The 256,671-nt window shown below is 36.7% G+C and overlaps 30 protein-coding genes and 1 long non-coding RNA gene across 45 annotated transcripts; 19 read left to right on the forward strand and 12 right to left on the reverse strand.

Annotated features, from left to right (window-relative positions):
- The first annotated feature begins 807 nt into the window (after nt 1-807).
- Nucleotides 808-15,484, forward strand: LOC143445906 (uncharacterized). Of its 2 annotated transcripts, XM_076945300.1 has the most exons (11): nt 808-1,248; nt 9,730-9,962; nt 10,234-10,331; nt 10,882-10,978; nt 11,853-11,992; nt 12,123-12,176; nt 12,323-12,489; nt 13,293-13,375; nt 13,551-13,675; nt 13,960-14,097; nt 14,236-15,484. In XM_076945300.1, the coding sequence occupies exons 3-11, from the start codon at nt 10,242-10,244 to the stop codon at nt 14,821-14,823; spliced, it is 1,482 nt and encodes a 493-aa protein (XP_076801415.1). In that variant the 5' UTR covers nt 808-1,248; nt 9,730-9,962; nt 10,234-10,241; the 3' UTR covers nt 14,824-15,484. The 2 variants fall into 2 exon arrangements, with proteins under 2 accessions (XP_076801415.1, XP_076801414.1); XM_076945299.1 differs by lacking the exon at nt 808-1,248 and having other exon boundaries at nt 9,956-10,098.
- Nucleotides 15,353-25,228, reverse strand: LOC143445907 (GTP cyclohydrolase 1 feedback regulatory protein-like). The gene is made up of 3 exons (XM_076945301.1): nt 24,608-25,228; nt 16,282-16,376; nt 15,353-15,806 (listed from the first exon to the last, which is right to left on the reverse strand). The coding sequence occupies exons 1-3, from the start codon at nt 24,641-24,643 to the stop codon at nt 15,677-15,679; spliced, it is 261 nt and encodes an 86-aa protein (XP_076801416.1). The 5' UTR covers nt 24,644-25,228; the 3' UTR covers nt 15,353-15,676.
- Nucleotides 25,229-27,336: 2,108 nt separating this feature from the next.
- LOC143445309 (DDB1- and CUL4-associated factor 5-like) lies at nt 27,337-34,823 on the forward strand. Of its 2 annotated transcripts, XM_076944329.1 has the most exons (12): nt 27,337-27,621; nt 27,900-28,046; nt 28,457-28,616; nt 28,682-28,828; nt 29,152-29,281; nt 31,455-31,538; nt 31,661-31,792; nt 31,885-32,057; nt 32,300-32,437; nt 32,513-32,584; nt 32,727-32,858; nt 32,933-34,823. In XM_076944329.1, the coding sequence occupies exons 1-12, from the start codon at nt 27,414-27,416 to the stop codon at nt 33,801-33,803; spliced, it is 2,394 nt and encodes a 797-aa protein (XP_076800444.1). In that variant the 5' UTR covers nt 27,337-27,413; the 3' UTR covers nt 33,804-34,823. The 2 variants fall into 2 exon arrangements, with proteins under 2 accessions (XP_076800444.1, XP_076800445.1); XM_076944330.1 differs by lacking the exon at nt 28,457-28,616 and having other exon boundaries at nt 28,682-28,811.
- Nucleotides 34,824-34,942: 119 nt separating this feature from the next.
- Nucleotides 34,943-41,210, reverse strand: LOC143445308 (tetratricopeptide repeat protein 27-like). Its single transcript, XM_076944328.1, has 19 exons — nt 41,061-41,210; nt 40,793-40,961; nt 39,841-39,940; nt 39,408-39,548; nt 39,103-39,242; nt 38,768-38,892; nt 38,476-38,603; nt 38,165-38,277; nt 38,021-38,087; nt 37,501-37,710; nt 37,208-37,408; nt 36,944-37,093; nt 36,765-36,863; nt 36,470-36,522; nt 36,253-36,381; nt 36,086-36,183; nt 35,375-35,623; nt 35,198-35,283; nt 34,943-35,109 (listed from the first exon to the last, which is right to left on the reverse strand). Exons 1-19 carry the CDS (start codon nt 41,140-41,142, stop codon nt 34,987-34,989), a joined length of 2,463 nt encoding a protein of 820 aa, XP_076800443.1. The 5' UTR covers nt 41,143-41,210; the 3' UTR covers nt 34,943-34,986.
- A 1,753-nt stretch (nt 41,211-42,963) lies between these two features.
- On the forward strand, nt 42,964-60,176 carry LOC143445248 (transcription factor IIIB 90 kDa subunit-like). 2 transcript variants are annotated; one of them, XM_076944197.1, is made up of 17 exons: nt 42,964-43,117; nt 47,590-47,790; nt 47,889-47,963; nt 48,108-48,281; nt 48,390-48,421; nt 48,506-48,578; nt 55,986-56,229; nt 56,533-56,696; nt 56,977-57,033; nt 57,120-57,176; nt 57,307-57,441; nt 57,513-57,682; nt 57,906-57,977; nt 58,449-58,643; nt 58,846-59,043; nt 59,393-59,519; nt 59,746-60,176. In XM_076944197.1, exons 2-17 carry the CDS (start codon nt 47,610-47,612, stop codon nt 59,799-59,801), a joined length of 2,010 nt encoding a protein of 669 aa, XP_076800312.1. In that variant the 5' UTR covers nt 42,964-43,117; nt 47,590-47,609; the 3' UTR covers nt 59,802-60,176. The 2 variants fall into 2 exon arrangements, with proteins under 2 accessions (XP_076800312.1, XP_076800313.1); XM_076944198.1 differs by lacking the exon at nt 42,964-43,117 and adding an exon at nt 43,842-44,465.
- On the reverse strand, nt 45,259-46,443 carry LOC143445251 (uncharacterized). The gene is made up of 3 exons (XR_013113798.1): nt 46,332-46,443; nt 45,732-46,279; nt 45,259-45,394 (listed from the first exon to the last, which is right to left on the reverse strand). It is a non-coding gene; the product is annotated as an uncharacterized LOC143445251 (long non-coding RNA).
- LOC143445249 (BTB/POZ domain-containing protein 6-B-like) lies at nt 48,606-51,635 on the reverse strand. The gene is made up of 6 exons (XM_076944199.1): nt 51,269-51,635; nt 50,657-50,862; nt 50,423-50,570; nt 50,107-50,308; nt 49,793-50,038; nt 48,606-49,697 (listed from the first exon to the last, which is right to left on the reverse strand). Exons 1-6 carry the CDS (start codon nt 51,367-51,369, stop codon nt 49,104-49,106), a joined length of 1,497 nt encoding a protein of 498 aa, XP_076800314.1. The 5' UTR covers nt 51,370-51,635; the 3' UTR covers nt 48,606-49,103.
- LOC143445250 (uncharacterized) lies at nt 53,162-55,878 on the forward strand. Its single transcript, XM_076944200.1, has 5 exons — nt 53,162-53,490; nt 53,572-53,702; nt 53,828-54,051; nt 54,162-54,320; nt 54,415-55,878. The coding sequence occupies exons 1-5, from the start codon at nt 53,328-53,330 to the stop codon at nt 54,962-54,964; spliced, it is 1,227 nt and encodes a 408-aa protein (XP_076800315.1). The 5' UTR covers nt 53,162-53,327; the 3' UTR covers nt 54,965-55,878.
- A 3,516-nt stretch (nt 60,177-63,692) lies between the features above and the next one.
- On the forward strand, nt 63,693-74,864 carry LOC143446622 (NTPase KAP family P-loop domain-containing protein 1-like). Of its 2 annotated transcripts, none has more exons than XM_076946343.1 (14): nt 63,693-63,924; nt 64,212-64,346; nt 70,051-70,193; nt 70,353-70,763; nt 70,874-71,098; nt 71,725-71,877; nt 71,996-72,095; nt 72,255-72,391; nt 73,117-73,242; nt 73,317-73,408; nt 73,551-73,689; nt 73,895-74,038; nt 74,151-74,267; nt 74,370-74,864. In XM_076946343.1, the coding sequence occupies exons 1-14, from the start codon at nt 63,918-63,920 to the stop codon at nt 74,583-74,585; spliced, it is 2,145 nt and encodes a 714-aa protein (XP_076802458.1). In that variant the 5' UTR covers nt 63,693-63,917; the 3' UTR covers nt 74,586-74,864. The 2 variants fall into 2 exon arrangements, with proteins under 2 accessions (XP_076802458.1, XP_076802459.1); XM_076946344.1 differs by having other exon boundaries at nt 72,258-72,391.
- On the reverse strand, nt 64,657-69,256 carry LOC143446623 (transcription factor RFX4-like). 2 transcript variants are annotated; one of them, XM_076946346.1, is made up of 12 exons: nt 69,052-69,256; nt 68,675-68,882; nt 68,156-68,319; nt 67,825-68,039; nt 67,325-67,437; nt 67,049-67,230; nt 66,818-66,983; nt 66,503-66,708; nt 66,264-66,398; nt 65,593-65,778; nt 65,340-65,478; nt 64,657-65,236 (listed from the first exon to the last, which is right to left on the reverse strand). In XM_076946346.1, exons 2-12 carry the CDS (start codon nt 68,757-68,759, stop codon nt 64,845-64,847), a joined length of 1,983 nt encoding a protein of 660 aa, XP_076802461.1. In that variant the 5' UTR covers nt 68,760-68,882; nt 69,052-69,256; the 3' UTR covers nt 64,657-64,844. The 2 variants fall into 2 exon arrangements, with proteins under 2 accessions (XP_076802461.1, XP_076802460.1); XM_076946345.1 differs by having other exon boundaries at nt 64,658-65,236; nt 68,156-68,328; nt 69,052-69,254.
- A 1,242-nt stretch (nt 74,865-76,106) lies between the features above and the next one.
- LOC143447068 (uncharacterized) lies at nt 76,107-80,544 on the forward strand. The gene is made up of 8 exons (XM_076946999.1): nt 76,107-77,524; nt 77,621-77,784; nt 77,901-78,025; nt 78,107-78,196; nt 78,601-79,278; nt 79,573-79,776; nt 79,900-80,122; nt 80,225-80,544. The coding sequence occupies exons 1-8, from the start codon at nt 76,202-76,204 to the stop codon at nt 80,340-80,342; spliced, it is 2,925 nt and encodes a 974-aa protein (XP_076803114.1). The 5' UTR covers nt 76,107-76,201; the 3' UTR covers nt 80,343-80,544.
- Nucleotides 80,545-82,339: 1,795 nt separating this feature from the next.
- LOC143446001 (menin-like) lies at nt 82,340-89,191 on the forward strand. 2 transcript variants are annotated; one of them, XM_076945436.1, is made up of 8 exons: nt 82,340-84,122; nt 85,164-85,730; nt 85,869-85,996; nt 86,175-86,255; nt 86,402-86,571; nt 87,261-87,482; nt 88,306-88,437; nt 88,533-89,191. In XM_076945436.1, the coding sequence occupies exons 2-8, from the start codon at nt 85,226-85,228 to the stop codon at nt 89,092-89,094; spliced, it is 1,800 nt and encodes a 599-aa protein (XP_076801551.1). In that variant the 5' UTR covers nt 82,340-84,122; nt 85,164-85,225; the 3' UTR covers nt 89,095-89,191. The 2 variants fall into 2 exon arrangements, with proteins under 2 accessions (XP_076801551.1, XP_076801552.1); XM_076945437.1 differs by lacking the exon at nt 82,340-84,122 and having other exon boundaries at nt 84,194-85,730.
- A 105-nt stretch (nt 89,192-89,296) lies between these two features.
- Nucleotides 89,297-96,570, reverse strand: LOC143446000 (ankyrin repeat and EF-hand domain-containing protein 1-like). Of its 3 annotated transcripts, XM_076945434.1 has the most exons (19): nt 96,466-96,570; nt 94,549-94,755; nt 94,230-94,357; nt 94,056-94,160; nt 93,460-93,662; nt 93,185-93,343; nt 92,998-93,112; nt 92,653-92,873; nt 92,352-92,474; nt 92,006-92,280; nt 91,762-91,891; nt 91,572-91,675; nt 91,332-91,413; nt 91,043-91,187; nt 90,495-90,658; nt 90,306-90,398; nt 90,016-90,177; nt 89,766-89,930; nt 89,297-89,661 (listed from the first exon to the last, which is right to left on the reverse strand). In XM_076945434.1, the coding sequence occupies exons 2-18, from the start codon at nt 94,662-94,664 to the stop codon at nt 89,775-89,777; spliced, it is 2,481 nt and encodes an 826-aa protein (XP_076801549.1). In that variant the 5' UTR covers nt 94,665-94,755; nt 96,466-96,570; the 3' UTR covers nt 89,297-89,661; nt 89,766-89,774. The 3 variants fall into 3 exon arrangements, with proteins under 3 accessions (XP_076801549.1, XP_076801550.1, XP_076801547.1); XM_076945435.1 differs by having other exon boundaries at nt 89,297-89,927; XM_076945432.1 differs by having other exon boundaries at nt 89,297-89,930.
- A 1,060-nt stretch (nt 96,571-97,630) lies between these two features.
- Nucleotides 97,631-100,228, forward strand: LOC143446318 (uncharacterized). Its single transcript, XM_076945909.1, has 4 exons — nt 97,631-97,869; nt 98,081-98,268; nt 98,461-98,547; nt 99,269-100,228. The coding sequence occupies exons 1-4, from the start codon at nt 97,681-97,683 to the stop codon at nt 99,363-99,365; spliced, it is 561 nt and encodes a 186-aa protein (XP_076802024.1). The 5' UTR covers nt 97,631-97,680; the 3' UTR covers nt 99,366-100,228.
- Nucleotides 100,229-101,238: 1,010 nt separating this feature from the next.
- Nucleotides 101,239-103,261, reverse strand: LOC143445947 (putative 2-ketogluconate reductase). Its single transcript, XM_076945365.1, has 5 exons — nt 102,951-103,261; nt 102,423-102,618; nt 102,144-102,315; nt 101,842-102,020; nt 101,239-101,595 (listed from the first exon to the last, which is right to left on the reverse strand). The coding sequence occupies exons 1-5, from the start codon at nt 103,125-103,127 to the stop codon at nt 101,345-101,347; spliced, it is 975 nt and encodes a 324-aa protein (XP_076801480.1). The 5' UTR covers nt 103,128-103,261; the 3' UTR covers nt 101,239-101,344.
- LOC143445946 (triokinase/FMN cyclase-like) lies at nt 103,165-106,893 on the reverse strand. Its single transcript, XM_076945364.1, has one exon. The coding sequence runs from the start codon at nt 105,436-105,438 to the stop codon at nt 103,675-103,677; it is 1,764 nt and encodes a 587-aa protein (XP_076801479.1). The 5' UTR covers nt 105,439-106,893; the 3' UTR covers nt 103,165-103,674.
- Nucleotides 106,894-108,255: 1,362 nt separating this feature from the next.
- LOC143445945 (uncharacterized) lies at nt 108,256-116,556 on the forward strand. 3 transcript variants are annotated; one of them, XM_076945361.1, is made up of 17 exons: nt 108,256-109,455; nt 109,699-109,932; nt 110,080-110,230; nt 110,335-110,452; nt 110,603-110,767; nt 111,418-111,588; nt 111,789-111,893; nt 112,088-112,150; nt 112,457-112,615; nt 113,156-113,324; nt 113,521-113,575; nt 113,718-114,016; nt 114,140-114,280; nt 114,528-114,609; nt 114,681-114,839; nt 115,024-115,111; nt 115,282-116,556. In XM_076945361.1, exons 1-17 carry the CDS (start codon nt 108,875-108,877, stop codon nt 115,308-115,310), a joined length of 2,769 nt encoding a protein of 922 aa, XP_076801476.1. In that variant the 5' UTR covers nt 108,256-108,874; the 3' UTR covers nt 115,311-116,556. The 3 variants fall into 3 exon arrangements, with proteins under 3 accessions (XP_076801476.1, XP_076801475.1, XP_076801477.1); XM_076945360.1 differs by having other exon boundaries at nt 108,257-109,455; nt 114,681-114,835; nt 115,282-116,554; XM_076945362.1 differs by lacking the exon at nt 112,457-112,615 and having other exon boundaries at nt 108,258-109,455; nt 114,681-114,835; nt 115,282-116,554.
- A 3,561-nt stretch (nt 116,557-120,117) lies between these two features.
- On the forward strand, nt 120,118-143,399 carry LOC143445726 (bone morphogenetic protein 2-like). 2 transcript variants are annotated; one of them, XM_076945016.1, is made up of 3 exons: nt 120,118-120,272; nt 139,095-139,639; nt 141,329-143,399. In XM_076945016.1, the coding sequence occupies exons 2-3, from the start codon at nt 139,252-139,254 to the stop codon at nt 142,270-142,272; spliced, it is 1,332 nt and encodes a 443-aa protein (XP_076801131.1). In that variant the 5' UTR covers nt 120,118-120,272; nt 139,095-139,251; the 3' UTR covers nt 142,273-143,399. The 2 variants fall into 2 exon arrangements, with proteins under 2 accessions (XP_076801131.1, XP_076801130.1); XM_076945015.1 differs by lacking the exon at nt 120,118-120,272 and adding an exon at nt 130,321-130,480.
- LOC143445725 (uncharacterized) lies at nt 120,415-123,998 on the forward strand. The gene is made up of 2 exons (XM_076945014.1): nt 120,415-121,844; nt 122,741-123,998. The coding sequence occupies exons 1-2, from the start codon at nt 121,385-121,387 to the stop codon at nt 123,835-123,837; spliced, it is 1,557 nt and encodes a 518-aa protein (XP_076801129.1). The 5' UTR covers nt 120,415-121,384; the 3' UTR covers nt 123,838-123,998.
- Nucleotides 143,400-167,086: 23,687 nt separating the features above from the next.
- On the reverse strand, nt 167,087-181,626 carry LOC143445875 (ATP-binding cassette sub-family C member 4-like). Its single transcript, XM_076945249.1, has 31 exons — nt 180,835-181,626; nt 180,593-180,703; nt 180,329-180,449; nt 179,512-179,721; nt 179,201-179,290; nt 178,869-179,032; nt 178,577-178,702; nt 177,342-177,480; nt 176,808-176,918; nt 175,699-175,806; nt 175,413-175,499; nt 174,942-175,133; nt 174,532-174,744; nt 174,291-174,359; nt 173,973-174,147; nt 173,361-173,494; nt 173,036-173,110; nt 172,642-172,814; nt 172,158-172,351; nt 171,754-171,900; nt 171,370-171,449; nt 171,126-171,276; nt 170,805-170,924; nt 170,393-170,610; nt 169,489-169,683; nt 169,201-169,359; nt 169,023-169,112; nt 168,662-168,834; nt 168,384-168,489; nt 168,076-168,210; nt 167,087-167,987 (listed from the first exon to the last, which is right to left on the reverse strand). The coding sequence occupies exons 1-31, from the start codon at nt 180,906-180,908 to the stop codon at nt 167,868-167,870; spliced, it is 4,260 nt and encodes a 1,419-aa protein (XP_076801364.1). The 5' UTR covers nt 180,909-181,626; the 3' UTR covers nt 167,087-167,867.
- A 1,257-nt stretch (nt 181,627-182,883) lies between these two features.
- LOC143446024 (ATP-dependent RNA helicase A-like) lies at nt 182,884-191,597 on the forward strand. 2 transcript variants are annotated; one of them, XM_076945468.1, is made up of 29 exons: nt 182,884-183,089; nt 183,211-183,351; nt 183,643-183,773; nt 183,970-184,057; nt 184,213-184,361; nt 184,693-184,739; nt 184,917-185,053; nt 185,143-185,394; nt 185,465-185,542; nt 185,707-185,826; nt 186,558-186,675; nt 186,744-186,839; nt 186,916-186,998; nt 187,105-187,261; nt 187,357-187,469; nt 187,549-187,669; nt 187,737-187,829; nt 187,968-188,062; nt 188,172-188,245; nt 188,339-188,491; nt 188,571-188,676; nt 188,754-188,920; nt 189,018-189,179; nt 189,326-189,440; nt 189,773-190,012; nt 190,345-190,460; nt 190,594-190,800; nt 191,049-191,166; nt 191,256-191,597. In XM_076945468.1, the coding sequence occupies exons 1-29, from the start codon at nt 182,979-182,981 to the stop codon at nt 191,322-191,324; spliced, it is 3,657 nt and encodes a 1,218-aa protein (XP_076801583.1). In that variant the 5' UTR covers nt 182,884-182,978; the 3' UTR covers nt 191,325-191,597. The 2 variants fall into 2 exon arrangements, with proteins under 2 accessions (XP_076801583.1, XP_076801584.1); XM_076945469.1 differs by lacking the exons at nt 182,884-183,089; nt 183,211-183,351; nt 183,643-183,773; nt 183,970-184,057; nt 184,213-184,361 and adding an exon at nt 184,526-184,620.
- Nucleotides 191,317-193,271, reverse strand: LOC143446025 (kelch domain-containing protein 9-like). Its single transcript, XM_076945470.1, has 6 exons — nt 192,992-193,271; nt 192,757-192,878; nt 192,460-192,614; nt 192,209-192,377; nt 191,970-192,141; nt 191,317-191,898 (listed from the first exon to the last, which is right to left on the reverse strand). The coding sequence occupies exons 1-6, from the start codon at nt 193,070-193,072 to the stop codon at nt 191,572-191,574; spliced, it is 1,026 nt and encodes a 341-aa protein (XP_076801585.1). The 5' UTR covers nt 193,073-193,271; the 3' UTR covers nt 191,317-191,571.
- A 634-nt stretch (nt 193,272-193,905) lies between these two features.
- Nucleotides 193,906-197,228, forward strand: LOC143447219 (calaxin-like). 3 transcript variants are annotated; one of them, XM_076947210.1, is made up of 6 exons: nt 193,906-193,924; nt 195,489-195,554; nt 195,726-195,860; nt 196,018-196,122; nt 196,657-196,808; nt 196,971-197,228. In XM_076947210.1, exons 2-6 carry the CDS (start codon nt 195,494-195,496, stop codon nt 197,121-197,123), a joined length of 606 nt encoding a protein of 201 aa, XP_076803325.1. In that variant the 5' UTR covers nt 193,906-193,924; nt 195,489-195,493; the 3' UTR covers nt 197,124-197,228. The 3 variants fall into 3 exon arrangements, with proteins under 3 accessions (XP_076803325.1, XP_076803324.1, XP_076803323.1); XM_076947209.1 differs by lacking the exon at nt 193,906-193,924 and adding an exon at nt 193,969-194,119; XM_076947208.1 differs by lacking the exon at nt 193,906-193,924 and having other exon boundaries at nt 195,424-195,554.
- A 4,685-nt stretch (nt 197,229-201,913) lies between these two features.
- LOC143444871 (isobutyryl-CoA dehydrogenase, mitochondrial-like) lies at nt 201,914-204,518 on the forward strand. Its single transcript, XM_076943656.1, has 10 exons — nt 201,914-202,075; nt 202,166-202,266; nt 202,381-202,550; nt 202,676-202,785; nt 202,921-202,997; nt 203,137-203,274; nt 203,509-203,644; nt 203,722-203,819; nt 203,940-204,092; nt 204,240-204,518. Exons 1-10 carry the CDS (start codon nt 201,952-201,954, stop codon nt 204,393-204,395), a joined length of 1,263 nt encoding a protein of 420 aa, XP_076799771.1. The 5' UTR covers nt 201,914-201,951; the 3' UTR covers nt 204,396-204,518.
- Nucleotides 204,519-204,660: 142 nt separating this feature from the next.
- On the forward strand, nt 204,661-208,921 carry LOC143444872 (mitochondrial dicarboxylate carrier-like). The gene is made up of 9 exons (XM_076943657.1): nt 204,661-206,148; nt 206,632-206,751; nt 206,865-206,973; nt 207,192-207,282; nt 207,364-207,478; nt 207,580-207,672; nt 207,794-207,874; nt 208,171-208,227; nt 208,325-208,921. The coding sequence occupies exons 1-9, from the start codon at nt 206,053-206,055 to the stop codon at nt 208,421-208,423; spliced, it is 861 nt and encodes a 286-aa protein (XP_076799772.1). The 5' UTR covers nt 204,661-206,052; the 3' UTR covers nt 208,424-208,921.
- A 1,977-nt stretch (nt 208,922-210,898) lies between these two features.
- LOC143444873 (mitochondrial dicarboxylate carrier-like) lies at nt 210,899-215,036 on the forward strand. Its single transcript, XM_076943658.1, has 9 exons — nt 210,899-211,399; nt 212,131-212,250; nt 212,349-212,457; nt 212,712-212,802; nt 212,886-213,000; nt 213,115-213,207; nt 213,331-213,411; nt 213,604-213,660; nt 213,751-215,036. The coding sequence occupies exons 1-9, from the start codon at nt 211,304-211,306 to the stop codon at nt 213,847-213,849; spliced, it is 861 nt and encodes a 286-aa protein (XP_076799773.1). The 5' UTR covers nt 210,899-211,303; the 3' UTR covers nt 213,850-215,036.
- A 955-nt stretch (nt 215,037-215,991) lies between these two features.
- Nucleotides 215,992-217,051, reverse strand: LOC143444874 (PRKR-interacting protein 1 homolog). The gene has a single exon (XM_076943660.1). It carries the CDS (start codon nt 216,744-216,746, stop codon nt 216,201-216,203), a length of 546 nt encoding a protein of 181 aa, XP_076799775.1. The 5' UTR covers nt 216,747-217,051; the 3' UTR covers nt 215,992-216,200.
- A 6,167-nt stretch (nt 217,052-223,218) lies between these two features.
- LOC143446712 (phosphoserine aminotransferase-like) lies at nt 223,219-226,287 on the forward strand. Its single transcript, XM_076946472.1, has 10 exons — nt 223,219-223,452; nt 223,539-223,599; nt 223,695-223,764; nt 223,927-224,077; nt 224,192-224,246; nt 224,343-224,515; nt 224,717-224,886; nt 225,004-225,132; nt 225,281-225,418; nt 225,626-226,287. The coding sequence occupies exons 1-10, from the start codon at nt 223,297-223,299 to the stop codon at nt 225,726-225,728; spliced, it is 1,206 nt and encodes a 401-aa protein (XP_076802587.1). The 5' UTR covers nt 223,219-223,296; the 3' UTR covers nt 225,729-226,287.
- Nucleotides 226,288-234,019: 7,732 nt separating this feature from the next.
- On the forward strand, nt 234,020-238,638 carry LOC143446533 (WAP, Kazal, immunoglobulin, Kunitz and NTR domain-containing protein 2-like). Its single transcript, XM_076946198.1, has 5 exons — nt 234,020-234,261; nt 236,238-236,778; nt 236,902-237,101; nt 237,178-237,300; nt 237,445-238,638. Exons 1-5 carry the CDS (start codon nt 234,115-234,117, stop codon nt 238,105-238,107), a joined length of 1,674 nt encoding a protein of 557 aa, XP_076802313.1. The 5' UTR covers nt 234,020-234,114; the 3' UTR covers nt 238,108-238,638.
- On the reverse strand, nt 238,632-243,452 carry LOC143446534 (centriolar satellite-associated tubulin polyglutamylase complex regulator 1-like). Its single transcript, XM_076946199.1, has 7 exons — nt 243,307-243,452; nt 243,096-243,198; nt 242,156-242,286; nt 241,875-242,045; nt 241,513-241,647; nt 240,168-240,344; nt 238,632-239,170 (listed from the first exon to the last, which is right to left on the reverse strand). The coding sequence occupies exons 1-7, from the start codon at nt 243,362-243,364 to the stop codon at nt 239,106-239,108; spliced, it is 840 nt and encodes a 279-aa protein (XP_076802314.1). The 5' UTR covers nt 243,365-243,452; the 3' UTR covers nt 238,632-239,105.
- Nucleotides 243,453-249,286: 5,834 nt separating this feature from the next.
- Nucleotides 249,287-256,427, forward strand: LOC143447335 (uncharacterized). Its single transcript, XM_076947386.1, has 24 exons — nt 249,287-249,371; nt 249,501-249,661; nt 249,735-249,793; nt 249,919-250,015; nt 250,084-250,245; nt 250,769-250,899; nt 251,096-251,184; nt 251,398-251,442; nt 251,574-251,722; nt 251,804-251,862; nt 252,074-252,173; nt 252,248-252,409; nt 252,642-252,772; nt 252,860-252,927; nt 253,020-253,054; nt 253,274-253,355; nt 253,470-253,633; nt 253,774-253,832; nt 253,949-254,048; nt 254,254-254,418; nt 255,038-255,165; nt 255,319-255,386; nt 255,471-255,545; nt 256,165-256,427. The coding sequence occupies exons 1-24, from the start codon at nt 249,314-249,316 to the stop codon at nt 256,200-256,202; spliced, it is 2,385 nt and encodes a 794-aa protein (XP_076803501.1). The 5' UTR covers nt 249,287-249,313; the 3' UTR covers nt 256,203-256,427.
- Nucleotides 256,428-256,671: the final 244 nt, after the last annotated feature.

The following is a 256,671-nucleotide window of genomic DNA, read 5'->3' on the forward strand; positions in this document are numbered from 1 at the left end:
AGGGAATAAAATTTGAATTTTACGAAAATGTTGTTGTTTGTTATTCTATATGTTTTTGCAAAATTAAAATGCTGCGTGACCTATTTTCGGTAAAATAGTCACTCTCAAAAATAAAACATTCAGTATTAAGAATCTACGAAATAAAATAAGAATTTTTTTAAGGCAAAAGTTGTACTTCGGGTTGCAAAATCACTGTAATTGTTAATCACATGACCGTGCTTGGTGATATGAAAGTATTCAATGAATTTTCAAATCTTGTTCAAAGTCCAGAATATGTGCGCCTTTTTAATCGATGGTGTTTCCAATATACCATCTAACCCTGGAAGCTAATCCGAATGGGTTGAGGAAACGTTGGCAGAAATAAATTTCTATATTGACTCAGTAGAGCGCCATATTTGCTGATGAATAAACCAAGTTAACTAATTTACAATTTCATTAAACAATAAACAACTTTGTATCAACAAATGCAGTGCGAGATTTGCTTTGTTGAAAGTTGGCCATCGGCAATTTTCTTTCAATGGCATGATAACCACAGTGACAAGTAACCTGTTGTGTTGTTTGAAAACAAGCCATGAGCTCATTATTTTTTAAGCGTGATCATTTTTTTTACTGTACTATAAATCATTGTTATAAAATTTATTTTACTTTATTTATTGTTACAAAATTTATTTATATTCATTTCCTGGTACACTTGAAGAGGCAAGCCTATGCTTGCGAAAGTTCGTGTAGAAGAATCAAAAATAAAGCTAACCTTCAAAGTGACAACCTGTATATTTTTTTGTTTTACTATATAGTCTACTGGGTTAACACGGTTCAACCATCAACTTTGTATAAAAATTATATAACACTGCTGTTGTAGATTTCACAGTAGTAAGTAACGTAACGGTTATAGATAGCCAACAAAAAGGCACAAGGAAGAAAATGTGATGAACGACAACGACTGTAGACGTAAAACGTTTATGGTCCAAAAATTGGGGTCCTCAGGAAAAGGCGTGGCTCAATAAGCTAGTGTTTTTCCCAATGTATTGTATTGTATATTTTTTACCATTAACTGTGTAAAGCAATGTGCTCTGGTAAAGTAGAATCCGTCCCGTGCAGAACTTTAGAGTTTTGCGGGAGAACAGCATGGTGCCATGATATAAGATTTCTTCTAAAAATGAGTAAAATGTGCTAAAATTGCAGCTTTACCGTGAAGTAGAATGAACAATCAGGGATATATACCAAGACCAAAACTGAAAGACCCAAAAGGTAAACAAGCGATTCGTTTCTTAGTTACAAAATAACCATATTACCGAAAAAAAATAATTTTCTAAGTTAGGTTAAAACAAGTATACAATAGATTCAAATGAAGAATATAAAATACTATATAGTATATACTGTGTACATCATAAACAAAATTGCGGTAAGCTACGTTAATGCCATGTAGGACCCCGTCAATGCCAAGCATAGGCTTAATCCATTACCAACTTGGTTTAATCCTAAGTGGATTATGTTCAGGATCTGGTCTTGTTTAATACCTTAATTTTATTGCAACGCGTATAAGAATTATATTATTGTTTTTTCAACCACTTTCTGGTCACGAACCTCGTTAAAGACGTTATAAATGCCACGCCTGCCTTGACCTGAAAAAGACCGAGGGACATGCAATATAACTTAAGCTAATCAGCTTACAACCTGGTAAACCTATTTTTAAAAGGCTGACAAGAAAACACCAAGCGCAAAACCTGGCTCCAGTTCACGCCTGTGGCTTCAATTTGCAATTAGAAAACCGTTGTTTATGAAATGTATTTGCGCTTGGTTTTGCTTGTTCGTTTGGATTTGTCTTGACTACTGTAAAAATCGAATACTTTGAAAATCAATTCAAACAATGTCAAAATCATATGCAAGTAGCGATCGGATTTGATGAAAACTTCTTGGGCAAGGCTTTAAAGACGCTTCTTCCAGATAGGTAGTTTTGCGGGTTCAGTTCAAAAATTAGGCAAAACTACAAACAACTATAAAAATAAAATTAAAAACATGTACACATCGGACAATGCACAGAAATAAGCTTGGTAACCGGGGTTCAAGCAACTAGGTGTCATCGAAGAATTTCAAGTGGTGCAAAAACTTTCTTCAGTGTTCCTATAGAATGCAATATGAATTCATACTCTTCATCATTGCACGATGCATATCCACGGGAGTCAATTTAGGAAGTGAGCGGCGCCGGCACGCCCGGACTTTGGCAAGGTGAAATCTTGAGACGTGTTATTGTAAAACGCTCAAAGTTTCTTAAAGGTAGCTTTTACAAACTTACTAGTGGTCTTGATGAACAGTTTAAAATTCGGGCAATTGAACAAAAAATTAAAAACCAAATCAAAAAGGCATATCCATCGGAACTTGTGCAAACGCCAAGCTCGATAATTGTGGTTAAAGCGGTGAAGAATCATCGTAAAATTTAGGCCTAAATCATGCAAAGACTTTCTTCAGTCCAAGTAAAAGATTGTGATACTGTACTCGGTGATGGAAACAAGTCTTTATGGCCATGACACAAGTCAAGTCACTAACAGCGAAACTCCAGGTCAACTCAAGTCCAAATCTTAACACATGCCAAGCCACAGACAAGTCACCATCTATGATTAATTTTTCGTTTTAGATCGATAATAATAAACGGCTCTCTGAATACTCGTAAAGTAATTATAAGCATAAAATCTGATATTATCCATTTCTGACGCTTTTGCATATTCAATAGAATGTGTAACGTTTTGATTTTTGAATACATTCTTTCACAAGTTTAAAAATCGATTTTACAACGATTTGAAATAATTTGTTTTGGGACTCGAGTCGAGTCAACCGAAGTTTCTATACGTTAACACGATCGAGTCTTTTAAGTAAGTCTAATCTTTCCAAAAACCTGACTCGAGATTATTCACCTCTGACTGTACCATACCATACAACATGCTTATACTTACAATCAAAAGAAAGAAACGGTATATATCTTGAGGTTTTATTACAAACCAGGTTAAGCATTACCACAATTTATACATACAACGGATACTAAACAAACGCATAGCTAGCATAGCTACATTCAGTTTCATATCCAAGCCAAGCCGTTTCCTAATTGAGCTCTTGATGCATTAATAGTTTTTTAGGTCGTTTTAATGTTACAAACAATGCCATCGGCAAAACGAAGATGATGTAGACCAGAGGTGACGAACCTGCGGCCCGCCAAACAATTTTGTGCGGCCCACCAAACGATTTGACAAACGCCCATACATGCAAGGCATATAGGACTTATAGGAAATGCCATACCGTCCGGAAAATTCCGGACATGTCCGGAATTTAGGGTTAAATTTTGCGTCCGGCAGACCAGCAGTCTTGAACGAAGCGTCCGGTGAGACCAGCAGTCTTGAACTTTCTTTCACCTGTTTCTAATCTTTGCGCAATGCGATATCAAAAGCTGATAGCACAATTGAGTCGCAGCAGTATGTCTTCAATAGATTGCCGCACTCAATCGATGTATTTTTTGCGGCCGCGGGAGCAGCTAAAAATCTGCCAAATGAAGCGGTTGTGCTTGAATGCTAATTATTACGCAAAATGTTAAAAAAATTGTGCGGCCCGCTTGCTCAGCCGTAACTGACAAAGTGGCCCGCGTCATCGAATAGGTTTGTCACCCCTGATGTAGACATTCTCCATTGAGTTTAATTCTTACTTTTTATTTATCCCAACATAACTTTCTGAATATTTCTTCCAGTGTTGCCGTGTATAGTTAAGAGCAGTGGTGAAAGTGAGCCGGAACGCACCAGAACAGCGTTTCTGTGTAGATTTTTGTGTCGGAAGGACGTTCCGGTAAAAGGCAATGTGACAAGAGAAACTTACAACATACACTATTTGTTCGACAACAAAATCCAGTATATTTAGATTTCTATGAAGAAAAGTGGTGGCACAGAGTGAAATCAAAACTCACTTTCAATATTCAGATTATAGAAAAAGTTTTGGCTAGGAATACTATAAGACTAAACGACTTGCTTAAGCAAGCCAAGATAGCTTTTACTGAGCCAATGGTTATGTTCAGTTTGATAATGTTATAAAATTTTACTTCTAAACTTAAGTTGTTTTTTTTGGATTGCGCTAAGCCATTACTGTATGCAAAACGTTGTTTTTGAGCCGTGATCGTGGCTTATAGCCATTCTTCAAAGTAGTATAATAAATTAATTAAACCTAAACCGATATTGAACCTATTTTTTAATTTCTTGGGTGCTTGCATTTCTATGATTAATTTAGTTTATCTTCTTTGTTGGCATAAAATTATTCGAAAACGTACATATGAAGTATATAATTTTGTATAGTGCTGATTGAACGCGTTTGCCAGTCGCTATATAGCTAGTAACTGAAACCAATCAAATGTGGACATCAATAGATGTACAAAGCTTTGATTGCTTATATACCATAGAATGACGTAAACTTTGCGTCAGTGGTACCTTTAGAGCAGTAACTGTTGTTACAATAAAATCGAAGTATTCGTTTGACAATTTAAAATTCTTGAAACCCATAAGACATTCAGAGGCCAACTGTATAGAGCAAACGATTAATTGCATTTATACATGAAATAATGTCGTTTGTTTTTGTATGTAGTCTATACAGGTCCGACAGTAAAGTTACCCACTTGTTTAGAGGAAAGCGAATCACCTTGTCGTACAATTTTCTAAGATTAAATGATTCAAAATTTTTATGTGGTCTTGATCTTGATGTTTCTTCTGTCATATTAAGCCTGGATGTTTTTAGTAGCTGATAGGTGTTGGTTGGATGGACCATTTGGTTATATATTGTCTCAATAACTGCAGTACTTTCCACCGAGTCAAACGTATTTTTGTAGTAATGTTATCTGTACCAAGCCAAAGTATAAATTGGTGTATGTTGCATTCCGTTGTTTTTCCTAAAGTTGGTTTATTACATGCAAGTGTTCAATTTTCGAAGATCTTTTTCTGAATCCTGCTTGCTTTGTGGGTTGTTGTTAGCCTAAGACTCGACTTGGTCCAAATGCAGGCCAGCCCAGTCATTTTTCTTGGCCGGGGAACATTTTCATGAATTGCATTAAAAAGATAAAGTTTTATCGTGATCTGAGTTTAAAATTTTGTTTGACACACTCTTATGCAAATTTTACATAAAATAACACCAACCCAAAAATAAAACAGGAAGTTTACATTTGCGATCATTAATTTTTGGCTCCAACATGGATATTGACTGTTCACATTGAACGCAGGATGAAACTAATTAATAATGACCTGTTCACAATTAGCAATCATTTCCTCGTTTTGGAAAAAATATTGTCAGTGTTTCTAATCCTATCAAAGGATTAACTCAACATGAAAACAAAATTTAAAATATTGAAAAGCCTGTATATCTGTTTGAATATGGAAAATACAGTAGGCCTATACAAGAACTTATGGCTTTCAATTTTTCAGTCTTTTTGGGATATTTTTCTGGTGATTTGATATAAAATGCGTCCACTGTATTCCTTGATAACACTTTACTTTATAAGCACAGATTTCACAAAACAAGCACAAATGGTATGTTATCATAGTCATTATCTCCGGACTGAAAAAAGTCTTTGCACGAGTTAAACTCGGACCGTTCATTTAAAGTTAGCTTTGTTTGATTGGTTGACGTTTGTAAAATATTGTATATCAAATGTATCTTCGGAATCACAACCCAAAGTAAAATAACTTACAAAATTTTGTGGTATGTGATGTATCGCATTGATTCTTCCAATTTTGCATAAGTTGAAGTAAATTTCATTTGTTAAGTTAACGGCGTCACGTTTACGTCTTACATCACATGGTCATTTTAGGCTACTTTGACCACTTGTTTGTGGCCCGCGGTTGAATTAAGTTGGACAACCCCCTAGGTCATTTGTAATCCTATTGCTCGGCCTAATGATTCTTGTTGTAAGTTTGTGTAGGGCTGAAAGTAGACTAATTAATATCTAATCGGTATGCAGCTAAATGTGCAATATTCGCCTCTATATTTTCGCATTCAAAACTTATTTCACCTCATTCCTTGCGACTTTTTGAAATTCTTGCAGATTAAAACAAAACGGCGAACTCTAAATTTGGCGTTAAGGTTTAGTTGAAATAAAAGGCGTTTTAAAAGTGTATACTATACAATTAGTGTAAGGTTAAGGCATTGTAGGCTACGTATAAATTTGTGAATACATTTTATTTCAAGGCGTTTTAAAGCGGTTTTTGAGGGGTAAAACCGCAACATTTTTTAGCATTTGGGATGGGGTAAAACATAAAACACAGAAATTTTATAACCAGCTTTTAGAAACTTTTGCTCTCCCTCAATTCAGTCCTAATTACGCCACTGGTTACATACTTATAACACGAACTTGTGAAACAATGCTGCCGTAGCACATTATTATACAGCATAAAAGAGTTTTAAAACAGGCCAAAATACTCAAAGACAATTAATTGTTTTTAAAGACATAACCAGTTTTGGTAGCAAGGTCAAAGAAAGTCATTTGCACTTAAGGACGTTTGGAAACCCTATAGGACAGCGGTTTCCAACCTTTTTCTTGCCACCGGACCCCTTAGAAAAAATTTTGAAGTCTGCAGACTACACCAAATTTTAAGCATTTTTTCACACTATGCAAAGGTTGTTATGACGTCATATTATTTACAAAAACCATCTACTTTTTCACCGCATAAGCATTATGACGTGATATTAATTATTTCGAGCAAGTAATTTCCCAACAAAAGATTCTACAAAACAAGACACGGTGTGAGTGTGATTTATGTTTTTATACCCTTTGCTGAGACAATAACACTTTGAGTAACTTAATCGTGGCCCACAGTTCAAAGCTGTAAGCTTTATTCGGGTTTTGTAATTAGTACGGATGTACGGTATTTATTACACTACAAGAGTTTTTACTACTACTCATTTCGCTGTACATTTCCGTTTTATCACTGCGCAAATTGCGCAAAATCACTGCACTCTAAAATTAGGTTTGCTGTGGATCCCTACAAAGAAATTCCAAAGATGTAAGCTTCTAATACCGGTAATTATGATAAAGATTTGTCGCTGTGCTAACGGCAAATATGCGCCAGAAATCGATCACTAAATTAAAAAACCCTTTTTTAATGTCGGTACTGTCAGTGTCATGTGCAAATAGCGCAATTTTTACAGGTCGATGTTAAATCTAAATACTCGCGCCTTTTAAGCATATTGTTATGGCAACGTTTTAATCAATTAATATTTTAAAAATTTGTAGTATGATGAAATTATTCATAAGTCATTAGTATTATCAAAAACTTCGTTCAGTAATCTTATTATATTTGAAATTTAGTCTAGCTGAACTCCTAGCTTGACAAAGACCACAATATCTGAACAAGTGAACAAAGTTGCAAATCAAAGATTAAATGAAATCAAGGAAGTCTTTTCACTTAATTTACTTAACTTTATCATGATATTCACTGACCCCAGGTTCAGAACTTCTGCTATAGCCTATCGAGTGTTAAGATATCGCACGTGAGTATACGCGCGTTTTGTCTAAGAGGAAAATACTACCCTCAAATGAAAACGCCTAAAATGTCTTAAAAACTCGGCCTAATTTGCATACAGCTAAAAATTACCTCACCCAAGACTGTAATGCGTACAAAGGGAAACACAATCGTGTTACAGTATTGCCCATCATTCAATACTAATTTCTTTGAACCAGTTTCAATTATATCAAGGTGTTTTTGAATGATGCATTTAGATTCGCACTGAGCAGTGTGAACAAAATTTGATTTGTGTAGTTGATCTGGTGCGCTTTCTTTGGACTAATACGTAAGCATAACACAGGCAACAGGAGAATGCAAACCGTTGTTAAAGGTAGTCGGTTAGCATGAAAAGGGAGTAGATACTGGTATGTAAAAAGTTGATTTTAGCTATTTAGGGTTGTACTGAAATTAGATTTACATTAGCCTAAAAGGTAGGTTTAGGTTACTATGTAATGACGCTCAAGTTAAGCTAACAGAAACTAAAAATAGTATTGAAATTTGAAGGTACGATTTTTTCCGCTGAAATAGGCTAGTGACAGCCGTTTTGCAAACGTTGGTTCCTCTTTAGTACGGGCTATGAAGATTCTGCAAGCAAGGTGTTTTAGTTTTTAAAATCCCAAGCAGCCAAGTTAAATTTGTAGTCATTCGCAATATAGTGTGGTGAATGGGGCTTGGAGGCTGTCTGACTGTTATCAGACTATTGCACTTTGTAAATACATTTCCTGCACAACTGTTGTCGTAATTTTGTGTAATTAAAATCGCTGAAAATAATGTGAGGTAGGCATGTTTTTGTCTTTCATGCTTGTTTTTTCGCTTGTAGCGGCCGCTAAAAGACACCGTAATTGCTCATCGATTCAAGTTTTTTCATAGGCCACATATCCAACAAAGTGTTAACATCAAGAAGTATGTATAAAAGTTTCAGACTTACCAGAGTGGCAAGTTAATTATTTGACCTCAATCTGTTGTCTGTCATATATTTGTACTGTCTATCCCAGTAGTTCTCAACCTTTTTGTTTTGGCGGACCCCTGCTGTTTTAAATGTAAGCAAAATTAGCTTTCTGCTCGATAAACTGTTTATCAGATTATGACAAAACAAAAGGAAGCAACCACTAAACACAAAGTCTAAATGTAAAACTTTTGGTAGACCTACTGTAGTAAACAAATTACTTTATCACCATTGTGATATATCAGTGAAGATTCTGACATGATGTACTAAAATTACATAACCTGCTTGCCTTACAATGGAAAGTAACTGTGTGAAAATCGTAATTATTTCACTACACAAATTATTTTTCTGGCGATTGCACCGCAGAGTTGCACAGCTTACAGGGAACTCTGCCTCCATAGAACCCTATAAAGTGCTTCACGGACCCTCAGGGGTCTGCAGACCCAGTTGAGGACCACTGGTCTATCATGTTTATTATGCACGAGCTTAGTGAAGCACATTGACTGAATTGGGTTTGCTAACAGGAGAGATGAAAAGACTCGACTTGACCCGTGTTAGCGTGGAAATTTCCGTTGACTTGACTCAGGTCCCAAAAAAATTCTTTTAAATTGTTGCAAATCAAAAGAATTTATCCAAAAATCACTATGCAATACATTCCATTGAATGTGCAAAGGTGTCAGAAATGGATAAAATTAAACTATGCAGGTTTTTTTGTGGCGTTTTGAGGGACCGAAACAGTCTCTTGAATTTCTGCAAAGGTCTCTCAAAAATTTTTTTTCCGCAACTACAGCAGAAAATTAGCAATTACTGTATAAGCTCACTCTTTACTCTAATTAGATGTGTTGGTGTTATCATTACATGCATTTTTTCATAACTATAACTGTGCCACTGTACGTCAAACTCAACGTTTGTTCAGACACAAAAGGGAGAAATGCTGAAAGATGTTTTGTAAAATCTACACTGTTAATAATTAATTAAATATAATATTTGTGATAATAATTATAATTCCTTTAAGCAGCTATGGTTAATTTCACATACTTAGATATCATAACTGCGGTTTCTTAAAAATTCTTAGCGGTCGCCTAAGTCAAACCTTAAAAAAACCTATGCGTATGCCTTGCATTAACCTGTGTGCACTCAATCGTAAAATACAGTCCTAGATGCTTACACCGCAGCTACAATTAATTAGTAATGATTTAACAATTACGAGTAAAAAGTTTGCAATTTATTTAAAATAATTTAATGGATTAATTGTCTTGTTAGACGGGTTTCCAGCAGTTGCTTCTTACCAACTTCATTGCTGTCATCATCTAGGATATTTCGTGCCGCATTGAAGTGGTCATTAACCCAGGTTCCACTGTACGCATGTGAAGCAAAGCCCACATGCAAGAACCATAAATGCATGTGTGAAGAACATCTTCGCACTACAAATTTCACATTACGCCTGTTCATATGAGCTGAATATTCTGACGTTCTGAAAGAAAAGCCAAAAAGTTGTAGGCTGCATGTTGATTTGATTACTGCTTTTTTAACAGGCATTGAGTGATTGTATTTGACGCCATCTAGTGTATTGTTGATTGTTATTTTTGTAAAATGATTGTTTGCAGCAAGTAATGTCTCTACGAAAAAGAGGTAGTGTTCTTGATTGCTTGTTTACGCTATTTAACTTTGCAATAACACTCTTTAATAAAATGTTTATAATCAGTTAAACAAACAAATGTTTACAAGCATCGGTTTAAAGTACATTTTTATTTTGATGCATTTTAGCAAGGCATATGTCATCAGCAAGTGACTGCTTAAACTTTCCGAGGCAAGATTACTGCTTAGGAAAGGTATCAACTACACAAGATGTTGCAGAGGATTTGGTGAGTCAGATGAATGTTTGCTTTGCCACAAATTATGAGCAACAAGTAAATACATCTCTTCTTTTGGCTGCATGACTAATCAAGGCAACAAGCTTATGGTGTAAACATTACGAATAGTAAAAAGCAAATGCTAGATTACACCGTTTAGAAAACTGTCAAGTGTGGCTTTCTGATCATTTATAGTTCTGACTTTAAATTTTCTAGGTGCATTTGTTGCACAAGTTTCCTGTTAAATATAAGCTGATCTAATAACTATCAAACAGAACCTGTCATGATTTGGTTGAGCATTGAATATTATTTAGAATCTTTACTTTTCATACATGCTTTTCTTTTCCTCTGATATTTACCTGTTGTGTTGCATCCATTTAATGGCACCCTGCTATATTTATCGTACTGTATATACTGTACATTTACTATAGTTGACAGAATATAACATATACTTGTTTACAATGCTTTAGCTAAATATACTTTAATGCATAAATTACCTAAATAATACAATATGTTTTTTAAAAAACAACTTATTATGTAATATGTTCTTACATTGCAATAGACTGAAAAGAAATTTAAACAAACAAATGGTGTCCTGGGAACAGAATTATCAAGCTCATGTTTGTTCATTCCACAGTCACAATTGCAAGCTGGATTGGGTAATCTCTACAGTTCTAGCTTAAAATGTTACAACTTCATGACAGAGTGCTTTTTTCAAGTTATGCTAATTTCTCAACCCTCATCATCATTTTGTTATCCAAACATTACAGCAGATATATACAGTGTTATTTTGTAATCAATATGTGTAAAATACACTTCTTAAAGTTATGGTCTATTTCATGTTGGTATAATACGTCGTGACCAGCGTGTTACACTATCACGTGTTGGCAAGGTTATTTCCTGTGATGTGTACAGTTGATCATAAGTTTATATGGAGCAAATTGAGAAACATAACATGATATTGTTTCATATAACTTTAATGTCATAACGACTGGTAATTCTGAAGTGAAAACATGTGGTGGTTTGTCAATTCAACCAATGTATTAAATTATTCAACCCAGGACTATTCAACCTGTAGGTGTTAGTTGGGCCATCTAGGGTTAAATCTTCCATGGCTTGAATCGACTGGAACCAAAAAATGTAATTTGGAACTTGTTTGTTTTGACATCATGGACTTATGCAGCTATGAACTGTTTTCTTTTGCCCAAAATAAGAGACATTTTTTAGTACTTTAATTATAATGGTGAAAAAATATGCACAGATTTGAGTGGTAAAGGTATAAGGAACCTCTCTGCTCAATTTGCATATATTAATTGGAAGAAAGTGAAAAAATGTTTTTGTATTACGACCCTTGATAGAATCAATTGAAAATTTTTATCTGCTATACCCCCACCACATTTGTATTGCTTCCTTTTTCACATAGACTTTAAGGGAAGCATAATTAATCTATTCACGGCATTGTTTATTTGGTATGAAGTGGGGTTTTAATTTTTTATTGTTTAGATAAACGTTGAAGTACATTTTGTTTCATAGATGGAAACTTTTGGAAAGAGCAAACACACGTTTTGAATTTAGAAGTGGGAAAAAGCCATCTGCAGAAATCTGTAGGTAAAAGGTTGGACTCAACAGACAGCAACAAAACCTTTGAGCAATCGGAAGACATTGAAACTTTGGTTATTATTTCTCAATTGAACATTTTGAACAAAAGAGACTGAGCACGCCTTCGAAAATCTGCTATATCTTCTTTGCTGTTAAATAATGTCAGTTATGTGATGCTGCAATCATAATATTTTGTTTTTTAAGGACACAGGGAATATGGATGATTACAAATTAGTGAAGAGAAATGAAAATATATTGGTTAGTGTGCTAGATGCTATTAAGCAATTGAATATTATCTTAACTTGATTGGATTTAATTTTGTCAGAAGCATAGGCTAACAAGCATTGGTTTGTCAATCACATTTGCATGTGACTTAGGTATAAAACGTATGATTGCAATCATAGGATGAAGCAAGGCAACTTGAAACCCTTGAGGCATTTGGGAAGGAGTTCAAACAGAAAAGAATTCGCCTTGGTTACACCCAGGGAGATGTTGGTCATGCCATTGGTCACCTTTACGGCAATGATTTCAGTCAGACGACTATTTCCCGATTTGAAGCTCTCAATTTGAGGTAACAAAAAGTTCTAGTCCTTTGTAACTTTAGCAAAAAGTTTAACTTCAAAGGTGCTTTATTTTCAAAAAGTTAATGTTTTGTAATAAATATTATATACCGGTGGTTAAAAACATGTTTTTGTGATAAGTCACCAAGACAAACGAATGCCACTGACTGCTTTTGTGACACTTTTTAAGTTCGCAAAAGTGTTGTGATCGTGTAAGGTTTGCTACACTTTAATAAAACTGCTTATGGCTGCAGTTGTTTTTGTCTTATTTTAGGTTTAGACAAGGTCAAAAATAATTGTTTTTGTCACTGACTTTGGTTACGCAACCTATAAGTCTGTGGTTAAAAGGCTCATAAGGCTAGATAGTCAGGTGGTAATTAGTGGTCCACCGTGCTTGTATCGGAATCAGTGTGAAAAAATTCGAGTTGTGTTATCTAAAACAACTTACTGATAATTTAGCACCGTTGGCTGTGTAACTCTAAAGTTAAAGATTGACGTCATGCCCAACATTCAGTACATACCAGTAAATGCTGAAGCAAAAACTAGTTTGCATAAAATTGCAACAAAATCCCTAGGCCTTATGCAAATAAGCCCTCTATTGACAACCTCTTGCAGAAACAATGCATCAAGCCATTGATGACCTTTCATTGCCACCATTAGAATCAAAATAGGTGATGCTTTACGGCATTGCCCATTAAATGACTCTGCTACGCAGGTTGTATATTATACCAACTATTGCATTGCCAGTTTAATTAACGCTTCTATATAATAAGGTATGAACAAAACTGCAAAATGTGCAACAATGTTCTTTTAGTTTCAAGAATATGTTGAAATTAAAACCTCTGTTGGAACGGTGGTTAGAGTACGCAAACAAGTTGGCGGAGCAGTCAAGAGATGGTAAGAAATATCTATTATGGAATATTTTATTATGGTTTGATTTATACTTGAAAAAATTTCGAAAGCACATCGATATTTCATTTGTGTTTGTTTCAGGATTAATACTCTGCATTATTGACGGTGGATAAAATTTTTAAATCAATCATTAACTGTTATATATATTCTAACTTTACAGGTGGTACTCAACCAGTTCCGCCAGAAATCCCTCCAGCTGAAGAGGTTCGCCAATCAAGGAAAAGAAAGAAGCGGACAAGCATTGACCAAAATAGAAAAAAACTTCTAGATGAGCAGTTTGACAAAGTAAATGTAGCCTGTTTGAAATACTTGTAAGGATGTTGTTGACATGTATGTTATGCACATATATGTGATGTATCCAATAATTTTGTGGCGAACAAAGGTCTATTGATTACAAGGTTGTACCTGAGCTAAATTTCATCGCCTGCGGGCAGGATTATTTTGCGGCATTATCCCGCAAATTTGAATTTAGTTTTCATTTCTCTACCATTTGTTGCAAGAAGGAATGTATTGCTTGCTAGCTTAATCAAAGTTCAATTCTTGCAATGCAATGCAATTCTTTCATTCAGAATCCGAAGCCAACATCAGACGATTTAAACCAAATAGCTGAGGAATGTGAAATGGAGAAAGAAGTTGTACGGGTGTGGTTTTGTAACCGTCGCCAAAAAGAGAAGCGGATTGCTATGCACGAACAACAGTCACATGAGGTGACCAACAGTCAAAAATACCTGAAACTTGATCTTAAGTGTGATGCCAAATTTGTAGCCTTTTCTTGAAATTCATTTTATTGGAATTTGAAAAAGGTGTCGTATATGTGCATAAAGACCAATTTTGTTTTTATGAAGGAGCCCCTTTCTCCAGACGGTGACCTTAAAAGTATTCCACTTCATGACAATGGCATGCCGTCATCGACCGAAATGAAAGTAAGCAGAGGCATTTCCCTTTCGTCTAAGCGAACTGCCTATCCCAGCATTGGTACAACCCAGGCACTGAGCTTACCAGTCAACGTAAAAATGGAAAACAAAACCCAGCCTGTGCTCCAGGGTCATATTTCAGTTGGAAATGTTTACAATGGGAAATTAGAACAAGCTATTCCCATACTAACCAGCAACCACCATGTACAAAATCGATGTACTTTGTCCTGTGATCATACAGCCTTGCTTTCAGCAAAGTCTTCCCATGGGCAACTTACATTCCCTGCACTACACCCGGGTCAATACGGGAAAAACATTGCTGCAGCATCCATTGTCACTACTTGTCCTGCATCTTCTTTGGGTTGTCACCGGTACGGGGAAATATTACCGCCTCCTCCCATCCCTGGTAATTCGCTTCTCACTTCATCTAATGCAAACCAACCTTCCAGAAATTTCATGTTTGCGAATGGTGATCGTGCCTTTTATGAACTAAAGCAGAGTGATGCAGCAACTAATTGAGGTGATAATTCTTCTTCCGCATGTAATTGTGAATATTTTTGCGCTATACAAATGTGGTACTATTTTGAAAAATGAAGCCTTCTGCTTACCCTTGCATGCCTGAAATTAGGTACGCTGTATTATCTTTTTAATTTTTCTAAACTCCCACCTAATTTTTGCGTCTCCTTGGCACAACCCATGCATGGTATGACCTGGAAGTATATCTGACGGCTAAAATGTAAAAACGCTGTGCCTGAGTTACTTATTTACCATTCAGTGTCAGAATGAAACTTTAACAATGCAGCATTTACCAAGTTACAAGCTTTGCAGTGGTGTTGTATATGTCTTAATATTATGCTTTTGAGTCTGCAATTAAAAACTTGATTTTGCTTGTTATATTGTTTTTTTGGTGGGTGAATAATTTCATACAAATTTTGACAGTTCAAAGATCTTGAGCTTTTTACTCGCAAACCTATGCAATTGTCACGGCAGGACTGAAAAACATATCTAACCCGGCAAAGTTGTGTACTCTAATAAATGCACTCAATCCTGAAATTGTACGTTTATATTATTTCTCGACCATGTGTAAACACAAAAAAACACGTTTTCACTTCCATTTGTATAGTTATTCCTAATGTTGATTAATTGCATTGCGAGCTTAGAAATAAATGAAAACAAAGAATTATGTTCGATTTATTCTTCAACACAGCAAGATTGTTAGTGACATATACAGAGACAATACATAATTATAAAAATCATTTGAACATACTGGTAGTAATAGTATGATATACAGTTATACACATTGTACTGATATAGTTTGCATAGATATTAAAAGACCACATTGCACAAGCCATACAAACTGTATGTTCAAATACTATTCTTTTGGTTTGTGTAAGGTCCATATTGCAGTTTGTCCAATGCCAGCTGTGCCAACAACCTTGTAGCCTGCATCTTCTAGCTTATTTAAAACAACACGTGGAGGAAGGTCAACAACCCATTCTTTGCTGAAACAGAAGGTTGACAGAGTTGTCAAAACACAACGCACCACATGATGGCTCGCAAGTAAAAAACCTATGCAAAACATCATGGCAATGGTTTCGAAAAGTAATTCTGAAGCAATAAAATATTCTTGATTGATTTTTTTTTGGCCAACAACGAAATTTTTTTTATGTTTACGAAAACTGCAAAGTAATTAGTTAACCAAAAGATTGTGTTATTCAAAAAAACTTTCAATAAAAAGGCTACTTAACACTATTTTACATAATGCACTTTACACTTTACTGTTATTATCAGTTACATTTATAGTGAATTATTCGATATAATCTTATTAGTACTGGTAAATTAAATGCCTCACTTTCCTAATATGACACTCCTCATTCCATAAAAGGGTTTTACCACTAGTGTTTTATGATACGTTGGGTTTTAAAATTGACATTTGGGACAAAAAATAATCTGCCTACACTACAAAGCAAAACCTACAAAGGATTTCCGGTTTTTTGGACTAAACTTGCTCCTAGATATGCCATCAAGTCTCGATCTGAGGCTTCATCACCAACAACAGTAGGTCCATTTTCCTAAACATAGAAAATACATTAACAATAAAACAAAGGTAATCGCTTTAATGCAAGCAGAGGAATCATATTGCCGTTTAGCATCATCATCACCTCTACAGCCTAAAACTATGGCACTTTCGAGGCAAAATCAAAACAAGTTATTCGACTACTTGTACTAAAGCACTTTCCAAAATGATGCTATCAATTAATTTAATTCAACTCAATCTTACTTTTAATAAATAGGCTAAGACAATGACAAAAAACAATAAACTTTGCACAAATTTTAATTATACCAGACGTTCAAACACACTAAATAGAATGCGTGTAAGAGTGAAATGCTAATAAATTTATTCCTAGCGAATAGTTTTTCCAGATCTAATATAAGTGGTTTTTTTAACAGTCGATTTGAACTTAGCGTTGTGAGAATATACTGTATTATACAGCAAGATAATATAGTATACAGCCATACTATCTACAAGATTCACAGTTGGAGCAGAATTAAGGAGTAGTTCTTTAAGTCAACACATTTTTTATTGCTGTTTTCAGTGATTCTACAATGGTTGATTCCAAACCATAAATTTCAGTCCAATTGAAATAAGGACTGTTTCGTTATGTTAATAGACGAATTCCAACAGTATTGCGTCATAATAATCTTGCATTTTTTCTCATGTTGCATATGCCAAAGGGTATTTTAGCCACGAGGAAGCTAGTGTGATTGTGAATAGCAATATTCTTAGATTTTAGTTAGTGAGCCGGTACCTAGGTATAGTTATTTTATTCAGTCATTAGAGTGCTAAATAATGAGTTCAGTCAAACGAAAATGCAGGCAATACAGTTCAAGTTATCTCCAGTATGGATTTATTCCAGCCCCAAATTCCGAATCACAGCCAATGTGTTTGCTGTGCTCTAGTCTAAAGTGTTTTCTAATGAAGCGATGAAGCCGTCCAGACTTTCCGAGCATTTAACGAAAATTCACCCAGATAAAGTAGGTAAGAGTGCAACATTTTTTCAAATGCTCTGGGACAATTTCAAAAAACGGAAAACTGTTGGCACGATGTTTTTAAACCTTTTCTATACAAGTAATGATGGATAATGTGCGTCTTACAATTTGTCTTCGATGCTTGCAAGAAAAGGCGCACACGATCGGCAAAAAATTGATCTTGCCATCAGTGAAGGAAGTTTTAGACACCGTTTTGCATCACAAGGCCTCTTCTACAGTTATTAAATCTATTCCTCTGAGTAACAATACTGTTCAGAGACTGGTGGATGAGATGGCCACCTATATAGAAGATAGCTTATGCAGCATCATCAGGAATACAGGATTCAGTTTACAACTGGATGAGTCAACTTTTCCAGTAAATGAGTCTCTATTACTTGGGTTTGTTCGTTTTGTGAATGATGGAGTTTTACATGAAGAGTTGGCAATAGTTTTAGCACTGGATTCAGATACTCGCGGTGAGACAGTATTTCAAGAAGTTAAAACATATCTCGAAAAAAAAACAAATTCCACTTACCAATATCATAGTGTGTGCAACTGACGGCGCCCCATCTATGATGGGCCGTTACCGTGGCTCCATGGCATTCCTAAAAGCAGCGAATCCAAACGTGCTTACAATTCATTGTGTGATTCATCGGCAGCATTTGGTGGCCAAGAATATCAGTGGTCGTCTTAACCTCTCATTGACGACTGTCATCAAGGCAGTAAATAAGATTAAAGCTCATGGACTTAACACACGCTTGTTTAAGCAATTGTGTAAAGAGAACAACGAGGCCCTTGAGCGCTTACTTCTACACACAAGAGTAAGATGGCTCTCCAAGGGAAGCTGCCTTGCACGATTTTACACACTGATAGATACTGTTGTGGAATTCTTGGAAAGCTGTCACCCTGGCCTTGCCAAAGAAATTATTGCTATGAAATGATATCGCATACTTGTCAGATATATTTTCCAAATTTAACGAATTGAACCTATTCCTTCAGGGTAACGAGGTAAATCGAATCAAGGTAAAATCAGCACTGTGTGGATTCAAAAATAAGCTTGCGTTGTATGGGCGAAATTTAGCTAGACGCAATTCTTCCAGTTTTCCAGCTTGCAACAACTTGATATCAGCGACAAAGGTATTTCTAATGTTGATGTTGAGACATACAGCAAATATATTCAGGAATTGCATGGAGACATGGAAGTTCGGTTTCAGGATGTAATACAATTGGAGATTCCTGACTGGATAATCGACCAATTCATTGATATTTCCGAGCAAGGGATTCTTGCAAAATGATTTTGAACTCAAACCAAAATTCCGTATCTCGTATCAATCATTTTGGCTGCAACGCGAAATTAAAGTGAAATATCCTCACATGTGGGACCGGGTAAAAATTTTTTTCAATGCATTTCCCAGCTCATACTTATTAGAGCGTACGTTCAGTGCCGTCACAATGCTTCTGGACAACAGAAGGACATTGTGAGACGAGGAGATTTACGATTGTTATGTAACAACATGTTTATGATGTAACAAAAGCTTTGTTTGACTTGAATGGTGGATGATGTAATAATCCCTGCTATCTAGTTTTGATGGCTGGAGCTAGGCTTGTAAACGTTCAATTTGTTTGCTTATCGATGTAGTTAAAGAAAAGCGATTACACAGTTCGAAAGAGGAATGTCCTGCCGTGTCAGAAATGTTTTAGATGGTAGATCTGGATGGAGGAAATACAGACCACCTGTACCATTTGCAGACATTGTTGCTTGATGGGGGTTGTTTCACAGTCACTCATCAGAAAATATTACTTTCTTTCACTTTTCAGCAGTCGAATCGAGGTGAGACTTGGAAAATGTGTATCATTTAGCTTTCATAGATCGAGTGAGCCTGTTTTTTTGTTTGGTTTACAAGATTTCAGCCCAAATTTGTCAGTCAAACGATTTTTATGATCAATGTGCTGACATTTATACCTGTGAGCAACGAAGTGGATCAAATGTTTTTGTTTAAAAACAAGAGGGAGCACACAACCATCTTCCTCATCACATGATCGTACCTGATGCTGTAAAACTTGAGTTTAAGACCTGTTCAAGTCCTGGATTGACAAACTTTTTGAATCAAACTGTTTGATGGATATATGTCTGAACTTCAGTTTTTCAGATGGTTTTTGTTCTGATTTCTGAGTAACCTTTTAAGAAAGTATAAGACAATAGAAGTGTGAACAAAGGTTTAATTGCGCTCAGCGGGAGTCAGCCTCTACGTAACAAAGAATGTTCAAACTTACTAAAAAGTGTAAAACGCATTAGCAACGATACTCTTTTAGCCGGTTAACCGGCAGAATTATATCCGGATATCAGATAGAAAAAAAACTGCGGTTAATCGGTTAACCGTTATCCGGATAAACAACACTTGCAATAAATTTTCTTGTTCTTAAGTTACAAAAATGCAAATTCTCGCAATTGGTCTTAAACTTTTGAGAAGCTTTACTAGTTGCTGGCATCTTTTGTTTTTTCAGTGCGCTGTGTCTGTATCTGCCTATTTTATGTGCAGTTCTACACAAAACGTACCGGTAGCTTTAGTACAAATAAACCTTGTTACTATGTACCCCATTAATATTGTTTACACTTCTAAAACATCCGAATTTTAGTCCCGAGTCAGCTATTGTATTCACTATTTTGTGCGTACCGGTTACAGCGAACACCTTTATAACGTAAACAATACATGGAACCAATGTTCACATTTTCAATGAAAATATGAAAGCCACCTTCTACACAATGTACATATGCACAGTTTATTGATAAATCAATTGTTACTTGATGATTTGTAATTGTTTAGGTCACAAAAACGTTGGTTATCTGAAACGAATACAGCTGATGATGTTACACACTGTAGCCAACAAAACTGACAGTAGGTAACCTATTAGAGAGTAATAGCTCCAAAACAAAAAACAAATAATGTTAAATGGTAAGGCGAAAATCGTACACGGGTGAATCATACACGAAAAATTGTTCAATTTCATGGTTTAGCCATGTATGCCAAAAACTCCAAACTTTCGGGAAAGGAAAGTGAGTGGTTTGAATTTTTTTCGTTTGTTGAGGTATTTAGAATGATCTGAACAAGCCTAAGCCTTATTGTGAGCGTAACTTTGTTTCGAATTAGTACCAGATCGTTAGTACCACTGTAGTAACGTACTTGCTGACAACTAAGAAACATCGAAGTCGCTTTACGCATACTAACTAACAATGTCATTCGAATCAAGGTGGCAAATAACATAAGCATTGCTTCAAACTTGTATGAGCCAGGTGTTACTCGTCCAACTGTACTAGATGTCAGGGATTGAGTCGAACAGCCACCGAACTAAGCTCACAGGTCGTGTATTCCATGAATAGTCGGATATAACATGGACTGAGGTTGGCTCCTCTGCGCCACACTCGCAAGACATGGAGTTTGTCATTATCCAATTGTACAGAGTTGAGTGGAAACACCGGTTCACTGGCGATGAAGCCGTACCCAGGCCATTCTGGGTGGCAAGAGTCTGGAGGTGTGGGAGTCGGCTGAACCACCAACAGGTGCGCAGTAGCTAGAGGTGGAATAGATTAGAGCAATGCATTTCAACCCTTTTGATGACGTTTTGCACTTTTTAGTGTCACGAAAATGTCAGTCGCACGTGATACAGTCCAAGCTGTATTTAAAGCGTTTGGCAGGCTGGCGATTTGGTCATTCATTTACCTTTTCTTGATATTACTTATTGAAACTAAATATTTCATAAAACAATCCTTACCAGAATACGCATATGTGTTAGCATTTGTAACCCGAACTCGACACATCAACACACACTTAACCTAGTCTTAAACATTAGAGTGTTTTACTTTGCTTTAAGTGCATGTTACATCAGGGTAAGGCCAATTGCGAACTGGATTCGATTTCCAGTTGTGCTGCTGTTGTAATTTCCTTGAGCAAGGTGTGTAGGACACTTACTTTTGTTCAGTGGTCTTGATGAACAGTTCCAAATTTGAGTAATACAAAAAAATAAACAAAACATATAAAACAAGCGTTTCTATATAAAAACTTGCACAAAGACAAGATCAGCAGCCGAGGCTCGAGATGACGAATCATCGCCAAGTTTAAGTTGTGGAAAGACTTCCGTCAATCTGAAAACAAAGTTTGTGATACCATACAATACTAGTTTGTCAGGCAACTTTTTTATGCCATTCACGCTACTGTAGTTAGGCCTAGTCTAGTTAAAGGCTTCCTTGCCGATTTCATGGGATTGTGCAATGCTCCGCATACAAGCAAATGGAGTGTTACATTGCAAATACATTTAAAAATATAAAACTGCGATGATTGCACAATGTATATTACAAACTTGCCTCAACCATGGCCTGACGCGAGGGTAAGCGTGAAAATGCCAAACTTGCACAACCAATCAGCATTGCTTAAGAGTAAACGAAAATCAGGGAGACAAATTTCATGCAGAAGAATCTTTTTCTATACGCACTGGTGGATACAGTCTCGCAGGTGGAAAAGCACTGGACTAGAGCTAGTGCTGCTCCATAAAGAGTAGCAGCCCTAGGCCATCAGTCACCTGATCAAGGTGGCCTGGGAAATAAGTTTCTTGTATAAAAACTCAAGTTATCGGCAATACAAGACCAATCTGTCTAAGGTTACAACCTTAAGGTATTTTGAAGTATTACAGAAGGGCACAGACGTGCTGCTGATCTGAAGTTTCAGTCTCCATTTCCGGAGGTAAGTCAATGAGTAGTCATGTCTTGGCAAAGAGTCACCTCCACTGTTTTCCACGTCCAAGTCCACGTTCGGTAAGTAAACGGGTCATGGCTTTAGGAAGTGTAGATGTTAAAAGGGGGGAAGACCAATCTTTGTGGAATGGTCTTCTTAATGTGTCGCAGCCTGTGTTGCAGTCTGTGGTAAAGTCTAGTGATGGTAAAGCTCAAGCTGCAGACAAGCTCCATGATCATGTGCCTGCCGAGGAACACAAGAAGCTTACAGGCGAATCCACCGTAACCTATTGTGTCGTAGGCAACTGTAATAGTACAGCGATAGCCTTTTCCTTAGTCTTGAAACTGCCCTTGATGACCCGGGCCGTTAGAGTGACTTGGTCTACAATTGACCTCCTGCGTCGAAACCCAGCATGTCTTTGTGGGAGGAAGGGATCAATGGGGTGTAGATCAGGTGTTTGATAATCTAGAAGGGGACAAAAAAAAATATCAGACGACAATTCTTTGGGTCCCTTATGAAACCTTGGAATTACAACTACGCGAGATCTTCTCCATAATTTCATAATTTTGTGATGTTACAAGCAGGAAGCAACAAAGCCAGGACTTTATCACAAGACCAACATGGGGAACTCATTTGATGAGAAATCTTCAGAGATGTTTTAGCCATCTGGTGTTTATACCCTTACAGGTCAGACATTCCATTTGCCACAAGTCATTGCAGAGAAGTTTCCACCTCTTTGCTGGTGCATCTCATTTTTCAGAAGTCGAGTGGCAATGATGCTGGAAGAGAGAAGGGCATGAACAAGAGGTGGAAACTGACCTGTTGGTTAAGGTTGTTTAGGATACGACATGCCTTGCGGCTCCAATGTGAGAAATTTATGGTGTTAACATATCACCATCTACTGCACAAGCTTCTTAGTATTGATTCTCTCCATATTGATCTGTTCATTACTAATTAATCACCGTACTAAAATATGGTGAAACTTTGGTTGCAAGAACTATGGTTATAACCCACTAAATTCTGAAATTATGTACGATATAACATGGTTTTACTGCTTCAAAGCAAACTATGTCATTTGACGTAGTAAACTGGGCCCAGAGCAGAAGTGCACAACCAAATGACATCACAGTTTGAGCTGCTTGGGTCTAGTAGATACAAATATATCCTGTGATTACTATATAGAGGTGTAGGAAAGGAGTTACAAGGTAGCGAAAAAGAAAGTATGACATAATAAATCCTTAATATTCGATCAATCCTGATATAAGCACAAAATTAACAGACCAAAAAAGCACGGAAAGGGTTTGGCCTACACCAAGGGTCGGCAACCTTTTGCACTTAGAGCCATTTTAACCGATATTCCACAAAATAAAAATCACTGGGAGCCGCAAAACTATTTTCACAATAAAACGAAAACGACACTCTGTAACAAAACTGTCATGTGTCGCATTTATAAAAGCAGTTAATTCAGTAAGATTTAATTAATGTGATTTTTGCTCTTGCATTTCATTGCAAAGCATCTGTACGTGAGGGCTGTAGGATGTCATCTTCATCTTCACACATGATTGTAAGCTGTCATCTGTGAGATGTGTGCGGTATCTGTTTTTAATGTTCTTCAGACACTTTTCTTTTCTTAGATTTACTCATAGTTGGTTGGCTGTTACAGCCTGCGCACTCTCTAATCTAACTGCTGCTAGTAGACTGCTAAAAACAACCTTTACGTTAATCGACTAATTATGACGTCACAACCAGAATGATTGCTTTCATTTACTATAATGTTCTCAGTGAGATAAAGATGCGAGTGTTCTTCTGTTTGTTTCTACTGTAGCAATAAAATTAATAAGAGCCGCATCAGAAGGATGAAAGAGCCGCATGCGGCTCCGGAGCCGCAGGTTGCCGACCCCTGGCCTACACCATTTCATTAACAATCACTTTAAGGCTTAGTGTGATGGGATGCATAGAAGTTCACCACAAAAAGGCTTGAGCGGCATGATGCTGCTAGTAAATGTCAATTATGTCATTTGTCTTATTAAATTGCAAAAATTAACCATAAATCACAATCACATAAATGGCAAGGTTAAATGAAATCACAACATCACATTCCAAGGGTGCATGAGAGAAAAAATGTTAAAAAGCACTGTAGTAAGGTACACGTAAGAAGCTAAGATACGCTATATACTAGCTCAGCGTGGTCCAACTTCTTTTCATCGCGGGCCAAAATCAGAAAATTTTTTTATCTTGCGGGCCAATGTTTTTAAATTAGAACTGAAAAACAATGTGACATTGATATTAGAACTGAAAAAAGTTCTCTTTTTTTATTAAAACTGAAATTAGAATAGTTCAAAATTTAGCTATTAAATGCTGATCAACGTGACATTTGCGGTCGAGGTTCTTCCTCGACAATAGCGACTATCAAAGCTGACTATCAGTTCGCGGGCCAAAAATCGGTGCTCGCGGGCCAACTTTGGCCCGCGGGCCTGCAGTTGGACCACGCTGTACTAGCTTAATTATAGGCCTACCACAATACACTTTATCGCCAGTATACTTACCAGCCTAATTAACGTAGTAATCATCACATAAGGCATGTTTTACAGCAGAGAAAACCTGCTAACGATCAGATAAACCAAGCAACTGAATGGTGTCAATTGGTATGGTTATGGTATGACCAGGTTTGCGAAACGGAAGCATTTAAGCAAATTAGTAGTTTTAACTGAGCACATACTAAATTTTTATCGTGATGTCGTCAACTACAGGCCGCTGCAATCATGACGTCACGTGTTTGCTGATTTAGTAATCAGAGGGTCGTAATTCAGAGGGCAGGGCCGTAATCAGAAAAAGGGGTGATTTTATTGTACAAAAGTGTAAAATTATTGTACCGTTTTCAAATAAAACCCTGTTATTGTATATTGCTCAGTAGTTGACAGGTTGACAGAGACAGTTGATGGGGTGTAACGCTAGGCTGCTGTTCATGATGTAACGAACAGCAGCCTGTCACCCTGCTGTTGGTTGCTTGTCTGTAATAAACCGGCTGCTGTACGTGACGTCAAGTAGCGCTAGTAGTGCAAGTAGCGTGCAAGTAGTAGTACAAGTAGCGCCCTGCTGTTCGTTGCTGCTGAAAACTGGGCAGCTCACTGTTCGTTTCTAACAATGGTGTTCAAAACGCGAACATACCGCAAACAGTGGGTGCAATACCTATTAAGAAGTTGTACATCAATGGGGAAATTGCTGTGTGTTCTACTGCACATTGTTCTACGCTTCTGTGTTTCATTTAAAAGTAGAACTACAAAAGCCTACTGGGTAAAAGTTCAAAAAAAAACAATGCATCAGTGGCTCTGATCCAGAGGCGAGATTGCACCCAAAAGGGCAGTGTGCTGCAACTTACTGTTTTTTTAATAGCACCCTGCTATTGCTTGCTGTTCAGTGACTGACAGCCTGCTGTTGGTGACCTAACACGTCGGTGACGTAATCAATAGCAGTTTAGTTTTCCAGCAAAGTGAGCAGCTGATGCGGGTTTTTTCCAAGAAAAGTGTACATTGGTTTTTAGAAAAGAACATGTTTAAAGATTGGTTGTATGGGCAAGGATGGTGTAGTGTAAGCAAAGATTACTGAGAGTAATAACTTAGTGTAAGTGTATAAAACCTGTAGCCTAATAACACTGGGCAACATTTTTCAACTTATTTTTTATTCCTTGCTCGTTTCAAGTTTATCTAGAGTCATTCTAGACTAATGTGGCCATGCTGAATCCAAATCTGGCCTTAGATTTTTTCTAACACATCACGTTTTTGAGATATGATATATGCACACGACAACCCTTAATTGTCATTTCAGCTAATTTTGGCTGTGCAGAACAAAACATTAGATGTAATCAACACAGTAATTGCTAGTGAAAATAACAGCATTATCATATTGCACAATTTAACACAACCCAGGATGATTAAACCAAACCAAAATAGCATTGTATCCCCTCAAAAGTGCTTCAAACACTTGCTATTTCGAGCATGTTCAGTGTCAGTTTCACGCTGGAGAAACCAGCAGTAGTCCCCATCATTTTGGGTTAAATCGACCTTTATACCGCGATTCCATCAAAGAGATGTCTTGGTGAAATCTTTCACCATGCTCGTCGCTCACATCACCCAGGTTTGGTAGGAAAAAGTCCAAGTGTGAACGAAGAAAATGCAGTTTAAGTGACATTCTGCAGCCCATTTCGCGATATGATTCCAGCAAATTGTCGACTAGATCCGAGTAATTTTCTGCCCTATAGTTCCCAAGAAAATTTTGTACAATCTGTACAAACGCATTCCAGGCTTCCAATTCAATTGAATTAAGCTTGGATGGAAATACTGGGTCACGGATCAAATCACGTATCTGGGGGCCAACAAATATTCCAGCTCTCAGTTTAGCATCACTTAGTATAGCACCAAACTTTTCTTTTATATGTAGGAATCCATCTCCATTGACATCCATTGCCTTCACAAATTGTTTGATCAGGCCGAGTTTAATATGAAGTGGTGGCAAGTAGGCCTACACTTTGCTGGGATCAATTAGGGGTTGACACTTAACATTATATCTTCCAACAATGTAGTTAGTTCTCATAACTTCTCATTGGATATTCGGTTGTGTTATAGTGGTTTGCATCGTCTCGACTGCCCCACAAACAGAGAAAACACATATGCTTGATGTAACCCAACTGCAATCCGAGTAAAGTGACACAACTTTAAGGTCTCCACATATAACCCCTCCCTATAGCCATGGCCAAGTGCGTATAGTCATCGCCAAGAACACTCAAGAATGCATTAATTGTCATGTAGAACATTACATTTACAAAATAATGTCAATATTAACCGTACACAATATGCATTGAAGACCAACGATCCGCTAGGAAAGAAAATTGCACAATACCTTATACTGTACTACCTTATAATATAGTGCGAATCAATGCAAAATCCGAATTTCGTGAATTTTCATATCCTTAAATCCTGACGTGATAGACCAATTCTGATTTCAGATTTGGAATCAGCATCCCAAAGTTAGTCTAGGTAACATATTTTCATTTGAGGAATAATTTTGATGTTGCCCAGTGTAATACTTGGTGTAAGTGTGTAAAACTTGTATAAGGCTTGTCGTGCGTGCGTAAGCGACACGGAATGCGCCACATTGATGGAAAACCTTTTTCTGAGTCATGTTTGTAAACGCCATGACCCGAAAACTACAGCCGCTGTTGTGGCTATATTTTAAGAGTCTCTTGTACAACATAAATAACATGGTCTTATTATATCTCTCCTTTAATTGTTGCAGTCTGTTGTATGGCATATAGATTCAGCTTTAAAGAATTGCAAATCGAAGTTAGCTTATGTGATGCTGCTTCATAATCGCTCGGCTGCCTGGAACTTATGCAAACGAAAAGAATTACGGGAAATTAACGGAAACTGTGCAAGTGCATCAGATATCAAAACAAGTCGTTTCAATTGGGTGCAGAATTTATATTGCTCAGACTGGATCGGACACTTTGCTTGTGTCAATGCAGTAGAATTTTCTAATGGAACAAAAGAATTCCTAGCATCAGGTAGGCTATGAAGGTCTAGTATACAAGTGCACAACCACAAGATACCTTTGTGTATACTAGACCCCAGCTACTCAAATTGTGCAAACATCTTTTTGTGCACTTGTACACTAGACCTGGCTATTGTATGTTTCTGTGTAGTCAAGATTTTATATTTGCATATCGGGATTCTGTGGTTACGGATTTATATGTCTTCCATTTTATCAAAAAAACTTTCAGGGCAACAAGCATCAAAATTCATTGCAGTTAATGAAATATGGACATGTTGTTTTTACCGACAGGTGGAGATGATAAAAGGGTATTATTGTGGAACCTTGGAGAGCGCTTCTTTGCGCCCAATTATAAGCCAACAATTATGGTTGGAAATCATATTTCCAATATTTTTTGTCTTGCATTTGACATGTATAACAAGAAGTTGTTTTCTTCAGGTATGATATCTCTGTATCTAGCATATTTTTTTAAATACATGTTTTGCATATATTGTTATTTATGTGTAAACATAAAAAGAAATAAGAATATTTGTTGAACATTGATTCCATATTTTGAAAAGTGTTTTATGAAATCAATGAATTTAGTTTAAGTTTTCATCTATTTTTCAATCAGTTTTAAAAAGCCAATTATATATGTAGCTATAGTGTTAAGATTATACGATAATGTAGTTGTGGTAGGCTAGCTTTGTTTTCTTTAACCACAACTGATCAGTTCAGATGGTGTTCAGGTTGTAGTTGCTTCTAGGCTTAATTTTTTGCAGTCATAATTCAGCATGATTCATGACATGCAGTGAAAATAGCACTGAAAAGCAAAATGGGCTAACTTTTTTTCAAACATTTGAATGCAGGAAACGATGAACAAATTTTGGTCCATGATCTTGCCACTAGCAAGGTGGTAAAAGTTTACATACGGGACGATGCAGTGTATTCATTGTCAACCCATCCGTATAATGATAATATATTTGCTACAGCTTGTGAGGATGGAAGGCTTCATATTACGGACATGAGGTTGTGTTAATTTCTTTAGAGTCTTTGTGTAAGTCATATCTCAAATTTTGTTGTTTGTTTTGTAGGATACGAACTCATACTGGCACTATGTGTTTGGCAAACTATATATCCGCTTTCCATGGAGTTGCATTTAACCCATTGGAGCCATTATTTGTTGCTGGTGCACACTCAGTGGAAGGAGCTGGATTGTGGGATGTACGAAAGCCGAAAAAGTGAAGCTGTTTTTATCATCCTTTCTTTAAAATGATGGGCGAATGCTAAAATAGATTGACCATAAACCAAAGAAAATCGTCAATATGTATATACTGGACTATTAGTTTTTTTAGTATTTAGTGGTTAACCAATTATTGCCAAAAATGGATCCAAAAACATGTCACACGTGTGTTTGTTATGCTTACTTCCAACTACTCTTTGGTTTAAGGTTAGCTTGTCAAGCTCCAGCCCTGCACTTTCATTGAAGTTTAGCTGAAAATTTCTAAACTTAATTACATTTGTGGCCTGATGCAAGATAATAAGTTTTATGTCAATGTCTTAGAGTTTTTCTTCAATATGGCAAGCCAAGGAACGAAGAAAGCACTATGAGTGTTCGATTCAATGAACTGGGGTCTCGTTTGTTTGTTTTAAGAAGAAGACGTTCACCGAGGGTGTACAAAACCCATGTAGAGGTATTATTGTACATTTATATGGTTTCATAGTTACAACCAATATGTACTAGGTCTGTGAAAAAAGTATACGAGCATCTTTGGGCATGAAAAACACAAAACCATGAATATCACAAATTTTATTTAATCTCTTTCAAAATACTCCCCTTGCAAATACGCACACTTTTCCCAGCGCCTCTTTCACTTTTATAAACACTTCATGGGACGCTTCTGAATTCCGTCATCAATTTTTCCATGATTTTTCTCTGATTGAAATCACATCGCTTTTAGTGTTATTTTTAACTTTGGAAACAGCCAGAAGTTACATGTTGTCAAGTGAGGCTGCCGCAGAACTGCCATATTGCGTTTAGCCAAAAAACCTTGGATTGCATCCACATGGGCGGAATAAGCTGGAAAATTGTTATGGTGAAGCTGCCAGTTCTTCCCTGTCCACATATCTGGCAACTATCTTCGCACTGCATCGTAAAATTTAAAGGCGACGTAAACCTTCCAAGTAATTACTTTTTATTGATTGTTTAGGTGCATATTTTTAAGGCACTGCAGAAATAGAAGAAACAGGGCAATATTGTTTTCACAATACAGTACTGCGAACTTGTCCTAATATTTTTTTTTTGACAGTAGTGATTTTTGATGTTTATGGCCTCATTTCTAAAACTTTCTGAATAATGTGAATTGTTTCCTTTTGGTTATTGCCAAGCTTCTAGCAGCACTTGATGCAATATCTAATCTTAGTTCGAGATGTTGTGTGTTGTTTCACTTGCGAGCGAAGAATCAACGAGCATTGACCATACAACTATACTAAATGCTTTGAAAAAGAAAACGACACCAGTGATCTGCTTGAAACTTATTATGTGTGCACATTAATAGTGACACCAACTATGTTGCAAAAACATTTGCTGGCACGGCATCAATTTTAATTTGAAAAAAGGGTGTACTGAAAACACTTTTTATATTATTAAAAATGTTTAATTTTTTTCCATTTATGAATTAAAAATCGTATGATTTACCCATAAGCAGTGTTTTAAGCACGATAAAAAAATCAAACTTTTTTGACGTTTCTTGGAGTGTGCACCCACTTGTTAAAGTTTCGGCAGGCTGGCATTTTTTCCTATTTTATGGCATCTTGATAACTGGCATAGCTATAGAGATAGACAATGTGTCTAACTAAGTAGAGTGTTTGCTTTCCTATACTAGGGCTGCCATACGTCAGGATTTTCCCGGACATGTCCGGGATTTTAGTTTTTACATCTGAAAAAGTGCTTAAATGTCCGGTTTGTTGAATAATGCATTTTATGAAATTTAACTGGCAATATTTTCACAATAAGAATTTGTTTAGTGTCAAAGATTAAACTTTGTTATTCTTTTACTGTTGAAAACGGCTAAGCGAAAATCTAAATTTACTGACGAGATGCAGGCAAGCTTTGAAGAGACCCTTTTGACTTGTGAGGGTATATTAACTTAAAATACCTGGTGAATTATATCTGACTCTATTGTTGCGTGAGGTTAAAATACTCTAACCTTTTGCCGGCCGAAAGGTTTTGATATTACAGCCGAAATAGCTTACAAGAAAAAGTTTATATTATAGGTGCTGTCTCTTTCTCAATATTACGAATAACCAAGAACATAACTAATACTACTGCTTATAAGATGGCTTTTGTCTATTAAACAGAAAGTTGTTGGACTAAGCAAATGTGGCAATTCTGTGCTTTTTCCCCTCTGACAGTAGTCTTGCAGAAAAAATTATAAGCGTTTGGATTGGTAGGATGTAAGAACGTACTGTTAAATGTCGTGTAGCGCCTGTTTGGTGTCGCAAAAGTTAGTCATTGAGACCGTCAGGAATTTAGCTTTTTCTGATATGGTAACCCTATCCTATACCCACTCATTACATGATTACTTATTGCTAGCAGAAAAAAATTTGTATAGAAAAACGCAAATTTTGACATGTTTTATAACATCTAGTATAAATTTTAATCAGCTGCTTATTGTGTTAAGTTCTGATTTCAAACTTTAATTTAACCCGTTCAAATGAAGAAAGAATTAATTTTATAAATTTTTTCATTACAAATTACACAAAATTTTTTATATCTGATTGTGTTCTCATTGCATGAATTTTTTGTTTAGATCGGTTGTGATAGTTAAAACTGTTGAGCACTTACTATGTCCTGATATAATTTAGACTCCAGTTGTAGAATTCAGTGATGAAGGTTATTTGAATTCTTGCACTATGAAGAGTGGTTGCTTTGCTGGAGAAAATGATGAGGTGTGGTCAATAAGAATAATGCTGTGATTTCTCAAATAAAGCTATTTGTTATCTAACTTTATTAAATTCTCTATCTCATTAAGCTAAGATATTACAGCATGGTTCTTGTTTCTAATTTACAGTATGTTGTTTCTGGATCTGATAACTTTAAAATTTACTTGTGGAAAATTCCCGATCAGTCTATCACTGATTACAATCTGAATGTGACCTCTGCAAAAATGGTTTTAAAAGGTCACAGATCTATTGTAAACCAGGTGAGTAAAAACAACTAAAATCTTGTTGCGATAACTAATATACAGATTTTATTCCAGTCACATTATTCTTCTCTAAACTTTCAATATTTAAGGTAAGATACAATAAAGAGACACAACTGCTAGCGTCTTCTGGGGTGGAAAAATCGGTAAAGACTTGGTCACCATTTAAGTATCCTGGTGCAACTGGCCAAATTAGGAATGTCTCTGAAGAAGCCTGCAGACCTTTGTACTCCAGCCATGAGTATATTGAGCTTGTCGTTCAAAGGTGAAACATTTCACATAGAACTCACAAGTAGTGTACTGGTTAGATTATCTGACTAGCAAATATGCCAGATTTAACGTTTGGTGGCTCTTCGCTATCGTTGCATTGTCCTTTAGCAAGGCATTAACAATGCTACCTACTTTTCAAAGGCTTTAGTGAACAATTCCAAAAATCATTCAACACCACAAAAAATATACTGTAATTCGATGATGCAGTTTCATTCCGATCACTAATCTTTATTTTAGCGGTATGCCCTTGTCACAAGACTACGAAAATGAAAATACCAACGAGGACCCAAGGATGATGGCTTTCTTTGACAGTCTGCTACAACATGACATGAATCACTTAAGTGACAGTTCATCTGATGAAGAAAACGGTGTGAGGTTGGGATAGACACACTTCGTTTATTTTAATGCTTCTCGAATGTAGTTTTTTAGAAATGTTGAATGAATATGCAGCAGGTTGGTTCCAACAATTCTTGCTGCGTCAAGATCACCTTCATACCATGAAAGACAAGAAGTCGCAACAAGGTACTTACGTGAGAATTATCAGAGAACCAAACGCTTTGACTAGTTGAATTTGCTCTGAGCAGTATGCTACTTTAAGTAGACGCAACAACACTGATTGTGTGTTTAGTGATACAAGTATAAACTTCTCATCTGTTTGCTAAAGTGCATCGTCAAGTGGAAACGAGAATGGTGGAGATGAAAGTGACGTCATCTTCGCAATATCATCCCTGTTGAGGCATCGTCTGATGAGTCGTGATACAAGAAACGCAGAGCGTTCTCAAGAGGAGCGTGATAGGTATCTCAATGGAGTAAGGAAAACATAAGTTTAAGATTTGTTTTCATTCGGTAATGACACCAAATAACTCACAGGTTGTCAAGGCTGCAAGCACTACGTGAATCTATTCAGCAAGACACAGAAAGGGAACTAAGTGAAGCATTGAAATCTTCCACAGAAGTGGAGACATCTAATAATGCATCTGCTCCTTCAACAAGTGGACTCACGTCACAAATCAAACAATCCAGAGAAGACTCTGGGATCAGCTGTGATGTCGATAATTACAAGGAACATTCTGCTTCCAGAGGAAGTCCCAACAGGGCATCAACTTCAAAGAAGAAGTTTCACGAAAAATCATATCAGGCGGATATTGAAAAGCAAAAAAACTTAAAAAGGTGTCTGCAGGATTTTTCTGATGAGGAGGATTCAGGGTGCAATGAACTCCACTCCCAGATGAGGAGGAGAAATGCCTCGAGAAGGAAGAAATGTATAAAGTGGGTGCTAAATGAGAAAAACACCAAATATGCTGATAACACCAATACCAGTGACAGTACTGTTAAAAAAGACATGATCCAAGATGGTGCCACAAAAATGAGTCAAGCTTCATGCTCACATCAGATGACCTTAAATGAAAGTATTACAACTCAACTACGGGATGCTGAGGATATTGATCATTCAGATGAAATGTTTACAACGTATGAATTGTCTGCAATCAAACTCAACCGTTCCATTGTAAAAACTGATTTAAGACTTGCCAAGGTTGCAAGTGAAATGAAAGAAGCAATCGATACGTTTAAGTCAACTGAGTCCAATTCAAATGAAGCTACATCCACTTTAAACTTCCAAAATCATATTTCTACTCTTAATGAAAGAGGAAACATTCTTGACCTTGATCCCACTGCTGTTGTGTTAAGCTCTGAAGCCAAATTGAATGATGTTGCTAATAATGATGATGCTAAAACCTGAGCAGAAATAGGAAAATGTGATATTCAGTGTTTATTCGTCTGTGTTGTTTATCGTGGTCAGAAACTGATGATGACAATTTTAAAACATACCTTAGCTTAAAAAGCCATTTTCGAGCAGTCTGTGACGTTAAACCATTGTTTCTCAAACCGTGCATTGGCACCCAAAATTGGGTCTTCATGGAACGCTGCATTTCACGGATTAGAATTATTATAACTCGATAGGTAAAAATAAAAAGTGACTGTATAACCCACTTACTACTGTATGTAACAAGAGACCATTTCACACACAGAAATCGTTAGTGTAGTAAAACAGAATGGGCTGCCAACTGAAAGCCAAAGTACTTATCGCAGGACATAACAAACGCAATAAAACCACCTTGTCAACAACCCAGTGCACTTTACAAACTTAATAATCGCTGATCTAGCAAATTTATCTTTGTTATCTTCATGTATTGCTCTCCTACACGTTTCCTGCCATGGTCATGATTTAGTATTGTTGTTAATTAACTTCTCAATCATCTGAGTATGCATGTCAGAACACAATGTTGGCCCCCAACCATTTTGTGGCAAAAATAAATTGAGACATTATACCTAAACACAGAAGTTGTTGAAATGTGAATTACACTATACAAGTAAACCTAAGAAAGTTTGTGGGAGATATCTAGTATTTAAAAATTGTCTTGGGTTAAAAAGAGTTTTTTATTGCATACATGAAGGTGATAAGCATTTAGTGCCAAAACCTAAAAGTTTGTTCAAAAATATTAAGCATAATCATTTATGCGTGAAAGAGGTTGTTACCTTTTTGCACCTAAAATTTGGGCCTTGGCTGAAAGCGGTTGGGAAGTTTTGTCTTGAACAAATCACATTATAAAGATCTGGTTATTTCAACATTGAATTTATACTTTAGTAAAAAGTTCCTCTATATTTTCTATGCACTTCTCATGCTGTCACTGGTTTCCCTACTGTTCAAACAGCATTTGTGTTTTATATTTTTGGTGTATGATAAATGTTGTACAATATGTTTTCATGCTTTGCTATGGTATTCATGATACAGGTTTGTTAGAAGATACCTATGGTGTGTTGGTTACATCTAGCATGTGTTTTTTACATGTTTTGAAATAACTGCTTTCACAAGCAAGGTAACTGTTTATCTAATTTTATTTACTTTGCAGTAACAATACATGTCATGATAGTTGTTTTGTCTGATCAAAAATTAACTTGATCTTTTCATTGCAATTTTCAACATCAGCCACAAAACCTTTCAATTTTTCTTGCATCTCTGCATCGAGGAGAGAATTTTCACGTTGCTAAAAGCACATAATAATGATACACTGTTAGTTTTCATAAAATGACGATCTTATTTATTAAGTTTTTACGAAAGCTGTAGCTTCTTACTTTTAACTTAACAGCAAATCCATTCACTGACATTCGAATTGAAGAGAGTGTTGCTTTGGGAAGGCTTGCATCACAATGCAAACATGCTGAAAAAAACAAATTTGTTTACCTTTAAATTAAAAAAACCTAATAACAGCACAGCAAATATTTTCTTTTTTTCATTAAGCCAAGAAGTACCTGCAGAAAGTTTATTGCAAATCGAGACCAATTTCTTGATAAAGTCTTCATCTTTTTCCCAACCAGGCTTTTGTGTCCCAGATCTTAATGCCTTATGAAGATGTTGAACGGCCTTTTCATTTTGTTCCATTTCATCTCCTATTCCATCATCATATAGTTGAGCATACAGGGCCCATATTTCAACGTTGTTTGTAACTTTGGCAGTGACGCGACCAAACAGTGAAATCACTTTTGATTTCAGCATGTTTGCTATAAAAAAAATGGTAAATCAAATTTTTCCGTGATGCCGTATTGTAAGTTACAGGAACATGAAGTACAATCATATCAATTGCACAATATGCTGATGCGATAAAATCAAGTATAGTGGGATTTTCCTCTTCTGACACATATTTGAAGTAACAGATTTCCTCCTATCAATTCAAATATGTTTTATCCCGCTTCGTTATTTCAGAAACCTTGCGTATTTGACAAATGGGTTTGGATTAACGAGATTCACTGTAATGGTAATGTTTATGGTTTGCAAGAATTGCAGATTTTCTATCTACGAAAAGAATTAGTCTTAAAAAATATTAATTACAACTAAACAACTTAAAACGATTTACTAAGTTAACTAAGTCCATGGGTAAAATGCCATAATTACCAATTTTAATGAAGATGCAAACGAAATTAATATTCAAATGCTAAATGTAAATATACTGAAAGTTTTATAACCTGGATTTCCATCAGAATCTAGTATTTTTTCTTTGACAGCTCGCACTAGAATGGATAAAACTGGTACATCAACATATTTGTTTTTCAAATCCATCAATCTGATCACAATTTTATGTTTATTAACCCCTTCTGGTAAAGCAGCATTTTCATAAATGTTGTTAACTGACCTGTTATATGCATGTATGGTTTCACCAAAATGACCAACATCAGTAGCAACAGCGACATAATTCTCCCATAATTGCCACTTGTCAAAGTTGCACTTAATAGCCTCAGAAAGTGACCGAAAGGCTTGTTCCCTAAATTTTTATATGTTTGTCATTTGGCGGTCTACTTGCCACTGTATTTCCTCATGAAAAATACATTCAGTACAGTCCAGATTCTTACTTTTTGCCACATTTGATGTATGATGCGGAAAGATTTGCCCAGGCTTCATAGTTCTACATCAAAACAGTAATATTCATTTTGGAATCTCGCAAAACTCACTAAACATACCAGCTTTCAAAAGAGCGGGCATTTTAGTCAAACTGTGCATTACTAAGTTGATGTTGTCTGAACCGTGTTAACCAAATTTTACTGTGTATTACTAGTGAGCATAACAGATGTTAACAACAAAAATGTAGATTAACCCCAGAAAATAAAACTTATCAATATCTATCTCAGTTTGTGAGCAGGTTCTTACATCCCAGTCAAGATTGACACATCTTCGAAAAGCTTCAGCAGCTTTGTTATAGTCTTCCATTGCCAGGAATGCACATCCCGTGGTAAACCATGTGTCAACCTGGTGATCAAGATAGGTTGACAAATAAATGAGGACCACAACCTGGAAGGTATCTTATTCTGGATTAATTATTAGACTACCTGTAATGACAGAACAGAAAGGGATTTCTGAAGACATTCCACTGCATTTGGGTAATCTTTCTTTGAGATATAGTAATAGCCAAGCGACTTCATAGATCGTGCACTATGGTGATTTGATAATTCCCATGCTTTCAAGTAGTGTTTTGGCTCCTGTTATAGACAATAAACGTAGCATATACTGACAGACATAATTGATTAATGGTGAAACCGTCAAAAGCCTTATGATTAATGTGATGACAGGGAAACTTATGCTAGTATAAAAACCTGCATAATATCTCCAAGTAAACACCAAAGATTTGGAGTCTCGTTTGTTTTCAGCTGCACATTAACCATTTTCATTGCTTCACTATTCCTCTCAGTTTGAATCAGACATAAAATTGCCTCTTCCCACATTTCCAAGCGCTCATAAATTTTTAATGCACTTGATACAGCACCAAGACTCATGTAGAGTTTAGCAAGGTCTCTCTGCACCAAAATATCGTAATTTTGACTGAAACTAATCCTGATAAATCCTTTTTTGACATATTTATTATACAAAAAACAATTTCTAACATTACCTCTAAGATCCAAATGGTTGGGGGTCGAACACAGTAAAATAAATCAAGCCGACTGTCTGAGTTTCCTTTTTTGTTCGTTGCGGTGGCAACGAGAGCATCCATCTGCATCATGCTGCGCTCAACTGTACGACTTCTATTTCTTTGACTCATGCAACGAACGCGTAACGCTTCTGTATGGATACTCCAACAGCTGGATGAGTTTAGCAGGTACTACAAAACAACCCCAAACAAAAATGCAATATTTATTCTTGCATGAACTAAATTTTGTACTAAACTTTTCCTAAAATGTATGACTGCGACTGATGTGATCAAGAAAGAGATACATTTTAAGGATTACTAGATATTGAATTTCTGCCTTTGCAAATAAAATCTAATCTTATATAATTGATATGGTATATTACATGTTAGTATTGGTTTCACACAGAAATTAATTTCATTGTGATAGCCTGAAATATTGTATAACTACATAGTAGTAATTCACTTGAGGTTCTGATTGGTGAGATTTTGGGAATGAATTTACCTCCACTACTGTTTCAATTTTCTCTTCTTCCAGTCTATGCGAGGGACTTGTTTTTTGCATTGCTGTGCTATAAATGTTGTTGAAATTTATTGATTGTATAGTAGATTATTCGACAACAACGTTTTAACATCCAATATAGCTTACCAGGCAACCAAAATGACTGCATTTTCTTCTGGTGTTAATACTGTGTTGTCTTCTTCCTCTTCATTCATTAATTTAATTTTTTCCAGCAACACTTCATCATTGAGGGCTAAATTCTGTAAGACATTTACTCAATGCAAGTATTCTTTTTCAGAATCATTCATGTTAATTTTTTAAAAGCGGTCTATTTCTTTGTAATTGTTTAAAAATTCAAGAAACAAATGTGCACAGTATTCTGTTAAACTGTATACCATTCAAAAAGCGGTTATCGTGTGAGTCAAAACACATTTCAGAAGTTATGTACAAATCGGTACTTTAGGCAATTGCAGCACATCTTTAGCAGAAATTGTGGATTTCATTTTAGTTTGACTTTTCCTCTTTACTAATAACCGAAGTTGAGCAACTGCTTTTTGTTGAAACTTGGTCCGCTTACCCAATGCTCCTGATAAAGATAGAATTTGTTATATTTTATGAAAAACATCACTATGCGGACATGTTAAATGACATTGAGATAAGAACAAAATACTTATAGTTCAGCCATTAACGAAATCAGATAATGAAATTTATAATAGATTAAACAGTCCACTGGAAATGCAGGGTAATGACCTGTAAAGCCAAAATCTATATCTATTATTTTCCTTGCAGCTTGAAAATGCACATCAGCTTGTTTGTAATGATAATAATAGAGAAGTGACAAACCAGCTTCCAAATGCAGTTGGAGAAAATGTGACCTTAACACAACAAAGAGTATGGTAGTTTGACGCAGTAGCACACAGCACAAACAAAATAAACTACCAGTATTACAACTGCTGGTTCAATGAAAACGTTTACCATAAATCGCGAAGAAATCAAAAACCGCTTATACAAATAATAACCTCAAAGTTTTACAACTGATCTTATAGTATAGAATTATCGACTACATGATATATATAAAACCTTACAAGCACATTTCTGTTTTCAGAAATTCTAGACATAAAATTTCATCTAAAATTTCAGTTGTTTTGCCATATAATGTGTCAGATATTCCGTCGATCAACTGACTGTGAAGACAGTGGCACCTGAACAACCACCAAGAGGCAGTCTTTCAACAAAACATTGTAGTTAATTAAAGAATAACTGCATAATTGCTCAAAGTCTGAGTTTATAATAGTAACAAAAAACTATCCCAAACAACTTTGAATAAACCCATTCCTTTAACAATCAGCTAATTAGTGTGAAGAGCTTCTGTCATTTCAATACTAGTTACCTGCATAACTTTGTGATTTGAAAGAATTTCAAAAATATGCTTGGCAGCATATAAATAGTGTGGAGCCTTTACAAGGTGATATACGCTGTTTCCATCAGCACTCAACAGATTTCGCACTTTATCTAAACCGCCTTTAACATCCTGTATATAATTAAAACATTGGATGTTCTCCAGATTGGAAAGTTTATCAACCATGCCAGCGATTTAAAATCTATGCACTACATAGTTATAAGCCTGGCTGAGTGGAAAAATTGTCTCTTACGATAGCAATTTGGTTTATGTTGAGTCTAGGTTTTAAAACAGTTATAAAATTTGTTTTATATCTACTAAAAATCTTTAATGCTATAAAAAGAAAACCTTTATCATAACAAAGAAGTTGAAAAGACAAAAACCTTTTGACAAAGAGTCTTTATTTTAAAAATCTTTACTTTACCTGGGAACTTGGGTAAATTATATCAATAAAAGGCCCAGTCCAGTTCAGCTGAACAAAGAGTTGAACAGACGAAACAGCACAGCAGAATAAATTTATGTGTCTGAAACCATAAAACCATATACAAACACAACGAACATATAACCATTTGTTAAAACAAACCAATTGTCAATTTATGGTATGGTATGATAACCTGTATGCCCGGACTGATGAAAGTCTTTGCGCAATTTAAACCCAGCAATGATCCCTCACCGCTCGAGCCCCGTTACTGAGCTGGCCTTAGTGCAAGTTCCAATTATCATTTTTATTATACATTTATTTTTATTATACATTTTTTATCATCTTGTTCAAATTTAAAACTGTTGAGCAGGTCCACTGAACAGGAGCAATTGTCATTAATGCCCAAGGGCATTACAAGTTCACAACAACAGCAGTCGGACTACAGATTATGGTTGTTTGCAGCAAGAACTTGTGTGCACCAAACAACCAAAAACGGCACCAAAAACCAAAATGATCAGACGCACTAGAAGCCCGTATGGATAAAATGCGCTGTGCTGGCAATGATTTGCAAAAACTGATTCAAAAAAAGCTACTTTGTAAGCTAAGTGATTCTCAAAGAGCGATATTTGGTGCACACTCGCAAATACCGATACACACTTTTTGTTGCTAATTGGTACACACCAGTCTTAGAAAATTACACTGTCCGGTGCATAAAAAACTTACATTCCATTTTGGACTAGAAGTGCGCAATTACACAGTAATGTACGCAGTTTGATGAATTCAATCTCTAAATCAATTGAAAATTTAGTGCGCAGAAGATCTGACCAAGTCATGAAGTGTCAAATTACGCACTTAAAATGCGCGACCAGTAGGCTATTGAGAGTGCATATGCCAAACTCTGTAGTCTGGCAACTGAGTATACCACACACAGAACACATGAAGTTTTCAACAGTACCTTTCTTGCTCTGTATCACCTTTGCCATTTTCTAGAAAGTCTGCCACCGTAGAAGTTATGTTTTCTAAAGATTCAAATATGTTTTGGAACTTCAGGAAAGACTTTAAACACTCAGCATATTTCTGAGATATGGTCAGATGGAGAAATTTGTTGGTCTCTTCTTTGTAATCTAAAACAATACAAAGATACCACTTCAGCATTTGTAAAAGTATCAACCTCTTTATGCATAGCTGTTAACGTGGTAATTTTCGCATGTGGCGACCTTTACCTTCACACAGCTTTGAATAATCTTCTTTCCTTTCTTTGCAACTAATACAATCTAATTCAAATTGCAAAGTATCAAAACTCATGATAAATTGGGAGCAAAAATACCTAACCACAAGCCTGAAAAGATACAAGTCACTTCAAAATAAATTGTACCTTTTTCGTTAAACTTTTAAGTTTTTACCAATTAGGCCTAGTCATCTTGTAAATTTATATGTAATATAACCCACGGTTCCATAGTGATTACACCCACACAGGATAGCGCCCACAAGGAATTGAACCGGATTGTACACGTTCGGGCTTTGGGACTCCACCAAACAAGTACTGCAATCAGAGCCAGATTAAGATCGTGATGGACGTGGGGCTAAAAGGTACCACGGGGCCTATACGAAATTTTGTCTCTACTATTTATTGTAAAACAAATGTACGTAGAACATTCACAAAGAGTATTCAAACATGTAATAAAAATGAATTATTTTATAAATGTTTCATCAACACATTCCCTATAAATCATATTAAAAAATTTCGATTGTTTGATAGGGCAAATACAGTAGAATCCGCTTCATATGACCATTTTGGTGTGGTTTTGAAGTTCAATATATAAAATATAATAAAATAAAATATGCCATGTAAAACTCTTTGTTTACTATGACCAGTCTTCGGATAATATGACCATTTTTCCATCTTTTTCAGACTTCGCTATCAATTTTTCGTGTCAATTATGCTACTTGACAGTGACAATTGTGCTGCTGGCATTCCCAATTCACGTAATGACATTCATAACCAAAATAGTCTGGCCCCAAGGCGGTCACAATAAGCAGAGTTTACAGTATAAGCTATATTTCTATTATTGGTTTAATATTTTGAACTGTGTCGGCACAGTAGGGAAATTACCTGCCAACGCAATTTTTTTTCATTGTTTCTTCGTCAATTGGAATAAACTACTGTAATTAGATTATTGGACGACATAACATAAACTTTTAACAAAAACCAAGGTGTTTATTTGCTAAATTTATGGTATGTTACTCAGCACTGTACTTTGGAGTGAGCGCCTGTACAGGGATTCTTTCTACAGTTTAATTCTTGTATTAGCAGAATAGCTGTTCCTTTAACTCAATGAAACGGGATTGCTGTCCCCAGGATGGAGTTTCTTTTGTCCAGTTTTCTTTAACCATCCATTTATTGTGCAATTAAGATGTTCATTGTCACTTTATATATTTTTTTATTTATTTCGGCTGTTAATATTCATGGTTTTAATGTTAAGCAACACTTTACATCTTCCAATAATGTAGTTTTTTGTGTTATTTTGGTTTTAAATTCGTTAAACTTAGGAACTATTTTGTAGGTTTGGTGGCCATGCTAACCTACCATCTTACAGCACAATTCTGTTATTGTTATCTTGCATGGTTTAAGCCCTTGGGTTTTGTCACTTCTACCTGCTCGTTAACTGTTTATAAAAATGTGTTTTATTGTGCTATAGCTACAACGGTTATCCTAACCTTCGCTCCGTACAGGTAATGGCAAAAAAGAAACAATACAATACAATGTAACTGGGATTACATTACAAACTTGCAGTTACTCCACCACATGTTGAACAGCACACCCTAATCGAGTTTTTGAAAAGGGAAATACCCTAAATTAAAGTAGTTTTGAAATTAGAAAAAAGATGATTAATCTGGAACATATTTGTACCAGTATTATCATAAGTAATATTTTAAAACTTAATTTCCTATATTGACTTTAACGTTTTATAAACAAAAATCTATAACAATCGCAAGCCAAATATTTACAGCAGGGTAAACATCAACATTTTGTTTGTAGCCTAACAGTTCATGAAATTTCACGCTTCAATGCGGATGAGTTAAAATGGCGAAATCTTTCATAGTATTACGTGAGTTACAGTCTTTTTTCAGCATTTAACAGCCGTTTGGGCAAGTGGCGTGTTTGGTTGGAGTGCTGAGTTATCACGTGAAGTGAATTGTAATTCTAACTGCCCGGGTTCAAATCCCAAGCTTGTCTGTTGCTGTGGATTTCTGTTAAAATTGTGCCTTCTTGAAAGAGGTAACTGCTTGGAGTTAACAAAATAAATAAGTTATTGAGCGCAGCTGCATCACACACGTTGTGCTGTTGTGACTGTGGTCGGTTGTAGCATATCTGGCCAAAGGCTACCTGGACTATTTTAGCTGCATGAAGGCTTCGCATTTAATTAACTAGGTTACAAAGGGCCTACAAAGCGCTAAGTATAAATTTATTAAATGGGGTCTAGAAGTGCACAACCACTGGATACATTTGTATACTAGACCCCAGCTACTTAAATTGTGACGTCATTTGGTTGTGCACTTCTGCACTAGACACTTGGTTTGGAAATGGAATTAAGAGCATTGTGTCAAGTTGCACAATGTTCTTAGTTGCATTTCAGAAATTACCAAGCCCAATTTTCGTGTTCTATTGTATAGTTTATATTTGCCATTGACTGTTGGGATCGAAAATTATTACGTTAAACTTGTTATGTTATGCGTCATAGAGAAGCTGACTTTTTACCACTACTATAACATCATCCAAATTGTGTGCATTGACATTATCATTTGTTACCGCTGCAAAAGGCTTCCATGCTACAGGAAATGTTAGCGTTCGACAATAATTGCTAAAGAAAAATTTCAAGACATGGCTTATTCCGCTCATATTTTTTCTTTGCTAGTAGGTAATGAAAACAAAGAGACGACAGCTGTAAATGGCAAATGATTAATTGTGCTCGTTAATGACATTTGAACTTTGGCACATGAATCCACTACCTGCCAATGAAATAAATGTAGGCCGTGGGCCAAATTTGAAAGTTAATTAAATTGTGTTTGTGCAGTATTGTAATTAAGATATAAAACGCAAACTAGATAACCATGTGTCAAATAACAAATTATCGCAACCAGTCTTATTTCATTTCTGTTTTTAACACAGTTGTAAATCTTTGCGCTGCACAGTGTTATGGCTTTAGTATGATAGTTCTGTACATGCCACAGTTCTTCATTACCGCTGTACATAGCATTGTATTCACCTTTTTCGTTAAAAGTCTTTAGTGAAATGACAATGCGACAAAGCGCCTGTTGCCAACATGAGCAGCTGAAGCTTTTTGTCTGGTGAAAAATTTGATCTCATTCCCATCGATACGTTGTTCTTATCAAAGCAATCGTTTTGAAACATGGTCAACAAATTAACTATGTGAAACCCTTCAAAGTTTCAATAGTAAACCGTAACATTCATGTTATCCTTTTCGTAAATAGATATTGATTTCAAATCGTGTAGTTGCAATGAATTTCAGTATTCACTACTTAATAAAACCTAACAGAGGAGAATATGAATGCAACGATTTTAATAACACAAGTTGAATGTCAGCCAAAAAGCATCTCAATTACTGGTACGTTGACATTCAAGATTTTCAACAACAAGTCAACAGACTTAACAATTACTTAACGTGTAAAATTCCTTAATTTTGTTGTTTAAAGATGATCACGTGTGGTCTGTTTATCAAACAAATGTAATTCGGCCGATGAAACATAGATTTTGTTTCCAGATCTTTGGTCAGGCGTTTAAGTTCCCTCTCGTTTTTTGTCACAATATTTTCGCCAAAAAGGGTGCTTATACGCCAGTATAAACGGTAAAAAATGCTTTAAAACACACGCAGTATATACAATACAAAAAATAGTTACCCAACCTTGTGAATAAAAATCCATTTTTAGGCTATGTGGCAAGTAGCTAGTTTAATTTTTTTTACAATCTTTTAAAGCCTGCTGTTATTTTCTTTCAAAAAGTCAAACAAAAGAGATAAAGACAAGTGCTTTAAACATGAGGGATTTTGGCCCAAATAAAACATTATGTTGGCATGGATTATAAAAATTTTTGAAATTTTGTCATATATATATTTTTTATTTGGGTTTTCAGATTGATATCCAAAACCTCGAAAAAATTGTAAAATAACAAAAAAATATAATACTTTTTTAATACCGATACAACTATACTTAACAATTCACAGTTTGTTGAAGTTGCACTATTTTGTTCTTTTTGAGGGGTGACTCTGACTTCACAGATATTTCTGCCTAATTATCCAAAATAGCTATGTCATCAATAAGTTAATTACCTTGTTGACAAATTTTTAATGATATTACCACTTTAGCGTAGCCTCACTTTAGCACTTCAAAGAAATAACAGTGACATAAAGAATTGGGGCAAGCAACTTATGCATGAACAAAACTAAATCGAACATACTTCCCAAAACTTATGGTAGTTTTTGTGCCCTTACAACAACTTGCAAAATAAATCTTTAGAGATGGCTAAGTAGTGCACTACCTAAAGCAGAGGTCGGGAACCTATGGCTCGCGAGCCAGATGTGGCTCTTTTGATGACGACATCTGGCTCGCAAATAAATCTGAGCTGGCATTTCTCAGCACGACTGTTACGAGCAAAACTTTTTCTGTAATTTTTCATAACGCATTAACAGTAAGAAGCATGATATTAAAGAGTAAATTCAGACATTCATTGTCGCCTAAAATTGTTGGTTTTGCTTAAACATGCACACGTTAGTTGCATTAAGTGTTAAAAAATATTACATGGCTCTGATGGAAATACAATTACAAATATGTAGCTTTCATGGCTCCCTTAGTTAAAAAGGTTCCCGACCCCTGACCTAAAGGATCTTGCAATGACACCTGACATGCAAAGTTCCAAACATTACCTAAGCGTGTACATGATCGACATGGTTGTCGGCCCCAGTGGAAAGTACGAATGTTAGTTCAATTCTTGATGTGTGCTCATAAGCAAGGAACATAATCGACAGCTCTGCTGCTTTCAACAGACTGTCGTACTTAAAGTTCCCCATTAGATAAGTCCCACAAGAGGGTGAACATCTTGAGCAAGGATTTGCCCTCAAATCAACTGGCCTGGCATTGGGGACAAGCAATCACCATCATGGTTAAGATGTTCATTGTATATGAATATATATGCTTACTGCAATTGTGCGTGAAGGGTGCTTGTTGCCAAATAATTGTCAACTAGTGACGCAAAAGGCCAAAAAGCACAATTGAAATACAAAAGATAAGCTTCTTTTTACTTTCAATAAGACAAGCAATGATACTGCAGCACAAATAGTTAGCAATTAATTCATCTTATTCTTTTCATTTTTTAAGAAAGGTGTCAAGTGTATTTTATTTGGATGTGTTTAGGATTCAATTAATGCTTATTCAAGATTTTGGGTACTGGGCTTGTATGTAATTTTCCATAGTCAAACATTGTAATCCTGGAACACTTCTTTTTATCAATCTAAAACTATGATTTTGTGTTGTTTATTTTTGTTTGGCTTGTTGATACATCATCAAATGATATTGGTTTTGTTAATGTGAAAATTTTGGTTTACAAAGACGCTTGTACATATATATCGAAGATTGGTCTCATTAAATTTGCAGCAAACAGCAGAGCATAGTTTCCAAGTGTTTAAAAATAAAAAACTTAGGCTCAGTTTCCACCTAAAAGCGTTGCTTAAATATAAGGTGAGGTTTGATACGTGAGTGAACTACATGCAATGCGTTAAAAATAGAACGGATGACATCTGTTTCTTTGATAATTAATGTATGTCAGATAGTGAGAATTTTGAATAAATGAACTTTGGAATGATGAGATCCCAATTGTGAGATCCCACCAATGTGTGTTATAATAGTTATGAAGTCAGACAGCATCATATAAATTGATAAACAATTGAGGGCCTGTTGGGCCTAGAAAAAAGTGTGAATCTCCTGGTGTGTTGCATTATGTAGAAAAGTTTTTAAAAAAACAAATACTTGAAAAATCCCATGGGGGATTCCCTAAAATTTTGCATATGGATTTAGAATGCTTTAGGCCAGTCGGTGGACTGAAAAGCATACCAAAATGTTACAATACAAACTGTAAATACCTTGGGGTAATTGCAAACACATTTTTTTGAAATGTGATAATGTTTTTGCATTAGGTGACTAAAAGATATTGTCAGTAAAACTAACAGCCATCTGAAGTAAAACTAATAGTCATCTAAATAAGTGGATCACAAGATGAAAAAGGTAAAGAAGCACTGCCTTAGTCTATCATTTTATGAAATATTAACAAAATCACACATTTGAAACTCATGCGATTGCCTGCTAAACCAGGGGTGTGGTGTTGAGTTGTTTAAAGAATTTATGGTCAGTGGAGTCGGAGGCTGTGAAATTTTCTTTATTGTCATTCCAACTGATTTCTTATTAACATTAGAAACTGCAGTGGTTTAGATAAAGCCATATTGTTTTTAGGAATGGTAAAAACTTAGAGTGGTTATTACATAATTACGGAGAAGTCATGAAATCAAAGGTATTTTGCACCGGAATCGACTCTACCACCCTGTGCAAAATTCAAGACTAGATTTTTGAGTCAGAAAAAACATATTTCACCAATTTTTAAGCATTTTTTGTTTATGGATCATTGAACAACATCGAAAATTTTTTTTAAATTTCAGAAATTAAATTCACTTTTTATTTCTTTAGATCACACCCTATTGTAAAAGATGGGGAAAACTTGCCCCCATTGCAAGTCGAGTGATCTTGATGTCGACCCATCACGTGGAGACACTGTGTGTATGAGCTGTGGATCAGTTCTTGAGGAAAACACGATTGTATCTGAAGTTACAATTCAGGAAAATGCAGATGGCTCGGCATCAGTTGTTGGACAGTTTGTATCTTCAGAAGGTAAATACCGAATATATCTAGTGCCAATCAGGGATGGCTTATTTTATATTTCAAGGACATCTGAAAGACACTTAACCACATGTGTTATGGAAATTCAGGTAGCTACAAGCCATATCTATCTGGATTTCAATATGGAATGGGCAAAGAGTCGAGGCAAATAACTCTTGATAATGGTAGGTGTAAAAACACCATAGAAACAGTACAAATAATAGAAATATTGATATAAATATGGATTGTAACATGCGTTATACAATGGAAATATTTTGAGAATGTTGTAACATTTAAAGTAACCTGGCACATTGAATTCTGTTTATTAGGTAAACAACAAATTAGAGAGCTTGCTGGTCTGTTGAATCTTAATAAGCATTGCACGGACACAGCATTCAACTTTTTCAAGATGGCAATTATGAGGCGACTTTCGCGTGGTCGTCGCATTAAACACATTGTTGCTGCTTGTTTGTACATGACGTGCAGGACGGAATCTACTCCTCGTATCCTCATGAACAAGACTTCCTTTAACTATTGTTTTTGTTTAATTAGAAACTAATGTGACATGTTTAGCTTAGGTTTCCTTAAATCTTTATCTCTGATAACTTCAGACATGCTACTGGATTTCAGTGACATCACACAGGTAAGTGCTACTTTGCCTACATAAAGTTGCCACATTTGAAAATTATTGATCATGACAGATTTACAGTGATATATTAATTTTTAGGTAAATGTCTTCACACTTGGAAAAGTTTTTCTGTTACTGGCAAAAGAACTGCACATACATCTTCCTGTACTTGGTGAGTTGAAAAATTTGTTAACTTAGCTTTTATTATTAATTAGTTTATTTTGCATCAAAAGTAAATAAATTTAAGGCTGGCAAAAAGTTGATTTGCAATAAAAAAAACAAATAAATTTGCACTTGAAAACATGCAATATAGCAGCAAGCTTGAAATAATATGAAAAGAATTTTATCAAAACATATAAAACTCCAACCAGTTCACATTTTTTCTTAAAACTGGAATTACACAAAAAGTTTTTAGCAGGGGATTTTATATTTATTAAGTAAAACAAACATAAACTCTACATCCGGGAAATCTCTGTGGATCCAGGACTTAAGACCTAATTATAATTTTAGAAGAGGCAAAAGTGACAAGAGGTGCACCTACGTTACTTAGATTTTTGAAAGAAAAACGTAATGTGGACTGGTAATTTAATGCGGTGCGCTGAGACTGGGAGATAACTTTACAACATGGCTACCGAGTAAAAAAGTTGACAGCAACACTGTAGTTAACACAAAACACTGGAACTGTTGTAGTGTTATGTCATATTGTACCATGATAAAAAATTAGTTCAGGTATTTGCCCACCTTGGACCCCTGTTCCATTTGTGCTGTCACTTGAGCACTGGAACTGAATAGCAATGCCATCACAGGAAACTTCGGCTAAGCCTTCTTGGCCAAAGTAGCTCAGTTCATTGCCATCGAGGATGGCAGATGCTGTGTAAAATTCATTCGGTTCGCACTGTATTGGCTGACGAAACCAGACCGGGAAAGTCTTACTGCAACCATCGGAGAAAAACTCAGCTGTTTCTTCAGCTAATTTCACTCTGTTTTGTGACAATTTTATGTACACAGAATAGTTTGCAGCTCCAGTACTTGATCCGTATAGGCCAAATCCGGCAAGAAAAATTCGTTTTTCTGCCATGAATTTTATTGAGTCACATCTCCCTCTGTAACGCCATTGGTTGCTACGATAAGCAGATGACTGAAAGCGACGGCAGCAATGTGGAGTTAGGCCTCTTCTTGAGTGGATGGGAAATTGTAATACAGGTTTAGTAGTAGCCGAATACCACACAAAGATGTCAATTATTTCTTCTTTCGTCAAAATATCTGAAGTTGCAGGCCCATCGGCAAATTCCTTCAAAAAAAATTGATGATTTAGGTTTTACAACTAATTATTATCGGATTAGATTCATTATAGTCATTTTGAGAAATTGTTGTTGCTATAAATACCTGCAATGACATTGCTGGTATGCGGATCAGATAGATTACTTCACCGAGGACAATTCTCTTGCTTCTACTGGAAGGTTGCAAGCCTTGTCTTTTACACTCGGCATCTGCCCACCTGCATGCTGCATCAAACACCACAGTTTCTTTGATGTTAAGTGTATCACGTGAGAGGATGGCTTTAAGTGTGCTTAAATCAATGTCAACAAAGCCGTCAGCTTCAAGTGCCAGTTCTGCTTGTGCATCAATTACCTAGTAAGAAATAAAACTGTACAATCTATGTTCACCACAATATCAAAGCACAATTATCAACCACACACCTCCCAACATCTCTGTGTCAAATCAGCTTCTTCAAATAAACAGCTCTGTGAGAGCAATATGCATGCGTTTTTGTAACTTAAGCTTGTTTCAAGAAACTGAACGCAAGCTTGCGCGAGGTATGGGACAATATACTTCTTGGCAGCATATAAGGTGGCAAGAACTGTGTCAGCTTCCAGGCAAACTGTGTCACAGTAAAGATACCTACAGTTGGCAAAACATTTCTATCACACATCTCCACAATCAATATTTCAACAGTAGAGCAATCTACATGCCAAATGTTTTGTTTCTTATAAATTTACAACCAGTTGTATTTACTTGAGCATTATGAGGAATGCTGATGGCTCCACATCCGGAATAATAACTTCATCCTTATTCTCTGCTAAATCCCCGTTAAACATTGCAAAAAATACTGAACTTCCGATGGCCAGAACATACTTATGGGCAGGAATTCTTTTTATTGCTCCTAGCAAAATTACATGTTGATCACTTCAGTTTTTAAGAAATGTATCTAGTTTTCAAGTCAAACCGAGTGGCTCTGGTGTTAGTTACCTTTGGAGCCAACAATGAAATATACATCACTCATTAGTTCGTTGTTAAACATAATGGCATTTCTTTCACGAATTGTTGATTTTGAATCGTTTAGTTTTACTCCATCATTGCTATCCAAATGCTTAACGTCCTTTGATCCTCGGTCAATGATGCCAGACTTGGCCTTCGATTTCAATGAGCTCTTCTTTGGAATTGTTTCAACTGAACTATAAAGAGACTACCATGACGTATGGAAATCTTATATTTTTTGGAAACAAAGATTTACACCAAAAATGCCAATATTTTAAACATACCGATTTTAGCATGATTAGGCCAACAAACAACTATATATAGTGAAAACTATCTTAAGAAAAAGAAATTTATAGCCCTACTATACTGCATTGTCATTAAATGTAACTTTAACAAAATTCCTTTATCATTATCCTTTATGGGTGATTTACACCAATTATTTACAGTAAAACAAATCATGTTTCCTTATGAAACTACCATAGAATATAATATGCGCATAGGTATCTAAAAACTGTAAAACAGATATCAAAGTTAAAACAGTGCAATCACAATAATGTTAGCTAAGAAAACAAGACTGGGTAATAATTACTGCGTTTATTAAACCTGTTCAAATGTGGATTGTTTAGCTGTTGGTCATGAATTTGCCCAGTGAGGTTTTCAGAATTTCCGCGAGAATCATTAATTTCCTCCTGCAGGTTATCCATTGAAACGGTTTTAGTTATTCAGATGCCTAGAGCATATTTTGACTTACCGGTACTTAATTTTATACGGAAAAAAAATTCTAATTAAGGCTGTTATTCAACTTTGCAAACTCTAAAAATTAGATTCCTTCCATTTCTGCACAATGCTGTCCCTAACTGTGACTGTACCTAATACGCCTAAGTCAAATTCGTGTTAAAATGGCGCTAAGTTAAAGCCTTATCTGCCTTTAAATGTCGCATCTTGTATTTATTTGTGTATTGTTACGAAATTCATGAGTATAAACGTTACTTTGCCTTTGTGGTAAACAGTAAATACTGTACTTATGCCATGTTTTGACTGTGCTAATTTTGTGACTAACCTGCTGTCGCTTTTTTCCTTTATTTTCTTCGCCTTGGACACACGGTGTCAGGCGCGATTTTACGAACGACAGTTTTTAACATCGGCTCGGGATTTCGGCAACGTCTCGTACAGGAACCGACATCTGTTAACTGCCCGGTTGTTTATTGCCATTTTCTTTGACTGTTTGAAACGTTATATCAATACCACATAATTCTATACCTAAAGCGTTTTGTTTTGCTGAAATGTAATATAAACATTAAACAACCTTAATGTTTTACATAAAATAATAATGTAGGCTTGTTTCTAGCTGAATTATTTACGTCGAACATACAAGCTAGGTTGCTTGATGACTTTCTTGACTTTGCCTAAGTTTTTTTATTCGAGAATATTTTCAATCAATGCGATGTTTGGTCATAATAATGCAAAGATGCTATAAATCAGTATTAGTCCGGTTTCATGGTTTCATTTATGGTGAATCTCAATACTGTATTCGTAAAACAGAAGAGTAGTTTCATTTGCCCCATGTACGTGAGAACATGGAACGTTCAACAACTGATAGCTGTTGAACGGGCCAAGTGCTTGCCCGTGAACGAGGTATGAGTGGCGGACTTGTATAACTTATAACCAAACGGCATAAAGAGAATCAAGTGAAAAGGAAACATTTCGTTGTAATTTCAATGGAAGAGAATGTTTGTTTAGTCTTTGGAGGCATCTCTGTTTATTCAGGGCTTTGCTGAAGAACCAATCTCTTGAAGTGAACTTCAGGCCTTTGAGAGTTCTTTCAGCAGGTTAATTATGTTGACCACCGCTCTAGCTTACGTGTAATATCTGGTAGTCATAGGAAATTAGTAACGCAAATAAACGCACTTTTTGTTGTACAAGTTATTGAGGACCTACCATACCTAGTTTTGATATACAGGAGTTATCTGTGCAAATAAATACTTCGATAACTGGTGCTTTAAACACCAAGCCGAGTTTATATTGTAGGACTTGTAGGGGCCGCCAAACTGAATGAACGACTATTAATTTATGTCCGAAAGTTAATTTTGCAGACATTTTCTATGAATAGGAGCTCAGTCGTTTGTTGTTCAAGACAATTCTCACCACTAAAGTGCTGTCAGGGTGTTTAGTTTGTGCCTATAGTAATGTTGTCAGCCTATTGTCTTCGAAATCGCTTTTTTTGACTGTCAGTTATTCATTCAGCCTATTGTTCGGAACAGTTTTCGCGTGTACTAAAGCTTCAGGGTGCTTTAATGGCACAAAGTTTAGCTAATTATGTCGTGAAGCCAGTAGAGAAAGCGTAAAGCGCACTTCAGGTCGGACTTGTAACAGCAAAGTTACAAAAGCTAGGATTGTCGCAGTCGTTTGGTGTCCACAGATTATTATTATTCTTGTCAGCGCTCAGTACTAAAAAGCAGAGGTATAACTAGGATATAAGCTGTTGAATGTTGATGTACACAGTGTGTTTTTAATCACAGATATCTTTAGTATTTTGGCTTGAACGTTTTTCTTTAGATTTCAGGCCTTTCTATAGCCTACACTTTTGTTTAAATAACTCACGCTGGTCATAGCGCGGTTGTCAGGATTTATTGAAATAGTAAAACAAACATTGGATTAAATCATGACGAGTGCTAATAATAAACTGAGTTCTACACACGCGGCCTACCATCGTTTCCTGCAACCTGCTTATGAGCAGATGATTCTGCATCATGTTTATAAAAACAAGATAAATCTGAAGTCAGGAGCTTCGGGACAACTTTTACACAAAAGGCCGAAAACTACAGGTATTTAAACATACAAAATAGCCTTCAATTTTCCTTAAATTCTCCGCCAAGAACTAGACTAACTTCAAAAAACTGCCTCAGGTTATTTGGTAAAAAAACGGGAAGGAAGCAGTTATCCAGCTGATTCAACTTATTGGAACCCATCAGCGAACGACAACTGGCATTGGCGCAGTTCAACCGCTTCAGTGCCGCCCGATGCCGGTTATTTACAGGCAAGTAAAGCCATGACACCCAGGTAAAGAGTAGACCACAAACATTTTCTTCGCGTTTTCTGAAATCGGTACTTTGTTAAAGTGAGTATCAGCAAATGTTTCAAATGTAACAATATTTTTGGCAGGATGCTCCACGTACACCGTCTCATCCGCAACTAACAGACGAATTCAACTTGAAAGCTTCATCCCGTGCCAACACCTTCAGCGCCACTACGAGAGTGCGTGAAGTCCCAGTAGCCGGGATTTACAAAAGAGAAATTCAGGAATTCAGGTCACGAACTCCTTCCGGACGAGGCGTAAGAGCGTCTGCCATCACTTGTCGATCGCTCGTTACGTCGCAAAGTGCAAAGTAAAACTTATAACTCATTACCAAAACAGCAATAGACGTTGCAATACGTATTTAATTTCCGTTTCTACGCTGAATAAGGTGACATTGATAGATGTGTATATTATATTCAGGGCTTTCAGCACCGGTTCACCTAGTATTTACGGCCAAGGAACGTCGAGCCAAACTGGAGGCGAGCAACCTAGCCGACTGCACAGAGAGCACGAACAGCTTCAGCTCACGAGAGAAAGGAAGAGACAAGCGCAAGTCACATCGCACAGAATCGACCGCATGTAAGAGAAATAGCAGCTGTTGCTTCAATTTTTCCCATTATCACGATCGTAATGCAAAACGCGTACAATTTGTGTAATGTTTATTTTTCATCAGGTATTACATGCACGGATCTTCAAGCAAGATTCATCAGAAGTACACCATAACTGATGACGAGCTTAGTCGTCTGAAAGCGCTCGCAATCTCTCGTGGAATGAAAATCCCCGTGTCTGTTGGCGCGTTTAGCTCCAAACGCGGATCCTCAATCAGCGGACCTCATTCTACTCCCAGGGGGGAAGAGGACAAGGATGACGATTATGACCTTGATCGGCAAGGAAGTGCGAAGACGGTCATTCCGACCGCCGATACTTTATCAGTAGGAGGAGATCCAGTATCAGGTGATGAAACTGAAAAAGAAGAAATTGTCAATTCCAAGGAGGATCGATCAACATCCGACCACGAAGACGATGAGCAACCTCAAGTCGACGAAAAAGAGCAAGACGATGGAAATCCTCCTCATTCGGAATCAGTGGACGGAGAGAAAACTCCAGATTGTGAAGTTCATTCCATCAAATCGGACTCAGCTGTTCTAAAACAGACGACGCAAAGAAACGTTACGTTTTTAACGGACGCAGATCACGAAGAAGATGACGTAAATGCCACATAGTTGACGATTTTCGTGTAATTAACTCATATATTATAATTATAGCTTCTCATAATAGCAGTGATGAAGGTTAAGCAGAGAAAAAGTTTAGTTTCTGCTGGTTTAAGTGGATATATACTCCACTTAAAGAATTAATTCATGGCAATTACGATAGCTGCAGTAAATATGGGTACGTTCTGATACATTGTTGCGACGTTAGTGTGTTTACCATACTCTCCTGGTGAATAAGCTGTGGGGTAAATCTTTTAATAGGTACTTAAGTTTGTGCGACTACTTTTGTTTCGGGCTTATATAGTAACTTCTGATCCCTGTGGCGTTTACAAGAATTTTTAGAGTGTCACCCGATACTGGCGCGGCCAAACAAGTTTCTTTCGGCGTTTTGTTGTGTAAGCCGCTCATCACGCGTCAATACGATTTACACGTAATTTCATCTTCAAACACGGATACTATAGGAATGTTTTGGAACAAAACACAGACTTCATTCATCCAGGTATTTACATCTAAACTTTTTTAATGGAGACTCCCTTAGCCGCACAGGTATTTTAATACTTGTTATTGAACAGTGCTCATGTTGTTATACCTATTCATTTCGCTGCGTTTTTATTTTTGGCAAGCCGTTTAATTATAGCCGCTTTCATTGTTACATATAAGGTTAAATTTCTTTTTTTGTTATTTTGAAAGAGAAGCTTTTCCTGAAAGTACTATCCTGTTATATTCGACCTTATTCAGAAGAAGTGGGGTGGGAATTATCATCATTGCATTATTTTGTTTTTTTTTATTATCCCGCTGATATAGCAAATGATTGTAATGTAAATTGTGTCTGTTATTTGCTTATTTTATTAATGCTTTTACGTATATGCATATGTGTAGTTCTTTATAAAACAGTGCTAAAATTGCAATACAGATCTTTGAACCTATACGTCGCCGCATTTTCATTCTACCGGAGCGTACAAAGCTATAAAAACGTATAGAAACCTAGTTGTTTCGAAATAATCATTATTAATCATAATGTTTTGTGTTACAGATCCATGTATGTACATCACCCGCTTTTCCCATCGTCTGGATTTCGGTGAAAAAACTCACGATGTGTCAGTGACAGCCATGCGACTGGTATCCAGAATGAAACGTGATTGGCTGCACACGGGCAGACGACCATCTGGCCTGTGCGGGGCCGCGTTGCTGGTAGCTGCCAGATTGCATGGGTTCAACTGCGATATGGACGACGTGGTGAAGGTCGTAAAAATCGGACACGATACAATACGCAAGAGGTATGATAAAATAATAATTGCAGAAGCCAATCTTGTTTTAACTGCCAAACCGCATTCAGTGGTCTAATGTGTTGATGTAGGCCGATGTTAAAACAACTTACTTTGCGTTCAATTCATAATGCAACGATTCTAAAACGAGAATGTTTGCTGGATGTGTTGACAGACTACTGTAAACGTTTTAAAATAACTTCGCTTAATCGTAAATCATTTTCATCATCGTATTTGAGAAATTGAATACAAGCTGTAAATGTTGCGTGCGGAACACAACGATTGTCGTTTACATTCAATAACAACTACCGCCAGATTAACTGAATTTGAATCGACTCCATCGTCAAAATTAACGATCAACGAGTTCATGAACATCGACCTCGAAGCTGAACACGACCCGCCAGCTTTCATTAACGGAAGGATCAAAGCGAAAATCCAGCAGCTTGAAGCGGAAGCTGGAGGCATGAACAACATTGAACGTGGGTACATTTCCTACCGAATGCTGGCATGTTCTTATACTGACTGCAACTGTTTCTTTATAAATTTTGTAAGTTACAACCATTTTATGTCTATTGATTTCAGTGCGCAATTCACCCAACAGCAACTTGATTGCAGTAATACGCATAAATTAGCTAAAGCCAAATGTGGTAATAACAATTATCACGTCTAAATGTAGAGCCTGGTGTTACCGGTATCCAATATGTAGCAATTTTATCCCATATATATTATTAAAAGTGATTTGGTGGATTTCTTTTGTAGAGGAAATTGGAAAGATATCAAATGCAATTGATGATCAGTTGATGAAAAACAGCGCAGGTTCGTATTTTAAAAGCGGTTGTGTTGAAAGCTGGTCATTGCTGTATTCAATGAAATTTGCATCTGAACTTACGCCCTTTTATTAGACACGTCCGGTTCAGAGAAAAAATCACGAAGCAAAGTTATTCCCGATGTTAACGCTGGTATATATTCCTTTACTATTTTATAAACAAATCGAATGGGTATATTTTATTCGCCGTTTTCGAATTTTTATTTAACCTTAAGAAGTTTGTGCGTGACTGTAATCAATTCATTTCTTTCTTAAATTATCAGATATTGCGAGCAATTCAGAAATCCCTGAAGACCCTGACTTGAAAGCAGCTGCTGGATTTATTAATTCTGAAAACCCGGAAATGCTCGCTGAAAAAATTCTTACGCCCGGAAGGAAGGCCAAGACACCCACAACCGGTAAGCTCCATTCCATGTAGGAAACTTATGAAAATTGGCCTATCTATGACCTCTCGTTCGCCCTCTTTTAGTGACGTCACGTCATGATATTGGTCCTGCTCCCACCGCAGCCAGTCTTGGTTTGAAACAGAGTGTCAGTGAGTGCTTGGCTACTCCGAGCCGATCTAAGGTAGAGGAAGAGAAAATGGAAGACACTGGAGAGCTGGACCTGGAAGGAATCGATGATGAGGAGATTGATAAGGTGTGTTTAGCGTTGATCGTTTTGAGATCTTGCTGGAAGACATAATTTTATACCCCTTTTTATGAAATTATATTGTTGTTACTTGCTCTGGTTTGCTTTTGCGTCAATTTGCCGCAGTAATTGTGTTAAGCACATTTTCATTTTACACGATATTAGATTTACTTACAAGGTATACAGTTATTTCCAGCGGCTTAAATTAATCTACTGTGCTCTTTTGTTTTAGTTAATTTTATCACCGCATGAACGCAAAATAAAGGAAAAAATTTGGATGATGGAAAATGGAGGGTTTTTGAAGGTATTTTAAACACAATCTCACTTTTTTGTTTTTACTATGGAGCAGCTTTTATTTGAACTTACTTACTTCATGACCTTTGACAAAATGTTGGTAACGTGTGATACCGTGGTCTATATAATGCATCACCATGAACCTTAGTATTATGATCAAGGTTCCACAGAAATCGCACACGCCCGAGCTTTTTTCAATAATGCTTACAACTACTGAATAAATCGGTTTAAAGGATTACCGCACAATAAATTGTGCTGTGAAATGTAATTACGCGCTGGTGCAATACCGTTGTTACCTACAGTATGATCATATTTATGACAATGTATGATATAAATGCTGTTTTTTGGCTTAGATGAAGTAAAGAACGTTGGAAGCAGTTGTAACACTTTTAAGAAGTGTTCCCGTATAAAAATCCTAAAACTCATATTTTGTATAAACTCATTTATCTTTAACAAAGTATTCTCCGGATTTTTTTTACAGGAATTGGAAGAAAGACGGGAACAACGTCGCATCGAGGCAGAGAAGAAAGAGAAATCGAAACCAAAAGCTCGTAGGAGCAAGGCGGTCCGAAAGAGCGATTATTATGGCGATTCAAAGACAGCTGGAGAAGCGATAGAGAAACTTATGTCACGCCAAAAACTTTCGAATAAAATAAACTACGAAGCTCTGAGAAAGGTAATTTACTATCTGCTACAGGCAATTGGTACAGCAAATTTGCACATTTATAACGGAGTTAATGACTAATAAGCGCCTACTATATTTACTGTAGGTATTGTTCTCAAACTTTACGTCTCATTAAGTTGATTGCTATTTTACATATTACTTATTTTCTATTAAAAACTTCATCAGTTGTCTGGTAATATCTCTATAAAAACAGGCGACCGAAGATGATGTAATCACAAACAAAAGCAGTACTAGCTACAAGACCAAGTTATCACCGTCGCAAGAAATAAAACCAAAAACCTCTGGACTCAAGCGGGAATCAAACCAGGAACCTGTGGTTCCTGTAAAGAAAGCCAAAATACAGCAAGCGTGTTTAAATCCAAGTCAAGAAAAGACTAAACCGGAGGAGAAGGTAATAAAATTCATTTCACTGAATGCTAACCAATGTGCTCTCATAGCAGTGGTTCTGTTTGCCGGGATCACGTCAATTAACCGTGAACAAATTAACCGGCGACAATTGGTCTTGATCAACGGACCGGCAACAAATTGGCCGGCGACACAAATCAACCGCTATGCATTTTAACCGTACAATTGTATGAAATAAGTAGTTCAAATTAGCATTAAATAAATTTTGTTAAAAAAGGAAATCATTACAAACAAATATTTACTTTACATATAATATACTACCATCAACCTAAAAACACAATAATTCAGCGTCAAAGATGACGTTTAGTGAGAACCCTAAATGTTTTTTTGTTCAGCCGACCGTGATTGAGGAGAGTGGGGTTGTCATTCACCACGAACACGATGAGGAGGATCCTGAAGAAGAAGAAGATCCTGACGACAACAACCAGTGCATGAGCGCTAGTCAGCTCATGCACCAAGCTGGTAGGTTGTATAACGATCATCCTTATGAAAGATTTTATTTGATTATTATCTACTTGCTTTGCGTATTTTGATTAAACTGTATTTCCTTGTTCTTATTTTGTCCTAAATTGTTTATCATTGTGTATTTGGGCGTAATTACTACACCAGTTTACAAAGGCAATGATATCATCTGTCTTGTACCAATCGCACATACGTTTTTAAATAACTTCTGCAAACGTCTTTTTAGGTTTGGCAAGCAGAGCATATGGTGACGATTTAGACTATGGCGACGATTACGACTGACCTTCACAATTCACACGAGTATGAGCCCCTAGTCGTTAAAGTCGGCATTTTGATTGTGCGTCCAGGGGAAATGTCTTAAAGGTGGTGGTGCTTGCAGCATTTGCAAAGAGCTTGTAAACTCAGATTGAGGCAAAAAGGAATGGATGTGTTGTTGCACGAAGCCCAAACTCCTTCGTATTCTACTCACTATGGTTTCAGTTGAAAATGCCACGCAACGTGGCTGTTCTTAGTACTACCTCTTGATAGAAAATTTAGATTTTTTTCTCAAGTAATTCATGTACATAGTTTAGACAGATCTATCATCTATGTTAAGTTTCATCTGGCTGTAACTTATGTCCATTGATCTATTCTATTTATTAAAACTTCGCAATAGCAGCTTGTTATTAGTCGTACAGGAAATGTTAAGTCACAGGGCCTCGTTCTATCCGCGTTTCAATCTTCTGATTTTTGACCTTACCACCAGTTGATATATTCTACATATCATTGACAAATGATGATGGTAAGGTGCGTTTTGAAAGGAAATTTTATCGCCCGTAAAACTCGTTGCACGTGAAGACCCAGCTCACCTCTTAACAGCAATTTTTAGACGTTAGGCTACAGATAAGAGGCGAATTCTGTTCAGGCTAACAACGGCGGCAATATTTTCTATTGGCGTGAAGCTGGTAACGGCTTCCCTTGTTACTTATTCAATATCGGTAAGTATCTTAGTTTAAGAACAGACTGTAATTAAATGATTAATCTATAACCAACATCATCTGCAAACAAGTAACTGAATAAAAGCACAAAACGGGCAATCAAATTTATATTTTAAATAAGTAACCAGGTAAACGGTAACTAACCTCACGCTTGTACCTATTTTGTCCACAATGATCTGCACAAAAACTGTGGCATTTAAACAATTCTAACCATTGTTAATGCAAAATTCGAGAAATCCATGAAGCTTCAATACAAGACTCTTGCGATATGATTGGTAGGGCAATGACCAGCTCTGCTTTTCTAAAGAAATGAAAATTTTCTTCGTTAGTGAAACATGTCTAGTACGTGCACACATTGTGATAGTTTAGGCCCATTACGCTTGTTATGATATCGTTTAAACTTTAAAAGTAGAAAATGAAGCAGGTTTTACTTTTGTGTTACCCGGTTACCGTTTCACGAACTGTCTGCTACTTCACTTTTGTGATTATACTCACAGAAGCTTGATTCTTGTTTGTTTCGTCATCTTATCAATTTTTATTGAAAGTTTCAAAAAATAGTTAGACCATGCGTTTGTATGCTAAAAATATTTATTAACTTTTGTTCCGTCCGCCACGCAGGAACCCTCGGGCGGAGATTGGCGATTGATAAGTTAACAACGTTAGTTCGTAGTAAGTTGTCTATCACTGACGATGATGACGAATATGTGCTCTTTAGAGTTGTTAGAGATGGTCTTTTTGACGGTGTGATAATTTGTGGTCTTTTTTAACCAATTACTGATTACTTTTTGCCCGAGACAGTTGGCGCTTCTCTGTTAGTGCAGTCGGGGCCTGTAGCACTGCAGTACATTTGGTTGTCTTGCTTGTTGTGGCTGGGTCTTTTACTTATTTATTGCTTTGTCGATTCTTTATTTGTGTAGATACTTGAATTTTAAGTTTATCAAAGCCTATTTTGAGGTTATTAGTAATTTGGGTCATCACAGACGGCTTGTAAGTTAGATGCAGGACTGACATATCCGTCCGTAATTTGGGCGGGGAAAGGTTGTTGAGTTTCCTGGTGCCTCTGCCGCTTCTTTTTTTCTCACGTAAACCTTGGAAATGCTATTTTGACGATCTCGCTGAAAGTTTTGTATTGCCTGGTTTGCCTGATATACGTATGTAAGCTGCACTACATCGACGGTAAAGAAATTCCGGTATAGTCTCTAGGCTGCACAAAAACGGCGAATATTATTTTTAACGTTGTCCAACGTAACCCAATAAAATAACTTTAAATTAAAACCTTATACATACATATCTTATAATTCAACTTTTCTCACTATTCGTTCTACCAACATCCTGGCACAGTGCACATCATCCTTGCAACGGAGTGTTTGGTAAAATTTGATGAAATAGGCTGTTGGTTTGAAATAACTTTTTTATGTGCAACTAACCTAAAATAATCAAAATCAATTTATAATCAAAGAAATAAGCTACACATGGACGCGACAAAAAGCAAACCTATTTTACATATCACAGCAGTTTTGCAGCTAACACTAAGCTATTACATAAATCCTACTGCCGGAGAAACTATACTTATGCCCGAGTATTCATGCGTGACAAAACAACGGACAATGGATACTCTCCCGCTTTACCTACTTCTCACTATAGTGCTTCGGTAATAGCTTGTAATGTGTAACCAGTAACGAGTACAAAATATCAAAAATATGGAATACAGATGCAAGGGAATACTGCACACGTGTTGTCAACCTTGTTTTTTCGAAACGTTGGTCATTTTTTGTAAGGTGACGATTGCCCAGCCACTCCCAAAGAAAATATATTAAGTTTACATTTTTTATATTTATAACAAGCTGGATATCAGCAGCTCGGGTCATTGCAACCACCTCCGGAAATTTTGGAATTTATGACGTCTAGAATTGCGTAGAATACATTAAATTTTGCCTTTCTTTCAAAAATGTGCAGTTGACCATGGAATTTCTTTTTATTGAAATTGTCATTTTTTGAAATATTTTCTTCAAAAACTCTTCACAGGCCATTAAATATTTAACATTTTGTACTAATATTTATATAGAGAGCCTACTGTATATATAAATGATAAAAGTTAAAACCGTCAAATATATGACAGCCAAATGAAGTATTAAGTATATAATCATACATTTTACTGCTCCACTACTGTTGACCTCAAAGCACGGCACAGTTAGCCTAGTTGATATAGCCCTCAGCCTACTTTTACAGTAATCAGTTAGCCTACTCAATGAAAACTTTAGTGATGTGCTAAACCTTAGAGTAATCACGTTATAATCTATGAGTCAACATTCTTGACATAAAAATAATAAGCACACAATACAAAAAGCGAAGTAGCCTACTCCCAGTGGGGTGCAAACTGATAGGCTATGCTACATTATTCGAAAATTTAGTAATGCAGTCGGGTATTTACCCAAAACAAGCGTTTTTCTCCCCATGAATTCTTGACATTTGAAGGCAAAGGTCAAAGGCGGTTGTGAAAGCACTTGAAATATTTCATCGTGTTCTGCCTCAGAGTTCAGACGATATTACCGCCCATGGCAAAGCTAACATTTACTGGTTAAGCTATGAATCTTTACCTAAATGTAGCTTGTGTTTGAACAGAACAGAATTCAGGTAAAAACAGTTAGTCTAAGGCAAGGCAAGTTCTTATTAGTTTTAAAGTTGCGCTTAACCAGTAGGCCTATATTTGTAAGTTATCAGACTATATCTGTTAAACAACTTTACAATACAAAGACTAGCGTAAGCCCAACGCATGCGTACACCGAAGCAATTGCGAAATAAAATGGTTAAGTCGAAATACTTTTTTGAGGGACGCGTTCGTAAGGACGGATGCAAATTCCTAAATTTGACAGCAGTTAGCCAGTTCATACTGATACGAAGTTACCTTCCTGTGCGCATGAAGTGAACAAATATTTGTATGTCTATATGAATCTATTGAGAGATAGGATTGTGTTGTGAGTCGTAATTCGTAAACTCGGCACCGCTTTAAGTAGCTGCGATAACGGTGGTGTGTTAGTGTTACCTAGCACAGTACTCAGCAGTAATTGTCTTTTTTTTAGTCCGCCGACTAGTTGCTGTGTGACGAACGTGTACAAAGTGACGCTGACTTTAAGCTAGTTTGTTTATGTTCACCATGTATTTACGGCTTGCCCTGCAATATTCAATTACGACCTTTTACCTTCTTTTTGCACAGAAAGCGGTTGCGTAGTAGCATTACTGGAATAATCGTACAAAACCGTAAAAGCGGCAAAAACACAGCAAGCGTTGCGGAAATTAGGCTACTTGGTTCATAACAGATAATCACGACATCGTGACTGAGTGATTGATTGATTTGAAAGTGAGTTAAGGATACTTCTCTCTACATTGCCAGTCCATATGTTGACGAAGCGGTCTCAATATAATGGAAGGTAATATGGTCGACGGTTAGAGCGTCTTGGTTATTCCATTATTGCAAAGTATGTTAAGTTTTCTTGTTTTTAAAATTTTAGCAATTTGCTGTGTGATTACGCAAAATACAGTAATACGTAGATAAATGTATGCTTAAATGTTATTGATATTGGTATTCTTTGCGTGATAGCTTTCGCCAATCTTTGTAACGTTAGTAAGCTATAACATAGCGGTAGCAAAACCCTCAGTAATAACCGTGTAATCCCTCAGTGCCAAGTGTTCTGTTCGTACAAGTATTTGTTTCCAGGTAAAGGACCATTGACTCATTCTGAGGTGGCTGACATATTAGCTGATACAATCGTTTATCAAGAACCACCTCTTACAGTCGGTGTATTTGGAAAGTGGAGTAGTGGAAAAACCCACACTCTTCGTTATTGTCGAGGTAAGCTTTTCGCGCTTGCTTTTACTTGGCTTATGAAAAGAATTTGTTTAATGCTTTATTGATAAGTCCGATCATTACTGTGGAAAAACCAAGGTCGTTTACAAGTTTCGCGTTCACTTAAGAGCGTGTGTTAACGCCAATCTACAGAACCATTCCAAACCTAATAGTTTTATTCATTGAATAGTTATATGGCGTGAATTAATTATCCACCGCCATTTTTCTTTAGCGGGCTTGCTGTTTTTTTTTCGCCAGACCAAGATTAATAAAAATCGTGATCAATGATCGACCATGTATCTATGTGTTCCCAGCAAATTAATCACGAAATATATTGCTTTAAGCACCTTGCGTTTTTGCACTCATATATATTTGCGATAAGAACATTAAAACGATTAATACGCGGGGTGAAAATGTATAAGATAAGTACAGCATTTCATTAAGAATGATATATGAAATATAGGATTGGAAACAAATACATGGAAAGTAATGTCAGCGGTATTGTCATTGCTTGAGCGATATTGGGTAAAAATTTGACCCTAATCCAGGGCTACTGAAAGCAGGTTCCACCACGACAGCTGGCCCTGGGTTATTATCAAAACCATTATCTCCGACAGCTCCAATTTTGGCGCTCTCCTTGGGCTGCGGAGAATAAAAAATATGATGCGGGTGAAAGACGTCGTCCTTGTCTTCTTTTATCTCCTCCTTAACCTTCACTGCCTCTTTCACGATCACCGAAGGCAAAGAATTCCTGGCTCCGAGTGGAGTCTGGATGTAACGTGTGGCACGGTTGGGCGCCATCGCGTAGGAACGCTGAGTAGAGTTTGGATGCTGAGGAGGCACGCCACCTCGCTGTCTGGACGACGATGCCCACAAACGACTGAAGTAGTTGGAATCTAAAACACAAATTGCTATCAACGTGTAAAAGCGTTTTGCATTCGTTAGTGATGATTTTAGTTGTGTTTGTTTGTGAGAACGGTATAGTGATCGGCGTACTACCTCGCTTTATTGCTGATCGAAGACGTTTGATGCGTTTTGCGTTTTCATCTCTCACGGCGACGAGGTGCTTGATATAATCGTTGAATAGTAAAGTGATCAGGTGAAAAATTCCGAAAGACTCGCTTGACTTTAGTGCGATCTGAAAATAAGGCCGCATGACACATCACAAGCAACTGTTCAAAATACAGTGTATTGAAAGCGCAAGTGACCACGACTGTATAGCAGTGAAGGATTTCAGGATGACGGCGTGTACCTCGGTTAGCATCTTGCTCGTAAACATCGCCCACTTCAACACAAATTGTCGAGTTTGGTCAGTGATCACCTCGTAATCGGCATCGTTTCTAATATGACTGGTTGGTGTTAAATCCGGTTTCAATCCTGCCAGATCGTGAACGATGAGCTCTAGCTGAAAGGCGTACATTTCCAAGCTTGCCTGATTCTAAGCATGAAAAATTGGTATTACTGCAGTAAGTCTCAGAATCAGGAAAGAATCGCTAATTTTTCGTATACGTGTGTAAGTTGAATGCTGGTTCAAAGTCACAAGAAAACGTTTGTTTATGAAGTCATGTTGAGCGATGCCCGTACGCCACAACATTTTTCACATTATGACGCAATGGCTCTCGTAGAATTTAAAATTTTAAACTTGATTGTTTTGTTAGCCTCTTAGGGCTTAGGCTTTAGTACATTTTGCTTTCAATTGTACTGGCGTGTAACTCTGGCCGCTTTTGTTATACTGGGGATTCAATGAGTTTAGTTAGTTTGTTTATTTAAATAATAACAATTAGTCAATCATACAAATTTAATTATGCTGCCAGCCCGCAAAGCATTTCTTCGACTTTAAAAGGTTTGCAAGCAAGAAAATTAAACACTCAACACAGGCCAGTTATCCAGACAGCTAAATATCCTATACTGCAAAAATTATACCTGAAGAAGTTCGCAAAATCGATTCACGTAGTATTTTGTGTAACTTGTATCCTTTCCATCTGATTTTTCACACGCCGCAAATTTGCACTGATTGTCGATTTCGGTCGTAGCAAGGTCTCCAAGGTCACGCTTGAGCTGTAATGGAGTTCAAAGACGTTTACGCACTACAATGTCCAAACGCATGAAGTATATATTATATATACGTCAAGCAAAATTCATATTAAACAGCGAGGCCGAACCCGATCCACGACATTGGGATGATGCAGCACTTCTCTCACTTCCTTAGCAACGTGGCATAAGGTTGTAATTCTCAACACTTGTTTGCACCACTGCCTTGCGCATCCAATTCTTGAATTATTAACCTCGGCGCAGAAGACACGTGGGTTAGAATCCACCCAACCAGTCATCAACTTTGGAAGCGTTTTAGCGAAAGTACGGACGGTCACTGTGGACATAAAATATAACACAAATCACAGTCAAAAAACTCTGTACGTGCAGTAGTAGAAATACAAGCACGGTAACAAAATAGCTTCGAGTGAATTCACATGAAATACCGTTAAAGTCGTCTGTTAAACTTGCAAGGCAATCGCACAAGAGAGCGGCGGTTGCCTCCCGAAACATGATGTCATCGCAAATTGCTATCACTTCACTCAGGGACGGATATTTCATCAGAGATTTGCATTCCTCCGGAAGAAAACTAGCAAGACTTTGAACGTGCATCTGTGAAATGTAGAATTACGGAAAACGGACAGGATGACAAAAAACTTCAAGTTAAGTGCGCATACCGCTGCCTTTTCGAAGTCCAAGCTGATTATGTATCCGAGTAAATGTTTGTTGTAAGTCCTGTAGTAACCAAGAAATGTTGCGAGATCCGTCTTTGGTATTTTTGGTCTCAGGATCAAATCTTCTTCATTTGGATAAGGAGGAAGGACGAGAGAAATGGAGCCAAAGTTCTCCACGGTGTAATCTGGAAAATTATTGACTTCTTTTAGCACCTTATTACTTATTAGTGTTGACCAAGTACCGCTATAGGGCGGTCAAACACAAGTTGGTTTTCCTACCTGGTGCCCCAATGAAGATAGTCGCTACATTGTTAAGTGGGATGGAGTCGTGAATTGCATTAAACGATCCATCGATGGTTACGTGAGCACCCACTTCACGCCTTCGCAATAACCTAAATTCAAAGGAACATGCTTCGTGTTATTACCCGTTAAACGCCGTCTACCTGGCGTTGTGAACTGTTGGTCACGCTAGTACTTCTTGACCTTATTTATAGGTCTACTTGGAACTTTTCACCACTTTACGCGTATACCTTCCTCAAGCGCCTATGCACTTATTGGTCGGATAATTGACCGAGAAGTAAATACTAAAATATGAAACAAACCCTGCTAGGCTATTTACTACTGTACTACGTGATGAAGTTGTAAACGTCACACATTTTATACGGTTCTAATTTCTTCATTTGCTCCTTTGACTTTGATCACCGTTTCAAATTTTTCATTCTTCCTGGGTAAACAGCTCTTACGAAATACGATTAACAAACACCCTAGATTACACTTACGCTTTGGTGGAACTGTGACGCGTTCCGGTAGATTTGAATTGTTTTGCGTAGATGGACTTTGCTTTCACTGTAAGTCCGGCATAATGGTATCTTGACTGCCCTCTCATTCCAAGACGTCTGGTCGTGAGGTTTGGGAAGCAAGCTCTTACAACTTTACCGAAAACAGCTTGATTGAAAGGTTTGATGATTTTTTCTCGGCAAAAGTTTTTGTATTCCTGGAAATTTGTTAAACCAAGCGAAACTAATTAAAGACTATGTATTAATGGAGCATAATATAGTAATAAAATTAAAATTTAACAACTGCTAAACTGCAAATATCGGCGTCCGGCACCTCAAACATGATGTTTCGTGGCACACTCTTGACGACGTTCTCTTCAAAATTGCACCTCAGCCAGTCAGTTGTAATGCTTGCTTGCTTACTGCATGGCATCGGATGTCTGATATTGACTTCCAGGTTTGCGTGGCTTGATGACGCGTAACTTGTGCTGGTAGGAACTAACATACCTGGTTTGTGAAAACAAAGGACTTACACCTTATCGGTACACATTTTATATAAATGGAAATGCTTTTTTGTAGAAAGTGACTATTTTACCGTACAAGTAGGTCAAGCAGCTCGTTTTCAAAGGGTTTAATTGAAGCTAGATTTAGATTAGGTTTAGGTTGCTGTCTCATAGCATTAACAACATTGTTACGGTAACATAACAAGTTAGGTTACTGTAACAAGAAGTTTTGCGAAAAATTAACTTCAAAAGTACCATTTTTTTCTCGGTGAAATATACTCGGTAGTGACAGCTATTTTTTTAACCCATGTGGACAGATTTTGATAATGTAAATGTAGCATTTCACAAACCTACTGTATTTCCTTGTTCATCTATCACTGTAAATTCTTTTGTACTTGGTTTAATTGGCAACCCAGTTTGTGAAGATGATATCATACCGGTATTTTCTTGGAAAATTTGGTTCTGTTGCTCAGCAACGGGTTGGCCTTGTTAACCCCGCGTGCAAGGCTACCAAAAGTCTTCAACAACATGAAGTGTGCCGTTGATAGTTATTCAAATCTATGGAACAAGAAAAATCTTGATTCTTATTATTCTAATTTACTGTACGTAATTTCAAGCTGTGCTGATTATTTATATTCATAGTCAAAATTTTTATTGAACCAGGCCACGTCATTGGTTCTTTTAGTAAGCTATCTGCTCGCCTTACAAAGCTTAAATCAGAACTAACCTCATCACCATAAACTTTTGCTGGCCTTACAACAAGCTGCCTGTTTCTGTCAACATGAGATTTGTTTTTATCACTGTATGATGCAAATTGAAGTCTTTCATTCAAATCTTTGTTTTGGTGTATTTCTATTATTGCCAAACTCGTGCTATTGTTAGGTCACAGGTAATCAATATCGTAATTGATTCGACAATACTGTGGGGGCAAATGTTTTTAACCAGCATACAGTGCTGCATGTCATAGCAAACTAACTCTCTTACAGTCTTACCTCTTTAAAGTTTAACCCGTTATTTTGAAAAAGGTGCTCAGACTTGGCTCTCACCTATTTTAACAAAGGACAACTGCAATTTTATGAAAATATTTTTGCCAATTGCAAAACATTCATAGGTCATATTACAAATGTTTTTGACTTTTTGTGTAGTATAGGACTTCCAAAACACACAGGAAAATTTTTCATTGCCTAGTTATGTTTTGTAGACCGTAAAATGAGCCTTTCTCAAAATTGGGAAAATGTCTCCAGAAGTTTTACGCATCGTGCGTAGTTTTGTTGAAGATCCACTAAGAGAGCAGAAACGTTATTACCAGTAATTGGTGTAACGAACGAACGTTTGTTAGTTAATAATTACAAATAAGCATTTACAATATATTTAACACTACCTGTATCGTTTTTTTTTATTCTTCCACTGACTAGTGACTAAGCACGATGCGTGTATAAAGACTCGTTGGCTAGGGTGCATATAATACGCCATGAAAAATAGGAGTGAAATTTAATTTTCGGTGTGTGTTCCGGGATCCTTAGGCTACACACTGGCCATCATTTAAAAACATTTGAAATTTGGGCCTTGAATAATTTGCAATTGGCAAAAATGTGTACTGCTTGTTATTTAGCGTGTACTTGTATAGGCCAGAGCCAGATTTGCACAGCTATTTCAATGTGGCGGGCGAAGGTCCAAAAATATCTATAAAAGTATTATCCATAAACAATACAATTTTTGTTTCCAGAGCGAATAGAAAAGGTTACGAAGGCAGACAAACGTCAGAACGATTTGAACGTGAATATCTTCAAACTTCTATTTCGACTCTGTTTTTTCAATCCAGTGCTCAAATCGGCAAAAAACAATAAGATTAGGTTTATATTTGTTGATGTAAGTAAAAACCTTTTCCAACATGTCTAATTTCTTTTTTATATTACCTTAAAGGTTGCTAGATCAGAGACAATGGCTTATCTACTTTAACATCTTGCAAAGCAGTATAACATTCGAAGTTTTATAAAAAAAAACATTCAAATTTTTCCCTACCCACAGTTTAGCATTTTGGATTATGCTGGCAGCGACAAGCTTTGGGCAGGGGTGATAACTCACATCACGAACACAATTGACTGTATCTTCGGAAAGTGGGCAGTGAAGATATTCCGAGCCTGGCATTATAAACCAGAACGACACCTGGACGTGTATCTGGATGAAACGTCTGAAGATGAAGACGACGATGGTGGAAAATATCACGCTGAAAGCTGGGAGTGTCCTTCACCACGAGTATTTCTTATTCCTATACTCGTTGTCGCTCTCATCGCAACTGCTTTGATACTCTGGCTAGTGTTCGGCATACCATCTTTGTCGCCGTTAGGAGCAACCTCGTCCATAGATATCACCACGATAGTGGCTACGTCTGCTGTCGGCTTGGGAATAGGATTGAAACTAAACGACCTGTTCAAAGTGGTAAAGTCGTAGGAATCGCACTTCCTGTAGCTTCGTTATTTCGATTCATTGATTTTCCTACAAAATTGTATTTTTCTGCGTATTAGTGAAAAAATTTTTTGTTTTGGCAGAGCTTTTTGCTGCTCAAAACTCAGACTCAGAAAATTGCGACCATGGCGAAGCATTCAGACTTCAACTCCAGCTTGGGTTTTATGGGAAAAGTAAAAACCGAAGTTTATTACATCACGTCGCTAGTACGATACTTGTCGGTGTTTCTGCACAAAAATCTTCGGATTTGTCTCATTATTGACGACATTGACTTGCTGGGAAAGGATAAGATAATGAATTTATTTCAGGTGACTGATTTATTGTGCTGTCTTTTTCTGATTTTAAACGTAAAATATTTCTTTAGGTACACAACTTTGAAGTGAGGTTAAAATAATGTATTTTATTGCACCTTTTTATACTTGGATTTATGAGAATATTTTTCATAACACAAATGAAATAACAAATTCATCATATTTCGCAATGTTGTCGGCTTGGTGGCGGAGCTTTCATAGAGCGTCTATTTCGTAAAAGTGCAAACCGGCTTCCATTTTCAGTTGCCCTACCGTTGTGTTATATACCCTTTAAGTGAGCAAAGTATGCATATATATGCATATACGTATACGTGAACGACGCTTGCTCCTGTTTAGTGATCCTGATAATCACTTCCAAATTCGGACAATACAATATAACAGAAATAAAAAAAATGAAAAATGTGCGTCCATCGAGACTTACACAAAGACACTGGAAAGATAACGGTTACCCCGGAACTCAAGCAATGAGGAGTGATTGCGGAGTTTAATAAGTCTTGCAAAGATTTTTCTCAGTTCGAGAATAGGGGTTGTGATACCCACATCATACCAACTATTTTTCATAATGCTGTACAGCTCTTACCCCACTCGTCCAACTTGTTCAGTTTTGATGTTTTTGCATACAGGTGGCTAATTTGCTTCGTTCTTCGCGCAATTCTCAATTCATTCAATTTTTATGTATGGACTCTATGATTGCGGCGAACTTGATAAAGAAAGGTCTCAGTTACGAACTCGCATATGATATAAGCGGACACGCTTACCTCAGGAAACACATAGAGGTATATATCGGCCCCAAATCATATGCATAAATAAGTTATATTTTTAACGAATATTTATAAATTAACTTCGTATTAATGTGATTGTGAAATATCGAATTTTATAAATTTTTCTCTGTAGTTGCCTTTTCACATTCCTTCGTTGGACGTCCAAGTCAAACGCCAGTTTCTTAAAACGAAGAGGAGTGAACCATTGAACAACAATCACCAACTCCAGCAAGGTTTAGCTGCTCCCCATATGTTATTTTGCTGGTCCTTTTTCATCTTCAGAGAAGTTTGATGTTGAAGACGTGATATAGATTAAGAATGCTCATCAACTTCAATTACTAAGTCAATTGGTTGATGGATGTTAACCATGACGAAAATATGTTGATCTGCAGCAGAAAGGAAGAAGAAAAAGAAAATAATTTACGATTCCAAACTATCCGAAGAGATCAAAAAAAGCAACGAATCTTATGAATTAAAAGTATTGGTTGATGGTCCCTCGACGTCGGGCAATCTCTTGCGAAGTAATGTGGTTAGTCTTTTGTTTTTGGTATAATGCATATGCCAGGGGTGGGCAAACTGCGGCTCTCCGGCATGTTTTTTGTGGCTCTTCTAGTCGAATCGTAAAATTCCAAAAAAAATGTAAAGGCTACCAAGAGTACCGTTCATGAACGTTTCTGTCTATTTTTTCTTTATTTAGGCCAGCATTTCGTTTATGACGTAACACTAGACATTGAATCCGACATTGTTTTCAGGTATAGATTCTATACTCTATGGCAAAGGTTGTCAAAGTGCGCCTCACCGATATGTTTTTTATGGGTCTTCTAGCTAAAAAGTAATATCCCAAAATGACTACTAATAATGTAATAACCAAATTGACAATCATTACTGATTTTGCGGCTCGCTGGTGTGTATATTTTTCCGCAAGTGACTCTTTCATTGAAAAAGTTTGCCCACCCCTGGCATATGCCATGCATTGTAAATTGCAACCATACGGAAATCTCGTTATTAACTGATTTTTTCTTAATTCCGCGTATATGCGTGATGATACTATAGTGGTACCTTATGTTATATGGATAAAAATGCACTTAATAATAATGCAATTTTAAAGCGCATAGGAAAATATAGATTAAAAGAGAAATATAAATGAAAGGGGCATTAAGACATAATGTCACGACGGAATGTAGCATAATGCATAACAAATTTTTCCTACTATAAAAGTATAGTCTTCAAATTGAAATTCTGTTATTTAAACAGAAAAAGGAAAATCTTATTGCCATGAGACTTGTTAAGAAGTATTTTCTCAGCGATGAAAACCTCGCGCAGTGCATTGATGGTGATGAAGGGACCGTGAGAAGAATAGTTCTATCAGCAGCGCTGGGAGTGGGTTCAAACTTACATATTATTTGCCTTATATTTGGTCTCAGTTAACCGCAACGCCTTGTTAATATGCATAGGTGCAAATGATGCGGTCACGCAACGGGGAACATGACGATGATTTGAGATTGTTGGTTGCATGGATAAGTTTTGTCGATCAATGGCCATACCGGTAAGCGCGTTAATTCGAATTTTAATGTAGTCTTAATAGCAAAGTATTTTTTGTGTTAGTCTGTCATATATTTTTGTTTGACTTCGATGAAAACAGTTTATTGTTTTTCCACCGAATTTTATTGCGATACTCATAAACGCAGGATTAGCTGGATACGGCAAACGATAGAAGACAACACGCAACTATTCTACATCGACAAAAACGCCATCCATAAGATATCTGATGATGCTCTTCTTGAACACGTTTATATTTTGACTATTAACAAGCTCGCCCTACCCGAGGTAGGTCTAAATCAAAGCAAATTAGTTCGCCCTCTGTAACCAAGTATTTGAGATAATACATTTTAGCTCACTTCAAATATAGTTTATATTGTAGCAGCTTTTGGATGTTGCTTAGGCTCTTGCAATCATGTTAGCATTTTTTAAGTTTCGCTCGGTTTTGTCTGTGCCCAATTAACCTATAACACGCAGTACAACTAAATTTTAGGAATGGGAAACTCTATTGGAACTGGATGGTGACCCTGAACTTTTTGTCAGATATCTTCAGCATTTTCCTTTCACTGTTAATGACATGAAACGTTTCTTACCGTACACTACTAACCTCGACAGCTCCATACGACGTATAATAGCGGTAAGAAGCGAAATCAAACTTTACAGTAATGAATTGGGTTTTAGTTACATTACACTACCATATTACCTGTCCGGGAAAACCATGTTTGACAATTTTAATTTGTTGTCTATAGGACGATTCTGCAAAGGACAATATAAAATGTAAAGCTGCGCTACTGGAAGAAACTCATAAGCGATGGAAGCATAAAGTAGCTTTGCAGTGTTGGTCAGAAAATGACATTTGCGACGAGGTAAGACTACTTGTTACGGAATAATCTGGAAATGTTTATACGTACTTTAAATTAACTTTTCGACTAATTTAAACGCAAAGTTAGAAAGTTTTTATGCTGTAGATTGCGAAAATGGGCCTTCGCGAAGAAAACGTCGATAAATACTCAAAGATTGTACAAAATCATCACATCACAGGAAATGTTTTATGTCAGACACCAATTTCTTTACTGCGGGAAAGATTCGATGCTAACCCGGGGGATTGGGCCGTTATCAGCTGCGTTATATCTGCTTTAATGACATTTTTTGGCGTGAAGCCCATGAATGCAACAGACTTATGATGAAAACTGATATACTGTAATACGTGATTTAGTGACTGTGAGGTTTACTTGTAAGTTAGTACTGTATATTTTAGGCAATTCTGTTTATGTGAAAGCGTTTTTATTTTCTTTTTTGTGTAAAGTCAGTTGCTTCTTAAAAGTTAAAGCAGTGATGTAAAGCAGTCAAATGATATAACGTTTTGGTTCCATTAAGCTACATTTGGATCGCAATTACTGTTATGTTCCTTGGACGTTGCTTCTCGGATATTTCTTAACGAAATACACTTTCTTTGAGCACTATGTTTTTAAAGCAACTTTGAATTTTCACGGGCAACGACGCACGCATTTCCCAAACCCCTTAATTATTTAAATGATTGTGTTTTCTCCGACTGAGTGGGACATCTGTACATTTTCAGGTGGTCTTCTGTACTTTTGAGGACGCATAAAATAACCACCACCATATAAATCAAAATATTTTAAATGATCACATAGCGCTCAAGTGGAAGTAATGATTGAAGCTGAAACCCTTCAACCCCAAACTGCAGCCCATACTGATGTAGGTGCTTCTATGCAAAAGGAGGCTTCACTGATGGAAAATTTAGGGGGAGGTGGGGCAAGATGGGACACGGGGCAGGACGGGACATGATGGATTTTTCTAGAAGTATTGGTTTTAGCGCCCTCTATCCATTTGGATGGTACAGGCTACCACAATTCTTACTGACTTGCAAAAAGTTAAAAAGTTTGCGTGAAGCACAAGGTTTAGGCAGCGGCAGAAGTGTTTGGAAGCCACTTAATTGTTATAAGAAATCTTCTTAAAACTCTCGTATTTTAGCTAGATTTGACAAAACTTTGGAAAATGAAATGTGTTTTAGAGATGCAGTAAGACAGGGGTTCCCAACCGGTGGTACGCGAGCAGCTCTCCGTTGCATGCGATATACAGTATAGTAGTAGGCCTATAACAATTTAATTTTGAGTTGCTAAAATATGCGAACAACACTTTTATTTCTTTCCGTACTAAATTCTCTGCACTCAGTAAGCTACTTTTGTCGATCTTGCTCCCTGCTGTCATTGTTATTAATACAATGCTGCTGTGCGAATATTGGATCAAATTAGTTGTTTTGAAAATAGTGGTACCGTACGTGTTGACAATCCGTGGTAGCTAAGTGGTATGAGAACATAAAAAGGTTGGGAACCCCTGCAGTAAGACAAATAATTTTAAGAGGTAGATAGCTTTTTCGGATCTGAGTTACATATAATAAGCAAACAAAAAAATTCAAAATGTTTGTCATTAGGGCAAAACGGTACAGGACTGCTTGAGGCAAGACGGGTCAATTGTCCCGTCTTGCCCCATTGAAATTATTGATAATCTTTGTTTAATACCTAATGATATATTAGCCTAAATTGTCGTCTAGGCTACTGCAATGTGATGCAAATGTGAAGTTAACTAGTCTGATGATGTAAACAGCCAATGTTCTAATTTTGGCTGACTGTTTTGGTGTTGTTAAGTACTGTAGTCTGGTCTAATATGTAGGGTATAACACTTGTTTTTATGTATTGTTTAGCTGGTGTGTTGATGCTTAATTGCTTAAATTTCTGTATACTTACTTTTATTGCTACTTATTGACGGTTATTGAACCATGGTTCGGAACTATGTACGAAAAACCCAGAGGGGTAAATGGTCAGAAGAAAATATGAAAAAAGCAATTGATGATGTCAAAAATAAGAAGTTGTCTATTCGTCAAGCTGCTGAACAGCATGAAGTCCCAAAAAGTACTTTGGAAAGACATTGGAAAGGAAGAGTAGTTCACCCTGGCAAAGTAAACTTAGGGAAATACGAGCAAGCTCTTAACAGCGATTTAGAAGAAGAGCTCGTGGAACATGTTAAGAAAATGCAGGAAATGTTTTTCGGAATAACTGGTGAAACTCTTCGTGCCCTGGCCTTCCAGTTAGCAAATGCAAATGGCATTCCAGTACCATTCAATATAAACAACCGTAAAGCAGGCAAAGACTGGTTGTTATGTTTTTTGAAGAGACATCCTGACTTGAGTCTGCAACAACCAGAGCCAACAAGCCTGTCAAGAGCAACGGGCTTTAACCGTACACAAGTTGGTCGCTTTTTTGATTTGCTCAAGGCCACTTATGAAAAAGAAGCAATAACTGCTGAAAATGTGTACAACGTGGATGAAACTGGAATTACCTGTGTCCAAAAGCCAGAAAAAATAATTGTAAAAAAGGGGATTAAGCAAGTGGGTAGGATTACAAGTGCTAAATGGGGAAAATCTGTAACTGCAGTTTGTGCAATGAGCGCCATTGGGAATTATGTCCCCCCTATTTTTATTTTTCCTCAAAAACGGATGGCCATGGGTCTAATGCAGGATGCCCCACCAGGTTCTCGTGGATTTGCCTCACCGTCTGGCTGGAAAGATTCCAACATATTTTTGGAGTGGTTGAAACACTTCAAAAAATATGTAAATCCCTCCATTGATAAAAAAGTTCTTTTAATCCTGGACAATGATGTGAGCCATTTGACCCTGCCTGCGATTGAGTTTGCTCGTCAGAATGGAATCATAATGCTGTCAATTCCTCCTCACACATCTCACCGCTTGCAACCCCTGGTTAGGACATTCTTTGGGCCTTTGAAGACTTATTACCATCAGGCTATCGACCACTGGATGATAACCAATTATGGTAAATGTGTTCAAAGTTCTCAAGTCTGTGGATTTTTTTGCACTGCATATTCCAAAGCGGCTACAGTTCAGAAAGCTGTGAATGGATTCAAGTCGGCAGGTATAATGCCCTTCAACCCGGACATTTTTGACGAAACAGACTTTCCTCCGTCGATGGTGACTGAGATCCATGCTGTTGATTCACCGGAATTGGAAGCTGATGGTGCAACCACCATTCAAGTTAAACAAGAGGTGGTAGAAGAAACAGTTCCTGCTTTGTCAACCACTGCTCAGGTACAACTTGCAAACTTTATAGCAAATAAAGTCTATAATGTTCTCCACTTGTTTCCGTTCTATAACTTTTATCTTCTCAATTTATGTAATCTGTAGGCTTTAAGGGTGAAGCTGGAAAATATTGCCGAAGTTTTAGATAACTATCAAGTGGATTCGGTCCCAGAATATTGCATCGATGATTTGCAAGAGTTGGATGGGGCATCACTTTTAAAATTATTTACAAAATATGGACTCAGTAACAATGGAGTTTCACAATACAGGTGTTGTTGAATGCATGACATAAGTAGTGTTATAAGCTTTTAGTGTTATTGGTATTTTTGTTGTTTTGGTTTCTTTTACAAATTATCGGAGTTTGTATTTCTCTGTACTTACTTAGGTGTCAAATTTCATCTCATGACTGTGACAGAGTTTATGCTGGTCATGACCAGAAAGAATGCAGAGAAATGATGATATCACATTTGCTCGAACATGTGAAAACGTACAGAGAGAAAGCAGCAAAATGTAAATTGTAACTATAGCGTTTTTCAGTAAATGTGTCAAGGTATTGTTTCAAATAGTGGCGATAAACAAACATTATGACAGATCCCCACTTGTACAAAAAGAAAAGACTGAAACCATGTCAGCCAATCATTGTAAGAAGTGAACCAGATTATTCTGATTATAATGATCCAGGTAACGATCTAATGGCTGTTTTCTTTTAATCAAATACACGTTTTTATCAGATGTTGTATATATGTGATATAGTAGAATATTGTTGTTTGTGTAACTTCTCTTAACTCAAAGTTTGAGACTGTTCAAACTAATATAACAGGCCTTGGCATATGCATATGTATATATATTATATGATACTGCAGTGATATCATTTATGCCAATTTTGGTAATTCAAAGTAATTTACTCAGTCTGTTATGAATTGCTGGTGAATTTGCTCTACATGGTTTTCATGAAATACTGATATTTATTTACTCTATCATTGTTAAAAAAAATTAATCATATTTCCATGTGTAATCTGTAACTAAGAGTATATTTATAAGAGAAAAAATTATTGAAATATCACTGATCTGATTTCTTTTTATAGTTGCATCCCAACCATTGCCATCAAAACAACAGAATACTTTTGTTTCCGCAAGTCTCATGAATCCCATTATAGCAAGGTTAACGACAGAGGTATCAAGGAGTATTATAGTACCACTCAGCGACACCACAGACTTGCCAAGCATTGACATACTTCCAGATATGGAAACTGAACGTCTTTTATCCACTCCTGATCCAAAGGAGGCTCTCATGAGTGCTGTGAGCTTGAAAAGAAACCAAACAACCAGCCAGAGTAGTTTGGATGATGCAAAAAAGAAGTCAATCAACACTCGGGGCAGTAGAAAGAAGATCATACAAGAGCGCAATAGAATTTTGCACCAAAGACGCCAGGAGCGTGTTCGTAAACATTTTTCAAACCAGCCCAGAGTTTTAATCCGTGATGCTGTGAAATCTCGCCTACCCCTAGAGCCAAAACCTGTTGAAAATCCTTTTCCTTCGCGAAATTATAGACCTATTAGGCCTAAGCCTGCAGATGGTTCAATACCAACGCCTCTCACTTCCAATCGATATGTTGAGAAAAAAGTCCCTCCTAGAAAAAGGAAAAAGCCAGCCACTCATCTGAAACAGGTGAAGGCTAAAAAGGCGCCAAGTCGACCACCTCCACCACCACAGTCTTCCGAGGACAGCTCGTCTAGCGAGGATGATGGGTCTTCCGAGCAAGGTATGTACTTTGACTCATATTGACATATTGATACAGTTTGTGTTCTTTTGTAAATAAGAATTAGCCTTTTTGCAAGTATTTATTTTCTAGCGCATTTCAATTATAATCGTTATATTTTAGAGACAGCTTGCTTGATAAACGAACAATATAAATTATTTGTTGAACTTTACATGCTTTGAATTGGTTTAATTAACCGGTTGACGAAGTCAATATTTTAAATTGTATTATCTTTATGTAATGTGTTCTCGAATATTCCTACATGAGTTATGTGAGTGATTCCAATTGTGCACGTAGGTACTACAGACACAGAAGAGAAAACAAAAGGCAAATATTCTTTCCAGCTGCCCCGCAAGAAAACTCTATTGTCATCTTTACGTAACAACAGGGAACGTAGGCTGAGAATGATGAGGGTGGTACAAGGCCCTAAAATAAAAAAGGAAAAAGTGGCTATGGCAAAAATAAACACGCAAAACAGTGATAGCACCATTAAAACTGGAGGTTGTTAATGAACTATATTATAACATAAATATTACTTGGTCTTTGTAGCTGGCTTGTTTAACATTATGACCAAGATAAGAAATTTCCATTTGTACTTTTAAGTATTCTTGCACTTGATTTTAGATAATTCTGAAATTCTGCAAGTACAGCCTGCAAAATTGGAGCCAAGTATGGAGCCATCAAGCAATTGTTTGCCTTCATCATTAAAAGACCGCAAGCAATTTCCTCCAAAACGTCATCTACCAAGCATTCTTAGGCGAAATAAACCTAAGCCTTTGCTTAAAAATGACAACATTGCAAGCATTCAAATAAAAGAATGCATGTCTTTGGCTAGAGAAGAAATAATGTAAGAGTTTTGTCATAGATTAGTGTTAGTGTTTAATATTTCCAGGCAAAAGGTCTGTATAATACTGTACATAGTTTTTAAATGACTGATGCGATCTGATAGGTCAACAAAAGGTGGCAATGACAGTTCATCAGAGTATGAAATAGTTGAGGTGGTATCCAAATCTTCTCCAAAGCAATTTCGCGATTATGAAACTTTTTTGTATGGAGTAATGCTTTAACTAACTTGTAACTATTTCCGAGATGTCAAATCATTTTTTTTACCCATACCCTTTGAAATTAGAGGAAAAGCTTAACGTACTGGTGCTACTATACTTCTATAGTAATGATGTCTTGTTTTATTGTGAAACCATTGCAGTAAGGTTACGTCATAAGTACGTGGAATTATAATCATTGATATTAAATATAATCGATCACACTTTCTATTTCTCTGATTCTTTACCTTTCATTTGAGTGGTAAATGAACGAAATCTATCCGGACGTTTGGTAGATACAGCAGCTTCGATTTTGTGTTTGGAGTCAAAACGTAAAAATATGAAGGTGCGTCTAATAATTTGGCCAGGGACTGTATCTTTATGTAGGAGATGAAGTTAACAGGCCCTACTGAAAGTGCATGCTGTTGCAGTAGTGTTGTGCAAACTGTGCCAGGAAAAGCTGCACAAATATTACCGTCGTCAAACTTTTCAGTATCCAGTTTCCTTCTATCGCAGCGCACAAATAATGTAGCGGATCTATCCGGTAAAAATTTCTCGACAACGATATTACAGAGTTTATCATGAATTGGAATTGACATTTCAAAAATGCGCGGTCAACGATACGACGGGGCTGCTGCTATGAGTGGAAAACTAAACTGTGTCCAAGCTCATTAGAGAAGTTATTCCTTCATCTCTTTATGTTCATTGTGCTGCACACTGCCTTAATTTGGCTGTGTCTAATTCATGCAGTCTGTCATCGATTCGTAATTGTATGGGAATAATAGGATCAGTTTATAATTTCTTTAATGCGAAATGTTTTGCGCAGGACAATAGTCACAATTCTTCCAACGTCAACATCTCAAAAACTTGCTCAAGTTTGTGCCACTGAATGGGTTGATCGATATCACAGTGTCAGTTTTTTTTCAAAATTGCAAGATGTCGTCGTAAAAACTTTACATGAAATTTCGTCATGGTCAGATATCGAAACTTCGTCACGAGATATGCAGTTGTTATCAGCGATTAGACAGAGTGATTTTTGCATTGCTCGCCTGCTTATAAAAAAGGTTTCTGATTACAGTGTTGTGCTTTGTAAAATATTACAAAGAAAGTCGATAAATCTACGTGAAACTGTTGCCACAGAAGAAGATATTGTCTCTGAAATGAAACGTTCAAGGCAAAACGCTGAGCATGAATTTCATCTTTCCCAAAAGCACAATTTTATTCTGGAAACGCCTCGCCGTGCTTCAGCGCAAACTAACAGATGCAACATTTCTTCTGCCACTACAGAAGATTATTATCGAACTGAAATATTTATCCCGTGCTTGGACAGTTTTATTGCTAATCTCGTGTCTTGATTCACTTCCCTCAAGGGTGAGTTGCAGTGCTTAACTCCGTCTGATCCAACCCTCGCGCCGTCCGTCAAGCACATCGAAAGCATTCAAGTTTTGTAGAAACTTTATAAAAATGCTTCAACAAAATCTTCGAACGAATTAGTTCCTGAATTAAAATTATGGTACAGAAAACTTAGTCGGTTCAACGACACAGAAAGAGCTGCTGATGCGGTCGACTACTCAAAAGCATGCAGTAGCGATATTTTTCCAAATATTTATACATTACCTAAAAATTTTTTAACTCTTTCGGTTACAACATGTAGGCTACTATTGAACGGTCTTTTTGTACATTACACAGGCTAAAAACATATTTATGTAGTACGAGTAGTGAGTAGTGATACCTGAATGAACGGACTTCCTTTTTTGAACAGCTACAAAAGTCGTGTGCCCTGTCTGGAAGAAATTAGTAATCGATTAACTGAAATATCAAATAGTGGTTCAAGTACTATGAATTTGTAAAAATTTAACCTGGAATGTTTAACGTTCTCACTTTTTTCTGCCTACACCACTGCTTGTAGATGTTTGTTAAACACAAAACATTTAAGGGTATTCCCCTTTCTCAAACACACCAAAATTGATAGCACCAAAATTAACAGAAATCACCGGTTTATTAACTTTGGGTAGAACCATAGAATACTAACAACTAACGGGTGTAGTAGGTTGTACAAGTGCACAACCACAAGATTTTAATCCCCTTAGGTGTTTTTCGTGGATGCCCCTGGGCATCCTGGCTCTGTATAAATGGCTGCCTCTGGAAAATGTTGGATGCCCAGCTCTGGCAAAATAAGCTTAATCTGCCAACCGACACAATCAAACAATGCAGAGTTCTTCTAGACCAGCGGTTCCCAAACTGGGGTCCGCGGACCAATTGGGTTATGTAAAGCAGTTTCAGAGGGTCCGCAATGAGAATTAGTCTTTAAAGCTTTAAAGCAGTTTCAGAGGGTGGATGTAGTACACGACATGAGAGTTGCGCTATCCCAAGCCAGACCAAACATTGATGAGCTAGTTGCAACAAAACAAGTGCACCCATCCCATTAAACGCTTACCGTATTTGATATTTTTTGCTTTTTCTTTAATTGGTGTGGTTTTTGCATTTTTCCTATAGCATTCTTTTATTTTTATAGGGCCGCGAAATATCAAAATAACTGCAAAGGGTCAACAGGGCAAAATTTTTAGAAAAGTTTGGGAACCGCTGTTTTAGATCTTAAGTTTCATAAAAGCTATCCTCTTTCTCTCTAATGGTCTGCACAGATTGAACCTTAAACGATGGCATCATCCAGACACCAGTCACATGGGTAACCTTATTGTGTGCATGTGGTGAAAACCAATCATTAAAAAAACAATAGATACCCAATGAGCATCTATTTAGCTCAATATTGTATGCCAAAATAAAAATTTGGTTGACATGGCACCAAACTGCCGAGACATCCACTAAAATGCGACCCTGAGGATGCCTTTTTACCGGTATACTTTGACATCATTTGGTTGTGCACTTGTATACTAGATCCCAACTAGTTAATTAAGAAACTTGCAACTAACAATTACAGCACACAGTACATCTGGACTATGTTGGTTGCTATTGTAGCTCTAATTCTGTGGCTATGGGGTTACTTTTTTGTGACCACACATAATTGCATTCTGTGCTAGGTCCTGACTGCATAGTATGGTAGTTTTCGCAGAGATCTTGGAGGTTCAGAATGGTGTGCAAGGAAGCAGCCAGTGTGCACCCTAACTCGTGGCTCAAATGCATCTGTTGCTTGTGGTAGGCTGGGTGCGTCCTTTTGTTATAGAAAAAGGACAGTTTTTGGAGAGATTTTCGTTCAAAAAATATTGGGTGTTCTCCTGCCATACTCTGCAGTTTGGTGCTAGTTTAATTGTTGTAGAGTTTTTGGTCAATAAGTAGAAAATTGTTAAGTTTGAAAACCGTCACTTTTACTACTAAGAAATTGGTTGAAATGTTTACGGAAATCAAAGCAAACAACATTCATAGATTTGAGAAAGAATTAAGTCATATGTGATGTAAGTGGTGGTCAAAGTAACCACATAAGCTACCAGTAGAAGTCTTGTTAGTCCCGAAAAAAATCTACTCCAATATAAGTAGAAGTTTTGCTGTTCAAAACTACTCTAGTATGAAATAGAAAGTAGCACATTTTAAACTACTCAAGTAAGAAGTAGTTTGAAAAGTAGTTACAGATCTAAAATACACGAGGCTGTGAAAGTTAGCACAAATTACCACGAGCTTGCTAAAAGTGTTACAACTGCAGAGAAATGCATAGGTAAATGTTCAAAGCTAAATAGTTTCAGACATGCTTTTGTCCTTCGTCAGAGTGTTGCTACATGAAATATGTGAAAATCAAGTTGTTGACTAAAAACTACTTAATTAAAAGTTGAAGTAACAATGAACAAAGCTACTTAAGTAAGTAGCCAAAGTAGAAGACTTTTACTTAAGTAGAATTACTTTGTTACTAATTACTACTGTGTGATGTTGATTTAAATAAACAGGTAATTGTGTTTGGTAACTTATCACCTGTTTCAAGAGCAGGGGTAGTTAATGACTTCCCCAATGGCATTATAACGGTAACGCCATTGAGCACCAAACAAGAGCCACAATATTGTACGATGCCCAGTGCTCAAACCACTTGGTTACCGAGTCGACAAACAAAAGAATAGGCAATTAGATCTCGTATCTTTTCCACTCTTAAATAAATACTGTATTAGTATTGGTCTTATTCCGTCTCAAGTAACAGTTTGATTAAGAACCAATGCCATGCTTGACTACTTAATTTCAGTGCTAACTTATCCAATTGGTATAAATGAAGCTAATAAGCCACAGACGCACAAATTTGACATAATTTTACTCTTACCCACTCCCTTTAACGTTTGCCCTATATTTTGTTTGTCTGTTTAGTTAGAAACTTTTTTTTGTAAACCATTGCACCAAGATCCTTGTAACTTTATATATTGTATGGTATGAGAAAACATGTTATACAATAACAACCGTTACTAAACTAGTGCAATAAATATGTATGATACATATTAATTTTTAGGCTGCCGCTACTGTATTTCACCGGGAAGATCACGCGTTCAAAGCTCTTTTTCACAGTTTTTTGTTAACTAGACGTAAATGTTATGACATAGTAACTTAAACCTAACCTAAATCTTACTTCCAGTCTAAATCAAATTTCCATTAAGCCCTAAATAAACAAGATCAACTTTCTGCATACCAATTCTCCTATCTTAATCGCCTATCTTTAACCATTGACTGCGTCACCTGCTTTTGGTGAAATAGTCATTCTCTAATTTTTATTTAAAGAATTATCATTATGCAAATCTGGCAATTGTGTTTTTACTGGTTACAAATGTAAAGCATTCATGAAAATGTTTAGGATAGTTGGGTAAATATTATAAGCACTGAACTTATCTCGGTGAACTTGTAATATTGTTTTGTTGCATGCAGGTATTAGCCACACGGGTTTCATTCGAAGTTATTGCCTTTTATTAGAACTCGGGTGATAGAGCATGACTATTCGTGAAGCCGAGAAGTCTTATTTTCCCGTAAACACCCAGCAGTCTTTTTTGGACCTTGTGAGTTCTCATATATCTTATCACAAAGATGAAGATGGTGAACCCAATTTAGTTTTTCTATCAATTTTATTTGGATATCTAGAGCACGAGTTAACAGTATGCCGTTTATCGACATCAGACAATAGCAGTGAACCTGAAAATGATGCCACAAAAATAAGTATTGATGCATCGAAAAATAGTTCATTAACATCTGATGAAGAGAGAGCTAATGACACAAATTTTCCAACACTGGAACTCGATATAGTTGAAGGATTGTATGAGCAGTTTACTTTAATGATCAAGTCTCAAATCGATAAAAGTTTGGTCGAGTTAACAACCCGAAGTGGGTATGCGACCAAACTTTTATGCAAACGTGTAAGCGATGTAATCTGGAATGGATTGCTGCCATCTTACCATAAAGACAAGGCTCATATCCAGTCATTATTCAGTTACTTGACAGGTATTTGGTGAACCTTCATACACTTTTTCATGTTTTGTTTTGATGTGTTTTTGCTAGTACTACAGTACTACATTTGCAAAATAAGTTTTATCAAACTTCATGAAATCAAGCCAACATGACATTACAATCTGAACATAGGGCGACAGCTGGATTGTTTTGGGCTTGCATTCGTCGTTGTTGCTGCTTGCCAGTTATTGAATTATGGAGATGTTCATCTGGTTGTTAGTGGAGATCATGCATGGGCTGCATGTGGAGAAGACTCCAAGGTATTTAGCTATTTCATTAATCTCTACCACATTATTAAGAAAAATAGAAAAGTTTCTTCGTTAAAAGTTGGTGTAGTGAAGTTGTGCAAAACTTTCATATGTTTTTATGTTCTGGTACTTTGCAGCTGCTTAACGCACTTGTGTCATATTTAGTTGCCAGCTTGTTTATTTCATTTAGGAAATGGTTGAAGTGACATGGCATGGTCGTGGCAGTGAGGATAGGAGAGGTTATACAATTGACCAGTCCGTCACTGATAAGGTACTGGTATACCACATGACATTACAATCTGATCTTCTGGTTTGCTCTTAAAGTAAAATAACCTAGTTTCAAGGCAATGTTGCTGTATGTTTGAAATTGTATTTACATTGTGTTACAATTTAGCTTTAAATATTTTTTTATTTCAGAGCTGGATGTATCATGGTGGAAGTGCAGTTAAATGTGATAGATGGATGGAACTAGTTGCAATGCTCACGTCAATTAATCCATCCATTTCCATTCATTGTGATAGTGAAGAATTACTCTCAATCCAGTATCAACTAATGCGTTTACTTTATAGTCAAGGACAACTTAATAAGTAAATCTTTATTAGTTTTCATGATCACAGGGATTCAACTACCATTAAATAACAGTGTTTAATTAAGAATTATCTCAGATTTATATACAGAGGTGGACAGTCGGTACTTTGAAAGTACCATCGGTACCAGTACTTGGCAAAAAATGTACCGACAATTCTGATATTCGGTACTATTTTATAAAAGCAATTCGGTACTTTGACCGTACTCAGTAGTACCGGTACTTTTTGTGTAACAGATGCTGCTGCAAATGCAATGTTTGCCGCAATTATGCCCCCGGTAAAGGTTACTCCAGGTCAAAACATATGTGACGTTAATCGCTTGCAATTTTACTTGGCCTTTTTTAGATTAAAAAAGATCAACAGATGCTAAAATTAGTATTAAGGAATAATTAACATGTATTTTTGAAAATATACTTGCTAAAATATTGGAATTGTCAGGTGAAAAGTACCAAGTATTGGGACCGACCTAAATTTCTTGAAAAAAGTAATTCGGTACAGAGTTTCGGTACTTTTGAAAAAAGTACCGATGGTATTTGTACAGAAAAATACTGCGTTACAGTAATTTGGTACTATAGTACCATGGTACTGCTCACCTATGTTTATAAATGGATGTTTTTGTATTTCATACAGCCTATAGCATCTAACATTTGATGTTCAAAGATAAGAATGACATATCTAATAACTTTCAGTTATCCAATGGCTTTGGGATTATTATGCGAGTTGAGTGATTCACTTCAAGCAAAAGACTTGGACATGGAAGATCTTCACAAGAAATCGCTGGCTGTTGTTCAAACACTATATGATGACCTGCATGTTTTACCATATTGCAGTAAAGGGCATTTTTGTCTTCGTCATCAAAGGTACAAAGAAGCAATTAAATATTGGGCAAAGGCTGCTCTGGTTGTTTCAAAGTAAGTATTAATATATTTTTATTGCTAATTTTAGAATATCTTGCCCTGAAATAATGGAAATTAAATGTCAGCCAAAAACCATCTCAATTATGTGTTCGTCAACCGTCAGTGATTTTCAACGACACATCAAACAGACTTGAACAATTAATTTGTGTGTAATTTCCCTCTATTTTGTTGTTTTAAAGATGGTGACCTGCGCACTATTTATTGCATGGATGTTATTTCAGTAGATGAGAAATAATTCTTTAGGTCGGGTGTATAAGCCCCCTCTTGCTCTTTTGGCTGGATTTGTTAAAAAGGGGCTTTTTTGCGGTAGTTAATAAAAATATTGTATATAGCAAACACTTGTTAACTTGAAGGAACTTTACCAGTCTCAGTAAATTGTAAATCGACCCTTAAAATTTCATGTAAACAATTGAAGACTGCTCGAAATGGTTTTGTGGTTTCCAGGGTATAACTGCCACCCATTATCTCAAAAATAGTCAAAAATTCGTTTTTTCGTTAAGATGTGTTACGGACAGAAATGTCCAACATTAGTTGGAATGTGGTGTTCTATTGTTCAATGCCTTTTAACCTTAAAACCCTGGCATGGAGTTCAGTTCACTTAACATTACTAACTCGAGTCGAGTTATGATGCAGGGCTGCATTACTACCCTGTAGTTAAAAGGTTATAGAGCTACATGCAGATGTAACAGTATAAAGAATTAAGTGTAGCATGAGCAAGAATTTCTTGCCATTTTGGATAACTTGAAGCAACATAATCAGTTCTTGTAACTTTGAGTTAGGAAATTCCACTATAATTGAATATATGCTATGATTTAAGGTATAACTATGGAAAAGAGGATGAGGAAATATATAAAGAGATGATCGATATTGCAAATGATTTGATTCCCCAAGCCCTAAAAGAAGATTTATCACTATGTGGAGATGCAGATTGCTATCGGGACATCTTAAGGTAAATTTTCTTAAGCATTGTTGAAAATTACTTGAAATGAAAAATTAAATCTTGTGTTTTATTTCTTTGGTACTTTATTTTTTTTATTTTAAAAGGTTTTATGATGGAATCTGTTTGTGGGAAGAAGATAGTTCTACTCCTGTTCTTCATTCATGGTGGGCCAGACATTTTACGTTTACAATTGGTCGCTTTCAGCCGAGTGCAAAAGAATCAATAAAAATAACAGATTCTGCCGATTTGGACACCTCTATATCCGGTGAAGATGGCATGTCACGAAGATCTAGCAGAGGTCATGGGGTCAGCATGAGTTCACACTCAGCATCTAGTGCTAGTATGAGCTCACCCAAGTCTGACTTGTGCTCAAGTGCAGATTCAACTGTAAGCTATTCTGAGCCCTGCTCTTCAAAGCTTTCAGCCAAAGCTTGTAGTTCCGACAGCGAAAATCCCAACAAACTCCAGCTTCACAGTCAGAAGATGAAAGCTTTAAAGGACATGTTGATAAGTGGCAAGAAAATAAACTCTCAGGCTGTTGGTTTACTCCTGACTGCTCAGTCTCAAGTGCATTTTGTGAAAAGAAGGTCAAATACCGGTGACTACAGCATGGAGTATGGTAACACTTTTAAACGTGGAAGACGATCCAAAGATTTTGAGTCCTAGGTTGTGAATTAAAATCTTAGTATTTGCGCGATTTTTGAAATTTTATTTCACAATGCTGTAATTATTATCTGGCAAATATACTGAAATATTGCTTCTGGCACAAGCTTGTAGTCTTATTGGGTGAAAATGGGTAAAGAACACTCATGTTCTAGTTCTAGCGAAAGGTTTAAAATACAAATAATATTTTTGTGTTTTCCAACACTTTTTGAACAACTCTAGGATATATTTAAAGCAATTAAACAATTAAATTACAATTAAACTGTATTACATCACAGAAATAAATTTGGCACGATTAATATATTTTCTATATATAAAGAGCATTTGTTGTTAAAAGGATGTATAGTTACGAGAACGATTAGCAATCTAAACTTAATACAATATTACACCACTACAAAAAATAATCTCTGAATAATTAAAAAGATAAATGAATATTAATTAACCAGAAACTCGGTTGCGACTTTTGGCAGTTTTTAATTGCCCGAATCACAAGCTATAGTCTTCCATTCTGGCAGTAATACTGACAATAGTTGGCCTGTCATTTTCCTCTATGCTGGAATTGTGAGGCATCTATTAATTAAGCTTATTGACGAAGCTAGCATTCATTGGTTTCGTGACTGATATGTTGTGATGCAAAATACAAAACAGTTTTTGTACAATGCTACTTTGCATACATTTCACATTCAGGTTTGTGCTTGGAACTCCTTAATTTTTATATCTATGTTCTGCTTTAAAGGCATCTCAAAAGTTTCAAAGTCAACTTCATATCCAAATCTCTCCCTTTTTTGCTGCTGGGCACCAAGTAAGTTTTGAGTTGTTGGTTGATCTGTCCATGTCTGCTAAGACAAAATGACTTGTAAAATGTTGGAAGTTTTGTTGATATGACAATTTTTTCTGTATGAGTATCACTAAACTAAAACTAACATTTCTTGGTGAGTAGGTTATCTCTTCATTTGGCAGAGCCCCCGAGCTGAGACAGTCAGCAGCAAATAATACTGCATTTTTTACTCGTGGAGTGTCTGTTATTTTCCTTGTATCACGTACAACAGGCGTTTGTGGAATGCTTGATGGGTTAATTTGCATGATCTGGGAAAATATGTTAGCAGCGAGAAGCTGAAATATAATTTAATTGATGAGAACAGAAATTACTAAACACTGTAGATAAGGAAGGAATTGTATGATTTGTATTGCTATACAATTTCATATGTGTTTACCTGCACTTCTGACTGTTTTGGAGAATCTCCTTGACCTTTGTGAGGTGATTCTGTTTTGTCTAGAACAGCTGTGCTGGGAGCAGTCATGTGACCCTAGATCACATGAAACAATTTTATTTTTATTATTATATTATTTTTATACAATGAAATGATTTTAAGTTGAAGTAATTGTGCACCAAGGTTGTCAACCTGAGGTATTGGTGGTATGGTTAGCGGCTTGTTTGCAGTAGGTCCTTTCTTCCCTTTTCCCTTCTTGTCCTTCTTTGGTTTAGGAGCAGCATCATACTTTTCTTTCACCATTCGATAGACTTCACCATTGGCCCAGTCCCTTGCTACATCAACTGCTGTTTTTTCTATGAAAAAGAATTACGCCATTTTACATTTAACGTTTTTGCCCTTGGTGTCAACGGTTTTTGAATTACATAAATTTTACATGTCAGTGGTATTGATATTGCATTTATCTAGAAACCTAAGACACACTTGAATCTTTGTATCAGCTTTGCCATAATAAATTTTAATTCAATTATAAGAAAATGTGGAAATTCTTTGCCGGTCACAAGACAATGCCTAAAAGCAGGTTCTCACAAGGTATCTATTGTAATTTGATGTCATACGATCTTTGTCAGTATTGTATGAAATCTCCGATAATTTAAATTAGTGTCGCCATTGCTTGAAATTGTTTGGTTTTATTCAGTGCAAGGAAATTCAAATGTATATATATATTTTTTTGTATATACCTTTTCTGTTCATTATGGTTACATTAACATTGCAGTCAAGGAGAAATTTGACAACATCAGGTTTGCAGCTCTCAATTGCACGCATTAATGGTGTGGCACTATTCCATGTCACGGCATTTCCATCAGCACCAGCATACAACAATGCCTATGAATACAAACAGTTTCAGTGATTTGTTTTGAGAAATATCAGTCATACAGTAGTTATGGGGGTCTTGGAAATTAGCTAATATCACTAAATAACTAATTTGTTCCTAACAGATTCAACAAAAACGTTTGCCTTGATCTGTACCTGTACAACATCTAATTGACCGGAATGGCAAGCATGATGCAAGGGTGTCCATTTGAAATTATCTCTTGCTTCAACACTTGCCCTAAAGGAATAAAAATACCATTTTAAGCCGAAAAGTTGATTTAATTCATAAAAAAATTTATGCTGGCAAAAGTTGTTATTGTTCATTTCATGAGTATGGACTTGACAATATGGAAGTGTGGTAAGCTTTGAAACTTGCAAGTTAAAATATTGACATACCCCAAAGACAGTAGAAATTTAGTTAACTCTAGATTTCCTTCTGCTGAAGCAGCCATCAGTGGTGTTTTAAAGTACTTGTCACGTGTATCAATTTCTGTTCCAGTCTGAATAAATCAATTTTTATTTAAAAAATTTTGTTCAGTGGGACGTTTACTGTATTTTGATTTTAAGAATTCATTTGACTAATTACCTCAAAAGCTCTCTTTAGAGATTCAATATCGCCTATTTTGGCAGCTTCAGTTATGTTCATGTATTGCTTTTCAGGTTGTTGAAGGTACCAGGCAGAGTCGTCTTGCAGAGGATGTTTTGGTGGCTTGTCTCTGCAACAGCATAAAACATAACCAACTAACCATCCTGCTTTACTAGCACAGTTTATAACAAGTTAAACTATAAATAATTGGCCTGTTGAAGTGAACTTTGAAATGCTATTTCACCTGTTGAATCGACTTGTATCGGTCCACAGCACTTGCTTTTCAACATATCTATGTGGTGGACCACCATCTGGCCTTCGAGGGCCTTCCTTGTCAGTGCAGATTGGCATAGGAATCTTCAGTTTTCCTCTCTTGCCTTTCTTTCCTCCCTTCTTTCCTTTTTTGCCTTTTTTCTTTTTGCCCTCAAATGCTGACATTAAATAAGTCTTTGATATATATTTCTTGCCAGAAAGGAACTCGTCCACCTCCAGTACTCCTTTCCTGTCCTTGTCGTGGACCTGAAAAACATTTGTGCAAAAGTAAATATCTATTTTAGCTGAATGGTTTTCATGGCTGTTTTGGCTCTCACCTCATACAATCTTTTGCGAATATCATCCTCAATTGGAGCACCCAGCTGCTTCATTACATTGTCAAAGTCTTGTCTGTCTACATAATTCCCTTTTAAATCAGAATCTTCATCCTTGGTCATAACCTGTTAATTGTATGTCAAGCTTGAAATCCAGTTGGTTTAAGGAGATAAAATAGTCAAGCTCTTAAAAGAAAATGTCAAGTTTTTTAGTGTGGCTTGATATTGGAACCAAAATGTTTTGACAGCTTGTGTGCCCACTGCGTTGACGTTTTTCTCAGTAGCAAATATGCATCCCACTTACAACTTTCATTAGTGTCTCCTTGATAAGATCTGCTCTTTCACATGACCAGTCATAAAGGTTCACTAAAGCAGGATTGTTAGGGTTTTTCATCCCTGGCTTGGAATATTTTGCAAAAACTTTTTCAGCTTTTCTTAGTTCTTTTCCAGCCTCTTTGTGGCTCTTTTCTTTTGCAAGCAGTCGGGGTGTAAAACCATCATTATTCTTTTGCTTGGAATTGCAACCTGTCAATTTACAATGCCATGAAAAAAATATTTCTGTGAAGTAAACATTATGCATTTGATATTTCAGGTAACAACGCATTGTAACATTTTGGTTATATCTGATTATATCTTGTTCAGAACTTACCTCTTTGTCCAAGATATTTGCATATCATACCAAAACCCCCTTCCGCTGCAAAATGAAGTGCATTGTTTCCGTCCATCTCACTGCAATTGGCATCTGCTCCATAAGCGACAAGAGACTGCAAAAGCCAATGTTATATGTATAGAGATCTTTGCAAAGAATCTGCTTTGCAAGTATATCTTATGCATACTTTTACTGCATCCAGTGATCCCATTTGAGAAGCAAAATGAAGAGGAACTAATTTTCTCTTGTCCATTATGTTTGGATTTGCTCCGTTCTGCAAGAGCGCTCTCACCACGGAAATGCTTCCAGAGGAACAGGCTTCAGACAATGCAGATCTTCCGGTAATCTGTAAGATTTGGAAGAATATTTGTTGATAAGTTCGACTGCAGATTATGATAGGTTACTATATTTTTTCTATTGATTGGTCGAGGCATTTGGCAGTACGTTTAAAAGAATTTTTACCTTGTTAACTGCATCTGCTTTTGCACCCTTTTCGAGGAGCATGAGACACATGGTCTCGTTTTCTAGTGACTGTTCACACGCCGTTACCAATACCGGCTTCGCGCTTTCGGCTGTATTGTTAACGTCAGCACCATGAGCCAGCACGATATCAAGGCAACGTCTGTGCCGTTTTGTAGACGCAGAGAAGCAATAATACAATACATCTAAATAAAACAATAGTTATCGTTTGGATTAATAAATGGATTGTTGTTTTAAGTGCAATCAGTAAGCAATCACCGACTGCTACTACTAAACTATACACTATAGACTTTTTTAACAATCCATTTATTAATCACTATTTGAAAAGTTGCTTGGCGTAATATTCGTTTGTAACAAAAATTTGTCATAACTCCATCACTTTCAAAAGCAAAGTTGTCGAAATGTTTTGGGATCTAAGCATCAGGATCGTCAACATAGGCAAACATCGTCTGTTTTTACCCCAAAACCACGCATCACTCGAGCTGCACTGATATTGCTATTGTGGGAATAGAATTTCTTGGCTAATTTAAGTCACGGTTATCTGCAATCATTCCAGGAAACTCCAAATCAGTACAAACCTCGCTCTTCGCTGTCTTTGACTCTCAAGTCCGCGCCGGCTTTTGCGAGAAGTTCGACCGTCTTATCGTGGCCATAATCAGCAGCTTTCATGACCGGGGTACGGCCTGCGAAGGTAAAACTTTACATAGAAACACGATGCTACCCTTTTCTGGTATGTAGGATTGGTTTAGTACCCTTGAAATCTTGTACATTCGGGAATGCTCCAAGTTTTAGAAGAAACTTGATCATCTTGTCGTTGTTTGATTGCGCCGCCAGATGGAGTGCGCACTCCCCGTCCCTGGGATCGCGGTAGTTGATTAACCTGGTGTTTTTTAATTAAATTAAAAAGTTATTAATTTTTCAGATTTTAGCCAAGATCAAGTATTCAACAAAAACCGTAAATTGCTTTCAAAGGTTGTTGCTTGATCACTAGAATTATTACAGAACGCCCATAAAGATTCAAAATTAGGTGCAATAAAAATGTGCCATAAAATGTTTCAAAGCCGTGCTTACATTGGAATGCCTTGTAGACATAGTTTGTTTACTTGGTAAGTGTCTTCTTGTCGAACGCTCTGAAGGAGTTTGTAGACTTGTAAAATTTCCAACCGCGATTCTGCGGTCACAGCCATATCTCTTCTTTCTTTTACTTGCTATCTACATCTTATTTTCAGAACTTGCCGTTAGGTTATAAATTCGCAACCGCCCATACCTTGGTCTTACCTGCAAATAGAAAATTTTATTCAAAAAATTGCTTTTTACCACAGGCTTCAGAAAAGTTTGCTTTTACAATTGATTTTACGACATTACTATTGGATCAGACTGTACACTTCACTGCTGTCATTGTACCCTGCGTTTGACAATCTGTTCTTGTGAGCTTTCCGCAAGGACATTTCGCTACCCTTACAAATGCTTTGGATAAATGTTATTTTTTAGGCTTGCCTCACGAATTATAAGTCCGACTATTTCCAGGTAAACACAACCTCTCCTTTTAAAGCGTTTCGCCCTTTTTGTTACTATTTCCTTTAAACGAAGGGTTAAATCAACAGCAACTCATTTATCTTGACACAACGCAAATATCTTCATAGAATTATGGTCTGTGATCATAATACTGATAATGCTTCCTCAAATGTAATTATTTTGACCGATGCTTTGTCCAAACCTGTGCGTTTGTGCGCTACCGACCACCTAAGTAAGGCTTTGCTGCTTGGAGACCATTGGAGTTATATCTGCCAATGCCTAGTGGTTATAGATGACTCACGAAGCTGGCGCAGGACGGTCTAGTTTTTGGAATTCTCAAATCTGTTTTCGAAATTTTACTGGCTAAGCTGCTGAAGTATGAGTGTCCATCACAATAGTAGCCAACAATGGAAAACGCTTTATTCCAGAAGGTCCATTTCATTTATTTTTAAACTTGTAATACGCAAAACAAATCAGTTTCTTCATGTTATGGCACTTTATGCGTTGAAATACTGTACTACACTTACTACGCGCTTATCCATATAATTACGATTTTCCAACTGAAAACAACGGCGAATTAGCATTACAAATAACTTGCCTATTCCGGGTGTGTATTGATTTCACTTCGACTAGACGAGTTAGGAGTAAACTATTTGACCTAACCGGCTTTACTGGAACATGATTAACTCAGTTGCTGGCAATCCATTTGCCAATCATAATATATTTTCCTCATTACCCTGATTTTCCTAATACGTCGGAACAGTATGTAGTAGTTCAGTCGTTTTTCTTTGGCTTACGATACTTTTCCGAAGCCATTTAAACCTTTTGTATCGCTAGACGTATTCACTGGTTAATACGCGCACACGGTATTCAAACAATGAAATATCGGCGTATGTTGTTGCTAAGGCAGTGTCCGGGTCAAATCTCGACTCACGCTAATTTCCCTCTCAAGTGCCTATTTGTTTATTTTGTCGTTACGTCATTCGTTTCTTTTTTCTCCTCTCAATCCGAACGTACTGTAGATAGGATTATTACGTTAGCTTTCAGAGAATGACGTTAACTCGATTCCATAGTTTTAAAGGAATAAGATTGGGGTCAAACCCATGGGCTTCCTAATTGCAACCAAATTCTAACGTGTTATTAGGTTTTGAACTTAATTGACTAACATTTTGAAAAAGTAACACGGTTGGCTACAAACTCTAACAAACAAGAGATAATTGCACAGAAAGCTAATGTCCAATTTGGCCACTATCATACAATAAAAGCAGCCGGTGGGATAAAAAATAACCCATTTTAAAGTACTGTAGAGTAAAACTTAAGAAACAACAGCTTACGTGCTGCATATCCAAGTCAGAGACCTTTTTATGACATAAGTTAATTTATAATCCGACTTAGGACGGGTCCGGATGACTGGTTTGTTGGAGTTTTAATATTAACGAGTAATACGGTAAGTACCATATTAAAATTACTTACTTATTCCGTATGATCTGGTTATTTGAAGACCTTGGTTACATGACGTTGACACCAAACAGTTCTCGACCAATTTGGTTTGAAACCGTCTGGGGCAGGAACTTTACGCACCAACACCAAAATTCACTCAGGCCTGAATTATTTCCAAGTGCATTGTGACATCATAAATAACTTTAGTGATGAAATTTTGAACCTTGATGTTCTAACCATTTTGCAAAATTTAGAACAGTAGTTGAGGTAGGCTACGTTGTGCTCAATTTACTTTACTCGAGTTGGCAATTAACGACGATGTTTTGCGATTTAAGTATGCAGCGTTTATTTGCACATTCTATAATGACCTCCGCACAAATATAATAAACGAATCATACTTCAGAATATCTCCAGTGCGCCTGTCAATGAAGCCAAATAGCATTGATGCACTATAGTCGTTGTCAATTTTTGTCTCGAATTTACTGTATTTTGTTCCACTCGTACTCTCGTAGACACGCCTGCTAAACTTCCTGCAAAACTTTACTGTTATTTTATTTTAAGAGGAAGTTAAAGGCAAAGTACTTACCGTTTGATCTTTCAAATAACATCATTTAAGCCAAGGCATTGACTCAATTTTTGCGGTTTCAGTTTTGTGTTGACAACTTAGATTTTTCTTTTAAGCCCTAGACCAAATTTTCAAAATTTTTCAATTTTATTTTATCGAAATGTTTGTTGTTGTTTTTGTAAATAACATCTTTTTTCTTTTGAGGTAGAATGTAGGCTATAGTTCTCAAACGCTGCTTAAATTATTGTTGTTCTATAAAAAAAACTTATTGGCATCCATAAATTATACTTTATACCACCATAAACCCTGCAGACATTGGGACATATACAATTCGTATAAATAATACATAAGCTTTTTCTTTCACACGCGATGATAATGATGAAAATTTAATGTGAGAAGTGTTGATTCTCCTGTTGAAAATTGTTCACAACGAAAATAGCTTAAATTAGACCAGTATTCACAAAGGTTGTTCGATCTAGGTCTCTAGGAAGTACAAACTGGCGAATGACGAATAAGTAGGCTATCCTTATTATACACTATTATGCTGCTATTTTGCATATAGATATGTTTAAAGTTGATTTCACCGGGTAGTGAAATCTTATGATGACCAGATATATTGCATGTTTCAGAAGACAGTTTCTTTAAAAAATATAACTGTTCGTCAGTAGATTGCAAGGAAGCATATGGCTTCGACAAGGCGTCGACGTTCTTTAACGAAAAGCGTCAAGTTTGCAAATGACGAAGATTCTGGCCACGAAGACTTACAACTTCTGAAACCAGCCCTTAGAATAGGAAATTTTGCGCGATATGGCAACACCATTTTTCAGATACGGGAACCAAAAGAGGACTCGATTTACTGCAGAGCTTTAGAGGTCGGTCTTATTCAGAAGAATTGGTTTTAAAGCACTGCTATGTGTATGCGCGATATGTTTGCTTTTCAACAAATAGACGCGCTATAAACTTACCTCTCATAAAAGATGTTGAACATTTGATATAAAAATGTTACCTAGATAGCATTAAAAATTATGTTGCTTACATTGTCGGAATGCGCTGAAAAGAGTTTTTACATTATATTGGTGGCAGGTAATTGCAGTCGTCTTCGTATTTTTGTTGGTGTATGCTTGTTATTTTCACTACGAGGCCGTCCATTTCCATGTTGCTAAGGGATACGGTCATCTTGGCTATGCGTCGGCACAACACGTTGTCGGCCAGCGCTTGCTGACTGGCAGGGGAGCGACAAAGAACGGAACGGAAGCAATGAGATGGTTCAAGTAAGTTTGCATTTCATTTTGCAAATATATAAAGATATATGTAAACAAGAATTGTAAATTCCTGTATACCTATATCTTATTATACCGTGACTGCAAATTCTGCAGTAGAAGTGTTAAAATAGTAGGTAGTTTTATAATATATTTTTAAATGTCAGCTTTCGTATGTAATCTAAACGCTCCTTTTATCCACAGGTATGCGGCTGATCAGGGCCACGCAGAAGCTTCGTTTAATCTCGCTGTTGGACATATTCACGGCGAAAAAACTGGTCTAAAACCGGGGTAACGTACTGTAGTTATAACTGCTGCGGTTGCTACCGACGACCAAGATATAATTAGATTAACGTAATTGCGTGGACATATTCGAACATTTGTCTTTAACTAGAAAAGTTTCAGCTTCACTGCGAGTAAGAATGCCGGAGTGAACCAGTGGTATAAGAACTTTACCCCATTCTGCATTAATGACGTTTGCAGCTGTTCAATGGTCGTGGTATATAATTAATTAATACCAATATTTTATCAATTCATTCCGTCATTCAATCAATCAATCATTTTATTTTTCGTCAAAAGCGCAGTGGGGACGAAGTCGAACATTTCTAGCAAAAACTTTCCTACCACAAAACTTTGATCAAAATTGGCCAGCCAGTTTCGGTGTAATGTTGCTTTCAGACAAAACTCGCATAAAATAACTTTTTTGGCTGAGATAAGAGCAGGAATAGAGCAAAAAACTTTAGTTCGCATAGAAACGCAACCTCTGGCAAGGCTAAGCCTAATGACCAGAAGTGTAATATAGCAATAGCAGTGCATGTGTTATAAATAGCCTACTAATTGCCACTGCAAGAAAAGTTACATCTGCGAAGATTGTATGGAAGCCCATACTCCTCGCCAAAACAAACGTTTGGTGCAAAAAGTTTGGCATGATGAAAACAACGTTTTACTGTGTTTTAACGTGAAATGGAACATGTCCGGTTACCTACACAGGCCACTACTTACTTTTTTTTAGGCAAACCGTTCGTTTGTTGAAGCATGCCAAGAAACATGGGGTGGAAGGAGTTGATCACGCTCTGAACCTTTGTGCACGAAGAAACTGTGACATTTGACTTAATCTCTTCTCGCATTTCATGCGTATACCTAACCCTACTCAAATACTGATTCATGAAATCGGACTGTTCATTGACTGTTTGGTTTTCATTGCAACTTACCGTTTACTAAATTCTCAGCATGTTTTCGTCAGTATTTTATATTTCCTGTACAAAACAAGTCCGCATCAGACTATTGAAGAAGTAATTTACAATTGTGATGAGTGTGTGGTTATTGCGCACCATGCTTTGATTTCCATGTAATGTCTCTAAAGTGAATTTGTGTTATTGCACGTTATCAATAGCGGTCATTCTTGCAGTGCTTCTCCTGCTGGTTAGCAGACGTGTTTGGTTCCTTTGGTTTATAGTGTTGGCCTACTTGAGCTGTCAGAATTCTCCGAGTTCAATCAAGTCAAGTCCTATGCCGAAAGCAGCTCACACTCGCCAAAAGAGGAAGTCTAAGAGAAGTGCAACTGCTATTTTAACCAGTTCACCATACAAGAAGCAGTTGGCTGCAACGAATCTTAGCCAATCCGCGGTATCTGGCAACAGCAGTAAAACAAGTTCATCGAAAAAGCGTTCTATGAAGAAAGCTAAGGTTTCCAGGTCATCAATGCAGCAGAAGGACACAGTCGATGAAAGTGATAACAACGTAGATGCAGAATGCTTTTACTGCAACGAAATGTATTCCAAATCATCTGAGAATGATGGGTGGATCCAGTGCTCCAAATGCATGCGATGGGCGCATGAAGCCTGCTCTGGGTGTAATGAAGAGGATGACAACTTTATTTGTGAATTATGATTTTAAAAATTGATGGTGAACTGCGATTACTTTCATAACTACTTCGCTTATGATGACAATTTGTAAATAAATTGATTGTGATGTGGAACAAATTGCTTTGTTTACTCAAAACTTATGGTGGTCCACTTTACCCCACACATGTGGGGTAAAGTGGACTATTGGAGGTGCTTTTAAATCAAAAAATTTTTATGTGAGAAAGCAAGCAATCAATAAAAGGGCACTTCAAAAATTATCGAAATACCTTAGAGTTAACTCTCAAAACAAACAAGTCAAATGTTTTGGTGAAATCAGTGAATTGTAACGATTTAAGCCTTAGGTGGTCCGCTTTACCCCACCCTCCCCTACTATAGGAAGATGCTTATCAAGAATCGGAACCTTTAACAAGGTCAGGTAGGCTACCGTCTTCGCTGAGAAGGGATTGCTACAATCTTAGCTTACCATTTTAGTTACATCACATTACAGTTTTCCTATCGTTTTCTTTAAAATATTGCTTATTTACTATACTAGACACTATACTTCTAACCGTGCAGGTAACACTGGCCCGTTTGATATTGCTTTCGTACAGCGGGCGGATATTCTTCATTTTAATCTTTTTTTCAGCATGCTGCGCTTTGATTTTCATAATCAAATAGGGAACTTTAGAACGATAAACAACAATTGTTGTTTTGTTTGTACATAATTTAGAATTGCGCGCACGTGGACCACGGTTATACAGATTTCATTTTACACGGTCAACCTTCTATTTTGTCATGTCATAAGTAACGATACATTAAGACTAGTGTTGAAGTATTATTAGGCTTGAAGGAAATTTGACGTTCCGGAAAGCCAAACCGCAAGTACAGTAAAGTTTTCTGTAGTGCTGTAGTTGAAAGGCATGACAGCGTAAGATAGCAAATTATGGGACCCATTTCCTCGGCGAGCGAAGCCTAGCTAAGTTTGTTGCAATAACGTCCTTCTACCGCCCCCAAATTATGACACTGCTTTAAATTTGACATGAAATGGTAATGAAGAATAAAATAGCTACATAGCAGCAATGCGTAGGTTACACAAAACCAAATTAAACGTACAATACGTGCGCATATTAGCAGCAACAGAACTTGGAAACGATGGAGATCTACGCTGGTGAACATAATCTCGATGATGAATTGCATATATCAAATTAATCACATAGAAACAAAAACTATGGATTAGCTAGCGGTCAAAGTTTCACTTCAGAGGGTAGTGGCTTGCCCTCCGCGGCAGCTAAAACATTATTAATTGCCATTTGCATCATTTTTCTTCTAGTGGTCAAGGTAGCACTGCCTACGTGGGGCGTTATAAGGATATTGCGTGCTTTCAGTAACGGGTGATCCCTGGGTAACGGTTCTGGTGATGTGACGTCAAGGGCAGCAAACCCAATATCACCTCCGTTAAGCGCTTTCAATAATGCATCCTGATCCACTGTTGCTCCTGGTCGATATGAAAGCATGAATTACACGGGAAAAAATATTGTGTGATAATCTACTGCTTGCTGACGTAGCAAAACGCTAAAAGTTGGTTGTAATTATTTTTTTATAAAGCAAAAACATTCAACTTATAAAGCAAATTGAATGAACAAGAAGCTGAATATCAGCATAAACATAAACACCTGACTACACTTGATAAAGTGTAAACTGCATGCAAAAGTTTTCAGACTTTTTACTCAAACCAATTTACCTCTTGAAATATTCACAAGAATCGCAGTAGATTTCATCAGTTTAAATTGCCCTGCTCCCATTATGTTTGTTGTTTCAGGAGTAAGACAAACAGTAACCATCACGTAGTCACACAAAGGTAACATTTCATTCAATGTTTTGTAGTAAGTTGCATTTATGGCTTTTTCATCAATACTTGGCCTGGAAATTTCAAAATCGCAGCTTGAAAAAACTCCATATTACAACAAGTAACAACCAACCAAGTAGAAACTTTACTGGCAAAATACCATTAAAATCCGTTCTCGTAAAATTACAATCCTGCACCTTTGGTTTCTATTGTGATATAAAATCTTCATTTCAAAACCCTTTGCTCTCTGTGCAACCTTGTAACCTACTCTCCCCATCCCAACTATACCAAGAGTTGTTGAGCTCACATCACAAGACACTTCGTTGAACTGAAGCTCCGTGGTATCTGGGGCCATTGCAAAGTCCTTCACTGGAAAATGTTAAACATTGTAATTTTTGTCCTTGCATGATTGCTTTTTATGCAAGATGTTACAAAGAAAAAGGAAAGAAAATCTTCCCTTGATCCTCAGTTGATACCTGCGCAAAGATTTCTGCCTGCGGCCATCAACAGGGTCATTCCCAGATCTGCTGTAGCATCATCTAGAACAAATGGTGTGTTTGACAGCTTCACATTAAATGAACGGAGAAGTTTGGTGTCTATGTGATTATAGCCGACTCCAACAACAGCTACCAGCTTCAGATTCGGCAGGCGCTCCAACAAACTCTGTGTTACCTGCCAAGGACAGCTGTCATACATAATGCTTTACTTGCACATTTTATCACTTAAAACAATTATCCAATTTCGTGCATTTCGCTTTTCAGACTAATTACCCACAGCAAATTATATAGATTTAATGTGATTCAAACTGGATTAGGCTACCAATACCAAAGACTCCTTTCATATTACATACAGAATATATCATACATACAAAACATTAAATTTGAAGCTATATTTTTTCCAAGTCTGCCATTACTTCACTAACACAGCTTATGTGAATAACAAGGATTAAAAGTTAATGTCAATAAAAAATCGCTAATCAACGAAACATAATTCATAAAACCTACCTTCGGTTGACCATGAACATTTAAAATGGCAAGAATATTGTTTGAGCAGTTTGATGAGTCTTTTTCAAAGTCTTCCAGCCATACAATATGAAAATGTTTCTGAATAATATCAAGCAAATATGTTGGCATACCACTGCCACCATCAAGATAACTGCACAACACCGATGCCTTACTCATCACTGCAGAAAAGGTATAACTAATGCAGGAGATTAACCTGATTGAAAAATAATTATGTAAATTAGAAACAACAACTGTTATAAATTACCGCAATATTTCAACATTTTTTTGACAAACACAAATGAAATTTTCAATTAGGCAAGGATATATTCATTCATAAAAATACTTCTTACAGCTTTCAAGAGTATTATATATTGTTTTATGAGGCTAAAATAGATTGAAAATAAATAAAAAGTATGACACTTTTGGAACTTTCTGATAATCACGACATGACAATAGCCAATCGAAAAACACTCAATTTATCAAATATCTTACAATATATTCATAACTGATTAAGTTATTGGTATATGATGATAATATAATATTATTGCATGATTATAATAACATTGCATAATTGCGAATATGCAAAATAGATTTATGGTAAAAAACAAATGATTTTTTGACATCACTAGTAAAAGTCAATTTACCAGCATAAAACCTAAAAGATTTGCAGCTTTATAAGGGTAAAAATGCAATTTACAATATCAAGACGCTACCATGAACTTAATCACGCAGAATTGATAAATTTGTTAATTGCATCCAACCATATCACAACTGCAGTGGCGCCAGCATCTGGTTGGGTCAGAAGATTACTGGCAACATAACTTGCTCGTCCAGCTTTAGCTTTCATGTTTTTTGTTGCCTCAGCAGCTTCTGCGACAACTTTTGCAACATTTACTGCTGCTTCTCTAAGTGACTCTTCACGCCTGACACTATTCTGCAAAGAGTTACTGGCTGCCAATAAAGCATCAAGCATGGTTCTGTCTCCAGGTTCGGCTCCTCCATAACGAGAGATGGCTTGCATCCCTGCATCTAAGCATGACTTACAGGACACAACATCAGTACCAGTGGCATGCCTTGAAGCCGCAGTTAAGAAGAGGCTGTAAAGACCACCAGACGCGCCACCCATAGAGGATTCAGCACTTGAAGCTATCTTCATAAGTATGCTCTGTATGTCCAAATGCTTCCAAGACTGAAGCTTTGATAGTACGTCTGATGCACCACGTTTAAAAGTCGATCCACAATCTCCATCACCGGCAGATGTATCTAGTTCGTTTAGAAGAGCTTCATTTGCAATTAATGCTTTACAAGCTTGTTGTAATCCTGCAAGAAAAACTGAATTTTCAGGCATTTCACCTTTCCCGCTTTTGTTAGATGGCTTAACTGGATTATTCATTGTTCCTGGTTGCAATGAATGAATGACAAGACTGTTTCTTCTATTACTACCCGTGGATGGAGAAAAAGACATCCTAGGCCATCCAGGAGCACTAGTATCTGCATCTAGTAGAGATATAATGTCATCATCTACCTTCATAATATTCATATTAAAGCCAGCCATGTCCAATGATGTCATAAGATATCCAGACTGAAATCGTTCAACTAAGATGCCCCTGCTTTCAAGTAATAAAATTGTTTTTCTTGATAGCACATGCATTTCTAAAGCAGACATTCCTCCAAGGTTATTAAGAGTTACGAAGACTCTGTCACCTCGTACTAAGTTCAGCCGACTAGCGTTACTTTCATTTGTAATATGGTCAATCATAACCGTAACTGTGTCATCAGCAGAAAGAATCTTCATTCTCTTCACTCCTGCTTCTCCATGGGCTCCTAAGCCTAGCTCCATCTCAGATTGATCAAGTTGAAAGGAGCTTCCAATACCTGGGATTGAGCAACCAGACAAGCTGACACCTATAGTGCCCATGCTGCTAGAAACAACCTTGGTTATTTTAACAATTTCTTCAAGTGATTTTCCACTTTCAGATAAAGCTCCAGCAACTTTCATAACATTGACAATTCCAACCAATCCTCTTCTCCCAGCCGTCTTATCCTTGCTTTCAAGAGCACAGTCTTCACCAACCACTATCATGTCAATTTTGTGTCCCCTGTTTCTTGCTCTTTCCAACGCAATTCCAAAATTCAACCTATCTCCAGTATAATTCGCAACAATCAGAAGCACACCATCGGGAGATGCCACTGATTCAATGGCAGCAAGAATGTCATGGGGAGGCGGCGAAGCAAACACAGAACCAGCGACAGCAGCTGTCAGCATTCCTTTCCCAACAAAACCAGCTGCAAATGGTTCATGACCAGATCCTCCACCACTGATGATGCTTACGTGACCGGAACTGCAGAAAGAAGAGACATCTTCTCGGATGACAACTCGGTGACCTTCAAGGATCCGTTGCGCCGGATTTTCGAGGACAATTCCTTCTAACATCTCATCAACACAACGGTCAACATCATTTATCAACAGTCGATTGGTGCGAGACATAGTTAACTTTGCACAATGATTCAATGAACTCAAAACACTGGATTTTAATGACTAAAATGAAAACACTACAGTAGATACATGCTAAACAGAAAATGATCCGTCAGATAAAATAGCACATAAAAAATTTAATAATGCATTTCAAAAGCTAAAAAAGCTGAACAAATAGTGCACAGAAAATAATTAATAACTTAAATTAATTCTTTCTTAATATCATTTTTTTATTTATTGCGTGTTCTTAACACAAAACTTTCAAAGCCTATATAAAATTTGAAAATGGTGTTCCGGACATTGGATTGGAAAGATTACACCCAGGTGAGTTGCATATGAATTCCTTCACGCGGTAAAAAAAAATTTCTTATTTAACAATGCTTTGAATCCTAAGCACTAGACTTGTTTGGTGTAACGTCAAGATATGTGGTCAGCGAAGCAGGCGACGTAAAATGCGTAAAAGTTTGAGTGTTATCTGTGACGCGTTACATAGGTTAATTTTGTTTTGCATGTCAAGCAAAGTTTAAAATAATCAACTATAGGTAAAACACAAACTGAATTATTGCATTCAAATATGCCACAGATACCACGTAAACTCTCACACATTTTATGTCGCATGGTAAGCTGACCATGTAACGTGACTTCATATCAAACAAGTCCAGTGCATAGGGTTTAAACCGTTGAAAAAATGGAACTAGGCAACATATTTTCAACATTTTGTTTATTGCTTAAAACTAGAACGACCAAACGTGTCAATTGACGCTTTTCAAGAATTCAATTTCTTGTTTCTCCGCCAGGCATCACCTTTTTCTGCTGAACCTTCTTGACAATTATTTACTTCTTACAACAATCAGTTTGTCTGACTTTTGGGGGTTTTATGATTAAAACGGCGAATTTAAGCATATACCTACCTAGAACCACCAAGCGCGTCGATTGACGCACACAGCTTAAAATTTCACATTGTAAAGGTGAAGGAAGGTGTGATTGCAATCTACAGAATCATAACAACATGATAATCAGCATTGTCACTTCACTGTAGAAATTTGGGCTTAGTCAGCGATTTTATTTGAGAGTAGCATGAGCTTGCGAGCAGTGGACATTTAGAAGGAGAAAAGGCAGGGAAGGCTGTACTTCAAGGAAGCTTTTCTCACTAAATAAAGGAACAAATTGTATTTTATGTGTATTATGTGTCAATTGATGCACTTGGTCATTCTAGGTAGTTTAAAAGTGCGGTCGTTCAAGTGTTAAAGGAATTTACATGCTATTCACCAGAGTGAAAACTTTACAATCCAACGCCCAGATCTTGTCACACAAAAAATGGCGGCAATAACTCGGAAAGGGTTTATTAAGGTAGGGTATTGCTTTTACGCTGCCACTATTTCACCGGAAAAAATCGTGCGTTGAAAGCTCTCTTTCACAGTTTCTTGTTAAACTAATTGAAAGGTTATAACATAGTAACCTAAGCATAACTTAAGTATACGTTCTTATCTAAATCTAACTAAACCCTAAATAACTAAAATCAAATTTTTGCAGATACTAATTCTTTTAACCTCGCAGCCTATCTTTAACTATGGGTTGCATGACCACTTTTGGTGAAATTGTCACTTTCTTTGTTTTATTGCAGCTAGAAAGTTTCAAGGGTAAGGATAAACTCAATTTGCTGAAGAGTTGACTTGGAAGTAAGAATGAAGCCCAAAATTGCAAGTCTAGTACAGGTAGTATGCAAGTGCACAACCAGATGATGTCACAATTTGAGTAGCTGGGGTCTAGTATACAAAGGAATCCTGTGGTTATGCACTTGTATACTAGACCCAAAATTGCATGGTGGAGGTTACAAACTATAAGGAAACTAAAACTGATACACAATATGCCTTTGAATTAAATTCAAATGAACTAAAAATACCGATGGAAAATAGATTTATCCTGTTCCCATTCCACATGAGCATAGATGCCTAACTCCAAGATCCAGCTTCAAAGTGAAGTCAACATGATGTTTGTCACGTGCACCTAAGTAAATAGACTTAGTATACATGCCACGTAGCCTACAGCCTACCGAAGTCAGTTCTTGCAAGCGACCATAATGCTACTTCAGCACTTTTGCAGCAATCGTACCTTGTTAAATGGGAATTCACCTAATGCAAATACATTGTTGTCAAAGTAGAAGTGACCTCAAAGTTAATCCCTGCATTTGTTTGTAACTAGTAAAGAACTGGATAAATAAAAAAAAAGCAAGTTTGAATTTTAAAAGAAAACAATTAAAATATCGGTGTCTGCTGAAAATTGTCCGTGTCAAATCGAAAGGACCCTACGACGTATTTAATTGTCATTTGTTTATAACCGGCCTATTTTGCAACATAAGGTGCATTATAGCGAATAAAAAGTTTGTTGTTATAAGCTTTAATAAAATAAAACACACCGCTACTATTGAAAATAGATACATACGCTTTGAAATAACTAAATTTAATTGTTTTAAAACTTTTATTATTTTTATCTTGCAAATCAAAGGAAATGTTTTGGGAAAACCCCTTCCATAAACTACAAATCTGTGCACTATTTCCTAAATTTTAAAGTATATTTTTAAATTTTTGTAAAACTAAGACGTATAAGAAAATTTATTCTTTTCACCTCCTTTTTTTAATTGCAAATTTTATTAACCAAACATGCTTTTATGGAAAACAGATAGTGTTTTAGAAATAGTTTTTTTGAAAATTCCACGTTTTATGAAAAAACTCTTTTGTTGGTGACCACGGCAACAGGTGACGCAAAAACACCTATTTTAGATACCAGAACCTGGCAGAACATTCAAGTTTGGTAAGTAGTAAATGCAATATAGTAAGATTGGCATAAAAAAAATCTTGGCAAATGGAATAATTTCTGTCCGTCAGTACTTAAGTGGGCATTGCGTCTTATTGTATCCAGGGTGTGCTCAAATTTTGGGTTACTACCCAAAGTCAATATGATTTAAATCTCGACTAATCTACCACAACCAGATTGCGTTTTTGGCCTTTCGTATAAATTTGTTTGAGCAATAAAAAAAATTAAAAATATGTTGCCTATTTCTTATTTTAACCTGGTTTGAACCCTATGCACTGGACTTGTTCGACATGACGACTAGATAAAAAAAAATATTGCTTAAAAGAATTCAAATGCTACTCACTTGAGCGAAATCTTCATAATCCAATGCCCAGAACACTTGTAATATAAAAAAATCAAAGTGGGCCGACAATTTTATTTGCTAAGCATAGACGATCAAAAAAATCTTGCCGCGCAAACAAAGTTCTTGTTTTTTTTTAAACAATTTGCACAAATGATCGTTATCTTTTGAGCAGTGTGTTGTTGAGCTATGCACACATATATATAGATCTGTAACACTATGCACCCAACAGCTTTTTTTCAGGTGCTGACATTCATGGTTAGATAGCTCTTGATGTCTTAGGCTATATGTGTCATGGCACTTCATAGTAAACAAAAGGTGTTCCTTGAAAATGTTGGTGGGGATTTTTCCAGTTTTCAGTTGTCTCGATTGGAAGAAGGTGCTGCAAACATTCTACGTCAAACTAAAATGGCTGAAAACATTCCACAAAAGCATTCACAAATTACTCAGGCAATTGGAGAATGGTTTGAAAGCTGGCAAAATTGGCAAAAGCGAGTTGTTCTTTCGGGAATAATCCATCGCTTTGGTAAGCCTCAGTTAAAAAGTTTAAACATGGCAGTGGAGTCCGTATTTCATCGTGACTTTCTCAATAATGAAGCAGACAAATATCCAATGAAAAAAGTCAGATCTTCCATTAAAACGACGGAAGGTGTTCAATGGAAAGATACCGAAACTAACAATCTAGAAATAACAAAACATACCCCAGTCAACCAAACTGGTTCTACTGCAGATGACATGCCTTCAAAGTCTCCAAACTATGCTGTATTTTCAACAAGAAGTCCTGTTAGTTCTCCGATTACCAATTCTTCAAACTCATCAGCCAAATATAGGCGGTCTTTAAAACCCTCAAACAACAGTAGTCGTCAGAAAAACAGGTTAGATTAAATAACTCCAACTCAATTATTTATTATTTTAACTGAAAAACTTGTTAAACCTATTGAATGCTTTCTATTTAAGCCATTGATATATTGCACAAAAATATTACTTTCTTCCAAATAAAAATAAATGAAAACTTTATTTTCGTTAAATCAGTAAAAATAAAAAAGGAGAATTTTATCATCTTGTTGTGTGTGTTCTAGTAAACTCGTGATTACGTTCGTGAAACTTGATTTTTGTAGAACCAAGAGTGTTGGTGAAGAATCAGACCTGGTAGCACGACCTGACTCCAAGGCTTCAATTTGGATGATGGGTCCACCTGAAACAAACTATGATGATGCTAGCTCGGAATTTCAAAGCAGAATAAGTGCAATAAATGTGATAACTGATGACTTTTTTTCGGAATCCACTAATAATGACATTCTTGGAAAATTTGTGACAACCCAAAGCAAAGCTGGAAGTCAGTTCATTTCAAGGTAAAAAAAATTATCAAAAAGAATTTATAAAGTTGTTAAATTAATCTGTCACATTTTTGCTACCATTGTACCAGTGCTCATAGTGGCCTGTTTTATATTTTTTCTTTTTAATGTTTGACGTTATTGCTGAAGCTGTTATATGTAAAGGCTGGATAAAAAAAGAAACCACCTTCCTGTTCCAACGTCACAGCAGCTTTACAAAAACGAAAAGCTTTGGTCAAACCAACATATTACCTTGCATCCAAAATTACAGAGATTAAAAGAACTATTCCAGAATCAGATGAATCAAATTTGGGAGGTTTGTTTTGATAAATTGGTTGATGTAAGCACTTTATGCTTTAAATACATATATATGTGTATGTATATATCTAAAATAACTGTAACCTGTGTTTCATTTGCCAGTGGATTAATCCATGGGAAGGATATCAAAGAGTGCGGTTGTTACTCTTTTTAATTTCTCAATCAGAATCTGCAATTGTTAAATTTGTAGCTGATTGTGTAAAGCAGAAACTTGCTGAAGGTAATTTCCATGTGTCTGTCAGCTTGTTTAAAATAACCTGACATTGGCATAAACATTTGCTCTTAAGAAAAGCCTTTCAAAAGATTTATTTAAAGTTAGTATTTCATTTCGATGGTCTTCAAACTAACAGGTGATTTTTCTTGTATGCAGTAACCTTAGCTGAAAGTGGTGCCCCTTCGCTACCTGATGTTTACTGGATTAAAGTTTTTAATTACCTGGGTGCCAAGGAATTAGTCACAGCAGGAGAAGTGTGCAAGAGATGGCACAACCTTACTCAAAATGACAAAATCTGGAAAACCAAGTGCGCACAAATTGGTATGCCTTTAACTTATGCATACTTTTTTGTGGAGGTTACTAAACTACCTATTTCAGATGAAAGTTTGTTTAGTCTATTATAGATGTTTCTTGGCTAAATTTTTTAAATAAATACATTAAAACTTGCCTACATTAGAAACTCAAAAATAAACTTTATCCTAAGGAATTCTGTATAACGTCTAAACACTTCTATAATTTTCCAGAACAAGAGATTGCTTATTATGCTTGCTCTACTCAATGTAACTGTAATCGCGTCATAATACCACATTAATTCAAATGTTTTATATTAACTGATAAAAAAGGATGTCACAGTACTCAGTTAAGATTTACTTTTAACATTTTAGGTTATGGTTCGAAATGAATCCTTTTTTACGTAAGTGGCATTATAATTGAACCGAAAACTTTGGGGGATGAAATATGTGTCAATGTAGGCTACTGAAATTTCTGCTACCTAGGAAGCCATTGTAAGCAATCTTAAGCATAACATGTGAAACATAGAGTTTCTGCTGGGACCAAAGAGATTATCTCAGTAAAAATGGATCTTCAATATTGGCAGATTCTAGTGATTCTGATTTTCCATGTGACTGTGACCAATCTGCATATGACTACTGTATAGCACGTTGATTATATTTTATAAACGATCATAACAGGAAAAGAATTTGGTATTCCAAATTTGGTAAATCTTATGGAGGAGAATGCTGAAGAGAACGAAACACTTGACTGGATACAGGCCTATATTGAACTTGTCCAACGAACAAGAGAAAATGCAGACAAGTTAACTGCACTCATTAAAACAAAGCCAGATGACATATCAGAAGCTGGTTGGTGTTTGCTTCCTACATGCATTGCTGTTGTGTGAATATGACAATAGTTTTTAGATTATGTGACCATACATTCATATACAGTATGCGGTGTTTGGTTTCACACACCTCTGTATGTTTCATTCACACATGAGTTATAATTACATGTTCATATTTTGAATAGTTTATGTAGAAATGAATTTTTTGTGCTTTTTTTATAGAAAGTGAATCAGAAAGTGATGACGATGACGAAGTACAAGAAAAATACAAAGATTATGTGCCATTTTGGAAAATTGAACTCAATCAACCACCGAAAAAAAATAAATGTGTGAAATATTTTGGAAGTATCATAATTGTTAGTTCATGGAAGTAATAAGTTTACACTAATTTACAAAATAGCTAATAAAACAAGTTTTTAAATACAATAGTTTCAAAATTAAAAGTGAATTTTCTAAGATGGATAAATGGAATAGATGTTTATTAAAGGTAAATTTTTATTGCTTTATTGCTTATTTTTTAGTTCCTCGTCAACAAAAAGCACGACTGTTGACTCCTAAGCGCAAAAAAGCAAAGCCACCACCAGGTACTGGATCATTTAATATTTTTTAAATTTACCAGCAAATTTCCGTGGAGGTTTATATGTTAAATAATAATCATAGAAATATACACCAATTCTTCACTTCTGATGCGAAACGTGATATGTTGTTTATTTTACGTTATTATAATAGACAAACGCCAAAAAAGTCGAAACATATTGTTATAGAAAGATTCATTAAACTTTAAATAATACCATGAAAAAGGCAAACATTATTCTATCTTTTGCAGCTCGTCCAATGCAAAAGTAGGTATTATGTTGTTTATGAACACTTAATTTGCATGGCATGCATAGATTTAACTTCCACTCCTGGGCCCAAGGGGCCAGTGGAGAGTACAGAGGAAGCATGGGCATCAACCTATGCAAGATCTGAGGTTCAAAGTGACAGTTTAAAAGAACCTCAGGCACAGGCTACGGGTGGATTTTTGCAAATGTGGAAAAATATCACTGAAGGTCTTTAATGGTGGGGTTTTGTGGGTTTCATTGATGGCTTTTTCTATTGTTGATGTCTTTGTTTATGCAGAGCCTTTGATGGTGGCCTTAGAATGTTCACGAAAAAATGCTTGAGTGAATATTACTAACACTAACAAAATACATTGTGTCTATGAAAGCATGAAAATAATGTTCTTGAAATCACTGCAAAACTAATTCCTTTGTGGACACCAAAAACCTAACAAATACGTGTTTATTGCTTCTTTTTGCATTAATTTAAACTTAGCACTTGTTGATCTTTGGGCAATTTAAGGTTTGCACAAAATTATTTTGAATGGAGTTCAAGCACCTTCTTACCAGTTAATAAAATCACAGTGCACTTTATGTAACTTTACTAAACTGACAATACTTTATGATTTTACTGCAAAAAATGATGGTGTGAAAGAATCAACGATGTAATACTCATATAACGAAAATTCAAAGTTTACAATTCAAACGTTCTTAAAATCAATTAAGCCCTGAAGTAGAATCACGATTTGAAGATTTGCTATTGTATAACAGAACTTAAAGATACTGATGCTGAATCAGATGCACAGAGAAGTGATAAGTATTATGAGGTTGAGATGTTGGACGACTTACTTGCTGATGAGGAAGTAGATGCTGTCAATGAAGAAGGTGAGCTGTTTGCTGTGGATCACAGACCAAAAGCTCCTAAGACTGCAACTGGAAAGTAAGACAACCTTCAGTCCTGGCTGTGTGTGATCTAGATAATCCATTAGGATAAAATGGTTTTATTGTTTTGAATTTGTTTTAATGAGTTAACGCAATCCAGATATAGGAGAATTTAAATCTTTGTAACTTTCAGCTGACAAACTTTATTTTACATGAGAAATTAAAAGTAACAATGCCTTCTCATCTGTATATAGGTTTTGGCTTGTGGATAGTCATGTAGTCCCAGTAACAAAAGTTATATGTCTTGAGGTAAGAATCACTAATAGTCTCTTGTTGCCGGGTTACGCAATATTAAAATATCAATTATTCAGATACATAGCGTATCTCATATGTTCCAATAAGTTACAACTTGTTAAGCCTAAAATGATGATCGCTGTGGTGTGTAACTTAGGGTCACAAAGGTCCAGTGAATTGCATCGTTTGTCAAGGAAAGAGAATATTTAGTGGAGGACTGGATCGTATTATCAGGATATGGACTTCATCGGGGGAAAGTTTTGCAAAACTGGGTGGTTCCCTGAAAGGCAGTGTTGTTGGCATGGCAATTGGTGCTGACGAAAAGTGCCAAAAACTTTATGCTGCTTCTTGGGATGAGAGCGTTTCTGTGTTTGACTGCTTGACACGTAAGAGCGAAAAACAACTAACAGGTCACAAGGATACTGTGTCTGATTTGTCAGTTGATGCAAAATACATGTAAGTTTATTTTCAGCCATTTCTGGCTGAATTCTTTAATTTTCTGTTTATTTTTTATTTTGTTGTTATTTCTTTGACTTTGTGGAAGTATTTCCACCAGCTACAGTAAAGTTATTATTTCAGTGTAACTTGTTCTCATGATGGAACGATTAGAGTATGGAATATCATTACACATCATTGTGAAAGAGTGCTGAAGTGTCATAAAGGCGCAGTTCACTGCCTGACTTATGCTAATAAGCTCATTATTACTGGAGGAGCAGACAAGTAAGTTAGCTGTCTGCCATTCACTACCTGTCATTAAATTTATTGCAAGTTGTACCAAAGAACACACACTTGGTATAATTAATCGTAATGGTGTCTCGGAATCTCATACCAGACCTAAGTTGTCTGAACTTGACAATCTAACAACACCATACTTACATGTTGGATTTTTTGCTTTGTACATATACCGGGTAGAGTATTTCATCATTTTGGAAATACTATGCGGCTAAACAAATTTGTATTACTACAGGCTGATCCATATAAGCTGTGCTGACACAGGGGACTTGCTCAAAACACTTCGCGGTCATAAAAGTCCAGTGAATGCAGTTGAGGTATGGTACGCTTGAAATGATAAATTGAAAACAGCTAAATGCCCGCTAACAAATAAACGACGCTTTTCCAGCGTCAGCACAGTCTCGTTGTGAGTGGCGACCTGGAAGGCATGGTGAAATTTTGGTCGCTAGATGGCGACGGTAGCCCTATGGAATCAGTGAAAGCTCATCCAAAACAAATCAACGCTATCGCTTTTCGCGGGGGCCGTTTTTTCACAGCGTCAAAGTCAGTGGGTTATCTGATAGCCTTAAATAATTAACTAATTAGTTGAGGCGATCAATTTTGAGCAAATATTTTTTTGGTCATAATTGTGCACCTTCCCACGCCGTAAGAATGTCGTCCATACGTGTAATTTAGCCGTCACCAGCGCTTATCTTTTCACCTCAATCAACACCCCCGTTGTTGTTTTATAGCGACCGGTTGATAAAAGAATGGGAACTGATGACGATGACATGCGTTCGTATACTACAAGGTCATACGCAGGAGGTTACCGGAGTTCAGGTAAGTTTTCTGGAGAATGAAACCTTCGTGTGTATGTAGGACGCTTCCGTTCCACCGCTGAACACATTTCTAGCTTATTCAATATATCATTTTTAAAGAATTTTTACCATTTTTTGAGTGATAGCGTACGTGCTGTAACAGAATTGCGCCATTTTCTGTATATTTTATAGTACACGAGCAAGTACCTGGCTACAAGTAGCAAGGACAGCACTGTTCGTCTGTGGTTCTGGGGAAACGATGATAATTCGAAGTAATTGTGGATCGAATTGAATAATACTCATTTGACCGTGATTTCGTCTTGTTTGTTTTTTCCTTTTTTAATACCTTTTGTGAGATTTTGCCAGGTTTAGAAAGTTAGTACCGTGTTGCTTTAAAACCCGTTACAAAAAAACTCTGTGTGATAAAAGCCGTGTTAAAAAGCCTTAATTTTGTGTCCCATGTGTGTAGTTAACTAGAACGTTTACGCTTGATGTTGGTAAAGAAAAAGTTATTTGTCAATGTTGCCTTCTCACGTAGCTTGGTTTTCCTTCAAGCTGCTGTAATGTTGACCGAATCTAATACCTTGTTTTTGTATACAATTGCAAAATTAGTAGCGTTGACAGTCTCTGCCAAAGACCATTAAAACGTAGTAAACAATTTTTTACGCCTGGTATCCGATATGGCTGTATTAGTTTACCGGTCTTCTAATTTTGGCGGTACTACCACTGTTTCCGAAGCCTATACCTTATTTATGCCATGACAGGAAAAATTTTTTTTTTGATTAATGGAATTCGAAAACCAACGTCATATACCCGCCACGTTTGGAGATATAATTTGACCACTTGACTTTCAAATGCTGATCGGTGTGCGAATTCATCTGCCAATCAACAGCGCTTAGTAATGGGATAGCTGGAAATAATAGCTGCCATTCGGTCAATTGTTTGTTATATGCTCGTTGACATATTTTAATATTTTTGGGGCGTTGGCGTCGTTTTTCACAAACAACAATTCGCAAGTGGAATCTCATCTTGTTTTCCTTGAACTTGCTTGAGTGATAAAAAGAAATTTCAGGCTTTAAAAGCAACGACTTATAGAAACTCTTTTGACTTGTACAATCAATCCATTTGTGTTGAAACGTTTTTGCTGCATTCCAGTGAAATAAATTGAGTTCCTGAAGCAAACTATTTTTGAAATCTTGTCTAAACACCTGAAATAATTGGCTTTAAAATTGATATCATTGCCTTATACAGTACAAGTATGTTGTTTTATGTCTCACCCACGCAACAATTCTGCATTCCTCATATAGCACAAAATAATGAAAATTTAACCATTGACCACTGGTAATATGTCACAATTTACTGCATTCCAGTTTTAACGAAACGTTTCAACCACGCAGTTAAAATTTTTGAAAGAATTCAGAAGAAAACTGTAGCATGGGTGAAAGAGTTGTACTACTGCATGATACATAGTTCTACATTGCTCAAAGCGAAATATTACGCCGAACTTTTTGTTCATTACTGACCCTTACCAAAATATTCAATTAATCACCAATCGATTATTTTACTAAACGTTTCAATGGTTGGACGTTTTTAACCTTGTGCTTCATTACAAACGTTTCTGTTACAAAATTTCGAAAAACAAAGAACCGTAGCGTGACAAGAAACGGCCTTGAATTTGCAATGTCATGTGAAGGGAAATTGGTCGTAAATTTTAAATGTAGAAAAGACGCTTTTCTTGGTGATGTTTGCCTTTTGAAGTGCTCCCTGGAACCGGCATTCCAAGATATGCTTCAAGTGGTTACGAGAGTCTGATTGCTTTTTCAAGATCCTCTATTTTCGGAAGAGCTCGCGTGTAATCTCTGCCCAAATCAGCAGACGTTTTGGTCTATGAAATATTTCGTTCCTCTTTGCTTGTTCAGCCTGTTCACAAAAAGCTGGGCCGAGTGAAATTGTAACAGGTACAGCCTCGGAGCTGTCGATTGGCACGCGATAACACGTCCCGTCACAAAGAAAGCAATCCACGTAAGGCCTTTAATGTCGCTTGGTGACAGACCCACACAAACACTAGTTCCATTTCAGAACAAGTGGATAAGAATCAACATTTGAAAACGACAAAAGCATCAAAGAGCACGACAGACTTGATGAAAATGTTTCCGACAACTTTTATGTGTTTTTTAAGGCCTAATGAGATTTTTGGAGATTGCGTGGCTTTTTTTCTTTGTTTGTGGAGGCCACCGCGGTCTCCTGGGCTACGTCATGGAGCTTGGACGTTGTAAATTGAAGGAAACATAGCGTGCGAAGAAAACCCTAGCGTTAAAATCACCAAATATGTACATTTCTTTTACAGCATATTTAACGACGTAATGTCTTCGATTTTCCCACATTCGAAAAGCGACACTGTAATTTGAATGTTTTTTTGCCATAACCACATTTCCAGGTTGCCGCTTCGGCCACAACGCCTTATAAACACAGACCATGTTCATTAAATAAAATAAATGCATTTTGTTTGCTAGCACCCGGGGATAGATATTTCAAGGGCCTGTTTGGACAACAAGAGGCTATCTTTATTGCAATGCTTTTTGACCTTACATTACGACCGTACGATCAGCACAAGCCAGTTTAAACAATCCAACGTTGGCTCCACAAACATCATGCTGGCACCAGAAGCCGGAAGACACTAATCTTCAGTTAAAGGTTGACAAATAAAAAAGCGGCTTAAGCAAGTTTTCCTAAAACAAAGCCCGATACGACGCAAACAATTTAATCAGTGTTTCGAGTTAGCAACCAACACGATGGGTCCAAAAAATAACCCCTGATCGCTCAATGTGTCGGGCAGTGTCACATATTGCGAAATAGCTGACTGCATCTCCTCATGAATTTTTGGAAAAACTTGCTGGACACATTACGTTACATCAGAGGCTTAAAATATCGCGTGATTTATAGACGATTGATGAAAGGTATCGTAAACTATGTCTGGCTCACAATGATATAAAGACCAATAAAAATACTTCAACCAGTAACAATCCTCAGATTTAAAATAAAACTTAGCAAGTAAATAAAATTAGAAAAAAAACAATATATAAAAAAAATATAATCTTACTTATAACTCAGCCATGCAATGTAAAATAAAATGCCAAATATACAACAAACAAAGCCATTAACTCATACAGCACGAAAAAAATCAAATACTGCGACGATCGACACACTTTCGATCCCAACCACCAGTAAAGTAGAGCTTAAATGGTATGAAATAGATACTGACATCAAATAGGGAAAGGTTAATTCGATTAAAGTAAATTTCCCAATCCTAAATTTTCTAAAAAAAATCAACTTACAAGCTGATAACTGTCAGGTATGTCTCGTTTTCTTAGATACAGAAGGTGGTAACTACAACCATTGACAAATAAAATCACACGCGACCAAAGTTTTGTTTGTTAAAGGGATTGCTGGAAACAAAAAGTTTAGAATAATTAATTTCCAAGCACGCTTTGATTGGGCAGAATGAGTTGACCTTTAGATAGTTTGGCGCCTACAATTCTTTGTTTAAACATTACAACACGGCAAACAATTTTGTATGTATTTGATTAAAGAAACGGATTGCCGTTTCATCTTTTGACATGTCCCGTGAGTTAATTTGCTGGTAATTTGTAATGAAAAACTCTAAATAGCTGCATATTAAATTTTTTATTATATGATAAAACCTTTGTTTACGCTATTACAGGACATAGGAGTACTAATATAAGTTATGATAGAGAGCCCTGATTGATATTTTTACATTTTAATTTCCACTCTGCTCTGTGTTTACTGCCAAACACACTTTGAAGTCCGTAAAACTTCATATCTCTACGTGACAAGAGCAAGTCTTTGGAGTCTTACGTTACTCGTCGTTGTTGGACGTAATGCCCCTAGACAATACAGTTCATTATACAAACAGATTATTGAAGAATCGTTTACCCCTCATAATCTCTGACTGGCGCCGAGTGCATCAAGGTATGGAAGGAATAGGCGAAATCAACAGGGCCACAGCTCAGTTCTTGGTAGTAAACCACCTTAGCCGACCGCAGACGAGATTAGCTTGTTTGTATTAATTAACTTGGATCTCGTAGGACAAGCGTTTGCGTAAGTCTCGATCATTGCCTATTACCAGAGTTGCTTGAACCCCAAACTGTAGAAAGTAGTCGCAGAAACACTTAGCTGCACTAAAAGGGCACCCAGATATTAAAGTTTGCATCATTTCAGATCCTTGTCATCGAAATACAGCACTAATACATTTTAATGAACATACAGTATTTTGAATTGTATGTGTTATAGGCCACGTTATGCTGTAGCTAATCGGATATGTTTTTTGTACATATGGCCCTGACGAACCACTTTGCTCGTACCGTCATGGAGAATATGTATCCACAAACATTGAGTCACTCGGTAAACGCATCTATAGCGCTGACGGCTTTGCTAATGAGGATTTAGTCGGCCTAGTAATTAAAGGTGTATATAGGCTAAAACATTCAGGTGGGTTATAAGGTGACATAAAACATACTCAAATAGATGAAGGAAGGATTGCTCGAAAAATCTGCTTTTAAACTTGAGAAGAGTTTGTAACAAGAATTCACTTACGTTAGTGTAGAGAGATTTATGACTGAATTGTTAGGAGGGTTGCTGTATGCTAGTTGAGGAAAAAAACAAGTAAAAGCTACTGCGATCGCGCAATACTGAATAAGAATAACGGGTCGTATTATGAGAGTTTTGACACCTTCTGTGTGTTATTAACTTACTGCTGCCCTAAAATCCAACAATACTCAAAACATAATCAGTCACATAGCATACCATATACCTAACATCTACGTCATGATGTTGGTAAAAATGGAAAAACCTTAGGAAGTCATTGCTGTGCCTTCAGCTTGCGAGAAGTGTCCTTACAACTCTACCTGGGCACGCGAGTTTACGTAGAAAGCACCCGGGTGGTATTGTAGTGAGTTGGCAAGAAAAACTTCAACTGATGACCTTCCGCCTGTCGTCTGTATATCTAACTATTGTTTAGCGTTTAAGGTTAAGTGATAGGTAACAATATCTTCAAGTGCTGGATAATATTTTAAAGAAAAGACGGTTGTGGAGCTACTTTGCTGCGGTTCGATGCAATCTTGTTGATGCAGCCACTTTCATTCTTGTAGGAGAAAGATAAAAAGGTTTGAAATAGATTTGCAAATATCTTCTTGAGCTATGTTGGAAGCATTGCATTATCACAAAAAATAACATAGGATTTTCGAGTATAAAGTACCAAGTCTAAAAATAGTATTCCATTAGTATTTTGAGTTTGTCAATACTGTGTATATACGTGTAACTCCTGCATATATTACATACGCTAGCAAAGAATGCATTGAGCTGGAATATATGAGGCTTTGACTTGCATGTTGTGTTATATGAAGTCAATTGTAACCAAGTGTTGGCTGGTGTGGTTGCTAAGTAAGTATGCTTAGTGGTTATGAGACCGTCATAAAAAGATCACTAACTAGTAAAAACCGAATCAAACTAAAATAAAGTACTTTTGCTTTAAAGTTGATTCGACCCTGTTGGGAAACATATTCACTATTCAGTGTATTAAGGCGTTATGATATGACGCGAACGGATTTCAAGTGGCTATTGTTCGGTTGAAATCTTAGACAGACTTTTGAACGCTAAAAGCTGTTAGAACTAGATTTAACTTCCGCATTAAAAGCCTGTGAAGCCGTTCCACACAATGAAACGTTCCACCTTGTTTAGAATACATTTTTCAAAGCCGCATCGCTTGTAATAACTCGGAGATGCGGTTTGTGCTTTGATCTTTTCTTAGCAAAGCTTTTTGAGTAGGTAATGATGAATGAAACGCGTGAAATTTGAAAACATAAATAGTCCAGCGAGCATAATTACCGCCTTCCACAAATTCCACCCATGCAACAATGAAATTTCTGTTTCGCAACATTTCATTTTCTTTCTCGATTTGGTAAACAATCAACCTGGCTTCAACACGCAAACAATCACCTTTTTTGTTTGGGTATCCATCGGGCAATAGGTGTCAATAATAGCGATAAGAAAAGACCTAGATTCTTTGCGAGTCTCGGATCAATAGATAAAAATACACAGTAACTCTTATCTCTTGCTTACACCTTGCTGTAGTTAGTTTAGAAGACGTTCAATTAGTCCTACAAAAATGGACGTAGTGACTCTTAGATTATTCTGCTCATGTTACAGTGAAGTCAACGGTATTTTATACCGTTATACAGCCGCACAGAAAAAGTAACAGCGTAATTTTGACGGTAAAATGGAATATCCCAAGAAGGTATGTCTACTGCTGTCTTGTTTGCTGTGGCTCATCCCCGTTTTCTACGCTATAACCACGGAAAACGGATTCCCTGATAGTCTACAACGCCATACCGGGAATGTTAAAAAATTCTTTGGTGCGGGGTTGAAAAGCAGAAAAAACCTACAGCAAATATTGGATTTAAATCAGTCGAAAGACCAAAGGCGACCGCATCAAAGGCCCAGTTTTAATCCAACGCCAACCAGCAACAAACAAGACCACCACGATGATGAAATTAGCACGGAATTTACCCCGGGCTATCCTTATTCCGACATAAGGTCAACAAGCTTTGGGATGGAAAGCATCCCGAGTTTGATGCTGGACATGATGAAGAAGAATGAAGTAGAATTGGCCAAGTTGCCTGGAAGATGTCACTTTCCTGGACATGGAGGAAACATCGTTAGAAACTTAAAGAACAAAGGTTTGTATCCGTTTCTTAGCTGTCAACATAAACTGTAAGTTAATGATCAAGCAAGTCTTTTACAGAAAGGAAATTAAAATTTTAAGTGGTTCATTGCTACCAGACAGCGACACGGCCACGAGGGTCTCTTAATTAACGCGTGATTTATTTTGAAAAAGGAATTTTATCTTTTGGAATCTTTTTTTTATCCATCCAGTTTTTCTAAGTAATCTACCACCGTTAGCGCTAGCTACGTGTCGTATGTGCTGCTTAATACATGCGACGTTAACTAGGGGTTATATTCTTGATTGATGAGTTACGTTATATCGACCGAAGAGCTCCGACATGATTCTTCAAAATGAAAATACTTTACTATAAGCTTTACCATTGGCATGTTTGCTTCTGTAAGGAGTCCTATCGCTCTTAGTACCGTAAGTTAAAGTTAGAGTTGAGTAATTCAGCACGTAGAACAAACACTTGTGAGTTGCCCTGTACCACCAGACGGTATCGCATGGCTAAACTTTGTCAAGCTGTCAACAGGCAAGTAGTAAGTTTAAAACCGTATCGCTATACTAGCACTGTAGAATTACTCCTGGTATGCAAGAACAGAGGCAAGTTGGTGTAAAATTGACAATTAAGTAACCATTTTTAAACAGTGTTATACGGTTTGTTTTTATACAGTTATAGTTTTACCAGAAGTGCTGCTAGGCAGATGAAATGATAAACACGATCGAGTTACCGTATTTTGAAGGGAACACTAAACAGACTCGGTAATATCTTGTGCAAACAGTCGAGGGATTAGCGTATTTCGGCGGTTATGGTATTTCTAACGTGTTGGCTTCGCTTGATAATAATCAACCTTTGTTTATCCACTGATTATCGAAATTAAAATTTACATTGTTCTTATTTTGTTCCAGGTGATGTCATCTACACCAGTCAACACACGACCATTACAGAGTTACAATTTAATTTCAACGATGCTTTTCAAAACAATGAAAAAGCGCTTTCTGCTATCATATACGTCACTACACAACTATCCTCATCCCACCAGAAACATAAATGGACTGCTTGGCGTTCAAAATTCCAGTTTAGCATCCACTGGATGAAGCGGCAAAGCTGGATCAGGATGATGAAGATTCTAGAAGGCTCTGAAGATGATTCCCATTTTAGCTACAACCACCAAATAAACCAGGTGGAGGAAGCAAACATGATGGCGAGATTGGAGGAACATATCGGATCTCCAGTCGCATCCCGGAATATTTCATTCATCTCGCAGCACGTTGATAAACAAACAACAGAACCTCTTGTTGTTACAAAGATGATTCCTTATTGGAGGAAAGAGTCACTGCGACATCGGATCCGCCGGGATGCGATCTCTAGAGCAGTTCTTATTATACAAGAAGAAGAGGAGGAGATGTTTACGCAATCAACTGAAGATTTCGGACATCAAAAGTCTTTTGGAAGATGCCAGGATCCCTTTCCTCCTCAACTTATTTTGGTATCGATTGATAGAACGCAATGTCCTGATCAGAAGGAAGCTCAAAACGATGTAGAACAGTCCGAAGACAGCCAGAAACCAACACAGCAGGTTCCCATCGTGAACAATCGTCTATTTTCTGAAAACATCAACACTCAGCAGCTAGCCGGAACCAAGTCGAACGCGACACAGCACAACCGATCAATTCGTGCAGTCCGCAGCAACGTTTGTCAGCGCCTTTCGATGTGGGTTGATTTTGAGGATCTTGGCTGGGACGACTGGATTATCGCACCGAGAGCCTTCCAAGCTTACAGGTGTGCAGGCGAATGTCCCTTTCCGTTGGGTAGCTCTCTGAACGGCACTAATCACGCTATGCTGATGACAATGATGAACTCGGTTGACCCCATGGATTCCCCTAGGCCCTGCTGTGTTCCGACCAAGTTGTCTTCGGTGACATTATTGTATTTGGACAACGCCGATAACGTGGTGTTGCGACAGTACGAGGACATGGTGATAGAAAGCTGTGGGTGTCGTTGACTTTTTAATGTGCCTAAAGTGCTTGCCGTTGATGCTCGATGAAACCAATGTATGTTGCACCTGAACTTTATACCAATAAAACCAAAGTCTTGTAGAAGTGTAATGTGGTTTGTTAGTTATACCTCCAACGCCAAGTCGCGTCTTTGCATAGCTGGCATAAGCAAACAGCATTCCATCACTAATGGATATTAATGTACATGGTTTCTTGATGTCTGGGTTGACAGCGGAAGACGGTATTTCATCGTATTATCAATGCGACACAGCTGTGTACACAATAGATTTATTTCATGAGGAAGCGTTAATGCACATTTTTCTCATGTTTTCCGCATAAAGGCCTTGTACGTTATTCCTCGATATTTCCCCCAACGAAAGGATGCGCCTAGTCTCCTGCCACGCTTGGTATCCGTTTCAACATCGCTGTTCCGTCGAAATCGATTTTTATTTAGTTTCTCTTTACATCAAAAACAAGCACTCGACTATTGTCTTTTTGAGTCTGAAACAAGATCCTGGCAATTTGAAGTTTACAACTTCCCGCTTTGATTTTTACCAACCGACCACGAGCCGTTTTGCGTGTCATTGTTACATCTGGTTTGCCGGCTGCGTTGAACCGGAATGGAGCGGTTGAAAGGAGCTATCTTTCTTTTTAAACTTACTTTTGGCGGCACGCGTTACGGCAACCGATCATAGCAACAAAACGCATTTTATTTCTGATTTCCTGAAGTCTGCAAAGGTCAACCCCACGGCTAACCCTGTTGATATTAAATTGCATGACCACACACTCCTGGTGATTATACGCGTTAAGTGGCCGTCAATTGGTTTCTCGTTCTTTTTTCCTAATCGGCTTGTCTTTGTAGAAAGGCATACTGGATGTATATATAGCTTCGTGTGTCGATGCGAAATAGAGGCAGTGCTAGACAATAGTGAAACCACCAACTTGTCAATATCAAAGGATTAGGTCGCCAGATTTCAAGGTTCGAAATGCTTAATTTAACTAAAGGTTATGGAACATTGACTTATGAACATCCACCCGTTTGAATGTCGCAATTATTGCCCCTTGTTTTTACAGATAAATTGTCTTATAACTGTGCATCAGTAATAACCAAAGATACATGGCTACACACCATTCAAACTTATAAACCTAAATAACAGTGTATTAAGTATAGATTTTTTCATCTTTAGTACCCAGACCGAGTACGCAGTTATTTTAATTCTATCCAATTTGGCAAAGATACACGGTCAAAACGTATACTGTTTCAGTACTCATACGAACTGTTTAAAATATTTTTTCCAAATACATGCCAGAAAACAGTGAATAACTACTCCGATTACTGCCACAAAGTCATTCATCCATGTCGTGCAGGTGCTGCAGTAAGGCGGCGGTTTAAAATCTGACAGCACTTTTATAGAAAAGAGGAAAGTTCGTAAATTGCTTGAAGGACAAGAGATACAAAGGCGAGAAGAGATTCGGTTACCAATTCTAAACTGCAAGCATGGTTTCTAGCTGGTACTAAAGTTCAGTACTCGCAACGCTAAATACCATGCCGGTGCAAATGTCACTTTTTTCTTTGAGAAACTATCTTCAAGCGTGCGTGACCAACAATTTGGGGTACGACACTTGCCAAATGTGTTCTTAACGTGGCATTTGTGTTATCTTGTGAGTCTTCGTGACTGCTCGATCATTATAAAATCACTTGAAGGGTCAGAGTAGTTGTTCAAAGTTAATATTTTCTTGATTAGGTCGACCTACGTTAGCCTAAGTGATGTGAATTTAAGCCCTTCGACATTTACCTAACAGGCGTAAAAGTTACAACACTATCTTTGATGGTTATAAGCAAATTTGCTTACACAATATTCTTGTTTATGACTAAGCCTAAAATTTATAGTTTTCGGTTGCTGACCTATTGCTCACTGAGTGGATGTTTGTTTACTAAGAAAAATTAAAACTTATGATTTACATCCATTAAACAAGTTGTGTGTTAATTGCAATAAATTTTCATGTTTCAATAAATATCACTTCGTCGGACTTCATGTTTGCGCTTTAGACGTAAACGCGCGACTAGAAGACAAAACGAACGCGTGCGTGTGCGCATTTCGTGTGGCTTACGGTAAAATTGAATAAATGCTCATGGAAGTTATGATGTGTCGTATTTGAAACAGACCAATTGACGAAAAATACAAACCACCACAAACAATTTATTAACCGCGCGATGGTGGTAAAGACTTAGAAAGGATTCACTTTTGGCCACAACATTGTTTTCTACATCAGACGTGAAACAAGTCCAAAAAGCATATCATTGAATCTCGTATCGCTGCAAGACTTTGGTACTTGCCAAATAAACTACAAGAGATCTTGTACGTACATGGCCGATGTGTTGGTACCATGGCGATAGCAAAACGCGTGGTTGTGCATAGAAACAAAGAAAATGATTTCAACGTTATGTTTCGTATGCAAACACTTGAAATCTATGATAGTATCGTGTATGTACATAGCTGCAGTTCTTAAACTGATTACTTTACAACCCTTGCAACACCGAAGCACACCCTGTTTACTCAGGTGCAACATATTACGAGCTGTTACAGTTCTCACTTAAAGCATGAACATAAGCTTTTTTCTATGTCGATTGCGAATGCTCTGGAAAATCGTAAATGACGGGGTGTTTACGAAGTTTTTATTGCAGGGCAAATCAAGGGCACAAGTTTGTGGCATAACAAAACTGTAGATAATAGCAGTTAATTAAATCGCAACCGTTTACTGGTGGAAAGTTTGCCCCACGTTAGTAAATAGCCTAATGTGAAAAAGAAAAACTTCGAATAGTATACCATTTCATATCAACGGTCTACATATTTTCATTTAGGCCCCGAATACCATACTCCGACCACTACTACACAGAAAAGCTTTTGTATTTTGTGTCGTTTTGGAAAGAAGGCTGACCAATGCTGATATAAATTGGGGATTCAAGCCATGTTTTTTTTCAGTTTCTTTCGAGCGACTGTTAAAAGTGACCATGACGAAGTGTCTTGAAAACAGTAACCTGTGATAGGTAGCACATACAATAATAATTCTGTAATGTACCAGAGGATATTACTTTTTGCAGTCGTTTTAATAAAAAATTATGGCGTCGTTTAAAAGGTATCAAACTTTAAGTATTAGTTCATGAATTGGGACAAAGTTGAGTATCACTCTGTAAGTGTCAGATTCTTGTTATGAAATGCGTCGGTATATTAACAATATGCTCCCATAATGCGCGTTCATTGCAATCAAAATCAACTACCTGAGTAAAGTCAAGTAAATACGTGTTTATGATCAGCGAGACCATCTTCGAGCGACCGACACCCGAACGATAGATTTCTTCGAAAAAAAAGTGAAGTAGGTTGCTCGAGAAAAAGTCTGTCGCAGCAAGGCAAGTGTTGCGAGACAGTGTACGTCTGACTTGAAAGACATCGAGGAAATAATTTGCATTCCGCCGGGAACCAAAGCAAATTGCCCGGCCAGCGATTAGCCTAAAAAATTCAGTTTTTGTTTTATTTAGCAAACATTCATCAACATTGCGAATGGTTGTTCAGGAATTGAGTTCAGACTAAGCAAAAAATAACTCTTTTTTACTAAGTTTAGGGTTGGTTGTAATGTAGAACAGGCGACATGGTTGAGTGCGCAATATTATGCAGTCAATAGTAATATTTGATGTTATAACCAGTAACGAAGGACAGTTACGAGCAATGTTCATAAAACAACCAAACTATATTGCACATTTTACGGTTTTGAAATCATTTATTTGAACAAGGAATGTTTACAACGGCATTTAGTATCCCAGGAAATGATTCGTAACAAAGGTTTAGAACTTTAAATATGACGAACTGGTTTATAACTTTTATAAACATATTCGTATGTTGGAAAAACGCTGTAAGGTCTAAAGGTTAAACAGGTGCTATTATTTGCTAACGTAACTAACCAAATAAAATATGCGAAACGTTGCTTTAAAGGAGTTTAATGAAAACGATATGTTGATTTCGGGTGTATGTTGTTTGTTCTTGGCTAGCAGCTGGCTCGTTAAACGACAACATACAGCTTTGATTGGGCCACCGCAGAATACAGCCGCAACTTGCACACCCCACAGTGCATGTTACCAGTGTATTTTTCGTCACTCATAATTTAATAATCTCAGAACAGACGGATTAATCTGCTAAGATATGCCCACATTCTGTATCAGATATTTTCAAAACGCCTTTTATAAAAATGGAGGGCGAAGTTAAAAGATTTTAATCCAGTTGCCGGCCAGGTGTAGAGTGGAAATTGCCTAACGGAATGCGCGCAAACAATGATATTACATTTTGCTTCTTTATGGGTCTGTTTGTAGTCGGTACATTTCTATTTTTGGAAGGCAAATTTTTGGCGTTTTCTTGTTACAATACGACGGGTAAGAAAGGCAACATTTTGCGCTGGGTAACCATGTTTCTATATACGGGTACAATTAGTAACTGAATCTATATCTCTTTCGACTTGGAGTTTTGATTCAATTATCATATTCGGAAATAGCGGCCCGAACACCCCGTGGTATATTTGACGTTCCTCTACGAAGAGTAAAGATGTGTATCAGCCGCCTTTCGGGCCCAGAGATATTTGCACACTTGCAGTTATTTAACCTCGTGTTAGGCTAAGCTATGCATCATATCAATTTTCGTTGCTTCACACCAAATTACGGTTGAAAACAAACGCCCGTGTCGCAGCATGGTTTCAGAAGATTACCGCGTAAATACTTTCACTTTAGACTTCTATTCCAAAATGATCCAGGAGTCATTTAGGCGTGACTCGTGTGAAATATCGAAACCAAAATCATTCAAACTATTTTAAGGTCGAATACAAAACCCGGTAACAGCATGTTTTCTAAGCTACAAGTAACTTGTAAATAAACCGCGACTATTGTCTCTACGCGGACGTTTTGGATCTTTCAATACATATCTAATTGTTACTTATTGGCGTTAGACGAACCATTATCTTACTATAGAGAGAAGGAGCTATGATAGGGTGAACGGCGCCATCACGATGCCCTGCTCCGGGTAGGCGCCGACGGGGCGGCATCGGGGTATAGACCAAGGCCCCGAATAATAATTGACGAAAACCGACACTTTTAAATTTTGAGTCATTGTATTGTTCTGGGCACTAGCTTGTGAAATCGCAACTGAGCCCATGAAACAAGAGTCCTATTCTCTAATCACGTTCACGGGATTAGCCCTTATACGCCGGGTTAGGGCGGCTGTTTCGGCAAAGGTCATTTTACGTCGTGAACGTGCCACTGCAGTTATGCAGCAATTGCGTGAATGGTTTGGCCTGTTCGGGAAATGTGTCGATGCAATTTGTTTACGTTAAAACCCAAAGCGAGACTTTTTGAAATTAAAGGCGACAGGGGCGGTCATCAGACACAAAGATTGGCATCGATAAATATCGTTCAGACCATCATGATCACAGCAGACTACACGATGGGGATGATGTTATGTTCCGAATTTGGTAGAAACGTAGTCGATAAACATGGTCATTGCATTGGCATCGTGTCTGGGATTCCACCACAATCCCTGAAGTTAACGAGATACCACGTCAATGTTGGTCGAAGAATTTAAACCGAGGCTTTCGCTTTATCCCAGACAAATCTTCACCTTAACGTCGATAGACATTTTACTCGAGTGATTTGCTTATCAGTCAGGTAAACGAAAAATTTAAATAGCTTGGTATCACATTCGCTAAGCAGGTCGCTGGAAAATGTCTGCAACATTGCTTTGTAATCGTTCTAGAAATGCCAGCTGCCACCACAATGGACATTAGATAATATTTCTAGAAAAGGCCGCCCGAAAAGTGTTATTAGTATTTGTTAAAACCTTGTTGACGTTGTTGCGGGTATAATTGTTATGGTTCCTCCAACGTGTCAATCTTTTGCCAGTAACAAAAACTGCTTTGTCCCCAATTTAATTGCAAGCTGCCAGCAGGACGTGGATGATATACGCGTGCGAGTGTTGCAAAGGCAGTAATTTTAGGATATCTGGAAGTATAAATCCATTGGTAACACTTGATATTATGATGGCCTACAGTGGTTTGTTGAGATTAAAGCGGCAGTATTGCGTCATATCACGTCATATCAAGTAATACCGTCTCAATGAAATGTCGTACGTTTCATAACAGTTAAATAACACTTAGCGCTTGTTTTTGACTTTCAAACGTAAACTGGGCATAACTATAAAGTAATCTCTATACTACTGGTGAAAATAAATTACGTTGTTTTTTGTTATTGCCGGGGAATAAGTAGCCCACGGGAGTCGTTTTTGTTCTCGTATTGCGTTTTATTTATTTGTAATGTAGTCATTTGTTTTCTACTCTCAAAACTGTGCTTCTTCGTAAAACCAAAACCAGCTCAAAGAATCAAAGTTTACATGGAACTCGGCGTTTCATAAATGTTATTCCTTTTTGTTAAATTTAGTGTTCCATCACAACTTTACCGTACATTGGTTTTACAGCTGCAATTGTAGTCATAGGGTTTGCGTCAAATACTTGTGTTAGATTTGATCCAACAATCAGTTCAAGGGATTACTGAGAACGCGGAAGGAAAACTGGACAAAGATTACTTGCAAACTTTTTCCCTTTAAATCTGCGTGAGCGGTGAGTTAGCATTTTCTTCATGTTAATGCCATCTTTGTTCATAACTTTGCTCGGCTTGATGAATCATGTTGCCTTTACAATAAGTACGTTTCCAATCGTTAATTTCGAAATTTATGACGATTGTGATACGGCGAGCCATAAAGGGATATTTATCTAGAAAAAAATGCGAAAATTTTTGGTTTAAGCTCCATTGTGAAGGTGAAGCTTGTCCTAGGAATAATCACCTGGGTTCCCTCCGTCATGCTTGGATAAGCAACTGACGAGCGCAACGTCGTCTGACGTCGCTTGACCAGATCAAAGAGCGACTAATACTTTATACACTAACCACTAATACTGAGTTGTCGTGCGCGGCATTTTTACGACATGGAAAAACAGCAATCTCGTCGCCCGTATACTTAAACTTCTCGTAATCGCCTCCAAATATAAATGTGGAGCTCCAGACGGACTGTAAATATGACTGTACGTTATCCGAAGAGTTTAATTAGACTTCCGTTTTGAGCAATTGATTTCCACAATACGACTTCGGCCATTTTCAGCAATCCGAGCTTTTCTGAATGTTAAAATGTTGAACTGAAATACACGCGCGGTTGTAGAAGCATTTGGTCATTTCGGGGCCGAGTCTTACGCCACTGTTGAAGTTGAGTGGCAGACCCACCAGTGTGCATGACTGTTAAAGAATGAGCAACCTTTTTGATTGACCAGATTTCTTTCACACGATATCAAAGTGGGTAGCCGTGCATATTTGTGCCTAGATCGGCGCTGGTAACGCGACGAGACGTGACTGTTTCGCTTTTCCCCACATTGTTCCGATGTCTGTTTGCTGAAACTATTTTTTGTAATTAGCGATACAGGGCGTCTAAACTTCCACATTCGCCGACATTGTATAGCGCTTGGTAATTGTGCAATTCTAGCCACGCTGGAGCCGTCAACCATTTATCAAATGACAGAGAGGTCGGCCTCATGCCTTGATAAATCTTTTCCTATTCCCGGAATGTAATGAAAGCATTTGTTTTAACGCGCTGTTTTGCGTATCCGTGGTTTTGTGGACAGTTCCGTTGCTTCACAGTGATGCGACTTGATGTGAATGTAAATGTGAAAAAAAACGTAAACTGGATTTCATGAATTCAAAGTTTGGTTTACTCCATGATATCTGATAGAATATCACTGAAACACAGCGACAGGGCGAAAAAAACCGTAAACTACACTCTGTGTCCATCCAGTTTATTATTATTAATTATAGGATGAACTTCTACGATTTTCGACTGCACCTTGTGTGTAAGTTAAGCTTCGAGTGAATTTTTGGCAGCTACATGAAGAGCTCAATTAATAACGAGCCTACTGGAAAACAAAAGTGCACTCTCCAATTTTACAGTTAATCCAATTTTAAACTGCACACACCGCTTGAGTAAGCCAGCTTAAAGGGGCACTCTTCAAGCATTTTGAGACAATGCAAATTGAAACGGCTCGTAGTATGAATAACAAACGCCTTTTAGGCTTTGAACGGTGACAATTCTAACGTGTGCCGGTAGCTTTTACCTGCCCACGAAATAAACTTTAGGAGAATTATGACTGCCGCTTTATAGCTGTACTAAGCAAGGGACAAAAAGCGTCGTCGCATCAAAACTTTATACCTGAACCCCGTTACGCAGCGTTTGAAGGGTGTAAGACGACCGTGCCGACAATGAATCACAAAAACGTTTCAGAAAATGATGCTTTACGTATTTTTACCGTGGCCAAAGTGAACGTTTAAACTAAACATTAACTGTATGAACAAAAATGGATCAACAAATTTCTTGCACACTTGTTGCCATTGTCATAAGGTGAACCAGCTTGTAAACAAATTAGGTAGATTATTTCCACTGCCATTTTTGTCATTTAAAGGTCAGTTGTCTTGTGTGGTATCCAGTTATCCTCCTGCGTTCTAGTTCAAACAAAATTATTGGATTTAGCAGAATCGTTTATGTGCCAAACGTGCAAAAACGCCCAATTCTCCATATACTGCTTTACACACGATACAGTACTTCAAGCAGCCAACCTGTTCGTTAAAATTCATGACCTTTAACACAAATATGATCATTAATTTATTTGAACTGTGTACAGTACGTTAACCTAAACAAGCATGACGACGTTTATATTTGTGCAATGACGAATGCACCGGATGCACAGATAACCTTGACAAATATCAAGGCTAGGTCCTTGTTCTAAACATAATCTAGGGTTTTGTGCATAAAGCTTGGCAAATCTCGCGTTAACTCTTTTCAGATTAGATTGAATGCTTGCCAAAGTCTTTCCATCGATATAATCAAAGCTACTTAGCCGTCACGAGGCTTTATGCACAACTGAGAATATAAGAAAGCGAGGCAGTAATTTCGGGCAATTTTAACTTAACATTTGAACAGTTTAACATTTCAACAAAAGATTCGACCTATGGCACTAACGTCACTGTTACAAAACGGTGCCGTTTATTTCTGCTTGCAAAGCGAAAAGACAAATTTAAAAAACGCCTATCCACACGAGCAATTATGTTGACGCTTCGATCGTCTACTATACATCATGATTCGGGAATAACTTTTATCGTTTCAGGAGGTTGAGTTAGTGGGAAATACCACATAGTTATAGGTATTTTCTTTCGTTTTCCAAGCAACTTTTTAAATGCATTTTACGCTCGAAAAAATACTTTGGCTTACGAAACGAAGGAAAAGACGTGCTGAAATCTTGCAAAACTTAACGGAAGTTTGCAGCCTTTTTAACGAAAATGCAGAAAGGCACGAAAGTAATTCCAAAACTCGTTAAAGCGAGTTTGGTATACTGAGACGTGAGACCATTCATGATTTTAGCACCGCCTAGGGTCGAGCTGACAACCTCAACACGATACTTCGGCTGCAGGTGATTTTCAAAAGGCAGCGTTTAACGGATTACTTGACCCTTTCGACGACATTCCCTGTTTCTCTATAAATAACCGATGTACTATTTGTGCATATTACCAGTTCCTCTAGAACTTTAATCATTGTTCTACATGCAGTTCTAACTCCTTTAAAACTGTTATTAGTGACCGTGATAACGTGGCGACATCTGCGTCAGCTATACACGAAATTCATAGATAAATAATGCAAGACATAACGTGAAACAATCACCATCCATTGCAGTGTTGACATCAGTTAACAGACATCGGTGCTTTTTGTCTTGGAACTAGAACTATCAGTAACCACACGTGTTTGGACTGTAACTAAAGCTAGCGTTATTGTTGGGATTATTCGTGATTGAGTATCGGTATGGTTTGCGCAGTTATAAGATAAACGGTCGATTAGTATAAATTAGCCAGTGATTACCTGTCTTCCACGGTTTCCTACAGACAGCTATTTTGTTTTTTCAACGCGCTAACGAGATAGTTAACGAACGGAATTAACGGAGCAGTTGCGCTTTTTATCGCTGTAAAAGTTATAGCGCGGTTATTTCCGATTGCTCCGGTTGTGGGTCATTATTCCTTAACAAACAGTCCTCGTTTCGGTAATCGCTATAGCTAGTTAAAATGCCATTCCGGTTATCAACAGATTAAAGCATATACAACCAGGGTGGTACAATAAATTCAAACTTAGCAGCTCTCAATACAACAGTACGTCCAATTCCCCAATGTTAATTAATAAGGCGACATATGACTATAGGCTGCACTAATATTCCACAGTGTGTGGGCGCGGTGCGTCGGTTATCACAAACACTTTCCCATGAAATATATTTGCCCTTTTAACCTCACTGCTCTGCCCCGTGTTCTGTTGTAATGGGCCAATCCCAAAGAAAAACCGACAAGGTAGAACGAACTTCAAAAGTGACCTTAGTCCGATAAAACGTTCACTCCTTGTAGATGTGGCATCTAATTGAAATAGACTATAGTAGCAACACATTAGGCTAGCTACTGTTTTGTCATTGTATTTAACAGTACAGCTCAGCTATAGGTTGCTGATGCTTGTGAAGCATATGACATAATTATGCTTGTCAGTAAACTTGGAACAAAACCAAACTATAGACTATCATATAATATTAAAATTTCTGCTTTAAAAACTATATGAAGTATACACAGATGTATTTATACAACAAGCAAACATCTTACATTCGATCTACAATCGAAGAACCACAAAAAATAAGTGAACAACAATCTGACACAAGATATAAATATGCACAAAGTAGCGAAAGAAAAACTTAATTTTAACGTATAGGGTTTTATAGCCAATCTAGTGAACGGTATATAACAAATTTGCACATGCAATAAGCTTACCTAGCTGACAGTAGACTAACAATGGTGTATTTCGCAACTTTGACTTTTCAGCAAGGTGTTTGGTAATATGCAGTTTTGTCAGTTTTTTTTATATCAGCAAAGCGCCTATTTGTAACGAACTTCTTGTAGTCGAATTAAGTTGTAATGTCGACAAAATTTTGTAATCTTACACCGATCAGATGTAGATTAGGTTCAGATATCAATCTCAGCAATCACATGGCGACGAATTGGACAATTTAGAGTGTGCCGTTACATCGACTAGCCTAGGGATGTCGACTTTACTAAGTTAATCCTTTATAACTTTGCTACACTGTACACTACAGTCATACTCTACAGTCGGGTCTAGTGCAGAAGTGCACAACCACAAGATAAATTTGTATATACTAGACCTCAGATGCTCAAAATGTGCTTGACAGCTCTTACCTAGTGTCGTGAATTGCTAACTAGGCTACAGCTGACCTTATTTCGGTGACCTGGCTTAACTTAACCCATTGTCCACAACGTAAAATTTTCTGGGTACCTATCCTTCCTGCACAATGTGTTGGCTTGTATAAAGCAATAGCAATATGCCAATGTTATTTCTTGTTGCCGCTAGCTTCACTATTATCCTCGCATATCACAGCCGAAAAAAATTAGGGGAAAATCATCAAATCTCTTTACCGTATTCCGCAATCGTGTGAAGACCAGCCTTTCGTACTATCGTTAACCTGGCTTAAGTAATTTTCCACTGTGATAAAATTTTTGGTCATATAAGTAAAACTTTGAAAATTGTGTAAACGCTGTTTGAAGTATGATTATACAAATATTATTATTCGGGAAATGACGATAAATAGTTTGTCGCTAGATGGAGCACAAGCTTTTACACAACAGAATGGAGTAATATACCATGTAAAAAAGGCATGTCCAATAATGATCAAACATTAGTCCATAAAAATGCAATGACCTGCAAGAAAGTGCTATATTCCAACCAAACATTGTGTTACAAACGTGCGTTTATAAGCCCGCCACAAAAATTATAAAGTTACAAACATTTCTCGACAATAATCTGAGGTCCTGCCTTTTGCCCGGGGTTATAAACATAAACGGTTGTGTTGAATCATCATCAATCAATGTCACTCAGCTACGGATGCTATCAACAAACACACAGTGAGTCTCGTATTAGGCCAGTAACTTAACAAGAGGTCACTATAACTTTGGACAAATTGGTACTAAGTTTCTGCAACCTTGATGGATGTCTAGTTTGGTAAACACGCGTCGCTAGGTTTACTTGGGGCTACAAATCTCTTACATGCTGACATGCCGGATACGATGAAAACGTATAGGTGCGTGTGTTTGTAGATAACTCGGCAAACCATGACTTTTCAATTAAGCTGTTTAAGGCCGCCGAAGTGTTGGGGAACCTTCCGTGTAGCAGCCTTCACCTCACGAACAGCATGTTTACGTTTCATGATTATATGATGTGTTATGAGGAATGTTAATCAGGTCACGCAAATTTTACGTGATTAGAAATAAACCTGACATTAAATGTTTCTTTGATTGTCAGAAGTCAGTTACGTCATTTCTCGAAAAAAACCGCCGCCTTATCTGTTTTAAACTTGTTGTTTGACTAAAAGACTTTAACTTTTCTCATCTTAAGATCCGTCTTCTAATCCCGCGTGAATCGCACGAGTTCCCATTGTATAATTGTGTCGTCACAATGCGATTACATCCGATAGGGATCGCGATGGGTGGTTGAAAGACATGTGACGTCTCGTGTGGCGAGTTTCGATGACAAAATAAAACAAGACCACGGCCACTATAAGAGTAAGTATTAAAACAATTTCCAGCCGGAAGTTGGATGCCCCCCAACATCCCTTCATCATTTCCCCGAGGACGGGCGAAGCGAGCCAGTCTGTCCAGGAAAATTAATATTTCTTTACGTCCCTCGATTATATTTATATAATTTTGTCACTGCTATCTATGTTATTGCGGTAATATAGTCTGCACAACTGCGGTTTCCCGTAAGTTGTTTGCGTTGCGTGTAGGCGGTAGATTTTAGTCCATTACAAAATTATCGGATACTTTGGATTACGGTATTGGATACTTTCTTCAACGATTCGTTTATACTTTGCTGTATACTACACACGGTGTTAAGAATTGTATCAGTCATTTGATGAGGTAACTTGACAAGATTTCTTATCTTCTCGCCTTACATTTAGACCAATGGACTGTGATAGCTTTGCCAGCAAATTTTATCACGTAAAGTTGACAATTATTGTGACAAGCCAGCATACCTAGGACTGTTTGAGTCGATTGTAATTGACGTAATCCTGCGGAGAAAATCTACGGATTATCATCAAAGGTGTGATAATGGTACTTGCTGATTTGACAAGTTTCTCTAATTCGAATGCGTAACCGCTTATAAGCAGTTTACAAATTTACCGGTAAAATTAACTACGATTTCTTTTCTGAAGATACAAGTGGATTCAAGTGCAGATCAACTGTTGTGGGGCAATTATTTAGGCCACCATATATGAGAACGAGTTTAATAGGAAATTGTAACACGATTCGACAACTTAGCTTGTGCGATTTAATCCAAAACAATAAGAGATTATGTTTTACGAATCGCTCTTATCAAAGATTTTTGCATAAAACCCTCCAAACGTCTTTAATTTAACTTTAATGGCCGACGTTGACCCTAATTTTCCAAGAGTTATCAAAATAGTCGCGAGTTTTTGTCAATACGATTCTTGATTGCCACCCGTGTAGACTTTTGCCCGTCTCAAGAAAGTTATGAAAATCTACACAACGTTAATGTACACTCTTGTTGGTTGTTTAGAGTGATAGGTTTGGAAGCTGACGAAAATTTTAATAACGAGGTAAACTCCCGATCTGAAACCCTTTAAAGGCTACATACATACATTATGCGTGACAGTGAACGTCGTCAACTATACGAGCCAATCAGAAACGTTCGTCAACCATCTTTCAAGGCTAGTGTTGTAGAACAACAACGACTAATTAGTGCTGAATTTGCTGTAAATCTAACACCTGTGGTACCGTAACAACATCTGTTAACAAAATTGAAAACTTAACCAAACATGGAACTGGTTATACAGCGCAATTATATGATTAAAGCACGTGCCAAAAATATAAATATGTCAGAACTAAGTTGACAGAAGAAATAACGGCCGCAATTTTCTTCCGACTGACGTGCCTCTAGTCTATTGTGATACGTACACATTACCTTATTTGGATTATGTTCACTATCAAATTACCTCACCAAATTTACTGGAAACTGCTGAATTTTGACCATTTTTATAACACGCATAAAGCTAAACACCATAAACATGATGAACATTTTATTAGGAAGTAAGGTTGAAAGTAAAATTACTAAGATACAATTGCGCCGATGTATTGTCAATTTCATTCAAAACTTTTCGGGATTTTTTCGCCAATAACTTTACATTAAATAGGTAGAGATGCACAAAGTTACTTGCAATCGCGGTCAAACAAGCAATCAAACGTGACTTTATTGTGCAATGGCTTGAAACTATTTTTAAGTAAACAAAATCATGGCAAGCTAATATGGAGCTCCATAATGGGAACCGCCCGTCTTTGTATTCTGACCTAATGATCAGTTTATTAAATAGTTGATGCGCTCTCTATCTTGTAGTCAAGTGTTTAGTTAAATTGTTCATATTTGACTAGACTTCGTAAGTGATTAGTTTGCGTTCAGCGCTGTCTCTCTTATCTTTTAAAAGGTTATAATTGTCTACAGATTCTATACGTTGGCGTTGATTTGCGTATCGAATGAATAGCAATAAAACCCACGCGTAGGGCAATAATAAATGTATAAAACTGCTGGCCCCAGAAGCGATCTTGCGTTTCGCTTTAGCAGTGGTACAGAATTGAAATAGTTTCTTTATTTTAATAGTTCGGCGTCTTTATCTTGTATTTCTGTAATTTTTGTGCAACTTTAAATATTTTTACCATGATTAGAACTGATTTTCGACTTTGAAACAATTATAAACGCTACAATTAAGATTTCACTTCATCCGGGAATGAGGTGGCTACACCGAGTATAATCATCAAGATTAACTCTCCTTTTTTTCTTTCCCCGTGTACACTCGGATTTTCGGGTTTATTTGGTTTATTTATTTTATTATTTTGTGTTTGGTGACCCGGGAGCTCTTGCTTTCTTCTCTCCTCTCTCGCTGCATGAGTTCTCTCATGTGGTGCGTCTCATTTCGGCGCTAGACGACTCTGTGCCGTGTAGCGAGCAGCATATTACATCAAGCGGGGCGTACAGGGGGCTTGTTATATATACGACAATCAACCTGACTTGTGTTATTTTTACTTTTGCAGTTGGACGCTGTGAAGATAAGAAGAATTAGATTAACTGCTGTGATTAAAACGATGCAAGATACAAAACAGAGGTCATAATTTAAACCAAACGGATTATACAAGCGAAGTTACTACAGTCAGACTCGTACAGTTTTTCCAAAGTTTTAATTAAGAAGTAATGATGGTTACGCTGGCCAACTGGACCATTCTTGTTACCATGGTATTGCTGTCGATATTTAACCTGAGCTCGGGACTTCTGCCAAGCGTTGGCCGGACTAACCTCATTCAACATGCGGCCAAATACACAAGCGGAACCCGAGAGGAAGAGGAGGCAATAGTAGTGGAGTTTGAGAAGAAACTTTTGAACATGTTCGGACTAAAACGCCGACCAACACCGCAAAAGGGCATTCAGATACCGAGATTGATGCAGCATTTGTACAAAGCGCATTTGGGCGATACCTACGACGGCCAACAAAACTTAGTTGATAGCTGGGAAACTGGATTTGACCTTCCGCCGACAGACATTATGAGCCGAGTTAACACGGCACGCAGCTTTCATCATATCGGTAAGTTGCCGTTATTTAATCGATTTTAATATTATTCGTTATGAGAATCGATTCTTAACGTCCTTGTTGTCTCTAATGTAAATAGATATGATACATTTATGAGATGGGAAGTATTATTTCGTTTTTACGCTTTCACGTATAAGTCAGACGCTGGGTAAATAAACTAAACGGGCTTCACGTTTCATCTTACGCACGTCAAGAGTTAGACAAAGCAGCATTAAAGTTTATTGGAAATTTAAAGAGTTTCAAACCCAGTTCTACTTATACGCCCTTTGGTTACAATTCTGCTAATAGTATGAGTATACCGTGCAAGCGATCAAATCTGGTTTTGCCGGAAGCCAGGTATCCTTGTCGGGATTATCGAAAGAAAATTCATTATCGGCCGCCTCACGGGTTTCCTTTCCCTGCAAGTGTTTGAAGAATATCGAAATTAAAAGTCGATCAATATCAGGAGGCGGCATTCATAACAAATTGTGACGCAATGCGATGTCGTGTGACTGAGGAGATGCATGTGACCAAAAGGGGATTAATTCAAGAGAAGATGCCCTAAGCAAAATAGTTAATCGTGCCTGTTTTTTATGCCTTGCCATTGTAGCTGTATAGCTTTTAACAGAGGCCAAGTCGTCTTTGGGCCGCTTCAGAATCTGCAAATTTTCTTTAAGGGCCATCGACCTAATGAGAGTACTTTTCGCTCGTTTGTATAGTGCGTGGGTGAAGCCTCGTGTGAGTTTTTCTAGCGTGTGATTTTTAGGCCAATTTGGTTGCATGGCTCACGTAATCTGAATCGATCGTTCTGCAAATTGAAAGCCTCATTGTAGCCAGTATGTTTCCAGAAGGATTTTTAGCGAAAAACGAATCACCTTAAGTATCATAGAGAACCGACCGCATAAACGTACTAACGTCATTTTTACTTCACGGCAAAGCGAGTAAAACGTACCGTTTCTACCGAAAATACCGTCAAAACATTTTGAAATTTTGTAACCCATTAAAGGTGCAGTTTTTAGTAGAAAAATCCTGTATAGAAACACGTTTTGCTGTCACGTACAAAGACTAGAAAAATTTTAACTTCCAGCTACACTTATAGTAGTTTATGGCATACAATGGGCAAGGGTAACATATGTGACCGGGTACTACGCTTGAGTGACAACAAACTCAATATAGCAAGTCAAAACAACGTCAGCTCTAACTCCAAAGGAATGTAACTTAACTTAAAAGGCGATATATGTGTTGATAGAACTGCAAACATATCAGTCGCGCTACGGATGGCCTGTGCGAGCATTTTTAAGAAATATCCTTAAAATGTTGACAGTAACCAATTTTTTCAAAACAAACTGATAAGTTTGCGAAGGTTAAAGTAAAAAGCTTAAAAATTTTTAGTTATTATTCTTTATGCCAATTAAAAATTTAGAAACGTTCTCAAATTGCAATAGGCATGCTCTATTAACCTTTTTTGTGTTGGATGTTGCGCCGTATCCTAATCTCTTCAACTGAATCGCCACTAAAGACTTTTTAACATTCCCGATCTGCTTTTGGGAGGAAATCCAATTAATCCTTGCTTGAATAAAAACTGATATTTTCCTTTATTGCTCAAATTAAATTATTTGGATAACTAATCAACATAAACCACTGTGCTGTATCATACTTATCCGTGTCGTGAAGTTCAGTCTTTTGTACTTTATTTGTTTTCAGATAACGATGAGTACTATCCTGGGATACAAGACAACCATGTCCGGCTCAGGTTTGATCTCAGCACCTTACCAGAGCACGAGGTTATCGGAGCATCTGAGCTTCTACTCCATCGAGAAGCGCTCGCTCATCATCTGCTCGACCATGGCAACCACGCTCACAGGATCAACATCTACGAAATCATAAAGATGCCTGAGCAGGATGGCCAAGGTTCGGACTCGGCAAAGCGGAGAGGGATACGGTACGGAGGCTCGGAAAATCAACCAATCACTCGTCTTCTTGATACGCGCCTAATCGATGTGAGGAACAGTACCTGGGAGCGTTTTGACGTGAACCTGGCCACGATGAAGTGGGCGAAAAACCATCACAGAGACAACCACGGACTCATCGTCGAAGTGGTGTCAGAGGACGGTAGTGCCCCAACAGGAGAGGAAAAACGTCATGTCCGCTTGAAACGCGATCTTCACGATGACGTATCCGAACACGAATGGCCACATTGGCGTCCCACCCTGCTGACGTACACACATGACGGAAAAGATACAACCTTACAGCGTCGGTCTCGTTCCAAGCGGAATAGCAGGAAGCGGGATGTCAACTCTTCCAAGAGGAGGCGCAAGAGGAAAAGGAGATCGCGCAGTTGCGAACGTCATAATCTCTATGTGGACTTCAATGAAGTAGGCTGGACTGACTGGATAGTAGCTCCTCACGGCTACGACGCTTATTTCTGCAAGGGCGAATGCGCCTTCCCGCTTGCCGAACATTTAAACGCAACTAACCATGCGATAGTTCAGACACTTGTCAATTCAGTCGAATCCAATATGGCCCCTCGACCCTGTTGTGTTCCAACAGAACTTGACTCTATTTCGATGCTCTACCTAGATGAATACGAGCTGGTCGTCTTGAAATCCTACGAGCAGATGGAGGTAAAGGCTTGTGGGTGCCGGTAACTGGTACCGCTTGTTCCGGCAATTGCTCAACCGGCGGCGAGTCAATTTTAAGATACACGGTCACCGACACGAGGTGTCTAAAATTTGCGGAGGAGGCTCGTAGAAAAGGAAAAGAGGAGGCAATTTTCCGTTATTTGGAATTCCGCCGACCTGTGAGCCTCACGATGTCATAAAAGAATCACGGATCAAAGACATTCTTGCCAGTAGTTACACATAGGGGTATAAATCACCTTGACACTTTGCTACCTCCAAGCAGCAAAGGGTATTAACTACACCCTTGCCGCGTAGGACAAAATTTGGGTACAACCCATTTTTCAGAATACTTCACTTTGTTTATAGTTTTGTTGGACGCTTTGGTGGGACTTGAATTTTTGAGCTGTCGATTTTTGGTTCATTCTTTGTCTGAGGTTATTTTACTATTTATTATAAGTTATGAAATATGTGCGCGTTTGTCTCTTCTTTTGTTTGAAGCTTACTATGCGCAAGGTACCCTCTTGCTTGCTTATTTTGGTTACAGTAATTTTGACAAATGACAAACTTGATATATCGGAGCCACCGCTGGCCGATTGATTTTGTTTATTTACATTCGTTTGGGTTCTGAGACCGCTCCGTGCACACGCTCTACGCGAGGACTGTACTGTTCTTTTTAGGCGGTCTATCCGCATATGCCCATTATCTTTGCATAGCCACGTTCCGCTGGAAAAATTGTCAATAACTCCCTTAAGTAAACACGCCCTCGTATCCACTTTTTGTGGCAAGACGAGCACGCCGCTTTGCATTTTGATGCCCATCCCAAAATATATTATTAGATATTTTTCTGGTAGTGCGACTAACCTTGGCTAAAAAGTACGTCATTGTTATCGTACTCAGATTGACAGAACTTCAATTGTGCTAAAGATGTAGTTTCGCCCAAGATTGCTCGGAAGCGTCATGGTCTTGTAAATCTCTTCACTTTAACCGATTTTATTCCTCTTTTATTTTCTGACGATTTTGGTTACTGTTTTGCTCCAATTTATTTTTTCTGTGTCGTGAAATGAAAAAATCTAATCGCATCTTGCTAAATCAGATATTTTGTTTTACACTTTATTATTTATATCTTTGTACAGGAATAAAACAACATCAACCGTCAAAACATATTCGTTGTTTTTCCAGACATTACTTGGAACTGATAGCCAGTAATAAAAGATTTACAAATTTCCACGCTGTAAGTCTGTTCAACATCAGGCTGGGCATAAATGAATAAACTGCTACCAACGCAAATAGACTATTTGCAAGGCGTCCATCAACATTGCACTGTAGTTATATGTCCCATGTAGACAGAGCTATGTCAAGTATCATTTGTTTCTACACACAAACCTATACATCTTTGAAAATATTACATTCTTAATTACAGTACGCCGGGTAGGACTACTTCCTGAAAGTTGCATTGAGTCGTCAGTTGCAAAATGGCCGTAATAGCATTGTGCGTTAAACCATACACTTGCTGGTTAAAAAAACGACGTAGGGAGTACGTCTTCGGTTGTTTACGATGCGTAGTAATCTCATTCGATGAATTTATCTTCCGAGTATCCTGTGTTTGTCTTTTTAACGGCCCAACTTGTGACACTTAATTACATGGACTCAGTGTCACTGAACTGGCCGCAAGTGCGTCTTTTCTGTCAACAGTTCCGGTCAAAACAGAGGACAAGCAGCCGCTGCTTCTCATCACTTAACATTTTCTTATCTTATCTTCTCTCATAAACGATACAATTAAAAATCGGAGGAAGGTTTGACATGCGCAATAAAAGAGATAACGCTGTCTAACGCAATTTATATACACGTTATCTTCCATTACATCACGTTGTGCCACGTAAAACAAATTTAGTTAAAGCAATTTTATATGCAGTAACGAATTTAATACATAAACAGATCCAAGTTCGTTGAAGGGAAATTCACAAGCCGTTTGTCTATCCTTATACAGTAGCAACGATTTCCATGTCTTTGTTGTAAAAGAGATTAGTTTCGAGGTTGTTGATTTTTGATACTTAGTAGTTGTGCCGCAGAGTTCAAGATGATTTGAAAACGACAGTAATAATTATATTACAACAACCGGCATGTAGCTCAACGCATTAAAAGGAAAATAATTGTTAGATTAATTAAAGCTGGAACGGATTGCCGGGCTATACACATATATTAACAGCATACCGAGTGAGCTTGGCCGCACGCGGTATGAGTTTGTGCCGACAACAAAAACCTCCCGTCTTTTTCTGTTAGACGTATCGAGAAAAGCATGATTCGATCACAATGAAATTAAGTCATAATAACTACGTCTTCATCACAAGTTTGTATGGGAAATTGCAGGTTGCCTTGCTTTTAAGTAAAAAATGCGTGCACAAACAGTCGTATAATCGCCCAGCAAAAACAAATCGGTTTTTTTGATTCTCAGGAGGATTATTTCGGACACCAGAACTCTCAGGTGCAAAGCTCATGATTGACTACAACAGTTAAAAGATAGTTACATGACAATTTAAAGCTTTGTAACCAAAACTTGTTTGCTTTTCCACTTAATCTCCTTTACAGAAAATTGTTTCGGCTAACCCCATCCGCTAATATCGTTGCGGACCGTAGTCGTTTAAGATATTTTGTACCGTTTCTATTGCGGTTGCATGGGCAATGAAACCAAGTCCTTAAAGGTAGATTAGCAATAATGTGATGGATTACTCCAGCCACTAGCATCAGCCTGCAAGCTATTAATTATTACATTGTCTATATAACTGCTTTACGCTCGCTGGTATAGAGTATATTTGCCATATGAGCTCTAGCCTTGATTTAGATTTTATCACTACGTTTTACCACCTGCAAGTAATTGAAGAAGCATGTAATGGAAATAGTACCAAAAATGTATCAAAATCCCAAAACATGCCTCGAATATTTTACCAATATTATCAGCTGTTTGTAAACTGTGTAGGATAACCGAACTTTACAAATTAAGAAGAAAGATATCCTTTTACACGCATAAAATTGCTTTGGCCAGGTGTTAGTTGACGTTGAATTGCCGTTAAAACCGCCATAATGGATGATGGCTGAGATTTTGAGAACTTGTGTTTCTTGTTAGCTATTTACCTCAAGGCAGACTCCGTTGAAATGCACCACACAGGCTGACATATTCTTATCAATGCTGCCCATCACTTTAGGTTCTACCTTTAGCATCAGTTTATTTAGAATGGGTTTCACGCTTTCAGGACCAATTTTGTCAATGATCCTGATAGATCTTGATAGTATTTTTGGTCGTTTGTTCAGCTGTTTTTCTTGGCGATTAAACTCATTTTTATCACGTACAGGGTTCGACAGTATTCATACAAATATAGGTCTGTATACGTCAAGGCAGCAGACAGATTTACTTACATCGAAGTACAGCAGGCAATGGAAAATGGCGTTTTTCATATAGGCCTATATAACACATTAAGTATATACAATACATACCGTAGTGCATACACTATATATCACATTTAATTTATTGCCAAAATTTGCTTTATTTTTTATTTCATTTTTGACAAAATGCGATTTGAGAAGGCTCAATAAAATTTTCCAAACATACTGCAATTTATACATCGCAAGCCTATATGGTTGCATGTTTTTAACAACTTGAATCCACCAACATGCAGGATGTTATTTTGTGTTAATATTCTGTCGCTTTCTGAACATAAATCATTTTCTTGTACGGATTTAAAAACATGTTTAAGACTAAAATTAAGCCTATATACTACCGAGCACAGAAACATAGCATGATAAACCAGTGAACCGAAACATGCATAGACCGGCTTACAACCTTGCGAGACAAGGCACGCAGGGTTAGGGTTAGGGTTAGGGTTACGGTTAAGGCTTGATTGAATCATCAGATGCAAGTTTTAATAAAGGCAGAGGATCAATTTACGACAAAATGGCAAATTTTCGGTCCTGGAAGTTTTCTATTTTGTAGCACTTTTTGAGGGCAAAAGCAAATTATGATGATGGCTTAGTCTGGAGGTCACAAAGATGATACTAACCGGCTATCAGGTTACTCTCAATTAGCGTGTTGGTGAATGCCATAGTCCCACGAATTATCATAAACGAACGGCGTAAACAAAATAAACAACAACCTTCAGCGACAAACTTTACGCAAAGTAGTTTCCTTAAATTTTATTTGTATTACTACCGGTTTGTATCAACCAGCGCCGTATTAGGAGCACGGTGTTTTACTGCTTTACACGTAAATCGGTGTACCTGTGACCAAAGGCGTACATGTTTTGATCGCATTATGCAACACTGCACGATTTTCCGCTTGTCTAAGCCGGCAAGCGTATTGTTTTCATTGGCAAGAAGTCCTGGGTGGCCCTGGGTATTTTTTCCCTACGTTGTGAGATAGTTTTAATCAATCACTTCTGCGGAAGTTACAGGGTACAAGTCCAAATAATAAGGCTAGGCTGTCTACAAATTATTCAGCTATTTCATTTTCGTTTGTCTATTCGTTTGGATAAGCAAAATTACCCATAAAAGATGATTCATTGATCACATTTCCGCCGACGCAAGTGGCTTTTGAAAATATGATGGATTATGCCAAATTTGATTTGTCACATGACAAACGAAAATGGCGGTGTGCCCAATCCTAAACCCTATCTTCTGGATGTACCTACAAGGTTCAAAATACGTAAGACAGGATACATACTGTAGGGTCAATGTCATAAAACTTAACGCAATTCAAAGATTTATGATGTTTTGTAATGTCATCTATATTTTCACTCGCGTTTTTCTTGTCATCTTTAGTATAATAAAACACGTAACACAATTTTAGTAATTTTATGCAATTGCAACGTTGGTTTGACAGACGGAAAAACTAATGAAAACACGCTGAACGTCACGTTGATTCGATAATAAGTTGCTATTTAGACGTGTATTTCCACAAATTATAAAGTTTTAAGCAAATAATCAGTTGCTGCGGACAAATTTTTGGTTCTCACGACACACCTCAAAGCGAGAGTTGGAGCATTCTCGTGATTTCTGATTTCTTGTGACTTGTCGAAAATATTTGTGGTCAGGCGATTCAACAGACAGAAGTGGTTATGACTTCATACAATGTACTTGACTGTAATTTATACAAAAACGGCTTTTCTCTGGTGTATAATTTTTGCTTGAACTAAAGTTTTCTAGATCGATATCAGTTCGTTTAACATGAGCTTAATTATATCCAAGTCATTCGGTTCCGGTCTTGTTAAGTTATGCCATAAATTCAATAACCGTTGAAAGAGAAACGTGTGGTGCTTTGGAGTAAAGAAAATTAACGCATGAGTTAAGACTGGTTTCTCTTTTTCAAAGTATGAAATAAGTAAATTAATGTAATGATTGGCAATAAATTCGTACTTGAGATTTTGTTACAATTCACGGCCCATAGGTTTAACGTTACGTTTAAACGGTGTAATAAATAACAATATTCCAAAATCTCTTTCATGTTTTTCACCAAAAACATTTAATCTAATAAAAACTGTCCATTGTAAACTGAGTAAATATGGGTAAATTGTACCTATTTAAAACTTCCTTTGATTATTGCACCACAGCCTATAATTGTTAACTTTCATCAGAATTTTGGGTGGTCTATTATACCAAACTTTTCATTTTAAGAAAACCTTTGCAAAAATACCATATTGTATCGTTTAGCATCTGGGTATGCCAAGACAAATGACAAAACGCCTTAAACTTATTTAGAATTAAACTTATATTACAATAAGAAAGCATTCCGTGAGTTTGATTTGCGTTGTAATATGTTAGTATTGGATTATGCATTGATATTTCTCAACAGATAGTTAGCCTAATAGTTCGCCTTAATTTACGCAACATTTAGCAGCCGAATGCGGAAAGGTGTAAGCAATTGGCATCGTTGGGAATAGAAAAATTGCGCTTATCTGCCAAACGTTTTGAAAATATATAACGTAGAAATGCTGTAGTCGTCCATTGCCGAAAGTTCAACGTTGACGGCTGTCAAAATTTTCTGTGAAAAGTTGCGCGACATTAGCAGCAATACAGGAAGAGGTTACGTGTTAATGGACAAGATTACACGCCGCAGTTGACAGATTACGCGTCAATAATAACTCGCCGTCGGTTGATTTGCTAAACCAATTGGCTTGTGGATACCTGAACAGGTATAATCGCTGGCTGCACGCGGCAATTAAACGCTATATGGTGAAAATCAACGCCTATTTAGGATATTATTGAACTTTTCTCTAACTTATTGATTGTAACGACTGGTTTAGCTAGATTTGGATCGTCCCTACTGGCTTTTTTTGGTTGTAGGGCGAGCACATCAAATTTAAACGTTATCTGATTGCGGACGTAATTGTACCAATTATCAATGGCTTTCTATTTACGGTTTCCCAGGAATTTTCATCATCGCGTAGAGGCCGGACACGACAACCACAGGCACGCGAGTTCAGTCGCTATAATTATCACATTAGCCTATATCCGAATCAAATCCTTCCGTATTGGGATCAGTGTTTTGATATCTTTACCATTGACATCAAATAATTTAGCCGTCATTTTGACGCCTCTCTGCCGACAGTCGATGCAAAGCTTACGTTTTAACATTAAGCTATTTATATTCATCTTTTGTCCGAAAATAAAGCTTGAAAAACAATTGGCCATATGTGACAACAACTAAAGTGTAATCACGCACAACTTGTTATCAATAAAGCTAAGACTTTGAATTTTATTGTCAACCTACTGTTCACGATTTGTTAAGCACACTTGATCTTCACAATGTATAAAGACTATTTTGCATGAATTTCATAAAAACATATTTTCTGTTTTCAAAGAAAGAAAAAAAGTCTATGATATGGATATACTAAGCTTACGGGTGTTTCTTTAGGCGTTTGCTGACGTAATCACTTCTTGTGTATCAGCTGTGCAAAATACACAGAATAGAGAACTGGGGGTCGATGAAAGGCCGTGCAGCTGAGCAAAGTACGTTGTAACGAGCAATGAATTTGTTATCCGTATATCGTTATGCCATGAGAATTTAAAGTGAGAGTGAAATATGATAGAAAACTAAACAGAACAGGGGAAAATGGAGTTAAATATAGGAACCGATTTTGTGAACCTGTACGCATCAACAACATGGCCATAAAATCCCGTTTTGATCACCACCGACGTGATTATGACGTTGGAACGCAACAATACGTCCTGAGAAAACGAAACACTTGTTGAAGATTTATATAAATAGTCGATGGAAGTAGAGCGCCAGAAAGTCTCTTGGGAAAGATGTTATCAATCGGATTGGTCTCGTAGCCGACAGGACGCTAAAAGAAAACAGGAATACGTCTTCATTTCCTCCCATCTTCCGCGAGAACAAATGTGACGTCGCAGGTGTTTATGTTGGGGGAACACAGGTCCCAATTCCTCCATAAACACAGCTCAATGACCCAAATAAATCATCTTTAGATGAGGTTCGGTGGCAAATATAATGGTTGCTTGCAGACGGTCCTTAAGTCAAGTGATTTTGTACGTGAGCAAAGAAAACAAGCGATTTTCTTTTTCGGAATTTGAAAGTCGAATCGGAAGTTGTTATTGACCAACATAAGAATGTTTTGAAAATCAAAGCTGCACCCTTTTCACAGTGTATCTTATCCAGCTAGCTTCAATATAACTCATCATAATAATTCAATATAATTCATCAGTAATATTTTTGACAGTTTTGCAAAATGTTTGAGCGATTTTGACTTTTACAGTTTGTTTGTCTTATTAAGACGTCAAACATTTTTATTACATTTTTACCTTTTTTCCAATGTCTTGCAAATTGTTCAAGCAAATTTAATTGATGTTTAAGGGCAGCACGTTCTGCGCGTGGTAGAACACAAGGAGATTTTGACACATTTTGTTTCTTGTCTCTCTACAACAATGCTGCAGGTGAGGTTGGCCCGGCATGAAACTCATCGAAGCACACGGCCCTTTCATTTTCAGGAAATCGAAGCAAAGGTCAAGTGGGTTCCACAAATAACGGCTAAGGACTGTATCCGGATAACGATACACTCTACATTGGTGTGGCTAAAGCGCCACAACAAAGGATGTTGCGAGCCTGTTGTTTACGTAAACGCCGCTGGCATTGTCAACCCGTCCAAGTGGATGCAATAGCGCCGTGTGAAGCTTCCGCCACAACATTGGTGGACCATGGTTTCATTGAACCGCTACCCTACAGGTGTAGCATCTAAACATCTTAAAGGCATTTGTCAACCGATATCTATAATGTCTATTGCGAAATATTAGGATAATATTGTATGAATTTAGAGGGGCGTAGGAAAAAACTGGACACAATATCCCAGGAAACCAAGGCTTATGTTTAAGGTTTTTTTCTCATAAAACTTCCTGTGGGAATACCGGTATATTATTAAGATTTCCATTGTCTTATGAGGCTTCTGAAACAGGCTAGTTAAACAAACTACAAGGAAAGTGTGCTCCGTACCCGATATAGCATTGTAATCAGTACAATTCTCTATCTGTCGGCAACAGAACTCTATGAATAAATGTTGTTTTAAGGCAGCGGGTCTTAAATAAACTAATTTGAAAACAAACCAATTGACACCCTTGAGAATATGAGAGGAACAATAGACATTCGGATTAAGTGCCATTGATCAAACCCGTGTCTTCTCACAGCCTCATCAAAGGAAAGATCTTCAGTTACGTAGCTTATTACGTGTCCACAGCCGCAAAACGTAAACCGACAAACCGAACAATCTTTGACCAGCGGGTGGTTACCATCAAGATTGGATAATACATAAAAACAGGAACATGCTTTTCTTCATCAGTCTGTACCATTGTTTTTCTCTTGATGTCAAATTTATCAAATTTCTTTTTCTTCTGAAAGCAAAAAAGGGGAAATTAATTCATAGAAATCATCACGAGTTTTCCAGTTTATTTTTTATTATTTATTGTTTATTGCAAAACTGGTCTGTCAACACCCACGCTGTCTAGCGTGCGTCGTCGGTTTGTGTTTGGACAGAATTCCCAAACCTGTCAGATGCGTGGAATGCTGCTGGTGGCTCACTTTCAGCAAGGGACCGGTTAAAGATCACAATGGGGTAAATCGAAGACGATTCGGGTATCTCGTTACTTTTCTCGAGACATGGACAATGGACGTCTCGTTTTGCCGCCATTGTCTGCTAAGTAAACATTAGTTTAAGCCACTCGTCCAACAACAAGCGAAAGTATGTTAAAGCGTTTCCACGGATGTTCCGATTCCGGAAAGTATTTTCTCACGCCCCGCGTAGGCGAATATGAATGAACGTTATGAAATAGCTTACAACATTTTTAAGCTCACCTGTTCCAAGATTTCTTAATTATAAACAGACCATAAATAAAGTGTGAGAAAATTTTATAAATACATTCAATTCACTTAAATGCTGCCTGTGAACGTAATTCGGACGGTTCGTCAACTTAATTCGTAAGATAAACGTGATAAAGGCAAAAATGACAATGGAAAGAATGATCATAGATTACAAAATATATCATATCGCTGTCATCCAACACTCCTAAGTTTTCTACCACGTCATACGTTCAAGTTAGAATGTGTGACCAGCAACGACATTTGTACCAAATACAAAGCATACTGATGATTTACCTTAAACGATTTGACGAAACTCGATCGTGGCGCCGTACTTAGCTTGATCGCTAACTATTGCTTATTGTCATGAGGATAACGATTGTTGCAAAATCACAGATTTTAGAGATACATTTCTATGAATAAAAGTATTCCATCTCATACACTTGTGTCATGATCTTATGTATCATTGAATTAAAAGATCAAAACAATGAGAAAATCTTCCCTGTTTACACTATATAATGGAGAGAAGTGTCAATAGATCTTGATATTAATTAGTTAATATTGTTTAAGATAATAATTGTGTTATATTTTATGTTACACTTACGGTGACCAAACCATAAAAATTGTGATAAATTGTGATAAAAATGTGAAAAATTTCACAAAAGCATTTGAGCGAACAGAAATTGGTTTAAAGAAACCTTTCAAGCGGTTTTAGTGCAAACAAAAGGGATGACAACTGATTACCGACGCAGAATGCGGACGAAAATGCAGTAACATTAACCAGCTACCCTCCTAATCCAGTATTATCTGTCACAACAAACTCGGTATTAGCCCAAGGAAAATTAACAGCAACCCCGGCAGCTCCGCGACGTAAAGACGATTAGACCAAACTCTGAGCTCAATCTGATTGGCCCAACAAGAACAAGAGCCCAAAATCTTCACAGTAACTCAAGCGAACGCTGTTTTTTCTCTTCTACCAGTTGCCGGAACCTGAGTGAAGGACGAAGACTTCAACACTTTCAAAATATCCAGGCCAGGTACCGAGGTTTTCTATTCTTTGAAAGGGGTAAGCGTGATGGAACTAATGCGACCGCTCAGATTTCAGCGCAAGAAAGTCGTTTCGCAATTAGTGAATAACGTCATAAGGACAAAAAGTAATCACCCTAAGTTAAAACAGGAATATGTCAGTAGTTTTCAAAACACTTTCCCCAATTAAGTTTTTCTTTTTTAAAAAGACTGAGCAATTGAGATGAACGTCAATTATATGCTCCAATCACAAAAACATGCCGACCTTCGATTTGGTAAATGTTATTTTTTTGTAAAATACTCCCAAAAGTTGAGAAAAGTATGTTTTAAAACTATATGCGCTGTTTATTCGGCATTTAACATGAACCACATTCCAATGCAAATATGTAGCATGCTTCGTCCACCAAGAAAGACTCTTGATGCTTATGGAGAAATACGACACGCGACGTATTATGCCACATTTCGTCATCTTGACAGTCGCCCAACTTAACACGGAGTTTTGAAGGTTCGAACGATTTCCAAAGTGTCAACAACTCTCAGCGCTTTGTAAGAAATTGCACCTGGTACTTGAGAGCCTGGGGTTTACACCCTGACACTGCAATAGCTTTTAGAGGCACGCAATCCAGCTACGCCCAGGATTGTGGGCTGGGGTAGGGGATTTGACTTCAAACTTCAAGGGACAAGCGTGCAGCCGGTTGTTTCAAAAACAAACCACTTCATCGAGCAGCGATCAAGTTAAAGACTCCAGTTAATGAAGACAGCTGTGCTTTAGAGCTTATTATCATGTGAGGCCTTGTCTAAAAATATCACATAAAAATCTTTCACCTGTGGTTCGATAAAAATTGATTCACCACAACACAACCGTACATTTAATCCTTGTTGGCTGATTACCAGATTATTAACCAGATATAAAAGAGCCAGGCACCAGCCCTAATATATTTACATTAATAAAGCATTCGTAAAATATGTTGAGTTTCTGATTACAACGCTAATTTGTTCAGCAACAACTAGCTAACCCTTTAGTTACTCCTGTGCTGAGATATTCAAAAGGTGATCTTATTATAACAGAGGTTCCGTTATCGTTACAATCTAATATCTACCGAATACTAAAGGTACAGTCAAATATGTTTTGCAAATGTTTAATTTTTGATCCTGGTCTGTCACCGACGCAAGCCGTGACCACAACTTAATTGTTTGGGCGTTTCAAAGAGTCCCATACACTACAGAGTCCAGGCTACTTTGTGTTATAAGATTACGACGTAAACATTTGCATGCTTGTTTCAAGTTTTATTCCACGAGAGTTCCACGTGCCAGTGACACAAATGCAACAAATTCTTTCATCGCCAATTGACTTTTCAAGTTGAGTGTTGACCATCTATCTTCACATTGCTTAACACGAGCTTGGTTTGCGGGATTAAGTAACATTGCTTGTTATTTCAGCGAGACCTCGCATAGCAAACCCTAATCTAATGAATGCCAATTAGATATGTGTGAGTTATGCAAACTCTACAAAGGATTCATTGTACTTTTTTGTGTAAGGGTTTTAAATGTTTACCTGTTTGCCAAAGATCTTGAGCAAAACTTTAGCGGTTGTATATCAGCGTGAGCGATAAGGTTTCTCTTCGGTGGCAAACAAGTCAGTAATTTACTATTAGGTAACAAGGTTAGGTCAACACCCATCCTAATTATCAGTTTTTCTAAAAGCGTCTGCAGCCACATTTCATCCACCAAAAACGTGAGATGAACAATATGACGTCAAGAATTAGTTAAATTTTTAAACCGAATCGTTTCTTATGGCGCGTTTTTGATGTTTGATACTATGTAAACTGTAAAATAATACTGATTTAAATCATTCGGCTTTACAAAGCATTCAGCTTGATTTAATTATGCTGAATTCTACACTGCGACGAAGGACAGCAATTTAATTTCCTGGGAGCAACACTAACATATAAATTACAGTTGGTCTTTCCTACTCGTTTTCCTGCGTAAAATGACTCTATGTCCAAACAATTCTATTGGCTCTTTGATGTGCAAATAGATATCAAACACGGCTCTTGCTAAATCGACAACCCCATTCTCTATAATGCAAACTTAAAAGGTTAGCTTAGTCGCATCGGGTTTGGGTGGTCTTGTAAAATAATTTTTTTGTTTTAGTAAAATCAAAGTCAAGGTGATCTTTGATCTCGAGTACCCCTTAAAAACCCTGTTCATTGGAATAAGTTACGTTTCTCATACGTCAAACTAACTGAAGATCTTTGTAGTTTTCTTTTGATGGATGAGAAGGGCCTTGGAATTTTAATAGAAATTGTAACACAATGCGTAATATCAACAGCAATTTTAAAATTAAAATAATTATTGTCAGTAATAAAGTTTTGAAAAATAAGTTTTACAAGCAAGAAAAATGTGCAGCAAAATTTTACTGTACCAGGTATGATTGTCATCCTTAAAATCTGGACAACTTTAAATTTAGATATTGTACTTTCCAATAACCGATGCATGCTGTTATCGCTCAGTTACTTGTCTTGCGGGGTTAAGGGTCACTGGTAGCAACTTCCAGCCATAGTTGGTGATCTGTTTCTTTTATCTCATGCTTCTGTTTCCTTTGACACAATAAAGCCTTTGAACACAACGAACAAGGTGGGCTGTAAAAGGACATGTTCAACATTCGGTAATGACGGGATTTGAAGACAACCAGCCCCGATCAACCTTGATAGAGGTTGGATGGGTTTCAATACTTTTTTCATTATATTTTATCATGCGGTGTGCCAACACAAACGCCTATCGACAGACAAGAACCAGGTGTTAGTGGGCTCGCGTTGACACTTTCATGCTATCATGAAAAATCACAGCTTTTATCAAATTCTCTTAAATTCTGGCATCTGTTGTAGGATGGCTTCAGCTTAAGACAGGTTGCTTTATACGTTATGCTCTTGTATGGTTACCTTTCATCTCCCATTCGAAGACAAGTAACGTTAAAAAATATGCGTTATTGTAACGATTTGTTTTGACAAAAATGTCAGCAATATAGGTTTGTTGCAACAGAGGTATATGAGATAAAAACATAGCTACAGAGGATTGCATATTGAAACAAGAATAAAACCTCTTTTGTTTCAAATTATCTTACCTTCTCAGCCACGCATACCTTTCGATTTTAAATGAACCCACAAACAGATTTGCCCTGATTTAAACTACCCCACAGGTGCAGAAAATAATGTGTGATATCTCATTTCAAAGTCATTTACAGTTTGAAGTGATATTTTCAACTCTTGTCGACTTTTGTTATTTTAAGTCAGGGGCATTTACCCGAGCGAAGTAAGGTTTCTATTTCGGTCAGTCTGTAAGTGTAGTGAAAGTGTCGCGCATGAAAAATTACTAATTCGTTACGGAAAATACTTTCTCTCCTACGATCACCGATAAATGGCACTTAACACGTCTTCAGTGCTTTCGCGCAATCTGTGATGTAGCCGAAATTTATCAAGAAGTCCGGAACAGGGACAATAAACTACAAAAGCATCTCATCAACAAAACGTGACGATATGTTTTCAAGCGAGAAGCATTTTAAGAAAACAATGACGTAATATAGGCGGCTATAAGATCACGATTTTCAAAACTTCGGAATGGACTCTCTGGAACTAATATCTATTTTCAATTCTGGGTTGAGCATGATGAGCATTAGCAGATGGTATAGGCGACGATTCTGAGGATCTACTCCAAGTTCTTATATATATATAATCTTATATATATATGGGTTATAACCCATTCATGCCACATTTCACTTCTATTCAACAGAAACTAAGTTGTATTAATCGTATATGTCTATGTTTCTTGAGTAAATATCTAATCATTTGTGTCATGCCTACTCACAAATAAATAAACAATCAAGAAATTCAATTGTCGGGTGAGTTTATTGTTTAGGACAGAGGACTGACTGCTCTGGGGGCGCTAAATCGGCAGAAAATTATCCCGCACAGCGAATGCTATAGTATCGTCTCCATAAACATCGGTCAGAGTGGACATTGGCTTTCAAACCATTGGTATAACAGTAAACTTAACGAAAGTAACACCATTCGGTCGTCGAAAGAAGACATTAGAAGATATAGGATATGGACGGCAAATTAACTAAAACAACATCTGACATAGCAGTAGGTGATAGATTTTGACAGGTGACTGCTCACACAAAATGACTCACACACTACCCCGGTGGAGGAAATCTATTAAAAATGACGCACATTTCTCCGATTCACGTATATTCTCTGATCCTTTACTTTTTTCATGTATTTTAAGGAATATTTTTTTAAACTTTGGTAATCTTCTAGGAAAATTTAAGATGGCTGATATGGTAACGATATCAAAGGTTCTGTAATAAGTATCCCAGATAGCCACTGGATGGTTGCTGGCGGTGATTCAGTTCTTACTTACCTTTTCATACCTCTGTGGGCCGTAAATTTTGGCCCAAGTGTATACGCAAAAGCGAGGAGAAATTTTAATAGCTCGGATGATACCGGATTATGTCGGATTATTCATGTTTACAGCTGGCTTTTCCAACGCATAGTAGTAGACAATATGCTGATTCATTTAGTTCACCTGTGAAAATGGCCTTTTTTAATCCACGAAGTCCAGACAAAGTCGTGAAAACGTCTCTTGTTTTTGGCAAGAAAGCGCATTCCAAAATTGCTGCATAACCTTGTGAGTACATGATTTCATTTTAGATAAAACAAAATTTACCGGTAGGTTTGCGAAATAGGTCAATAAAATTGTGTTAAATTCCCTAATATCCTTTTGAAAGTCCTTGTTTGTGCGACGTCTACCGTGCAAATAAAGTTTGTGCGAGTCTGTCGCCATCAACAGTTTAGAAAGAATTTGGTCATAATTCGAAAATGGTATTTAGTTACTTTGTCAGCATGCTTAAAAGGCAGTAAATTATATGTACGTAAGACGCGCCAGACTGTCAAACACTCAGTTAGCTGTTTGATCAAAGGGCTTCGGCGTGGAAATTATTTAAGCCCTTTTCACAAACTATCAACAAGCCGGAGATGGTCGGGCGTTTGGGTTTTGCTTTCACATGCCACACCTTGTTTGATCAATGCCACTAATACCGGGTGAACTCATGATTTACCCACTGAGCAAAGCTTGTCACCGTCAACATGGCAGGCTTTTTGTGATAATTTAAGAAGCAAGGGGAACGAGATCAAATAAAAAAGGCGCTAAAGCAAGATAAGCTTCGTTAACGTGAGAATGACATGAACAAAATTTGAACGGATTAATACAGATCGAAAGCTGAGGTCTATTGCAATATTTACAAACCGCAGTTTAAACGGGTCAAAGCATATAGGGTAGAAATGCATTTGGGCTGTAAATGACCTCCACCGCTCAATTAAGATCCAACTTACTGTTCCTATGTTTAATGCTTTTACATGAGGAGAATAAGTTTGCAGAAGATTTTGACGTCATTACCATCTTTTTCACGTTGAATCAAATCCATGACACTTCCCTTACAAATATTTATGCGTCAAGGCGTGAGAATGTCATGATTATTTGTTTTCCCAGATCATCCATATTATGCTGCCAGGGTGGTCGACAAAGCCTCTGGATCAAAATGAGCAGAGGTACTTACAGAAGGCTAGAAAGGTAAACCCCGGGTTTTAGCGCATCCCTCCTGCATAAAAGAACCGTTTCCTGATGATCCGTGTGAACGTAACGTTATTGCGTCCCAACGATTTTGACGTAATAAGCGAAAGGTATCAAATATCACAAACAGATCCTCATTTTTCGGTTGCTAAATTGTAAAATGCCACAAAAATTGAACAAGTTATTTGAAGCATTGCCCAGAAGTGATGAAAGTAGGTATTAAAACTAATTATGTTTCATCTGCGTCCAAATCAACTGTTTTTGTATGATATACAGAGTATACCTATATCAATGCTTTAAATTTGTATTTTAAACATGTCGTTGTTGTTTTTCAAAAGTAAAATACAAACAAACAAACTATACAAACATTTAGGCTGTCTTTTAATTTTTTTTTCTGTTTATTAGTTTACAAGGACACGGTTCGTTTGGTAACGCGCGGTTTACAAGTTGTTTTACTTGCAACCTCGTCATTATGTTGCGGCAAAATGACACCAAGAGCAACAGATAATCCCAGTTATAAGCCTGGGAGCGTACAGTGATAGATCGTTTGAAACCGTCAGTTACACTAAGCTACCACGAACTTAACACTTTTTTCGACATTTATGGTTTGTTGAAGTCATTTGAAAACCTCCTGTAATTCTTGCGGTTTATACAAAAGGACTTAAAAATGCCATTTCAAATAAAACCCTGCACGCAGAGTGAAAGTTTACCTTTCCTTGACCTTGTGGGTGGCATAAAAGTTGTGACATTGTGGCGTTCGGACAATTTCATAATTGCAATAATTATATAAATTGGCATTGCATAAGTTTTGATTTTGTATTTTTCTCCAGTTTAGATAATGTGATGTTTGCAAAAGCTTCGTATTCATGCTAAGCTCTTATTCAAACAAATTGTATTTCTAACTGACATATTGGACGCAGATATAAGCATTTCAAGTAGCGTTGTTTTACGGCGTAAAGTTTGAAGTGTACTTGATGAAATGTTTGGATGACGTAGATTCGTAGAATAATAGATATTACACACATACACGTAGCAACGATAAATTAACATGGCGTTAGCTGATTGGCTGACGTGTATGATATAAAAGTTTAAGCTTGGTTGAAATCACCCCCCTGGAGGCTCTGGCCGGCGAGGCTCTGCAAGGGCTTGTCCCTTCAGGACTTGCTAGTACTTCTCTGGGCTCTTGGAAATTCTCTCTTCTCTGAGTTATTTCCCTTGTTCTGCTGAATTGAAGTTATTACTGAATTATTATGAAAGTGGGATCATGGTGTAAATATTGCTAATTCGATACAACTTATTCGGACAATATAACAACTAAACTTTATGAAGTTGGTGTTGATTTAAGAAGCAATATAGAGACAGTAAACGCAACGGAGTCAAAGACAATCATTAGCGGAGTCAAACAGTCAGACTTGGCTTAGGCCAGTCTAAAACTAACACCACCACCCCAAATCCCATAAAATGGTAACCCCGTCTTTCTTCTGCAAAAGAAGAAGAACACTGCCCTTCTGAAAGATTCGATTTATGAAAGGTGAAAACAGGAGTCAGATTAGGATCGAGAGACAAACTGCATTCAACGGTCTGTTAGCGAGAGAATTACGGCAGACATTTCAGAAATTCTCGAAGCAACCAGTTGAAAGAATTCTCGCTAACGAACAATGACTGTCACGCTACTGGCATTGTGGATTACGATGATGACGACGCTAGCCAACACTAGCCAAATCCAGCAACCAACACAGACCAGCGTCAAGCCTCGCTCACAAGAAAAATGGAAGAAAAATCATCAAGAAGAACGAAGTTATCAATCTGTTGTGGACACTTCTACATTTGATTCTGCACCCGATTAATTCTTAGCCGGTAAAGTACATTACTCATTTCTGAATAAATCGTAGCTTGTTATTGGTGTTATTAGATATTAGCTAGCGCACATATGTCATGATTATTAATAACAAAAAAATTAAATACGTTTCTTATTCTGATTTTACCTCATAAATTTATGTCCCCAAGGACAACGCGCATATAAATTCATACCGTAGTTATACCTTATATTTGTCTGCGTAAACCGCGCATCATAATCATAATCGAGAAATTCAATTTGAACTACAAGTTAATATATTCCTTATCCCCCTGTCGACTTCTATCTATACTTATTTTTCAATATCATGTTTTGTGGTAGATGATTTTTTATTTTATTTTATTTGCATGGACACAGGCTAACTAAGCCACATACTTATCAACGGTCACTTTCACCCCATTGTCTACCTACAAAGCATTCTTTTAATCTTTTCTTACGCTAAACACTTTTAGCTACGTTTTATATTAACCCACCTTTATTGCTTCATAAATGACTTACATAAGTACAAGCGTTAACAAAAACGCCGTACGATTATTTTGCCTGTTTGTCATAATATACCAGGTTGCAAACTGCTATCCTGTATAAGTCAGAATCTGTTGATATTGCGACTATCCCGATATAACTTCGATTCACAAATGGTACCGCATACTTGCATACGACAAATGCAAGCAGAAAACGAATTGGGGCGAATCGCGATATTAAGCATATTACTCAGACTGATCGAACTTTTATTTTCTTCTCCTGCATTATGCAAACCCTCTTAACCCTTACCCACCCTTATACTTACATTATCTTGCTATAAAAATTCGGCAAACCAAACGCGTTGTCCGATATCATTTGTGTCAAAATATTGAAATGCATTTAGATAATGGCAATCATTTCATTCAAATTGTTTGTACTAGGTTTTGTGTGAACTTACAATTACGATTCTTTTATGTTCCTTTGGTTTATGGTAAAAGTATATAACAAAAACATATCAAAATATTTAAAAACCCTTATATATAACATAGTATTAGTGAAGAATGTTTACTGCTATTTTTTTCTTTTGCATATTCCATCTGTGTACGTTCGTGACCGCATCAACATTCTGGCTGGAGAGAAAACAAATTCTGCATTCACATTGCAAGCTGACAACAACAATCTTGCAAGCTGCCAACGCCAATATTCCTACCTCGAAGCTTTTTGGGTTGGGGGAGTTAATTGTGGCGTTCGGACAATTTCATAATTGCAATAATTATATAAATTGGCATTGCATAAGTTTTGATTTTGTATTTTTCTCCAGTTTAGATAATGTGATGTTTGCAAAAGCTTCGTATTCATGCTAAGCTCTTATTCAAACAAATTGTATTTCTAACTGACATATTGGACGCAGATATAAGCATTTCAAGTAGCGTTGTTTTACGGCGTAAAGTTTGAAGTGTACTTGATGAAATGTTTGGATGACGTAGATTCGTAGAATAATAGATATTACACACATACACGTAGCAACGATAAATTAACATGGCGTTAGCTGATTGGCTGACGTGTATGATATAAAAGTTTAAGCTTGGTTGAAATCACCCCCCTGGAGGCTCTGGCCGGCGAGGCTCTGCAAGGGCTTGTCCCTTCAGGACTTGCTAGTACTTCTCTGGGCTCTTGGAAATTCTCTCTTCTCTGAGTTATTTCCCTTGTTCTGCTGAATTGAAGTTATTACTGAATTATTATGAAAGTGGGATCATGGTGTAAATATTGCTAATTCGATACAACTTATTCGGACAATATAACAACTAAACTTTATGAAGTTGGTGTTGATTTAAGAAGCAATATAGAGACAGTAAACGCAACGGAGTCAAAGACAATCATTAGCGGAGTCAAACAGTCAGACTTGGCTTAGGCCAGTCTAAAACTAATCCATCACCACCATCATTCATTCCCATAACATCATCCATACCCACATAAATAGTGTTTTAATGTATGACTAACCTTCGGCAAAATCATTACGTCCCGGAAACATGGGAGAAAATGAAAATCTACCGCATCTACTGTTTGTATATTAAATGCCAAAAGTTATGGTGTGTATGGCTTGTGTATGGCTTGTGTATGGCTTTAGGAATAAACATTACAAAAAGAAAAAAAGGAAGAACTTACTTAAGGCTACAATTCCCAGCACATTAGATACCTGGTTATTTTTGCAGTTTAATTTGGTTTTGATGATGCATAAGAATGGTTTACTCGCAACTTACTTGATCCATTCTAGATCAGATGCGAGTCGAATTGTATACTATTAAGCAAATTTAACAACGTTTTGCAATATATGGGAATGTATATAGCTGATAATTATTACAACTTGTTACTGTAAGCAACAGCTTTACGTACTGCGCGGCTATCATCGGTCTACTCTATAGGTTATTCCCGAGATGACTGTAATTCATCAACTATAGTGTACAAAAATAAAAATGCCTTGCGACATCATAAAGAAATCATGAAATCCTGGAGTTGCACAACGCAGCATGGCCCCGCGCGTTCTACAAGCGGAAATGTCGGTTGCCTAGTTACAAGAAGGAGACAATGCGGTGTCATTCAGAGAAGCAAAATAAACATGCGCCATCAAAGCTCTGATTGTCGGTGTTTGCCTGTTCGTCCCTGAATGGCTGTGAATTGACTCCATGCAGTCGTTAGTATAGTGAGGTAAGATTACAAACTTTAAGCGGGGTGAGTTTTAATAGGATTGCAAAAATGTGGACTGTTGTTTTAATTATTTCCAATAGACAGCTTGATTAGACTTCAAAGATCGTATTTGAATGCAAGGTTGGTGTTGGACCCTTCCACGTTAAGGTCACGGTCTTTCTGTTGGCTCTACTACAAAGAAGATGATTCCTTGCGGTTTAAAACCGATGTAAAATATCCGACGGGTGTGTGATTAAAATGCACGGGTTTGCAAAAAATTAAAGCAAAACACCGCCGAACGGACGACCTTCATTTGCAACGTTTGACCTCCAGATCTTTTCGACACGGGGCACCAAAACCCCACAAAACGGTCTTGTATCTCTGACGGCTGGCAATAACAGGCGGTTGACGTTTGAAAAATGGGCCAGTTTCCTCAATGATTTTTAGCTTTAAAATTACATGTCGCCAAAAGACACCTGTTGGCCGACGCTGGTATGCGTTTTCAATTCGATAAAACTCAATTCACTTGCCTCTGACACAGTCTTTACGCATCACTGGGTGCGGAATCACAGCCTACTAGGTCAAGCGGGATTTTAGGCACGTGTGAAGAATTTATTAAGCCACCATAAATTGCCGACCAACGCGGTCTGAATTAGCACCTTCGCCGGAAGATTTTACGAGAGCAGATCTTTCCGATTAAACTGCGGTTGTAACGTGGTATAAACGCTTCATGGAGATTGCAAATGGGTGGTTTCATGAAAGGTCCTGTAGCGCTACCGCCAGGGATGAATATTTAATTAAAATAAAATTGGTATGTCAATCTCTTGTTTTCACTGGAATGAAATATCGACTGTAAGTGACAGTGCAACAGTTGCATTTTACACTGAACTTCCCCGTTATTCGTTTATTTTTCAACACAGGCGCCTGCTTCAATGAGATAGGCTGAACTAGACATCCAATTGGTCTGTAAATGCTTCGATTGGTTTGTTTTGCTGTTTAGTGTGAGTTCTGGGCGATGGTATTAAGCTAAAATTTGAAGGCGTTGAACTAAGAAAGATATCTGTTGTTATTTTTGTTTTCTAAACTTGTTGACCAGTCGATAGTTTGCTAACAAAAGTTGGTGATTTCATTCTGAAAATTTACCGCCGACTTTGTCTCTGCATAAACACTTATAACGACAATGAAATTTTCAGGCCGCTTAATTCATAGAATTGTCCACAACAACCGCACATATTTTACGTAATAATGGACGGACAACAAACACAGCTACTTTAGCGCAACACCCAGGCCTATACACGCAGGATTTATTACAACATTAAAATATGACAACTTAATAAAGGTGGTCGTGTTCTACGGTAGGTTTCCAATTTTGAACACCTGTTGGTGGTTTAAGGTGAAAAACGGCCAAACAGGTGCAAGGATTTGTCCAAGAAATAAATTCCCCAAGATGACAAAAATGCCTGTAAGCTGATATACAAGCCAGCTAGATTAGCGTAATCTACAGAGTTGTGTAAACTGAAGCTTTTTGGTTTGTCTAAAGCAGCAAACAACACGGAAAAAATCGTTTTTACGTACAATTACGTCAATAACCGTGGCTCTCACTTTCCTAATACAGAGCGCTCGGATGTTTTTCATTAACGCTAATGAGTAATAACTCTGAACAGGTGCACAAACCATTTCGTTTTTTAAAACACAGTTTTAATTGAAGTTGTCAAAACGCTGTATCAATGTACACATCACTGGTTGTTGCCATATGTCTTTTTGCGGTTGGGTAATTATATGAAGCGTTTATCCACAGTGTTTGGATAAAATTTCATCAAATGTTTTGTAGAATACAAGGTTTGTGTCCGAAATTATGGATCTTAGTTGACTGACTGAATAAATTAATTAATAAAATAGTTAAAACGTGTTGATTTTTTCTAAAGTTGCTTTTTATGACCAACTTATGCAATGTTACTCCAAACATTTATCAAGCTTTTCCTCATTTTCAGTATTTTGTTGATATGGCCTGGTGTTTGCAATTTTGGTTAAGCTAAGATATATTTTGGTAAATTTATATCAATAGCTATAAGGCGCATAGACTTAGATGTGGCAAAACTTTAATATTTCCATTGTTTCAATCAGAGCAGCCGCAACAAAAGGCAATGTATTTCTTAAAACTGGTGTCACATCAAAAAGAAAAAAACAAATTTTCTAATTCAACAAAAATTTAATTTCGGCGAACGGTCATAGTATCGGAATCTGAGTTGATTTATGTCTTTCTTTTTGTCTTCAGAAGCAAAATTGTTCAAGCGAAAACGATTCGGTAATCAACACGCATTGTTTAGGCCTAGAAAAAAACTACTAGTAATCAACGCTCTCATAGCTCATCATCACAATGAAAGCGGTTGGGTGCAAAGGTCTATGACGCAAAAATTGTTTCCTTGAATAATACAACGTCACTGTCCGAGCTATTTACCCAAAAACATGATGAAAATAACGGCATCAAACTATGAAAAATACACACGTTAAATTTTTTTTAAGCTGTTCGATGCGAACACCTGTTCGTTATAGTTCACGGCTGGCATACTTTTCGGTTCAGTTCGTTTTTGCTCAAAACAAAACCCGAATGGCAGATATGATTATGTCACATTTTTTCTATCTTTTTGAAAGCAAAGCTCTTTCGTGCATTCTCCACGTAGCAAAACGGAGCGTTTTTACATTTGACTTAATTCATCGAAACTTTTTAACATACTTCTACAAATCAAACGGATTTCAAAGGTGCAAAGTGCGTCAGTAGCACTGTTGGTGGTTCTGATGGCTGGTGTAATTGGTCGAAACCTGACACTGACCAAACATATTTTACCATCACATTCATCCCCAAAATATTTACAACCGATATCAAGAAATCGAGGAATGTATCCATTGATGTATTTTTTTAACGATAAGCAAGACCTTTTACTGAAACTCTGTTGCCGTTTCACCTTTTAAGATTTGGCAGCATAACTTACTTAAATGTACGCCATTTATTTATTAGGTTGATTTCAACATCGGGCACGTTTGGATAGTTTGATAAAGTCCCAGTTCATGCTACTTTGTATTGACAGTGCAATTGAATTTTTTGTTACCAGGTGCAGTCGCATCTACCAATGTATTGGTATATGACTGCGCATCTTACGCTACGAAGTCAGCACAGCTGGACCTACATCTTGATTTATCATGTCAATGGGTTGAGCGCAACTATTCATTCCGGGACTTTGCATTCTCAATTACGGGCATCATTCCCAAAACCAAGGTTATGGTAAGTACAGAAAGGCTTCGCCAAGTAAGCATTTTTATTTAAAGGCGAAATGCGTTGTTCGTCGAATCCTTAACCCGAATAGCATGTTGTGAAAATGCTTAACACAAGACTAATAAGTTCAAACGAAGTCGTGCCAATAACATAGTAAGGAGCTGATTAACAAAGTTTAAATCGGCGAAGCGTTAAGAAAGTTTTTACAGCTGGGCAAGAAAATGCGTTTGGTAAAGCATGGCTCGCAAAAATGGCTTTAGATTATAACAAACACGGCAATGTAAATAAGATTTCACCTAAGCATCGTCAGGACACTAATAGGATAAGTGTGCAGTGCACCTGGGTGTTAATGACTTAACCCAATAAGCCAAGCAGCATCATCGATTGATCTTCAAGCGACGTGAGGACAACAGAGGCCGGAAAACAAAAGCCGGCGTTAAATAAGAATATCGGGTTAGTTTGCAAGCTTCGGGTCAATTTGCGATGGTTTGTTAAGAAAGCTTTTTTAAATGTGGAATTGCAAAAATATTCCATCCCGTCACGGTGATTGGCTCAGCTATGCAAAGAAGACAAAAAGGGGCAAACTAAGCATGTCAATCATACGATTATGCATCACACGTGAGAAGCATTATGAATAATTCCTGCAAAATCGGATTCGCGGGTTGTATTTCCCAGCCGTGTACTGCTGCCAGAGAAAGAAAACTTTCGCAGACATGAAATTCGACCACAAATTTTAAAAAAGATCCACGAGTCCTCACGCTAATAATCCTGTTAAGAATTGGTGCACCTGACATGGCCAGATACAGTTTCAACAAGCAGAACGCCTGTTTAGACTGAACACATGCAGGTTTATAAGATGCAAGGTGACCAGGCAAAGGAGCAATCAATCTTCATAAAAACAACCAGAAAATGGCGCACAAATCCGGGACCAGATGTTATTTACTAATGAGAAAACCGATTACGTGACATCTTCAAACAACTTGTCCAGACCCAAGTTTTCTGAAGCGTGACGAACAAGTACGACCACGTGACGCTGGCTGCAGAAAAGAAATTTGCACAACTAAGGTAGAATTTGCTTTTTTCGATCGATTTTACTCGTCAAATAAAAAGAAAACGTGACAATCACAATGCTGTGAGCGTATGCAACCAAACATAAACTAAGACGAATAGACAGAACAATTGCAAACGTTATCAACAAAAAATTTCAAGAATTGCTTGCTGATGAAGAACAACCTTTAGCATGCGATAAAACATATACAGTAAAAGGAACTTAAATTAATACCGCTAATAAATAGTAAGTACTATCCGAAACAGAAATGTTGCAAATGCAAGTAGGATAATTTATCCTAAAAGTGTGCATATCATAACATACAAAACAAGCAAATCCAGTAACTTTTATTCAAGAGCGAATTCATGAAAGTAAGAACAAAATCAAAAGCAAGGTGTTCACGGTAATGGCAAATTTCTGTGTAGTTTAAGTGTGGTTGAAAAATACCTACTGTGAGGTATGACTGGCTGAGGTTGAGCAAATAGAATTTGTTGGACAGCAAGAACATGACAATGCGCAAGGCAAGTAGCTATGACAACAGGAGTTGGCAAGTTTTCACAGTAAATAACTAGATCAGGTTTTAAGAAAGAGACAATGGGCTGGTGTATAGGATTTAAAAAACTATATAAAATAGAGACAAGAAAGGTTTTATTTCACGGTACAATAAATTATAAGAGGCAATATAAAGAAGCAAAGATGCTACTCCAATACATACCTCACGTGGAACTAAATTAGTTAAACTTAACTAAACCAGACAAACCAGTATCGCTTAAACCAGTTAAAACGTCGCAAAGAAAACTTAAATATTGGTTTCAAGTTCAAGATGGTCGTAGGTTCCCGGTGTTGGAAGAAACCGGGCCATATAGCTGCGGTCACCATCTTCAACATCAGAGGTAACTTCGTGGCGAATTTCGTAGGCCTAAAGCAGAGAAAAACGGTTAAAAGTTGCAACGATGAGAAAGTCAGCACATCACTTTGAGTCAGTACATCACATCACTTTGACTCACCCTTTTAGCGGCATCCTTAAGTGACGTGGCCTCTGCTTTGCCAGTTGAATCGACCATCGATGCAAAGACGCTATCTTTGTTATTCAAAAGAAGATGGGGTTCCTCAAACTCCACAACTTCTCCTGCATCCAGAACCTGGAAAGCAAGAAATGACGTTGATCACACCGATAGTACCATAATGACTCAATATGCAACGGAGTCAACCTCAACAAGAAAAAAAATTAAGTTGATTGATATATGAGATTAGAAGAAAGCAAACATAGCGACAAATAAAAGCAAGTGAATTTCAAAACTTGCTCGAAGCTCACCATGACACGATCGCAGTCGATGATGGTGTGAAGACGATGAGCGATGGTGAGGGCTGTGCAATGCTTGAAATTACTTCTTATTGCTTCTTGGACGAGATGGTCGGTCCTTTTGAGGAAATCACGTAACTTAGGTAATTACCAGTTTTTATTTATCTGTTATTCATAGAAAATAATAAGTTTTTGCATTCAAAATCATCGGTGCTAAGTGCTCTAAATCTAATATGACTTCTTTTGTGATTAATGAAGTGCTCGACACACACACACACACACACACACACCTAATGTCTACATTGGCAGTCGCTTCATCAATAATCAAAATTTTATTCTTCCGCAAGATGGCGCGAGCGAGGCATACAAGTTGCCGTTGACCAACGCTGAAATTAGAGCCGGCCTCGGAAAGAGCACTTTCTAATTTCATCGGTAAATTCTCCACCAGCGGCCGAAGTTGTACCTACGAGTATTATACACAGTTAGTGGTGAAGCAATTTGTATAGACGTAACATTTAGGAACATTATTGTCCACCAAGTGCTTCTTATAATAGCTGTCGGCGTTTTCACGTTAGTTCCAATTTGCAACACCAGGCACTGAGGTGTGTCAATCGCGAACGTGATGCCACTAATACACTGTAAAATTATCACTTGTTCTAGAGCTTTCCACAACTCAGCGTCCGTGTAGTCACCAAAAATGTCCAGGTTTTTCCTCATTGTTCCGGCAAACAAGATCGGGTCCTAGGGTGTGCAAACATATTTATGAACTGAAACACGTTTTGATACAAAACTTCTCCTGGACCTGAATTTTACCGGTAAATGTCCTCACCTGTGGGATGATGGAGATGACGGATCTAAGGTCTGTGAGTCCAAGTTGGGATGTTGCTACTCCGTCGATGTAGATCTCTCCCTGGCTGTATTCATTCAAGCGGAACAAAGTGGAGATCAAAGAGCTTTTGCCGGCTCCTGTCCGTCCAACTATGCCCACCTTTAAAATCGTTTTCAGCATTTGCGATACGTGTAGTGCCTTACAAATCACATCAAGCTGATTTTAAAAATTTACATAAACAGTTTCTTTATTGAAATAAAAAATAACGACGATATAGGTCAAAATCACCTTTTCGTGAGCTTTTACGTTCAAACGAACCCGATGAAGGATATCAGGCCCATCAACATAATGAGCATAGGACAGATTATCAAAAGTAATGATTCCGTATTGTGGCCAGCCAGGGGGTGGTTTGTTCTCAGGGCGCTCGTGAGCGGCCTCCGGTGGTATCTTGTAATATTCCTGGATACGTTCGACTGACGTCATCTAAAAAGATGACCGTTTTAAATTGGCGGCAAAAACGTTTGATTCCGTTTTCCAAACTTTTTTCAACCTACCGAAGAATATCTTCATAAGATAACTTTTAGCGTCGACTGTTCGCTGTTCAAGCTTTCTTATCTACCCAGATAGGAATTGCACATATGTACTGGTCGACTGTTTTTTAACTCAATGACAGAAATTGTTGGTTTTCTACGGAAGTGGCGACTAAGCTCAGTGACAAAAACACAGCTTGGACTTCCTTCTAGAATACCGAGAGACAACCACAAGCTGACGATCATGTGGCACAACTGCAACTTCGCATAGATTTGAGGTGGAGCTGAGGTTACATTACGGCACTTGGCAGCGAGTTCACTGTTGGTTTATGCATTTCAACCTAACCAAATCTACACACTACAACGCACACGTCAAAACCCAAAAGCTTTAAAACTGGGACCATCGCAGCACCGTACACAACAACACTTGCAAGGATATTTGGCACTTAGAGGCGATCGAGCAGGCACTCGGTACTGCGGCAGTCAGGCTGCATAGCGCATGCAAACCGCATTACCGAATTTTAGCAAACAACATTGTCAAAGGGGTTTAATATCTTCCATCCTATAAACAGACACCGCACACTTGTTTGACTGGGCGCTGGTCACTCATAGAAATTATTTCCACTCGATTGAGCTCACAAACGGTTTGCCGGATAACTCACCAAATTCTCGACCTCGGCACTCTGCCTCGTGCCCCACTGGAACATGCCCATCAACATCAAGGAGTATGTCAGCGTAAGGCCAACCTGTCCGGCGTCCACATCAGTCATAGACACAAAAACAATCGAAAAGAAAGCGACGGTGCCAATAAAAATAGCACAAATTGCGTCCAGCCGCATAGCCAGCCAACGGGAGCCGGTTAAAAAGAGAAACCATGCAGCTAAAAAAAACAAATTTTTTAGACCCTACAAGTCGTTTGCTCATCATCGTCGTATGGTCTTCACACGTTCACCTAAAACCCCATTACTCACCGAGCTTTTCAGAAGACGTCGACCGCTTATGCTTGAAAACAACAGCGATCAAAGATCTAGAGCTAGACATTAAAAACTTGTGATAAGATATATGAGTATTTACCACTGTGAGCATCTTGTCTGATGTGAAATTCTTCCTCAAATTTCTCCTGCATTTTAAATGCTCTTACAGTTGTTAGTCCCTGGAGAGTGGAAGACAGATGGGTAAAAACTGGACTTCGACCTAAAAATGAAAGCAGCAGGAAATAGGTTAATTGGAAAATACTGGGACAACAAAAGCTAGTCTAAAGCAGGTGGATAACCACATTAACATTAGTGCAAAATTACTCTAAAAACTGTTTAGCGAAAGTTCTACCGAATAATTTTATCGGAATCTTTTGCCAGTTACATTCTTGTAAATGAAAACAAATACTGCATCACTCACTGGCGCCTTCCATCCGCTTTATATCACGTGACGTCTTTAAATAATACTGACGTAACCATATAAAATATGCAACAAGGGGTATGGTGATGATCCCAACGAAATAGTTGATGATGATGGCGAGTATCAACACAGTGATGATTGTGAAAAATATCTAAGCAAAGGGCATCAAAGCAAGGGTTATGAGAGTACACTACAACATTAAACAACTGAGCATCTGAAGAAGAAGTAACAGGAAAAAACTTACGTAAATAAAATCCATAAAAGTAGCGGGAAGAATTTCGTCAATTTGGCCCATATCTTTTGAAAATCTATTCAAAATTCGTCCTGCGAAAATTCCTTCTGTTAAACGGTGCCAAAAAATATACCACAAACGTCGCATAAGCAAAGTTGATCGATAAGGTTAGTAATGGGACTAAACGGCAGAAGTGATGCTTAATTATATAATTTTACGTAAGTTAAAGGAAGAAATATGCAAAATCGTAAAGAAAAGTTAGTCTATAACTGAAAATTCTTCACCAAAAACCAACTGACATAATTTATGTAATTGTGTAACTATTACAATTACACCCGCACCTACGAGAAAATAATTATTAATGAATGGCTGTGACTAAACTGTTCTAAATCTTACCAACAGGATTTGTGTCGATAAACCTTGTGTGTGAATGCAGCAGAGCATGAAACATCTTATCATGCATATGGATACCAGATATCACGCAATAATAGAACTGTAATATTGATCTTGCATAGATCAATACCGCAAAGACGCCTGTCAATACTAAACACAAGGCTGATATGAAAAGACAAATCATGATTTTATGATAAATAGCAATCAAGTAGCTAGAATGTTATAGTTAGAGGTAAGTTTGTAAGTCATGAGCCCATATTGACTCATGCATAAATTACTGAAATTATCTTATAGTAATAAGTCGTTATTATTCATAATTGTTTAAATTAAAAGAAATTGACAAAAGAGAATTTTAGCCTTTAGAAATCCTTTATCCATTCGTTGTATAAAGGTGCCATGATACTTACTTGCAAAAATTGCAATGTAATAGGTGTCATCAAATTGTAGATCAGTTGTTTCAGTGAAGCCTTCATTGGCTGAGCTGTTGTATCCATCTGTGCCAATTAGTGTCATATTATACGGAACAGTGGCATTTGCTTCCATAGATATGTTGTAATCCATAAGTTCAAGCCGAGAATAAAAGACTTCAGATTTTGTTGCCCTTAATTAAAATAAACAACTTATGTAGTTATAATGGATTATAATCTGAACTATGAGGCTGTCATAATGAAAGTATTATAAACAAAAGTATATCTTCAAAATTACAGGAGTATTTATATGAATGAAAAATAATTTAGTGAATAAGTAAAACAATGAATAAGAAACGTTTGACTTTATTTGCACCGACATAATTTTACTAAATTACTTCCTTTTATTATAATTTGGGATATTCTATTTACAAAAATGAAAACTTTTCCATTTTTTTTAAACCATTTTCAGTAATCTTCTTACCAAATTGACATCCACCAATCACAGAGAACAAATGTTACATGATTTGAAAGTAAAAGGAAACTAAGAACAAACAAGAGGCAACTGTTGGTTCCAAAATATTCTTTATAAACCTTCCATCCCACACTTCCCTGAACTTTTGTCTCCTCCTCTCTAACTGGAGCAACAAATTCTGCCTGAATTGAAACACACGTCTGGATTAACTTATGACTATGTTGTTGTTATGTCGGCATGTTTTCTTGTCACGTCAAACAGAGCTATCTCTGGTGTCAATTTGTATTTAAGTGGAATATTATTGATTGTGCACGAAGGAAATGAAACATATAGCTCTACTCTGGGTATTAAAATTTCTTACAACATAGCTTATTAATTTAAATTCTCATCCACAATTTTTCACCTGTTCATTGTTGAGAAGCATTTTTTCAGATTCCTCTTGTTTGCTTGTTTTGACATTGTTGGTCACATTTTTGTGCTGAATTTAAATAAAATATTTACTTTAAAGCAGTGGTGCCCATCCTTTTCCTGTTTGCGGGCCCCCATCTTCAAAATTGTTATTTAATTCGCTATTTGTGAGGAGTTAAAGTATAACTGGTGAAATCCCCTAAGCCAACTTCAGACCCCAGGTAGAGAACCACCGCTTAAAAGTGTTTTTCAGTACACAGAAAAAAATTATTGGCTTTGAAACCACTTTTACCAAAGATAAAATGTAAATAGGCACTGACTTTGATGTTTGGTCTTGCATCACTCATCGAAAAAGAACGAATTAGTTGATCTGAATCATCAGGTAAAACACGAATATCTGTCATTGATCCTGTCATTAAATGGAGGTTTTCCAAGGACAACAAACTTTGACCAACTGAAACAGCAAATTTTATTTATTGAGCTACGACGGCAAACAAAACAGCATGCCACCATAAACAGGAATCTTTTGACAAGTATGCATTAAATAAACCCATAAAACCAAACAAAAAGTTAGGGCAGAATTCAGGTTAACCTAGTCTTGGATTAAAGTATGTCAGGTAAGCAATTTGTTGACTGGTCCTGTATAGTAAGGAGAACCAAACACATGTTATTGGTGGGCAATTGCCTGATGAAAGAAGTTTCATTATAAACCTTGGCTAATAAAATTTTTGTCATCAATCAAAAATACCAGCTGTCTTTACAAATCGTTTACCCAATCTCCAACCCCAATGCAGAGATAGGCAATGGTCTTACGATATACGATAACAGCTAGCTTGATGTAGTTAATTCGAATTAAACCAAGATTACTGATTCTATTGCACACAATGATATAACACATGACAACAAACAATACATTAAACTGCTTTGCGTACCACGGATTTCATCTTCGCTTATCACGTGATGTTGATTGAGATTATCATCTGAAAGCGCAGTAGAGAGCATCAAGTCGTTCTTCTTTTCTTCTTCCTCGTCTTTATGGAGTAGAGCGGCAAAATCTGTTCCTTTTGCTTGCAACTCTTCGTAAGTGCCAAGACCTGCCACAGCACCCTGCAAAAAAGTATGATGTTTATTAGCCTTATTAAATACCATGACAAAATGGACTTGGTGGGTAATACTAATGACTAATGATTTAACTTCCCAAACGTGGTGGCTGATACCAGATATACATATGTCACCAGATGGACACTTACTTCCTTTAATATCAATACTTGATCTGCTCCTTTCAAAAACTGAAGCTGATGTGTGACTAGTACACGGACCTAAAAAGTTTGCAAAAAAGTCATTTGTCAAAGTGACCCTAAAATACAACAAGTAAAATAGGAAGAGGCAAACAGCTTTTATTCCAGCACATAGCAAGGTGTTTTGTTATGTAAGCCTATGGCAGTATAAAGTAGTAAATGCTCAAATGCAAAGTAATAACATGATACCAACTTTTTCTTTCATGTAGCCGCAAATGCAGTCATGGAAAAGTTGTGCTGCCACTGCCGCATCAACAGCACTCAGTGGGTCATCGAGTAAAATAATGTCACTCTTTTCACGATAAGCTGCCCGTGCAAGATTTATTCGAGCTTTCTGGCCCCCACTCAGTGTAACACCGCGCTCTCCGACTAAAGTCTGGTCACTGAACGCCAGTGCTTCGAGGTCCTTTGTGCAGAAATTATCAGCAAAAATGAAAAAATGTTAAACATATTTCTTTGAGTTTTGGGAACTTATGCAGGTGAGTCATTGATTTAAAACATTACAAAGCATGCCGATATCAGTAATTAAATAGATATCATGGTTCACATTTGACTGGCATATTATTTACTCAACGATCACTGTTTCAACAGAAATTTGCAAACCTTTGTTAAAGCACACGCCTTTATAACAGCTCCGTATCGTAATGAATCATATTCCTCGCCAAACAATATATTTTCACGAACAGTGCCAGAAAATACCCAAGGCACTTGTCCAGCATAAACTACTTGACCTTTAACCTCCATGTCACCCAACCTGGGTTTGAGCTCATGCAGTATGGCACTCAGAAGTGATGACTGTCAAAAATACAAACATATTCAGCCAAATCAAAAATAATTCAGTGGATAAGAGATATGCACAGTTGTTGCGCAAGCTTATAATCGCAACAAACAACAACTCAGAATTGGTAAATATTAATGCTAACTATTTAAAAATGGTTCAATTAAGTTAATACCAAATGATGTTAACGACCATGGTCAGATTTTAATATACTCAAAACCTAGTCAATTGCAACAAAATTTAAAAAGTAACATTGAAGAATTAATAGTCACAAGAAAAAAATGTCAGTCTCTCACCTTCCCTGAACCAACTGGTCCTATCACAGCTAGAAGTTGTCCGGATTTAACTTCAACATTAACATCATTCAAAGTTGGTTCATTTTCCTACAAAAAAAGCAACAGAAATCAACGACTCTGTTCAAAATTATGCATGCAAAATTTCATATGAATATATTTTCTTAATTTATTTGTTGTACATGTTTGCACTTTTTTTTAAATACTTACAAACTTACTTATACTGTACTACTAATCCAACAGCCATTAGTTACAATCAGAGTTTGAAATGTGTACGTTAAGTACTTACATCTGACCATGAAGCAGTAAAATCTCTTATCACAACACTGCACTCAGTGTCCGAATGAACTGGAAGCTTCTCCTTTTCTATATCTTGTTCATCAAGCAGAAGAAAATCCTGCAAATGAAATAACATAATTATGACGCACCAACAAGCAACTTGGTCAATTACTAATTATTTGGCTATATACTGATTAAATATATTTAAGCCTTATATGTAACATATACGGTATAGAAAGGTGGTTTTTTCAGTTATTTTAAATATGAATAGGTTAGGTATCCGTTGGAGGTATTTGTATGGCATGGTGTATGCAAGAGATTTGACTGAAGCTTTAGACTTAGAGCTTAACTATAACAAAAATGGATGCATTTTATGCGAAAACTGGAAAATAAAGCTGCTGCGTTCAACCAACTACAAAGCTGATATTGTATTGATTAAACGGCAAAAAGGCGGATAAGGCAAATTATTTAACATCTGCTGATTAATCGGTGTTATCCAAGCGCAGAAGCAAGTGTATTAAGTATCATGAACTTAGAGGCACCTATAACAATGAAAATTGGCATTTGCCGTGCAGTGGTTGCATAGTATCCATAAAGGCATAAGATATGAACATATTTTATAGCTTTCATAGCATGTACTAACGTCTTCAGATGATCCAGTCTAATGACTTAAGGCAATAGAAAGAAACAATGGAACTGATTTGTTGCATGCAACAGACACATAAAAAAATGCATACATAGCAAACATTTCATTTAGCATTCATTAATTTTGTAACCAGGTGTATTATTTCAAAAAAATATTTTGTAACCGCCTATCATAATGAATTTTAACCTTGTTGTCATATCTTCAAAATTCAATAAAAACTTTGTTTTAAAGATGATCATATATCAAGTCTGATAGCCTTAACTCATCATTTGTGCATAAATATTGTAATATAATTGAGCTTTATATTACTATCTTAAAATTTTCAATGATGGATAACTCCTTCATTATCCAAGTTCAAACATTAACAAATAAAACTTATGCCAGCAGCAGGAGGCGAACAAAATTTCCAAAAAACCAAGACCAGTATCAAAAGCTGTAAATGCAAGTTATCAAAACTGGTCAAATACGCATACCTGGATTCTTTTGAGACTGACAATTGACTCTGAATACTTCTCAATGGCCAATGGAAAGAAAATACCCATAGAAACACGAACGACATTATACAAAGACAAAGCGGGGAAGACCTGGTAACATCAGCAGAACACGTGATTTGAAGCAAAAAAAACAAACGAGGTATTTTTACATCAAATCACCAACTTGAGACTAATTACGAATGAAGTTCATTTTTCTACTACTGGTAATTATGTTATCTTAGTGTGCAACTTGGTTTAGGTAGGTACTGTCAACTGAGTTAACATGGCTTTTAATACTTGCCCTTGGGCAAAAAAAAAGTTATTTTAAATAAAAGTAACCTGCATCGAAAATGTTTACATGTAAACTAAAAATTAATTTTCGACAAGGTTTAAGCATCTTTGCCATTGTTTAAATCTGAACCAACATTAGTAAAGAAATAAATTTCGAAAAATATCATGTCAGAAATCAGCTTTGAAAAAGACCCATTAATGCCCAATACAAAATTGTGGTAAAAGTAATTTCAGAAAACTTACATTAGATGCCGTCAAGTGACCGCCAGCGACAACATAGCTTGTAAAAGAAGCTAATGCAACTAGCTTGGTAGACAAAAACATCATTGAAAAGTTGCAAGCCTTCAAAATGGAGGACGATAACACTTTTTTAACTTCCCTTCTGTAAAAGGTATTGATACAAAGCATTAGGTAATAAATTTCTACTTAAAAACAGCTTTTACAGAATGTTGTTAAAAACTGTATCATACGTCTTTTTTCTAAGTACAAGAGTGAAGAATAGTTGCATCATGCACCAATTACATAGTTTCAATATTATATAATTATAGTTTGTTTTTATCAATTAACACTATATCGTATAATCATAAACAGTTCTAAATAGGGAATGCATCCAATGACTAAATTAATATCAAGTCCACATAGTATCCCAATTCCCATGTATGACAAAAAATTGGCATTTTTTTGAAGGATGGGATTACCTGCCAAGGCTACGATTATAACTTGAAATTCTGAATTTGGCATTGTATTAATTATATATCAATTACCACTTTATGCTTAGGGAAAGCATGCTCTATAACAGTGGTTCTCAAACTGGGGTCTGCGGTCCTTTTGGGGTCCGCGAGACAATTTTCGGGGACCGCGAAGCACCTTCCAAAAAAAGGCACTACTTGCCATCAAGTCAAAAGCTCGAAACCGGTTGAATGTGATTCACGATATTAGGGTTGCGTTGTCCAAAACGAAACCAAACGTAGCCGAACTGGTTGCAAAGAAGCAGGTAGCCTACACCCGTCACAATGATACCATAATAACCAACGTGTTGTTTTGTGCTGATTTTTTAAGGGACCGTGAGGCGTTTAAAAAATTGCTAGGAGACCGTTGCGTACTTTCTTTTAAAAAAGTTTGAGAACCACTGCTCTATAATATTTGATAAATAAATTAAAATGCGAACTGAATGACCAGTTAATAAATTTGTTCACATGTCTGCTTCTCATGATCTACTTTACCATGTCGAATATTTGTTCATGTATTATGGAGGTAATGAGGCCACTTTGAAAGAAATAAAATGTATGTAGATAGATAGATATGCAAATGAAATATAAAGAAATCAAAAAGTTAAATCATGATAAAACAATGTACTTCTTAATAAATTTTCCTTTCGATTAAATGTCAATTTACTACATATAATATTTCCAGTTACACAAAAATGCATAACACATGTAGTTATGTGATATATATATAAATTGTAAAATAGCATATACCTCCTTATTTTGTCCACAAATTTTTGAAAGGATGTTTCCCAAGTATACATTTTCACTATTCTCATTGCAGTTATAACTTCATTCATGACCCGAATTCTTTCATCAGTAAGAAGGGCCATTTTTGCTCTGAAACAACAAGAAATCAAAAATTCAACACCAGCATGCATATGTTTGTCAAACGTGTTGGTATAAGAGTGAATGCCATTAGCATCTGTTGACACTTCATCGAATTCATATCGATTATGTTGACAATATGTTGAATGAATGCTCGAAATAGATAATGCCATAATACCGTATTCGGCCGAATTGTCTCCCCATTATGCTCTGACCAACGCTAACCAGAAAAATAATTGCAAGCCCAATCAGTGACGATGCCCCCAGATATCTCCACAAAAGATAGGTTACCACTATAGCTTGCAATGGGGCAAGTATTAAATAATGCAGAAACAAAGTGACCTATAAATAGTATTAGCATTGAATATTTTTACTCATGTATATTTAGCAATATATTACTTAAATACTATAGTATTATTATTGATAAAATATTAATATTCTCTTATTTAATAGAAAACTTGGTATTTGGATTTGAATTTAAAAGCTAGGTTTAACAAACGCTTTGCATACAAAATCAAATCTCATGACGTCAGTTGACCCTAGATTGACAATTTGGCCTGTTGTGGTAGCAGCAAGTGACTTCTGGCTCAGTTTAAGAGTCTGTAAGGACAAGAGATGAAATATTTCACGGAAAATTGTAACATATAGAAATCCAAAATATATAGACAGTGAAAACGACTGAATAGGACAAGTAATTTATTAACATTTGGCTCATTTCAGTAATATTTATAAAATTGTTAACATGATTTTTTCATTTACTTAATTGTATGGTATATATTATAATTACGCATGTTTCTAAAATCTAATACACTCAAAATTACCTTTTTATACATCAGCGCACACATTCCAGCCCGTATGTGCCATCCAAGACGTTGTAAATAGTAAAAATAAATGTGATGGATTAGTGTAAGTCCAATCAGTATAAGGCAAATTCCAGTTGCATACATATAGGCACCAGTTAATGTCTCTTTGCCTTCGAAATAACTTAGCAATCCACCGATAAATAGTGGAGTAAAAATATGCAGTGTTTCCTGAAAATAATACATAACTCTTAATTAGGATTAGGGAGCACCTTTTTAATTGCAAACCATCAAAGTAAAACAAAATTACCAAAACACAATGTGTAAACACTAAACATGTACAGCATGTGCAAAAAAATTATGTATAATACAGTAACAATTATGTAAAACTTGAAGTGATAGATAACTAGAATAAGGTTACCTTAAAAACAAAGATCGTTATTTTGACAAACACTAGTAGAACATGCATTACTGATAAACTTTCCTTGAAGTTGCTGCAATCAATTTTTCTTAGACAACTAAAGCGATTACATAAAACATGACAAAGCAAAATTGCCAGAGGTCAGCTGTTTAAGTATGCAGATAGATTGTGAAGCAAAGTCGGTCAAGGTAGTAAGAAGCTGACCTTCAGCAATGCAAGTAATTATCGTAAAGATACACAATTAGACCATCAGTAACTGGCATCATTGTGCAGGGAACATTATCATGTTAAAAAATATGATTGCAACATGCAATTATTAACTCAACGGCATACATAATTGCATAAACAAGCAATATTGCGTGACCATAATGAACCTTACTTTAGGAGATTTTAAATTTAACAAGAAGTTAACATCACCTCTATCAACCCGAAAACCCCATAGGTCACCCAATCAAACCAGTATGTCTTCACCACAGCAAGTAAGAGACTTGGTGTTTTGTTATTTCTCCTTGCACTTTCGATTTCCTGTTTCCATTTCCTAAAAAATAGAAAGGAAAATTAAATGAGGTTCATGTTTGAACTTCCGTATCACTGGTATAGATATATCTTCATTCCCCATTCATTGATTTACACAACCAAATACGCTCAAGTAATAAAATTTATGGAGCTGTATTTAGCAACCTTTTAAGTCTTGAGGTAATTACATCGGACGAGTCATTTTTGAGAATTGGATACATATCATGCTCTTGAAGATTTTCTTTATAACCTTTTCTGAAGAAATCATTCATCCAGCTGAAAAATTATGAACATATCATACCCTATGGAATATCAACCGATCATACATATAAGCTTATAAAAATAAATATATTATGATGCAAGTAGTAAGAGGGAACAATTCACAATTAGTAAGCCATCTCATCAACCTAAAAGTAATGAAAGACAACAAGTTGGCTTGGTTCATGGGATTCCTCTTGCTCTTTTTCTTTTCTTTTTCCATGTTTAAACTCAGTTACTAAAACTGCTTCAAGAAGGCAATATTACTCCTGTGAAACATAATTAAACAAAAAAGGAACTAATGCTAACAGGATAATACAAGAGCAGCGTGCTTGCAAGATACAAAATGTGACATATATAGAAACAACAGAACTGGCGACTTTATCAGAACCTATACAGAGCTCCGGCACCTACAATATTGACACTACACGGTGCACACCCGATTATACAGTCCTGTTTTCTACTGTGTAGGAGAAGGCTATACGCAGCAGATACCCACAGTCAATAAGCGTGATTAAATGAAGGGTTATTACACATTTTAATTTGCTCACAGCCCTATTTTACTCCAACATGCAGTCATTTTCAAAGGTTAGCGGGTAAGGATAGACATAAACTTGACTTAAAAAATTTGCTTGAAATTTATCTCGGGTGTGCAGCTGCCACGAAATACAGACCGGGGGTAGGTTAAATAAAAGACGACAAATACGGTGTGCAAAAATGCTTAGACATCATGGAAGTGCGCACCACACAGTTTGATTTAATCATCTTTAATTCGACTGAAAATTGAGTACACAGAAGTTATGTCTACACCATTAAGTGCAAAATAACGAACGTTAAGTGCGGCAATGAAGCTCATCAAAAGCAGGACTGAGTTCGCCTATGCCAACCTCTGTACAGTCTGGCTCTCCCCTATGCGCTGACTCACATCTCCACAGGGTCACAGGTTTTACAACGTTGTGAATCCCCTTCTACGAAATCTGAGAATCAAATGAGTACAGGGACAACATTACTTTACGGAATGAGGAAGCTAAGGAACTCGACACTAATTTACGGAAAGTGACAAATTACGTAATGTTTTTTTTCAATATTTGTAGTATTGAACGCGAAAATGTACGCGGTATTATTTAGCTTAAACTGTTAAATATAGAAATATTTTTGTGACAATGTGTGTTGAAGTTTCTATAATCTTTCGAAAAATTTTTTGTCAGGCATTGATTTATTTATTGTAGTTTTTACAGAATGAGGAAACTGAGGAAAGTAACACTAATTTACAGAAAGTAAGAAATTACGGAATGATTTATTCCATGCTAGTAGTAATGCAATTCCATACGAGTCAGGCTACTTTGAAAAAATGTGCGGCAATCACATTTACGTGGATCAATAATTTCCGCTGTAAATATATAGACCCAAGGCAATGGAAAAAATTTTTCTGAAAAAAGAGTGCGTTCAAAGCTATTTTTCACAGTTTCCTGTTAACCTGACTTAAATTTTGTAGCATGGAAACCTAAATATACCTTGTATTTAAAATCTAATTCCAATAAAACCTTAAATAGCATACCCATTCTCCTAACCTAACTTGCCTATCTTTAACAGCAGGCTGCGTGGTCTACATACGGTGAAATAGTCACTGCGAATGCTTTAATGTCAATCTATTATGAAAGACTTACCAAGTGTCTATTTCATCACACATGTAAGTCAGGCAGCCTTTTGTTAAATATAGGCGGTTATAGATTAGGAGAATGCTGGCTTTGCAAAAAGTTGATCTTAGCTGTTTAAGGTTTTATTGGAGTTGGATTTAGATTAGATGGTAGATTTAGGTTCCAGTTACTATGTTATAACATTAAGTTAGGTTAACAAGAAACTGAGAAAAATAGCTTTGAACATACAATTCTTCCGGTGAATTATAATAGTAGACTATGACCACCTTGAGACCAGACCGTTTTGGTCATAATATCTGAATGGTCACACAAACCGAAGCTGCTACTGTACCGTTCATCCACACCATAATCGATACAGTTTGGCCAAAATGACAATAAACATCGAATTCATTATTTTGTTTTATTAACATTATGCAACAACATTAAAGTCAATGTCAGGAGGTAAATTAATAATGCATGTGCACAATTGTCACTCTCAAGCTGCATAATTAACACAAAAAACCTACACAAACCTGAAAGAGATGGAAAAGGGTCATAGCATTAATATGGGTTCTTGTTAAGAATTACAGAAATTAAACAATACTGTAAGCAGTAAGACGGTGTATACCATATCGTATGTGACCACATATCTGAATATGACAGAAATTAAAACTTTCCTGTATGCTTGGTTGGGAAAGCAGAAGCTCGCACCCTCGTACGATATTCAACCCAGTGGATCAAAACATAGACCAAAGTTTATGTGTGAAGTGAGATACTTGTATTTTTAAAGTACATTATATGATGGCATAATCTGTCGTATGCCATAGATATATAACCCTATGTGTGAATTGTAATAATGTGTAATTATTGTGTATGTTATGTTTCTAGGTAAGAGTGGATGGAATACCGTATGTTGGCATTGGAAATTCAACCAACAAAAAAGATGCTCAGACAAATGCTGCATTTGACTTTGCAAATTATCTTGTTCGTGCGGGAAAGTTGTCTGAGGCAGAACTACCATCAAAAACAGTAAGCACAATCAAACCATTGTGGGAAGTGTAGCAGTGGCACGCACATGCGAGATACTTCCCAACGTACAAACAATATAACAAAATGTGTATTACAAATTACAATACTATAACAAAGCAAATTCGATTCATTTAAATTTTTCAGTTGGGCATTGAAAGACTTTCTAAATTGTTAGAGTTTTTAAGCCACATAAATTTGTATAGAAATAGTAGTAGTAACAAAAATGAAATGATATCAAATCAAGATGATGTCAGTAACCAATTAGTATTATCTTGTTTTAAATCTTCACAGCCCTTTTCATTTGGACCTAGTCCAACTGATTTCAATGCTGGCAGTAGTGGTGATAATGAACCATCAAATGAATTACCATCTGGTATAGTTCCCCCACATATTCAAATCAAAAGTGAAAACAATAACACCAGGTATAATGTTTGATAATACGTTCGTTTATTCACAAGTATCAATATTTTAGCTAAGTATGAGATTACACGTTGCTATTGTATTTGATTTTCAAAGTAACTTGAACCACATGCAATTTAATGCAGTAGGCTAATATATTGGGTTGTATAAATTTTGTTTAATTTTTTTAATTTGGTGGAATTTATCTAACCAACACAGTTTTTCCTTTGAACGAGCGGGACCATCACAAAGAGGAGGTGCCTTGCATGATTATTATGATAGAAAGCGAAAGTTGGAAGAAGAGGAGGTTTGACATTTTTAACTTTCTTGACTTTGCACCGCTTTATGTTTTCATAAATGTCCTCCGTTAAAAGCAAAGCATTTGATGGATTGTCAGGAGTCTGCTTTCTGTTTGTATGAGTTGGAGTAATTATTGCCATAATGTCATGTATATCTTCATAGACATTTGGCTCAGAAGAAATTGATCTTAACTCAAAGCTTCATGGAAATTGGACAGTTGAAAATGCGAAAGGCCGTTTGCATCAGTTTTTTCAGAAGGAAAAAATCAACCCCGATTATAAATATAATCAAGTTGGGCCTGAGCATAACAGGTGTTTGTTGATTGTCCTTAAGGTTTTAACTGCCCGAATTGTTTATGAAATTTTGGAGGAAAGAGTGCAGTGTGCAAGGCATATGTTCACAGTTGCTACCAATTTTACCTTGAAATATTCACAACGGATACAGACGTTACGTGTAGTAACTGTTTGTTTTCCATAACTCTGGTATCAACTGTTTTATTGATTGGAGCTTGCTGCTGCACTCTTTCATGAATCTCCTCCCATGTTGCAAGTCTTTTCATAAATGAGCAAGGTAAGATGTGGTGAACTTAGAAGGGATGAATTTGTGTGACCACATTTAATTGATTTTGTTTATTTCGTTTAGGAGCTTTCTTTGTGAATTGATTGTGTATGTCAAAACACTTGGCCGGTGTAAGTAAAATAAAATACTTTAATGGCACAAGAAATATATAATGATCAATAAACTGTGTTTTAGTATTTTGGCAGTATTTTGCCTTATTTTTAAATTCTAACTTTTCTCATTGTTTCATATTATTAATTTTTTATTTAATATTTATTTATTTTAGTATTTAGTTTTTTTTTGAACAGCACTTCATGCTCGTGAGCATGGCTCGAATAAGAAGAATGCATCACAGTCGTGTGCGTTATCTATGATTCGGCAGTTATTTCATCTTGGTGTCGTTGAAGCATATTCTGGCATTTCCAAGAAAAAAGTCATTGATGAGGTAAAGCTGTTACTCCAATGAATATGAAATTAAATAGTATTTTCCAAAATGTGATGCAGTGTTTATGCAAGGAACACATTTTGAATCAGGTGGAACCGTTTCCTGTAACCGTATCACCGGATTTTGAAAACCGTCTTTCTGCATTGTTGCAAAAGTTGAAGTTAAATGTTGTTCAAGCCCCACAGGCTTGCCCCAACCCAGTTAGCCTTGTTCCACCCAAAGCCAACACTGTTGTCCCACCAACAGTGAACAATGTGGCTGGGGTAATACCTTGGTCTCCGCCCCAGGTGAACTGGAACCCATGGACGAGTTGCAATATTGATGAAGGTCCACTGGCAAATGTAAGTTTCAGATCAAGCTGTTAAAAAGGAGTTTAAGTTTTTTTTTATATCAAATAACTTTCTATTTCAGTGCACAGACGAGCAAATTAGCAGTGATCTTAAAGGTGCATATGAATATGCTTGGGAAAATAATACCAGACTAATAGAGGTATGTTACTTTTACAGAAAACTCACACTAATCTAAAAGAACATTTTTATAAGAAATATTCCTTGCAACGGCCATCTATTAAGATTGCTTGTTACCCCTCAGTCCATTTTTAGTTTTAGATTTTTTTCTTTGACCGCAGTCTTCTGTAAATTCTTTTATTCCAGATGCAAGAAGAGAGAACTAAACTTCCCATTGCAGACTACAAAGAAGAACTTCTCAGTCTTATTGAAGCCAACAATGTCATCATCATAAGGGGTCAGACAGGTTCGGGAAAGACTACCCAGGTATGAGCGAGTGTCCTTGTGCTGGTCGTATTGGTGTCAAAGTGCATAGAGACTTGCAGTTGAGTGGGGTTTCAGAAACCAGGTTTGAAGCTAGTGATAACGCACTAACATTCTAGTTGTGGTACAAAACTGCAATGGCGATTGCTCTTGTTCAATGTTATTAGAGGACAGTATTTAAAAAAGTTCAAGTGAATTACCAAAAAAGAACTTCCATGCGCTCATCAGAAACTTTATGCGGATAGTTATTGTGTTTTTTTGCCATTCGTAGCACTGCTTAAAGGGTAAGAAAGAACTCATTGCTAATTTCAGGTCAAAAAGTTTTCTCAGTTTGAGGATAAATATCATTACAAATAGAATTGATACATATTTCTGAGTGTTACACACAGCGTGGTACCAAGGATGCCCAATACGTTATCATGACCGATATGTCGATCTACCATGTTCATGTCGATCACAAAGGTACATCGAGTCGATCGCACACCAATAAAAATTGTCAGGATTTTTTGCTACTATCAGTTTTTTATTTTACATACTAGTACGACATTCCACTGTTCCTTAAACATTTTATTAGTCATTCCCGTTAAATATTTTATGAGTGTAGTGCCTAAATAACCTACGTTTAGAAATAATATAAAATCTTCTTTATCATTTTGACTTGGTCATTGCAAATGTAGCTCGAGAGCTCCAAAAGTTGGGACACCCCTGATCCACACATTTTTAACATATTATAGGTTCCACAGTATATCCTAGACAACTATCTTGCATCAGCACGGGCCTCCAGATGTAACATTATTGTTACCCAGCCAAGAAGAATTAGTGCTGTTTCTGTAGCTGAAAGAGTGGCTGATGGTGAGTGTATTGTTACAGATTCAATGATTCAATTCACCATTTAAAAACCCACAAATTCTCGTTTGCAGAACGTGGTGAAGAGTTGGGCATTAGCGCAGGTTACAGTGTGAGATTTGAATCTGTTTTACCGAGACCACATGCTGGTATCCTGTTCTGTACCGTTGGTAAGTGCCAACAGATTTCTAAACTTAAGTTTCTGTGCTGCTTTGTTAGCTACAAATAAACGGCTATTTTCTACAGGAGTTTTACTTCGCAAGCTAACAAATGGACTTCGAGGTGTGTCTCATGTTATTGTGGATGAAATTCATGAACGAGATATAAATGTAAGTACCAGTTAAGTCCAAATAAAATTGAAAAGTAAAATTATGGTGAAGAATAATCTTATATTTCCTTCAGTTTTTTATTCACCACAATAAACTATAATTTTAGACGGACTTTTTGCTGGTAGTACTTCGGGACATTGTTGTAACTTTTCCTGGAATTCGAGTGATTTTGATGTCTGCCACTATCGATACCACAATCTTCAGTGAATATTTTAATGATTGTCCTGTGCTAGAAGTTCATGGCCGTACACATCCTGTCCAAGGTAATGATCTACTTTTTGCCTTTGAACATGGTTAAAATGAAACAGTAGAACCAAAACAAATTAAGCGTATTAAACTATTGCTCTTCCTATTCCAGAGTACTTCATGGAAGACTGCATTGAAATGCTCAAGTTTGTTCCAACACCAAAGGTGTCCAAGCGCAAAGATAAGAAAAGTGATGAAGACGATGACATGCTTCCAAACAATGATGTAAATAGCCTATTTAGCCTAAAAAAAATTCAGAACCACCATTAATTGAATCAGTGCCTGATACACAGAGTTTTTGCAGGAAAACCTCAATCTACAGGTTGGCGAGAAATATTCCTTCCAAACTCGTCACTCAATGGCACAGTTGAGTGAAAGAGAACTGAGTTTTGAACTGATTGAAACCTTATTAAAATATATTAGGGGTGAGTATATGCACCATGTGTAATGTTAAAAAGGAATCATAAGGCGCAACTGAATTTATTTCTTTAGGGCTGGAAGTTCCTGGTGCTGTTCTCATCTTTCTTCCTGGATGGAATTTGATCTATTCTCTTATGAAACATCTTGAACAGCATCCTTTGTTTGGTGAGGATGATTTTAGCTGCATTTTAAATCACTCATTCTTTTGTTGATCTTACATTCTAACAAATACATTAAATATTATTTATGAGACATACCACAAGAGCCATTTACAGTAAGTACCATATTTTCTGTTGATTTTAGGGGGACAGGCTTTTCGTATTCTTCCACTACATTCCCAGATTCCTAGGGAAGATCAACATAAAGTGTTTGTGCCAGTCCCCCCAGGAGTTACTAAGGTAGTTAAAACACTTTGGTCATTTTTACTGTAGAAGTAAGTTGACTTTTCACTTACCTTGACCTATGGGTTTAAAATTACAATATCTAAAGAACTGTTGATCTTCACAGATTATCTTATCCACGAACATTGCTGAGACAAGCATTACTATCAATGATGTTGTATTTGTTATTGACTCTTGCAAGTAGGTTTCTTCAACAAACCAATGGCAAAAAGTCATTTGTTTATTGATTACACATTTGAGGATAAAGATTCAAACAGTGTCATTGTTCTACAGGGTTAAAGTGAAGATGTTCACATCTCACAACAATATGACAAACTATGCCACAGTTTGGGCTTCTCAGTCCAACCTGGAACAGAGGAAAGGCAGAGCTGGGCGTGTGAAACCTGGATTTTGCTTCTACATGTGTAGCAAGGCCAGATATGAGAAGTAAGCTGATTGGAGTGTTACTGTGTGTGACATGTCTTCTAAATATTCTGATGTTGAAAAATTTCATATTGTGTACAAGATTGGAATGTCATCTGCCACCGGAAATATTGAGGACACCCCTTCACGAAATTGCTCTTAGCATCAAGCTTTTAAAGCTGGGAGAAATTGGCCAATTTCTGTCAAAGGTTTGTCTCTTAAGATGCATTAAATGCACTCAACATTTGATTCTGTTATCATTGTCTCAACATTATATGCATTTCAGGCTTTGGAGCCTCCACCACTGGACGCTGTGATAGAGGCTGAACATCTTCTTCATGTAATTAACGCTCTCGACAGAAACAATGAGCTTACAAAGCTCGGACGTATTTTGGCAAAGATGCCACTAGAACCGAGATTGGGAAAAATGATCATCCTTGGATGCAACTTTTTGTAAGATCTTCACATGTTAACAATCTACACTCGCCAGAGATTTAAATTGCTATTTGCTATTTGATAAGATGCTATTTCAACATTATCTCGTTTGTAGCATTGGTGATGCAATGTGCACAATGGCAGCAGCATCCTGCTTCCCCGGGCCATTTGAAATGTATGGAAAACGTCTGAGCTGGAAGCATCGTTCATTTGCCGGAGAGAGATTTAGTGATCATGTAGCACTTCTAACATGCTTCAATGCATGGGAAGAGGCAAGGTAGAGTTATTAAATTCTGCTGGTGGTGGTTCTTGTCTACTAATTCTTAATGCATCGTTAAAATTTTTGGTGTAAACTTAGTAATAATATATGCCTAAAGCAATAGAGGTTCGATTTGTGCTAACATTTGTTGACTAAATTGCAAGAATGGGGGGAGAGGATTACGAGTCGAGGTTCTGTGAGATGAAGCAAGTATCTCAATCAACCCTGCGCATGACCTGGGAAGCCAAAAATCAACTGAAGCAAATTCTCATCAATGAAGTAAGATTTACAGTGCTACTCTATTTTCTATAAATAGCTTTGCCCCAAAATCACTTAGTACAGAAATAGAACAGCCAAGAAATTAGAAAAAATTGAAGTGGCAGATGTTTCATTGTTTACTTAAAACATTATTTCCAAGCATAGTTTGATAACATTAACAAACGTTTATTTACTGTCTGAAGTGTCTGCTTCTATGCTTTACACAAGTGCTGTATTCGTGTTGGCGATTCGATTATGACTTATCAGCTGGTATATACATTATGCACTGTACGAATGCATACTTTGGTTATGCTAAGAGTTTGCTCTGTAGACATACTTAAAATGTTTTACAGGGATTCCCAGAAGATTGTCTGGCTAGTCATTCATTTAACAATTGCGGACCTGACTCAAAGCTGGATGTTGCTATATCTTTGCTGTGCATTGGACTTTATCCAAATGTATGCATATACAAAGAAAAACGCAAGGTCATTTGTGAGTCCCGGCCAGCACTAATTCACAAGCAATCTGTCAACTGCCCATTTGGTAACAAGGACTGCATTTTTCCAATGCCATTTTTTGTTTTTGGAGAAAAGGCAAGTAACAACACTGTGCCATAAAGAAAATGTCTTTCAACTGGAGCAAGAGCAACAGAGCCTGGGTAGAGACAAACATTTGAATTGGAGACATTTCGAGTAATAATTATACTCATTGTCGATGCAAAGTAGAACAAACTAGACAGTGCAGTTGTTTGCTACTTGCATGTGTACAGAGCAAGATAACAAGGCTCCGGTAAAATTGATTTAAAATGTTTGTATCTACTCTGGCTCTAGTGTTTCTGCTTCGAATTACGCGATCTTCCCAATAGTTTGCTCCTAAATGCCTTTCAACTGTTTTCAATTATCCATTTTCTTATATTCTTGTTTAGATTCGAACACGGGCTATAAGTGCCAAGCAAATGACAATGATAAATCCTCTGCAACTTTTAATGCTTACACCATGCACAGTGGTTGCTCATGAACGCTTTGTTAAAGTGGATGATTGGTAAGAATTTCTAATAAGATAAGCAACATTCCAAGATAAGTCAAGAACAAAAAACAAAAAGTCATGAGACAGAAAATAAGCAGAATTTTGGAACTTATGTTCCCATGTATACTCAAACTTACATTTTTTGTAGGATACTTTTAGAAATGAACTTCCAAACCGCTGCAAACATAGTCGCATTGCGACAAGGAATTTCAAAGTTAATTGTGCAAAGTACAACCGATCCAGAAACAGTAATGGACCCCCCACTGGATGAACAGGAGCTCATGGACATCATTAGGCAATTTTCAAGAATTACTGCAGCTGGCTCAAATGTTAATCCCCAGAAAGCTTTACAAAGGTATTTGTTTTGGTTCACTGGGAATTGCACCCATGGGAAAGTGAGATATAAACTCACTTAATAAACCTTTAATTGTGATATCAAATCATAATCGGCCTTATATAGGATAGTATTTGAAATTAAACCAGAATAAGCAACCTCAAAACAAATTATTACCAAGGGTGCAATATTATGGTTACAAATTAAAACATACTGGAGTACAACAAGTTTACATGTCAGGGATTTGCAGTAATATCAGTCATTCACAGTTTCAGATCAGATGGAGGCCCTCCACCCCCTAAAATGTATCGTGGGCGAGGAGGAGGAGGACAATACGGAAGAGGGCGTGGAGGATACGATAGAGGGTTCAGGGGAAGAGGAGGAGGGGTAAGAGTTTAAATAATATGCAGAATTTAAATGGGTATTTGTGATGCACTTCCCTAAGGTTGTAGCAGTAACCCTCACTTTTTTGTCAGCGTGGTTATCGTGGGGGATACAACAATCGTGGCAGGGGTGGATTCGGAAGAGGTCGAGGTAGATGGTAAGAAAGCTTACCATCAAAATACTGCCAAGTTTTGTGTCTTAGAAGATATATGTTGTCTGTGAAGCCCTTTCCATTTATGAAGCATTTCAATTGCCGTAAAGAAGACCATACTTGTGCTGGCAAATTCATGCTGCATGAAATTGTTTGTTACTTGCAACAGTTTATATTTTTGTACCAAAGTAAAACTTAAGTTTATTTTCAATCGCATGCTTTTCGTCAACTTACTGTAAAACCATTGGTATCCATTTTTAAATAGAAAAGGTTATTTCCACAATCTTGCTTGGCACAATGCTTTTTTGTTGTACTCCGCCTATCAGGTAAAGTTTTGGTGCGTACCAAATCATTGTGTGGCCCATTTTCTTAAGCAAAGCACAGTCATCGGCTGGTAAAGTAACTTGCCAGCACTTGGTACCGGAAGAATCATAAACTAGCAGATTGTGAGTTATAGTATCTCTCACTTTACCAAACATTTCACCCCCTTGAACTAGGCAAAAATTTCCTGCAGATACAGCAGCATGGTGACGCAATCTGTGTGATTTACCTGCAACAGGTAGCAGCAGTTTGTTCTTTATCAACTGCAACAAATAACAATCGTTACATCTTCATAACTTATTTAAGCAATGCTTACAAAATTCCGCTTCCTTACTTGATGTATAATATTTCCCAAATCTTCATTAAGAGGTTTGACAGAAGCAGAGATCCTAACTACATCAGTATTCTCAGCATCTCTCCCGCCAACAATTACCAGATTCGCTTGATCTTTCTGTTTTGTATCATGCGATAATTTGTTGAAAGTTAAGCAAGTTGTGTGTCCAGATCTAAGATAAATCATGTTCTTCAATTTTATTTGATAACTTGGAAAATGACATTTATTTAACTTCTGACCTGGATGAAATGTGCATAGGAAGCTCAGCATACGTATATTGTCCTTTTTGCAAATTTAGTGTAAGTTTGAAGACACTACCAAATCTACGTTGCATATGGACACCACCCTCTCTTCCAGTTATTATCATTTCGGTATCTTGCACAACTGTACAGGTATGACTGCTCAGACCTACAAACGCAATGTCAGTGAAAACTAACTATACTAAAATTGCCTATCAACGTCAGCAATTGCTGGTTATGATCAAGTATACCAGCTGGAGGATTGGAAGAAGGCATTGCTTTTAGTAGTGTCCATTGGTAAACATGCATATCAAAGAGCCATACATCAGCTGTCCTTTTCTTCCCATCCCAACCGCCGACTACACAAATATATCGATCCTTTAATGTAACTGCTGTGTGGTGTGACCTGTTGGAAAAAATATTCTATGCTTTATATTCAACATACAAAACCTAGCATTTATTTATATCCATGGTTTCGTTTTTTAATAAGACCATAAAAATGTCTCTACATTGCCTATGGCAGTATGAAATAAGAATTGAATATGAACCTTGCAGGACCAACAGTTTTGGTTGGAATTGCAGATATTTCACCCTTTAATACGTCAAGGAGAACAATGTCGTTTAAAGGATTTTTTGACTGGTATTTGTTAAGACCACCATGAAGATAAACCTGCCACAAAGCATTCTTATGTAAAACTTATGTCCAATTTTTGACATATGCATCTTTATCTGTATTGTGTATCCACTCCACAGGTATATATGTCAAAAAATATATCCAATTACTTTGCCTTGGCAAATGACAGAAGCATGAAAGCAACGAGCAGCAAGTGCATTTAACTCAATATCTTTTACAACGAAGCACATTATGAGTGAAGTTTCTCCTAAAAACTGTACAACTGTGCCTACAAACAGTTCATTTAAGTAAAGTATGATATGACAAGGCAGGAGCTAATTATTATCAATAGTGATTTGATATTAATCTTCATTATATTTTGTCAAAGATGTTTTATAGAAACAACTGGAAAAAATATAAACTGATTTTAAGTTAAGACTGCATGATAAAGAAAAATTAAATTTTTTAAATTTCGATGGAATATTTTACAGACTCTCATTCAAAAATTGAAATGAGCATGCTATACAACTTTGACAAACATAATTTTTTCTAAAAAATTTTAGGATATGCAACATATTTGGTATGATAGGCAGTCTTAAATCAATAACAATGTACCAAGTCTCACAAACACATTTTGACCAATGTACCAATAGATAATATGTTCTTCTATTCTACCATAGTATACTAAAGCATATGTTTAAGTATATTATGAATGTTCCATCCGTCCAACAAATGTTATGGACTTTACTTTAAGTGATTTCTTATGTTTTGTTTTAAGATTTCCATGTCATCGGTAAAAACTTGTACGCTAGAATTAAGTGTGTAAATGTAACTTTTAATCCAATAAACTTAAACGATATGTTCCAATAAAATATTTGTGTTAAACTTAATTTAATATAACTTTTTTTTTACACAATAGTTTTATATCTTTGTTTTCGTATGGTTATCCTTAATTTAATTATGAAGAAAACCACAGGTAACCAATCATTATGACTCTTATCTCCATGACAACAACATTGCAGAAAAACTTTTTGAAGGGGGCTAATTGGTTTTACCGCAATTCCTGTAAAGCGGTTGTTATCTATCAGCTTCATCGCGCATTTGTGAGTTTTTTTCTGAAAAAGTAGCTACAGTTTCTATATTAGTATAGTTACTGGTTTGTTTTAGCAAGAGCTAGCCTAGTTGGACTTTCGTAAACTAGCTTTTTAATCTACCAAATCAAACTGCTTCTTTGACAAGATTTAGCGTGTGCAAAAGATCGAAAGGCACAATTCGAGTCCGCACGCACTGGCCGACAGGTGCATATTTTGATGTTTTAACAAGTCTCTGTACAGCTTTTTTGCCATAAAATTTGCAAAAATGCCTATAAATTTTACCAAAGTGCATAATCTGAAAATTATGCGCATTAATGCACCTGAAATGCGCTACTGAGTCTCAGGAAAACAGCACTTGAGTGTGCCTTTGCCAAACTCTGCAAACTGGTCTATCCTATATGCCAAGAAAATGGCTTGCAAAACACGAACAGTTTTGCATAGATGAGATATATTTTTAACAACAATTACAACTCACGCCAAAATAATGCAAATTAAGTAAAAATTGTGGTTGACTATTTCTACGTAGGAGAATATTGTACTCCAAAAATGGCATTTGCATTATCCACTAGCCGAGCCTAATTGCAGGAGTACAGTATTGCAGCAGACGTATTATACCATAGCTCCAGATATAAAATATTGTTTTTTGTATGGGTAGCAAGAATTCAGATGGGAAAATTTGCTGGTTTCGGGTGAAAAATCCCCTGCGCTACAAGATGAAACAATAGGTATTATACGCACAATTAGTTTTTATCACCCACGCATTTAGCAAAGTTTCCAATCTGGGCAAGAATCATACATATTTAATGAAGCAGTTCTCAGATCTTAACTCTCATTTGCATGATGGGGTCATTTGCATGAGGTTTAAAAGAGTTGACAATTGGACAAATTGACCAGTGTTGAACTGGCATTGAACCTAATTAAAATCACACTTTTTAAGGGTAATAGTAAGATAGTCTACGGCAGGGTTGTAACCAAGTCATTTTTTTCTCACTTGAGTCAAGTCAAGCCAGTGCCTTCACAACACTATTCTGAGATCACACTATGCGTTGCATTAAAGTGATTAGTATAATGTTATGGCTGTCTAACACGGTGGAAAGCATGGCAACTGCATCCTCAAGATTTTTTTTGGTGCACCCGAATGTCTCCTTTTTTACCGCCAAAAAATAAGGCCCTTGGGCATTGTGTTTAGTCTATTGTTCATTGCAGACTGAAAATTGCACCTAGTCAACCATTTTGCACCAGGTCACCCTTATTTAGGTCGTTCTGCACCCCCGAGATCTTGTCAAAAAGTTCCATGCTTTTCAGCGTAGGCTGTCTAAAAACTAATCTGGTTGATACTTATGACAGAGATTTGTAATTGTTTAGAAAAACATACGATTTTGTAACCTAAACTTGTCTTTCTTGTCCTCACTGTTGCCATAATGTGATTTGAGTAATTTTGGACGTTGACTCAATTCATCAAAAAACGTGACTCAAGTCACTACAACACTGGTCTATTGTACTTTATACTAATACAATTTTTAATTGAAGACTTGATTGCAGAGTTGATGTTTTAAAAGCATGCATGATTTAGGCAATATGAACAAAAAGAATCATAAAATAGCAGAAGAGTTATTTAAAACATCATCACAAAAGCACTGTGAGTACCTTTAATTTTTTATTACAACCATAAACTCTTAATTAAATTTCTACAGTGAAAAGTAATAGTTTACTACACAAGAAGTTATGCACGGAATATTGTTAATAGTGTGAAGTTAATATGTAACAGTGTTCTATTAACTGATATTTAAGAGTATCAATTTGAATCTAGTTAATAAAAATGAAGTGGAAGCCCTCATACATACATACTTCAGCCTTTTTGAAGGGGTAAAGATGGATCGCAATCAGTTTCGTGACATTCTGCATGGAACATTCAACATGACAGAAGATTTATTAATGGACAGAGGTGAAATGGCATTGCTATTACAATTTCCTCATTAATAAAATATCTTTTAACTTAGTTAAAATTAGCAATGTTGAATCTTTAATATTTATAAGCTTGAGGGTTGTCAATTCATAGGGTCTTGGTTACATATCTATAGTTTAACTTTTTAAATTTTTAGTGTTCAGAGCGTTTGACAAAGATAGTGATTCCTATATATGTCTTTCTGAATGGGTGGAAGGTCTTTCAACATTTATAAGAGGCACCTTGGACGAGCGTATTGAATGTAAGATTGACTTATAAATTGCACTGATAACTAGGGAAAACTAAAGCCAATATTTATTTACAAACCAAACTGGTATCAGTACAACAAAACTTTTAATTTTAGATAGTTGTAAAGAACTTTTAAACCAATTTAATATATTAACCCAAAGAATGGTCAAATTTTTCTCCAGGTTTTTCCATTGTTAAGTGTATAATTTTCTTTAATGCTGCAGGATATATGCAGTATATTCGCTGCCCCAAAATACTTTTTACTTGTGTAATTTAGATTGTGTTCTACTGTTCTTACATCCTATCTTCCGAATTTGATTTAGTTAAAAAGTACTGGAATAAATGAAGGTACTCCTTTGAATTATCGTGCTTGTTAATTCAATACATAGCAGATGCACACATTTAATGATATTGTGAAGATAGAAAAGTGGTTGCTCAACTGAAAACATCTACATATTGTAACTTGTGGTACATAAAGATTTTGAGTCCTGTAAAGGGAATCAAATTTAGAATATTGCTTATATTTTTTTTTCTATTCTGATTGAAGATGCATTCACTGTTTATGATTTGAATGGTGATGGTTATATTTCACGAGAAGAAATGTTTCAAATGTTGAAAAATTCTCTCGTAAAACAACCTACAGAGGAGGACCCAGATGAAGGAATAAAAGACTTGGTGGAGTTAACATTGAAGAAAATGGTTTGACTAAAGTTTTTTTTTCTTTCTGAGATGGATGATTAGGCACTACAACTAATGACATGCAATGATGTTACTTCAATAATGCTCTCTTTCTTTCACTGGACTTTGTTTCTGTGCAGAAGCTGTTACAAAAATTAGCACTATTGTAATATTTTTTAACAGGATATTGACCATGATAGCCGCCTTTCTAAAGCTGACTTCGAAACTGCTGTGAAAACAGAACCTTTATTGCTGGAAGTATTTGGTCCTTGCCTTCCAGATGAAAAATGTGCAACTCTGTTTGAAGAACAAGTTTTCCATTCCAAAAAATTTTAAATTGTAATACAGTACCGTAAAAGTGCACTTACTTCCATGTGTTTCGTGATGTTATATTTGTTGTTATATGTTGTATTAATACAAAAATAAGGAAAAAACATTAAATTTGTTCTCAAAGGCTTAATGGTTCTTGAGACAACTTTTTATATAGCTTAAACCAACTTCATCTTTATTGCAAAAGTTGTCAAAATTTATTGCGCCAAAATGGAAAATATTATCATTGTGACTTGATCATTAAATAGTGGGATAATATTGTAGTTTTACAACATTTTGAAAACAAAGACTTGGATAGAACCATTCATTTGTGAAGATACGATCTGCTTTACCGAAAGAGCTTGCCTAGTATTTTGCTCGTATCACCTAAAATGATGTGGTTATGTGACGTTTCTATAGGTGATAAGAGATTTGAGTGTTTATATATTACTGAGATGTGAAATATTTTGCGTTTGTACTGTTTAGAGTAAAAGTGTCAGCCGGCAAGCAAGCAATGTTTTTTTCACACAATACATTTGTGGTACTGTACCAATCATCATTGCTAAGTCCAGCGATCCATCAGGCGGTTTTGTATTCGACAGTATTTCTTTACAGCTGTAGCCTGAACTTGGTAATATGACAAATTTTTTTGTTCGTTTGTGTATTACTTGTGTGAAGTATTACACAACAACCATATCCGCCATAAAGACCGCGTACACTGGCGGCTGTTGTTAGGGATGAGCGAGGACGATTGATGGTTGATGACTTGTTTTACTTCTGCTTCGATGATATGAGTTCTCATTTCTCAAACGGCGTGACAATGCTGTTAGTTGCTTGATTCTGTCTATACAAATTACTAATTGATAAAGTTCCCATATTGTTTATTATAAGACACAAAGGTTTTCACCTTCGGGCAAAGCTTACTGAATGTTGCATTGCGCAGTAGTAACCAGTGAAATCGATCACGTAAAGGAAGGATTGCAAACATTACATCGGTATATATATGGCACACCAGTTCAAGCGAGGTAATTTATCTGAACGTCATTAAGGAGAATTCAAGTCCGGTCAACAATTGAATTGCAAGATCCCAAAATAAAATTCAACCATTTACAAAACAAATCGTGACGTAACCGTCACAGTACTGCACAGCATAGGCTTCAGCAGAACCACTGAAAAGGAGCAAGTGCGGTTAATGCCTGATCCGAATTGCAATGCCACAACAGTTGCCGGAAACGTACATTAGTGTAGCTTACAGTACTTCACAAACAATTGCAAACTTTTATATCGAGTTGCCAGTGGGCTTTCGCTTTCTCCCTTTATGGTTTTCATTTTGGTGTCTATTTTGAGAGCGACTGTTTCATCGAAAGTAGGTCACACAGTCTCAGCACCGGATTGACATGGCTGAGTGCCCTGGGGCTCAGCATTGGTGGGGGCCAATAATAAAACTATAATTTAAGCGCGCATGTGCCAAGTTTAGCTTTATGAACTACAACACCTTTTTGTAGATCTAATTAGACCAGACAGCTGCTGTTATTGTTCAATCAATAAAGAATTGCGCACCTAGTCTATATTTAGAATAACAGCGTCAGCTTGAAAATATCAAAATACCGATAACCATCACTGTAATTTTGCGTTAGTAAGTAAAACCGTAGATAGTTAACATACAGTGGCGCGTTGAGGGGAAGCAAAAGCTTAAAAATTGGTTTTAAATCTCCTGAGCTTGTCTTCCCCCCAAAAAACTTGTGATTTTTCGCTTCAAATACCGCTTTAAAATGCCTTAAACGAAATGTATTTTCATATCTTTATGTGGACAATACAGTAACCAAATTATAATTCCACTTTTGAGACGCCGTGTAGATTACAACATGCAAGGCCGCCAACATTGATTTTGAAATGCTGTAAACCCGCCTGTTAATCTTATACGTTTTTCTGTGTAGGTTGGAGCTGATAAGAAGAGGTAAACAAGGAAATGCAATAAACAAAAAAGATTGAAAGCGTAAAAAGGCCTATGGTTTAAAGACGTTAGGTCCGTGAGGTAGTATGGCCCAATACCCCTCCTTAAATACACTAGTGTTAGCATAAAATAGTATTTAGGAGGGTAAATGACAGATTCCCGGAAAATGTTTTAAGATTTTGATGTTTTTCTGAGCAACAATTTTACGCCAATCTGCTGATATAGATTTGTCCCAAAAATATTTAGAAAAGACCTATACAATTCATTAGTAGGCTCCACCACGATAACGTTAGTAGTATCAACGAAATTTTTATACTTTCTTGACCAATTATATTTTAACAAAAAAATCTGGGCATAACTCTCTACGAAGCTTATATTACAAAGATGGGCAAACTGAGGGTCGCCGACATGTTTTTTGTAGCTCTTCTAGCTGAATAGTAACATCCATTATTATTCATTATCCATGCATTGTTTACGGTATTTGTACTGACACTACCGATTTTGCGGCTCGCTGGTGTTTGTAGTTTTCTACAAGTGACTCTTTCATTGAACAAGTTTACCCACCACTGTTATATTGGGTAGGGACCGTAGCCGTACTCAATTTACGATTTTTGTAATGCCATTTCTTTTTAACATCTATACTTTGGACAACGTGGTAACCGTATTTTACTTTTACAACTCGATCAAACAGTGAAGAACTCCGTATCTGCAACTGCAACGCTCAATTTGCATTGTTGAAAGTAGGTTCTTCAGAAATTTTCTCTCGATGCTTGATAACCAGAACAGCAAGCAATCTGTCGTGTTTCACGATCAGCCAATTATGTTCTTGACTTTAGTCGTTGTTTTACAAAAATTGCTGTCTGAAGCCTTCATGTCATAGCATCGTACTTAATATACAGTATTGCAGTGGTTATAATAGCAATATAATAGCCTATAGCCGATGAGGAGTCGCAAAAAAAGCAATGAACTAAACGACTTGGAAACACCTATGATCCCCAAAAATTGAATCCGTTATAGAAGGTCAATGTCCCGATTAAGGTCCCCTCCGTAAATATGTTAGTCTTTAGCAAGTTCTTTTTCAATGATGACGAACTATTGCCGAATTTAAGTCGTGCAAAGACTTTTCTCAATCCGAGGATGGAGATTGTGATACCATACCAATCCATTGTGTTAGTGTGCGCTAAATACGCGAGCCAATTAAAACTTAACTCAACTAAGTGCACACTAAGTCTAGTTTTTGGTCCTCTCTCAAGCTTGGCTGCTGACAACAACTCAGTGGAGTAGCGCTGCCGCTTGTCGCTCAAATAGTCAAGTCTTGTCTCATGTAAGTTGAGTTTTTGATCCCCACCCTAAAAGTCTTGCCAAGACATAAGCTCAAGGCTACGCAGCCCTATGGTTATCGAGAAAGACACGCTCGTATCACAGTCAAATAGCATTCATTGTGAGGGACGCTTCAACCGATATGGATAAACTTTCCTAGAGGCGGAAGCCCACGTCAACGCAATTACTTCAGGGCCGTGCGATCGTGGTGTGGTGAGAAGGTTGTTTAACACTGGTATAAAAAAAGCCTTTAGAGAATCACCAATTCATTAAAAACTCGGAGGTGCCCATTTGATTTTTGTTCTGACGTCTTTGAACTAGAACCACGTGGCAACGCCTACCAATGCCACCAATCACTTCGTCCTAAAATACGTTGTGTAATTAGGGGAATCCCACATGTAAGTCGAGCAGTGATTATTACTTAAAAGTTATTGCACTATGTGCTCACTCAGTATTTGAGTGGACCGACTTGAGTAGGACCGACAGCGTCTATATCACCAGGAAAAATTTTTCAATAAAATTCAGAAAGTTTTTCGTGTTTCAAGGACCAGTACATTTAAAGATATCGTGTCAATCGTTAAATTGTCGTTTTAGCCAACTTTCAATTGCCACCATATAAACTTTTCAGTAGGGTGTTGTATAGCGGAAGCCTAACTCTTATATATAACCCTGCACACCTGGTAAAAACGTTTGCAATTTGAACGTTGAATCGAAATAAGTCTCTTGTTCTGTTAACCAGTGTTAACTAATCAAAGACTGAATTAAAACAGTACACACATTTCGCAAAGACTTTGCAACTTCCCAAAAAATTGCTGGTGGTTGAAAACCATTGTGTTACCCTACTGGTAACCTAAAAGCCATAAAATACTAGTTCTAATCTACCTGCTAAACTTTTTTCTCATTTTTATATCTCAAACAACGCAATCTGACATTGAAATCCAGGAGGTGTATTCTGTGCAAGGCATAGCCTACGCTTTAGGATAGTTTTGCATATATTGCAAGTATAACAATGATGGGCTATGCCAAATATATCTCTCTAAAAAAATAAGTATTGTGAATCTGCTTTCTTTTTTAATGATCGTGGCTTTCCATGAGGATGCAGTTGCCATGGTTTCAATATGATTGCGCCAAACCGTGAATTTGCTCTGTGCCATGCCAAGGTCAAACCAATTTTATGCTACTTGACTGTACATCACATCGTAAATCTTCAGCGTAACTCACATGGAATGGAGTCTTAGATGAAATAAATACTTCCATTAAATTAAACCAATTCCATTAAAACCTAGATTAAAAGCAGGAGTTCCACTGTACTTCATAGTAAATACCGGCAATAGTGTATAAGATTTTTAATTCGAGACATAAATTTCTGTATTTGACAGTGGTCAGGTCAATTCTCTAATCATACTCTATCTGTGCTTACCAATTAGGCTAGTAGTCTTCTCACGTTAATAGGAATACAATGATGGTGTAATCTAATAATGTAAACTAATTTTACCTTAAATTCTATAGATGTTAACCACTTGATTTTTTTGTTTGCAGTACAACATAATTCTTTGTTAATTATACTGACATTTTAACACAATGCATTGCATAAAAAATTTGCAAAAGTTTGTAAGCGGTTCATCTTTAAAGTATATTTCCAGGAAATTTATTCCCAACTATTGTGTTACCTTTACCCGCCATCATGCTGCTTCATGCATAGATCGTAAGTTCAAGAATGTGTGTTGCATTTACAATGTAGTATTGTTTATTATTAATATTCTTAAAGCCAATCAACGTGTTCACATTGTTGTAGCATCAATTGGATTAAGTGATGAAGAAAAAGAATTCCAAAGTGTTGCCTTAAATTTTGCTGAAAATGAGCTCTTTCCTAATATGCAGAAATGGGATAAAGAGGTGACTTAAATCTTGTAATGTCCTAACATTTGTATAATACCTTACTACGTGGTTATATAAAAAAATATGATGAAACCAAGGAATTATATGCAAAAATTAATCATGTATATATAGGAGCATTTTCCAGTTGATGTAATAAAGAAAACGGCTGAATTGGGTTTTGGGGGATTATATTGTGAAGAAAAATATGGTGGTACAGGATTATCTCGCCTTGCTACATCTGTTGTGTTTGAAGCTTTATCAACTGGATGTGTGACAACAACTGCATACATTAGTATTCACAAGTATAATATGAGCTTTAAAATTTTATCCAAACTGTAGATTGACATCATCAAACACATTACTCAATTACACAAGATATGTTTTTACGAACACAAACTTCAGATACATAAAAGGTTGATGTTTCTAGTATGGTGGCATGGATGATAAACAAATTTGGGAATGAAGAACAGAAGCAATCTCTTCTTCAAGAGCTCATTTCCATGAAAAAGTTGGCCTCATATTGCCTGACTGAACCAGGTGACATAACTTTTTGTTTTGGATTTTTGCTTTGAACAAAGCAGTTTACAGCATTTAGCAGCATTATATTACTTATCATTTTGAAACTTGGTTGGAGTTAGTTTTGTTAAATGTTAAGCAATTTTTATGATATAGGCAGTGGGAGTGATGCTGCAGCTCTCTTGACATCAGCTGTTAAAGACGGCGATCAGTATGTTCTTAACGGTTCCAAGGTATTAACATGCTATTCACTCAACTAAATATATCACTTAACAGAATTTTATAACAAATTAAGTGAACAACTTATGTAGTAATTACTACACTACACTAAAAGCTTTATGGTACAGTGACTGTATCTATTTGTTACTTAAGGCTTTCATCAGTGGTGCAAGTGCCACCGATGTTTATCTTGTTATGGTGAGGACTGGTGATCATGGTCCAAAGGGTATATCAACTGTGATAGTGGAACGGGACACTCCTGGCCTAAGTTTTGGAAAAGTAGAAGATAAAGTATGTTTCCCTTGGATCATTATATCAATCACGAACAGTTTTTGAAGTTGTTGTGGAAAATGTGAACTTGTTGTTCTAAACTTCTTGTATGCTTGGCTGACACCGAAATTATGTTTGACTAAAAATGTTGAGTGCTGTAATTTAACTTCACAGTTGCAAAAGAAATCTACCTAGTGGTGAGGTTTATTTGTTGTTCTGAAGATATGTTTTCATTTCTTCTATTATGTCCTGCAGCTTGGATGGAAAAGTCAGCCCACTCGTATTGTAAACTTTGAGGACTGTGTTATTCCCATAACCAATCAAATTGGACCTGATGGGGTAGGATTTAACATCGCCATGGCTGGCCTTAATGGTGGAAGGATAAATATTGGTAAGAAAAAGCTATAAAAAGTAGATTGTTGTTAAAATACAGTACAAGCCTAGAATAGATATGTTTTTTTTGTTCAGCATCCACTTCCCTGGGCGGTGCACAAAAATCATATGAACTTGCAAAGGATCATTTAGGTGTCAGAAAAGCATTTGGAAAAGAGCTCATTAATAATCAAGTCAAAAGTTTTTTAGATTCATATTGTTAAACAGCCTTTTTTCCGGTTGTATTTGATATAAATTGTAAAGAACTAATTAATTAAACATTTAATACAACCATGGAAACTTTCTGTTTTCAGTATTTGCAATTTAAAATGGCTGAAATGGCTACAAGGCTTGTATCATCTCGCTTAATTGTACGTGAGGCCGCAAGAGCTTTGGATAATCAACTGCCAAGTGCTCCAGCTCTGTGTGCTATGGCAAAACTTCATGCTACTGACAATTGTTTTGATGTAAGATTATGATTGTATTTTGCCCATACCAACTTCAGTCATATTGTGGAAAATCTTGACGTTAAATCGAGTTGTATTAGCTGTTTTGTTAAACTTTGTCCAGATTTGTTTTATGCTGTAGTCTGTGAAATATATACAATTTTAAAGGTCTGCAATGATGCGTTACAAATGTTTGGTGGATATGGATACCTCAGGGATTACCCAGTTCAACAATTTGTCAGAGATGTCCGGGTCAATCAAATTCTTGAAGGAACAAATGAAATCATGAGAATGCTTGTTGCTAGAAATGCTTTAAAATCATAGGCAATCATGTTTTGTGTTGCTTTACGTATGATTGTTTCTTTCACTTCATTTCTCTCAACATTTCTGTTGCATTTATATTGCATTTTAGCAAATTGTTTTAAGATAAACCCAAGTTACACTCTTTTTCATTTTTTGATCAATGACAGGTATTTGTTCCTTTGCACCTCATTAGCAGTTTTGTAATTATTATCAAGTCATTATTTTTTGATTCAAGTCAAATGGTTGTTTGATTGAGTCTGTTTAAGTTGAGACTCGTGTCCAGTCTGGTCAATGTAAATTGTGAATAGGATCAAGTTAAGTCAATCATATTTAGCTTCGACACGTTTGCTGGTGTCACACTGAACGTCGTGTTAAGTTATCATATGTCACAGCTTTCTAAAATTTGGGCTGATTGAAATTTGTTTTCTGAAAATCATAATTGTTTATGAAATAACCATTTTTGTTACCTAAATGTTTATTTTTTCACATCTGTCATAACTTGATTCGAGTCATTTTGAACACGTTGCTTGAGTTATAGCAACACTACATATAAGTAATGTCTTATCCTGGATCATTTACAGCATATACTTTGCTTCTAACTTCAGCTCATAGTCAGCTGGACTTTAAAGAGTTGGTCTAAATGAAGCCAAGTTCATTTCCTTTTAGTTTATGCACAAGCTTTTGTAGGAACGTGGTCAATCTGTCTCATTCTAGAAACCATCACATACAGAAATGTACAAATAAAAATTTTCCCAATTTTAGTTACGCCAATCTATGAAAGCAAACTGGCAAAAAGAGCTAAAATCGTAAGATAAAAATCTTTCAAAACAACATACTGAAATGGCTTAACTTTGACAGTAGGATACTGACAACGAATATTTTGCTGGAATTAGGCTTTCCTACTTTTTTTTTGCTTTTGAACCTAATCAGACGATGTTTGAGAACACTTGAACAGTTGGCAAACAGTGGATTTTTTGAGAATTGCTGACGTTAGGTTGTTAGCAATGTACACTTCGTGTCAATGTAGTAAGTGTACAAACGTTGTAAAAAGTAGAGTACCAGCACCAAGCAGAGATGAACGTAATTGAATGTTGAATAAACTGTAGTGCCATAACGACAGGTGGGATTTAGTTGCAGCTCTAGCTTACTAAACAAACGGTACCAGTATACGTTCAGCCTATTTAAAAATATGATAGCAGCTTGAGGGTCTAGTATGCCAGTCGAACCAGATAACGTCACAATTTGAGTAGCTAGGGTCTGGTATACAAAGACATCCTATGGTTGTGCACTTGTACACTAGACCAGTGCTTGAACTGGTTAATAACATTTATGAGTAACACTATATAGCTTGGTCACAGAAACAATAATGCCATATCAACACACACCCTTAATCACTACGCACTTCTACGTGGTTGTGTAGCCAGCACCTAGAAACGAAACACAAATTTATTCCCTGCATTAGTCAAGCGGCATCCATTGAGGATTATTGCTCTAGCAATTGTGCAAAATGATTGAACCTGATACAGAGATATGGATACTTGGATAGGCCCAGTGTGTCAGTGTCACCAACTGTAGATGACTTGTCAGTAGATTACTCTGACCGCTACAGTTTTTATACCTAGAATTTGCCCGAATCGAGTTGCTACTATTTTGAGTGTCAACACCATTTAAAATAACAATGATTGATGTTACGAAGAGGACGCCACTCTGGTATCATGGAGGAGTTGCGTCTGCGCTAGCTGCCTGCTGCACCCATCCCCTTGATTTATTAAAGGTGATATAAACAGAGTTTTTTACAATGTTAAATTAATGCAATAATGACTCTTTTGCCTATCTTTAATCATAGCTTAATGTAAGGCCAAACTTGTAGGAGTTTTTAGCACGGTTTCAAAATGAAAAAAATCTTGGCAACTGAATTAAGGATTTCATTTACTTGTTGTGGAGCATAGAGCATTGCCTTCTTCAATACACTTGAAAAAAATGGTGTCATTTGACTTTAAATTTCTTGCAAGTCACAGATGTAGTGTTGCTATGTATGATGCATAATGGAGTGCTGTAATGACTTGGCTTCCGTCCCGTTTTTAAATGGCTCTCAAAAATTTTGCGATTCGCAACAATTTTCAGTTTTGCAGCACTCATTTTATCATTAAATATAAGCAAGAGAATCATTCCTACATCTAAACTAACATTGAAAATAGCATTTGATAAATGCCTTCACCGCATGGAAAATTGCATTAGCAAATCTTTTAAAAATTAGGTCCATCTGCAAACACAGCAAAGCGCAAGAATGCGAGGAACACAAATAGCTGTTAATATTGTCAGAACACAGGGTGTTTTGGCATTGTACAATGGGCTTAGTGCTTCAGTTGGAAGACAGGTATTGTGCGAGAAGTGATGTTTGTAGTCATTGTTATTAATTTTCATTTATTGGTTTAATTATTATTTACTACAATTTTGATACTAAGTACTTGTGTTTTTTTTTATTTGCAGTTGTCATACTCTACAACACGATTTGCATTTTATGATATGATGAAACCAATTGTAGTCAAGGATGGCAATCCCACAATGCTGCAGAAGATGGTCATTGCATCTTGTGGTGGTATTTTGAGAAAAAGCTTTCATTGTTTTCTAGCTTTTCAAATTTCTTTAAGCATAACGTCAGGAACTAAGCATTACAGGAAATAAGATACGTTGAGTTCCATGCCTTCCTACGGTGACCATGGTATTGCACCTATGTGTAATTGCGCTCGTCGGCATAATTTATTTAGCCAAACCAAAGCCACCGACTTAGTTTCTAGTGATTACTTTATTTTGCAGGATTTTTTGGAGGAATTGTAGGGACACCGTGTGATATGGTTGATGTAAGAATGCAAAATGATATTAAACTTCCAAAGGAGCTTAGAAGAAAGTAAGTGACATTTCAGCTTGTTCATTATTGTGTATGGTTGCAGAGATAAAATGTAAATAATTTTGTCATTGTTATTATCAGTTACAAACACGTTTTTGATGGACTCTATCAAGTTTTAACAAAAGAAGGTTTTCTTACTCTATTTAATGGAGTTGGAATGGCATCTTTAAGGGCAGTTTTAATAACTAATGGACAAGTGAGTCTGTAAATTGGTGTATAGTGAGTCTGTTTCATAGTGAAAGGTCATGACTTGTTATAAGTCACCCCCCCCCCCCCCCCGTACTTGTTTTTTTGCAGATCGCATTCTACGACCAAATCAAAGAAATGTTGCTCAGGACATCTTACTTTGATGATACAATATCCACACATTTCACAACAAGCTTTATGGCTGTATGTCTGACTTCAATTTAAAGCTATAGTTGCATTTTAATGAAGCTGAGATGACATCTTATTTGTCTTGATGTAAGAAAATTACATTATGTTATAAATCTTGCAACTCATTTCTCTGTAGGGTGCAATTGCAACAGGAATGACACAGCCTGTTGATGTCATGAAAACTAGATTAATGAATGCAAAGCCTGGTGAATATCGGGTAGGTTTTGAAAAATATTAGATTTATTATAATATCTCGTTCACTATTGCTTTAGTATTGAAATCATCATTATAAAGCTTTTGAGACCAAACTGTTTGCTGTAAAACTACAGGTCAAGAGATCAACTTCTGTGAAACTGTTTTTAGTACATTATGATTTATTCACTTTAATGCCTGCAATCCTCCAACTTTGCAACAACTATAGCTATTAAACCCTTGTGTACATTAAGCAATATCCGCCGATATGACATGTTACAGTAAAACTCATTACGGAGGAACTATCTTTTATATTTCTAGAATGTTTGGCACTGTGTTTTGGAGACTGGAAAACATGGACCTCTGAGCTATTTCAAAGTGAGTAACAAAAGGTCACCCTCAAGATTTGGCAAATTTATCTCTACATGATGTTAAAACCCTAAAAATTGACTTACACTTGCTTTTATTTTGGCAGGGTTTTGTTCCTGCATTTATACGATTAGGCCCACAGACTATTTTAATTTGGATCTTTAAGGAACAATTAAGAATGAAATACGGAAAAGATCCAAAATAAGAAACGCTCCAAAAAAACGTAGCAATTACGAAAAGGGAGACTGATATTCAACAGAACAAAAATTATGAAAGATATTTTATTTAGGAATGTAGTTACAACTACCAAGACATTGTTACTCAGCATGTCGTTATATAAAGTTCAAAAATTGAATGCATAAACAAAGTTTTTTGTCAGTGCCAAAAGTTCAAAACAACATGTTTTGTATTGTCATCATGGGCAACTTGACATTGAGGTGGCTAATTTCAGCCTTGTGCTTTGATTGTTTTAATTGCGATAATTTTTTATTTAAAATTTAGTTTCATGTAATCATATTGCACTTTTTTTTAAATACACTACATAATTATATTTAGCGCCAGTTATGCTATCTAAATGCATTTGCGTTTTTTCGTTTCGTTTGTATTTTTCTTAAAGGGTAATATTTCTTCAGTTCTATCCAGTGGTGAATGTTGAATAATTTTTGAAAATGAAAGCTTTTATGTTGGCAGTGTAATTTTTAAATGACTTTTATTGTAAGTTTATTTACCAAAATTATATGCAGTTAGTGATTTCAGAGAAAGTTTGCCGCTCACACTAAGCTTTTACATATCTACAAGTTATTGGAGAAAAACATGATTTAAGTCTGAGTATTGATGTGTGAATGTGGGCTTTCTCCAGCTGGCCTGCTAAATTTTGGTATTGCCTACCATACTGAAACAATGGGAACATGAAATTGTATATCCTACTAAAGGGGCAGGTGGGGTTGGGCCCCTCCACTTTTAAAAATAAATGTGTGAGAAACATAGGATGAGCGCTATTGTGATAGCATAACTTTTTAGGCCAGGTCACAGACTACAAGGCCAACCTCCCAGCTTATTTGATGTAGGTGGAGTGCATTGGGCCATGCTTTCTCAAAAACCCATTTTTGGGCCCGAGGCGTTATTACTTATCCGTTTTTATTTCTTTTCTTCCATCGTATTTCCGATTCGTTAATTGTCGGCGCTTAGTTAACTTTTGTAATGTCAGGTGCTATGAAGCTTCCATATTGTCATAAAACAAATAGGCCTACCATACTGTCAAGAACATAATGAGCTCAGTCAGGGCTGGTTGCTTGTCGTTCTAGTTTTTAAGCATTGAAAGAAAGTTTTCGAGGCCCTATACTTCCAATCAAGCAGATCGTGCATTAACGTTGTTAATAAGAAGTGTTTACGGTTTATTTTAGTAGTGTAATTAGATGAATGTTGAGAGCAAGAACGTTACAAAACTCATTATGAATGATGTCAACATGGATATGGGCCATATACCCAATACAAGCTCAGTTTGTCAAAAACTTAGCTGATTTTTGCAGTAAGTTGTATGGCGTTACAAATTGTTTTATACGGCGTCTCAAAAGTGTACGTCATAATTATTGACTACTGAGCGTAAAAATATAAATTTAAAATACATTGCATTTCGAGGCGTTTTGAAACGAAAAAACGCAAACATTTGCGCTCTGTGCATTTTGGGCGAGATAGACAGAGGCAAATAATTTGGATCAAACTTTTCAAAATTTTGGCCTCCTTTGACCTAGTCTTAAACAGGCCAGTTAGCAGACCTATTTTGAAATTGGTTCCATCAACGCTTGCCCCATTTAAAATCTTAGGCCCGGCCATTTTGACCCCCTGAACCCCTTCCACACTGGCTTGCCTACATGCGACTTCTTGAAAGGTTTGTGGTTTGTTTTATTAAAGCGAAATAGAGTGAACTGAATGAATTTCTGCACAAGACACGGGCGTTTATATAAGAAGCCTATAGGCCAACTAGGCATTTAGCGGTACATACAAAAATGTGAAGAATGCTGGGTTTCAGAAAGAAGTGTCCAACTGGTACAATTGCAACTTGTGTGGCATGTGATTAACCGTCACGGTTTCATTTTACTTGGACAATCCTTGTTATGATCCCCTTTTTACAGCAACCGTCATACGTAATAACTTAGAACCAAGGTATTTAACGCACTGCGCTACACCTGTTGAACAGGCATCACAACTTTACCATTACTGATGTTACGCAATGATATTCCTGATTTCGTTCTGGGATACGGTTGTTTCTGGGTCAAAAGGCAAGCACCTCTGTGATTTATAACGTTTCGCCACTTTTATCCTAATAATCGTTCAGGGTGATGCAGTTCTTGTGTGCCAAGAATTCAGAATAACTATCTCTTCAAAAGTAATTTAAGTTTTTTTCTTTCAAACTCTTTATGTCTTTTGTGTGACGTCACACCTGTGAAATCGTAATCCTGTGAATCTCTTCATGTTACTGATTTCTCTAATTCTTTGATGACAGCTTGAATGTTTGCTAGATTTCCTACATTGTTACGTCAAGTCACATTATTTTGTTGTGAGTCATCGTGCAAGTGCTGGATGAAGACATGTTTATTTTTTGCGATGTCTGTTGAGACGTGAGATAGCAATGAAGACGTGACTCGGATCTTGTGGCGGTTACGCTTGGCTGGCTATTTCACTTGTTTTTTAACCTTTCAATCCCATGCAAAGGTGAAGGGCATGAGAACGGTTGGTAAACAGAGTCGAACGGACACTGGCACGTTTTTGTGGAGGACTGTCTTACGATATTCATGTGGATCCACGAAGTATAGCAAGGATATCAGATGTAAAGAGGAACGTATAACTCTATTTGATTCAAATGGTAGCAGGCTAAACTGCCATACTGCTAAAGAAGATAAGGTTTAAGAACTGCAGCAGCTGTCGTGTTGCGAAATACTCCGTTTAACGTTTAGATAGCGGGCCTATACCATTTCCGCTTACTGCAATACGTTGTCAGCAGATTAACTCAATTCTATCCTTGGTAAAACATATACAAAAAGCTTTGCCAGTCTGGGAATGCTGAGGCTTGTTCAACTATCAAACAATGGTTGATGTTACCAAAAGGACGCCAATATGGTATCAGGGAGGAGTCGCATCTGCGTTAGCGGCATGTTGCACTCATCCGCTTGATCTATTAAAGGTATGTAAACTATAACTATGTGTTGTCTTTGCTGCAAATTTCAGGTTTAGTGCAGAAGTGCACAACCACGTGATGCATTTTTGTAATAGACCACTGATACCTAAATTGTGACGTCAGTTGGTTGTGCACTCACGCAATGGACCACAAAATTCTTATTGCATTGTATATAGACCAGTTTGTATGATGTCGGTTGCAGTAAATAGCAAAGGTTGATTCAGTTGTTCCCAGACTTTGCAGACTAACAACGTACTAGCCTAGTCCGGTTTAAATGTCACATTTCTAACAAATTTATGGAAATAACAGTTATGGAAATTGCAATTCATGAGTAACAGTTAATATGTAAATTTGATGTACAGACTTTGGCTTATTTGTTATGGCTATATAACTTACTTATTTTTCATTTACTCTTAGAAAATTAATGTTGAACACCAGTTCACACACAAAGTCGCACTTTAATGTTTTGCTTGTGACAGATATGCTGGTTTTGTAATGTACTTACTTGAGCCTAATCTTTCTATCCAGCTCTCAAAATCTAACTCTCTATCACCTCAATAAAAAAAGTCAAAACTTATTCTAACTCTTAATAACAAAATATTACTTCTTATGTGCTTTTTTGCCAACCCACCTATGCATTTTAAAGAATGCAACCTTTTGTAGAAATAGCCACTTTTCTAAGTTTAAGACCAGCTTTATGACATAGAATACTCGAGTGACATCCATTGAAAAATTAGGTCCATCTGCAAACACAACAAGGTGCAAGAATTCGAGGAACACAAATAGCTGTTAATATTGTCAGAACACAGGGTGTTTTGGCATTGTACAATGGGCTTAGTGCTTCTGTTGGAAGACAGGTATTGTGCAAAAATTAATGTTTAAACATGTGTTTGTAATATATTTATTTGCACTTTATTTTGTACAACTAATGGTATTTTTTTCTGTGAATTTGCAGTTGACATACTCCATGACGCGATTTGCATTTTATGATGTTATGAAACCAATTGTGGTGAAAGATGGCAATCCAACAATGCTGCAGAAAATGGTTATTGCATCTTGTGGTGGTATTTTCAAACACTGTTTTAAATATTTTTTATATGTAGCTTTGCAGACGATTTTTCAGTAGAAACAAGTGTTGAAGTAGAAACAAGTCACAAAATGTTTCTGATTGAAAGTGTTGCACATAATCTGGCTATAGTTTACCACTTTCCTTTCGTTTCTAAACTTGCCCTTTTTGTTTACTTAACCACTTGATTGGGTCTTGTCTACTTGTTGGCAAGCAACAGATAAAACTTAACTCATGGTGTTTATTTTATAGGGTTTGTTGGAGGAGTTGTAGGGACACCATGTGACATGATAAATGTGAGAATGCAAAATGATATCAAACTTCCAAAAGAACTAAGAAGAAAGTAAGTTACATTTGAACTGGTATGATAATGTGTATTTACATCTACTGCATTCATGAATTTTATATAATTTTGTTATTTTATAGTTACAAACACGTTTTTGATGGACTATACCAAGTTTTTACAAAAGAAGGTTTTCTCACATTGTTTAGCGGAGTTGGAATGGCATCTTCAAGGGCAGTTTTGATAACTAATGGACAAGTGAGTCAGTAAATTAATGTGTGATTGTTGTTGTCAAGGATTTACCTTGCTAAAAAGTTATCTATACATCTCAAAATTGTTAGATTGTAAGTTGCACAGTGCTGATTTTTGCAGATTGCATTCTACGATCAAATTAAAGAGATGTTGCTCGGGACATCTTCCTTTAATGATACAATATACACTCATTTTACTGCAAGCTTTATTGCAGTAAGTGAATGCATTTTTATGGTTTTACAATTCTACTTGTATTGAAATTTGCCATGAAAACGTAATGAAGTCAATAACAATCTCACATTGAATTCATAAATCATGCAACTCTGTTCCCTGCAGGGTGCAGTTGCAACAGGAATAACTCAGCCTGTTGATGTTATGAAAACCAGATTAATGAATGCAAAACCTGGTGAATATCGAGTGAGTTACAGTAGACAGAGTTAATTGTGCAATCTTCTTAAGACATTAGTCTTTTAAATATGTTGAAAAAGTAATTTTCACAAATCACAATATGAGCTAATGTGAAATATAGTATAAAATCAGTGACCTTTTTAGAATATGACATGATACAGTAAAACATAACTAATGGGTAATTATGTTGCATACTTCTAGAATGTTTGGCACTGTGTTGTTGAGACAGGAAAACATGGGCCACTGAGTTTTTTTAAAGTGAGTACTTCAGGTTTTGTCACTAACAACAATTCCATGGGTAATTGAGAAAGCATTAAAATATGTCTCATTCATGCTTCAATTTTCCAGGGTTTTGTTCCTGCATTTGTACGTTTAGGCCCACAGACTATTTTAACTTGGATATTTAAGGAGCAACTAAGAATGAGATATGGAAAAAATCCGAAATAAGATTGGAAAGGGTGATAGATTGTAGAAAAGATCCGAGATAGCGTTGCTGAGGCTTCGGTACAAGTGATAAGAGCATTGTAATATTGCGCATGAAATTGTGTAAGCTGTGCGGTTCAAGAGCTTCATGCATGAACAAGGTGCTTTTTGTGAATGTCTCAAAACTTATACAAAAAGTCATGTTGTTTTGTATCGCTACAACAACAAAAACTGGATGTTACTTTACCTAATGTTAGTGTTGCGCTTTTTATTGCAATCGCTATGGTGATACTTTTAAGAATTCATGATCATGTAGTGCCCTACTTGTTTGGCAAAGTTACTTTCCAATCATGTTTTGTGCCCTCTGATCATATTTGCGTTAGGGTTTTCATTTCATGTTTTAATGGTAATATCACATTGTGACATAATATTCAATGATATGTCAAACTAATAGATTTGTTTTAGATTTGAAATATGATTTTGTATAAAATTTGTGTAAAAGATTGTTGTTGGTAGATCATTTTCAAATTTACATGCAATTGTGCTTTGGTACATGCTTCTTACTAAACCATACACTGTTGCAATGAATATATTATGTATGAGAAATATATTCATGGGTGACATTTTTATATGCATTTGAATTTGATAGATTCATCTGATGTCTGGGGTTGTATTGCTAATAACCCTATTTGTGCGTGTTGTGACATAAAAAGACACATTATGCGTGAAGTATTATTTGAGATTGAAGCATGTTTGTATTATTGGTATCTAATAGTTTTCAAGTTTCCTAATTACACAGTGCCAATCTCACAGTTTACACAATTAATAACTTTTAATATTGATAACCCATATTTTGTAAGAACTCTGATGGATCCTGTGTGCTGTGTTTATGTTATTCTCCATGGCGTGTGACTTGCCATTACAATTTTTGTGTTTACATGCACTATTTCATGTTATCGTTTTTCTGTCTTGAATCCCCATTTCAAGCATTTGAACTTCTGGTTTTTATTGCCTTTCATTTTTCGATGCTGCATTTGCATGTTTGCTTCATTGGTGTAGTTTCTTGATTAATAACACTATGTTATCATCATCTATCAAGTTTACCTCATTAAGTTATGGAAAACACTAGATATTGCTATGCAGTATTGCTTTGTGAACATAATGAAATCACCATACTTGTGGTTGAGTTATGAAAATCAGTCAAATTTTAATATGAAGTTTATAGCATTGATTGTTGTTAAAAAATGTACTGTTTTGTTTTTGCTTCATGGCCTTTTTATACCATTAACTTAATTGAACCTTGAAAAGGATTTATCAAATACTTGCTAGCGATTATTCCTAAAAATGAAAGATATTTGAGTCTGTTTCATGGAACAAGCAGCACTTACTTAGTAAAACAAAATTTCCCAAAAAATAATTTCACAGTTGTACTACACTGAGTCTAGGTATGTTTTGATGTTCACTTGGTCGTAATGAATTAGGTAAAAGTTATTGGGTCTTTATCTTCAACGAAGGCAGTGAAGCTGAAGCATCACTGAAAAAAGTAGAGCCAGTATTGTTCATAAAAATTTCAACTCCATCTTAATAGCATTTGCTCACCAGTGACTGTTTCGTTATACAAACATAGTTTTCATTTAGGACTTTAATTATAAAGTTCCTATGCGTTTATAGTATCTTCGGTCAAAAACTTTTACTGCATATACTCACATAAAATAAGTAAGGGCATAACACTTCACACAATTTATGTGAAGCTTTCTGTACAGTATATGAAATATCTCACAATGGAGCCAAAGGGCAGTTTCTGAATGAGCTTTTTTATAAAAGAACCTTATATATACATTTTAGTCAACTCGCAGCTCTGCTTACAACTTGTTGTATTTCATTCTTTAATTCATCATGAGTATCATCATGTTCTCTACAAGCTTTAAATTAGACATAGGTCAGCAGTCAGCACCGTCACATCAAGAGCAAATGCCCCTCAAAGATGTCTTCATCATGACAATGACCCTGTCCGGTTGCTATAGCAAATATAATTAAATTGTTGATTATGGGCTGAGGTTGTTTCTCACCTGTCATACCTGATTCACGACATTTTCCCCGTAAAACTAGCCTAACATCGATAGCACAACTGGTATAAACGTACTGGGAATTTGGTATACTGATACATAGCATTGGTTCTGGTTTGTATTTTGGTTACTATAAATCAGCTAGTAAGTACCCAATGTTTACTTAGACTGCATCAATAAAATTGCAGATAGAAGTCTGAGTGACTTAGATGCTAATGGACAAACACACAGTTCAAAATGGAAATAATAAACAACTTGGTAATTCACAACTTTTTAAACAACCATTCGCAGGGACAAAGAAAGCAACATTTACTGGCTATTTGCACTTTCAACCTTTTCCAAAGAACATTCTTGGTTTTGTTCATCTTCATTTTCTGATGACTTACCAGAATCATCTTGGTCTTTAGAATTGTTTTTCTCGCCTTTCTTTTGTATTGCTTGCATTTTCTTCTTTCTACGAAGACGTTTTGCTCTTTTCTTGGCAGTAGCTTCTTCAGCAGCAATTTTGTTTTCCTCCCGCTTTTTCTGATATTCTTCGTCAAGTTTATGCTTTTTTTCTTGCTTATTAAGATAAGCTTGGCGGTTGTACTCTCTTCGTCTAATGTGTCGATACACGTGAAATTCTCCACTTCCAGCACCGGCACTCGAGCCCATTACATCACGAACAAACTCCGGCGCAGCCTTTGGTTTCCATTCTTTTTTTGGAGCAGGAATATAAGCTGGTTTGTCAGGATTACGCATAAGTTTCTCCACCTTCCATCTTTGTATGTCAGCAGCTGATTTGGGCACACTAACTTTTTTCTCCACTGCATTTGGGTCAACTTTTGCCTCATTTCGAATAGATGCATTATTCATTGTTATTATACTATCGCCTCTTTCGTAAAGACCTTGCACGTTTTGCAGAATTTGTCATTGAAATCGTTTCTTTTGAAGTCTCTTTCTCTTGTTTACAATTGCTCTCATTTACAGCTGTTGATGATTCGTGATGAAACGCAGCACTGAGCAGACTAACAGCTACAGCAAGAATGCAAACAAATTGAAATATCCCACAGATTGACAAAACAAACGAAAGGATATTATCAGTTAATGTCTGTTCATGTACATTAACAAACTCCGTATCAACCTTATTCATACCTGAAATAAACCTTGACAGTAATGACCAAAGCATATTACATAAATTAGAGATGAAATAATGCTACGTAATCATAGTTTATATGCAAACTTTCCAATCAGGCCAAAGATCACTCAATTACACAACAAACAATCAGTCAACTGAACATGTATGACTTTTCACTTATTTTTCTCAAACCTTAGATGTTCCATACAAATGTAATGTTTGACACATTGTATAAAGTGTCTGGAAAGTTTTGCATAACTAAGGATCAATAACCTAATCGGCCACAAAGAGCATAAAAAGTGTTACATACTGGTACAATAAAACAGATGTAGTTACTACATAAAATAAATAAACAACTTTTGTCAAGAGTGTATAAAAGAGCTCTATGTTAACATCTGTTTAAATCTCCTGCGTGCAGCTGCCACACTTTCAGCTGTGGCCTATGTTTCTTCTTTAAATTTTAATGGAGCTAGCTTTTCTGTAATTTAGTGGGTTTTTTTAGTAGTTTTTTTAACCACTTTTGCTTTTCACACTTGGGTCTGAATTATGTGGTGGAGCTAGTGCACAAAAAAGGTCTACTATGGAAAAATGACTTGAACATTACTTGATGTCTATGAAAAAGTAGGCTACAGCCAGATTGAAGAGTATGGCAGTTTTTCTTAGAGATCTCGGGTGAGCAGAAGCAAAATGCTGGTGTGCACTGTGACTCGTAATCCAAGGCTGCCCGGAGTTTGTGGAGGCAAGGTGCGGCCCTATACAATAGAAATCCGGGAAAAAAACAGTGTCTCCCGTTTTTTTTTTTAGAGACGACACCGGTTTGCCCTGGAGTGCAATACCGTTTTGGAAAAATAATCTCGGGTGTGCTCTTGCCATACTCTGCAGTATGGAACTACAGTATAGGATACATTTGATATATATATTATATACCAATTATATAATACCTTTATGTACCAATTTAAATCAAATATATTAAAATAAAATACTTAACTAGCAATTTTCCACCCTACTGCTATTTACCTTTGCAATGAGAAATAAATTAAGACAATATGCATGGGACGTGACGACAATCTTTCTAATTTAACTGCACGCAACAATAGAGTCAAATAATTCAACAGGTAAATTAAGTTAATATACCTTCACAAGTCAAAAGGGTCTCCTCAGAGCTTGGCTGCATCTCGTCAGTAAATTTACATTTTCGCTTAGCCATTTTCAACAGTAAAACAATAAAAAAGTTTAATTTTTGGCACTAAACAAATTCTTATTGTGAAAATATTGCCAGTTAAATTTCAGAAAATGCATTATTCAAAAACCAGGACATTTAAGCACTTTTTACATTTATTCATGACGCAGATTTGAACACTAAAATCCTGGACATGTCCAGGAAAACCCTGGCATATGGAAACCCTAGCCTAGACACAGTTATTTTGTTTGGCTTGTTTAAAATATCAGGCAACTTCCTGGCACACCGCTCATTTTTACTTAAGCTATGCAGAAGAGATCAAGTCTTCAAACACTATGATACATGACTGAAATAATTTTTGTTTGATTTTACCTGACATTTCTAGGTGATGCTTGAAGAAAAGCTTTGCAGAATAGTGCTGAATTTACAAGGCAATTATGCCTATATTTACAAAACCAACCAATCAGAAAACGGCAAAAATACATGTGAAACTGAAAAAGTTTGTTTTCGTACACTGGCGGTAATTCCGTAGACTGGTTCCGTTCGAATAAAAACTGAGTCCACAGTAAAAAAGTTACAATTACTTGTAAAATTATTATTGGCTACACCTTGCAGTTCACAAGTATAATATGTTATGCAGGAAAAAATTTGCATGTGATGAAATAAATTTTGTTGTTGTAGGGTCTATCGGCGGTATTGTGGCCACATTTTTTCTTTGCGATTTGAAGCTCATGTTAAATACGTTTGCCTGGGGCTAGAGAAAAATTTTTTTCACCATTTTGTGCAGAATTTAATTTACTTTTTTACTATAATTTTATATTAATTTCAACTGATGCAAAAACTGAGCAAAACGATTTCTCCCAAGACTACTTTTTCCGAGTTATTGCGGACACTCCTTTCAAATGCGGCCACACATCCCCATAAATGCGTCCGCATGTCCCTGTTTTTGCGGACGTACTTTTATGAAGAATTTAGCCTTTTACAGTATTGCAGTTTGTTGTGTGCAAGACTGAAGAAGAACACTGGAGTTAAGAGCAATGCAAGATCAATTGTTTTTATTCATTGATTTGCAAATAATTGTGTAAGGAATGTGTATGTATAGATATTGTAATAATCAGGGAGAAGAATATTCAGGTAACTTGGTTTGTGTAAAACAATGCGCAACCACTAAGATTCGTTTTTACTTTTGAATTTATCCATTGGACGTACCAAGTTTTAAAATTTTTTTAGTATACCTTGCATATCCGGTAGGCGTGACTTAACCATAACGATTATTGTATTTTTACAGTGTAATGCAAAATTAAAAGTGAGTCATTACGCTTTGAGTATTAAAAGCCACATTTTGCCGTCTTTAATAGCTGAAAGAGCTGGGTTTAGCGTTACTTGATCGTAAGACTTCCTTGAATTCTTACTTGGTAACTCCATATTGCTCAAATAGACCGAACTAAGCAAATAATCGCGTGCAAACAATACACTTGATAAACGAGAATGCCCACGTTTTGCTGTCCGCACTTTGGGGGTTGTTTTGTAATTGTGATGCCACACAGAAAAAAAAAAGAAAACATTGAAAAAATACACATAGACGTCTAAAATTGTGTACATACACAGAAGAAGAATACAGTTACGTGTGCGAAAAAGAATGAAAAAAGAGCAACATTTGCTGGAGAAATAACAGTTTAGTTTACAGAGTGAAAAAATTTTTTTTGCTGTTTTTCATATTGTTCTTTGTTTGTGATAGCCACGTTCTAAGGGTAATAACAAACTTTTTACTTGGAGTAGCTCCCTGAAAGTTGCTAGAGTTGCTTTTAAGGAATATTAGATGAGGTTAATTAAAAAAAAATTTTTTCGTTGTAAATTTTTTCGGTAATTTTAGAGAAAATTTTACCAGCCGCAATAGCACCGATTGACCCTCTGTTGAGTTAGAGTAGAACTGGTTTGGAACTATTTGCTTGCTTTACGCTGCATCAGTGTCCAAATTAAACTGTAAAACATATTTCTTTCGTTTGTTTTATTGTTATTTGCCCGTTGACTTTAGTTTAGCTTTGCTGCTTTTTCCCATGATTGTCTGCTGGCTGAATTACATCGCGTGACTTTACATCGCCTGAATTCGTATCGAACTAATCCAGTGCATAGGATTTAAACCACTTTAAAATAAGAAATTAAAAAAAAAGAAATTTTTTATTGCGCAAAGGAAAACATATGCAAATCACCTGAGCGAAATCTTTACAATCCAATGGTCAGAAAGCCTGTTATTTAAAAAAGAATCAAAATGGGTCGATATTTTCCATTGTTCAGTAGGCTATAGGCGATCGAAAAAATCTTGCCACCCCGACAGGAACTCGAAAAGGGTTAGGTTTGAATCAGTAGCATTGCCTAACATATTTCTTGTACACTGGCTACTTGACTCCAAACCTATTATGGCTGAGAGCGTTAGCCGCTAAGCAGTTATTAGCAAGTTAAATTTTCTCAGCTCTAATCTATGCTACCGCTAGATCACTCTTACTACCTGACTTCATGGTGCTACATGCCATTGCGTCTTGCCAGATTTTCTACGACATGCTTGATTTGGGATGTGCTAGCAGAAACCTTCTGGTAAACAATTTTTAGTGACAGTATTATCTGATGTCAGTAGTCAATACACCGTTCAACTTCCCAAATGTAGATCGTGCTACCTAATTTTGCTATTGGATTTTTTCTTTATAGAATAATCAGTGTTGTTTACTGGATATTAAAAGATTTTTACACAAAAGCAGACGCAAAGCAATCACGTTTTAACACTTGAGAAACAAAGTCTATCTATAAACTCTATGAGGTTTCTATGATCTTTGTTGAGAAATTTTCTTCCCTCATGCAATCATAAAAAAATTTTAAAACTCATTTTAAAACATTTCAAAAATTTTAATTTGAAGGCGGAGTAATGGCCAAAGTTGGCAATGAATTTAAAGTGAGGGAAAAGTCCAAAAACAAGTTGCTTTAAATTAGAGTACTGTAGTTGTCAGTAAATATACTTGTGGAAGGATTTGTACTAATATGTAGTGGTTATGCAGTTATTGCTATTAATAAGTGGCAAAAAACACAAATTCATCGCTGAATTATGACGAGGATGGCGGTTCTTATTACTGCATATTAAGTGAAACAATAGGGATAACTCAGATACAGATGAAAACTCTTTCTTTATATTCTTTATAATTTTGTTGAACGATAACAGTCAAAATTAAATTATGATCAGGCAACAGCAGCATTTTTTTAATCATTTCAGCAAAGAAAATTTTTGTGAAAAATGGTCCAGATCTTTTCCGCTAAGTGGCAGTATTAAACCAGTTAACAAAAACTTTTACCGCGCTTTGATCAGCATTGAAAACCTGCTGAGTAGTGCTTGCTGTGCTCACCCAACCGAGCGCAATGCAGACCGTTATGTAACTCGCGGTTGCTATTTGCAAGCTATTTGCGTGTGGTAAAAACTAAGTCAAGGCGCAACCAGGTTTTTAAGGATATTTTGTGTTTGTTATCTGCCAAATCGTAAATTTTCTTCCACATCTGTAGCTTATAGGGCAAAAGGTATTTGGGGATCGGTTTGACAATGGTGTTTTATCTTTTGGCGGTTCAATGCAAACTTTTGCAAATTTTGACTTCATTGCAAACTTTATTTACACACTGCATTGCAACCGATTTAAAAATTATGATTTTGCCTAAACGATGCTTTTAAGGCACATTGCCATAAAAGGAAGGCCACGTAGCCTATATCCTACTGATTTTTATTATGCCTATAAAAATGTTTATGACTTAAAACTAATAAAATGGCATAATGCGATTGCTTTATATGATGGCCTGTTATATATGAATAGCCGAAAGTTCTATGGCCTTAAACCCAACGACCACGTATGACAAGGCGTACTTTGAAATGTAGGTCACTGAACAATCAGGCCATGATGTTAAGCAGATCGGCAAACAACGCTAATGTCATTGAAAGTTGGCATAAACTTAATGTCACGTTGGACACATATAGTAAAATGTTGACGCCGGGGTGACAGTTGACCTATGACCAATTTTAACCATCAGCCAACCAAACTCGGCTGTTTGATATAGATTTTGTAATGCAGATCATCCATCCTATGGTTATTATTATGACGATATACAGACGATTTATTATTTTAATAGTTTAACGATGATCAATTTCAAAACATATCAAGAATGAAGAACAGCAAACAGTTTGTTTATATAAGCGTTTATTTTAAAGAATCAAGTTATTTTATCCACACTTGAAAATATTCCGTGCCTTAGCTAAAGCCGCGATTTCGTCATAGGCTCGCTAACGGAGTCTTTATGGAAAAGTTTTGGCAAATCTGAGGACGCACTGGTACACGCGCTATGCGCATGATCAACGCGTGTTCATTACATGTCAGCATATAATAAAGAATCCGCTGAACGGTTGCTGCAAATCAGTTTTAACCCCGCTTTCAGAGGAAGGTGTCCAAACTTGTTTTAAAGAGTTTTCTGGGCGAAATCCTTGACTTTATATCAATTTAATTCATATAATTCACTTGTGTGGTGTTAATTTCAGTAAATGAGACGCATGCTATTACATGGAAAAAGAATGAGGAGAACGGCTTTCACCCGGTTGTGTGAATGACGTGAGTAAACACAGCTGATTCTAGGCGCGTGCTGCTTCGAAGAATGTCGCAACACGTAATCGTAATTAACTTCATAATACATGTGCTTTCGCACTGAAAAATATAACGTTCAGTTACATACTACCACGTTTAGTATGAAATGTAGAAAGTAAGAGTTAGTGTAGTATTTTACATTAATTGGTCGCATTCATTAGCGTCTGGAGCTGTTCGTTTGATAGGGGAAAGGTAATCTTTCTGCTTGTTGAGAAAAGGGAAAATGTTTGAGATAGGAATGACTATGAGATCGCTTGGAGCCTTGTATATCTGTAGAGTTTGCATGCACCTTTTCCTTGGTAGTGTAATCGGTCTCAAGGTAGATATTTTTGAGACCACTCAGTTACAGTAGTATAACAACATGAACCTTGTTTTGTTTTATTGTTTGTAGGCCCAATAGCTATCCTGTAGAATAATTTAAACTTACATTAATTTGTCACCATAATGGCTTTAATCAATGGACATGCCAATGGTATCACAGCAAGTGATATTAAGCTGGCAAGGAAAAATGGTGTAATGTCTAATGGTACACATAATGGACTTGATAACAAGAAGCCTATCATTAATTTTAATCCTGGTCCAGCAAAGATTGACCCATCGGTGAGATTATATCCCAGTAATTTGATATTTGTCATAGTGTCATGGACTGCTAACAAAATACTCATGATATTTTCTGAACTTAATAGGTTTTGTTGAGGGCTCAAGCCGAAATCCTTAATTTTCAACAACTTGGGATCAGTGTTATGGGTAAATGTTTGCTGTATTGTTCTTAAGTATTATCTTCTACGGTTGTTTTTGATGCTGTTTTGCATCTCAAGCCTCAACATGTATTCATTTTGCAGAGATGAGTCATAGATCAGCTGATTTTGCTAAAATATTGAATGGAGCTAAAGCTACTTTGACACAACTTCTGTGAGTATTTAACTTTTACCAACTTTTTACAAAGTGAATTTTGACATGAATCCAAAACTCTTTATCAAACTATATGATGCACAAGTTCACTTTAAGGTTTGATTTTATTTCAAAAGTTTATATCACTTTTCGTATTGTAAATGTTTACTGTTTTTTTGGCAGAAACATTCCTGAGAATTACAAGATCCTATTCCTGCAAGGTGGTGCAACAGCCCAGTTCAGTGCAGTGCCTTTGAACCTTCTTCAGAGGTCGCCAAACTGCTCAGCAGACTACATTGTTACTGGAACTTGGTCTGCTAAGGCTGTCAAGGAGGTAAGTTTCAGACAATCATACTTGGCTTCCTGCAAATTTTGTATTAGTCATATGTAAATTCATGTTATATGGTTACATAATGTATGTGTTTCAACATTTTTTTTTACTTTGCAGGCACAGAAATATGGGAAAGTACATATTGTTCATCAACCACTTGAAAAATACTCAAGTAAATAAATTTTTACCAACATCACCTAGCTATGACTCAAAAAATTTGTTGTTGTAATGAATGATGATGTAATATTTCATTGCAAACCTATGTTAGGGGTTCCTGAACAAGAAGAGTTTGATCTTGATCCTGACGCAGCTTATGTGTACTACTGTGACAATGAGACTGTGAATGGTGTTGAGTTTTCCTACGTGCCTGACACAGGAAATGTTCCTCTTGTAGCAGATATGTCTTCAAACATTCTATCGAAACCAGTGGATGTGTCTAAGGTAAACAATAAGTTACATTAGTACCAATCAGAACAACTGTAATTGTAAGCCTTTGGCCTTTGATGACCAATACAATAGTGTAGTAATAATGCGATACAATATTTACCTATTTTTGTGAGAGTTTCCTTTTTTATAAGTACAGTATATACCAGTACTTAGGTTGACAAATTGCCATAAAACCATTTTTTTCTTTATAACCAGTTTGGCATTATTCTTGCCGGAGCTCAAAAAAATATAGGATGTGCTGGTGTCACCTTAGCCATTATACGAGAAGATTTGGTTGGTTACTGCATGAAACAGTGCCCTACAATTCTTGACTACAAAATTCAAATCGGCATGGATTCGCTTTACAACACACCACCAAGTTACAGGTAGTCTAACACTTCTTTTTCTTGACAAACATTTGATCAGCTTCTGTTTTGATACTCTAATTGTTATAAGAACAATACCTGTTACAACAAAAGACACTGACGTTGTTTTTTGTGTAGCATTTACCTCATGGGCTTGGTTCTGGAATGGATACAAAACACTGGTGGCCTTTTGTCGATGGCGAAGAAATGCGTATTGAAATCACAGCTTGTTTACTCAGTCATTAATGAATCGAACGGATTTTATAGGTATATCCCACTTGGTTCTGTTCACCGATCGGTTAATTGTTTTAGCAAACTGCCGTCATACCATGTATGTTTACATGCAGCATGTAACAGCTACGTCGTAGCAATGCGCTTCTGTCGTAACTTCACGATATATTTGTTTACGTTATAGTTGCGCAGTAGAAGATGGCAGCCGAAGTAGAATGAATGTCACATTTCGTATTGATGGTCCAGCTGGCGACTCCGAGCTTGAAAACGCTTTTATCGAAGAGAGCAAAGCAGCTAACATGATTGGTCTAAAGGGCCATAGGTAATAACTTTTTACGTTATTGTTCGGCTGGTTGTTACTAGTTTAGTTTAGAAGGAAGCTCGTTGTAAAAATTAAGGTTCAGACGACTCCTCTTACGTTTTATTGCGTCATATACCTAATACTTTATTTCCTACTCAACGCACGCGTGACGAGAACGGCCACTTTGATATGTGCAATGTGTAAAATACTGTGTTTATTTTTCGACAGATCGGTAGGCGGTATTAGAGCTTCCCTGTACAATGCTGTCACTTTGGAAGAAACACAATTTCTTGTCAATTTGATGATGGATTTTCAACGGCGACATAGTTAGACTGATATTTATTTTGCCAATCTACCGTTTTAGTTTTATTTTAAAACGATCATTAATTTTTTAGATTCGGTGTGCATTCTCTTTCTTTTTGCACTTTATAGGTAATATTCGTCTTTCTTTTATTACACAATCAATTGGATCGATCATGTGCTTTTAAAACCCCGTTTCGACCTCGCCCTAATTTTTCAGATGATTTTAGCCGAAATAAGCTTTACAACATAAAGGATATATCAAATTTAAAGTATTCTTTCACTGATAAAGATATCTGCAAAGGTGTAGTGTTTTAAACAATCACGAACTATAACATTTGTGCTGCTTATTTCCACACCTTTTACTGTTAGTTGTTTCATTTAATCGATACTTTAAATGTTGTCATGTATCATGTTTTTACTTAAGTGCTGTTTTCGACGCTTTATTAGCAAGACGCTGTTCCATGTATGGCTGTCATGTGTTCGATAGTGTTTCCCGTTTGATACATATTGTATATATCGCCATTTACAAGATGTTATTCCGCGCCGTGTCGCCTTTGCTGAAAAATAAAGAGTCAAATTGCATTGAAGCTTCTTTGGCCAAGTTTTTGCGCTCGCGAGTCGTCTAGCGGTAGGTTTATTTCATATCGGCTGGGCAAGCAGTTGTGATATTGCGCTTAGTAGTAAACAGTATTTGTTGTGGCCAATACAGTCTGGTGTACAGAAGACAAGTGGTTTTACTGGTCGCAAATGGACAAACTGTAGATAAAATGCAAGCGTTGCCATAAGCAAATTGAAATGCAAAGAGCTGCAGGTATTTTTGTCGTTTGCTTAACACCAATATAGTTAAAAGCACAGGTGGGAGAAACAACAGTTATAACGAAAGCATTTGTGTACGGTATTTTACAATAAACATCGGCCCATTTCGCATGCACAAATACCAAAAGAGCGCTACTTTTTAAAAAGCATAGGGCGTGTCAAAAAGATAAAGGTTTTAAGTTTTCAGAAAGAGAAAGTTTTCCACCAGTTAAGCATGGTTGACGAGACTTCTTGGAAAGTTCCAAGAATATAACCTCAAAAACAACTTTGAAGTCGCCGTGGACCTTTCTAGTCCTGCCAGCCCCCGCCACACACGTGCTAGCTTAAAACTCTGCAGTGGAAAATTTTAAGTTTTGCTTATGTAATACTGTATAAGGCTTCGGCGGCCGTGCCATAAATAATCTCCTTGAATGTAAGAGCCTTAGAAGTTAAAGATATTTACCGAAGTTCTATATTTATATAAACTTCATACAATTTCAATGGCCAATACTGGATTTCGTTGTTGGTTATGAGATCATTAAAGTTTATAAATTCATATACGTTGTTTTATTTTGGTATTTGTGTGTAGTAATGCACTGTATACAAATAATCGTACGTTATGATAACAAATATGTAAATCTTAGTACTCTAGTGTGGAAACAAAAATAATATTCTACTAAAAGTAATCGCTAAATCCCTGTCATGTTAAAATATGGAGTACAAATGCATCTCTCTTCTGAAATATTACTGTATATATAGGCCTATTGAATAATTTGTAAAGACGTCACGCTTTATGCTCGCAAAACATTTTACAAATATCAAATAATTAAGATAAGCGACAAAAATTAATTTCTTCAATCGAATTGGGTTAGCACCAGCAAGAGCATATGACACATTTCTGCGTTTTTGTGGCTACTCGTATCGGCATGTTTGCCTAGATACGCTTGTTATTATCACAACACCACAGGCAAGTTAAAATTTTCCATAGACTCTTTCTTTTGAGTCACGTGCTTGACCCAAGACTTCTGACAGCAACGCGACGGCCTGAAACTATTTCATCATTCAATGAGTTGTTTCGAATGGATTGTTTCCTCAATGTACAGCTTTTAAAGCTGTGGTTCATTGTTACTGTAACCTTTAACGATTTGAAATGACGATGACGTCACCCAGTATCATTTTTTCAAACTCACGCTGCACACGGAAGCTCAGCAATTTTTCTTAACAGGATTACGGCGAGAGTGAAATTAAAAATCTATTGTATCGATTGAATGAAGTGTGTCAAGCGGTTTACGACTCAAGATAATTCATAAGATCCTAAGACATCAAACAGCATAACACGTTCATGATGAACGCTTTGTTTTGCCACAGATATTTTACAACCGCCACCAAGATGCTGTTTGTAATCAAACTAATAAGTCCTTGTAGAAAAGCGAAAAGAAATGTTTTCGATATCTTAATCAGTTGCTTAAGAATCAAACAACATGCAGCTGTTCCTTAAAAAGACAAAACTGCATGAGTTAGCTGTAACTTAGCGACTTTATGAACAAAACAGAAGCGTCTATGGAAGTGATCGTTTTATCTACCACTGGCTAAACAATTGAAATAAAACACCCGAGAGATGGCGCTCTTGTACAAGGTGCACTAATCCAAACACATAGCAATCAAGCAATTAGTTATTGTTTCCAAAACAGTTGTAGTTTCGGCTTGCAAGATTGTTTGAAAATAGCAATTACTCGAAGTTTTCCGTAACGAAGCTGAAATGATTTCCAAAGGCCTAAGTTCAGCATTTTGTGAAGATCACAAAACTTGTGTTGTGTCATAGTGTAATAGAAATGATGAATTGTTGCATCATGCTTGCTCCTTCACTTTCTACGTCATTGGCTTGACACACACACAAAAACAGCTACCTTCTAAGCTTTAGAAATCATCCTTAACCTAGGAGCTTTTTATTTCAGGATACAATTAACAGGTTGATATAACCTGCCCGTTTCGATACTTTGAAGTATGAGACAAGGTTAACCTAGATAAAAACAAAACTGCATATGAACCATTTGTGGCAACTTAAAAAACTCTTAACATCATTGGATAACTATGTTAAGTCAAAAGTGATTAAACACACCCTTCGGAATTTCCAATTGTTTTTATTTGATAATCAAAGGTAAATCACGTGACTTGAAATTTAAGTGGGCGTGACTTTATTACAATAGAGTTGTTTTGGTCACTTTTACTGCCTAGTGCTTCATGACAAAGGTTAAAAGGTCGGAATGCGCGCAACTGCCAAGGATCAGAACATTTCCTCCGGGAAAGAGGTACTTCAAATGAAGAGAAGACACCATGCGTAATTTATCAATCGCACTCAACGAAAGATTCTGTCACTAGATTGGCATTCTTTAAATAGTCTTCCACACAAATTTAACGCTGACGTAGTTGTGGCTTCTTGTATAAATCATGATGACATTTATGGGCGGCACTTCACACAAGAGTTATTTAAAATATTTTTTTCGGTAAAGCAGGTTTAACTACTATACAAATAAATGCAGTCGGTATAGCAAAAGGTCTCCATTTTATTTGGTTTTACCGTAGTCTGCAATATTGACCCAAAAGTGAACTAAAAGTGTAATAAAGATAAATAGTATAATGCAAGCCACCCTTAAAAGCTAGAGTCTATTTTCTTCATGTTACTCAATTGCGTTACTCATTACTCAGTTACGTTCGTCATATATGTTATTTCTAAAAGCAACAACTTTTACGTGATATTTGGTGATGATGTTTGTGTTTGTCGGAAATGTTAAGTTTGATGAATGTTTATAGAAGCATGATGCTAAGTACGAATTCTCTCAGTATTTTGCTTCTTTTTTTCAATAAGTTTTAATAGTTTTTAATAAAAACCACACAAAGCGTTCCTTGCACTCTCATGAAGTCATGTTTTGGTCTCCTTGCCTAATTTTTGGCTGATTTGAAACATTTTTGCTTTTAAACTGCAAAACTGAAATTTCATGTCAGACACTGCGCCTTAACGTGTTTTGTATTTACATCAGCATTAATAATATGTTTGGAAGACGTTTTTGGCAATATAAATGGTATAATGGAAAACGCGCACGCAAAAACGTTCTCCGAAGTAGGAAGAAACTCGGAAGCTGAGATATATTTTCTCAATTAGATATCATATTTTTGCCAAAGAAAGAAAACAAACACGAACGTGTAAATGATTGACTGGCTATTTCAAAACAATAGGCTAAAAATTAAACAAATAAACGTAAATATAGGAACAACCAAAAAGAAAAACTGCTCATGTAAAACCGTTTCCTACATAATCTGGTGGATTAGCACACAACCGAGTATGACACGCAAAAGCTATATTTGATACTGTACATACGAAAAACGTTGAATCTACAAAAACTGAACTTGTGGTCAAGCAGGGTTACCACTGTGTTTAATTAAAATGAAAGCGCAGGTGGTCTGGCATGTTTGACAGATGACTGTACATGAAAATTTGACCTTTAGCTCAACCTTATTGCGTGACAGCATCAAGTTTTCAGAAGATTTTTAAGTAGGACTTTTACGACCAAAAATAAGCGTAACATACGCTTGGTGGGTTTTGCTTGCGTATTACCACACACTATTCTATTTTCAAGATTTATTTTTTACGTGTTTGATTCCAGGTATTGGTATATTTTGCTTCCGTCTCGTCGTTTTGCTAAACCAGAGATGGTTTTTGGCTAACCACTGCCATTTTGATCCCTTAAATTGGCTGAAATATCAAACTAAATTATCAAAGTAATTTTATTTAAACAATAAATTATTTATAGCTGAATATTATTGTTCAGTGTTCTTTGATTCATAGTAGACATACAGGCGTACTTTTACAAGACCATAGATTTGATTGCTGTCGAAGAGATTTATCATTATACCGATCTCCTAAAAACACTCCATCAAAGAGTCATATTAGTTTTTTAATGAATACTTGGTTTTTATTAATTGTTTATCTAAGGCTAATAGCTTTACCTGTATTCTTAGAAGTTATTTTAGCTGTTGTACAAAACAATAAACAAATGTTGTAGATCACTTTTTTTTGTAACTTTTCTCTGTAAATTACAACGCTTAAATTCATTCAAAATAAACTTTTGTTTTGTTTCCTTTTTTGTGCATGTCCTAATTCTCTCTACATTGTGCATAGTCACGTTGTCGTATTTCTAGTAAGAGGAGTGAACTCTAAAATAAAAAAAATAATCGTAAATGACCCCTGGTAGTTGCGTAGTAATTGTGGTGCCGTCTACAAATACTATGACGTAGGCGTTAAATTCATTACCATGAAACTAACATGGCCGCTTACGGTGGTCGTACAACTTATCTACCTGTAGGCGTTAAAATTTTCTATTTTTAATATTCCACGTATAAGAAGTTGTCTGGTAATTCGCACGCAAAAATTTATCAGATTACATATGATAGTTGGTTTGTGAGACAATTTTCTTGTTATAATAACTACGTGTATACAGACCAGTACGCGGGCATTTGGGTTTGTAGCAAATTTGTCTGAGTGCTTAATGTTGCCAGAAGATTTTCAGAGGTAAAATAGCCAACTATTAGCGGAAATATATTTGAATTTTTTATAACAAAACCGTCTATTATATCGAAAACGCTTACTTATGCGCTAGACTTATATGAGGTATACAAACGGGGCCTATTTAGCATAAAACCTTGATCGTTTAGAGTTTATTTGATGGTTTGGTGACGTGTCTACTTAACACCTGTCAGCAATTGGAAATAAGCAGTTTTATTATTTAAATATGAAAATGTCAGGCAGAGTGACATTTTCAAAAAAGGGCTGTATTAATTTGTCAACGGAGTTCTGATTCAAGTCAGTTTTAGGATCAGTTGGTATGTTTTTATAAGATATCAGGCCCTGATTGAAAAATGGTATAGACAGGAGGAATGGATGTCAAAATTCATGATTATATTGAGAGCGAAATAGACACATCAAAGCTTCGGAAAGCTTTAGATGTGGAATACTACTCCACAAAATGTAATGTTAGCTTCCTACAGTATAACTGTATCTGATTATAGGAAAAAATACAAATATCTTTAAATGTCTAAAACATTATTAACCACCACGTACCGTATATTGAGAACATACGTGATGAAGCATAATAGGGGGAATATTTTGCCGACTTTTTGTGGTAATAGTTTGAAAAGTGACTGGCCCAGGAATGTAAGAGCCTCTTAGCCGGAAAGGATTATTCATCAAAGATTATAATTATTATCGTTATCCGTATGAACACCATTTTCTTGAATTATTTGGCAATTAAACAAGTCATAAAAAAATTTCCAAACTCTTTGCAACCTATAAATATCATACTCAGCTTTAAATAGTGTATTAATAATTATAATTTTAGAAAATTTTTTTCCAACCGTGCGCAACACTTGTGTAATTCAAGGGTGATAACAATAGTCGTCTTACTTCAATCGTTTAGGACTACAGCTTGGACAACACAATAACGCAGTATCATGTGGAAGTGGAAGTGCACGTAAAACTTCAGTTTGTGATGTGAGCAGGAGCAAGCGGTTTTAGAAAGTCGACAAAGCAGCCTACGTGTGGGAACCAGCGATTGATTGAAATGTTTGTGATTTTGTCGGCAATTTTAAGCTGATTTTTGTTGAATGCGGTCGCGCTGAGATCGTGGGAACAAGGGCAGGCTTAAAAGAAAATTTTACTACGAGCAACTTAATGTGAGAGTGTCAAGGAATAACACGTTTGTTTGGAAAAAGCTTCCTAAAGCGCCCGTCAAGAAAAGAGCGAGAGGATTAGTCTAGACTACGAGACGAATGAACTTTTTATCCAGCGGGCAGATATGCTGAATAACAAATGTTTTGTGTAGCAAAGTAGATGACCACGGCACGAACTTTTTAAACGTTTCATGGCTTAGAGAAAAAATTTCTCAAAGCTGATTAGAAGTTACATAAATACAATTTCGACACCAAAGCTGCATAAAATGATTATTAGAACAAGCTTGAAAAAATAATTAATAAATTCGTGGTCATGTTAGTGCCCATTTAAAAATCTTCTGGATGTCTTGCAGACAAATTATACAAAGGGTGTTTAAAACGTGACAAGGGATACTTTGATTAAAAAACTGTCTGTCTTCTTAAAATGTCCTTTTAACAATTGGGCCAGCTGGCTTTTGTCGCGGTTATAGAACATTTAATTGAAACGATTTTAGAATAACTAATTGTAATTTGACTAGACACAACATTTTGCTAAGTTAGTTGTAAGCAGCGTCGTACCGGAAAGTAGAGACACGAGATAACTTTTATAAAAACAAGATACTAATGAATTGATGATGCAGACATGCCTGGTTTGACCCACTCAGAGAGTCAATAAAAATGCAAATATTTTCCAACTGCCGCCATTTTAAAAAGAAGAAAGTATGTTAACGGTTTGAAAAATCAATTTTGTTTGTTTTAAGAAGGTGAGGATTTTCAAAATATTCTTTTCTTCTAAATCACCGTGTTTGTTCATTGAGACGGAATAGTTTGCTTTACAGGATAAAGTTATTGCAGAGGCGAAACAATAAGGTTTAGATAGGATCTGTAAATTTTGATCAGAGCCGTATTTCGGATCACAATCGTCTCTACTTTACGGATCAACATCACCTACGAGTTTGCCGCCAGCAAAAATCCAATAGAACAGGGTAATGTTCTTTGGTAGGCCAAACACATGGATGGCGATTGCGTTAAAAATTCGCGCGTTCCAAGCGGTGGTAGGTTTATCCGGTCGAGATCAAAGCAAAACTGTAGTTGTTTGTCACGGTAGATAAGGACCTCACATGGCGCCCAAACTTTTTCCGATTGACATGACCCTAGGCTTTGATTCAGATAATTTATTACTCCCGCCTAATGGTTATTCGCGTACTCCTACTCAGAGGATCAAAGCGACGCCACTTCATAGCAATTAGAGAAACACTTGGTGATAACTAAATTCCTTGTTGTAGGAAAAAAAATAGACAAAGTTGGTCACGTATTAATCGTCTGGTCTATTTAGGCCAATGAGCGCAAGCCTTAGGTCTAATCTATTAGTCTACCAACGACAGGAACGGAATTTTATCACTACATCAAACTCTATTACTCTCGGAAACAGAAAAGGATAAATACACAGGTGCCGCGCGTTGTTTGCGCAGTAGTGTCAAGGGTTATCGACAAGTTAAAGTGCGGACTGCATTCGCAGAAATCACATCAGTGAAAAATTGCCATTCTCAGGATTCGTTGAAACGTGGAAAAACACGTATGTCCCATTGACGGGCAAAGCGATAAACCCACGATGCCCGACCTTTTAACGAGAGAGAGTCGGAGTCCACAACGCGTAGTAAAACGCAATTATAGTAAAAAAAACATAACAAACGTCTGTGAGAAAAACTCGATTGTTTTTAGAGTGGGCCTATAAAAGGGAGATTTTATGATATTCGGATTTTGTGATCCAGATTTGCGATGACAGCGCGAACGTTTTTGAAGTATTTACCGGTGTTATAATTTACAGGAGTTTCGTTCACGTCAAGATCGTGCGGACTAAACAAAGAGTATTATACGCTGTGATAAATTTTTCAGAGTTAATTTGTGAAGTTAAAATGTCGATAATATGCAAATATCTTCTGTGTCATGTTTTGATTGCGATGATGATGATGATACACACCCTGGGTGGAGTGCTCTCGTCCCCGGCGTCTTCATCCAACTTACCCAGAACTAATGTTGTGGAAATAGACATCCCGGGGGTTGTAAGTAAAATTTTATCCATTTTTAACTATATAAATATTTGGACCATGTCTAAATTCTTTAAATTGTTTAAACGATAAAAACGTTGAAAATGTTGCTTGTTTGAAAATACTTCTGTTTATGCAGTTTCATATGCGGTGAATGTTATAATATAAGGTTTATTTATAGTTAGGTCTGAAATTTTATATAACAGATATATGTTCTATAAGGGTAAAAACATGAATTTTGAAATTACATTTTGGTTAGACTTTATTGGCGATTTTTCAAGTTACTATTTCAATACAACAATTGTTTCCAACTCAAACTTCAAAAAATAATATTGAATTACTTCTGTATTAGATTATAGCGTTGTTACGGCAATAAAAAAAGATTTTTTTCATTTATAGGTAACGTTACCTGTTTTTGAACCTCAAATTTTCAAACTTTGATACCAAGCATTCGACCCAAAATGACTGTTTGAAAACAAACGATTATTTCATTAATTACAAATGATTCAGGACAACCACAAAATTAGCTGGTCATAAAACAAACTATAAATATTCAAACGATATAATCCGATTTAAATTTCCGATAAACTTTCACATATAGGTTTATTACGGCGTGTGCTCGGAGGTAATTGTAGGACCGCGAGACAAATGATCCACTCTGGCATATAAATTTTTGATAAATATTATCTTGAGTTGAAACTTTTCAAATATGCTTTGAACTATCAAGTAGATCTTCTCATATCCGGACTAATGACTAAGCGTTGAAGACCATATATGGGGTATGAACACCAAACTTTGTGTTGGTAAACAAACCTTGTCGGGTTAGGCACAAATGTTTGTTCCTGCTGTCTAGGAAAATAAATCGACAAATTTTAGTCTAAACCAATATTGCAGTAAACTGTCTTTGGAAAAAGCTTATTAAAAGCAAATAGCCTACACGTAATGTTGGAATTATGTTGCCCACTGTCATTGCCTTTGAAGTAAAGTAGATGTAGCTTAAAATGCCGCCATCAAATCAGCAAACCTAAAACGCAAGTTATTTCATCAATCCATGCGTGGTGTTCATTATTATATAGAAGCAAGAAACGTGATGCGGCAATCCATGTGAAAAATATAGCTTTATTCGTGATATTTTGGGAACGTTAGGTTTGTTCCATGACAAAACTGGCAATGTCGCAAGCTGTATAGGTAACAAAAATAACAGACATGTGAAAATTAATGTAATACTAGTTTTTATCCGATTGATGTGATCAGGACGTTGCCAGTAGATAAAATTCAATCATTGCCATCGTTTGTGTAATTGAAGGAAGCTTTGATATTTAAAATTTTGCTTGATCATTTGACTAATTCAGAAAGCACAAAATGACTCAGAGAGTTGCGATTCACACAGGGCAAGGCGATAAGTGGTTTACTCCGACAGTCACTCCACGTGTGAGACGATGACTGTTCGTAATTATCACAACAATACATTAAGATAACGGATATTAAAAACGGTAAGCCATCAAGAATCCTAAAAAATTCAAAAATCTGACACGTTCCGAGTGTACATGGCGTGTAGAGGACATGCCATAATCTCCTGACCACACCAACGAATGGGTTTAGTCAAGACGGAATTTTGTTATGTCATTCGTGTTCAGCTGCTTGGAATAGTGGTCGGAGAAATATCACTTCCGATGATCACAAACGTCATTGTTGAGATCAATGATAACAATCTAATTACAACTCGTCACTGATGGTTTTTGAAGTTGCGACTTTTAAGTTGCTTTAACAAGTAAACGCGTCTGTCAGCTTACCCTGTTACCGCAGTTGGACAAGTAGGATAAGCAGAATTAGTCATCATACAACAGCAGGTGGTGGCCACAGTGAGCGGTTTTAGTTGGCCAGGAGAGTTATTTAGAATGTGTTTTTAGTGCTTGCTTGTATTTGTGTTAAATCTGGCAAAATATCACATATGTTTTCTGTAAGTAAGTTGTAGATATTTTGTTTCACAGGATATACCAACCTGCAATGAAATACGATGCACAGGCCAGGGCTACGTTTGCCGAGATAATGATGGTGTGGCGTCTTGCATATGCATTCCTGACTGTCCGTTACCTACTGTCCGTGGCGAATTTATTTGCGCTTCAGACAACCAAACTTACTTCAACCGTTGTACAATGAACAAGATGGCATGTGAAAAGGAGATTGAGCTTCACGAAGTGGAATGCAACATTGTTCACCACGCCGACACGTCTTCAGGCAACCAGCAGCCGTATGCGCAATCCATAACCTTTCAGTTAACTGTGCAGGTCGGTATGCAAGCGCGCTTGCCGTGTGAGGTAGGCGGCGACCCAAGACCAACAATTCTCTGGAAGCGAGAAGGAACCGATGACGACCACATGTCTGCAGGATTTGCTAGGGGCCGGAAATCGGTTACGGCCGACGGTACATTGGTGATATCCTCTGCCCTTGCCATGGATGCCGGAACGTACATTTGCCTTGCTTTTAATAGACTGGGATCAGTAAAGCTGCCTTTTACCCTTGTTGTGCGAGGTCAGTTATGTATAAAGTTATCTTTAAACCCACTGTAGAAATGTTTCAAATTACAGATACTTCAAGACAGCAAATGTAAAAAAAACATAATTTACTAACGATATCGATGCTGTTTTTAAAAAGGTCACCATCATATCAGATCAGGGTTTGTCAACAAAGAACTAACTTACGACCAAAAGTGTGTCGAAAATATCACGTTTCAAGCCAAAAATTGCCGAAAGAGGTGGAATCACCGTCGTGCGCTCGGCTACTGGATACATAACCCATCAAGCGGCCGATGCGAGGAAAATTATTTTAGGGACTGCGAAACCATTTACAATAAGGTGATCAGAAATTACGTGACTGACAGCAGCTTATAAGTTACCGAGCGATTTCATTAACTTGTTTTTTGTTTTGTAGTACACAACCAAAAAAGAATGTGAAGAGACTTGTACAGATGAGTGTCAAATGCCACCTGCAACTGGCGGGTGCAACGATTTTAGTGCACGAATTTTTTACAATAAAACCTCAATGGAGTGTGAGGTAAAGAAAAATTTTCCAGATTTTAACAATTATAAAAGATTTTCGCGTCTTCGTGGAAGTTATATGAGCAACGTAAGCTAAGATACACAAGCAAAACACAATATAGTTTTCCGACATGACCCAAAATACTTTGTTAACTTTTAGGCCTTCCCGTACAGTGGGTGTGGTGGAAATGGCAACAACTTTCTCTCAACTCAAGCTTGCAGACAGCGATGCAAAACACCTAGGATATCATCGGCACCAACGAAACCGGCATGCCCATTCTGCAGTCAACATATGACAAAGAAATACTGCAGGTCTGATTTTGTAATCCAAGCAAGGGTGTTGCGCATATTCACAAATGTTGTGGATGACACGCAGATGATGAAAGTGCGAATTACCTACGTTTTTAAAGACGACCTATTAAACCTAGGCTTGTCGTTATATGATCTTTCTGACCCAAGCGACTCAGAGCTTACGCTTGAGGTACACCTAGACAGCCAATGTCCATGCCCGGACATTACAAATCACTTGCCAAGGCCTAGCGATACAAGTTTTAGTGGTACGCGTTCAAATAGCTATCATTGTAGTCTCGACTACCGTAGACACCCGGGGAGCAGAAGTTTGCATTTAGACGATTCCCATTGTGTTGAACTTATCATATCGGGTGTAATACGCAATGGATATGCTAGCATTGTGCAAGGAAGTCTCGTCGTTCCAGCATCGGACACGAATATCGCAAGAATGACATCAAATACAGTTTGTAGTGGTATTTGTAGTATTTTTCAAAAAAACGGTCCGACCATTGGGCCAATATGCGCGCATTAAGACAACATAACTCATGCACTACTTGTCTTTAACATTCTTTTTGTCGTTAAAAAACTTGTGAAGCTATTTTGTGGTATACAGGCTTCAATTATTCATGGTCGTCAGTTTTAACTTATCCAATACCTAACATCCAACAAACTGACGTCATGGTATCAAATTTATCTGGGCGTTTTCGCGTGCGACAACGTGATGTTTATCTGATCTCGAAATTTTCCGTCTTACAACAAGCATTTTTGCGCTGAGCGTTAAATTTGCCTATAATCTAACTTTTGCTTTTTTCTCTGTTGTATCATTTAACTTATACAATGCACATCGGCATTCACAGATAGCTGTACGTGAGCAGCCGTATGTTATTTACTGCGTATTTATTTTATTGAGTGGTCAAAACGCAAAACTGCTTTTTAAACAATTATTGCGTTTTTCTGTGCCCTGTACAGGCCCTATTTATTTTCAGTTCAATTTTTATTTTTGTGTTGTTCTGGTCACCTATCGCCCTCTATTTTGTAAATAAACAAGAGATAGCAAACGGTAGCCTTTGCTGAACTGTAAATAAGTTTGGTGCAAAGAGAGGAAATATATAAAACACAGTGTGAAGGATGAAAAAAATAGATTCTTATAAAATAAAAAGAATCATCTTCAAGACACATCCATGGGATAAGAAAATGCACTTATACAACATACCCAGATACATAGGCTATAAAACATTGGGACACTTCAAGGCTGGAATAAGGATTGGGTTGAGTGACTTAAAACACAAGAAAACACTTCGAAAACATTTCGATTCCTGAGCCTTCGCAAGTTCTTGTCTGATCACTTCGGTTGTAAAAACGTACAGTATCTAAGTATGAACTAAGATAAACATATCTAACCTAGCCAAAAATCGTAACATTCTAAAGCTGGTCTGAGCGAAACAGTCGCAGACCAGTTATCAACAAATCAATCGACCCTTTTGGCTGACTGATTTGACTTGGGAAAGAGCCATGCCACCTACACCAAGTTCAGTGACGTATGATGATGTCAGCATCATTTCCCTCCAACACGCTATCGCGATTGGGTAAGAAGCCTGAAATATAGAAACACGTGGTCGTCTTAATATTATGACGTAAAACATGAAGATTTCGACGATGAACTGGATCGTCCAGAGGTTAGTGATTAAATATTTCTTTGTTGCATTCATTCTGGAGACAGATATTTTCTGATTTGTCTAAGCCAAGCATGTCTAACCAGCAAGAGCTTTTGAATCACATTTATCATATTGGTCATGGTGGCATTATTTCAGATAATTTAACCAACTAATAACGGTGGCAAAACGAATTTAGAATCAACGAAAAGAATCGCCCTTCTATGATTTAAAAGTTTTTATATCTCGTCAGTTCAATTCTTAAACAACATGAATTATCTCCATACACAAACATATAAATTTCGTAAAATGCTGTTTTCCTTTTATTACCTATTTCACCCACAGCCTAAATATGACCATAAACGTGAGACTATTGCATGAGAAAACTGCTTGATAAAATCTACACCGTCTGAAACAGTTCCAGACAAGAACATGGGCTGCTTGGAATCGATTTATCTAGTGATATTACCACAAGGGAAAGATTAAATTAGCCGCAAAAGCAAGAGGGAGCCCATACCAATTGTTATCAAGATTGAAAAACCCTAATGAGAAAATCAATTCCGAATGAAAAAATGTCATTTTGGACGTTCCCCACTCACTTAACCTGCGATCAGTTATCATTTACGTAATACATTATACCACCATGTGACATACACCAGAATACGACAAGCTTAAACCTAACGCGAAATAAAATATTACCAGGAAGGCAGACGTCAATCTAGTCACTGATAACAAACCACGTATCACCATAGACATCATTGTAAAGTTATTGGTGAAAACCACTTAGCTCTCCAGTTTGTTTGCAAATTGTACTCAAGAGTCACAAATAATAAATATCGGACTCTACAGACCCGACGTTGACATGCTTGGAGACTGTTCCAATTTCAACAATTTCAGAATACGTAATAAGGATTTCATTGTAAGTATCTCGATTACTGACCTATTTCGTTGTTTATGTCATCATTTTTGCTCATAGCCATAAGCAAGCTATAAAATGTGATCCTGGGCGGTTTACACAACTCGTCGTGTAGGTGCTGTAGGGAAGGTCTAGGAGTGTTTGAGCTCAGCTTCAAGCAAGTTTTCTCCATAGCGTCGTATAGCGACTGGCTGTTCACGCCTGTAGGAAAATACCACCATGAACTTGGGCAATCTACGTCTTGGCTTTGCAATGATCCAAATAATTCTTAATTTGCAAAGAGAGTTGAAAATACAAGACTAACGACCTCGGTTTACCCCTGCAAGACAAATGAAATCAGATTTTCCCAGAAACCAAAGAGTGTCTTAACAAAACATCCTATAATCAACCATTGTGTCCACGTGTAGGCATGCAAATATGAAACTTTGTGTGAACGTGCGCGTTCACATGTATGTTAACAGAAATACTTGTTTGTTCTATTAATCCTAGCTTGTTTGATCAACGTTAGTTAAAATGTCGAAATGATATCCTTGCTTGATGCTAGCTGGTCTGAAGTTGACTGGTTACAGCTAAAAATAATTCTGCTCGCCGACTTACACTCCCTGCACTACCCGACTTCCTTCTAACTAAGAGGAAGCATGACCTACTGTGTAAACGTCTGAAGAGCTGCATGAGCATCGTAAGAGCTTCTAAGAAGACAGCTAACTGGGAGGTATTGATGATCATTCATATTCAAGGAGGTACGAGACGGATGAACAAAGAAAACAACATGAGAGAATCTCAGTCTCTATTTATTTCAAGCAAAGATCACAACTGTAGCATTGTAGTTCTCGCCTACCGACTGACACTTTAGAAGTTGAAAGGAGCCGTTTCTGAAGCAGGTGTGGATTAAATTCTTCTTTGTAGCAAAAAACAAGGTTCTGAATATTGATTGTTGTAATTGATCTCTAGCTGTGCTCCCTGGTTTGATGTGGTACAGCATTCTGAGCTCTTGCGACTTAGTAAATGAGGTATAAAAACATGTACCCATAAATGTCTAATAATGAGAATCCATCGACTACTTTTCGCTAATAAACATATAGAAATGATCCCAGCGCACATTTCCTAAGTTGTGAGTATAGCGTAGGGTCGTTTACTGATTTTTGATCTACATTTGTTGGTCTTGCTGCAGCTAGAAAGGGAACGTTAAATGGTCCCTCCTCATGTGTAACCGACGGTTCTCCAATCTCACAAAAAAAACTATCTCTGAAGATTTTGATCTTCACAATAACTAATAATCTGCATTCAGCATTTCTCTGTACTCAGCAGGCTTTTAGGGGCAAGCAAAGCAGTGAAATGTTTCTAGAAAAAACGTTGTCATTACCATTACCTTCATTGTGCTTTGAGTCATGATCAGTCTGCAAATTAGATGGCTGACTTTGTTGCCAATTGTCTGTTGAGGGAACAAACACAGTGACTCCACTGAGCAAATTATCGTAAGGTTCCTTACACGCGTTGATGTAATCTGTATCATTTTGGAAAATATATGATTTAGCAAAGAAAAAGAACAGGAAATAAACAATATTATCTACGAGTCTCGTATATAATCAAACAAACATGAATTTGGTAACTTCAGAAACTGATAACTCTCCATCATGTCAATGTCAAATAGTTTTGACATGTTTCATATAAAATAAGTACTTATCGATTTAGGTGGAAGCACACGAATACAAATGATAAAGTCCAACTCGCCTTCATAATAAAACTGAATTTGAAAGGCATACAAGAAGTCAGTGAATGAAATGAGACAATCCAAAGCATCATCCATTAGCACAATCCGAGCCGTACGTTGAACCATATCCAAAGGAAAGTCGTGACACAATAGACACAACAGAGAATGATATTCTTTAATGCTTAATAGTTCTGTAGAAGCAATAAGTAAGATATACCAGTTAAATCAAGGTAACTGTAGAATATATCAAATGAGTTTCAAGTTTACTGCTACAAAGTAATAGAATGATAAAAACTCCTACCTCCATGATTAGCAATATGTCGAAAACAGTTCCATACACATTTGATGAAGCATGATCTGTTATATGGTGTTGCCTGGATGAAATCATAATCTCTGAAGAGTATATGTGCTCCTTGGTGTACACTTCTAAAACTGAAATAGGAACAAAACTGTTTAAGCACCACAGGTATTAAGAAAAGTTGAAACAAAAAAAATTGATGAATGGATGGTATTGAATGGGGCAAATAACATCCTGACACGTCCTATATATCTCAAACCAACATTAAAATAAGAAATACTTTTAAAAATGGATTTTCCCACTTTCTCTTTAAAGGCCGTGGTCTAATATAAAAAAAATTTGATGTCTGAAATCAAAATGCACCGTTATTTAAATACACCACCCAAAAAAAATTCAAAAAAAAAGTTTAGTGATTAGGCAATCATTGCTGGAAATATGTTGCAAGTTTAGCATTTATTGTGACACACTTGGCAGCAATTGTGATTAGAAAAATTATGGTACATTACAACAAGACACATGTCAACTTGTTAAGTATTTTGCTGAATTGTGTAACTTGAGATGTTATGCATAGATAGCAAGCATCAGTTGACGTTTTAATAAAATCAAAGAAGTATGTTGTTCTCCTCTTTCATTGATATGCAGGGAGACTGCTTAACACCTTGTTTATTCAAAATTAATACATATTAATATTTCATAAAAATTATAGGCTATGTAAAATATATTCAGCATGCATAAAATTAAATAGGTGGCAATTATTATTTTGTAAAATAATTTTTATTACAGTTAATGTTATGGTGTTTAGTCGAATTTATATTCATCCAAAACCATGCACCTTTAAACACATATGTATGTTTACTAAAAGCTCTTTGAAGGATACACGTAAAGAGTCAGAAAGACTATATTGGCCTAGCATACGCTTCCAATTTTAAAAAAATGTACTCACTAATCTCCCAAGAATTTAGAACTGATAACTTTGGCATTTTCATCCTTATATTCAAGTAATTGACCTATTGCATCCTCCACGTACATTAAAACATGATGTTTTTCTGCAAACATACACAAAAAATGTTGACACGTAAAGTATAGTAAAAGAGCTAACTTCATGCATAAATACATTGCAATACAATCAGCAGAATAAGCGATATCATACATACCTAAATATTCATCAGATGAAATCCCATCTGCAAGATCTTCAGAATTTGTTAATGCCATTTAATTTACTTCAAATTATCACTAAATATCAAATAATTACATAGAAGTATTTTCAACAACCTAATACTGTACCAATACAGTAAAATAATCATGGTAGACAAAAAGGTGATTATTGTAGTCAATCCTAATTGTACCATTGAACATATTATTTGTAATAGAAACCAATACTATAGGCCACATGCATACTAGGGTTATGACTTTAAAAAAAAATTCAAAATTCTGTGTGTCCTGTAGTCACAAATGATGAACTTTTATGTCCTGATTTGAAAACTCACAAAATTTAAGACTGTTTAAACAAAAATCTCCCGCACCAAATTTTTCCAGTTTTCGATGTATGAAGGATGGGCTTTCTTTTGTAGATATAGACTATATAATATATATATCGACTAATTTGAATTTGACTGACACAATTTCAATTGCGAAGATTTGAAAATTTGTTTTGGTAAATTGTGATTGCACAGATTAAATTATTCATATCATGGCTTACCACCAGTCAAGTGAATCTGTTAAGAAGAATGTGGTATCCTGGACGAAAAATCTTGCTGTAAAGCCAGCAAGAAGAAACAATGATTGAAACCCTGAGTAATTATGTTCACATTCCCAAAAAGAAAGACATTATTGGGCGATACCACTCACTTTTGGACCAAGCTAAGGACAAGACTACAAGAACGATTCTAATAGCTGATGAATTAATTATTCTCTGGGCAAAATTGAACTTTCCAGCGGTGACAAACAAACAATAATGTCAAAGCTACAGAAATTGATGGAGAAACAGGAGAAAAATAGAAAAAGAAAAATGGATCACAATCTGGTGTTTGGAGAGCAGTTATAAGAGATGGCAACAATGCAAAGCTAAAATTAAAATCAATTATGAAAGAGGAGAATAATTTCTGTTTACACTTTGATGGAAAAAAGATTGGCAAACATGAATATCAGGTAGTATGCTTGAAAAGTCCATCAAGAGAAATCAAACTGGGTGTTCTAAAATGCGAAAGTGGAACAGCTCAAGATATTTTCAGCAGTCTAGAAAACCTATTAGATGAATAAGATGCATGGAAAAATTTGAAAATGATCATATGTGACACAACATCTATTAATACTGGACGGCTGAATGGCGTTGTTGTGAAACTGCAAAATGCAAGGATCAGCAAGGGTTTTGATAAACCACAGTATATTGGTTGCCAACATCATATTCTTGATAGAGTCTTAAGGCAGGTATTAGAGTTCTTCAATCCAACGTCTTCAACAAAACCAACTCTCAACTTCCATCTCTACACAATGCTAGATGGAATTCAAGAGCCATTTATGCTATGATTGCCTACTTCCTCATCCCTAGATGGAGAGTAACTCTGGAGATATCATGCTCATTTATCGCAAATGCGTGGTAGGAAGCCTGGTTTTCTAACCAAAGGTTTAAAGATAGAATATACCAAAGATTATTTGATGCTATCTTTGAGCTCGAATGTCCTGGAGCCTTAAAACCCATTGGAATTTGGATAAGTCCGTTGTACATGTCCCACACACTAACATAATTGCAGAAAGGGTAGTCAATTTGATGGAAGAACTTTACCAGAATTGCAAAAAGGACAAATATTTGAACATTAAATTTGTAGCAAAGAATAAGTTTTGAATTGTAAATTTTTTTTTACATTTGGACCAATGTCAAAAATTAAACTCAGTTTGTGCGGGACATTTTTTACGATTTGAACAAAATAATTATGATTTTCTAAATTTATACCAAAATGTTCATTGATTCCTGCTACAGGCAAAAAAAAAATTTCCTAGTCATAACCCTAATGCATACACCAACCAAGATCAGAAGGCTGGTTGTTTTGATGGAAGCAGTAGTGTACAGGTTTTAAAACCTCAGCACAGTCTGCACACTTTTTAGTCTGTGAGGCCATAAAAATGAAGAAACTGGACCAATTAACTGGGACAATTTTTAATACTTGGGAAACCTTATATGGCCCAAAAACAATACTGTAACAAGCTAATCATAACTCAAATCAAGTCATTCCTTAGATATGTATTGAAATACTGTATCAGCTAGGAAAACTGACTTAAATTACAAGCTACCCATCCAAACACATACTATAAAAGTTACTTGGGTAATACTAATTCATTCTCGAAATGGAATGCTTTCATAGCATCAGTCAAAACAGTCAAAATTGAATTAACTAAACATGGATAATTAAGTTTGTTTTCATAATGGTGTAGGTGTGGGCCCAGGAGTGGGTAAAACTCAGTTTGGGCACCAGGGTAGGATCACTCTTTGTCTGACTTCTCATCTTTGGTCGTTCCAGCATAGTTGGACTTGGCTGGCAGCGCCCTTAGAATCCTTGAGGTACTCAAGCCCCGGCACGACGGCAACGTGGTGATGCTGAGCGCCAGGGACAGCAAACACACTGAAAATGTGGCGCAGAAATTGAAAACCAGGAACTCGATCCTGAAGAAACTTACTGGAACAACTTGGGGTGCTCACCAAACCACACTCAGAACATCAGCCTTGGCACTCTGCTATAGCGTAGCAGAATACTGTGCGCCAGTATGGGAACGCAGCAAACACACAGATAAAATTGACATTCAACTCAATAATACTATGAGAATTCTCTCAGGCTCCTTACAACCAACACCCAAGATCTGGCTTCCAACCATGGCAGCAATAGCTCCACCACACCTCCGAAGACAGGAAACCACCCAACGGATTCACGACCAAATTGATGACCTGCTCGACGACATTCCACTCCGCCAAGTCACTCAAAATGCACCTACCACAAAGCGATTAAAAAGCCGCAAACCTTTCTATAACTCATACAACAGAAATTTCGATATGCAAACAGCCTGGAAAACCTACTGGCAAAAACACAAACCCGTTGGAGCAGATACGATAACCGATCCCACGAAAGCACTACCCGGTTTCTCAACAGCCACACGAAAAATGTGGTCCACGACAAACAGAATACGATCAAGACAGGCAAAAACAGCTTCAAACCTAAATCGATGGGGCTTACTCGACTCCCCAACATGCAACGAAGCCCCCCAAGATATCGACCACCTCGTGTTAAAATGCCCCAATACTAAGTTGACTGGAGGCTACAGCACCGTCAATCAATGTGGCCAAAACTTCAAAAACTGGATTGACAATATGATGGTGTACGTGTGAAGACTATACGACGATGATGATGATGATGATGATTAAGTTTGTTGTGATAAAGTTTAAACAAAATGACATGCGGCTCGAGTCAAGCTGAGCTATATCCATAAAAAGACTCTTAAGAGGCAAGTAATTTTCAAATTTTCTAAAAAGAGTCAAGTTGGGTTAGCTCAAAAATGTCACCCAAGTTGTTATAAACTCTTCACATCTCTGCCCATAATTACCCACCCCTGCTCAAAGCAATTAAATATTCCAATAATTAATTAATCTAACCATGCTGCCTAACAGCTTTGGGCAAATTAACACTCACTAATACCCCAACTGCATTAGTTAAAATGGGAATGTACAAACCCCAACCTGAGTAGATTTGCAAAAAGCAACCTACTGTAAGATTCACTTGAACATGAACATATGAACAAAATGGCACACTTCATTACATACATAAAATATGATCACAATTGAAAAGAAATTAATAAAAAATTAATAAGGAAAAATTAAAAATAGTCGAATGAAACATTTAACTTACTAAAATATTTAACTTTCTGGTTGTCATTTACCAAGAAAAGTCATGTTTTCAAAAGCTGATAAACTGTATCTAGTTCCAGTAAAATAAAAGTAATACAATTTTATGTTATCTTGCAGACCCATTTAAGTAAGGAATTGAAAACTTATTTTCGTTGGGAATAACAGTTGATAGAATTGAGTTCATGTAGAGATGGTTAATATAAATTTTGTTTTCGTCAAAGTTTTTTTTTACATGTATATATGGAGACTAAAGAATATAGTGTTCAGTATTTACAGAAAAGTTTACATTTAGGTCCAAGAAAAATTACAGCATATGATGTTCAAATAACCCAAACTACAGTATACGGCATTTTTTGACACGATTCCTAGCGTGCAGAGGCAGTTGCAAGGATGTGTAAAAAAGTATGCTGCTGCAGAACAATCTTTAAATGATAGACTTCGTATAGCCTAGTACATACGTGTCAAACTCCCGGCCTGCGGGCCACATCCGGCCCGCTTTACAATAAAACTTGGCCCGCAATGTTATTGTACAGTATAACTTACTTTTTTCAAGCAAGGAACAAAATTATAACAAATCGCACAATACAGCAGTTGCCCCACCATATGATAGAATAAACAGATTTATTCTAACGTTTGTAATCTTGGCTGCTTTTTTCTTTATTGTTTGTTAATTCTTTAATGCTTTTGCAAGGAGGTAAATGAAACATAATGACGTAAGAGAAGAATAATAAAAAATAGCCCAGTTAAAAATCGTCAAAACCATCAAAAATTTGGAGTTGTTTTGCTGCCTGTTCTAATTCATGTACTCGTGTCACAAAACGTTCAATCAAGTTTTATCTTTACAGCCCGCGGCGTTAAATAAGTTTTGAGTTTTGGCCCCTGGTGCGATTGAGTTTGACACCCCTGGCCTTGTAGAATACTGGTAAGGTCGATTAGGCTAAATAAATTCCAGGATAGGTCCACAACTTTTTGATTGAATTTAAAGATTATAGCCACCAAGTACGCTATCTTGCTTGGCGATGTTAACCAAATTGGTTTTGCTGTGTGCCAACTTAGAAATTTACTGTTTTTGAATAAAAAGTCCAAGTACGTACAGGGTATAGCCTGCAGTCTAGCAAATAACTGCTTGATACGATGGAAATGGCATTTTAAAATAACACCTGACTGCTGGGTTCGTTCAAATGAATGCTGATATTGACAGTCATTTTTGAGCCAAATGCATCATTTTTTGTTAATCTAGCCACTAAGGCTATTTCCATAACATAGCCAAGTCCTATTGTTTATTTTTCTCGGCTGACCGCGAAAAGTATCTAGCGCAGCTGCTAACATTGTTACTGCACAATAAAACTGAAATACCTGCTCACAAACAGACAATGAATGGGATAAATTCGGATGGGATTAAACACACACAATACGCAAGATGGTAACTAGTGTTAAACAGCAGCGATGCTATAGGCCTAATAACAATATAGATTAGGCCAATAGAACAATACATGGTTAAGCTTGGACTGCTGTAATAGTGAGGCTAGCATGAGATTTGATGTAGTCAATTTCACTATTTTTCTTCGTTTCTATTAAATTAAATCTATTATTAAAATATTTCTTCAAGTACAGTGTGATGGATTTCGGCAAATGAATTACCGGACTTCGGGCCCTTTCATCTGCTTCTGCTTTGGCTGATAGCTCTTAGCAACAGCCAACATATGCAATGAATAATTTTTTAAATGTTTCTTGTAAGGGGAATTCCCTTCTAAATTTACTTGTTCACAGGCTAGCGCTAGATAATAAGTTGTTTCAAAACGACAAATAAACGTTTTAAGGTGTTTTCAACTTAGTTTCGGGTTATGTTGGTCGTATTCTAACCTTCATCCACGAAAGCTTTTCATTCTTGTAATTAGTCACTTTAAAGGTTCTTGCTGACTAACGTAATTGTCACACTTTAATCCTGACATTGTAATTAGACGCTCGCTTAAATGTTGATGATCAAAGCTGTAATCTGAAATTGATTCGCTGAACTCTGTATTTCACAGCTAATATTGGTGGACGAGCAAGACGAGTAGCCAAAGTAAATCTTATATGTAAACTAAGACGCAAGTGAATCTTTCATTTAAACTAAGACGCAAGTAGCCAAAAATAAGAACTTCCAGTCAATATACTTAACATCTGTAGTGGCCTGGGTGGCATATTTAATACGCACATCTGGGTGGCATAAATCGCACATCGTTATTTTTATTTTTGTCAAGGTATTTTTAGTTGGCCCAAGTATTGCAATGAAGCTGATAGTGTATTTCATTGCATCAGTGGTCCTAAGTGTGGCTAGCACTCAAGGTAAGCGATTAGTATCTTTTTTGCTAAGTAAATTCAAACTGAAGATGTTTGCACACGACGATGTTTGAATGCTGGAAAAAGTTAAAAGCCTAAAAGAGTCCAACTGAACTGGCATCACTTTGTGTTTAGAATCGCATCTAATTAAAGCAGTTTTAGAAGACATAGAATTTAAATCAAAGAAAGTGACAGGACACATTCCTAATTTTCATCAATATGAATACGACGATTTTATTTCACCCCCTACTACCATTGTTAACGGCAGATTCGACATGTATTCAGTTGGAAATGAGGTACATTTAAAATTTTGAAAACTATTAAAACTGCTGTATGTAGGCTAAATGTTGTTAAATTTACAATTTGTAGGTAGCATTCTGGCAAGGAAATTCCCGCCCAACAGTCTTGATATACGGAGAAACATATTCGTAAGCGGCTGTTTGATTGTTTTCTAAATATTTCTTTCATGTGAGACCTCTAACTAACTAACTAGGCTAATTATCCTATAGTCTACTGACAACAAGTTGCTGCATTCAAATTGGCTTTGTTTCAGTTCCGATGATTATACATTAGCAAGCGCGGCAATTTATCCTTTTACTGTATTAACATGGATCAATAATCTCAGACGAGACAATCCTTACATTCTTCAGGTTGGTGCAAATAGATCGCAAGTTGCGACTTTATTGACCAGCAATCTGAGTCGTTATATTTGTAACAGACAAGGTCATTTACTGGGTATAACCATGAGGCCACAGACGAAACATTTCGGGGGATGCTCGCCGTTGAAAATTATCAACTTACATATCAAGTCTATCAGATATCAGGCGCCATTCCAAATCCTTCAATATGCGAAGTCTTTTTCTTGATAGAAAATCGAAAGGTACACTCGCAATACATGGCCCATTTGTTAATAAATACCAAAGTTATACGCTGCTGTTTATTTTGTCTATTAGTATGTTTAGTATAGCCTATAGTGCAGGACTGGTCAACCCGCGGCTCGCGAGCCGCATGCGGCTCTTTGCCTGGTATTATGCGGCTCTTTCGTTCATATTGAACCTTCGAAAGAGAGCACATTTTACCCATTTTAGGCAGATAAACAGAAAAGTAATCTCTACTGGCTAATGTTCAATTGATATTTGCTAAATAATGACTGATTACATCAGATTTCGACCCAGAATAAAGATGATGCAACTGAAACAATATTTCATGCACTATTATGACGTAATAAGAAAAAAACGTCATAAATGATAATGTGTATGATGTGGCTCTTTGCGGTTAAAACAGTATAGAATGAGGCTCTTAGTCTCTGACTGGTTGGCCACCCCTGCTATAGTGTCTACTATCGTTTTTTAAATTACAAACGTGGGCTACAATAAAAGACAATATGTGTATTGTAAGTATAGGCTTGGAATTCAGTTTCTATCGACACGTTTACTCTACTGCCCACTGGTTATCCGCCATTCACAATTACCAACACAGTCAAGTTGGAGTCAGACCAGCAAAACGTCATGCTCGGCTATACTTTATATTCAAAGTAATAACGCACTTAGTCGATTAACATGAATATCTAAAGGATATATTTAAAGATACCTTTAGCCAATTAATACAATCTTAGGCTGCTATTAAACTGATGTAAGTTAGATATTAATAAAATGTTAATAACATTGTCGGCATATAATTATATGTAAATATATGATAATGATTAATAATTATAATTATTACTCACACAGGGCCAACGGTCTGGGTGTGACACAATCCGAAGTGTGGGCAGCTTTAAACGAAACTCTTGCTATTATCTCATTAAGTGATTCGCCAAATCGTGAGTGTTAATCATGTTTAAAATTATTTATAACTTTTATATATATTTTGTTACTTTGTTTATGTAGACATCAAATTCAGACTTCACCTTTCTGCCTTTAATCGTACAACCAGACCCACCATGAATTAGCCTCATTAAATTCCTTTTACAAGCTTTAATGAAAAGGTTTTTTTCTTCAATTAAAGTTGAAATTCTTTTGTGATGATTATCTAGGTCGCCCAACTCCATCACCGACTCCACGCTACAGACCGGCCAAAAGTTAGTAATTTCCATGGTGGTGTCTCTTTGCCTTCGTCCATGTATAAACATATCACTCTCTACACTCATACATCCCAAATAGAATATACTACCGTATATAGAAAAATTTTTGCATTTTTTTACTTTTGAAGCATTAAGGGTGGAAGAAATTATGGCACAAATTGATAACGTGGCAAAAAATATCATTGCGGTAATACCGTTCTGGTACAGTTACGAGTACGATACAGAGAATAGTGAAATAGAAGACGGTGGGAATGACCTATATGATTTTGGAAACAGGGTATAATTGTATGTAATAGATATACTGTAAAGCGAAAACAGCTCATAAAACCATTGTACAACAGCGTATTTGCTTTTTAAGGTGCGTTTCAAGAAGAATCAAGAATTATATTTGCGAGCAGTTTACAACCAAGTGTATTAGTAAGTTAAATATTCATCTATCAGAGTTTTGATTTGTATTGAACTTTTAAATTTGTAGTATACCTCATTTATGTAAGCTATAAATTTATAGTTTATAATTGAGGTATAAATATACCAAACCAATTCGCTATGATTTATACTGTACTGAACCAGTTTTATACTATAAACAATTAGCTTAAACTGTAATTATGCTAAACCACTGTGTTATAAGCTTTCCAGAATTTCAGTTTTTTACTCGTACCATTTATCCATTCACTGCGCTAATGTGGATAGAAAACGCAAACGGGACACAATCGTCATTCACCTTGCAGGTATAGAATAATTGAATTATTCCTTTGAGAACTCTTGCTTTTCTCAATATATCTAAATTTGCCCAACTTTTAAGGTTGACGGCAACGTTGGGGCAGATCAAGATGGTGGAATAACATTGTACAGTGCAACCAAATATGAAATCGGAAAATTTGTTCTTTCATACAAAGTTTTTCAAATACATTCTGCCGAAGATCCTAGCGTTTGTGAACTTTACTTCACTGTCTCCTCAGAACAGGTTTGTATATATATATATATAGGATTTATGGACACAACTTGTGTCTGCAATCTCAACGGGAGATAGGCCTATAATTACAGTACTTTCCATGACCAAAAAACTTGTGGATCTTAACTTAATGTTTGTTGGTATAGTCTATATAAAAGCAAAGCAGTTTGTACAACTACTGCGTGCAATTTACTGCCATAGTTATATGCAAAATGAGCCCCTTCTGCAATTTCTTTTTGTGCAGACATGGCAATCTGGAGGAGAATATGCTTTTCAAGTCGTTTCTTTCAGCGATGAGACTGATGAAATTGTAAATAGCGTTAAACTGTCCGGTCGCCCTCAAAATATTTTGTTAGGGTATATGCTGTTGTCCAAGTAAGATTAATATATATAACGCTGACTAATAAGCATTTTGTAACCATTATTCTCATAGAATAAATTGTCTTATTTGAACGTCATCAGGCTTGAAGGTGCCGTAATTACTGAAAAGGAAATTCGTCAAACTTTGGCTGCTATGGTATCGGGATTTGGTACGATTACATGCTTTTGCCAAATATGGATATTGTTATGTTCTTACTACAGTACTAAATATCGAATCCATTTTTATTTTTTCAATCTCTAGATTTACGTTCAAACCTGTCTCCAACACGAAATACAGTAAATATTTTTTTGTAAATTATTTTACTTAAAGGGAGTGTTATTGTATTTCGAGCAATAGTTTACACGTTGATATGCTGGAAATGATTACCACCTATTCATATAAAATACCTATTGCTCCGCAAAAATTTCGGTATAGGCCAACTCACCGTAAAAAGTATGCATATATTAATCACTGTAAAAATCTATAAATCGTATCAAAACGCAAAATAATTTTAGGTGGAAACGACGCCTATCACCCGGATACCGGATCCGAGTATTACTGGACTCCTAAGCATGATGCATTATTATAACTCGTCAGGTACAGAATATGACGCATCTTTTTTCATCTCTCTTGACACTGCCAATTTAAGATAAAGAATATATTAAGATACAGTACTAGATATATCAAAACTCTTGTTACTATACATTTTAGGAGATTCTGCTTTGGAAGAAATTGCTTTCCTGTACGAATTCGCCGCAGAACGTATTAGGAAATGGGTAATTCGATCATGGTATCAATATCAATACGACGACTTGGCTGACCCCGAAAATTCAATTGTCAATGGCGGTCATGACCTTTACAACATTGGAAATCAGGTTTCAAGTCCATGAATTCATTTAAAGTAATTATACAAAATAGATGTGTTAATCTGAGTTAATTTTTATTTTTTACTACGAAATATAAATAGAAACTATAAAATTTCATGTTTTAAAAAGATTTAAATCAAAAACTTTAGTTCATTTTCTTCGAAGACAGCATGCCGCCCATACTCGCCCAATACGACTATATCTACAGGTGTGAACAAAGCTATCTTTTGAGCGTGTTTTACATTTGCTTACCACAACACGTAATCGTGAGTTGCTTATGATTTCATAGCAGTTACAACAACCTGGTGGTATCACTTTCCCCAGATTTCGAAACTACGACGCGATTGCCAGAACTACTTATCCATTTGTGGGCCTCATATGGATAGAAAACCCGGATGGATCCAACCATTCCTACACAATACAAGTGAATCAAGTTTTTTGATTCATGTGTAGCCTGTAGCCTACAATTGTACATCTAATTTATCGTTGCCACGTATTTTACGATGAAGCTTTGTCGCATTTATGAAATACTTAGGTCAGAATCTGCGATCGTCATCATCATAATCATTTCAAAGAAATGCATATTACAATAGATTTTTGAATACCTATATTGCTGACATAATTTGCAGGTCAACAGCATTTTCGCTGGAAGTGAAAGATCTTTGGCAATCATCAACGGCTCGCTTACACAGGACAAGTTTAGAATGAGATTCTGGAGTTATCAAATCTACTCAACTGCTGATGATTTAAAACCAAGTATATGCGAAGTCTACTTTACAATCCACCACAGACAAGTATAGGATGTGTTGTTACTATATAAGTTGTCACTATATTTCACCGGAGAAAAATCGTACGTTGAAAACTATTTTTCATGATTTCTTGTTAACCCAACTTAAATGTTACAATTAAAACATAGTAACCTAAATTCTCATTCTAATCTAAATTTAATTAACTTCAGTTAAACCCTAGATAGCTTAAATCGACTTTTTACATATTCATTCTCCTAGCCCAGGGATTTCCAACCTGCGGCCCACCTGAGATTTTTGTGAGGCCCGCTAGTCATTTTCACTACAAAAGTATGTACTTCATGTACCCATTTTTCTTGAAATTTAATAGGTTTTGCGGCCCATTCAATTATTTCAAGTGACAATGCGGCCCACTATAATAAAAGGTTGGACATCCCTGTCCTAGCCTAACCGGTAACAGCCTATCTATAACTATAGGCTGCGTGACCTATAGGCTACTGACGGTGAAATGGTCACTGCTCTATTATATACTGTATTATTATAATTGTAACTTGTGGGTTAATAGCTTGTAGCTCGGTGTAGGCCTATTTCTTTGCTCTATTGGACCAGTATTGCAAGGTTTTTCGGATGAACAGAAATGCTTTATTCTAGAAATTTATTTTACAAGATATGGAATACTAAAGGGCGCTATCGAACTGACTTCAAGTTTTCATCGTCCCCATTGTCTGCTTCTAACGTATTCATGGTGACCGGCAATCCACAAAACGTTTTGATGGGATACATGTTATTATCAAAGTAATGCAATACGTACCTTAGGCCTATATACAGCCTATATATACCTTTTGCTTAAAAAGGTTTTTGTTGTGCGATTCTAAAATATTATACTTTACCACTATCATAGCAATCCTAAAAACATATTATTGAATTGAAAAGTTTTGTAATGCGCAGATTGAATGGAGACAAAATAACTTTCGGCACGATTCGGGCGGCTTTGCGAAGAATTCCTCTAACCATCAGTAAATAAGTTGGTGTTGAAGCAAAAACACATAAAACAAAAAGTATACCTCCGGACAACTTTAGACCTTTGTTTTGATTTTTAGGTGAAGCGCTTACCTCTACTGATACATTTGGCCCACCTCCATCACCACCACCAGCAGCACCACCACAAAATCCAGGTGATAAATATAAAGTCTGTAGCCCAGGGGTGGGCAAACTACGGCCCGCCGGCACTTGCAGAAACTCCTACTCATCACTTATTGTTTTAATTAAACAGGTTACATGACAAAATATTATTCCCTTTACGAGTGTGTTTTTCTCTTCACTTTCAGTGCGTAAACACACACACGTCAGTCGCGCATGTATTGCAACATGCTCTCAGCAACTAGCCTTACACTTCTCACGCATTGTTTGATTCAATTGTTTGATCATAAAGTACAAATACGGTAGCGGCTACCGTAGGCCTACCAGTACTTCTATTTTCCTCCAAATAGCTGTGAACAGTTGCACAAGTCTCATTAACTTTTGTGATGATGATTGCATAGCTTTAAACGTAACTGAGTGTGAAATACAAAAATTGTGTTTAATATGAATATGCGTTTATTTACACACCGGGTAAATTTTCCTACTTTGTAATGAGAGTGTGCGGCCCCCCGGCTGCAACATTTTTTCAAATGTGGCCCTCAGTACAAAAAGTTTGCCCACCCCTGCTGTAGCCTACTCTAAAGGCTACACCGGCGTTCATTTTCAGTTACTAAGTGGACAGCAGAACATAACCCGTTGTTTTAAACCATGCAGGTGGTACACAACTTTCCAGAGTTCAGTCTTTTTTCTGAAGGTGCACAAGCAGGCAGTTTATGAGGTTCAACCAATTCCAAGGCTATGAGAGGTCCAAAGAACGCTTTGAGAATTGGCAGTAATGGTGGCCGAAAACCTTAGTAAATTGTCGATAACAGAACTGCAAATCTGCAACGTATAAAATTTATGGTGTTAGTAATTTGATTTGTGTATTGTATAGGCTATTGTACTTAGGTGTCACCAATAAATCAGCATCAAAAGTGTTTTTTTAGTAATCTGTTGCTTATATGATGGCTCACTTCTTAAAACAGAAGGAAAACTAGACAGATCCTCAAGCAAAATTCTACTGTAAATTCTTTACCCTTTGGGAAATTCAGAAATATAGATCAAAACTTTTCTAAACTGCACACAAAGACTTGAGAGTTTTGTTGAATATTACGGACTCGAAGGCTCACGCTTTTGACGATCCGACATATAGAATAATAATAAGCAACAACAGCGGAAGAA

This window comes from Clavelina lepadiformis, chromosome 2, assembly GCF_947623445.1.
Source record: "Clavelina lepadiformis chromosome 2, kaClaLepa1.1, whole genome shotgun sequence".
In the NCBI taxonomy this organism is placed as follows: domain Eukaryota; kingdom Metazoa; phylum Chordata; class Ascidiacea; order Aplousobranchia; family Clavelinidae; genus Clavelina; species Clavelina lepadiformis.

Coding starts and splice junctions, on each gene's coding strand:
- LOC143445906 (XM_076945299.1), top strand. Junction 12,177..12,322: donor AGAGAAATGAAAATATATTG/GTTAGTGTGCTA, acceptor TTGCAATCATAG/GATGAAGCAAGGCAACTTGA. Junction 12,490..13,292: donor TTTGAAGCTCTCAATTTGAG/GTAACAAAAAGT, acceptor ATGTTCTTTTAG/TTTCAAGAATATGTTGAAAT.
- LOC143445907 (XM_076945301.1), bottom strand. CDS start 24,643: ATGCCTTATGTGATGATTACTACGTTAATTAGGCTG. Junction 16,377..24,607: donor TTACTACGTTAATTAGGCTG/GTAAGTATACTG, acceptor TTCTATGTTTAG/GAAAATGGACCTACTGTTGT. Junction 15,807..16,281: donor CAAAAAACCGGAAATCCTTT/GTAGGTTTTGCT, acceptor CTTCTGTTTCAG/CAAAGAATGGGTTGTTGACC.
- LOC143445309 (XM_076944329.1), top strand. CDS start 27,414: ATGCTGCTTCATAATCGCTCGGCTGCCTGGAACTTATGCAAACGAAAA. Junction 28,617..28,681: donor CTTCATATTACGGACATGAG/GTTGTGTTAATT, acceptor TTTGTTTTGTAG/GATACGAACTCATACTGGCA. Junction 32,859..32,932: donor TCTCAAGAGGAGCGTGATAG/GTATCTCAATGG, acceptor AATAACTCACAG/GTTGTCAAGGCTGCAAGCAC.
- LOC143445308 (XM_076944328.1), bottom strand. CDS start 41,142: ATGAGTTTTGATACTTTGCAATTTGAATTAGATTGTATTAGTTGCAAA. Junction 36,184..36,252: donor ACCATACATGCATATAACAG/GTCAGTTAACAA, acceptor AATTGTGATCAG/ATTGATGGATTTGAAAAACA. Junction 35,284..35,374: donor TTGCAATAAACTTTCTGCAG/GTACTTCTTGGC, acceptor TGTTTTTTTCAG/CATGTTTGCATTGTGATGCA.
- LOC143445248 (XM_076944197.1), top strand. CDS start 47,610: ATGGGGAAAACTTGCCCCCATTGCAAGTCGAGTGATCTTGATGTCGAC. Junction 57,683..57,905: donor ATGATGAGGAGATTGATAAG/GTGTGTTTAGCG, acceptor CTTTTGTTTTAG/TTAATTTTATCACCGCATGA. Junction 59,044..59,392: donor AGACTAAACCGGAGGAGAAG/GTAATAAAATTC, acceptor TTTTTTGTTCAG/CCGACCGTGATTGAGGAGAG.
- LOC143445249 (XM_076944199.1), bottom strand. CDS start 51,369: ATGGATAACCTGCAGGAGGAAATTAATGATTCTCGCGGAAATTCTGAA. Junction 50,863..51,268: donor AACAATCCACATTTGAACAG/GTTTAATAAACG, acceptor GTCTCTTTATAG/TTCAGTTGAAACAATTCCAA. Junction 50,309..50,422: donor GCATTCCTCATAATGCTCAA/GTAAATACAACT, acceptor TGCCAACTGTAG/GTATCTTTACTGTGACACAG.
- LOC143445250 (XM_076944200.1), top strand. CDS start 53,328: ATGACGAGTGCTAATAATAAACTGAGTTCTACACACGCGGCCTACCAT. Junction 53,491..53,571: donor CAAAAGGCCGAAAACTACAG/GTATTTAAACAT, acceptor AAACTGCCTCAG/GTTATTTGGTAAAAAAACGG. Junction 53,703..53,827: donor CCGATGCCGGTTATTTACAG/GCAAGTAAAGCC, acceptor TATTTTTGGCAG/GATGCTCCACGTACACCGTC.
- LOC143446622 (XM_076946343.1), top strand. Junction 64,347..70,050: donor CACTCTTCGTTATTGTCGAG/GTAAGCTTTTCG, acceptor TTTTGTTTCCAG/AGCGAATAGAAAAGGTTACG. Junction 70,194..70,352: donor TTAGGTTTATATTTGTTGAT/GTAAGTAAAAAC, acceptor CCCTACCCACAG/TTTAGCATTTTGGATTATGC.
- LOC143446623 (XM_076946345.1), bottom strand. CDS start 68,759: ATGATATCATCTTCACAAACTGGGTTGCCAATTAAACCAAGTACAAAA. Junction 66,984..67,048: donor TGGACTTCGAAAAGGCAGCG/GTATGCGCACTT, acceptor TACATTTCACAG/ATGCACGTTCAAAGTCTTGC. Junction 65,237..65,339: donor TCGATCAGCAATAAAGCGAG/GTAGTACGCCGA, acceptor TTTGTGTTTTAG/ATTCCAACTACTTCAGTCGT.
- LOC143447068 (XM_076946999.1), top strand. CDS start 76,202: ATGGTTCGGAACTATGTACGAAAAACCCAGAGGGGTAAATGGTCAGAA. Junction 77,785..77,900: donor AATGGAGTTTCACAATACAG/GTGTTGTTGAAT, acceptor GTACTTACTTAG/GTGTCAAATTTCATCTCATG. Junction 79,279..79,572: donor TGATGGGTCTTCCGAGCAAG/GTATGTACTTTG, acceptor TTGTGCACGTAG/GTACTACAGACACAGAAGAG.
- LOC143446001 (XM_076945436.1), top strand. CDS start 85,226: ATGACTATTCGTGAAGCCGAGAAGTCTTATTTTCCCGTAAACACCCAG. Junction 86,256..86,401: donor ACCAGTCCGTCACTGATAAG/GTACTGGTATAC, acceptor TTTTTATTTCAG/AGCTGGATGTATCATGGTGG. Junction 88,438..88,532: donor TGCTATCGGGACATCTTAAG/GTAAATTTTCTT, acceptor TTATTTTAAAAG/GTTTTATGATGGAATCTGTT.
- LOC143446000 (XM_076945434.1), bottom strand. CDS start 94,664: ATGGCTGTGACCGCAGAATCGCGGTTGGAAATTTTACAAGTCTACAAA. Junction 94,161..94,229: donor GAATGTACAAGATTTCAAGG/GTACTAAACCAA, acceptor TTACCTTCGCAG/GCCGTACCCCGGTCATGAAA. Junction 93,344..93,459: donor AAGCAGATGCAGTTAACAAG/GTAAAAATTCTT, acceptor CAAATCTTACAG/ATTACCGGAAGATCTGCATT.
- LOC143446318 (XM_076945909.1), top strand. CDS start 97,681: ATGGCTTCGACAAGGCGTCGACGTTCTTTAACGAAAAGCGTCAAGTTT. Junction 97,870..98,080: donor TTTACTGCAGAGCTTTAGAG/GTCGGTCTTATT, acceptor TATTGGTGGCAG/GTAATTGCAGTCGTCTTCGT. Junction 98,548..99,268: donor AAAACTGGTCTAAAACCGGG/GTAACGTACTGT, acceptor ACTTTTTTTTAG/GCAAACCGTTCGTTTGTTGA.
- LOC143445947 (XM_076945365.1), bottom strand. CDS start 103,127: ATGAGTAAGGCATCGGTGTTGTGCAGTTATCTTGATGGTGGCAGTGGT. Junction 102,021..102,143: donor TATCACAATAGAAACCAAAG/GTGCAGGATTGT, acceptor TGAAATTTCCAG/GCCAAGTATTGATGAAAAAG. Junction 101,596..101,841: donor TCTTGTGAATATTTCAAGAG/GTAAATTGGTTT, acceptor CATATCGACCAG/GAGCAACAGTGGATCAGGAT.
- LOC143445946 (XM_076945364.1), bottom strand. CDS start 105,438: ATGTCTCGCACCAATCGACTGTTGATAAATGATGTTGACCGTTGTGTT.
- LOC143445945 (XM_076945360.1), top strand. CDS start 108,875: ATGGCACTTCATAGTAAACAAAAGGTGTTCCTTGAAAATGTTGGTGGG. Junction 109,456..109,698: donor AGTAGTCGTCAGAAAAACAG/GTTAGATTAAAT, acceptor TGATTTTTGTAG/AACCAAGAGTGTTGGTGAAG. Junction 113,325..113,520: donor CCTAAGACTGCAACTGGAAA/GTAAGACAACCT, acceptor ATCTGTATATAG/GTTTTGGCTTGTGGATAGTC.
- LOC143445725 (XM_076945014.1), top strand. CDS start 121,385: ATGGAATATCCCAAGAAGGTATGTCTACTGCTGTCTTGTTTGCTGTGG. Junction 121,845..122,740: donor TAGAAACTTAAAGAACAAAG/GTTTGTATCCGT, acceptor ATTTTGTTCCAG/GTGATGTCATCTACACCAGT.
- LOC143445726 (XM_076945016.1), top strand. CDS start 139,252: ATGATGGTTACGCTGGCCAACTGGACCATTCTTGTTACCATGGTATTG. Junction 139,640..141,328: donor ACGCAGCTTTCATCATATCG/GTAAGTTGCCGT, acceptor ATTTGTTTTCAG/ATAACGATGAGTACTATCCT.
- LOC143445875 (XM_076945249.1), bottom strand. CDS start 180,908: ATGGAAAAAGAAAAGAAAAAGAGCAAGAGGAATCCCATGAACCAAGCC. Junction 179,291..179,511: donor GTGCGCTGATGTATAAAAAG/GTAATTTTGAGT, acceptor TTGTCCTTACAG/ACTCTTAAACTGAGCCAGAA. Junction 172,815..173,035: donor TGCTTCTCAACAATGAACAG/GTGAAAAATTGT, acceptor GTTTCAATTCAG/GCAGAATTTGTTGCTCCAGT.
- LOC143446024 (XM_076945468.1), top strand. CDS start 182,979: ATGACAGAAATTAAAACTTTCCTGTATGCTTGGTTGGGAAAGCAGAAG. Junction 183,090..183,210: donor GACCAAAGTTTATGTGTGAA/GTGAGATACTTG, acceptor TTATGTTTCTAG/GTAAGAGTGGATGGAATACC. Junction 191,167..191,255: donor TCAGGGGAAGAGGAGGAGGG/GTAAGAGTTTAA, acceptor CTTTTTTGTCAG/CGTGGTTATCGTGGGGGATA.
- LOC143446025 (XM_076945470.1), bottom strand. CDS start 193,072: ATGTGCTTCGTTGTAAAAGATATTGAGTTAAATGCACTTGCTGCTCGT. Junction 192,378..192,459: donor TTCTTCCAATCCTCCAGCTG/GTATACTTGATC, acceptor TTGCGTTTGTAG/GTCTGAGCAGTCATACCTGT. Junction 191,899..191,969: donor TGGGAAATATTATACATCAA/GTAAGGAAGCGG, acceptor TATTTGTTGCAG/TTGATAAAGAACAAACTGCT.
- LOC143447219 (XM_076947208.1), top strand. CDS start 195,476: ATGCATGATTTAGGCAATATGAACAAAAAGAATCATAAAATAGCAGAA. Junction 195,861..196,017: donor AGATTTATTAATGGACAGAG/GTGAAATGGCAT, acceptor TTAAATTTTTAG/TGTTCAGAGCGTTTGACAAA. Junction 196,809..196,970: donor AGTTAACATTGAAGAAAATG/GTTTGACTAAAG, acceptor ATTTTTTAACAG/GATATTGACCATGATAGCCG.
- LOC143444871 (XM_076943656.1), top strand. CDS start 201,952: ATGCATTGCATAAAAAATTTGCAAAAGTTTGTAAGCGGTTCATCTTTA. Junction 202,998..203,136: donor ATGTTCTTAACGGTTCCAAG/GTATTAACATGC, acceptor TTGTTACTTAAG/GCTTTCATCAGTGGTGCAAG. Junction 203,645..203,721: donor TGGTGGAAGGATAAATATTG/GTAAGAAAAAGC, acceptor TTTTTTGTTCAG/CATCCACTTCCCTGGGCGGT.
- LOC143444872 (XM_076943657.1), top strand. CDS start 206,053: ATGATTGATGTTACGAAGAGGACGCCACTCTGGTATCATGGAGGAGTT. Junction 206,752..206,864: donor GTGCTTCAGTTGGAAGACAG/GTATTGTGCGAG, acceptor TTTTATTTGCAG/TTGTCATACTCTACAACACG. Junction 207,283..207,363: donor CCAAAGGAGCTTAGAAGAAA/GTAAGTGACATT, acceptor TGTTATTATCAG/TTACAAACACGTTTTTGATG.
- LOC143444873 (XM_076943658.1), top strand. CDS start 211,304: ATGGTTGATGTTACCAAAAGGACGCCAATATGGTATCAGGGAGGAGTC. Junction 211,400..212,130: donor ATCCGCTTGATCTATTAAAG/GTATGTAAACTA, acceptor TTGAAAAATTAG/GTCCATCTGCAAACACAACA. Junction 212,251..212,348: donor GTGCTTCTGTTGGAAGACAG/GTATTGTGCAAA, acceptor GTGAATTTGCAG/TTGACATACTCCATGACGCG.
- LOC143444874 (XM_076943660.1), bottom strand. CDS start 216,746: ATGAATAATGCATCTATTCGAAATGAGGCAAAAGTTGACCCAAATGCA.
- LOC143446712 (XM_076946472.1), top strand. CDS start 223,297: ATGGCTTTAATCAATGGACATGCCAATGGTATCACAGCAAGTGATATT. Junction 223,765..223,926: donor GCTACTTTGACACAACTTCT/GTGAGTATTTAA, acceptor TTTTTTTGGCAG/AAACATTCCTGAGAATTACA. Junction 224,887..225,003: donor AACACACCACCAAGTTACAG/GTAGTCTAACAC, acceptor TTTTTTGTGTAG/CATTTACCTCATGGGCTTGG.
- LOC143446533 (XM_076946198.1), top strand. CDS start 234,115: ATGTCGATAATATGCAAATATCTTCTGTGTCATGTTTTGATTGCGATG. Junction 237,102..237,177: donor GCGAAACCATTTACAATAAG/GTGATCAGAAAT, acceptor TTTGTTTTGTAG/TACACAACCAAAAAAGAATG. Junction 237,301..237,444: donor AAACCTCAATGGAGTGTGAG/GTAAAGAAAAAT, acceptor GTTAACTTTTAG/GCCTTCCCGTACAGTGGGTG.
- LOC143446534 (XM_076946199.1), bottom strand. CDS start 243,364: ATGGCATTAACAAATTCTGAAGATCTTGCAGATGGGATTTCATCTGAT. Junction 243,199..243,306: donor TTCATCTGATGAATATTTAG/GTATGTATGATA, acceptor GTATGTTTGCAG/AAAAACATCATGTTTTAATG. Junction 240,345..241,512: donor TGACTCAAAGCACAATGAAG/GTAATGGTAATG, acceptor ATTTTCCTACAG/GCGTGAACAGCCAGTCGCTA.
- LOC143447335 (XM_076947386.1), top strand. CDS start 249,314: ATGAAGCTGATAGTGTATTTCATTGCATCAGTGGTCCTAAGTGTGGCT. Junction 249,372..249,500: donor AAGTGTGGCTAGCACTCAAG/GTAAGCGATTAG, acceptor CTTTGTGTTTAG/AATCGCATCTAATTAAAGCA. Junction 252,410..252,641: donor TCACTGTCTCCTCAGAACAG/GTTTGTATATAT, acceptor CTTTTTGTGCAG/ACATGGCAATCTGGAGGAGA.